At 35.3% G+C, this 250014-nt stretch overlaps 1 protein-coding gene across 4 annotated transcripts; it reads left to right on the top strand.

Annotated features, from left to right (window-relative positions):
- The first annotated feature begins 1353 nt into the window (after positions 1–1353).
- LOC150095960 (uncharacterized) lies at positions 1354–220961 on the top strand. 4 transcript variants are annotated; one of them, XM_090409128.1, is made up of 8 exons: positions 1374–1391; positions 24751–24800; positions 49080–49197; positions 103754–106303; positions 159497–159667; positions 167010–167195; positions 181579–181659; positions 218785–220961. In XM_090409128.1, exons 3-8 carry the CDS (start codon positions 49126–49128, stop codon positions 218953–218955), a joined length of 3231 nt encoding a protein of 1076 aa, XP_090265254.1. In that variant the 5' UTR covers positions 1374–1391; positions 24751–24800; positions 49080–49125; the 3' UTR covers positions 218956–220961. The 4 variants fall into 4 exon arrangements, with proteins under 4 accessions (XP_090265256.1, XP_090265254.1, XP_090265253.1 ...); XM_090409130.1 differs by lacking the exon at positions 24751–24800 and having other exon boundaries at positions 1354–1391; XM_090409127.1 differs by lacking the exons at positions 1374–1391; positions 24751–24800 and adding an exon at positions 1396–1514.
- Positions 220962–250014: the final 29053 nt, after the last annotated feature.

The following is a 250014-nucleotide window of genomic DNA, read 5'->3' on the forward strand; positions in this document are numbered from 1 at the left end:
TGCATTGTCTGTTGTTGGTGCCATGACTGTGAATGAGTTTAAAGCATATTATTATAGATACTGCACAAAGGTTGGATAGCACTTGACATTATGTTTAGTCCTCCTTTGATGAGTCTAAGGCTTCCATGGAGTAGCCAGAAATAATAATAATAATACTTTATGAGCTATGGATTCTTCATTCCCCTTAACTTCCTGCTCTATCGTAGCGATATAAATATTTGAGGGCCTGAATTTAATTATGATTATTAAGAAATTAATGGAATAGAAAAAATTAAACAATATAAACATAAATGGATGGAACATGTTCAAAGAATGAAAACAGAAAGATTACCAGAACAAGCCTTAAACTACAAGCCATTAGGAAGAAGAAAACCAGGACGTCTTCTTAAATGATTCTACGATGACTTCTGAGGCCGGAACAGGCCATGCTAGGCCTAAATCCTTGATACTCGTGATGATGATGATGAAGAAATTAAACGTTATGTGTGCATTGTTTAAGAAGGTCGATTGAGTTAGTCGATCGTATACTGAGGGTAGTGGCGTTTTTTCTCTCTGAAAATTTAATTTTAAATGCAATATAGAGGCAAACTGTCCAGAGAACGCACGCGTTTAATATATAAATAAATAATTATGGATAATAAGTGGCATAGCGTGCAGATACGGATGTAGACCCTGATTTAAAATTTTTTTGGCCCATATTGTACAACTTTTTAAGATAACCTCTACTGGATACAATTTAGGTTTAATAGTTTTTCAGAGGTCTTTGTAATTAAATGAGGCATAACCAGTAGCTTGTCAGGTTTATGTATAAGTCCTGCTATGAATGAAGTGTGATTTCATTCACACTTTAGTGTAGGTGTGGTATAGTGTGCCCTCCTTCAATTTGTCTTTGGACTGCATGGCAATGTCATACAAAAATAATGATAATAATAATAATAATAATTATTATATACCAACCCTCGAATTGCTGTTAAATTTTCGCACAATAAATATTGTGGATGGACTAAGTGATTGATCCTGGAAAACTGCTCTAGCAACGAAAAAATATTATTTTTCTAAGGGAACTTTCACAAACATTCATCTTCCACGATTCGAATCCATGCTGTATTCGATAGCGAGATCGTTGATAGCGAAATGTTTTAAGAGGATGTATATCTTCTTCTTCTTCTATAATTGATTTTTTTGACGAATTTAAAATATTTTGCTGTGATCATCTCTGCATCTTCTTATGAAAGGATGCTTCTTTTCATTTCTTAAACCTCAAAATGCTGTTGTTAACGAAAGAAGTGTTCTGATGAACGTTACCTCTTCACGAGGAGGATTTTACAATTTCGTGCGCCCGTAGAGGCGCTGTGATCAATACATGGCGTTGGATTCAAAAATTAGGGAAGGTGAGTTTGAGCATTGTTATTTTTGTGATATGTTTGGAGTTATTTATTGGGAATGTGCTATCATAAATGGAATTTTAAATAGGATAAAACATCTGGTTTAGTGTTCCTATGTAGGCCATCTGGGTATGTCATACAGTTTCGTTTATTTCTATTTTGTTTTTGAATGAACGCGTGTTAATTTGTTGACAACTTACTTCCCCACAGCTTTTGCGAAGTTATTAATGGAGTCTGCCATCTTTCTTCCTATGGTGTTAGCGTAGTGTTGCTAAGCCTAATGATGACATCAGCTAGCCTTAAAACAATAGTTTTTATATATTGAATACGTCATTTATGAATACTCTTTGTTATGAGAATGAGTGTCGAAACTAAATTGTTTCTAAGAGAGCTCTTCCCTTTGCTGAAAATAGTATTACGGTTTTCTGGTTTCTTTTAAAACAGGGTTTAAGAGCTATTCATGCTACGAAATAACGTCTGCGCGCCCAATAAAATAAACTATTTTTTTTCTTTCTCTTTTCTGTGCATGTTGCCATGCACTTTGCATCCGTAGTCATATTTTACAATGTGTGATTGTAATTGGTTACAGCCGGACTTTTCTACCGATAACAGTTGAATATGTTGAAAATAAGTTTGTAATGCTATATCAATCCTCTCTTCAAGGATAGTATCCTTATTGAAAATGGATTTTTTTTAAAACCAATTTGCATTAGTAAACTTCAAGTTTACTATTGAAAAGCATGCATTGCATTTCATACGCGATTTGGCCTGATAAAAATTAAAGTAAGAAAGAAAAAAAAGGTTGCTCAATTTCAGTTTGAGTACTTTTTTTCACTAGTATATCGACCTGATGCCGGAGCGCATCAGTTTCAACTACTACATCTTGGAATGAATTTCGTCGAAGCACGTGACATGAGAGATGCAAAACAAGAATGTGTGTGTGCACGTGCACAATAATGGAAATCGAATTGATATTATAAATTAGTTATATTTGGTATGCATATATACACATATACGTTATTTGCTTCTATATAGAAAATGTTACTGCGTTGCATATAATTCGGGAATCGAATAAATTTTAATTTCACTAAATCTTGACAAAAATATGAATTTTATTAATTAAGGTAGTTTAAATTAATCATGTATGGTTAATTATTCATAATTATAAACAAATGTCAAATGAAAAATGTTACTGATTAAAATGCATTCCGCGATGAGACAGTCTCCATGGAGACCTCAAAATAATTTACTGACATTATACTTTTATTTAAGTTTCTTTTGGTACTTTTTCATTTTAATTTAAAGTGGTCTTATTTATTTTGACTTAAGGATTCTGAGATACGTTGTAAAAAAACGTTGCTTTGTTTTAAAATTCATTTTCTGTGTGTAATCATATTTAAGAAATAAAGGCACTTGAATTGCATGAGTTCAGAAGGTGAATTATATTTCATATGAATAATTATTTTTTTATTTTATTTTATTTTATATCTCCACTTCAAAATAAGTCCACATAAGATAGCAGCAACTACTGAGAATTTCTAAAATTGCTGTTCCTACTTTTTACCCACCTAACTTGCTTTGTAACATTATTACCAGATTTGAGGGTTTTACACATGTTAGGGAAATTGAACATCCAAAGGAAAACAAGTTCCACAGCCTGCAGGTAAGTTGGAGTAAGTAAGCCATATATTATGGAATCTGCACTGTGGCCAAATTGAAATGTGTAATACACACCACATTCTCATAACTAGGTTGGCATTGGCATGTTCACCTATCCCTTTTAGTCAAATATAAGATGTGGATCTTATATTTTAATTTTTTTATTTTTATATATACAGTCTGACTTAGGATGGGATTCTACTGTGATGATCCTGTCATAAGTTGAAAAGGTTAGTCTAAAATCATTGTGAACCATAAGGATACGTTAACGTTTAACATGCTGAAATGTGTACTTTTTAAGTTATATTTTTAACTAATTTTACTCTTTGTTTATAGTGAAATAATATACAACTGATAACAATTACTCTATCTATTACTGTACTGTAATAATGAAACTGTACAGTGCATTTACCAGAAATATAATTAGATGGAAACACATGAAGCAAGAATAATTCTTCAAAGCTGCTGCTTTAGCCTGCACTCATGTTAGAGGTTTAATGGAATATTAACAGCACTGAGAAAGGATTAAAACTAATTTTAATACTTCCAATATTCGTCTCCGTCACAGAGACATCTTCAGGGATTTCAAAAATTTTTTGTAATAACATGCACACAAATACAATACAAAGTGAAACTAAAGTCCTAGGTGGTGTGCCCTCTATGGGCATTGGCCTGGGATGTAAAGTGGGATCTCTGATAATTAAAGTTTCCCAAATTTTGGGAAGTTTAATGCAACCATATTTGTTTAAATTAGGTTGATTCTTGAGTGCAGATGCAGATTCAAAGAATAGTCTTTCTTTTTTTGAATGGTGGAGCATGGTAGTTTTTTCCCAGGAGATCTTGTGGGATATATTCAAAACATCGTCTGCAAGGCCAGACTGACCATAATCGTGTTTGCAGATGTAAGAACTGTGTTCTTCTAACCGGATGGATGCTGACCTGCCTGTTTGTTTGGGAAACTTTAATTATCAGAGATCCCTCTTTACATCCCAGGCCACCTGCAAATGCCCATAGAGGGTGCATCACCTAGATAGGACTTCAGTTTCACTTTGTATTGTATTAGTGTGTGTGTGTGTTACAAAATTTTTGTAATCCCCGAAGATGTCTGTGACGGAGACAAAATAATGGAAGTATTAAAATTAGTTTTAATCCTTTCTCAGTGCTGTTAATATTTCATTAAACCTCTAACATGAATTCTTCACAGCACTTAAGCCTCAACACACTTAGCCTGCACTGTTTGCCCATTTCATTTCTGAATAAATTTCTCTTAAGCTAGCAGTTGCAGCTTTTATCATTGTTTTCTTCATTAAATCTCACCATGTTGGGATACATTTTCTCAACAACTGAATTGCCTTATTAACAGAGATAAATGTCTCTGCCTGTTTTTTCACTGTAAACTTTTTTTGAGGGTTCAGCCTTTTCTTTTCTCTCTCTCTCTCTCTCTCTCTCTCTCTCTCTAGCTTTCTGAGCTTAACTCTATTAACTATCTTCTAAGTCTTCATTTGAGAACTATTCTTTCACAGTCTAGTCTATATCTTCATTTAATTTCCAATCCTGATTCTTTAACTAGCACACACTCAAATCCTCTGAATAAATGAACATATGTGTTTAGCTTCTTCCAGACATCATTCATACATTCTGCTGTCACCTCACTTCATGCAGCATCTGCGTTTCTTGTACAATGCATGATATATCCGTCCAGAAGTTTCTGCCATCCTCTGCAGCAGTAATAAGAGCTAAAATATTTTTTAAATAATATGCCATATAGGCAGCGGTGACACCTTAGTTTCTGAATTGCAGAAATGAGGTGGTATTCAGTGTATTAAATGTATTAATGTAATGGCCGTTGCAAGTAGTCATATGTTGCATATGCTGTAAGTTGAAGAATGATTGTACACGTATACAACATGGCTAAGACGTCAACTGTATACTGTTGGCAGAAATTACACAAAGAGTATATATATATATAATTTGTTGCATTTACCAGAATGCAATAGGCTGTTGTTCTATGCAAATATATATATATAGGGAATACATATGATTTTACATATACAAGTGGGGTTCTGGAAAGTTCTGAAATACCTAGAACAAAAATTATGTTAAAGTGACTGATATAACCATATAACCAAAAACGAAGGTATAAGAACATTAGTTACCTTCATAACTCTGCTATTAGCATGTTCTTTGTTGTGGTTATATTAGTTGCTTTAATATAGTTTCCCCATAATGTTTTACTAAAATCTGGGATATTCTGAAATTTTTACTTAAAAAACCTGGGACATTTTGTAAAAAAACAGGACATGTTAAAAATTAAGAAAACCAAAAATAAAACTATTATATATGTTACACTTTACATTAAATACTGCTATAAACATACATTAACATTAAATCCACTTTAAAAAAGGATTATTAATCACAAACATATTTAATTAGAAAAATCTTTATCATATTTATGGACCTGTTAAAGAATTTTTTTTTCTTTTGATATTTGATCCTAGAACTCAGCACAAGAGAAATTCTTAAAATATGTCTTTACAATGATTAAAGCTTTTACTGTCTCAATTTTAAGTCTGTTTTTTTCATCTGTCCAGAGCACATTTATTAATGAAAAAACACGTTCAACAGCTGCATTAGTTTCTGGCAGTACTAAACAAAAACTAACTAGGCATTTAATACTCTCAGAATTTATACTCTGCTTTGTAAAATGAGCAAACATTTCACACCATTTATCACTGACACTTTGATCCTTCTGTTCACTCCACACTTCAAATTTACTTTCACAATATTTTTTCACATACAATTTTTCACAAATAAGTCCTCTTCATTCACAGTAAAACTTGGTGACACTGTCTGCATGAATATATAGCTTTCTTGTATGTTCTTCCAAGTCACAGGATCCTTTCCCTTCAAATTAATCCAATCCATAGACTTAAGAGGTGTGAGAGGTGTACACCACTCCTGAATATATTCAATACAGGTACAGTAGAAATCTACTGCATAGCTTTCAAACTTTTCAACTGTTATGTGTCCTTCTTTTTCTAATTCTTGCAAGTAGTTGTAAGAAACTTTTCTGCCTTCTTACAATTTAACCTTTCCACCAGTTTGTTTGTTTCATCCTTCGCTTCAATTACTGTTATATCTTGCTTTTCAATATGTGTAATGGTATCATAAAAGGTTTTTAACTGACTGGCAAGGAAATGCAGGAGTATAATTGAAAGTGTATTTTCAAAGAAATTTTTGAGACTGATGGGACATTTGTCAATAGAAAGAAAATATGACTTCAATGAAGGGAATATATCAATAAACCTCTGGATTGCAAGCAAAAGAGATAGCCATCTTTTCTTGCTGCTACCCAGAACAGTTTTATACTCTGTGTTTGTGAATGTGGAAATGTTGGTAAATCTTGTTAATTATTAACTGAAGATCGATAGGTAAGCAATCTGAAGAAGTCTGCACAGCATTATGTATCACATATGCAGGGCAACCAATTCCAATTAAATTGTTCTCAGTGTTTTCTTGCATTATCTGCTAATATATCAATCACCTTTTTCAGGGGATCTAACTTTTGTAACACTTCCAACACATAAGAAAATAAAAGTTCTGAAGTTTCACCACCTAAATTAACCAACTCCAACACGTTCACCTTCTCACCTTTTTCTGGATGACACTATGTAATGATCAGAGGCACTAATTTCACGTCAAAGTGGTTTGATGAATCGATTAGTACTGATATAAAACGAACTTCTTTTAGCTCTTCCTCAATCTGCTTTGTCGCTAATGGCACAATAACATTGGTTATTGTTGCCTTGCGCTTTGTTTGCGAACACCTGAATTTATTGTTGAAATTTTTTTTTCACGATGGTTGTTGTGTAGTCCGTGGAGTTAAAGCTGTGGTTATGCACCGCTGTGTGATATGCGAAGGTTGCTTCCTGCGCTGCCAGTAATAACTCTTTTTCCGTTTCACTCTTGGTTTTCACAATTAAAAAATTACTTATACTGCAGTTGGAAGCCTTACTTCAAACAGCAGCTTTATGTTTTTTCGTTTTCACGCGGTTGATTACATCTGACTGCCCACCATGTGAAATGCAAAATTTACAGTTACATAAAGTACATTCCACATTTTCATCTGCACCTTTAATGAAAGGAAATTCTCTTCTAATATTATCAATAATACCACACTTACTTTTCGGCATTAAGGGGTAGAAAACGATAAAAATCATAACACTCAAAGTATTGATCAAATAAGATACTGTTATAACAGAAGCATGGGAAAAAAGAACATCGCCATTAGTTATTATTAGTTAGTTATATTTATAATACTAATTATTATTATAAATAATAAATAAATAAAATTTATTATTATCAACATTGTATAGAAATTGGTGCTAAAAACGATAAAATCCATTTATATCCATTTTTTCCTGAAGGATATTTAAAAAAAGCGGGACTTTTGGAATTAACTCAGGACATTTTTATAAAAAACGTGACGAATGGGAACACTACTTTAATATCATTTTTGTTCTATGTGTTTATCAGAACTTTTCAGATCCCCCTTGTGTGTGTGTGTGTGTGTGTGTGTATATATTCTCTATTCTGTATGCTACTGTCCTGGTTGGCTGAATGATGAATGTAACTACACTCCAGCCAACAGGGTATAGGCATGGATCTTTTGCGTCAGTGTTTTTAGATAGTTGCTTGATTGAGACACCTAGCCTGCTTATTGGAAGCATGCAAAGTTTGGTCTGTAGTGCATTGTTGCACCTAGTTAACCAGATTGGCAAGTATAGTTAGCCAATTGAATAGAGGTTAAGATAAATTTCTTCTACACACTTAAACCATCTGGATATCTTCAGATATTATTATTATTACCATTACAATGTGACACCTCCAAGGACTCATCGCTGGAGGGCACAGTACTCTACTCCTCTACATACACTACATATTACCCCTACTACTTAATTCTCCAATACAACACAACAATACTACTATCATCAATGCCATCTACTGCTGTAAATTGCATGTGTCGGCCATGAGGACACATGCAATTTACAGACTGTTTACAGCAGTTAATTCGCATTGATGATAGTAGGGGTAATAGCAGTGAGTGTATGTAGAGGAGTAGAGTACTGTGCCCTCCTGTGATGAGTCCTTGGAGGTTTCACATTGTAATAATAATAATATCTGAAGATATTCAGATGGTTGAAGTGTGTGTAAGGAATTTGTGTGGGATTGAAAGAATTTGAGTTTCCAGGCCACTTCCATATGAGATTGACTAACTCACCTTCAGTCGAAAAAGCCCATATAAAGATTCCTCTCATCGATAAGAATTGAAACTTGGGTCTTTTCCAATCAATGGGCTCAATTTTCCATTGTTCTATCAATTGTGCTATCAGAGGCACTTAAAACTTGATATCCAGCACCATGCTGTTCATTTGGATGGCAAATAACTTCCATTGAAGCCTTTGTAAGGCTTGTTGCAAATTCTTTCACTTATAGATCTGTATCTATAGTTGTCCCATTCAAGCGTATCTTTCACTTTTAGGTCTATAATCATCCAGTTCAAACATATGTAGATCCCATTCCATTATGGAATAGGCTTATGTCCATTAAAAAGTTGAATGACTCAAGCTGCTAGCTGTAATTCAGTATTGACCTGTTCCAGAGCCTTGTGGTATCATAATCTTTCCACAAGTGTAACTTCTTTTAATTAGTAAGACAATACCTCTAGTCTAGGTATTGTCTTACTATGATATTTTATTTAAATTCGCTAAACTCTAATACACATGCTTATTTTTTTCAATTAACCTCTTCTGAAGCATCTGTGTTCATCTTGTATCAGTCTTTTACCTTCTTACCAAATTGTATATACATTTATATATGTCTGCATTAAGTTTTAATCTTCACTTCCTTGTCTACTCTTCACCTTTTAATATTATCCTGAAACTGAACTTATGTAAATATTTATGTTCTACTTAGCTTGGCTTCATCAGTGAAGACAGATTTTGACCTAAATCTATAACATATTAAGCAGTGAGGATTCAGTAACTGATCTGAAATACCCTGCTCTGACCATATTGCAATCACAAGACATCCCTCCATTCTCTTTGAACACTACTTCTTGTCATAACAGTGAAGAATCAGTTTATTTACCACATTTCTTAATCATCAAGTTCATATGCAGAGTAATGTCATTGACTTTGCCATAATCCAAATATGTCATATCAGAATTATTGATCTCTTCAGAAAAAGTAGGTAGATCTGGCATAACTGATCTCCCTGTCTATGCCTTTTCCATCAAGTGATTTCTTATTGAAGATATATAGATGAGTCTTTTTTACAACCCTTTTTATTGTAGACAAGATAAGGAAAAGATTAAGTATGAAGCATAATAGTTAATTGTAATATCATTTTTCTCCTCCAAAAAAGTAAAATTATTATTTATTATTACGTGGCCTCCAGGGAGTTCAAAGACCCATCGAGGGAGGACATCTACTCTACAACTTGTCTCCACCACTCACGCAAACCACCAAGTACACCAATGTCATCTACCGCTGATCTCCACCACTTCCACAGACAATCGCAAACAATCATGCCCATGGTGGGATTTGAACCCGCAGCCTTTTGGCTGAAGAGCGGATATGCTAACCATGCCGGCATGAAGCTATCCATCATATTCAGCACTTTTTTTTTCTTAAAATGTAGGCACCAGTACTCATTCTTTGCTAGTATGAAAATTAAAACATTATTTACTGATATTTTTACTTCGTAGTATAATATTTTTGGAATTTGGACAAATTTAAAGTATAAGTGTATTGTACAAGTAAGTAAAATATATACTTTGCTTTTTTAATAAAAAAGCAAATATCTTAACAAATGCAAATTTCATATAGGTAGATATGTAAAAAAATTACATTACTGAATGTTAAAATTTTTGAATATACTGCACATGTATGTGATGTTGCAGAATGGCGCTACCATCACCCATCTACACACGGTGTCATCTACTGCTCACCACATACTGGTATTTTTTGTTTATAAATTGTGTGTTCCTGTGGCCAATTTGTCTGTGTTGAAAAAAAAAACCTACGTTTCTGGGAGAAAAAAGCCTGCTACCTCCATATGAGATTGGCTAACTCATTTTCAATTGGAAAAAAGCCCATATAAAGATTTCTCTCATTATGACGAGAATTGAGCTTAGGCTTCTTCCACTCGAAGGGCGCAGTATACCATCGTTTTTCCAGTTGTGCTAGAGGCACTTAATAAAGTCATTGTTAATAAAGATGCTGGTATGATGTATAGTTGCATCCTATTGTAAAAATATGATATTTTTATATATCATGGTTCTTATTTAAATTTCGTATCTTTTGAACTTCCTTTGTTATATCTCTATTATTTATTTCTTTTATCTTAAACAGTCGTACTCAGAGTTTAATCTTGTTGCTTTAAATAGTCTGTTACCTTTAATCCTTTGAGTCTATCAATTTAATCCCCCCCCTCCCTCAAGGTCGTAACTATGCTACTTCATGTGTACATATTTTAGAATTTAGGAATTGCCTCTGGCTGGAGCTGATTCCTTTGTCTAAATAGCTGACTTTTTCTCACACCGATCTCTGAAAATTTACCTGTATTTACGACTGTGCCATCAGAGGTCGCGTAAAGCAGTGCTTCCCAAACTTCTGGATGTCAGGGCCCCCTTTGCAAAAATTAAAATATTTCACAGCCCCCCTCGAAAAAAATCGTAATAGAGAGATGTATTATTATAATATTTATTGTATTTATATTCAATACAAAACATACACAGCGATTGCAAAAATCAAATGCATATATATTACATTTTTTGCCTCTTACCGTTTGGTTCTGAAGACGATGCAGGCTGTTCTGGTAAAATATGAAATACTGTCTTTTTTTTTTTTTTTTTTTTTTTTTTGAGTCTGTTTCTGCTTCTTCTGATTGTTCGCGGGGATTTTTTTTTTTTATCAGCCACTTATCCATCTCAGGGTTAAATTTTTTAAAGTAGAATAGATCAAATAATATCGCCACTGATAACATGAAATTAGTGAATATTACCTAAATAAAGGAATCCCCGGAGCAGGAACATTTTTCTCTTTTGTGACTTTTCTTCCTTTACGGTAATTAAGCCTAACGCGAAACAGACACCAAAGGCAGGTTATTGAAACGTGCATATGATTCGTGTGGTATTAAGAAAAGATCGCGCAACCGAAAGAAAAAAGCATAGCTGATAATTGAGTTGAAATGCTAACTCTCTTTAACCGAATTCCATATGTGAAACTGCCATAACATTCATTATATATACATAGTACTTAGTTTTAACACTTTTACGAATTTTAACACGTTCGGTTGAACTTTATTGCTGCCTTGGGAAATCGAACTCGCACACATCTAATTAATAACAATAGTTTTTAGTTAGACTCTGTGTTTGCCCATGCAACATATGGTTTTGTTTCAGTCTATACAGCATAGTTTCTGTATGAGGGGAACATGTGATTCATTAATTAGTGTGTTTTTATCCCAGTTGTCTCTAATTCCACTATTTGTTGAGAAATATATTACACAGACTCCTCATACTTTATTCACTGGCATAATAAAAGTACTTGTTTTATTGCCTCTGCTGCTAGGGAGGGCATGTTGTTTACCACTGCAAGCGAGTTACTATCTCCCTACATGAACCTGCTTAAGCTTTTTTTCATGTGTGAAGTATATGCGAAACTTTTATTGGTAACAGAAAACTAGCTCGGATGACAGTGATAATATAAAACGAGTTTTGATATGTATATAAAGTCAATATCAATAGTCCCTGATTATGAACGCGTGATGAAAGGGACAGGAAGATTTGGAGCTTCCCTTAGAGCATTTGAAGTAAATACAATTAACCATTGCTTTGAAATGAAACATATGAATAAGCAATATTTACTAATATTCATTAAGCGCCGAAATACACAGGAAGCAAAATTTGTGAACCAACACCAATGTGTGAATTTTTCCATTAAAATATAAAAAATAACAAAAAGGAAATAATAAATAATAAAAGTTAAATATGTTTCTTTTAAAATAAAAAAAATCTACTTAGTCTTAGAACATGTTACATTTATTTTCATTATTTCACGGCCTCCCTCAACAAAACCGAAGGCCCCCAAGGGGGCCACGGCCCACAGTTTGGGAAGCGCTGGCATAGAGGAATTGTATATCTTTCCAATATATGCAAGAAAAGCACCCAACACAACAAGGAAATGTCTGATATTTATCTCTAAGTCAAGCAATGCTTAAATCTACTATTCGTCTGTCGTGACTACTTTACTCTTAAGGTCACACAGGTTCTATCTTTTTATGAGAAGTGCATTGGTAAGGCAGGATCAGGAAGTTATTTGACAAACAAAATAATTTATTCATGTTAAATCAAGGTACATATAAAAGTTAATACTACACATAAAAAATCTTCAGACTCAAAATCCACTCAGCAAAATTTGACATGGAAACACTGTAAATTCACGTGTCTAGTTCTACACTAGATTAATTAAACATTTCTCTCTTAAGGTTAATGATTAATGCAATGAATATGCTCACATATAATTCAGACACGGAAGCAGACTTGTACACACATCTTCAAGGCCCACCTTTCCTAATTGGGTTGTGGGGGAAGCAGCTGCAAGAGGAACCTCCAATGGTCATGATCCTCCTCCACCAAGCTCAGGTGTTCTGGTGGGACTCCAAAACATGTCCACCCAAGGTTTTGGATATAATCTATCCAGCGAGTCCTTGGCCTTCCATGTGGCCTCCCACCCTCTGGCTTGGCAAAGAGGGCCTGCTGGGGAGAGCCTTTCTTGTGGCATTCTGACCAGGTGCCTGTACCAACATAACTGATCTCTCAACACCGGGAAGCAACGGTTGAGTATTAAGGGTTACCCGAATTGCAGAGCTTCTGATTCTGTCGAGTCTTGGCAGCCCCGCAACCCCTCGAAGGAACCTCATTTCAGCCCCTTGGATTCGTGTCCTCATTCTTTCAGTCATTACCCAACTATCATGACCATAAGTGAGGATGGGGACATAGACTGTATTGAAGACAGCCAGCTTTGTCTTCTGGCTTAACTCCGGCTTCAATACTACCGAATGGCCAAGCTCATGCAATATTGCGCTTGCTGAGCCAACCCGAGTATCTAGCTCTACGTCTCACTTTCCATCACTCGTGAATATGGACCCAAGATATTTAAACTTCTCCACCTGCCTCAGTGGGACTCCACTCGCATGTAGAGTGCACTGGGATGGTTGTCTTGAGACCACATGTTTCAGTTTTGGCCACACTGATCTTCATTCCAGCTTCTGCACAAACAGCTACAAATCTATCCAGGGTCTGCTGGAGGTCATCTGCAAAAAGCAGACGTCCAATGTTACATCTTCCAATTCTGACACACTCACTGCCTCGACTGTGCCTATCAATCCAGTCCATAAATATTATGAAAAGGAGGGGTGACAGAACACACCCTTGGCGGAGATCGAAAGGTTCAGACTTTGTGCTGTTTACCCTGATGCAAAATTCTGGGCATTCATACAGGGACTTGATGGCAGCTAATAGTTGGCCATCCACTCCATACTCCTGTACCACTTGCCAAACCTTATCCCGAGGAACCTGGTCATATGCCTTCTCCAAGTCCACAAAACATGTTTAGACATTCTTGGCATATTCCCAAGATTTCTCGAAGACTTGCCTTAAAGTGAAGATTTGGTCTTCTACCAGAATGAAAGCCACATTGTTCTTCCTGTAACTTTGACCTTTTTTCCAAGCACCTAGCATATACTTTCTCAGGCAGGTCGAGCAAAGAGATGCCATGATGGTTGCTGCAATCTGTCTGTCTCCCTTCTTGAAGACTGGTATTATTATGCCTGTCTGCCATTGCTTTGGTGCTCGCCCAGATATCCAAGCAGCCTGACACACTCGAGTCAGCCAAAGAATGGCGTCTCGATTTAAGGCTTTTAGCATTTTGGGCCGAATTTCATCATCACCAGCAGCCTTGCCCGATTTTAGTGATTTTATTGATAAATGGATCTCTTCTGCTGTGAGACTAGTCATCACCCTGATCTGCACCTCTTGGATGCCCACAACTGCTGGGCCACCTGGGTTAAGAAGGCTCTCAAATATTCCCTCCATCTGTGGAGGATATCCTTTTCGGTTGTTAAAAGAAGTGCACCATCAGAAGCCTTAATTGCCATTGCTGTGCACGATTTCCTCCCTCGAGGGCGACGGATAGTCTACCAGAATACTTTGTTTGCATTTGCATAGGAGGTGTCTAATCTTTCTCCAAAGGATTCCCAAGCTTTCTGCTTTGCTGTCTTTACTGCCTCAGTGTACCAGAAACACATCTCAGGTGACCTGACCCTAAGCCATGTTAGGTAGACCTCCTTTTTTGTTTCGGACAGCTTTTTGGACCTCTTGGTTCCACCAAGGTGTCCTTTTCTCACTGCCTGTCGCCACGCCAAGCTGCTTTCTGCCACAGCTCCCACTCCTCAACATCTGCAGTTGAGGAGTGGGAGCTGCCCCCCCCCCCCCCCACCCCCCCCCCCCCCCACCCCCCCCCCCCCCCACCCCCCCCCCCCCCCACCCCCCCCCCCCCCCACCCCCCCCCCCCCCCACCCCCCCCCCCCCCCACCCCCCCCCCCCCCCACCCCCCCCCCCCCCCACCCCCCCCCCCCCCCACCCCCCCCCCCCCCCACCCCCCCCCCCCCCCACCCCCCCCCCCCCCCACCCCCCCCCCCCCCCACCCCCCCCCCCCCCCACCCCCCCCCCCCCCCACCCCCCCCCCCCCCCACCCCCCCCCCCCCCCACCCCCCCCCCCCCCCACCCCCCCCCCCCCCCACCCCCCCCCCCCCCCACCCCCCCCCCCCCCCACCCCCCCCCCCCCCCACCCCCCCCCCCCCCCACCCCCCCCCCCCCCCACCCCCCCCCCCCCCCACCCCCCCCCCCCCCCACCCCCCCCCCCCCCCACCCCCCCCCCCCCCCACCCCCCCCCCCCCCCACCCCCCCCCCCCCCCACCCAAGATACCTCCATCAACAGTCACATCAATCCCCCTCCCCCAACGATTTAGAACTATAAAAACTTAGTCCATCTGGCAAAATTAATTTCCTCAAATAACACTATACTCACACCAAACTCACCCACATAAAAAAAAAAAAAATTAAAACCACACACTCTTCCCCTCCCTTTCCAAACACAGATTACATTAAATCCATCACCATTCCCTATATCCATATGTGTCTCAGAAAAGGTGACCAAGATATTAAAAAAGCACAATCTTGTGACCACTTATAAACATAAAAGCTTGCAGCGCTTATCCACTCCCCAAAGACCAAGTACAGCCTCTGGATTTACCTCGAGTATCAGGTACTCTGCAGCTGCAAATTTTCTTATTATGGACAAACAGGTAGGACAGCCAACATTCGTATAACAGAGTACCTGGATTAGCATTCCATGGTACCGGCACAGGATCTGGTGGGGAAAAAACCACCTTGCTCCGTTGAAGCATTTTTAAGTTCGAGAGGTTTTTCCTCAAATCTGCTGCAGCTCTTACCAACTATCCCAACCTAAACAAATATGGTTTTATCAGAGTACTCCTCATATGGAAAATCCTCATCTGCAGGTCTGTTGAACAGCCAAGAACACCCACCCAAAGCTAATAGTCATTGAACTTTAGTTCTTGTATCTCTCCTGTTTTGTTACTGAGGTGCCGGCATGCACATGTTCAATACCATTGTATTAATTCCTGAAGCCGATTTAACTTCGACAAAATATAGGAAATAATAAGTAATTTTAGTTATTATCAAGTCTACATTGTCAAGTTTCTTAAACAACATACAATGCTGGAGAATCTATGTAGGAAATATTAAATAATTTTAGTTATTATGAAGTAATTTAGGTATTATCAAATAAGGTAGGAGTAAAATGGATGAAGAGATTAAGCATGAAATTTGGAAGAAGGCACTGCGGAAGCAACACAAGATGAATGTAATGATCAGTTGCATGAAGAGTGCAAAGAGCAGTCCAGGAAGGTGACTAAACACCAGGATTGTAGCCTTAGTCTTAACCCCCCCCCCCCTCCCTCCACTCTTTGTGAAGTTGAACATTTTTCAACCTTCCATTCCTTTTGGGACTACTCCGTTGCAAGACTCATGTTAAACAGGCGTGGCAGAGCTGTCATTAAATCCACATGTCTGGAGCATTCCCTCCAGACACGTGGCAATACATAAAGTCCTTTTGCCTTATTAATGTCAAGTTTACTTAATTCCTCATACTTCATGCTCATTCACCATTGGTCTCTCCTTCATCACACCTTGTGCACTCCAGCTTCTCACGTTGTTGCCTTCATGAGGATGAAATACACTGAAAAATTGATCATTGAATACTTCAACTATATCCTCCACATTGGTTACCAGTCTACAACTGTCATCAACTAGCATCATCCTCCCAAAGTCATTTTTTTTCTATTCACGTGAATGATTACGTGATGCTTGCATTGCGGTAAATTTCGTTATTTTTTTATATTGTTTTAAGAATTAGGTGGGAGTAGTGTAATGTTTTTGACGGTTTCAGTTTTTCATGTATTAAAAAATATTTCTTGTTCTTTTTATCTCTCAAGATAAAGCTGAACCTTCTGGTTAAAATTTTACTTTTACAGTTTGAAGTACAAATGAGTGAGCTAAGAGCTGGATAATTGTGTTCTAGTAACCAAACATGGACCTTTTACATGCCTATTCAGGCCTTCATTAATTGGGCAAGTCATCTTTTACTACGTGATGAAATTAAGCTGTCACCTAAAAATATCCATTAACATCTATATCCACACTGAGATTAAAATTCACAGCCTCTTAGATGGATGAGAGTAGGTATGCTATCCACTCAGCCAACAGACAAGCAATAAAGTGACCTGATAATTTCTGGTTTGTTGGTTTTTGGTTTGCCTATTACAAGAAGGTACAAGAAAATTGGCATTGCTTCTGACCAGACAGCTTAATTTAATTCTAGTATGTTCCCAGGACAGCATTACAGAAAGGAGGCTCTAAGATAGAGTTACCGAATTATGCACAAATTTTTATCTTGGGAGTGCTATTTTAAGATAATGGAAAAAGTTAACCAACCTGCCAGCTACATGTTTGTCCATCAAATTATGGATGTGAGATATGGTATGCGTGTTTAGATGTTAACAGTCATGTAGATATATAATGGAGATAACACTTAAAAATAATTATCTAACTAAATTTATTAACCTAATTTGGTTATAAGCCAATATTTCACCTAGGTCACGAAGACATCATCATAGGCACAAAGAAATGCTAGGGAAACCATGCATGCTGGTGCATCACCAGGAAGATAAACACAAACTGAGCTTAAAATGCTGGTTTCCCTCTATGGATGCAGTGGTAGAATCTTACTGACAGTCTCACAATGACGATCTTCCAGATCTTTAGCAGTATGATGCAGCCGAATTCGTTTATTATTACATGACACCTCCAGGGAGTCCAAAGACTCATCGATAGAAGGCACCTACTCTGTCTCCACTACTCAACCTGCCAGCTACAACAAACCGTAACTACACTAACACCATCTACCATTCGATAGGGCATTATATCAAGCAATACTTAGTCTTTATTTGAGTTGTAAGTCAGCAGTTAGAATTGAAGGAAGTACAGGAAGGTGGTTTAATGTTAAATCTTGTTTCATACAAGGATGTACATTATCCCTTCTGTTATTCATTATTTATATGGATCACATTATGAAGGAAAGTGGTATTAAACCTGTACCTTGCATTCAAAATTGGAGATGTTAATCTTAGCTCTTTGCTTTATGCATATGATGTTATACTTCTAAATAAATCCGCTACAAGTCTGCAAGATTCCCTGACTAAGTTGAATAATGGTTGTAATAGTTATTGGATGAAGGTCTGCAATAACAAGACAAAGACAATGAAAAGGGGCAGAAGCATTGAAAATATCAACTACATTTTGAATGGAGAACCTATAGAACAAGTAAAACATTTCAGCTACTTAGGCAGAATTTTTAGTGAAGATGGTAAATTAAATATGGAAATAGACAACAGAATCAACAAAGCTGGTATGGTAGGAAGTCAACTGAATAAATTTATATGGAATAAGAGAGATATTAGTCAACACACTAAATTAGCTGTATACAAGACAGTGTTCAAACCAATTTTAACTTATGGATCTGAGAGCTGCGTTAGAAGTAAAACACTTGACCAAAGACTAGAGACTGCAGATATGAGAGTCCTGAGGAAGATTAAGGGCATGAACAGATGGCATCAATGGCAATATCATATTAAAAAACGAGGATATTAGGAAAGAACTTGACATTGTCAGCATCCAGGAATGCGTTAGCAAAGCTAATCTCAGGTGGTATGGTCACTTAAACAGAATGGGAGTGAAAGATTAGCCAAACAAGTGTTCTCTGCCAGGTTGGCAGGGAAAAGACCCAGAGGAAGACCAAGATATAGGTGGATTGATATGGTATAAAGTGCCTGAGAAGATAGAAATATAAAATCTGACAGTGTTGACGTCTTGACAGGTAACAGGTTAATTTGGAGGAAAATTGTAGATAGGAAGTTAGTAATGATCTAAATTTTTCATGTAGTACTATCATATCCTGTCCGCCTCTTGAGAGTACATTTCCGGAATTTGATGATGATATGTAGCAGTTATTCAATTCAGTTAAAGAATTCTGCAGACTTGTACTGCATTTATTTAGGAATATAACATGACTTTGCTTAAAGTAATGAGTTGAGATATCAAGTTTTAATATCACTTCCCTTCATAATGTTATCCATGAAGACACTGAATAAGTGTAGATTATGTGCACCTGTCTCACACCTGATTTTATATCAAACGATCTTTTTGTAAAAAGTTAAAGATGGAAACTCAAACTTATGTGGAAGTATGAGGGTGGTCTGAAACGTTCTCTGCCTAACAATGAAAAAAGGAATTTATAATTTCCAAAATTATGTTTATTTTTCAATCTCCCTTAAGACTTCCAGCGCCATTATCCCATCCCTGTAGTGATTCTCAGTAAAATTTGCAAAATACCCCTCTATGGCTACAATCACCTCTTCATTCAAAGATAAACATGACCAGTGAGAAGGAGTTTTAGTTTTGTGAAGAGATAAGTCAGAGAGGGAGCCAAATCTGGGGAATAGGGTGGATATTTCAACAATTCATAGTGCAGATCCCTTAATTTTCCCATTGCCAAAACGCCTTTGTGGGCAGGTTTATTGTCCTGATGAAAGATGATTTTTTTCTTCTGCAAACCGGATCTTTTCTCACGAATTTTTTCGTCTAGTCTGGTTAAAAGATTGGAATAACATTCCTGGTTATTGTTTTACCCTTTTCAAGATAATTAATAAATGAAATGCCTTTAGCATCCCAAAACACCGATGCCATGACCTTTCCTGCTGATGGAACCGACTTTGTCATCTTTGGCACTAAACAGCCAACTTCTGTCCACCATTTTGACTGTTTTTTTTTTGGATTCTAGTGTGTAATGGTGAATCCAAGTCTCATCCATAGTAATAAATCTATGCACAAAATCAGTTTTATTCTTGTTAAAACGCTCCAAGTACTGTTCAGAGATTTTCATGCGAGTGCATTTTTGATCTGCTGTGAGCAAGTGCAGCACCCATCTTGCGCAAAGCTTTTTCATTTGCAATTCTTCATGCAGAATATATCCTACACATTCTTTTGAGATGCTTATAGTCTCAGCAATTTCATGCACTTTGACTCGCCGGTCATCCAATACCATATCGTGCACTTGATCAATGATTTCTGGTATTGTTACACTTTTTGGATGTCCTTCACATGGATCATCTTTAAGGCTGGTAATGGCCACTTTTAAACTTGGCAGCCCATTTCTTAATTGTCAAAAACAGAAGAGAAGCGTGTCCATAAACTTTTATGAATTTCGAATGAATTTCTTTTGCCGTTAAACCTTCTTTTACAAAGAATTTTATAACTGCACAATACTCAGTTTTATCCATTTCAAGGGATACAGACAACACTTTTGCTTCAGACAGCTGTATAAAAGAAACTACTTGATACAATGACTTGCAGTTTCACATAGATGCTTATGACAGATGCAACAACTTAGGGGAAAAAAAAAAAATTGCTGCTAATGTTGCCATCTATGGTCGAGGCCGAGAACTTTTCAGAGCACCCTCGTAAATTGAATAGATGTTGAATTTTCATCTACGTATCAGGCATCTTCCGTGCTTAACAATGGAACACACAATAAAATGCAATAAAAAGATTAAATTTTAAAGGACTGCTACAGCATAAGTAAGACAGCAGATGGTCAGTAAATTCCTAATTAAAAAAAAAAATTAATCAATATAATAAGATAATAATCAAGAATTTACACAAGATTAAGATTGATACATTTGCTATAAAGGGAATAACCGAAAAGCTTGCAAGTGTCTTTGTATAACTGTTCTATGAGGAATCTACTCTAATTAAGAGTTTAATTTTCTTCCAAAAAACCCCATGTTAATGACGATGCCAAGTTGTGCCAGTCCAGACTGCTCAGGTTTGTAATGCTGGATATATGATTTATATTTCTCGTGATAGACAGCTGCATATCCGGTAAACACCTAGAAAGCTGGGTGGAGAAAGCTTGTCCTTAGGTAAGAAAAAGAAGGTAGAAATCTTTCTGTCAGGATGAAAAGGCATTTCAATATTAAGAGGTATTAAAACTTTAGAAATATGTTCAGAAATTGCTTTATTATATGGAAGTAGAATTGAGCGATATCTTGATCTTGACTGTTAGTCTATAGCTGTTAAAAGCTTTGTTGATAAGACTCATCATAACCATTTTCATGAAAGCAGATTTCATATAGGGCAATTCTTGCTGTTGAATGTTTTCAGTGGAACATATATTATGGAGCGCTGCAGTGAGGTCTTAATTGTTTTCAACTTTTTGACTGCAATTATAAGTAACATTGGACATAATGAACACTATATGTTTCTTTTCTATAAACTGAAAATCATAAACAACTATCTGGCTAATGAATTAATATATCTAAAAAAGCTTTTAGGTATATTAATTATTTTTATCCTCCAAGTTGAACTGAATTCTAGGATGAAGCATACAAGGGATGCTGAGAAGTTCTGATAAACACCTAGAACTTAATTTTGTCTTCTTATATATCCTAAGAAAATAGGAACAAATTATTACAATTTGATGAAAGATGAGGGTTTTAGGATATGCTCTTTCTTGTGGTTATATCAGTTGCTTTGTGGAAAATATCATTTTTGTTCTAGATGTTTATCAGAACTTTTCAGCCCTCTCCCTCGTATTTATTTTTGAGACTAATAGTTTAAATGCTGATAGAGAATCATTCCATATTGCAAAAATATCTGCACATCTGTACTGTACTGCATGTTTTTAGGGAAAATGTCATTAATGAGAGTATCTTCGAAACATTCCATGCAGGAATTGGCAAGAGTATGAGAGAGAAGACCACCCATTGCTCTACCTTAAATTTCTTGATCACAAACCTGAGCAGTCTGGCCTAGCAGAACGTGCATCTCGATTAAACATAGGGTTCTTTGGAAGAACTTGCATAAAAGTAGATTCATAGCAGTCATACAAAGAGAGCTACAAGGCTTTTCTATACTGAATAATATTTCCTATAACAGATATGATGGCTTCCAGTTATCCCTTTTATGGGAAATATTATTGTATCAATCTTATGTAAATTCCTGATTATTTATATTATAATATTTATTTATTAATTTTTTTATTTTTTAGTTAAGGATTTAATTATCATCTGCTGTCTTACTTATGCTGTAGTGGCACTTTGTTCACCAAACATGTTGAAGCACAAATTCAGAAAATCGTAAGCAATTAGGGCAGATGCAGGTGAATGTCTGTGAAGGCACCCATGAGACAAGTGAGTATGAGAATGATCAAGTGCCAAAACGAGTGTCTAAAGCAAAAATATTGAATAGGTTAGTTAACCCAATAAGTAAAGGTAGTTGGGGCCCAAAGGGATGCTGTAGTTTTTATATACTAATGCGAATAGTATCAGGAACAAGAGGGACAAGTTTTTGGCATTGGTTAGGGCAACTTCGTCAAAAGTTATCGATGTTAGTGAAACTTTGACTTAACAGCAGATGATGTAGTTACAGGGAGTGAACGGTTTAGTATTTTCATGGCGGATAGGATGGGGTATTTCTAATGATAGCAGATGAACATAACCAAAAAGAATAGGAGATTCAAATGAACAGCCACCCTCCCACCTTTCTGATGTGAGATCAGGCCAAATCTAAAATATACAGTTGGTTTCTGCTATAGGCCAAAGGGTTCCATGAATGACTGGAAGACATGCATCAGCAGATTAGTACAATAAGTGCAGGTTGGGTGATTATTATGGGAGATAATAGATTGGAAGGAAGATCACATGGCAGGAAGGAAATGGAATATATATTACTGTGAGTTAATTGCTTGAGGCAACATGTAATGGACGGAACTTGGGGTTTGAGATATTAGACCTGGTCAATAGAGCTATCGTAACCAAGATAGCCACATTACCTTCATTTGTGGGGAGAGTGACCACATGGTTTTGATTTGAGAGATTACAAAACATGAGGACAAACCCTGTTTTGCCCAAAATGAGTCTGTTCACTTTTCCTTTCCACAGTTTTTCTTGGCCTCTTTTCAAGTATGCTTGCATAAATCTTATTGAAGCATTCAGTAGGGAAATTCATCTGATTCCTACTGAATTTCTCTCTCTCTCTTTTTTATAAATGGGCACTGTGAAAGCTGTATTCCACTCCTCCTGAATTATATTGCAAGCTACTGTAAAAGTTTTAAACGTTCATATTTAATCAGCATTTCGGATCAAATGTGTCTACTTCAGCTGCCTTTCCATATTCATTGACTCCAGGTTTTTATGACTTTTTCTACCTCAAGCAATGATTGATATGTACTCTTGATTAGCATTCCTCTTGAATGATTTCAACCACTGTTCTGTTACTTTTTGTTTTCATTTAACAATCTTTCAAAGTAATTACTCTAGACATCTACAATAGCTTCAGTTTTAGCACATGCTGTAATAGCACTTAGCAACCACGCCAACATAAAGAATTAGTTTGTCAAAGGATAATTTATCACGTTAACACTTAAATTTATCCTTGTCTATGTGCATTGTGGTATTCATTTTCTCTTTCATGTCCTTTGGTCATATTCACATACTTCAGTGCTTATACCCACAGACATTTTCATATCTCCACCTTACTACTCTGTTGTCCTGCCTTTTATATCAACCAAATTGTTAAGCAGTTCTTCAGGTGTGTAATCCTAAATCCCTACAAGTCAAATTCACTCCATACATTTACATATAATAAAGGAAACTGTTTCATTAGTTTCCTTTATTATCATGGCTCTTCAGGTTATTCCTCTTATACCATGGCAGTAGTAGTTCCCATTCTTAACTGCTTCACACCTATGAACTTTCATGCACATGGGCTTGTGTGTGTAAATTAATATTGTGTTTTGTGAGCACTATCACTTCAAGAGGTCTTTCATGATCACTGGAGATTATAGTTGATACCTGGAACTGGTTATGGCAGTTAACTGTATTGTATTATGCAAAGCTTTGACCAAAGGATTTTGGTCAAAGTACTCTGTAGTTTACATATAATAGTTTTTAGGCACTGTTTGAGCTGTTTTGCTCTGATTAGATGTGCTGTGTTAGCAAACATAAATGAGTAGTGTTAATTCAGTGTAGCTTGCCTGAAACCTTACATCATTGCATGACTGTTTAGGATCAAAGGTTACATTCACATAATTAAAGATTTGGGTAGCTCTGGTAACAGGACTGTGGGTAGTCCTGTTACCAGAGCTGATTTCCCTCTTAGGCTATATTATTTACTGGGTTACATTTATTGGAGCTGGAAGTCCCTGACCTCGGCAAACCATAACCAGAGGATTATGGTTTGCTGAGGTCAGGGACTGCATAATTCTGCTAAGATCACACAGTTGTTTAATTTTAGAATCTTTGGAACTGAGATTCCAGAGAGATGGGGGGGGTCACTTTTATTTTAAATCCTCATAACAAGACTCTTGAAGATAGATATTTAAGTTTTTTATTTTCCATATAATTTTTTATTGTATTAAATATAATGCATATCGAATCTTTCCGCACCAAAAAAGGTACATTACATTGTTTGTGCACCGTCTTCTCTTTAGCTCAAAAGACAGTTTATTTCCATTCTCTGCAAGCAAAGATCTTTTGACTTTTCATTATTACTTGAGATAAATTTATCATCCCTTTTCTCCTTCTTGGATTGTCAGAATAGGATGTGGGCCTAATGGTTTTAGAATCAATTTATGATTGTCTCCATGATGAAGGGATCACTTTTTTTTTTTTTTTTTTTTTTTTTTTTATTATTTACTGGTTTTTATTATCTGTAGCTTGGACCTTTCAGATTTTAGTTCCTTTAGCAGTTTCAAGAACTGAAAAAAAAAAAAAAAAAAAAAAAAAGATTAATCATAAAGGATATATTTTATTATCATCTCAACAACTCGGTATTTCTTCAGACTTACCAAAAAAAATGAAAGAAAGAAAAAAAAAAGAAAAAATAGCTGATATAATATAAATGTTCACTTGGATATGCATTATATATTATTTTTTACAGATGATATAGTCTTGATGTCTGGAGTGGGACTGGCTTTGAAGGAGTGCAAGGTATTAACTCATATCAATAAAGCATGAATGAATTTTCATTACTCAAAAAAGATTAAAATTGAATGTTTTTTAATATCTGTATTCCAAATGCAAGTACATTAATCATTTAAGATTATGGTAACTCCTTTGGCATAATGAGTTAAGATTGTATTAACTCCTTTGGAACCATGTAGTTTTTGATGTCAGTACTTTATTAATTTTCATCATTGCATAAAGAAATTTTCTTTTAATAAAATATCTTTCTAATAATTTGTACTTCTATTGTTTTTTAAGTTTTTTTGTTTATAAATAATTATATATTATCCTTTGCATGAACAAATGCAATCGTAGAAAATTCTTTAAAACTGATCCCAATTCAACTTTTTTGCTAATATTGTAACCGTTCATCTTCAGAGCACTGTATAAGGAATGACCACATATTCATCTATGGCCATTGGGGGTCTATTACCACAGAACAGAACAAAAAATGATTTAGTTAAATATGAAGTGGCTGGAGTTGTAAGAAATAGCATGTTATTGGGAGATATCAAGCAAGCAGTTGTAAAATTTGGAGATGAGAATGCATTCAAGTCTTGTTGAAATTAGTTACATTACATGGTACAAATGTACTATAGGTTGATTTACCAATCTCTCATGTATGGGCTTTCTCAAAATATTTTCTCTTTGAAGCAGATATGATTTTAATAGACTAGTTTTGCTTTTATTATTTGATCCTGTAAAGAAATCCTTCTTAAAAAATGAATCACTACTATTCATAATTAAACCTTACTGATATTGTTATTCTTTCTTGCTTTACAAGCTTGCCCACAGGCCCTTATGTTTCTCTTAACTACTTTAAAAAGCACTTAGTCTTGAGTCCTATCTGCATCTCTGTTGATTACACCTGGGTGTTTTGTGTGTGACATTGTAATAAGGGTCTTGATTTCTTTCTTACTCAGTGTGTTAAGCATTCCAAAACAAAAATCAACTTTGAAGGTGGGAAGAGGGATGCACTGGATGCTCTAATCATCTTGTGTAGGTGAAAAAGAGCATTCTAAATATAGATATTGCAGCTTCACACACAAGCAAATAACTGGATAAGAATTCCTATCATTAGATGTCAAACTTCATCATCTACTGGGCTGTTTATTATTATAGTATACTCATTTTAATTAGAGAAAGGCATCATTATACTTAAAGTACACTGACTTTTAAAAATTGCTAGTCAGACTTTGATTCTCTAGTCAGATCAAAATTCTCCACATATTTTAGTCTTATGTACATGTTTATAAAAATTGTCTACATTATTTATGACATATGAAATAAATTCACCCTTTGCTCTGCACATATCATGATGCAATAAGTAACAATGGTATTCAAGAATTAAATTCTTTTGAATGTTGTCCAGGTAGGTATAGTATTATTATCTAAAATTTAGTTGACTTATCATTGCTCAAGATATTTAGATGTTGGTGCTAATAATCATTATTAGGACTCATTAACTGAAATCTTACTGTAATGACAGACACTTGTTAATTTGATAACCACATTGTTAAGAATGCTAGTGAGATGCTCGGGGGGGGGGGGGATTTTGTGCAAAAATTAAATACCATTTTGAAGGTATGGAAGTTTCAATTTATGACCACTGATAGAAGTATGGGAAAATCTGAGTCTCAGGACTTGATCATTTCTACATGTTTCTTGCCTTACCGGATTTACAATGCAGTTCTGGCATTGCATCTGCACTAAAATGTTGAATGCCAACCACATGGCATCTTAATACGAAGCATCTCATTTAGTTCTCATAGAAATCTTGGTCACATCGCCCCATTACTTTTGTTAAATTGAGGCATACTAATAAAAGAGAATGTACAATGATTTGTTCATTACATATAGAAATTCTGTATTTTTGCATTTTCTTTAGAAACAAAAGGTAAAGGTTAAATTTTGACAAGGACTTTAGTCCCTGATAGCTGAAAGTAAAAATCTGAAGTTGTCAGGGAGTATAGTCCAACAGTTTCATTATGAATGGAATGTTTAATCTCTAATAAGAAAATTATTTTGACAGCATTCAAATATTTATGTGATATTCATTTCTGTGATGGCTTATCTCAGATTATCTAGATATATTGTAACTTCATTGCAATATCATTCACTAGTCATAGTCCATTTTATCAGTACTTGTAGTTTGGTATATCCATTAAGCATGATGCCTCCCCACACCATGACCCCGGCACTGCTGTATCTATTCCTTTCAAGAACATTCTTGCGATGGTAAGCAATACCACTTTCATGCCAGATCAAGTGGCGTCTAGAATCGGAGGGAAGACTAAAATTACTCTCATCTGCACAGTATATTAGCCTATTGGTGTTTTGTCCAATTTTTATGGATACAACACCACTGAAAATGCCCTATGGTGAGCTGTGGATGAGGTAACGCAGACTACAGGCCTACCTGTCGCTGACATTTTGCTACAGTTTGAGATATCCACATATCTGTACTTGAATGGAACTGAATTGCAAACTGACCTGCCATGGTGCGTCGATTACGTTTTGCTGTTATAACCAAAAATCTGTCTTTGTGCTCCATGATAGTGAGTGTGACTTCTTAGCAAATGTCTGAACACATTCCATTGGTTTGAAACGCTGCCCAGAGCCTGGATACAATGCTGTGCGAGATTCCAAACTCTCTGGTAATATATCAGTAATTCTGCGGCCTTCATGCTTTCCAATAATTCTTCCCCATTGATGAAAACATCTAGATATGTCTTTGAGACATTACAAGACATCCAAGTTGGCTACTTTATTAGGATTTAAGAGCTTCCTTGAAACACAATTTGCTTAACGTAGCCTTTTATCCTGTTGAGTGCTACACAATGCCCCCCCCCCTTTGTTCATGATTTGAAAATTTTAATATGTACCCTCTTTCTACTTGAAAGCGGGTTTGTGGAGCTCAATATATTCTTGGGATAAGGAGTTGTCTAGATATGAGATGATTTTTGATATCCTCAGTCTAATTAACCAGGTCTTCAACCAAAATGTTAGTCTTGTTGTGAGATTGTTCTATTAAGGAATACTCAAGTTTGAGTATAGGTGCTAGTATCATTTAGCAGAATTTGTATTTTTTTTCAACATAATCATGTTCATGATCAATGATCATTGCCTTTGTCTGCTTTTAAGACCACTGTGGTCTTCTCTGATATTCTGTAGTGATAATAGTTTATTTTTTTAGGTTTTTGTGTACTTGCTAAAGGAGTATTGAAGCCGTTTTGATGCAGATTATTGCTGTGTCCCTTGGAAATTTTTAGTTCTTTCTCAACATTAGCTGTAATATCAGCAACATTCAACAGAATGTTGAACTCAGTTGGGAAGTGAGCGTGTATATATTGATGAAAACTTTGTTGTGAGGTAAATGTTTCCTGTGCTTGTCCTTCTTTGTTATGAGGTTTTGGAGTTTCTTTTTTGTTGCTAACTGAGGAAATGTGTTCAGCTGTTATAAGTGATTTTGTCTGAAGTGTTTTCTGAAGATCAGCAGATAACACTGAATAAAGTGAGCACAACTGGTCATCAGTATTTGAAAGCTGCATTCTTTGAGTATGGCAACTTCTGTCTGATGGTAAATTCTTGGTATAATCTAAAGTTATAGTCTCTTAAATTCTCGCTTACATTTGGTAAGTCACAAACAAGGATTTCAAGTCTTCTTAGGTCTCCAAAATCTCTCCATCCACCACTTAAGAAACCTGGTGTTTACATGATCACCTATACTTGTGGTTTGTGTTGTGTAGGATACACTTAGGTCAGGAGAGGTATGCATGCCAAAGCATTTTAAGGACATAGAGAAAACACAAATCGAGTGGTAGCACACACACACACACACACAACAGAATTCAGGCATGATGCACTGAAACAACAAAATGAAATGATCTACGTCGATTACAATTTCTATTCAAGCTTTTAAAGAGTTGTCTGAAATGTTAAAATATCCACAACAGTGTCACAAGAAACAAGGCATGATCTTACACCAAGGCTGGACTTCTCTTGTGAAACATCTAATGCATTAGAGGCGTACATTTCATTGTTAGTCTTTGTTTTATTCGTTATTATTTCCAGATGATGTGCAACATAAGTTATTTTACGAAACTAGTTGGGTGTTTTCTAAATATATTCTTGCTATCATTCTGTTCTAACTTGATCTAACATACTGGCAGCATATTAGATCATGTTCTTCTATAGTTCGCCCACTGATTAGAGATCCTTCGATACTTCTGCGCATCTCAGAAAAAGGAGAATCCATTCCGATAATAGGATAATCAGTCCGTATTGTGGGATGAGTTGTTTATTATTACCGGTTGGAAAATTAACTTCTCTTTTATGATTATTGTGGTTAACTATGTTGCTTGTATAACAGTTGGAAAATTTTACCCATAAAGCACGTGATTTTGCGTGTTGGCGACCAATTTGGATGTCTTTCATTTCTTTCTCCCCTTCAGCATGAATCGACTATTCTTGGAAAGACGCGAAGCAGGGACCTACAAACGGTGGGCGAACTATAGCACATAAGTCTTCAAAATGAGACTGAATTAAGCTCTCATAGTTCCCATCTATAAAAACTGAAATAAAACTAAATGTTAAAATTAGAGGAATTTGCCTAGTAAGTGTTCTTGGTAATATTTATTCAAGCATACTTGAAGATGATAAAACAAATTGCAGAAAGAATTGAGAACAAGCAAAATTCTGGCCTTGTCAGGATCAGATTTTCACTTTATGACAAATCAATGAAAAATCTATAACACAGATTTGTATTTTAATTTTTCATCATCATCATCAAATTCCTGACATTTACTCTCAAGGGGTGTGCAGGATATGATAGTACTACATGAAAAATTTACATCATTACTAACTTCCTACCTACAATTTTCTGCCAAATCAATCTGTTACCTGTCAAAGCAACAACATTGTCACATCTTATATTTATATATCTATCTTCTAAGGCACTTTTTACCGTATCAATCCACCTATATCTTGGTCTTCCTCTGGGTCTTTTTCCCGCCAACCAGGCAGAGAACACTTGTTTGGCTAATCTTTCACTCCCATTCTGTTTAAGTGACCATACCAACTGAGATTAGCTTTGCTAATGCATTCCTGGATGCTGACAATGTCAAGTTCTTTCCTAATATCCTCATTTTTTAATATGATATTGCCATTGATGCCATCTGTTCATGCCCTTAACTTCCTCAGGACTCTCATATCTGCGGTCTCTAGTCTTTGGTCAAGTGTTTTACTTCTGACCCAGCTCTCAGATCCATCATCATCATCATCATCATCATCAAATTCCTGCCATGTACCCTCAAGGGGTGTACAGGATATGACAGTACTACATGAAAAAATTACATCATTACTAACTTCCTATCTACAATTTTCCTCCAAATCAGTCTGTTACTTGTCAAGACTCCAACATTACCAGATCTTATATTTCTATCGTCTAAGGCACTTTGTACCGTATCAATCCACCTATATCTTGGTCTTCCTCTGGGTCGTTTTCCTGCCAACCTGGCAGAGAACACTTGTTTTGCTAATCTTTCCTCTCCCATTCTATTTAAGTGACCATACCATCTGAGATTAGCTCTGCTAACGCATTCCTGGATGCTGACAATGTCAAGTTCTTTCCTAATATCCTCATTTTTAATATGATATTGCCATTGATGCCATCTGTTCACGCCTCTAATCTTTCTCAGGACTCTCATATCTGCAGTCTCTAGTCTTTGGTCAAGTGTTTTACTTCTGACCCAGCTCTCAGATCCATAAGTTAAAATTGGTTTGAACACAGTCTTGTATACAGCTAATTTAGTGTTCCGACTAATTTCTTTCTTATTCCATATGAATTTATTCAATTGACTTCCCACGATACCAGCTTTGCTGATTCTGTTGTCTATTTCTATATTTAGTTTACCATCTTCAGTAAAAATTGTGCCTAAGTAGCTGAAATGTTTTGCTTGTTCCACAGGTTCTCCATTCACAACACAGTTGACATTTTCAATGATTCTGCCTATTTTCATTGTCTTTGTCTTTTTATTGCTGACCTTCATACCATATCTATTACAACAGATATTCAGCTCTCAGATCCATAAGTTAAAATTGGTTTGAACACTGTCTTGTATACAGCTAATTTAGTGTGTTAACTAATTTCTCTCTTATTCCATATACATTTATTCATTTGATTTCCTATTATACCATCATTGTTGATTCTGTTGTCTATTTCCATATTTAATTTACCATCATCACTAAAAATCGTGCCTAAGTAGCTGAAATGTTTTACTTGTTCTATAGGTTCTCCATTCGCAATGTAGCTTATATTTTCAATGCTTCTGCCTATTTTCATTATCTTTGTCTTGTTATTGGTGACCTTCATACCATATCTATCGCAACAGTTATTCAATTGAGTAAGGGAATCTTGCAGACTTGTTGCGGATTTATTCAGTAGTATTACATCATCCGCATAAAGCAAGGAGCTGACATTCACATTTTCAATTTTGATATCAGGTTTAATACCACTTTCCTTCATAATGTGATCCATATAGATAATGAATAACAGAGGGGATAATGTACATCCTTGTCTGACACCATATTTAACATTAAACCATTTCCCTGTACTTCAATTCTAACTGCTGACTTACAACTCAAATAAAGACTAAGTATTGCTTGATATAATGATCCACTGACACCATACAAGTGTAGTGTTTTGAATAGCTTCTCTCTTGGCACCCTGTCATATGCATTTTCCAGATCTACGAAACTGAAAATACAGATCTTTGTTTTATTCCCATGACTTTTCAACTATTTGTCGTAAAGTAAATATCTGATTCTGACAGCCTCTATTTGGTTTGAATCCAGCTTGTTCCTCACCAAGCTTCTCTTCCACAATCCTTCTCAACTGTTTCTCAAGTATGCTGGCAGTAATCTTACCAGGAACACTCAGTGGAGAAATACCTCTATAATTCTCACAATCAGTTGAAAGTTTGAAATACTCACACTCAGTTTTATTTCCCTTTTTATATCTGGAATTCGTCCTTCTGATCATCTGCTCCAGCTGCCTTTCCACATTTCAGACTTTTGATGGCTTTTTCTACTTCAAGCATGGATATGTATTACTGATTGCATGCACCGTGTGCTGTCATCACTTCCAATTTGATTTAGCAATTTTTCGAAGTAATTACTCCATACCTCAAGGATATCTTTTTATCCAGTTTTCATGTCACCTTTATCATCTCTAATTCCTTTTACAGCACTCTTTCTTCCATTTCTGAGCTTCTTTAACAACCTCCAGAATATTTTGCCACCTTCTTGATATTTTCTATGTTCTTACTAAAGTCTTCCCATGACTTTTGTTTAGCTAGTTTTACACACTGTTTAGCTTTCTTACATTTGTCTCTATATTTTCTAAGAGCACAAGCTGACTTATTTGCCAGGAACTTTTGATATGCTTTCTTCTTTTCTTCACTGCCTCTTTAACTTCCTGTGTCCACCAGGTGATCAATTCCAATTTCAAATCCTCTGTACACTCTAGTGTCCTGCACCAGAGAGCAAACATCACTATCAACAATAATATAGTCAATGAGACTTTTCTTATTCCTAGCCTCTTCTCTCCATGTGAATTTGTGCACATTTTTATGTTGGAACATGGTGTTAGTAATAACCAGTCCGTGTCCTGAGCAGAAATCCAACAGGTATTTGCCATTATTATTAGCTTTGCTCTTTTCTCCAAAGTTTCCAAAATATTTTTGTATGTCTCTCAATCACTTCCTACTCTGCTATTTAGATCCCCAACAAGAACCATCTTTTCCTGTTTCATTGTGTCAGTTGCTTTTTCTAAAGCCTCAAAAAAATTCCTTCACTTCTACCTTAGGAGAACCTTCTGTGGGACGTTAGGCACAAACAAGTCTCATTGTCCAGTTCCCCATTCTGATATTTTCCCACATCACTCTAATTGAAATTCCCTGCCATTCAAGAAGATTAGACTCGCTCGTATTTAGTATTGAATATTATGGCTACTCCTTCTTTTCCTTGATTGTCATTGCCTGAATATAACATTTTCTATTTATTGCTCAGAAAGAGTTCATCAGTTTTGGTCTTTTTTGTTTCAGTCACACCTATTATGTTGATCTGGTACTTATCTAATTCCTCAGCTATTTCTTTGCCATTCAGGCTTCTTATGTTGATATTTCCGATCTTCAGTTTTGGTGATATTGAGTTGGGGGGGGGGGGAGATTGTTTAACTGGGTGACACCCCAGCCAGCATGAAATTCTATCATGTTGTACCATCATTTAATATTGTGGTTTAAGCCAATTAGAATACAATTTGGTCGGCTAAATTCCAACTTGTTAGTTCATTATCCAGGTAGATACCTAACAGGGTACACCACGAGAAGGTGAGAATTGGACATTAGATCAAAAACGTTGGTCAGTTCTCCACATTCCTTTAAAGGCTATGTGGAGGTCTTCTCTCAGTTATAGATCTTGAAAAGGCCTATGACAAGGTGCCATGAGAGAAACTTTTTTAAAATGCTACAGTTTTGTGAGGTAAATGGAACAATACACAGTCTATATTTAAGTTGAAGTTGGTAGTGAGAATCGAAGATAAAACTATGGAAATAGGCTGGAACATAGAGAACTTCAGCCATTCTCAATGGAGAAGCTTATTGATGAAGTAAAATAGTTCAGCTATTTAGACACAGTTTTTAGCAAAGATAGCTAATTAAATATCAGAAATTGACAATAGAATAAGTAAATCTGCTATGGTGGAGAGCCAATTGAATAAATTTATATTAAATAAGAGAGAATTAACCAAAACGCTAAACTAGTAGTTTACAAGACAATATTCAAACTAGTTTAAATTATAAATTAAAGAAGCCAAGAAATTATATTCTTGGTTTAATCCTTTATCCAATTGTAAGCAAACAAAGTTTGCACCTGAAGTAATTTCAGGACTGGGCAACTCATGTATACAAGCTAATAACTTCACATCACTTGCCTTAGTATCACATAATGCAAAACACATATCCTTATTGACATGTATAATGCTATGCATTATAGGAAGGGTCACTACCCAGACTGGTTTCAACCAAAAATATAATGTCTTTGCTTCTTTATTTATAGTATAACCAAGTGGAAAACTTCCAAACCAGTTTAATTTTTTGATCAGAGAGTTGTGTTAGAAAAAAAAAAAAGCTGTCAATCAAAAATTTTATAGACAGATATGAGTTTTGTGGAAAATTGAAGGAGGATGGCATCAATGACAAAATTATATTTAAAATATGAAGATATTAGGAAGGAACTTGTAGAAATGTGGCATTGTATAAATGTTTGAGCAGAGCAAATCTAAGATGGTATAACTTAAATTGGCAGAAGAAAAGTTAGCAATACATATGTTTGATGCCAAAATGATAGGGAAAAAACTGAGGGACACCAAGATCTATGCAGATTGTTGCAGTCAGAAGTGCCCTAGAAGGCCATCATGTAAGATATGACAATATTGGAGTGCTGATAAGTGAGACAAATATGGCGGGAAATTGTTGATAGAAGATTAGTAATAACGTAGACTTAATCGTGTAGTGTTGTCATATTATATATGTACCCTTTGGGGCTACATATGAAGAAATTGATAATGATATAATTAAAAATAGCCTGTATGAATTTTGGATTTAAAATCGAATATAAACACAACTCAGTTTTGGGGCATAAATAAGAGTGAATTCTCATGGAAAGGCTTAGACGTTGGTTATACATTCTTACTAAATAGCTGAAGGAAATTACAACGTACAATAGAATATACATTAAAATAAATTATAATACACTTCCAATATTTTGGCAATGTCACGTTGCCATTATCACAGGAACTTAAATACAAGACACGTGCACGCAAGCACTTCCTGCTTTGTTCCACAGTAAATGAGGAACGAAACAGGAAACTATTCTTTCTCCTAAAAGTCCTGATGTAGGTTTTCCAAATTTGGGGCAGTCTCATGCAACCAAATTTGTTTAGGTTTAGATTGTTTCTTAGGGCTGAGGCTGATTCCATGAAAAGCCTTTCGTATTTGAATTTACTACAGTGTATTATACAGTGGCTTTTTCCCACCATATTCTATGGCAGGAATCCAGCGCATGGTCTGCAAGACCAGAGTGATTGTATTGGTGAAACCGAATGTAGTCCTGGTGTCCTGAAATTCTGATATTGGCTGTCCTGCCTGTTTGGCCAAAGTAGGACAGCTTACAGTTGCAAGGGACTTGGTATACACCAGGTAGGTGTGGGGGGGGGCGGATAAGGGATGCCAATTTTTTATAAGGTCTGTAACAAGAAGTTAAGTCATGTTTATTTAGCATTTTTGTAATTTTTTCCAAGGCGCCTCGGATATAGGGAATGGTGATGGATTTAGAGTAATACTTGTTGTGTGTGTGTGGGGGGGGGTTGGTTTCAATATGTTTTGGATTTTTTGGGGGGGGGTAGCCATTGGCTGAGAAAGTGTTGAGAATGTGGTTAGGGCATTGTCATTTGAACAGATAAGTTTAGTCCTGTTGTGTAGTGTCTTAATGACTCCATATTGTTGTGAGGGGGGAGGGGATTATTGGTGAATGTATCTGCCTGTATGGGTGGATTTTCTATAAACTGAGAAAACCAAGGTTCCATCAGGCTAGCAGGTGAATAGTGTGTCTAAGAAAGGAAGGCAGTCGTTTTTTTCTTCTTCCAGGGTGAACTTGATTCTGGGGTGTTGGTTGTTTAAGTGTGTTAGGAAGGAGAGAGGTGCATCGGAGCCATATGGTTGGTTTTTGTGGGGCAGAGTTTAAGGCTTTCTCTTCAAAAGTCTCCATATAAAAGTTGGCCAAGGGTGGGAGAGTGGGGAACCCATGACTGTCTCCTCTATTTGTTTGTAGAATTTTTCTTGGCTTCGCTATGTTGATGATGTGTTTGCTATTTGGCCACATGGCTCCGATGCACTCTTCTTCTTCCTAACACACTTAAACAACCAACACCCCAGAATCAAGTTCACCCTGGAAGAAGAAAAAAAAACAACTGCCTTCCTTTCTTAGAAACACTAGTCAGTTTATGGAAAACCCGCCCATACAGGCAGATACATTCACCAACAATCCCACAAATCCCCCCCCCCCTCACAACAATATGGAGTCATTTAGACACTACACAACAGGGCTAAACTTATCTGTTCAAATGACAATGCCCTAACCACATAACTAAACCACATTCTAAACTAAACAAACTTTCTCAGCCAATGGCTATCCCCCCCAAAAAATCCAAAACATATTGAAACCAATAAACCACAACCCCCCCCCCCCCTCTGTAACAAGATTACTCTAAATCCATCACCATTCCCTATATCCGAGGCACCTCGGAAAAAATTACAAAAATCCTAAATAAACATGATTTAACTTCTTGTTACAGACCTTATAAAAAAATTGGTATCCCTTATCTGCTCTACTATAATTCCCCACCCCCTCCTCGGACTAATTGGTGTATATTAAGTGTTTTGGAGGTGTAAGTTGTCCTACTTTGGCCAAACAGGCAGGACAGCCAATATCAGAATTTCAGAACACGAGGACTTCATCCGGTTTCACCAATACAGCCACTCTGGTCTTGCTGACCATGCACTGGATTCCCACCATAGAATACGATGGAAAAAAGCCACAATAATACACACCTTAGTAAATTCAAATACGAAAGGCTTTTCATGGAATCAGCCTCAACCCTAAGAAACAATCCAAACCTCAACAAATTTGGTTGCATGAGACTGCCCCAAATTTGGGAAACCTACATCAGGAGACCTTCAGCCCAATCGGCTAAGAATACCAACATTGTCCGCTAGGGGGCACCATCAGGACTTTTAGGAGAAAGAATAGCTTCTACCTTCATTCCTCATTTACTGTGTGTTGTGCTTGCTTGCACGTGTCTTGTATTTAAGTTCCTGTGATAATGCAACGGGACATTGCCGAGATATTGGAAGTGTATTAAAATTTATTTTAATGTATATTTTATTGTACGTTGTAATTTCCTTAAGCTATTTAGTAAGAAAATAAGAGTGAAAAAATGACTGCATTTTCTTCTTTCTCCTTCTCTTCCCTGTCAGGCCTGAAAATACTGATTTGTCAATATTGTTTTCTAATGCTTGTGTCATGGATTAACCATTAATTTTAAGTGAGATGCTGAAATTTCATTTGATAACAATACCCTACATTTTGATTACAATTTCTTTTCAAGACTAATATAAGTTTATTTCGTATAGTTTCTATATTCTTCATATCTTGAGGCTCTAGAAAGTAGACATGGAAATTTTTTCAAGCCACTTCAGTTCTCATAGATGCTTGATTTTGTGAAATGGGAGGGAGAGGCATTCACTAGAAAAGTGTCTCAGATGTGATTGATTTCAGTGGTTTCAGGTGCAAATACAGGAGAACAATGTGAACCTAAATGAAGAAATACAATGCCTGCATGTTATCCTTCAAGGACTGAGTCTGAAATTGAAAAAATTGTAGAAACATCGTGAGGTTAGCAGGACTGAGAAGACAAAGCAGGAGGTCGAGGTAAGTATTGAGACCACACTCGCAAATGAGAGAAACAAAGTAAGGAGAAAATTTTGTATGGAGATGCTATGATCAGAGGAGGATTTAATTCATTTTGAGGGATGCCCTTGGTGTAACACCCCGAATGTGAGAATAATCTAAGATTGCCTTGCAATTACTATGACATTTTCAAGGATAAATATAATAATGGTCAACAAAGTAAAATAGATGTGCTTTGAATTTCGTGCAGGTATTGAAATATTCTGACTGTCTCGTTTATTCTTGTTCAGAGATTTTCATGCGAGTGCATTTTTGATCTGCTGTGAGCAAGCGCTGCACCCATCTTGTGCAGTGCTTTTTCATTTGCAATTCTTCATACAAATATCTTTCACATTCTTTTGAAATGCCTATAGTCTCAGCAATTTCACTCACTTTGACTTGCCGGTCATCCCATACCATATTGTGCACTTGATCAATGATTTCTGGTGTTATTATGCTTTTTGGACTCCTTCACGTGGATCATCTTCAAGGCTGGTACGGCAACGTTTAAAATCGGCAGCCCATTTCTTAATTGTCAAAAATGAAGGAGAAGCATGCCCATAAAGTTTTATGAACTTTGAATGAATTTCTTTTGGCGTTAAACCTTCTTTTACAAAGAATTTTATAACCGCACGATACTCAATTTTATCCATTTCAATGGATACAGACAACACTTTTGCTTCAGACAGCTGTGTGAAACTACTTGATAGAATGACTTGCAGTTTCACATGGATGCTTATGACAGATGTACCAACTTAGAAAAAAAAAAATCTTGCTGATAGTGTTGCCATCTATGGTCGAGGCTGAGAACTTTTCAGACCACCCTTGTATGTAATTGTATTGTATCATGATAGCTGTGAGAATTACTTTGTCTAATTTGGCAGTATTGAATGTGCTGGGATTGTTTATATGTATGGGGGGGGGATTAAATAATACAGTAAAACAGATGAATGAATTTGGTACATAACTGAGTGTTGATTTTTGTGTTACTCAGTTATGGTCCATCTGCTGTTCATTTTTTTGCCTTCTAGTATTGAGTTTATTAATCTCAGACTGTGGCTGGGAGGATTAGCTTTTCTGGTTTTTCCCCCTTGAACTTGAAACTGATTTTGAACACATTAATAGTTATATGTCAAGGTATACATGAATTTTGGGTAAAATATGAAGTATTTTGCTTCTAAACTTCTAGAAGTAAACGCTTCTAAAACTTCTAGAAGTAAACTTTTAGGCACTTATTTATAAATGATCACAATATTGCAATAAACAAAATTAAAGGAAAGTATTTACAACATCCATACTATGATATTCCAACTTTTTTCCAAGTTTTCTTCACCATGACACTGGCATTAATGAAGAATGACTCCTTTCCTTTAATTTTGTTTATTGTAATTTTGTGATCATTTATAAATAAGTGCCTCATTTTGTTTTTCAGGCATGGGAGGACCACCTCTAGCATCCTGTATTTGCCACTTACTGTTATTGTGTATTTGCGAAAAATTTTGAGATATTTATGACTTTTTTTTTTCTTTTTTTTTAACTGGTATTCCTGATTTACACATGTAGCAAAAATATTTTTAGAATTTTATTTAAAAACTCCATTATATTTCACCAAAACATTGTGCGGACTTGGTCTGGGATACAGACCATTAACCGCATTCCAAAGATGAATCACAAAATTATGATTCATTATTGTGACTCATCTTCCCTGATGAAGTCTGTGTAACATTGGATGAAATACACTGGAGTTTTAAAATAAAATTCTGTGTAATTTTTTGCTACGTGTAAGCTGTAAAAGTTGCTTTATAATGTCGAGTGCACATTCCATTAAAAGTATTAATAAACAGTGATCTGATATCCTATTTCTAGTTTTAGATGCCTTCAGTTTCATCGTGTGTGTGTGTGTGTGGAGGTGGGAGTGCTAACAAACAGTGAACAGCGATTTCAATGAAATAAGTTTTGGTAGCTATCGTCGATGTGCTTGCACACATGTGTGAAACAATTCCATTATTCATAGTTTGGTATTTAAATGTACATTCATTATGCTTTTATCTTGATATATTCTTAGCACCAGAGTTAAATTCTTAACACATATCAGAATACCGAATCATGGATTTGGATGCTGGCCTGGTTGGCTGAGTGGTTAGCATATCCGTTCTCCAGTCAAAAGGCTGTGGTTTGAATGCTGCCATGGGCATGGATGTTTTTGATTGTCTGTGAAAATACTAGTGGTGGTGATGGTGGGTGGTAGGTGGGGTGCATTTTTATGATATCAATCTTGAAAAACACAGAAATATTTAAAGTACGAGATATGAAACAAGCATGAAAATGAAACTCAGTGAAAAATTATTATCACCTGAAAACAAAGTACGATAGTTTATGCATCACAATATGTGTGTCTCCCTGATTAATGTGCCTTTTGTGATTGTTTTCCCTTAGCCAAATTATCTAGATCCACTTTATAACCTGAGGTGCAAATTCGAATCGAAGCATGCAAATATTCATCAGTCAGTTGAGAAGAAAATTTATTTTGTCTAAAACTCATGGCAGAAAATGCTTGTTTGCAAATGTATGTGATTCCAAATGAGACTATCATCTCTTTGCGAAACTGATTAATCTTTCAAATTTTTTTGGTAAGCATCAGTAAAATTTTTTGACATTTTCTAATGAAAATGCGTTCTTTAATGTTTCATTGTGTTGTAATTCCAAAACTTCCACCTGTAGTTGATTTGGTACATCATCAATGTCGACATTAAAAGGGTTCAAAAATAATCGCATTTCGATGCTATTTTTATGAAAATCCACAAATCTTATTGAAAATTCCGTTTGTAAATCTTGAATAGTACCAACAAAAAAATTTTCTTTTGTGTTTGCCATTCAACTGTAGATTCAAATTTGCAACAAATATATTGATGTAGATTTTCTTTCATCATATGTTTCTTCAACAGACATAGTTTGCCTTCAAAAGCTTTTATGTCAGAGAACAGTTCTGCTTGTAATTTACCTTGGCCCTGCAGGTTCAAATTAAGTTCACTGAGGTACGTTGTAATATTTACCATAAATGCAAGAGACATAATCCATTTTTTATTTGATAGTTGTGGGACAGTATTTTTGCATTCCATCATGAACATATCTATTTCTTCACATAAATTAAAAAAAATCTTTTTAGCACAGCACCTCTGCTTAACCATCTAACAGCTGAGTAGTAGATAATGTCCTCATACTCCAATTCTATTTCTAACTCAGAATTCTTGAAATTGGCAGTGTTTCAGACCGTTGCGTCACATGTAATTTACAGTTGATATCACAATGTCCATACTGTCTTTCATTAATGATAAAATTTTGCTACAAAGTGTTTCCTGATGAATGATGCAGTGGAACACCATTGGATTATCATAACCTGAATTCTGTAATTCCGCACAAGTTTGACCTACTGCTGCACTGATGTTAGAGCCACAAATATTTCTTCCACCATTGGTTGTTACACTATATAATTTTTTTCCAGTCCAATTCTAAAGAATCAATAGTTTCTTTACCTTTATGAACAAGTCATTGCGGGTTGTAGTACCTTTTAAACCACACAAACTGGCTGATTCTTCATGAACATCAAAGTCACTATCAATGCCCTGAATAAATATCATTAACTGCGCAGTGTCTGTTACTTCAGCACTTTCATCCATTGCCTGAGCATAACACTGAAATAAATTTATTTGAGGTTACACTCAGGTAACACTCAAATAAATTGATACCGATTTTTTTCTACTCGCCTTGTACAAGTCTAAGCACTAATATTTTGAAATAACGTCTTCTTCTTTTCTGGGCATATTTGTTCATTTTCAGCTGATAAACGTCGTTTAATAAATTCTGAATCTGCATGACACCTTCCTTCTTTTGCAACAAGTTCCTCTACGACATAACTAGTACAAACAATCGATTCATTATGAATACTTTGCTTCTTAAATATATTTTGCTGAGAAGTCGAAGAAGTTTGTAATTTATTAATTTGATTTTTTCCAATTTCACGGTTCGAATCCGTGTATTAACTTTCATGTTCATTCTTGTAATAACGTCTGATATTATATTCTTTCATAACAGCAACGCTTTTATGACAAGTAAGACAAAGGGGCTTACCCCCATTTTCAATAAAGAAGTACTTGCTGTTCCATTCATCATTAAACCTTCTTCCTTCATCTGCAATTTTACGTGTTCTTGAACCCATTTTTGAAATTATTTTTAACAAATATACATCCTCTGAAAATAATAGTTGATATTATTGAATTATTAAATTATATTAAAAGACGGACCAAGGAACGCGACTGCAAAAGTGCACCAAAATCTCGGTTGTCGTCGGATGAAGTCGCCTTTATTATCTCCACTCCTGATGACTCACACGGTTGATTCGTGCCAAGTTGCATGCCGATATCATGATGTATAGGTATAAAATTGTTTTTCATTTATTATTCATATTATAAAATGTATTATTTAAATAATTCAACATACTGGCCACATGCCATGTAAGTATGGTCAACCTTTTATGGGCCTTTTGCCACCCCTTGGTGTAGTGATGATGGTGGCAGTTGCGGTTCTTAGTAGTTGGTGGATTGAGTGATAGAGACAGAATGGTAGAGTAGGTGCCCTCCCTCAATGTCTTTGGACTCCCTGGATGTGTCGCATAATAATAATTTGGATCCAAGAAACATCATTGGTATACTATTTTGAACAGAAATTTTTACTTAGAAGGGATCCTCATGAAGTTCACAGTTAGTTCCTCACATGACATCCCATATCTGAGTTAATGACTGAAATGATTAATTGCAGTCATTTGCAAATCCATTATTCAACTGATTCAAAAGATCTAATCTACACAAAATGCTTTTTGACACATTGGGACCCCCCCCCCCCTCCCATCCCATCCCACCACACACACACACACACACATTTGAAGATTTGAACCGCAGTCATTTGGCTGGAGTGCTGATAAGCTAACCACTTGGCCAACAAGGCTGGCTACCACCTATATATAAATTAAGTTCAGTGAATTGATTGATAATTAGAATACACAAGCAATTTTTTTTTCCCATCATATCCTTTTTCCAAACAGAAGTTTAATTTTTTTTTAATTGATAAAATTAAAAAAAAAAAAAGTTGTAGAAAGTAAAAGTAATAAGTAGTCATACTTCAGTGTTGCTTGAGTGAAATGGGAGAAAATTGATTGTAATGATTGCTTTGGTTTCTTTTTTTTCATGTTTTGTGCAATGAAGAAATTGAAGTTTGAATCGAATCCAACAAAACTACAGAGGCATAAGAATTGATAATTCTCTTTCTTATGTTCCTTGACAAGTGTGTTGTCTTTTCAAAATAGAAATACCACATTTGAAAACATGAGAGATTGTAAGACTGAAACTGTAGATTGAAACTAACACCAGGTAGTGACAGAGAAGTGGTAACACTTCAGATTCGTGCATCCCATTTAGCTTGAAATATTAGCTCATGCTTTCATATTTTCTGTTAGTTAACTCTGCAGAAAGTATTTGTATTTGGAACATAAATATGCATTATGCATAAAATATTTGTTACTCTAGATATATGAGTATCATCATCATCATGCGTATCAAGGATTTAGGCCTAGCATGGCCTGTTCCGTCCTTAGAAGTCATCGTTTAAGAGGACATCCTGGTTTTTTTTTTTTCCTAATGGCTTGTACTTGAAGGCTTGTTTTGGTAATCTTTCTGTTTTCATTCTTTGAACGTGTTCCATCCATTTATGTTTATATTTTTTAATTTTTTCTATTACTGGTTCTTAGTTTAATTTTTTCATAATATCTTCTTTTCTTTTGTGATCGAATAGGGTATACTTTGCAGTTTTTCTCATAAACTTCATTTCTGCTGTTGTTAATATTTGTCTTTTTGTTTTATTGTCCAGATTTTGCTTCCATACATTAAGACTGGTAGGGCTAATGCATTGTATACTTTTAGCCTGGTTTGTTTTTGAACTAGGTTTGGTTTAAATATAGAGTTAATTACACCTGTTATTTTTAAATATTTTGCAATTTTTATGTTTATATCTTTCATTTTCATATGTGATCATACATCGTAGGTAGTTAAATGAATTCACCTGTTCTAAGATCTTGTTATCTATTACTATTTTAGTTCTTCCTGGATCTTGTCCTTTAAAGGCCATAGTTTTTGATTTTTCCGTTGATATTATCATACCATAATCTTTGGATATCTCATTTAGATTTAAAATAGCTTTCTGTAAGTTATCTTCAGGATTTGTAATTATTATTTGGTTGTCTGCAAAGAGGAGAGTGTTTAAGTTAACTGTAGGTGAAAGTTTAATTCCTTGATGTAAATTTTTACTCCATTTTATTATTATTTCATTTAAGTAGATATTAAAAAGAGTTGCTGAGAGGGGACATCCCTGTTGGACCCCTTGGTTTATCTCTCTCATATATGATAGCTCGTGATTTAATCTTATTTGTATTTGATTATTTTCATATATACTTGTGATAGCTTTTAGGATATTATTTGGTATTTGTCTTTCTTTTAATATGTTAAGTAATATGTTTCTTTTAACTTTGTCAAATGCTTTTTCAATGTCAATAAATGCAATATGTATTTCTAAATTGTATTCTCTTCTTTTCTCTATTATTAATTTTAGGCAAAAAGCCGGGTCTATACATGATCGTCCTTTTCTAAATCCATTCTGTACTTCTAGAATAAAGTTTTTGGAATATTTCATTAGTTTGTTATTTAAGATTCTGCTATAGATTTTGTAACAGGAATTTAGTATACTGATGCCTCTATAGTTTTTAGGGTCACCTCTATTACCTTTCTTAAAGATAGGAATCATAATTGCTTTTTTCATTGTATTGCGGGGATACCAGTTGAGTAAATTTTATTTTAAAATAATAAGTCTTTTCTTTGAATCTTGTTCCTGTCTATTTATATAGTTCTGAACCTAGCTTATCTTCTCCAGGTGATTTTCCGTTTCTTGTTTCTTTCAGGCTGATTTCTAATTCTTCTTCAGTTATTTCCTTTTCATTTTCGTTAATTGTTTGCCAGTTGTCTTTTTTTAAATATTTGTCTGTCCACAGTTCTGTGTAGTAATTTAGAAATTCTTCTAATTTCAATTCAGTGTTTAATTTTATGTTTTCTTTGGTATCTGCATTTAAGTGTTTCAAAATCTTATATACATTGGGTCTTATTTTATATAAATCATGTTCTAAATTAGAAACAAATTTATTCCATGATTCTCTGTCTTTTTCTGACTTCTCTTTTAGCTATGGCTTTTATTCTTTTATATTCTATTTCATCTTATAATCTGTTACTGCTTAACCATTTGTGATATGCTTCTTTTTTCTTTTTGATTATTTCTTTGATTGTATCATCCCAGATCTTCAGTTTTTTTCTTTTATTGAATTTTTTGGTCTTTCCTAAGCTTTCATTTGCTGCTGCATTTAGTATCGTTTTTATATTAAGCCATTCTATTTCTATTTCTTCATTTTGTTTTATTTTATCTAGATATTGGTTAATTCTTTGTTCATATAGCCATTGTACGTTTGTGTCATTTAGTGGTCTAGTTTTATAAACAAATGTTTCAATTTTTCTTTCTGTTCTTGTTACTTGTAACCATTTAGGTGGTAATCTTAATTTTATTTTAACAAGGAAGTGGTCACTGCTTATTTCATATCCTCTGTGAACTCTAACATCTAGTGAAAATTTTGATGTCTTTTCGTTTAATATGAAGTAATCTAATATTGATTTCCATCCTCTTGCTGCCCAAGTATATTTATGTATGTCTTTATGTTTATAGAAGGAATTCATTATTTTTAGGTTATTATAAACTATAAAGTCAATCAATTTTTTACCATTTCTGTTTAGAGTGTGTTCTCCATGTATTCCTATATTATTATTAATTTTCGTGTTTCCAATTCTTGCATTTAAGTCTCCTGCTAAAATTATGTAATCATTTTTATTTATTTTATTATAAATGTTTTGTAGCTGATTATAAAAATCAATATTATCCTGTTCTCTTCCTTCTTCTGGGGCATATAAACCAATTATTGTTAAATAGCCTCTATCTATTTTTATTCTAGCTTCTATTATTCTTTCATTCCATAATTTATAATGTTTTAACTGTTTTGAAAAGAAGTTATGAATCCAAATCATGACTCCTGCTTGTGCTCTTTGGTCTCTGTCGACTCCACTGTATATCACATTAAAATTTTCAGTTCTCTTGGCTGGGGTATATGAGTATTCTTGGCATATATGAGTATGTTTACTGATATATCAGTAAACATATTGATATATCCTGTTTACCTCTTATTTTTTATTGACGAATGTTTTCTCTTCTAGTAATTATTTTTATTAATGAATTTCATGACTAGTTATGTTATTTTAATGTTCAGTTTTCAGAACAGTTATATTGTTATTGCAGTATTGTGTTATTAATGAGATCAGATTATTTAGAATTCTTTAAAAATGCTTAAACGTTTTGGATTTTTTTCTTTTGTCTTTTCTTTTCTTTAATTTTTTAATATATATATTAAACTATTTTAGTTTTTATTTGCATTCATTCACATTTATGAATTTGGTTATGTTTACCTTTCAGAATAGGAGTTTATTTAATTGTGTCATCTTCCACCCTTTACTTGCATATGCTTTTAAGTATAGTTAATTTATATCATTAACTTTTAATTAGCTCTGGTTATTCTAGATAAATACTGTTCTCTAATAACTCCTAGATAATGGAAAATTATCACTAGTTATTAATTCTGTAAAAATAAGAAAATTGTTAATTTTTGCATTCAGCATTTATAATTTGGTTGCCTTCAGATATGTAACTGCATTTTGTTTCAAATTTACATACCTCAAATTGGGTGGGAAGGAGCAGAAGAGAGAGAGTGTGTGTGTGTAATTCTATAATAATTGTAATAAATTGTAATTGTGTAATAAAGTTTGTAATTGTATAGTAATATGCAATAAAAACTTTTGTTATATGAAATGTATTATTTTTTTCCTTCAATTAAAATCATATTTCATATTTATAAGCAAAAATGGTATTATTAATCTTCAGTATACTAGAATATTTGCATGTAGTGTTAATATGTATAAGTTAATTTTTGGTGAAATATGAACATTCTTTGATATAATTATTTACATCAAAGTTTAATTATGATGTAATAAGTAATTATTTTCTTAGCAAGAAAGGAACTTATTTCAAGTCCCTTTTTATTTTTTGTATTTGTTTGCATTTTCATTCTAATATCTATATTAGAGTAATTACTGTGGATTAATGAGTAATTAGTAATTACTCATTAGTCCACATTAATGGATTATTGGAGTAATCCACTAATGTGGATTACTCTAGTAATTACTGTATAAGTAATTACTAAACCTGCTCTCACAGCATGACTATATCTTAAATTGGCAGATGAAGTTCATCACTTAGCATGTGACTACCACTTTGTTTATTGGAGACCTAATGAGCTTGGAAAACTGCTATGATTGATATCACACTCTAAGGAATATAATATATATATTCCTTAGAGTGTGATTTCTGGTTTTCTAATCCTTGCCTCCTCCCTTCCATTAATATTAAGGCACAATAAGTTTATACCTTTTTGTAAGATGGGATGTATGTTTAAAAAAAAAATCAAACAAAAGGAAAGGGGGGGGGGAAGAGAAATGATAACATTATATATATTCTTCAGCAGTTGTTTCTTTCGTGAAACATTATTGTAAAAGTGTGTGCATGCATGTACACACACACACACACACACACACACACACACACACACCTACAAAGTTGTAAAAGTAACAAAATTAAATGAAGAAATGAGTGCCTATCCTTTTGAATATGATGTATACATGCTGCATATGAATTAATATATCTGTATTTTGAGTAATTAAACATTTGTTTTTATATTTCATAAGAAGGATTGCCATGCCTATGCTAACCACTCGGCTCACCAGGCTGCTGGTCTGGTGCTGCGTGGTTAGCGTATTCGCTCTCCAGCCAAAAGGCTGTGGGTTTGAATCCTGCCGTGGGCATGGATGTTTGTGATTGTCTGTGAAAATACTAGTAGCGGTGGTGACCGGTAGATGGCGTTGGTGTGGTGGAGGTTCATTGTGGTTGATGGATTGAGTGGTGGAGACAGAGTTGTAGAGTAGGTGAGTCTTTGGACTCCCTGGAGGTGTCAAATAATAATAATACCAAAAATTAGACATGCTTATCAGTACTTATCTGTAGGAGTGAAATGTGTACCATCAGAAAACAATATGAACAATTACATCATTTAATATGAAATGTATGGAAAGACTGGCTGGATATGTATTATTGGACTGGATGAAAAAAAATATATAACGAATAAACTAAATGACACCTACAATTTTTGTCAATCTGAATGCAGTACCTCTTGTATTGGAGCCATGGTTGGTTCTTTAAAGGCATGCTTGATTGAATGTTACTGTGATTCTAGTCTACATTCTGCAATAATGAAAAAATATAAATAAAAGGGCATGCACAGTATTAACAAAAAAAAAAAAAAAAAAAAACAGTCCAACACTGGAAATATTACATGTTATTAAAACACATCCCTGAAATTGCCAAGGTCACCATTCTTCTTTTCCAAGAAAACAGTCGCAATCTAACCCATGCGTAACAAACATGCAGAGACCCTACTGATCTTTTTCTCATGATGGTTAGCATAAATTACTCTTCTTTTCTCTCAAAGCAACCAGCCAACCTCCACTTAATATTTTATCTTGTGAACCATGCCTCTGATTCATGGGTGTTTTCACCTATCTGATGATTCTTTTGAAACAGCCAACACACCTTACTCGTACTGCCAGCTTGTCATGTATATTACTTGTTTTTAATTTTGATTTCTTACTTTTTTTCATAGTTTTGGTTGTCTTTTAATGTTTTTATTTATTTGTTTCATGCCTGCTATCTCATCATTCTACTCATTTATTGGTCTTTGTCTTTCACCTTTTTTTTCCCCCAATCTCATACTATTTCTCTCATTATTTTTGTTTTAAATTCTACCAGATATTAAAATATATATCAGAAAATTTCACTTAATGGCAATTTATTTAGTCAATAAAACATTAATACATAGTGACTGTTGCTATTTTAAAGGTTGCTCCAGTTCATTTTAAGCGTAGTTAGTTAAATTTCCCTTAGAAACTGGAATGCCATATGTATTGGCTAGTTTATAAAAATTTGCTTGCCTGTGTGAATGGGACATGCTATGCAATCACATAAGTTCATACTCCAATATGTAATGTGCATGAAACATAGCCCACAGTGATTGAGTTATAAAATGGTTCTTAAGTGATGTATAATCACTCAAGAAACATTTCAACTTGGATCAGTCTGTGTTAGAGTTTCTGAAATCATTGCTTGTTATCATGAAAAGTGTTACTTCATATCATTAAAACCAAAAAAGTATTCCTATGCATATGATGTAATGTCAACTGTTAATATTTTGTCCTCATTACATCACTTTTTTTTCAGGCAGTTAAAGTAATTTTATGTCTTTGTTACATATTTGTATGTAACAAAGAAATTTCTTTGTTACATAAATTTTCTAAAGAAATTTCTTTTCTAAATTTCTTTAGAAAAGAAATAATACATGGAAGCAGAATCCATTTATTTCTTAAAATTTTCTGTACATGATTTATTTTATTTTAGATAACACCTTATTGTGGAAATAGTATTGGATGCGGCTGATATAGCAATGCCTCGAAAGTCTATTAGTCCTGGAACTCATAAGGAAGGAGCTACAGCTACAGAAGCAAAGTCAGAACAGGTAAATTTCATGATATATTTCCTTTCAGATATAGATTAATGTGTATAGTGTACATATCTTAAGATAAATTCTTCCCTGTAATATTGAGAGATATTCTTCCCTGTAATGTAAATTTATTTTGTAACATTAACCACTTCATTAGATAGCTGATTTTTCAGGCATCATTTTGATAGGTTTCCAGTATAGGTTTTCCAACCAGAACTGAAATTTTAGTTCTCTTTGAATAAAGGAGAGTATATTTGTCTTAGACAATATAAATAAGGTCTTTTTGTAAGTGGCTGTAGTCTTTCCTTATCTATTCTTACAATAGACAACATCTTGTTGAATTTTGACACATATTGCTGTCTGGACACAATTCATAAGCAGGAACCTACCAAATTGAGCCCTCTTTCCCTATACTAGTTTCCTTTCATCTAGGACTTGATATATTTCCAAATTATGAAAACCTTACTTGCTACACAAAAAATGTACGTGTCCAAGACCCTGCTCCATTTTTAAAAAATTTTTTATATGTCCTAAAATTTGCTCCTGAACTGGTTGATACCATTCTTCCACTTTCTTCCAACCATGTAAGACTTGAGCAGCTACTGGCCAACACCCATATGCTGTCCAGCTAAAAACACACTCAACCAACTTCTCATCAACTTCATTCATTCCATCCATCTCTACATTTCCTCATGCTGTTTTTTCCACTTAGTACAACCTCCCACTCTTTAAGAAACAGCAACAGGCTAAATTTTCTTCTTAATCACTTGCCTACACATATGGCACTGTAGTGTTATAGGTCTTTTATGACCTTTCATGTGTGCAGTCATGAAAAAAAAAGAAAACAAAATACATCTCAGCAATTCCATAAAGTGATTACTGGTCTCTGTCTTGTTTGGAGATTTCTTTTGTGTGATAACCATTCAAAGAAGGAAGAATCAGTAAATAATAAGAATATGAAGAACAGTAAAGGCAACATTAATTTTATGAAAAATGTAATTTATAATATTAAATTTTGTTGCTATAATGTCCCTTTGTGTGGTGTATATTGTTTTTTTTTTTTTTAAGTAAAAACAATTTTGTTTAGAAAGCGTTTTTTTATTAAATAAAAAATATATTCTGTTTTATCCAGTCTGCAGCTACTCACCAAGTAACAAACTCAACACTTATGAGTGTATTTGTTTGAACCCCATAGAAGTATACCATACAAATTAAAGCTTATTGATAGCTTACTTGTCATGGTGCCTAAAATAGTTAATGTTATTTTTATTATTTTTTTCTAACAATCCTTTCTCTGAACAGTATTTAATAAGATTATTCTTAGTGTCATAAGTAGTTTTTGGAAGTTTATTTTTCTATTATCAACTACAAATCAGTATCTCCAATAATACAATTAGTATACTGCAGGGATTTTATATATTTTACTGAGGGAAGAAGCTAGAGAATGAAACAGACCCAATTGATTATTTATAAATAATTATAATAAATGATTAAAAATGATTTTAGTGGCAAGAAATCAGCAATATAAAAGCAGTACAAGAAGGTGATTTAATGTAAAAGCAGGTGTAACATAAAAGTGCACACTTTTTGCTGGTGTTTATGATCTGTTGATTACATCATGAATGAAATGGCATTGAACATAATGCCAAAATTGGAGATATTCATCTTAGCTCTTTTCTTTATTCAGAGGATTGTTATTCTACTAAGTAAGTCCAGTACAAGTGTTCAGGATTCTTTAACAAATTTCACATGAAAATCAGCAGTGAAAAACAAAAAAGACAAGCTACAGAAATGGTAGGAACGTGGAAAACAATTGCATTCTCAATGGAACTGCTATAGAACATAGTATTTTATTATTATTATTATACAGATAACTCCATGGAGTGCTAGGACTCAAGGGAGGTACATCAAGCACTATCCAACATTTGCACAATAACTATCATACTTTGCTTTGAACTTATTGACAGTCAACACATCCACAACAGATTCAGTCAATCTATTCCACTCATTCACCACCACTCTCCAAGCAAAAAAAAAAAAAATCTAGTCCTCACACCCCTGCTAACTACACCATTTCCCAATTTCCAAGGTTAAGATCTGTTTAGAAAAATTTCCTCTGTATTAATCTGATAAAAATCCTTCAGTAATTTTATGTCTCAATCGTATCACCCCTTTTCTGCCTGTCAACCAACTTCTGTAACCCACAAATTTTCAACCTGTCCTCATAAGGTGCATTCCATAGACCTACCACCATCTTGTCACTTGTCTCTAGAAATTCTTCACCTCCTCATCCCCAAGAAACCCTGGGTAACCAGGATAACCATCTCTGTGCACAGTCATCAAAATGGGGTCTTACCAAAGCCCTATAAAGAAGTATAATAACTTGCTTATCTCTGCTCATCAGGATGTTCTTTAGTAACCAAATAATTTGATGATCTGTTTTAGCCACATTTGCAACATGCCCTTTAAATTTAATTCTCTATCCATTAACACCCCAGGTCAGTAGCTTTATCAATTTTCTGGAGTATAGTTTCCTCAATATGGTATGCACGCAGCTGTAAATCTTGTCATCCCAAAATGTATAACCTTACACTTTGCCACATTTAACTGATACCTGTTCTACTTTGCCCATACTGTCAGTCTATTTAAATCGCCCTGCTGTAAAGTGAGCAAGTTATTAAGGCATGTACCCTTCATGAAACCATGTTGGCCCAGTATAGAATTCTGTTCCTGCCTACAATTCCTGTACAGGTAACCCTCGTATAACGCGGTATAGTTTGCCCACCGATTAAAGGTCTCTCGACACTTCTGCGCATGTCAGAAAAAGGAGAATCCATTCTGATAATAGGGTAATCAATCTGTCTTCTGGGATGTGTTTGTTTGTTTGTTTATTATTACAGGTCAGAAAATTTAGCTTTTCTTTTACAAACAGTGTAGTTTTTAAAGTGTAACTATTTTGCTTGTATAACAGTTGGAAAAATGTACATAGAGTATTAACAAAATTAAAAAAGGTATAGCATAAAACAAAAATTTAACTAAGTTTATTTTAAGAAAGTTTTCTATAAAATAAAAATAATTATACAGAAAAACAGAAATTTGTTCAAATGAACTTAGATATTCTAAGCTTACAGTTGAGAGAACTGAGACACTTTAATGTCCTAAACTGATTAATTATTTATGACTTGTTGTGACTCTTTTAACAAACCCATGCAAAAAAAAGTTGGAAAAAAATACCATTATCAAATCCTTTTAATCTTCATAGTCATCTGAATCGCCATCACTTTCACTTAAACTGATCACCAAAGGTTCGCATAATTCTTCGATAATTCCGTCTCTGTCCTAATACATATTTTCCAATGAGGTGACACGAGAGCAATATTTTCCCCAGTTTTGAACTGTAATACTTTCAATCACCTGTTCTGAAAGCTTAAAAAGTTTTGACATATCAATATCTCCAGTTACATTGCGATGGCAAATGAAACTTTTCACTTCTGCCCAAACATACTCAATAGTATTAATATCGCAATGATATGGTGGTAGCCTCAAAGCTAGAAATCCATCTCTTTGAGCATTGTGTCAAATTTAAATAGTTTAGTTGTGGGCGAGTTTCTTTTGACCAAATTAAGCAATTCAATTTTTCGCATATCGGGGGAATGAGAAATATTATTTGCAGAGAGCCAGTCCATAAGAACTTGCTTCTTATTTGACCAATTTGGAACTTTGTTTGATCGAATAGCGTGATATGAAGCGTTATCAATTATAACAACAGCATTTTTAGGAAGGTTTGGAATCAGTTTTTCTTCTGCCCACTTTTTGAAGATCGTAAAATTGATTTGCCTATGGTAATTGGCTTTGTATAGTAAGTTTGAATTCGGTAAAAAACCCATTTCTTCTTATTAGACCGCACACAAAATTATTATGCGCTCTGAGGCATTTCCGGTTTGTAGCACTCTACATTCTTCTTTAGGCTGCCAACATTTTCCATAATTTAAATTACTATCAATCCATGTTTCACCTAGATACACAATCAGTTTTTTTCCCTCCCTGAAACGTCTTATTGCTCTCAAATACTGCGTTCTAGATAAAACAATAACACTTCGCTCCATGATAAGTTTCCTTTTATTCTGGGACTTTTTAAAACAAAATCCGATTTTAGGAAGTATTTTCCTTAAAGTTTCTCTTTCCAAGGAAAATTAATTTTTTCTTTAAGCACAGGAATCAATTTCAGAACAGTTGGTACTCTTTTCTCAACCACGTAAAATTCGTGAATAGTTCTTCTTATAACGTCTACATCAAAATGATTCAAAGCTATGGTTTTCTTTACTCTGGTGCTTTTTTGTAGGAGATTTAAATTTTGGCTTACCTTCACCTTTTGATTCCCTATGAATTCTTTTAACAGTCGACCCCGATATGCCCACAATTGCACTTGCACGTTTTATGACTTGAGAAAGGGGAACAAGGAGAAGATTATTTTTCGTAGAATGTCAGCACATTATTCAATATTCTTTTGCAAGAGCTACTGAAACGTTTAACAACAGAACTTGTTGACTGTACTGGATCCATCATACAAATAAATAATAAAAAAAAATGCAAAAAAGCGACAACAAAAATCAAGCTAGTACAAGTACAGCGACAGACAAGAAAGCATGTGATTTCGCATGTTGGCTACCAATTCGTACATCCTTCATTTCTTTCTCCCCTTCAACATGAATTGACTATTGGCAAAATGCCAAGGAGAGATCTACAAACGGTGGGCAAACTATACTTATATAACACGGTTTTGATATAACGCAGTCTACAAATTATTATTATTATTATTATCTGAGACCTCCAGGGAGTCAAGGACTCATCGAGGGAGGCTGTGAATTACCCAATCCAGCTATCATACCTTCCCTTAAATTAATTTACACTAGATGCACTCACTACCCATAAGGGCAAATTATTCCACTCACTCACTGCTCTCTGGGAGAAAAACCTAGCTCTTTACCCTTTCTTGACTGAGAACAACCTTAACTTCCATGGATGCCCCGTTTTCTTTCCCTGCCTTCCATATAACGAAAAATTTCATCATTTGAAATGCTATAACACCCATTCAAAAGTTTATAGACCTATCATATCACCCCTCTTTCTCCTGTTAACCAGAGTCTGTAATCTGTCCTGATAATCTAAATCCCATAATCTGGATATAATCTTTGTGATTCTTCTTTGCACCCTCTCTACAGCTTTTTTATACCCCTTGGAACCCGTGAGACCAAATCTTTGCACAGTAATCCAAGTGTGGTCTGATCAAAGTCTTATAAAGAGGCAAAATTATTTCCTTATCCTTACATGTCAATGTTTGCATCAACATAGCAATTATCCTCTGAGTTGTATTTGCAACTTGCTATGTGACCTTTGAACTTTAAATTCTTATCCACCATTACACCAAGATCCCTTGCCTCTTCAGTTTCTTGTAGCATAACCCTGCTAATACAATATGCCGCTGGAACTCTAATCATGCCAAAGTGCATAACTTTACACTTACTAGCATTAAACTGACAGCCATTTTCGTTTGGCCAGATTTCCAGTCTATTCAAATCATTTTGTAATTGCTGAATATCAGTAGCATCCCTGATTGCCCTGCCTATCTTCGCATCATCAGCAAACAATTGCAAATTTGATGATACACCCTGCTTGATGTCATTAATGTATAGCTTGAACAATAATAGCCCAAGGACTGAACCCTGAGGTACACCACTGGTTACCTTAAATCTGGCAGATTCACACCCACTGTATATCACTTTTTGATATTTGTCTGTCAACCATCCCCTGATCCAAGTCAATAGATGATGTTCCAATCCCATATTCTCCAGTTTACACAACAGCCTATCGTGTGGTATCCTATCAAATGCCTTAGAAAAATCCAACATTATCATAGTGTATCCATTCCCTTTATCCAATTCGGCTGTGACATTGTTATAAAATATGAGCAAATTGCTAAACACATGACATTCCTTTAGTAAACCCATGCTGTTCTGCAGAGTATAGAATGCTTGTCTACCCATTTCTTTATGAGAGTTCTTACCAACTTCTCTAAAATCTTCACTACCACACCAGAGATACTAATAGGTCGGCAGTTAGACACTCATCAGTTTTTGCACCACCCTTATGCAATGGAACTATTCATTCTTTCCATTCCTGTGGTATCATTCCTGAGCTGAGACTCAAATTATACAAATGTGTGAAAGGCCTAGCCAATTCAGCTGAACATTCTTTAACAAACAGGCAGATATTTCATCTCTCCCTATTGACAAATTCTTATCCAGGTTATGCAAGGGCTCTTCAATCTCATTTTCATGAACCTCTAACTCTTCATCCAACATAGCTATTATTGCATAGCAGTAGCACAATGCACCATACTACATACACCTGGTTGATATATCTTAGCAAAGTGAGCACGCATTAACTGAACAATCTGCTTAGCTTCCGACACTCGTGTACCATCTGCATTCAATAAATTTATTCTTCCACATTCATTCTTTCTTTTGCTTGCGGCATAACGATAAAATTTTTTTGGATTGCCTTTAGCTTGCATGACCAATTTCTTTTCATACTCCATTTTAGCTTTTCTAACAATACTCATTACTTTTCTGTCCTGAGCTTTATATATTTCATAATTCCTCTCACTCTTATTCTCACAATATTCTTTCCACATCATTATCTTCTTGTGGATCTCTAGCTTAATAAGGCTGCACATCCATTTCACCCCCAACCTATTTATTCTTAGAACACTAGAGATACATTCAGATACCGCCTCATTCAAGCACTTTTTCAAAGATTCCCATGCATTGCTGACATTTTTTCCATTCAGTAACTGATACCATGGGACCAAAGATAGTATTTCCAGCTTTGTAATTCAGCATGTTGCCTGATTTAATCGGAGCTTCAATACATGTAGATACTTCCCAAGAAAGAACAGCATGATCATTGTCACCAATTGGCGGTAAAATAGCCATATTCTTGACATTGATCTCTTCTGATGCTATGAGCAAATCCAACACTGTTTGCCCTTGAGTTCCTTCTTTCACATGCTACTTTAGAAAGTTAACAATTCAATAAATTCCTGTTCTTTCTGATCATGAGATTTCTCTTCTACCCAATCAATGTTTGGAAAATTAAAGTCACTCATAATGATAATTCGCTTGGTACCCATAAGGCTAAATTGGCAATGCATTTCTTTGTCCCCTACAACTGAGCTGCCAAGTCTGTAGCAACACCTCACCATATATTTCATTCTGTTAACTTCCACATCACACCAAATAGACTCAAACTCATCGCTACATGGGGCATTGTTACCATGATTGTTTTCTTGTATTTCTACCCTAACTGGACTTAAGTCATCTGATATCATTAGTAGCACTCCTCCTCTCCTATCTCTTCTGTCATTCCTAAAAATGGTATATCCGTTACACTCAATCCCACTTACCATATCTGATTCTGATTTCATTAATGCCAACAATCTTAGGCCACATTGTATTCAATAAAGCAACAAATTCAACCCCTTTGTTTCTAATGCTCCTGGCATTTGTGTATAGACATAATAAATTACAACCTAGCTTATTCTTATAATTAGATATGCAATCTATTTGATATTGTTCTAGAATTTTCCATTTTCCCTAATATAAATTCTCTATTTTATTAACCGCGCGGACTATTATTAGTCCACGTGGTTAGCCTAGTGGCTTTGCGCTTCACAACCATATGCCTGGGGAAGGAGTGTCCTAGGTTCGATCCCCGTCGGTGACGTGAGGAGCTGAAGGATCTTCCTCAGCCATAGCCAAGTTAGCCAGTCTTGGGCATGGACAGCAGGGTTTTTCCCCCAGTTTATTCTGGGGTTTTTCATCCCGCAAAGCAGGCAAACTGGCCTTGAGAACTCAACACTACAAACCATAGGATACACCGGGGCATAAGGCTGACCACCTTATCCTGTAAACGGAGTGAGGTCTGATGAACAATGGACCCTCGACACCGCAAGGTAAAAGAGGGTATAAGGAAGATGATGATAAATTCGCTATTTTTGGGGGGAAGGGCAAAATTGGCCTAAACTACAAAAAATTAATCATAAAAAAGTCGTTTATTCCTTCGCTGTTGAAACTGGACTAAAAACCATTTTATGTGGTGTTGCTTAACATATGCGACTTTATGCATTATGTAGCTGCATTTTATTGAGAAATTCGCTGTGCGTCCAGTTGATGAAATAGAAACATATAGGAGTCGCATAAGAAGTGAATTGAATTGTTGTCTATTAATTGTTCTAATCTTAAATTAGAACAGACGATTGATTCAATGCAACAAAAATTGTTAAATGCAGAGGCTTGTCACTCACTGGAGGAGCATAATAGAATGCCTAATTCAATCGAATCATCCTGGTTTTGTGACCACATTTTTATTAAAAAAGACTGTTTTTTAAAACTAAACAAATACTAAAAAACAAACCCGACAAGTTTCATTAGTCGTTAGACTAACATCATCAGGGGTAAAGATAATTAACAGTTTAAAGCACAAACTATAAGAAATTAGAAAGAACAAGTTCATTTATTGGTATTATGAACACCAAAAAAGTTAGTTAAAAAACTGAATAACAGATATGTATAGCGTTTATTAAAAATTTACTGTTAATACGTGTTAACTGGAAACAATGCTATTTGATGTCGCGTTGTGTGGTTCACTTTCACTCTGTCCGAGGTGTGAACTGGGTAAATTTTTAATAAACGTTGACCAAACTTGATCTAAAATTAAGCCTTGATTTTTGTTGCATTGTGTAGGAATTTTAATCTTATTTGGTGTCTCTTTGAATTTTCTTGTGAAACAGTTTTTATCAATGTAGGACATGTTTGTTCTGTCCCAGAGTACATCATGACCAGTAGAAGCTGCATGAAATGCGAAGCCAGACTTATTTTCTCTCTTTTTTTGTACGTCCTTTTGATGTTTGCGTATGCGGATTTCTCCCGATCTCTCCATCTGGCCTACGTAGCAGATGCCACAGGAACAGTGAATATTATAAACTCCTGGTTTCTTCATTGGTTGATGTGGAGGTTTCGGAGGATGAAGAGATTTTGATATTTTTTCAAGTGGCAGGAAAGTCACTTTTATGTTGTGCTTGTAGAGAAGTTTGGCTAATTTATCTGTTACATTTTTGATAGAAGGAAGGGTGACTGTGTTCTTGAAGTCTTGTTTATTTAAGTTTCTTGTAGGTGCTGCATTGAGAATTTTCTTAATTGTCTTAGTTTTGAAACCATTCAGTTGTAGGATCTGTGTTAAGTATTGTATTTCTTCTTTCCTCTTTCCTTCTGTGCTGTATGCTTTGTCCCTTAAGGTTTTTATGAGGCCTATTTTTTGCTTGGGATGGTGGTGTGAGGTAGCATGAAGGAAAATCCCTGTGTTTGTTGGATTTATATAAATATATGGAAAATTTTGAAAATAATGCTCTACAAAACTGGCACGTCAAACCAAAGATTTGGCTCCGCTATGTGGACAATATCTTCATCATTTGGCCAGGAACAGCACTAGAACTGACTACATTTAAAGACTATCTTAATAACTTACATCTTAACATAAAATTTACTCTGGAACTAGAAGAAAATAAAAAACTTCCTTTCCTAGACATCCTTATAGAAATAAATGAAAGAAAAAACAGATTATCGTTCTCTATTTATAGAAAGCCAACAAACAAATTACCTCAACATTACCCATTGAAAATACCAGGAGTTTATAATATTCACTGTTCCTGTGGCATCTGCTACGTAGGCCAGACGGGGAGATCGGGAGAAATCTGAATGAGCGAACATCAAAAGGACATAAAAAAAAAGAAAGAAAATAAGTCTGGCTTGGCATTTCACACAGCTTCTACTGGTCATGATGTACTCTGGGACAGAACAAACATGTCCTACATTGATAAAAACTGTTTCACAAGAAAATTCAAGGAGGCAGCAAATATGATTAAAATTCCTACACAGTGCAACAAAAATCAAGGCTTAATTTTAAATCAAGTTTGGTCAGCGTTTATTAAAAATTTACCCAGTTCACACCTCGGACAGAGTGAAAGTGAACCACAGAACGTGACATCAAATAGCATTGTTTCTAGCTAACACATTAACGTTTGTACATATCTCTTATTCGATTTTGTAACGAACTTTTTTGATGTTCATTATATCAATAAATGAACTTGTTTTTTCATAATTTCTTATAGTTTGCACATTAAACTGTTAGTTATCTTTACCTCTGAAGATGTTAGTCTGACGACTAATGAAACTTGTTGGGTTTGTTTTTTAGTACTTGTTTAGTTTTAAAAAACAGTCTTTCTTAATAAAAATGTGGTCACAAAACAGGAATGATTTGATTGAACTTCTTAACCACAGAAACCTCTGCATGAGAATGCCTAATTGCCATTGTTCAGTTTTTAAGCTCAACAATGTTTGCCCTTTCAGGGGACATCTTGATAATAAATTGTATGTTCATAATGGCAATTTTTTGAAGCTTGTTGAATTAATTGCCAGATTCAATAATGCTATGTCTAAACATTTACTGAGAGTATCTTCTGGATCACTCAAAATTATCTTGGGAAAAAACATTCAAAACGAATTGATTTCTCTCTTCTCTGGGGCAATAAAAAGGAAAATAATTTCTGTGGTGCAGAATGCTAAATATTACAGCATAGCTGTAGACTGTACTCCTGACATAAGTCATATTGAACAATTAACACTAATTGTAAGATTGTTAATATGGATCCAGGTGATATTAATATTCATGAGCACTTTCTTGGTTTCATTCCTGTAGAAGCCACTACAGGCTCAATTCTAACTGAATTTCTTAAAAAATTGTCATAGGAATATATGAATATTCCTATTGCAAACATGCATGGCCAGGGTTATGACAATGGATCAAACATAAAAGGAAACCATTCAGGAGTTCAACAACACATTAGGGATTTAAACTCAAGAGCTTTTTTATATCTTGCTATTCTCATTCTCTGAACTTAGTTGTCATTGATGCTGCTATGCCATCTAGTGAACTGCTTCAAAGAATGAAATAGTTCAGAAATTGTATTGGTTTTTTAATTTAATTTTTAATTTTCTTTTAGATTTTTTTTTTAACTTTATTTAACAAATGTCATTAATTTTTCAAAGGAATACCACGTGGATTTCATTTTGGTCTCAATCATTTCAGTGGGAGTAGCATTAGTTTATATAAAATTTTATTGAGTTTCTTGTCTTTTTTTTGTTCAGTGTCCCTTAAATTGTTCCACAGATTTTCTGAATTTCTTTATTTTTTTCATTATATTTTTATTTTTTAGATATGTTATTATGTAGCCTAAATAACTAAACTGTCACCTGTTGGCGACATTCTATCGTTCAAAACAACACTACTACTGTTTTATTTTCTATGACTCTTTTTGATCTAACATAATCCCGTGACTTTTCTTTTGTGAAATTATTAGATCGTATTGTTGGCTTATTTTGTTTAATTCATCAAGTGATTTTTGAAGGTCATCTTCATTGTCTTGTAATGTAATCTGATCATCTGCACACAGCATTGTATTGATAACAGTTCTTCTAGTTAAACAGATACCTTGTTTTATTGTTTTACCATAATTTAATAATTTGATCGATATATAGCTTCCTTTAAAGTTACACAATGGTCAGCATTCATAGTGAAGAATTTATGGAGACACAACACAGACATGTTAGAATAATTACTTTACTTATAGTTAAGAAAATAATATTCAAAGTTGTGACCTGTATTGAGGTCAAAAACATCATCAGGAAAACATATGTACAGGACACAAGTTACATAAGACTACACTAGGGTGACCAGATTTTCAAAACAAAAAAAAAAAAAAAAAAAGGCATTTTGAATTTTTCAGCATTTGAAAAAAGGGACAAAAATGGGACACTTCTGGTACGCTCTACATAAAAATGGAATAACATATAATTACAGTACGCAGGACTGAAGTCATCATCATCAAATTCCTGCCATGTACCCTCAAGGGGTGTACAGGATATGACAGTACTACATGAAAAAATTACATCATTACTAACTTCCTATCTACAATTTTCCTCCAAATCAGTCTGTTACTTGTCAAGACTCCAACATTACCAGATCTTATATTTCTATCGTCTAAGGCACTTTGTACCGTATCAATCCACCAATATCTTGGTCTTCCTCTGGGTCGTTTTCCTGCCAACCTGGAAGAGAACACTTGTTTTGCTAATCTTTCCTCTCCCATTCTATTTAAGTGACCATACCACCTGAGATTAGCTCTGCTAACGCATTCCTGGATGCTGACAATGTCAAGCTCTTTCCTAATATCCTCATTTTTAATATGATATTGCCATTGATGCATCTGTTCATGCCTCTAATCTTTCTCAGGACTCTCATATCTGCGGTCTCTAGTCTTTGGTCAAGTGTTTTACTTCTGACCCAGCTCTCAGATCCATAAGTTAAAACTGGTTTGAACACTGTCTTGTATACAGCTAATTTAGTGTTCCGACTAATATCTTTCTGATTCCACATGAATTTATTCAATTGACTTCCCACCATACCAGCTTTGTTGATTCTGTTGTCTATTTCTATATTTAATTTACCATCTTCAGTAAAAATCATGCCTAAGTAGCTGAAATGTTTTACTTGTTCCACAGGTTCTCCATTCACAACACAGTTGACATTTTTAATGATTCTGCCTATTTTCATTGTCTTTGTCTTTTTATTGCTGACCTTCATACCATATCTAATACAACAGCTATTCAATTTAGTCAGAGAATCTTGCAGACTTGTAGCGGATTTATTTAGAAATATAACATCATCCGCATAAAGCAAAGAGCTGACATTAACATCTCCAATTTTGATATCAGGTTTAGTAACACATTCCTTCATAATGTGATCCATATAGATAATGAGTAACAGAGGGGATAATGTACATCCTTGTCTCACACCAGATTTAACATTAAACCATCTTCCTGTACTTCCTTCAATTCTAACTGCTGACTTACAACTCAAATAAAGACAAAGTATTGCTTGATATAATGCCCCATTGACACCATATAACTGCAGCGTATTGAATAGCTTCTCTCTTGGCAGCTTGTCATATGCCTTTTCCAAATCGACAAAACTTAAATACAGATCTTTGTTATATTCCCATGCTTTCTCGACTATTTGTCGTAAAGTGAAGATCTGATCCTGACAGCCTCTATTTGGCCTGAATCCACCTTGTTCTTCACCAAGCTTTTCTTCTACAATTCTTCTCAACCGTTTCTCAAGTATACTTGCATAGATCTTGCCAGGAATACTCAGTAGGGAAATACCTCTATAATTCTCACATTCAGTTTTATTTCCCTTTTTATATATGGGTACTATGAGAGCTCTACTCCAATCATCCGGAATTCGTCCCTCTGTCCAGGCTTTCTGAACTATGCAGTGCAGCCACTGTAAGACTCTTATACCACCATACTTCAGCATTTCTGGTCGAATATCATCTACTCCTGCTGCCTTTCCACATTTCAAGCCTTTGATGGGTTTTTCTACTTCAAGTATGGATATGTATTCCTGACTGCATTCCTGGTCAGTGTTTTTTATCACTGTGCTGTCATCACTGCTTGTTTCATTTAGCAGTTTTTCAAAGTAATTACTCCATACTTCAAGGATATCTTTTTCTCCAGTTTTAATGTCACCATCTCTAATTCCTTTTACAGCACTCTTTCCTCCATTCCTAAGCTTCAACAACCTCCAGAAGATTTTGCCACCTTCTTGATATTTGTTTTCTATATTCTTGCCAAAGTCCTCCCATGACTTTTATTTAGCTAGTTTTACACAGTGTTTAGCATTCTTGCATTTGTCTCTATATTCTCTAAGAGCACAAGCTGACTTATTTGACAGGAACTTTTGGTATGCTTTCTTCTTTTCCTTCACTGGCTCTTTAACTTCCTGTGTCCATCAGGCAATTCTGATTTTTTTATCCTTACAGACAACCTAACCACATGCCTCTCTCGCAGAATCAATCAATGTTTTCTTCAGAGTTTGCCACTGAATCTCCAAGGTTTGATTCCTGTTCTCAAACTCTTTCATTTTTTCTTCAATAATATTTGTGTATTTTAGTCTACAGCTCACATCTGAGAGCTGCTCAACTTTTATTCGCTTTAAAACTTTCTTACATGTTATTCTTTTCAATATGAAATTCAATTTTATCCTGCTCAAGACTAAATAGTGATCACTTCCAATTTCAAATCCTCTGTACACTCTGGTGTCCTGCACCAGGGAGAAAACATCACTATCAACAATAACATAGTCAATGAGACTTTTCTTATTCCTAGCCTCTTCTCTCCATGTGAATTTGTGCACATTTTTATGTTGGAACATGGTGTTAGTAATAACCAGTCCATGTCCTGAGCAGAAATCCAACAGATATTTGCCATTATTATTAGCTATGATCTTTTCTCCAAATTTTCCCAAAATATTTTTGTATGTCTCACAATCATTTCCTACTCTGCTATTTAGATCCCCAACAAGGACCAACTTTTCATTTTTCATTGTGTCAGTTGGTTTTTCTAAAGCCTCAAAAATTCCTCCACTTCTACCTTAGAACCTTCTGTGGGACCATAGGCACAAATAAGTCTCATTGTCCAGTTCCCCATTCTGATATTTGCCCACATTACTCTACTTGAGACTGACTGCCATTCAAGAAGATTAGCCTCGTATTTTGTTTTGAATACTATGGCTACTCCTTCTTTTCCTTGATTGTCATTGCCTGAATATAACATTTTGTATTTATTGCTCAGAAAGATCTCACCAGTTTTGGTCTTTTTTGTTTCAGTCACCCCTATTATGTCGATCTGGTACTTATCTAATTCCTCAGCTAGCTCCATTTCTTTGCCATTCAAGCTTCTTACGTTGATAGTATCGATCTTTAACTCTGGTGATGTTGAGTTGGGGTTTATTTTCAGATTTGTTCCAGTAGCTGACTTGTCGCTGTTCGCCCTGGTTCCCTGGCAAAAACAATGGGGGCCTTGTTTAACCGGGCGACGCCCCAGCCGGCATGAAATTTTGTCATGTTGTACCATCATTCTATATTTTGGTTTAACCAATAAGAATACAATTTGGTCGGCTAAATCCCAAATTGCCAGCCATCCTCTTTTGTTCAGTATCCAAGTAGATACCCAACAGGGTGCACCACGAGAAGGTGAGGATTGGACATTAGGTCAGAAGCCCTGGTCGGTTCTCCGCATTCCTTTAAAGGCTATGTGGAGGTCTCCTCTCAGTTATACAGCTTTGATCCTTAAGCACCCCTTACAGCTTTGACCCTTAAGCACCCCCCTTCTTGATATTTATTTTCTATATTCTTGCCAAAGTCCTCCCATGACTTTTGTTTAGCTAGTTTTACACACTGTTTAGCTTTCTTACATTTGTCTCTGTATTCTGTAAGAGTAAAAGCTGACTTATTTGCCAGGAACTTTTGATATGCTTTCTTCTTTTCCTTCACTGCCTCTTTAACTTCGTGTGTGCAGGACTGAAGTGTGCATTATAATTATGGAGTATCAAAAATAAATAATAAACCAGCTAATGCCTTTTATTCCCTAGGGAGCAGGCGAGGCCTTTATACCCTATCTAGCTTTTGGAGACTGAGTGGGCAGTTCAATCTCCACCGGTAGCCAATCAGATAGCTAGCCCAATGTCTATCACTAATTATAGCAGCTACAGATGAAGAGGCTTGCAAACAAATGCTTTCCATCTCTTGGTGCCTAACCCTAATATGATATGTCACTGTCTGAAATAATGTGGGTGCTACAGTCGATTTTCTTGAGTTTACGGGATGAAAAACCCAAGCTTCTTGGAGGTAAAACCCGCTTGCCTGTGCCAGAGATCGACTAACTCGGGAACCGGTCAAAGAAAGGCTAGTCGCCAACTGGAGAAAAAGTTCCTCCAGTTGGTGACTAGACTTGAACCTAGGTCTAACTTCGAGCAGCCAAGCGTAGAGGATGCAAGCTCCACTTCCACTGGGCTATGCAGACATTATTTCTTCCAAAAGTGTTGGTTCTTTCAGATGCACTCATAAAAGTCAATACATGAAATTTCAAAGTGGGTCTTGATCACAATTATTGCTTTCACGGTCTTGTTGTTGAAGCAGTTCTTTTCATCAGACCACAAAGAACTTGTCACAGAAAAAATTCTCTCTACAGCTGCGTTTGTTCCTGGAATTGCCATAACAAATGCAATAACTAGCAGTATGATTTTTTCTTGGAGCACCTTAAACATGTTGCACCATTTTTTGTCCACTTCAGTATTTATGTCATTCCATTCTTCCATCTTGGAGTTCACAACATTATTTATATGGCTCACTTCATCAAATAATTGATCTTCATCAACAGTATTGAATATTTTGCTGTCAACGTCACTGATTGCTTTTAGGTTGTTTGCAACTTCAGCTCAAGTTAGTGGAGTTTGCAACTTAATCCAGTGAAATGCTTTCAATGGCTGGAAATGATAAGTCCATTTACTGAAATATTCAAGGAAAGTATCATAAAATAAATTTGTAGTGGCCAGAAATTCTTTTTCATCAAAGATGCCCTCATCTTTGAACTCTGAAATAATTGATGACATTTTAAATGTTTGAAAGTTCTCAGCTTTCCTATTTGTTATTTTCTGTCTGAGCAATTCCAATTCTTCTACCACTTCAGTTGCCCGAATATTTTCCCTTTCTATTTTTGTCATTGTTGCTTAGAATATTTTCAGCTAGCTTTGCATGAAATGGAGCCGAAGTATATTGTTGGTTACTGAAAAATGATTTCAACAATGTAGGGCATTTATCTTGTGATAAAAAGTAAGATCTGAGTCCATCATACATGTCAATAATCCTATTCACAGCTGGTAGTAATGATAACTGTTATATCTTCGTCTCTTTGGTCTTTATTGGCATCTCATCTCTTATTTGTCCTATCTTAAACTTTATCTTTTGTTATCATTAAATTTTAGTACTTTACTTATTATCAGTTAATTCGCTTGCCGACAAATTTGTATTATTTAATGACTGCGCCAGCCAGCAACAGAATCCTGATGCTATCCAAGATTACTTAGAAAGAAAATGCAGGGATCATGAAGTATGCAGTCGTGGTCTTGTTTCTTATATTATTAGTGGATTTCCCTTTTATGCACGGTTCGTAATTTTCCAAGCAGTAATTCAATCCACAGAAAGCATGACAAACTCATTTGATTACACATAAAGAAATACGTTTATTTTAACACAAAACATAATGATACAAGTTAGTTAATCCTTAAATTAAAAGAGTCTGGGTTCCCTCCCTTTTCTTAATTTAACACATCCAAAATTTCTACACTGTAATCCTCTATACTGACACAAATTCCTTCACTTATATATATATATATATAACTATCCTCAGACTCTGACAACATATACTAAATAACCAATCTACTATCACACATGCTAATTACATATATATACAAGTCAATTCAGTAACTCTGAATTAGATTTCTTGAGGCAATGCTCCTTCTTATATATTAGACTTAATCCTCCCCCAAAATTTTAATTAACATTCAATTAGGTTTTAACAGTATAACATTATTATTCTTTAGACACAAACAGTTCGTAGCCTCGGTCTCCTACTTGGCTCAAGCCTAAAATGCCTTTTCCTTAGATATAGACAAAATGTCCAAACTGCAGATAGTTCTTGTAACACTTCACGGAAATGGGCTGTGTTCTTAAAGATCAGTTCTCCTTACTCCACGGTTACTCCGATATTAATATGAAAAGATTTCTGCTTACCGTTCTTGCTTTATCTGGATATTCGGATCTCTTTACTGTACTTTCTTCAATGGCGGCTTCACCATTCTTTTGTTCCACACGAAACGAAACGCTTTTGCACTGATTTATACACTGACGTTAACTCATCAGTGGCCCTTTCTTCTTAGGAATCTGGATGCACTATAGCTGCAGCTTTGATCCACGTAGCACACATAGCAAGGGGAGATTCTTGCTACGCATGGCAGCAAGCTTTTCACAGCTATACAGCCGCACAGGAAACCAGGTACCAACGAAACGAGAAGAAAAAGAGGACGATTCAAATCCCCGCCGAAACCTATATACTCCAAAACAGTGCCCTCACCTGGTGGTGTCGTAATACGTACGGCAGCTGCCGATTGGATATCGTGGCCACGAACTATCTTCGACATGGCCTAAAAACTATTATTAGTCTGTACACATCTTTTTAGAATTTATACATGATTTTCTACCCTAATAGATTTAACAAACCTTCTGTATTTAGTTTATGGGATACTTTAACATTGCTTAGAATTTACTAATCTGGATATACACATGTTCTTGGGTCATTAATGAGCAATTTCTGTTTGGAGGCATAAGTATGTCCTTATCCACTCCTTCTGAGCTAACCCTATGTTGGGTCAGAAAAGGGAGATGACTCATCACATTTTCTCGACACAACAAAGGCCCCCCTTCCCCCTTTATTTTAAATTATTTCTTAATTGAAATTATGATAAAATTTCCCTTAGCAACATCCTCTCCTTTCTCTGGGAAAAGGTTGGCCACCTTGTCTACTCCTAAGCATGTATCTGTGTGTCAGTTGTTCACCTGGCTCAGCACACTCATGATGACTCCCCTGATTAGTGTTATTTCCACCAGTAATACCTGGGGCTTCCCTATGTCTCATGAAGAAAGTGGGGTACTCGTCTTGGGGGATTCCCCCTTCCTTGTTTTGTGACCTCCGTTTTCCTTTGGTCGCGCTTTGCTGCGGGACGAGTTTGGACGGGAGTTTTCCCTGGGTCCATGTCTGTTCTGGCCCCTCATGTTTCTCGCATTTCCTAAGACTCTCTCTAAGGAGTCACCAAAGCAGACCAGTCTTGCTGGCCTAGTTTTATATGGTTTGAGGCGATCAGCATGTACAATGGTGATCTTTCCACGAGGGCTGGTTTCTTTGACTCTGAAAGTTACAGGGGTTATTCTTTCAATTATCTCAAACGGTCCAATTGCGTTCTTACTGAACTCCCCCCCCTTTCCGTTAAAACCTTGGTCCATTAGAACCAGACTTCCTTCCTTCAAGTCTTTGGTTTTCCTGAGCTTGTTCGCATATAATCTTGCGCGGAGAGAGCACCCTTCACTGGTTTCTGCTACTGATTTATATGCTAACTTGTTGTCTCTTATGAGGTTGTTTAAATATTCATCTATATCGGGGAAGCCTGTTTCTGCCCTGGAGCTCCTGAAGTCATTTGGGAAGAGGGGCTCAAACCCGTAAAGTATTACGGTGGGTGCCTCCCCGGTAGCTGAGTGAAGTGCAGTCCTGCACGCGAAGAGGGTGTGAGGTAACCGAACATCCCACTCTGATATCTTCTCCTCTGCTAGTTTGCTAGGGTGAGTTTCAGAGTGCGGTTCATTCTTTCACACATGCCACCATTCGCTTGGGGGGTGATATGGTGTAGTAAAAATCTTTTTTATCCCCAGTGAGCTGCACAGCTGTAGGATCACCTCGGCTGTGAAGTTGGTGCCCTGATCTGACAGTAGGGTCTCAGGTGTCCCGTATCTTGAGAAGATCATTTCAAATAGCATGTCTGCTACGGTTTTGGCCATTTGATCCTTCATGGCTACAGCCTCAGGAAACCTGGAAAACATGTCTATGACGACCAGGATGTATCTATTCCCTCTTGATGTGGTGGGGAGTGGTCCCACAATATCCATAGCCACGGCTTGGAATGGGCGCGAGGGGAGAGGGAATGGCTGAATAGGGGTCTTACCAGTGATTGGGGACTTCCTCTGACAGATGTTACAAGAGAGGACGTATGCCTCCACGTTGCGTCTCATTCCCTTCCAGAGGTACCTATCCATCACCCTCTTTAAAGTTCTATGTACTCCCTGATGCCCTGCTAATTTATTATCATGGAGTGTGTGCAGCACCCATGGAATCATCGCTTCGGGTTCAACAATCTTCTCCTTCAATCTCCTGGTGATGCCTTGTCTAGATATCAGGAGACCATCATTATCAATGAATATGTTGTCACCAGTTCCCCTTTCCTGGTAGCTGCCTCTTTCACTTAGCAATTTCTTGTAAATAGGTCCCCATACCGGGTCAGCCTTCTGTGCCTGAATGATGTCAAATTTCTCCTAGGTCTGACATCGCTTCTCGGGTGCTCCCCTTCTCTGAAATCCTTGGATGATGCCAATCCATTGGGTGGTTTCATTGATGTGGCTATGATTCTCTCCAGGTTGGGGTGTTAGTGACCGGGATAGGTAATCGGCTACCACGTTAGCCTTTCCTGGTATGTAGCTGACCTCTATTCTGTATTCCTGCATTTCCAAAGCCCAGCACACTATTCTCTGATTTTTATCCTTCATGGATGACATGAAGGACAGAGGTTTGTGGTCGGATCTGAGGACGATGTTTTTCCCTAACAATAGGTGGTGGAATTTCCTGAGGCTGTACACGATGGCCAAAGCCTCTCTCTCAATGACGGAGTAATTTCTTTCCGAAGGGGATAGTTTCCTGCTGATAAACGCAACGTTTAATCATTTACCCTAGCCTGACCTCTGGTGGGAAAAAAAAACAATAAAATAAAAATATCACTAAATAAAATAAAAAAATTAAAAATTAATTCGCAAAATAAAATCTTTTCATACATATGGCACGGGCAAGCAGGTTTTTTCTTGCAGAAACTCTGGTTTTTCGTCCCATAAACTCAAGAAAATCGACTGTCGAACCCACACTATTTTCCGACATTAAAAAATAAACACACACACACACACGCATACATAAGATGGTGGCACTTGTTAGTCATCTCTTCACTGTGTACCAATTAAATTAGTGATAGCCTTTGGCCAACTATCTCTTGCAAAAATTAGATAGGGCTAAAACAGCCTCACTTGCTCCCTATATGGGAATAAAAGGCATTAGCTGATTTCCCCCCCATACATATCAGTATATCAATATACAGATGATAAATAATTCTCGTAGACAGGCTTATACATTGGTTATGCATTATTAAAATACTTAAGGAATTGAACAACGTAGTTAAGGATATAAATTAAATTAAACTTTAATAAATATTTTCCGATATTTCGGCAACGTCACGTTGCCATCTTCTAAAGGAACTTACAAAAAAAGTTACATGCATGTAGGCACTACAACACAGAAACTGGGAATGAAGAGATGAAGCTATTGTTCTCCTAACAGTCCTGATGGTGCCCTCTAGCGGGCTAAGTAGGCGTTCTCGGCCGTTGGGCTGAAGGTCTGCTGATGTAGGCCTCCCAAATTTGGGGCAGTCACATACAACCTAAGGATAAGGGAAATGCAACTGTAGTACTTAACCAAAAGGACTACACAGGTAAGCTGAATGCTCTTCTATTAGATCGGGCCACTTACCTCCCTATCAATTACAATCCCACCAACTCTCAAATTAGAAAACTTCACAGGCTCCTTAAGAGAGTCACTTCTTGGCCTGTAGAAGTTACCAGCAGATTAAAGCCGTTTAACTCTATACCCCCCCCGTATTTACGGACTCCCAAAAATACACCAAGAAAGAAAATGTGCCATTACGTCCCATAGTGGATGGCATTGATTCCCCCACATACAAATTAGCTAAACATTTGGCCAAAGAGCTCACACACTATACTGGCAACACACCATCACACATAAAAAAACCCAGCCCATTTCAAAGCCAGCATAGAAAACTTTACACTCCAACATACTGACATAATGGTCAGCTTTGATGTCTCCTCTTTATTTACAAATGTCCCACTCAAGGAAACTTTAGACCTAATCCAAGTTAAATTTTCTCCCGATATCTCAGCTTTATTTCAGTTCACAATGAACTCAGGCTATTTTGTTTAGCAGGGAAAATTCTACAAACAAATAGAGGGGACAGCCATGGGTTCACCACTCTCCCCACCCTTGGCCAATTTCTTTATGGAGACCTTTGAAGAAAAAGCCTTAGCCTCTGCCCCACAAAAACCAACCATATGGCTTCGCTACGTTGATGATGTGTTCGCTATTTGGCCACATGGCTCTGAAACACTTCTCTCCTTCTTGACACACTTAAACAACCAACACCCCAGAATCAAATTCACTCTGGAAAAAGGGGAAAACAACAGCCTCCCTTTCCTAGACACACTAGTCACCCATCAGCCTAATGGAACCTTGGTTTTCTCAGTTTACAGAAAACCCACCCATACAGGCAGATACATTCACCAACAATCCCCCCCCCCCCTCACAACAATATGGAGTAGTGAAAACACTATACAACAGGGCTAAACTAATCTGTTCAAACGACTTGGCCCTAAACACTGAACTGAATCACATCCTCAACACTTTCTCAGCCAATGGCTACCCCCTCCCAAAAAATTCCAAAAAATATTAGAACCTACAAACCACAGATCCCCTCCCCCCCCCTCCACAACAAAGATTACTCTAAATCCATCACCATTCCCTACATTCGAGGCACCTCGGAAAAGATTACCAAGATCTTAAAAAAACATGACCTGACCTTCTGTTACAAACCTTACAGAAAATTGGCATCCCTTATCCGCTCCACTAAAGACCAACCACTTCCCCTAGACCTACCTGGTGTTTACCAGGTCCCTTGCAGTTGTAAACTGTCTTACTTTGGCCAGACAGGCAGGACAGCGAATATCAGAATTTCGGAACACATGCCACAGAATATGGTGGAAGAAAGCTACAGTGATACACCGTAGCAAATACAAATTTGAAAGACTTTATGGAATCAGCCTCAGCCCTAAGAAATTCTCCAAACCTCAACAAATTTGGTTGTATGCGACTGCCCCAAATTTGGGAGGCCTACATCAGCAGACCTTCAGCCCAATGGCCAAGAACACCTACTTAGCCCGCTAGAGGGCACCATCAGGACTGTTAGGAGAACAATAGCTTCAACTCTTCATTCCCAGTTTCTGTGTTGTAGTGCCTACGTGCACGTAACTTTTTTTGTAAGTTCCTTTAGAAGATGGCAACGTGACGTTGCCGAAATATCGGAAAATATTTATTAAAGTTTAATTTAATTTATATCCTTAGCTACTATGTTCAATTCCTTAAGTGTTTTAATAATAGATGATAAATAAAGAGTTCTATTGTGGAACTACATTGAACAATTTCTAAAGTCTTCTCATATTAGAGTTTCTTCTGTTTGGGGTTGTTTTGGATGCTTATATAGGTTGAAGATGGGTCCTCCAAATTCTTGGAATTATCAATCCATTTTTGTTTAGATTTGGATAATGTTCCAGCATTATCCAAATCATTGTCTTCTTTGAACTTTCTTTCAAACCAGGTTTTGGTGCAGTGTAGGGTCCTGGAAAGTAAGTTTTTGGTGCCTTTCCAGTCAATTCCTGTGACATGTTTGAGGTGCATGTTCTGACAGTCCTGTTTTACCATAGTGGAGGTATTTAATGTGGCATTTGTGTTAATTTTTTCTTATTGGGATGTGCACCCTGTTCTCTGTATGTAAGGTAGGTTGCAGGTGCACTGAATTTTGTAAACCTCTGGGTGGGCAAAGTATGGAAGTGGATCTTTGAATGAGCTGAGTAAATTTCTTAATTTTGCCAGAGGTTTGAAAGGCTGCCTTAGTATTGTATTTATGTAATGTTCTATCTATTTTTGCTGATATGCCTCTAATATATGGTATTAACATTTCTCATATTTTAATCTCATCATCTCCTGATGCATCCACCAGATTTAGAAATGCAGATTTTGCATAAAACGCACAAGTCTATTTCACCTTTTTACTTAATGTAAAAACAAGTTAAGCCTTGCTAATATTTTAGGATTAGTCAGGATTTCTTTGGAATTCTTGGAAATAAATCCTGGCAACTAATTTTTCTCCCCTTTTTGGGGATGGAGGGAAAATTGTTCATTATGCTAATTATTCATAAATCCCCTTTTCAACTGAAGCTCTTTAAATGTGCACAAGCATAACTAGTTTATAGGATGAATTGTAATTTGTTATCTACCATAGTAATTTATTGCACTACCCATAATACTAGCACAACTGTAAATTGGATATTTGGCTACAACAAATTATTTGCATTCATGCCTATTCTTTTCCACAGATGTCCCAGTAATACACAAATGGTTTATATCTGAATGTGCAGATCGAAATATAATTACCTACATCTTTTAGCATTTTAAACATTGTTGATAATGAACTAGCATGATTATCTTCAAGGAAAAAATAAAATAAAAAAATTGAAAACAGATCCAAGTGACAAATTCTGAAGACACGTTGATTCAGTGGCTGGGGGGGGGGCATGAATTGTTTTTAAGGATAGAAATATCTAAACTTTTTTTCATTAAAAATGATAAGTTAAAGAGACAGTTCTGAAAAAGAAATACTGAAGTGAATTTGTAACAGTTGTCACCTGAAAGAATAAAAACGGAAAAAATGCAAAAAAAAGTTGTGCATCTTTTCCCTGTTTTTATTCTTTTCATTCCTATGTTTTTACCAAAGTATATCCAAGTCTAGTATATACTTTGGTAAAAACATAGAAGATAAACATTATGAATGTAGTAATTTTCTGGAGGCTACTGAAAAAGTTGAGAAATAAAAAAGTACTCTAAAAGGAATAAAAATGTGATGCATTTAGACAGATATTCTGTATGCCTTCAGTAATTATTCTGAAACACTTGAATAATGATAAAAAATTATTTAAGAAGAATGTAACCAGAAGTAAATATCAATGCCTTTAGATTATAAAAAGACACATAAAATATGATTAGTTGGAATATACATGATATTTAATCAAAAATACTCAAACATAGAATGATTGCATAGTACAGTAATCATAAAAGTTTTATTTATCCGTCAAATTCTAGATGACTAGAGTGCAGCTTTCGCAGTTCTATCTATACAAATGGAAATAGTTTTTGTCAGCTACCTTATCTAATGACTTAAAAATTTCCTCTACTTCTTCCTTTGAAACCTGTGGTAACACAGGAACAGATGTCTCATTGTCAAAACTGGCATTTTTAAATTTGACTGCATCACTACCTAAAACATTTTGAATGGTAGATAATTTTATTCTCATGTTTGGTGTTCAATGCTAAAGCCTTCCTTTCCTTGAACACTAGTTACTGAACATATATAGCTTTATTTAGCAGTATCACACCTCTTATAGGTTTTTTTCTTCTCAGTAAATATCTCCGTATGGTACATTTCTGTGAGTTGCATTTCTTTTCTATATTTCTTACACTGATGGCACCTAGTATCTGACTTTTGACTATTTCACCTTGGTTCCATGAAAGAAAAATAGTAGGGCTTTGTTTAACAAGACAATACCTAGCCATCATGTTATACTGCTATTTTGTTTTTGGTTAAAGTCAATATATAACACAATTTAGTCAGCTAAGTCCCAAATCGCTGGTACATCCTTGTTCATTCAGTATCCAAGTGGTTACTGATTGAAGCTGAGGATTAGATATGTCAGATACTTGGTCAGTTCTCCAAATTCCTTATAGGGTATGTGGAGGCCTTCTTCCAGTGATCAAACTTTAAGTAATCCATTTAAATTACCTGTTAATAGTTTTTTGTAAATAGCAGTAGAAATTTGACTTTAATCGACAAAAGTTTTTTCCAAATATAAGTATAACAAACTCTTAACTAACGATCCATTTTGCAGGTTCATGTCAGAAATCACTAACGACCTTACACAAATTGATCAAAAACCGACCAGAATACCAGATAACCTGAACCACTCCCCAAATACCCTAGATCTCTTCCTTACTAATGACCCCTCCAAATATGCAATGAATGTAGTGAGCCCCCTAGGTAATTCTGACCACAACCTAGTGCTCATCCCCTTCTCCATGCAACAACACATACACAGTCACTCCCACACGAGTAGTTTGGCATTATAAGAGTGCCAAATGGGACAGTCTCCGAGACTACTATGCTTCATTCCCATTGTTGGACTTGTTTCTGCTCTTCCAGTCCAAATATATGCACTGAACGTATCATCAAAGTAATCCTCACTGGCATGAAAACATACATTCCCCACACTACTCAGAACTGCTGTCCCCTAACTAAACCCTGGTTCTCCAAAAGATGTGCCAAGGCTGTACAAATGAAAAATCAGGCATACCACATCTGGCTCAAATCAAGAATCCCATCCTCCTTCAGTGCCTATACTGAAGCCCGAAACAGATGCAAGAAAGTTATCAATGCTTCTAAAACAGAATTTGAATGGACAAAAAAGCAGGAAGCTTGCAGTCTGTCCAAACGGCAACCAGGCCTTTTGGTGTCTTGCCAAGGTAATTGGCCATAACTTTGGCCCTACACTATTCCCACCTCCTCTGTTATACCCAGATGGCTCAATTGCAACATCACCCATAGAAAAAGCTAACCTCCTGGCTTCACACTTTGCCTCCAATGTACACATAACTGACAATGGCAAATGCCCTCCAGTCATTCCAACTGCCCAACATACAATGCTCCCTGTATCCTTTTGCCATAAATATATCATAAACAAAAAAAATCTCCTGGCCCTGACGGCATTTCTCCAATTGTCCTGACGGTCTGTGCAACAGAACTGACTCCTATCCTATGCCATCTATACACACACTCTTACTCCACTTGTATCTGTCCGAAAGCCTGGAAATTATCCTATATTCAACCCATTCCTAAGAAGGGCAACAAATCGCTGCCATCTAACTTCTGCCCTATTTCATTCACCTCAGTCCTATCTAAAGTGATGGAAAAAACCATCAACTCTCAACTCCTAATCTACCTTGAAGGTACCCGGCTATTAAGTGACCACCAATACGGATTCTGTCAAAGCCAATCAACAGGTGATCTACTCTCATACATCACCCATCACTGGACAAATGCCATGGAGAAATTCGGCGAATCCCAAGTAGTTGCACTTGATATCTCTAAAGCCTTTGACTGACTCTGGCACAAAGGCTTGCTAAGCAAACTCCCATTATTTGGATTGTCTCAGGACTTCTGCAGATAGATTGCCAGCTTCCTGTCTGGACGCACACTAAGTGTGATGGTAGACGGCTCCCTATCCTCTCACCATCCAACTAATGCTGGGGTCCCACAAGGTTCAGTTCTCTCGTCAACCCTCTTCCTTCTATATATCAATGACCTACTTCAGTTGACCTCTAATCTAATACACAGTTTTGCAGAACAGCACATACACTCCTCCCTTTCATTTGTTAAACCCTACTCTACACAACTCACTTCAACTCGCAGAACATCAACCACCACTGCCTTTAATTCTGACCTCCTAGCCATCCTCTAATGGGGCTCAGATAACCTCATCTACTTCAATGCTAGTAAAACCCAGTTCCGTCTTATTTCCCATAAAAAAGAATAATTTTCCCCCAGCATTGTTTTTGTTGACACTCACATTCCCAGACAAGATGAGAGTTCTCTTCTCGGAATTACCCTGACATCAAGCCTCTCCTGGGATAAACACACCACAACCATTGCATCCCCAGCTTCCAAAAAACTAGGTTTTCTCTTTTGCTCAAGACACTACTTCACCTCTAAACAGCTGTTAACATTATACAAATCACATTTAACTGATTATTACGAGCTAAGAGTTGTCCATAAAATCAAAAGTCCATTAAATTGCAAATCTTAGGAACAGTATTGAAAATAAAACACTATCAGTGGTACAGTATTAATATATTTTTATGCTTGGCCAACTTCACATGTTTCTTATCCGCCGCAGTGAAACTACTTTTGAAGCTCTCAATGCTATATTTTAGCAAAAATCATAAATCTGCCCAGCTATCGAATACTGCTCTCCCACTTGGAGTGGGGCTCCCAAAAGCTCCCTCATAATGCTTGACTCAATACAGAGGAGAGCAATTAGACTGATAAATGACCCATCTCTCACCAACTCTCTTCTCTCACTTTCACATAGACGCTTGTTCTCTGCAATTTGTATATTTTATAAATATTTCCATGGGAAATCATCTAAAACAGCATCAATAATTCCCCCACTCTTTACTAAGCCCATTGGAACACGTACAGCTGCTTCCCAACATCCTTTCACAGTACACCTAGAAACCCACAGAACAAGTTTTTTTCCCCTCCTCCTTCTTCATCCCTGCTACTGCTATCCTGTGGAAAAGTCTTCCCCCTGACTTATTTCTCAAACAATACAACATACAGGCTTTTAAATCAAACTTAAACAAGTTTCTTCTTTCTCAACCCACCACCTATATACGGTACTAACGTACTATAAGTCAACCAGCCAACCTCTCATATATGGGCCCAACATCATCATCAAATTCCTGCCATGTACTCTCAAGGGTGTACAGGATATGATAGTACTACATGAAAAATTTACATCATTACTAACTTCCTATCTACAATTTTCCTCCAAATCAGTCTATTATTTGTCAAGACTCCAACATTTTCACATCTTATATTTCTATCGTCTAAGGCACATTGTACCTTATCAATCCACCTATATCTTGGTCTTCCTCTGGGTCGTTTTCCTGCTAACCTGACAGAGAACACTTGTTTTGCTAATGTTTCCTCACCCATTCTGTTTAAGTGACCATACCACCTGAGATTAGCTCTGCTAACGCATTCCTGGATGCTAACAATGTCAAGTTCTTTCCTAATATCCTCGTTTTTAATATGATATTGTCATTGATGCCATCTGTTCACGTCTCTAATCTTTCTCAGGACTATCATATCTGTAGTCTCTAGTCTTTGGTGAAGTGCTTTACTTCTGACCCAGCTCACAGATCTATAAGTTAAAACTGGTTTGAACACTGTCTTGTATACAGCAAATTTAGTGTTCTGACTGATTTCTCTCTTATTCCATATGAATTTATTCAGTTAACTTCCTATCATACCAGCTTTGTTGATTCTGTTGTCTATTTCTATATTTAATTTACCATCTTCACTAAAAATCGTGCCTAAGCAGCTGAAATGTTTTACTTGTTCCACAGGTTCTCCATTCACTACACAGTTGACATTTTCAATGTCTTTGTCTTTTTATTGCTGACCTTCATACCATATCTATTACAACAGCTATTCAATTTAGTCAGAGAATCTTGCAGACGTAGCAAATTTATTTAGAAGTATAAATCGTCCGCATAAAACAAAGAGCTGACATTAACATCTCCAATTTTGATATCAGGTTTAATAACACATTCCTTCATAATATGATCCATATAGATAATAAATAACAGAGGGGATAATGTACATCCTTGTCTCACACCAGATTTAATATTAAACCATCTTCTTGTACTTCCTTCAATCCTAACTGCTGATTTGCAACTCAAATAAAGACTTATTGCTTGATACAATGATCCACTGACATCATACAACTGTAGCATATTGAATACCTTCGCTCTCTTGGCACCTTGTCATATGCCTTTTCCAGATCTACAAAACTCAAATACAGATATTTGTTATATTCCCATGATTTTTCAACTATTTGTCGTAAAGTGAAGATCTGATCCTGACAGCCTCTATTTGGCCTGAATCCAGCTTGTTCTTCACCAAGCTTTTCTTCCACAATTCTTCTCAAGCATTTCTCAAGTATACTAGCATAAATCTTACCAGGAACACTCAGTAGGAAATACCTCTGTAATTCTCACATTCAATTTTATTTCCCTTTTCATATATGGGTACTATGAGAGCTCTACTCCAATCATCCGGAATTCGTCCCTCTGTCCAGGCTTTCTGAACAATGCAGTGCCGCCACTGTAAGACTTTTATACCATCATACTTCAGCATTTCTGGTCGAATATCATCTACTCCTGCTGCCTTTCCACATTTCAAGCCTTTGATGGCATTTTCTACTTCAGATATGGATATTTATTCCTGACTGTATGCCTGTTGAGTGTTTTTTTAAAATCTGTGGTATCACTGCTTGTTTCATTTAACTATTTTTTGAAGTAATTACTCCATACTTCAAGTATATTTTTTTTTTTCTGTTTTCATTCACCTTTATCATCTCTAATTCCTTTTACAGCATTCTTTCCTCCATTTCTGAACTTCTTCAACAACCTCCAGAATATTTTGCCACCTTCTCGATATTTATTTTCTATGTTCTTGCCAAAGTCCTCCCATGACTTTTGTTTAGCTAGTTTTACACAGTGTTTAGCTTTCTTACGTTTGTCTCTATTCTCTACGAGCACAAGCTGACTTAATTGCCAGGAACTTTTGATATGCTTTCTTCTTTTCCTTCACTGCTTCTTTTACTTCCTGTGTCCACCATGGAGTTTATCTTTGCAGACAACCTCACCACATCCCTCTCTGGCTGAATCAATCAGGATTTTCTTCCAGGTTTGCCACTGAATCTCCAAGGTTTTGTTCCTGTTCTCAAACGCTTTCATTTTTTTCTTCAACAATCTTTGTGTATTTTAGTTTACAGTTCACATCTGAGAGCTGCTCTGCTTTTATTTGCTTTAAAGCTTTCTTACATGTTATTCTTTTCAATATGAAATTCAATTTTATCCTGCTCACGACTAAATAGTGATCACTTCCAATTTCAAATCCTCTGTACATTCTGGTGTTTTGCACCAGGGAGAAAACATCACTATTAACAATAACATAGTTAATGAGACTTATCTTATTCTTTTCCTCTTCTCTCCATGTTAATTTGTGCACATTTTTATGTTGGAACATGGTGTTAGTAATAACCAGTCCATGTCCTGAGCAGAAATCCAAACAGGTATTTGCCATTATTATTAGCTTTGCACTTTTCTCCAAAGTTTCCAAAATATTTTTGTATGTCTCACAATCACTTCCTACTCTGCTATTTAGATTCCCAACAAGAACCATCTTTTCCTTTTTCATTGTGTCAGTAGATTTCTCTAGAGCCGCAAAAAATTCTTCCACTTCTACCTTAGTAGAGCCTTCTGTGGGACCATAGGCACAAATAAGTCTCATTGTCCAGTTCCCCATTCTGATATTTGCCCACATCACTCTACTTGAGATTGCCTGCCATTCAAGATGATTAGCCTCGTATTTAGTGTTGAATACTATGGCTACTTTTTCTTTTCCTTGATTGTCATTGCCTGAATATAACATTTTGTATTTATTGCTCAGAAGGATCTCACCAGTTTTTGTCTTTTTTGTTTCAGTCACCCCTATAATGTCGATCTGGTACTTATCTAATTCCTCAGCTAGCTCCATTTCTTTGCCATTCAGTAACGTGACCAATTTTTTTACAATGAAAAGGAGGACGAAATAATTTAAGAAAAAAGTACAACGTAAATAAATGAAACATTTTATTAATTAAATTATAAACAAAAATACACTAATTATGCTTACATCCCTTTTAATTAAATGAGTATTTTTCCATTGAATGAATATTTTTTGTCAATATATCATTTTCTAACAATATATTGGAAATTTCGGAGCAAGAAATATCCTTCATATTGAATTTTACAGTAAGTGCTGCAGCTTAGGTATCAACATTCAATCTTGATTTCTCACTTGTCCAAAAATCATTACCAATTGAAAAAACTCTTTCAACTGCTGCATTAGTTCCAGGGCAGCACAACGTAAATTCAACAAGAATAACTAAATTTTCATATGGAATGTGTTCATTTTTGAAATGGTTAAATATTTCCACCCATCTTTTATCAATTTCAACATGTTGATTTTTCCATTGTTCTAATTTATCAGAATTTAAATATAAATTCAGTCTTCTAATTTCTTCAAACAGACAATTGTCATCTATTTTAATATCAGGTATTTATTTCGATAAAAACTCAACACAATTTTCAATATTTGCTCAATTTACTTGCGATGAAGTCAAAAAACTCCATTGAAAACTGTGATATTTGTTTCAGACCATTCTTCGACATATTGGAAACATGTTTGGTAAACTTTTCCGTTATGCCCGGATTTGATTCCTCTAAGTTTGACAATTTTTGTTTTTATTATTAAAGGAATAAATTTTTCTTCAAATCGTGATTTATATTGAAGGACAAAATCGTTCAAAATAAGACTAACTTCTGTAGCTGAAATATGTTCACCTTCAATCTTTTGATTCGTTTTGTGGAAAATAGATGCCTGATTATGTACAAAATACATTAATATCTCCGATAATTGATAATTGAAAAAATATTCCATAATTTTTGGACATTTGTCTAAACTTAAAAAATATGAACGGAGAGACTCAAATAATTGTAAAACACGCTCTATAGCAGGTGTTAGAGCGAGCCATCTAATGGTTTTTTGTATTCAACATTTGCGTCTTCACAAAATTGTTTTAAAGTAGCCAGACGAACAGTAAAACGACTAAAATACAAATAAATTGTCGTTATTATTATTTCTACATCATTTGGCATGGCACATGACGCTGTGTTGATTGCATTACAACCTATTCCTAGTATTTTCTTTTGGAGTAAATCTTGTAATTTTACATAGACATTATTAACTCCTTTGCATCTTCGCCCACCAAAATTTGTGTTTGTATTATCAGCTGTTAGTGCAACAACTTTAGATTTCAAATTGTTTTCATTTATTACTCTGCATAGGTTTGACAAAATTTCAGCAGTTTTGCCCTCAATGGATTCTAAATTTAAAATTTCTACTTGAATGCCTTTGGTAACATTATAATACCTTACTAGTATTGGATACAATTTGGTTTCATTATGATTTGATTCATCAGATAAAACTGTTACAAATGCTGCATTTTTCAAGTCTTCTGCAAATATTTTATCACAGCCTCATATTTTGTCCTGGCACATGAAAATTTAGCATTGTGAAACTTTTTCAATAATTTAGTTGTACAATCCATACTACGAAAACTTTGATTGTGAATTATGGTATGAAATGCAAATGTTCCCTCCATTGCAGCTAACTGTTTTTCATCTTCAGAATAATTAGAAGTTTTAAAAAAATAGGTTACTTTACTACTGGAAGCTGATGCATCTAATGATTGCTTATGTTTGTTGGTGTTCAAGTGTTTCGTTATAGCTGCTCTGCATCCAATTGCAATACAAAATTCTCCTCTGCAAATATTGCAGAAAACTGTCTCTCTTTGATATGAGGAGTGGAAATTCCTTTTTCAATTGATCGTTGAAATGGCATTTCCTCTTTCTTGATTTTTCCATCCCTTCAATGAAATTAAAAATTAAAAATAAAATATAGAGCCACACGAACGATGCAAGCACATTATGAATAAATAAAATTAATAATTAAAACTAAAACTTTAATAACAAAAGCGATAAAACTTTACTAAATCTATATTTAAATTATTTTACACTTGTGTTGAAAACAGGGTTGTATAAAATTGAATTAACGAATTAATAAAACGTGAATTGTACTTACCTGAGTATAATATTCACTGAGAAAGAAATAATTTCGTATTTCCGTTAGAAATAAACACGAAGTATAATATAGAGATAAAGTAAACAAAGTGAAGTGCGCAATGGTGCGAGACACGTGAAGTTCTCCTATGCCCTGCGCATGCATTTCATAATCGCGTCTTTCCGAACTGTACCGTCACATGACGTGTAACAGTTCGGCGCAGCATCTCTGAATACAGAGGTTAACAGATTAGTTTTAAAATATCGAAAAGGAGGACAGGTAGGAGGACACTTTTCGAGAAAGGACAGAACCTACAAAAGAAGGAATGTCCTCCCTAAAGGAGGACGATTGGTCACCTTACATTCAGGCTTCTTATGTTGATAGTACTGATCTTGAACTCTGGTGATATTGAGTTGGGGTGTGTTTTAGGGTTTGTTCCAGTAGTTGACTTCACTGTTTGCTCTGGTTCTCTGGTGAAAACAACTGGGGCCTTGTTTAACCGAGCGATGCCCCAGCCGGCATGAAATTCTATCATGTTGTACCATCAATTAATATTGTGGTTTAAGCCAATAAGAATACAATATGGTCGGCTAAATCTTAAATTGCCAGCCCATCCTCGTTCATTTAGTATCCAGGTAGATACCCAACAGGGTGCACCACGAGAAAGTGAGGATTGGATATTAGGTCAGAAGCCTTGGTCAGTTCTCCACATTCCTTTAAAGGCTATGTGGAGGTCTCCTCTCAGTTATACAGCTTTGACTCTTAAGCACCCCATGGGCCCAACATAAGAAAGGAAATGGGAAGAAAAAAAGATGTAATCAGAGAATCTGTTAAAGCTATGTGGTGGTATCTAGAAATCGCATCTCTTTTAATGTTACTTTTAAAATTCATTCAGAAAATTTATGAAAGTTAACTAGATTTTTATAATCATAATTTTTAGATATGTATTCTTCATAAATAAAATTAAGTTTACTTTCTTTTAATATCAACAACGTTCTTGTAAATTCTATTTATCCAGTCTCTGACCTAGTTGGATTTTTGGTCTTTGTCAAATTCTTGATACATATACTCTCAAGGCGAGTAGCCTTCAAGACTACTAACTGCTTCAACACAACTAGATCTTGGTCTTTAGCTACCTTATTTCTCTGCTACAGTGAGGTAAAAATGCTGCTTTGCTAATGTTTCCTCACGATTCTGTTTAAGAGGCCACATCATCTATAATGGATCAGCTTACACATTCTCAAATGCTACTATAATGTCATATTGCTTCTTTTTTTTCCAATCTAATATCTATGTTCATAATGTTTCTACCAGAATTCCATCTGTTCATCAGTGAACTAAAGTCTTCAAGGATATTTTTTCTAACTTAGCCTTCAGATCCTCAACTTAATTAGTTTGAACAGTCCTCCTCACTGCTAGTTTTATATTTTGGCTAACTGATATTCTTTATAAATTTATTCTCCATATTATCTTTGCTTATTCTGTTTTATAATTAATTATTCTCTAAGTCTTCACTGAAAAGCATATCCAAATAGCTGAAACATTTCTCTTATTCTATTTATTCACCAGTGAGAATGCAGTTAATGGTTTCCTTGCCAAACTTGTTGGAGCAGTTATTATTTGAATCAAATCGATGATTCGATTTGATTCAAATCTTGGAGGCTTATAGTGAAGTTATTTAGAAAAATATTTGCAATTTTGTTTAGTGCACTTTTCTCAAGTATACAAGACTATGTCTCCCACCACCACCACCACCCCAAACTTGTTTTTTTTTAAGAGAGATACAATTAGAGCTCTAGTCCAGTCAACTGCAATTATTTAACCTTCTGACCAAGTTCTGAATTACAGTCTTGCTGTTAAAAGATTTTTACAACTCAAAATTTGGTATAACAGTTTTTTCTAATTAAATATTTACTCCACTGGCATTTCCACAATATAGATTTCTGACAGCATTTTCTATCTATACAGCTAGATTAAATGCTGGTACATCACTAATATCAAGATGATAACTGCATTCCTCTTTTTATTAATTACTACAAACATTCAACAGATTTTCTTCAGTTTTTTATGCTGTCTTCTAATTCCCTTTGTGTTTCCTACATGTTTTAAGTTTTTCAATAGTGTCTAAAACACTACCACTTTCCTAATATTTATTATATATATACACAATAATTACATATAACCCTACTTTCTTATATATATATATTTTTTTAATCTAAGAAGGTACATGTTGGCTTTCTTCAATCAATACAAATTCTTTCCTGACTATAGCTGCATAATTTGAGTCCACCATAAGGTTCTGATTTTTCTGTCCTTACAGAAATTCTGACATGTTTTGTTGGATGCATCAGAGTTTGTCAAGTATTGCACCAGTGAGTCTGCAATGTTTGATTTAAACTCATTCATTTTTTCCTATGATATTTGCATGTTTGAATCTTACCGTCTGAACATGAAAGCTGTTTTTTTAATACACATTTTTTCTTTCAGTGATTCATTTCTGTCTTGCTCAAAACAGATGATGGTCACTCCATTTTAAATAACTTGTACACTGATGTATCCTGAACAAATCTGAACATATCACTATCAACAATAATAGTCAAAATAAGACTTACTATTCTTTTCTTCCAGGCACTAGATTTTTTTTAATCTCATCTCTAATGATTAAAAAAATTACTTTGTTTCTATAAAACAAATAACTCCCATTGTCCAATTTAACTACATAAACTTTACTTGAAATTGGTTCCCATTTAAGAAATTTAGATTATCATTTGGTGTTGATCAATTTACTTGCTACCTGCTTTCTCTGATTTATAGCAACTGAGTTTTAGTTATGCATTAATAGCATCTTGCCTGTCTTCATTGCAGTAAGACATTACATATTCTACTCGCTCCACCTATTTTCCATTGATTCTGCTTACACTGATTATTCTAATTTTTAACTGTATTGAGTTTGTTCCAGTAGATGAACTATCATAGTCACCCTATCAGAAAAACAGCAGGGACATTTGCAGAGCAATTATGTTTCAGTTGGCATGATATGGCTATTTATACAATGTGATTATAATGAGACTGTTAATAATTTGGTTTTATTTAAAGAGGAGATTTTTAATCAATCTCTTTTTCTAACAATTATTTTTTTTTATTATTTCCGAGTGTATCTATATATTATTATATGCACAATGGTTCACTCCAATTGGTGCAATGATCTTAACTCTTTCAGAATCCAAATAATCACTGACTCAAGACCAAAATACAAAATAAATACATTTAATATCACAAAAACAATATATATACGCTTCAAACAAATATTACTTAACTAAATACAAAATTAATTGGATCCAAGGCCTTTTTAAAATAAACTTACACTTAAGACTAAACACTTTGTTTTCAAAATGACAAGATGTTCATAGCCAGTTTCTCTCTCTATCAAGGCCCTTTTCCGAAGATATGACTCTATTCTTCATTTTCACAGGATCCTTTTTCATCACTCATGTAGCACACATTAATTTTTCCTGACTTAATTCTGTCTCTTTTTAGTAGAAATAATAGTTAGATCCGGCGTCCTTAATACAGATGAAACTTCCTAATCAGAGTTTTCTCGAACATTCCTTTAGAACATAAATACCAAATTTTTCTTTTATTCACTAAATTCTTATTGACAGTCTTAACTCTTTCAATTATAAAAACTTACAGTTCTACGATTCCCTTTTCGGAATCTACTATAAATCTTTCAATTAGCATTTCCTCCAATATTCCATTTAAAACGCATATAGCAATATTTTCTTTTATTCATCCACATACTTATTCCACATTAAAACTTAATAGTTCCATGATTCCTTTTTCAGAATATCCTATTAATTTTCCTCAGACTGTCACATAAAAAATTTAAGTTCCTCCGAACCTAAATATCTGCCGGCCTGTGTTCTAATTTCCTCCCGAACGCTATCTTGTTTACAGCCGTTACTCCTGATACCGAACTTGTCAGCTGTCAATCACACATCAAACTTTCGGCGAGCATGCGCACTCCATGAAACTGGTAAGCAAGAAGTTAGGTATAAATAATGGCTGATATGTTGTCTCCGTTAGCAACGAGAGAGAATGTCTTCATAAAAACACAAAACTTAATATTTTAAATTACAAAAAATTTCCTGTAAGTAATACAAATATCAAATCCAGTAAGTTCATCAACTTTTTAACTGCTTTACATACACTTTTAACAAAACAATTTCCATAACGGTGCCCGTTATGGAAAACATAATGCGTGTTATGAAAACAAATCGATTTTTAACAGATCGATCCCGGGAGAGTGCCTGTGGGGGGGGTGTTAAAATTAATCCACAAAAAAAAATTCCACAAATTATAATCGTAAAATTGATTGAGATATGTAATCTTACATCCGCGACCCTGGGATGCTTTGTCTGCTGTCTTAAAATTTTATTATGGGTTGGTCAGTTTTGGCCGATGGCGGGGTAGCCATAGAACACATGTTTTATTGCAGTAATAAAACACGTTTTCCTGTTTTTGGTTCATCTTTTTCTGATTTGTGAACAGTGACCGGTTAGTTTGCCTTCTGTGTGTAGTGAGTCACTGAGTGAAGTGTGAATTGTAAATAGTGAAACAAATTTGAACAGAAAAATACATTTTTAAAAGGTAAGTGTATGTGATTTAATATTATTTTACTTGTTAGTTTTATGATTTTTTTGCTTTTAAACTGATATAATTTAATTTAGGATTAATTAATTAGTTGATTTTTAATAAAATATGCCGGTCAATATTTATATATATGAAATTGTGCTAAAAACGATGAATTCTGAATAATTTTTATCCCCGAGAATTAAAGATCATTAAAATTGATGCAAAATGAAAATAATGTATTTATAGTTTACATTGAAAAATAATTACATTAAATAAAAAAGCTAAAAATCGGTTATTGATGAAATTATTTGTCTCCAAGCTTTGCCCCCCCCCCCTAAAAAATTTTTTTTTTTCCCTGCAGATGCACGGCCATTCATACGGTCAAATTGATGTGAAATTTGTGTGTGCTGCTGGTTGCATAACCCACATGACAGCACACCCAACTGAAATGTGCACGCGACGCCACTGGTATTAACATACTATAGGTTTACATAAGCCTCTTGTGGGTGGGAACAAGATAAAAAATTGTCAGGACTCCAGAGGTATCAGATCTTACATTCTCCACTTCTAAGACATTTTAACGACATTAATCCACTTAGATCTTGGTCTGCTAATCTTTTTCATGCCGTTTTAGTATCACACTTCTTTGCCAACCTCTCACACATTCCTGAATTCTAACGATGTCAAGTTTCTTCCCAACTCCTTCAATTTTCATATATTGTCATTAATGTCATCTGTTCACTTCCACAATTTTTCTCAGAATCCTGACATTTTTGGTCGTCTAGTCTGATCCATCTGTTTGACTTCTAACGCAACTATCAGATCAGTAAGTTAAAATTGGACCATTACAAGCCAGTGATCCAGAAACACAACTTTAATCTACTACACACACACAAATAATAATAATAATTTCCTTGCCCAAAGTATCAAATCTACTAATAGACAGTTGAACTCTGTTCTTAACAAACACAGAAATAATGAGATCACATCTGTAACGAGCAAAATGCCACAATGATTTTAATGTATGCATATTCATACACTTGCTCATTTTTATAACGAGCATACTACATGGATATACTACCCGGGCAAACACTGTCAATTCCAATTTTTGGAATTCACAAAAATGAAAGTAGCGACTTAGCTTTTATGACCAGCTGCATTGAGATTATGGGCAGGATTATAACCTACTCTTCTCCTTAGGAACCATCGCCGGTCTACCTACTTCTCCAGCAGTCTAGCATCTGGTCCCTCCTCCCTCACTTTATCCAAACAGTGCCATGACTGTAAAATAAGTTAAAATCAAACCCTTCCATCAAAAACATGTCTACTAAAAGAAAGTGTCTCTCTGTTCATGAAAAAGTTGAAATTACAAGTTTAGAATGTAGTACTAAAAATGGTTTAGTGTCTAAAAAAGTTTTTCTCTTACAAACATCAACGAAGCATCGCATCAAATGGTTCACTACACAAAGAAGTGATGGATTCTCAACAAACAGTGTGATCTTGAAAGCTCAAGCAGAAAAATTTCCTACATAATTTGGATGCAATAATTTTGTATGTATTTATCAAAGCTGTATAACTGAGAGGAGACCATACAGCCTTTAAAGGAATGCAGAGAACCAACCAGGGCTTTTGAACTATTGTCCAAATCTTAACTTCTTGTGGTGCACCTGGTTAATCTACCTGGATACTGAACGAACAAGGATGGACTGACAATTTAGGATTTAGCCAACCAAATTGTATTCTTATTGGCTTAAACCACAAATAAAATGATGGTACAACATGACAGAATTTCATGCAAGCTGGGGCAGGTTAAACAAGGTCCCTGTTGTTTTTGCCAGGGAATCAGGGCGAAAAGTCGGCTGCTGGAACAAATCCTGAAACACATCCCAACATCAGAGTTCAAGATCAGTGCTATCAACACAAGAAGCTTGAAAGGCAAAGAAATGGAACTAGCAGAAGAATTGGATAAGTACCAGATTGACATAATAGGGGTAACTGAAACAAAAATGATAAACTGGTGGGATCTTTCTAAGCAATACATACAAAATGTTATATTCAGGCAATAAAATCAGGGAAAAGGAGTAGCTATAGTATACAACACTAAATACGAGGCTAATCTTCTCGAATGGCAGGCAATATCAAGTAGAGTGTGGGCAAATATCAGAATGGGGAACTGGACAATGAAACTTATTTGTGCCTATGGTCTTACTAAGTTAGAAGTGAAGGAATTTTTTGAGGCTTTAGAGAAAGCAACTGACATAGTGAAAAAAGAAAAGTTGGTCCTTGTCAGAGATCTAAATAACATAGTAGAAAATGATTGTCAGACATACAAAAATATTTTGGGAAAATTTGGAGAAAAGAGCAACACTAATAATAATGGCAAATACCTGTTCGATTTCTGCTCAGGACATGGACTGGTTATTACTAACGCAATTTTCCAACATAAAAATGTCCACAAATTCATGTGGAGAGAAGAGGCAAGGAATAAGAAAAGTCTCATTGACTATGTTATTGTTGATAGTGATGTTTTCTCCCTGGTGCAGTTCACTAGAGTGTACAGAGGATTTGAAATTAGAAGTGATCACCATTTAGTCTTAAGCAAAATGAAAAGAAGAACATGTAAGAAAATTTTAAAGCGAATAAGAGTTGAGCAGCTCTCAGATGTGAACTATAGATTACAATACAAAAACATTATGCACGAAAAAATGATAGAGTTTGAGAACAGCAACCAAACCTAGGAGATTCAGTAGCAAGCCCTGGAGAAAACATTGACTAATTCAGCCAGAGAGGCTTGTGGTGAGGTGACTGCAAGGATAGAAAAATCAGAACTCCATGGTGGACATAGGAAGTTAAGAGGCAGTGAAAGAAAAGCATATAGAAAGTTCTTGGCAAATAAGTCAGCTTGTGTATTTAAGAGAATAGAGAGACAACTGTAAGAAAGCTAAACAAAAGTCATCGGAAGAACATAGAAAATAAATATTTTAGGAATGTGGAAAAAATATTCTTAAGGTTGTGGAAATAGCTCAGAAATGGAGAAAAGAGTGCTGTAAAAGTATTTAGAAATGATAAAGGTGACATGAAAATTGGAGAAAAGAAACCCTTGTGTATGTATGTTGGAAGTTTTTCCATTTGGTTATACTATAAATTAAGGATATCAAGAAATTATATACTTGGTTTAATCCTTTATCCAAGTGTACGCAAACAAGTTTGCGGCTGAACTATTTTCAGGATTGGGGCAATATGTATAAAGAAGCTAATGACTTCGCATCACTTGCATTAGTATCCCATAATGCAATGCACATCTCCTTGCAGACATGTATAATGCTGTGAATTATGGGAAGGCTCACTACCACACTTTTTTATACAAGTTGCTCAAGTCCTGAAAAGAGTTCAGGTGCAAACTTGTTTGCTTACACTTGGATAAAGGATTAAACCAATTACAGTAAAACCCCTTTCTTACACTTTTCAGGGGACTGATGGAAAAAAGTGCAAATAGCAAGAAATGTAAAAAAAGGCTAAAAGATAACTTACTGCTAGTATGTGAGTCTACATACTAGAATACAAAATTTGATGACTGAAAATAAACGAATTTACAATGTACTTACATTTATCTATTTCAAAAAAATCTTTAATTGTTGATGTTTTTTTTTTTTTTTTTTTTTTTTTTTTTTTTTTTTTTTTTTTTTGACTTAGCGCCAGATTGCTTTGCATTGATTTCAATGCTTGACCTGTTTTTTACTATTGTGTTCAAAGTGGACACAGAGAGTCCAAGATCTTATGCTAAATGTACACATGTTCCGGCATGCCAATTTACACGTCGCAGAATTGCCATCTTTTCTTCTACCGAAATACGTTTTCTGTCTTTTTTCTCCATGTTACTAACATGGATAATCCGCCACCGCAACTTTCACACGCTAAATTACATTGCAGAAATTCTGCAATATCAATTCGTACTGTGATTGAAAAATCACGGTATCGCTCATCACTACAGTACTGCTGCATGCGTGCAAGTCACCGTGATGGCGGAAACGAAACTACAGCCGAAAGCAACGCCACCTGAGAACAGAAATGCGCAGATTTCTGCTGAAATCGATTCAAAAATCGGTATTGTCACTGAAAAAAAAAAAAAAAAAAAAACGCAAATCACGGGAAATAATGTCCACATCAAGTTGTTAATGGTGGGAAAACAATATATCATGAGAATAGGCCTTAAGACGGGAGCAACAGAAAATGACGTAAATTGCGGGAACGTAAAAACGCGGTTTTACTGTATATAATTTCTTGGTATCTTTAATTTATAGTATAACCAAGTGGAAAAACTTCCAACAAATTATTATTACTATTATTATTATTATGTGACACCTCAAGGGAGTCCACAGACTCATCGAGGGAGGGCACCTACTCTACATCTTTCTCTGTCCCCACCTCTCAATCTACCAACTACACTAATGCCATCTACCATCCACCACCACGACTTCCACAAACAGTCCCCAACATCCATGCCCACGGTGGGAGTCGAACCCGCATCCTTTTGGTTGGAGAGCGGATAAACTAACCACTTGGCCGACGGAAATTACTCTAATCCAGAGTATTTTAATAAAAAGGTGTGACATCTTTTGGCTACTGGTATATGAAAAATATGACTCCTGTATTACTTCAACCTTAGTATCACCTGGGTCTGGCTCCCACTGAATGAGATCTCAGTAAAGGTCAAACGGTCTGGGTAGTGACCCTTCCTATAATGCATAGTATTATACATGTCCACAAGGAGATGTGTTTGCATTATGGGATACTAACACAAGTTATGTGAAGTCATTAGCTTCTTTATTCAAGTTGTCCCAGTCCTGAAAATAGTTCACTCGCATACTTGTTTGCTTACACTTGAATGAAGGAATAAACCAAGAAAATAATTTCTTGGTATCTTTAATTTATGATTGATGCATGGAGTAATTACTTTGAAAAATTACTAAATGAATCAAGCTTGCAATCAAGAATACATTGCCATACTTGGAGCAGAAAAAGCCAACAAAAGCCTGAAATGCAGAAAGGCAGCAGAAGTAGATGACATTCAACCAGAAATGCGGAAGTATGGAGGTATAATAAAAGTATTGCATAGTTCAGAATGCCTGGACAGAGGGATGAAATCCAGATAATATAGAGTGGAGCTCTCATAGTACTCTTATACAAAAAGAAACTAAAACTCAATGTGAGAAATAGAGGTATTTCCCTACTGAGTGGTCCTGGTAAGATTTATGCTATTATACTTGAGAAATGGCTAACAAAGATTGTGGAAGGGTAGCTTGGTGAAGAACAAGCTGGATTGAGGCTAAATACAATCAGATTTTCACTTTACGACAGATAGTTTAGAAATCATGGGAATGTAACAAGGATTTGTATTTAAGTTGTGTTGATCTGGAAAAGTCATATGACAAAATGCCAAGAGGAAAACTATTCAAAATGTTATAGTTAGTGGTGTAAATGGGACATCATACCAAGCAATGCATAATTTCTACTTAAGCTTTAAGTCAGCAGTTAGACTAGGAGGTATGGGAAGATGGTTTGATATTAAATCTGGTGTCAGTCAAAGATGTATATTATCCCTTCAGTTATTCATTATCAATAAGAATCACATTGTGAAGGAAAATGGTATTAAACCTGATATCAAAATTAGAGATGCTCTTTACTTCATGCAGATGATATTATACTTTTAAAAAATTCAGGACAAGCCTGCAAGAACTATTGTAATAAATTTCGTATGAGAATCAGCAATAACCAGGCAAAGACAATGAAAATAAGCAGAAACATTGAAAATATCAATTGCCTCATGAATGCAGAGCTATAGAACAAGTAAAACATTTCAGCTACTTAGGCACAATGTTTTGCGAAGATGGAAAATTAAAAATGGAAATAGACATCAGAATCAACAAAGGGGGTATGGTTGAAAGTCAAATGAATAAATTTATATGGAATAAGAGAAAAATTAGTGAAAACACTAAGTTAGCTGTAATCAAGATAGTGTTTAAACCAATTTTAACTTATGGATCTGAAAGTTGGGTTAGAAATAAAACAATTCACTAAAGACTAGAGACCACAGCTATGAGAGTCCTGAGAAAGATTAGGGACATGAACAGATGGCATCAATGGCAATATATTAAAACTGAAGATATTAGGAAGGAACTTGACATTGTTAGCATCCAGGAATGTGTTAGCAGAGCTAATCTCAGGTGATACGGTCACTTAAAACAGAATGGAAGAGAATAGATTTGCAAAACAAGTGTTCTCTGGCAGGTTGGCAGGAAAAAAACCCAGAGGAAAAGCAAGATATAGGTGGATTGATGCAGTAAAAAGTGCCTTAGAAGACAAAAATATAAGATCTGATAATATCGGAGTCTTGGCAGATAATAGATTGATTTGGAGGAAAATTGTTACATGAAAAGTTTTTCATGTAATACTATCATATCTTGTACACCCCTTGAGGGTACATGTCAGGAATTTGATGATGATAATTTTTTAATATTTTATTTATTTTATTAAGTTATAGTAAATTTTTTTTAAAATATTTCAAATTTATGTGCAATAAAAAAACATTTCACAAGATCCACAAATATACCATTAAAAGCAAAAAATAATTACAACCTTGAAAGTATCTAATTATTTTATAAAAGGAGGAGCGATGACTGTGTTTTTTTTTTGTTTTTTTTTAATTGCAGATCATCATCAAATTCCTGCCATGTACCCTCAAGGGGTGTAGAGGATATGACAGTACTACATGAAAAATTTACATCATTACTAACTTCCTATCTACAATTTTCCTTCAAATCAGTCTGTTGCTTGTCAAGACTTCAACATTATCAGATCTTATATTTCTATCGTCTAAGGCACTTTGTACCATATCAATCCACCTATATCTTGGTCTTCCTCTGGGTCGTTTTCCTGCCAACGTGGCAGAGAACACTTGTTTTGCTAATCTTTCCTCTCCCATTCTATTTAAGTGACCATTCCACCTGAGTAAATCGACAAAACTTAAATACAGATCTTTGTTATATTCCCATGCTTTCTCGACTATTTGTCGTAAAGTGAAGATCTGATGCTGACAGCCTCTATTTGGCCTGAATCCAGCTTGTTCTTCACCAAGCTTTTCTTCCACAATTCTTCTCAACCGTTTCTCAAGTATACTTGCATAGATCTTGCCAGGAACACTCAGAAGGGAAATACCTATGTAATTCTCACATTCAGTTTTATTTCCCTTTTTATATATGGGTACTATGAGAGCTCTACTCCAATCATCGGGAATTCGTCCCTCTGTCCAATCTTTCTGAACTATGCAGTGCAGCCACTGTAAGACTTTTATACCACCATATTTCAGCATTTCTGGTCGAATATCATCTACTCCTGCTGCCTTTCCACATTTCAAGCCTTTGATGGCTTTTTCTACTTCAAGTATGGATATGTGTTCCTGACTGCATGCCTGGTCAGTGTTTTTTATCACTGTGCTGTCATCACTGCTTGTTTCATTTAGCACTTTTTCAAAGTAATTACTCCATACTTCAAGGATTTCTTTTTCTCCTGTTTTCATGTCACCTTTATCATCTCTAACTCCTTTTACAGCACTCTTTCCTCCATTCCTAAGCTTCTTCAACAACCTCCAGAATATTTTGCCACCTTCTTGATATTTATTTTCTATATTCTTGCCAAAGTCCTCCCATGACTTTTGTTTAGCTAGTTTTACACAGTGTTTCGCTTTCTTACATTTGTCTCTGTATTCTGTAAGAGTAAAAGCTGACTTATTTGCCATGAACTTTTGATATGCTTTCTTCTTTTCCTTCACTGCCTCTTTAACTTCCTGTGTGTCCACCAGGGAGTTCTGATTTTTTTTATCCTTGCACACAACCTCACCACATGCCTCTCTGGCAGAATCAATCAATGTTTTCTTCAGAGTTTGCCACTGAATCTCCAAGGTTTGATTCCTGTTCTCAAACTCTTTCATTTTCTTTTCAATTGCAGAACTGAAAGGAAATAAGAATTGAACCATTATTACATAAACAGTCTTATTCAACATCAGTATGTGAAATACAGGTAACCCTCATGTAACGCAGATGTTAGGTTCCATAGAAATCCCACGTTATGTAAATCGAGTTATGCGAGACTTGCATCACATAGAAAAAGTAGGGTTATGTTCAGAGGTCATTTTTTTAAGATTATATAAACAATGACATATCCAACAAACATATATTTTTATTTAATTCAGGTAATTCATGTAAGTTAAGAAAACATATTAACTATGAAACAAATACATAGTATAAAATTATAAATTGTACGTAATGCATAAATGTTTTAGGCAGAATAAAGTAAAGTGTATATTTTAAATGGGTTTAAAATATACACTTTAATAACGAACAAGGACGGGCTAGCAATTTGGGATTTAGCCAACCAAATTGTATTATTATTATTGGCTTAAACCAATATAGAAAATGATGGTACAACATGACAAAATTTCATGCCGGCTGGGGCGTCACCTGGTTAAACAAGGCCCTCGTTGTTTTGGCCAGGGAACCAGGTCGAACAGCAAAAAGTCACCTACTGGAACAAATCTGAAAGCACACCCCAACTCAACATCACCAGAGTTAAAGATCACTACTATCAACATAAGAAGCCTGAATGGCAAAGAAATGGAGCTAGCTGAGGAATTAGATAAGTACCAGATCGACATAATAGGAGTGACTGAAACAAAAAAGACCAAAACTGGTGAGATCTTTCTGAGCAATAAATACAAAATGTTATATTCAGGCAATGACAATCAAGGAAAAGAAAGAGTAACCATAGTATTCAACACAAAATATGAGGCTAATCTTCTTGAATGCAGGCAATCTCAAGTAGAGTGATGTGGGCAAATATGAGAATGGGGAACTGGACAATGAGACTTATTTGTGCTAATGGCCCCACAGAAGGTTCTACTAAGATAGAAGTGGAGGAATTTTTTAAGGCTTTAGAAAAAGCAACTGACATAATGAAAAAGGAAAAGTTTGTCCTTGTTGGATCTAAATAGCAGAGTAGGAAATGATTGTCAGACATACAAAAATATTTTGGGAAAATTTGGAGAAAAGAGCAAAGCTAATAATAATGGCAAATACCTGTTGGATTTCTGCTCAGGACATGGACTGGTTATTACTAACACCATGTTCCAACATAAAAATGTGCACAAATTCACATAGAAGAGGCAAAGAATAAGAAAAGTCTCATTGACTATGTTATTGTTGATAGTGATGTTTTCTCCCTGGTGCAGGACACCAGAGTGTACAGAGGATTTGAAATTGGAAGCTATCACTATTTAGTCTTGAGCAGGATAAAATTGAATTTCATATTGAAAAGAATAACATGTACAAAAGCTTTAAAGCGAATAAAAGTTGAGCAGCTTTAAGATGTGAACTGTAGACTAAAATACACAATGATTATTGAAGAAAAAATAAAGAGTTTGAGAACCAAACCATGGAGATTCAGTGGCAAGCCTTGAAGAAAACTCTGATTGACTCAGCCAGAGAGGCATGTGGTGAGGTCTGCAAGGATAGAAAAATCAGAACTCCATGGTGGACACAGGAAGTTAAAGAGGCAGTGAAGGAAAAGAAGAAAGCATATCAAAAATTCCTTGCAAATAAGTCCGCTTTTCCTCTTAGAGAATACAGAGACAAATGTAAGAAAGCAAAACACTGTGTAAAACTAGCTAAACAAAAGTCATAGGAGGACTTTGGCAAGAACATAGAAAATAAATATCAAGATGGTGGTACGATATTCTGGAGGTTGTTGAAGAAGCTTAGAAATGGAGGAAAGAATGCTGTAAAAGGAGTTAGACATGATAAAAGTGACATGAAAACATGAGAAAAAGATATCCTTGAAGTATGGAATAATTACTTCGAAAAATTGCTAAATGAAACAAGCAGTGATAGCACAGTGGTAAAAAACACTCAACAGGCATACAGTGAGGAATATATATCCATACTTGTAGTAGAAAAAGACATTAAAGGCTTGAAATGTGGAAAAGCAGCAGGAGTAGATGATATTCGACCAGAAATGCTGAAGTATGGTGGTATAAAAGTCTTACAGTGGCTGCACTGCATAGTTCAGAAAGCCTGGACAGAGGGACGAATTCCCGATGATTGGAGTAGAGCTCTAATAGTACCCATATATAAAAAGGGAAATAAAACTGCATGTGAGAATTACAGAGGTATTTCCCTACTGAGTGTTCCTGGCAAGATCTATGCAAGTATATTTGAGAAACAGTTGAGAACAATTATGGAAGAAAAGCTTGGTGAAGAACAAGCTGGATTCAGGCCAAATAGAGGCTGTCAGGATCAGATCTTCACTTTACAAGAAATAGTTGAGAAGGCATGGGAATATAACAAAGATCTGTATTTAAGTTTTGTCGATTTGGAAAAGGCATATGACGAGGTGCCAAGAGAGAAGCTATTCAATACGCAACAGTTATATGGTGTCAACAGGGCATTATATCATGCAATACTTAGTCTTTATTTGAGTTGTAAGTCGGCAGTTAGAATTGAAGGAAGTACAGGAAGATGGTTTAATGTTAAATCTGGTGTGAGACAAGGATGTACATTATCCCCTCTGTTATTCATTATCAATATGGATCACATCATGGAGGAAAGTGGTATTAAACATGATATCTGAATTGGAGATGTAAATATCAGCTCTTTGCTTTATGCGGATGATGTTATACTTCTGAATAAATCCACTATAAGTTTGCAAGAATCCCTGACTAAATTGAATAGCTGTTGTAATAGATATGGTATGAAGGTCTGCATTAAAAAGACAATGAAAATAGGTAGAATTGTTGAAAATGTTAACTGTGTTGTGTACAGGGAACCTGTGGAACAAGTAAAACATTTCAACTACTTAGGCACAATTTTTACTGAAGATGGTAAATTAAATATGGAAATAGACAACAGAATCACAAAGCTGGTATAGTGGGAAGTCAATTTTATAAATTCATATGGAATAAGAGAGAAAGTAGTCGGAACACTAAATGAGCTGTATGCAACACAGTGTTCAAACCAGTTTTAACTTATGGATCTGAGAGCTGGGTCAAAAGTAAAACACTTCATGAAAGAGTAGAGACCACAGATATGAGTGTCCTGAGAAAGATTAGGGCATGAACAGATGGCATCAATGGCAATATCATATTTAAAATGAGGATATTAGGAAAGAACTTGACATTATTGGCATCCAGGAATGTGTTAGCAGAGATAATCTCAGGTGGTATGATCACCTAAATAGAATGGATGAGGAAAGATTAGTAAAACAAGTGTTCTCTGCCAGGTTGGCAGGAAAACGACCCAGAGGAAGACCAAGATATAGGTGGATTGATATGGTACAATGTGTCTTAGACGATAGAAATATAAGATCTAATAATGATAATATTGGAGTCTTGACAAGTAACAGAATGATTTGGAGGAAAATTGTTGATAAGAAGTTAGTAATGATGTTAATTTTTCATGTTGTACTATCATATCTTGTACACCCCTTGAGGGTACATATCAGGAATTTGATGATGATGATCTTCTTCTTATTGTGCTATCTTCTATCGAAGGTCAGCGATCATCTTGGCGAACAAACTGCGCTCTTGTGCTAATCTGAGCAGTTGTGCACTGCTCTTTCCTGTCCACGTCTTGATGTTGTCAAACCATGATATTCTTTTTCTTCCTCTAGTTCCTTTGCCATCAATTCTTCCTACCAAAATAGTTTGTAGAAGTTGGTATTTGCTGTTTCCCATGATGTGTCCAAGATATGATGTTTTTCGTTTCTTGATTATTTGTACAAGATGTTTAGCTTTGCCAATGGATTTTAAGACATCTTCATTGGTAATTTTTTCTGTCCATGATATCTTTAGCATTCTTCTGTATAGCCACATCTCAAAGGCTTCGATTTTCTTGATGGTTGTCGCCTTCAATGTCCATGTTTCAACTCCATAGAGCAGAATAGACCACACGTAGCATTTCAGCATTCGGCATCTGACTTCCATGTTTTGGTCTTTATTGCAGAATAGTGCTCTCATTTTCATGAAGGACTGCCGTGCAACTTCAATCCTTGTCTTTATATCTATTTCTGGATCCCACCGTTCATTAAGCCAGCAACTAAGATATTTATATCTTGACACTTGATCAATATTTTTCCCATTGAGTGTCAGTTTCATTGATGAGGCTGGATGTTTGCTGATGATCATGTATTTTGTCTTGTTGATGTTTATATTTATTCCCATTCTTTGGCTTTCTATGTATACTCTGTCAACGAGTTTTTGGAGATCCATAATGTTATATGCAATTAGCACGGTGTTATCTGCATATCGTAGGTTGTTAACAATCTTTCCATTTATTGTGATTCCCTGTGGACATTCTTGCAGTGCTTTTTTAAGGATTACCTCTGCATATGAACAGGAGTGGTGAGAGCACACATCCTTGTCTCACTCATCTTTTGATGTTAATATCACTGGTGGTAATGTTGTCTAATTGAACGGTAGCTGACTGATTCCAATACAGATTTGTTATTAGTCTTATGTCTTGTTCGTCTAGCCTTATTTGTTGAAGGATTTCTATTAAGTTGGTGTGTCTGACTTTGTCGAATGCTTTTTCAAAATCTATGAAACACATAAAGACAGATTTCTGTTTTTCTATGCATTTTTGTATCAATATTTGGGTACAGAAAAGGGCCTCTCTAGTACCAAAACCATTCCGAAAGCCGAATTGTATTTCACTTAGAGTTTCTTCACTTTTTCTATAAATACGATTCTGAATTACTTTCAAAAATATTTTTAATGTTTGGCTCATTAGACTAATAAGTCGGAAGTCACTACAGGAATTCGCTTTGGGTTTCTTTGGGACAGTGATAAATGTAGATTTGAGCCAATCTGATGGAAATTCATCACTTTCAAATATTTTATTAAATAGTTTTTCAAGAAGCTTGATGTTATCTGGTTCTATTAATTTTAAAAATTCTGTTTGCACACCATCTGGTCCACTGGCTTTTCCTGTTTTACTTGTTTGTATAGCATTCTCTATTTCGCATTTCATGATTGCTGGTCCTTGAATGTTATCTTTTATATTTATAGGCTTCTGTCTAGTATCATTGAAAAGTTCTGTTACATATTTTATCCATATCTGTGCTTTATTCTCTTCTTCTAGAACTATTTTTCCATTTTCGTCTCTTAGAGACACTATTTGCTTTTTTCTCAGTTTTCCAGAAATTTCGTTGATTTTCTTATACAGATTGAAATTATCATGTTGTTTCTGAAGTAGTTCAATTTCAGTACATAAATTTTTCATCCAATTTTCCTTGGCTTCTTTTATTTTTTTCTTGATGATGTTATGTGTTTATGTATACCTGGCTAGGTCTTTGTTTTTATACATTCTTCTTGTATCAATAAGACAAAGAATCTCATTTGTCATCCATTCCTGTTGTCTTATATTATTCACATAACCTACTTCTTCAATACTTGTTGTTACGATGGCATTCTTTAAGCTATTCCAAAGAGATTCCACACTTTTATTTTCTTCTATGTTAATCTGTTGTAATCGCAGGTTAAGCTGTGTCTTGGCACTTTTATTTATGTTCGGGTCTTTCAGTTTTTCTACATCAATTTTCTTTTTCTTATTTTGTGATTTTTGTGATGATGATGATGTATATTTTAGTTGTCATCACTCTCTTCAAAACTAACATTTCGTAGATGTTCTTTATTTACGAGTGGCTGGACGTCGTCATCACTTGAAATCTTTTGGACATCATTTGTATAATTCTCATTTCATACTTCGGCTGGTTTAGTTATCAAGAAGTGAGTAATAAGACCTTGCTTACCACTATGCTGCAATTTTTTATTAAGTTCATAATATGGAGCTAAACAAATATGCAGTTGCCTCGTGAATTTTCCCGAGCGCCTCATTGAGAGATCATTATCCATGATATAACTTTCTTGCCAAGTCCAACCTTTCTGCTAATTTCTTTAAACTGAATTCTTTAACGGATTCATCAGAATCTTTGGCAGAACTTTCCCCGCCATTTGGTTTGACGTCATCTATTGATTATACCAGTTCCTCCTCATTTAAATCTATTTCCCCATCAATTAATTTACTAATATCATTTTCAACTATATCGCAAAAGCACTCTAAGTGGTTACTTAAAGCGCTATAAAAATAAATTTTTTTACAGAAAAAAAACATTTCATATTGTATGTAACTTGCTAGAAAAAAAGTGTTCAGCTTGAGATTAACACTCTCAAGATTTTTAATGCGCTTTCCTGGCAGAAAATGAAGACAATTTTCAATAATAAACACTTCATACGGTAAACAATTGACGTACATGCGTGCTGAAGGGTATTTCCTCTAAAATAAATTTGTTACTTATAACTACATCTGTGATACGGCAGACACAAATTTAATGGAGGTAAGATTTGATTTTTAAGTCGCACATTGAAAAAATATATGAAGAGATAAAGGGTTATCGAACCCGCATTGTTTAAGTACCGCGTTCAACAAGGGTTACTACAATTTCAGACCGCGTTGTATAAGTACTGCATTATAAGAGGGCTACCTGTATTTGCAAGTTCAGTAAAATGCTTGATAATTTGAATGTACGTTCCATGATTCTCAGGACAATATCTTATTAATTTTTTTTAAAAAATATAGATAATATAAGGGAAATGGCCCTGTGAACACATGCAGCTACAGCCATAGAATATACATGGAAGGCATAGGGCTAGTCACCTTATCCTTGGGATGGGTTTGACTTAGGATAGCTCTGTAGCAGGCCAATAGGCCTAACACATAGAACGAAGAAGAAAATATAGGTGAAAGCACTTCATCATACTAATATATACAACTTTAGGTTTCTAGAGTTGTGGTGGGAATATTGATTGCAATGATTGCCTTTGTTTTCATTGGACTTTTTTGCATATATTTTACCATGGTATAATCGTAAAATAGACAATGCTATATGGTGCAGAAATCTACCTATGTATGTTATGTAACATTGTTAGAAGCAAAATAAACTTGAAAAAAACATTGCTTTTGAGATTTTCTGTACCATGAAGACAGTTAATAAAGTTTAGGTTTTATACAAAAAGTCATCCTAAAAGTTGGCATGTCTGCCAGATAAGTAGTGTAAATCACAGCCTGGTGCAAATGTGTTAATAAGTTTATCTTTGTTATTAGTATTGAATATGATAGCTATTCTCAATAACATCAGCAGCATTGCCATGTTTCTTTTCTCTTGATACTTCTTACATTAATGCACTTATATTCACTTTGATGTTGAATTTCAGTTTGTTGCAGTAGCTGACAGAAACAATAGCAAGCTTGTTTGACATGGGGGGGGGGGTTCACATGCCATTTCATGCATTGTAATATGATTTTGTTTTGGAATTAAATGAATACAGAATACAATTTATTTACTTGAGTGTCAGATTGTCACTCCATCTTTGTTTGTTCAGTATCCAAATGAATACCTAACACCAGGGTGCACCATGTGAAGATGGTGTTTATACATTTGACAGAAGCCCTACTCAGTCCTTACATTGCATAAAGACTGGAAACCTCCCAGTTCTGACCTTAAGTAATCTCTTCTCTCCCCCCCCCTCCCACTTTATATAAATAAAGACTGTATATGAATAAATAACCAACCACGTAGCTGATGTTGCTTTTGATTTCAAATAGGCTTAAGTAAAGTCTAAGAATCTGAATGTTATGAGTTCACAAATTTCTACATAAAGCAAGCTTGTTCTCAATAGCTTGGTATAGATTCACGAGTAAGATGTGCTGTATAATTGCTTTATTTCCATTGAATTGAAGACAAAAATAGCCCAAATACTTTAAATTAATTATTATAAGATGCTTTAAGCAAACATGAGTTATCAAGGAAAAACTTTACAACAGTTCCATGTGGAGAAAATGGTCAGTTCTTCAGAATGAAAGGGGAGAATGAGAAGTTGGTTAATGTTAAAGATGAACTATATATCATTGTTGTTCAGCAGTTGCTCATGTTTTTGCTTGCTCAGAAGAAAGTGGAGAAATTCTGGCAACTGGGTAACATTCATGAAAATATCTATAAAAATGTATAATCCTGAAATAGTGTGCAGGATCTCTGATATAGGGGAATCTTCTTAGGTAATATCAAGCATTCTTAAGGAGGTTAATTGTGTTTGAACTAAATGTGAGAATATTATTATAATGATTCATAATAAGCCAAGTTGCCAGACACAGGAGTTTGTCCTTAAGTGAATGGATGAGGATTGGTGGTTTAAATGTGGTTTGAAGATATTTATCACTCGTTATCATTTCTGGTGTGGGAGAAAAGTATGCTTTTTCCCCAGATGTTAAGGGCGAGAAATTGCTATGGTCTTTATCAACTTATTTGGAAAAGCTTAAAAAAAAAAATAAATAAATGTCCACTATAGAAATCACCAAATGTCAATTAAAAAGCAAGGGCTTTTTACTCACTTAACTATTGTCAAGATATTTTTGTATAATTTTTCTTAAGAAATATGAATATTGCATTATCCATAAGAAATCACTTCTAGTTTATTTTTTATTTATTTATTTAAGATACTGTTATTGAAAATTTTAAGCCTTTTCCTCTTGCTCTCTGCTAGGAAGTGACTCCCAGACGGTCTGCAAGAGCAGCTGCAAAGAGAGAGACATCACCAGTTGCAGTAGGTGGAATAGGAAGATCAAGAAGAAGTTCAACTGCTGCACAGACAGCAGCATCTGTTGCTGAATCACGAGTGACACGAAGCAGAAGTCAAAGTACTCGCCGTGGTAGTACCTCATCTGATGGGAGAAATAAATCTGGTAAAGAAGTTACTTTAGAATCCCCAGCATCCCGTGTTAAATCTTCTCGTCGTAGCACAGGACGAATAAATTACAAAGAAAGTGATGGAGAAGAAGAACTTCCTGTTACAAAAGGAGAAGAAGAAGAGTATAGTGTGGACGAAGATGCAGAAGAATCTGATTCTGAAAATTATAGTAGAAATAGAGGTAAAGGAAAGATACCTGTAAAGTCTCCTGTCAAAAGTGAATCAGCTAAAGGAAAAACCCGAACAACTCAGCAGTTTTCAAGGGGAAGAGGAAGGCCATCTAAAAGTAAAGAGGAAGAAGCAGAAGAGGGAGAAATGAATGTGGAATCTGAAGAACTTAAAAATGAAGTCAAAGATGATGGTTCAGATGGGTTAACACCTCCTCCTGCAAGGAGAAGGAGTAGCCGGGGGGAGGGGAATGCAGATTCAAAGGGTACGGTTTCTACAGGACGAAGAGCTGTAAGAACTAGGACAGAAACAGCTCCTTCAGAAGTGAAATCTTCTAGGAGAACACCAAGGAGTTCAACTACAACTGATTCTTCATTTACAAGACCTCAAAGGAGTGCCCGTGGCAAACAAGTAAAGGAAACTGCTGATGAGAAAGAAGATGAAGACTTGAAAGATGAAAATGTTTCAGAGAAGTCAGAAAGTAATCAAATCATAGAAACAGATGATACATCAAAGAAGAGAAAATTAGAAGATGTCACAGAGAGTGAAGAGGTCTTGAAGCGACCAAAAATAGATTCTTCAGTAAACCTTGATCAAAATATGGATGAGGAGTCCCATCTCATGGAATCTGAGCAAATCACTTCAAAAGAAGAGTCTTTTTGTGGTGTTGCAAAGTCTCCTGAAAATTTGACTGAAAGCCAGGAGGATAGCAAAGTTAAGTCTGAAGAGTCGCAGAAATCTGAACAAGGTGAAAATGTAACCACTGAAGTTTTGCAACAGTGCTCACCATTAGCATCAAAAGAAACAAATGACACGAATAAAGGAGACTCTGAATTACAAAAGGAAAAAGAGGAAGAAAGAGAAGAAGAGTTTGAGGAAGGAGCAGAAGAGGAGGAGGAAGAAGAACCAATGGAAGTAGATAGTTCACCTTCACCTGTGATTGAACCTAAGGAAGAACCTAAGGTTGCAGAAAAAGTGGGGGAACCTGTTTCACCAGAGAAGGATGGTGATAAAGATATTGTTTCTGAAATTGATGAGACCAAAAATAAACCTATTGAAAAAATGGATGCCCATGGGGATGCCAAACCAGGAAATGAATTAAATATTGTTATATCATCAACAGAAGAAAAAGAAACCTCAGAAATTTGTACTCCATCTCTTACCATCACTACTACCACTTCCACTGCCTCCATCACAGATAAATCTGATAAATTACAGAGCATTCGTGAAAATATTGAAAGTGCTGACAAAAATTCTGAATGTGTTTCTTCTATACATCCTGTAGGAGAAAATTCAAATAAATCTCCTCATGCAGACTTATCTCTTCCAGATTCATCAAAACAGAGTCCAGATAATAAAGATAATTCATTTGAACCAGAATATTTAGAAAAGAAGTCACAAGAATTACCTTGTGATGAAGTGGAAGCTAATGAAAAATCAAACTCGTTATCAGAAAAATCTGAAGAGAATGTTACTGCTGAAATCAAAGATGTAGAAAAAGATGCATCTGAAGTTAAAGTGAGCACCCATACCATAATTGATGGCATTTCTCAAGAAATGGTGCCTTCTGTGCCTGTACCTGAAACAGCAGATGAACAAGAAGGGCAGGGTGATCCCTTAACTGTGAATGGGGAAAATACTGATAAAAGTAATAATGCAGATTTATCTGATGAGGCTATTTCAAATTCTGTAAGATCTGAAATAGATGCAGAAACAAACATTGCTACTTCAAATGCTGTTGATAACGTATTTCCAAAAGCTAATGGTGCTCATGACGTGCATATTGACTTACCAAAGCCACATGAAGAATCCCCTTTACTTACTAATCGAAACTATGTATATAATCCTAATTTTGATGAAGACACTAGAAAATCGCTGAAAGATAAAATGTTTGGTTTTGTATCTTATAACCTTGGAGTCACAGTCAAGGATGATTCTTCACAAAATGAGAAGTTTATAAATGAATTAAGAAGGCTGCAGGCAGAAATAATTTGTCTTCAAGAAGTAAAAGCTTCTTACCTTAATGAAGTGCTTGAACCTAGTTTAGATGCTCTTGGGTATAAAAATGTTGTCAGTGTTCCAGAAGGCCGTGCTGCTGGATTAGCAACATTCTTCAAGAGCTCTTCCTTCCAGATGATGAACTATTCGGGAGCTTCCTTACAAAATATTATTGAAAAGGTAAGACTTACTGTTTAAATTATATGGTTAATTCATCAATTTGACATTCAGTTTTTTTGTAAAGATTTTGTAATTTAATGGATATTACAAAAGTCACAGTATAATATTTCATGTTTTAGGCTGATATACAAAATAAATTATTAGTGTTGACTTTTTAATGGATTTCTGTTATCTGAAATTACAGATAACAGAAAGGTGTTACTTGTTTTTAAATTCTCATTCTGTTGCATCAAAATTCAATATTCTGAAAGAATGCATCAAAGATTAAAAAACTCAGTGATATTTATCTTGTAACAGATTATTCTACTTGCTACAGAAATGTAAAGAAATATATATATATATATATATATATATATATATATATATATATATATATATATATATATATATATATATATATATATATAAGGAATTAATGACTTCTTAATAAATTGGAAGGTGAGAATAATTGGATGATGAAATGGGGTGAAGAACACCTCACAAGCATGATCAAAGTTTGCAAGTATCAAAGGCAGAATAATTTGGTCATGAAATGCGATGAAGAAGAAGAACATCTCACAAGCACAAAGTTTGCAATTATCAAAGGCAGAACTCTGGGTATTCATTGTAGAAGCAACAAATGTAGTTTAATTGACAAATGCTTGATTCCTTAATTTTGTAGAATATCTGCTATTTAGCAAAATTATTTCTTAAAATTCACATGTTAACACAAGAAAAGGATGAATAATCCATTTCTTGTGTTATCATGTGAATTTTAAAAACAGTATGGCACCAAGTATCTTATAAGCAACAAATTAGCAACATGAAATTTTTCTTACATTTTTTAAATTTGGCAACTTGATTTATGAGGGAAATGTTTGGTATTGTGACCACCTCATTATGTAATTAAAGATCTGCATGTCTGAACATGTAAAAGATATCGAAAAAAGAAGAGAGCATAAATAAGGCCTTAAATTCCACACAACCATTTTTGGCCATCAAGTACAGGGTGTTTCAAAAAGACTGTCCCGATTTGAAAATTGTATATCTCTGCAACCATGAACCACAAATGAATGCGACATTGAGCATTTGTAATTGTGGTGAGTGAAACTTTAGGCAAAATAAATTATTTGGTAATTTATTTTGTAACTGTATCACATTTTCATTATTAAATATAATTATTTGAAATCGAGTCATTCTTTTTGAAACACCCTGTATTTTGGCAACAAACAAAAAAAAAATGTCAGTGTATAACTTTTTTTACAAGAAAATTTAAAGAAGTCTTGCCAAAGTTTACTATCCTTACACAATGCAATAAAAATCAAGGCTTAATTTTGCATGAAGTATGATCTGCTTTCATCAAATTTAACTGCCATGGACCTAGGATATAGCATGTGTGATACCAGAGAACTTGATAGCAACAACTAGCAATGTTCCAACACGCATATAGTAATGATTTTACAATTTATATTCCGGTTTATCAATCATATATTACAGTTGTGAAATTATCAAAAACATCTAATATGTGTAATTAATTTTTGAAGGCTTTTCTTGTGTAAAACTTATGTACCAGTACTCTGATGATTCAAGTCTTATGATTTACAAAACTTGTTGTGTTTTAATTGTTTATTTTTTATTAAATTCTTTAATTGCATAATAATGTCTCAATACCGAAAACTTCCCTCAGAACTGATAAACCTCAAAAACTTAAGTTTGCAGCTGTTGATATATAAAGAAAGGGAAAAGTGTTAATTTGTAAAATAATATATGTAAACCTTTCACTAAATAGATAATGCTTTGTATCTTTTGATTAGTAATTTATTTAGTAATTGTTTGTATAAAAGAAATATGTATAGCTTATGGCCTGTTGTGAACCATTTAATCACGATATAAATGAATATTGTGATTAAACAGTTCATAACTAACCGGAAGCTATAAGGACTTGCCTCTCAGGATTTACTTTTATTTCTGTTAACTTGAAAAACATGAGAGGAGAAGAAAATATTGAACATTACAACTAAGTTTTCATGCCATGTAAACAAGACTGTGGTCTTCTTTACAACAAGCAAGGATTTTGCTTTCATTTTCACTGTAAATTTTGTCTCCTCAGGCAGTGATGCACTAAGGAGGCAAAATGTAACGAGAGTGGAAAAAAAAAGAAAAGTTGTTGATTAGAACATAGTGTTATGGAAGTCAAATTTTTGAGGGAGAAATATAGTGTAAAGGAAAGGTCATGGATGTGATGATGCAATTACTAAATGAGTCACTGGTCATCTTAGGTAAATTCTGAATTTGGATAGGTTATTAAATATCTTTTTCATAAAAAATTCAAATACATTAGTTAAATGGAAATAACAATCAATTACATGACATAATGTTTTGGTTCTCTCCTAATCATTGTATTTCAATCAGACTATTCTTTTCTCTGAATTCATTGATTCAGGTGAAGTTTGCAAGAGGTGCAAGTAATGAAGAATCCATTTGTTATTTTTTAATATATCTTTGCAGTTTCATGCCAAAAAATAATGAAAGTATGTAATCATTATCATGTGATCACATTTAAAGCAGGCTGCATATCTTTTATAGCCTGTAACTTAAATGCAACATAACTTTCATTGTCTAGTGAAACACATCACTACACTGCTTTATTGGAGGCATGAATTGGCTATTGCCATGTTTTTTTTTACATATAGTCAAGTGGTAGTCTTACTCTAGCGAGAGACAGAATTGAAGACCCACGTGATTATTGAACTAGAGCTAGCACTTCCATTTGAGAGTATAGCAATCAAGTAGTTTCTGCAGGCCAGCTAACAGATAGCACTTGAGGATGAACCAGTTGGTAACTTTTTGAGGCTATTGATCAGCTGGTAAATAACCTGCTACTATTTGCTGTACCAGATTGTGCCTGCAAGGAGTTGGAGTACAACAACCTGCAGTGAGCAGTGTTGAGGCCATACTTTAATTTGGGGATGGGGGGGGGGGGGAAGAGTGTCAACAAGTTCTTTATCCTACTACCTGTCCTTACTGTATAAATTTTCTCAGTCCTACTATGATAACAGCATTAAAAAAAGTTATAGTCAATAAATTACACAATAATTAATTTTAATGAAATGAAAGTACAGATATTTCGTACCGAAAATAACAGTACATGATCAGTGCATAGAAACAAGCAAATCAAAGAAATGGGAATTCAAGGTACATACAGCAGTCTGAATTGGAACAATTGTCTTTCTTTCCCAAATATTTGGGAGATTCTTATTTTATGTAACCATCAAAAATAGTTTTTAATAATATTATTTATTCATTTCCAGCATGTGGGAACCGTTTTTAATTGATAAACCACCAACTGCTGTATGTACCTTGTTTCCCTGTTTCTTTGATTTGCTTGTTTCTATGCACTGATGATGCACTGTTATTTTCAGTACAAAATATCTGTACTTTCATTCATTAAAGTTAATTAATGTGGTGATTGTGTAATTTATTGTTTATAGTCATGCCACAGTACCTTTTTTAAAGATTTAAAATTATAGTGTTTCTATGGTTACAAAGCTCTTATAAAAATGCAATAAAAATAGCATTGAGGATGATGTGGAAGACATGCATCAACAGATTTGTGCAATGGATGCAAGTCGAGTAATTATAATGGGGGACTTCAATTTCGGAGACAGATTAGAAGGTGGAAAGATCACATGTCAGGAAGGAAATGGAATTTATATACTCACTGAGAGATAATTGCTTGAAGAGGTGATGGAGGGGAATTGGGTACAAGAGCATTGGATCATGTTATAGGATCAGAAGACCTGTAGCAACACGTGGAAATTCCTTTAAGAATGGGTATATGTAGAACTATAAGGTAATTATGATACACTTAGGAGGCAGCTTGAAGCAGTACCATGGCATTAATATCTGCAAGGGAAGGATGTTTACAATGCATGGGGATAGTCAAAGGGTATCTGGAGGAAGTAATATCACACTGTATACCCAGTGTCAGGAGGGTAAATTGGGTTAGAGTTAGATAGATTAGTAACATCATTAAGTAAGAGCTGCAAAAGATGTTGTGGAGGGTATATAAGGAGAAAGGTGACCAGCATGGTAAGGAAGGCAAAATCAAATTATGAGAAGTTAACCATGCAGGTGAAAGGAAATCCTACAGTTATTTCATTATGTGGCAAGTAAGAGGAATAATTCTTATGGAAGGATAACTTAAATGCAGATGATAGAAGGTAACAGAGGCAGATGAAATTGAGCTGCTGAGTGACCATTTTGCAAGGGTATATCATCCAAGTGAAGATATTATGGCAGAGGTGACAGGGACTGATGAATTGCAGGTACTTAAAATAATTCAGAATATGAATGCAAATATTGCTGTGAGATTGGATGGGATATCGGCTTGCGTTTTGGAAAGTGCATAGGAACTGGAGATGCCTTTTGACTAGGCTGTTTAATTTAAGTATCAGCTTTGGCAAATTCCCAAGAGAGAGTGGAAGGAGGACAAAATAATTCCTTTGTATAAAGGAGAAGCCAAGTCTGTGACAGCAAATTATAGACCAATCAGTATCTCAGGAGTAGTGGTAAAAGTAATGGAAAAGTTGGTCAAAAAGGAAATTCATTAATGGGTGGATAAGAATATGATACTCTGACAGGCAGTGCATCTTTGTGAAGGTCGGTTTTGCCTTAGCAGTCTAACTTTTTATAATAGTGACAACTGAATTGGATAAAAGGAATGGCTATATGATGATACTGCTGGATTTTGCAATGTCATTTGACAGGATACTGCCTGGATCTTTGTTATGCAAACTTCACAAATCGGGATGGATATGAAGCTAGTTATATCGATAAAAGGGTGGCTACTTGATAGATACCAAAATTGTAGTATAAGGAGGAGGAGAAGGCAGGTGACTAGTGGTGTGCTACAAGGCTCTGGGTTTGGACCACTGCTGTTTAATTTGTACATAAATGATGTAGGAAATAATTTGAAGGGTCATTTGTTTGCTGGTGATGCAAAGTTGTATAGGGTAATAGTTAATCAAGGTAACAGCATGCAGGATGATTTAAATAGTTGACACTATGGGCAAATTATAATAGATGTCAATTGTACCACATTGATGGAACTGTGCTCTAAAAAAATTGATGAAGCTAGGGATTTGGGGGTAGTGGATGGAGAGAAGCTTAGGGAGCATATTGCTAAAGTAGCCAGGGTGGTTCACAGGGTTACTTGGTTATTGAAGAATACACACTAACAAACAGAGATAAGGGAGTTATCATTCAACTTTATAAAGCCTTGATAAGACCACATCTAGATTACTGTGCTCATGTCTGGTCACCTGGGTTTCTTAGGGCTGAGGAAGGTGGAGAGGATCCAGAGGTGAGTGGTCTGGAATGTGCCCTATGAGGATAGATCAAGAGTTTGTGGAGATTGCAGAAGTAGTTTGATAGGTGGAAAAAAAGGGGGGGGGGGGCAATGATAGAAACATTTAAGTTAATTAAAGGATTTTATGTCAGTTGCGAATGATTTGTCTGTTAATGGATTCAGGAAGAGGCACAGTAGATATTGTGTTGATAGTTTGGGTCTCCCAAACTATCATGACTCCATGGAGAGATGCCTGTGCAGTTTCATATATGAATAGCCAAAATGGCTACTCCTATACGAAAATATGACTTCTGCATAACTTCAACCTTACTCTGGGTCTGGCTCCCATTGATGAGACCTCAATAAAGGTCAACCGGTCTGGGTAGTGACCTTTCCCATAATACATATCATTATACATGCCTGCAAGATGTGACTTGCATTATGGAATACTAAGGCAAGTGATGTGAAGTCATTAGCTTCTTTATATGAGTTACCCCAGTCCTGAAAATAGTTTGGGAGCAAATGTGTTTGTTTACACTTGGATGAAGGATTAAACCAAGAATATAATTTCTTGGTATCTTTAATTGATAGAGATATAAGTTGCTTGGGTGGGGAGGGTTATAGGACTGATGTGGAGGAACTATTGCAGTACATGAATAATGTGACGAAAACTGGAGAGCATCCATGCTCTCCAGTTTTGGTCACATTATTCATAGTGGAATAGATTATCAGAATCAGCTGTATGTTGCTTTGTCAGTGAATGATTTCAAGGCAAAATATTACAACTATTGATAATGTTTTTGAAATGGACCTGCTGCAGTGAATCTACAGACTCCATAGAGGTGCACACCCATATATATATATATATATATAGTAATAATAATATCATATGAATATATACCAAAAAAAAATCCAACAAAACATTTTAACACCATCTAACAAAACTTTCAGATAAACTCTTGACTAATATCCTATGCCACCACTTGCAGACATCCTCTAATTACTACAGTTCACCTGAACTTTCTGTAATCTCCATCCTATCTTTTGTGAGCAGATTATTGCTTTCTCTCTGGACATTACTGCCAGATTACTCCACAGAGCTGTGCTTTTACCTATACTATCCCCTATATATATATATATATATATATATATATATAGGGGATAGTATAGGTCTTAGTTATTTATAGTTTTGCTGATGACAGCATACTCCATTTCTTTTTCATTCACAAAAACCTTGTAGTATTCAGGTAACTCCCCCTTCTGCTCTACATTATATGGCCAGTGACTTTAAACACCAACCTCCAGCCATTCTTAAGTGTGGGTGAAAATAATTTAGTAAATGTTAATGCTATCAAAACACAATCCTGCCTTTTTTTCTAGCTCATGTTTTGATAACACTCTACTTGCCAACCACAATCAATTTTCTCCTCTTGGACTGATTTTCATATCTAGTTCTGGCATAAGGTGATGGACATCATGTCCATAGCGTTCTTGGTATTCTTTTTCATTCTAAGCATTCCTCATCTGCTCAACTCCTAACATGTTATGAATCTCAAATCTTAAAATATTACTCTCACATTTGGGATCACATCCTAAAAACCTCTGTCAGAATATGCCAATTGTAGAGTGCTGTTCTTTTAATAGATAATTGTTCTCTTGCTGACTGTCCAGTTGCTTTCACATTGCATAGATACCCTGTTTCTGCATTGCCTTTTCTATATAGCTATTTCCATGGAATTCCACTGCCGTTCCTCCACTTCCCTTTGCATCTCAGATGATGTATGGACATCTGCTGGGCAATATCCATATGTTGTTTAGCTCCAGAATCACTGAACTATTTTCTCATCCCCTTTCTTCATTCCATGTCCTTTGAAACATTTTCTCCATATCACTCAACAATTACAATATCCTATTTTTCAAGAAACACATTAACAGATTCCTTTCTTCTCTCTGATCACTTTTCCACATGACTCATGTTATAGCTATTGAGATCTCTCATATGGGATATATTTAAAAAAATGTAATAATAATAATAAAAAGAGTTCAAAGACATCTGGACATGTAGAGATCGAGTGTTAACTATTCTTTCATACAAAATAATTTCATGTGTTCAAACATGTTTAAACTATCCATTCATTTTCTAACTACACTAAATACCCCGAGAGTGAAAACTCCAAAATGGCAATTAACAATTTTAAAATGTCATTTTTAAATATTACATAAAAAATTGATTTTTAGCTGACTGTTTCATGCAAAGTATTCCAAAACCCAGTGAAAATGTGCATTATTTATGTAAAAAGAAAAATCTTCAGTGATTAATTTTTTAAATTACAAATTAAGATTCAATATATACCACAATTACATAAATTAGATTTTCCCTTTTAAAAAAAAGTTGGGTATTTTATGCTTTTGAGAATGGGGGGAGGCACATGCATAAGGAAAAACATTTCCAAGACAAATTATAAAAACCACTTGTCTCCAAACTAGTATCCTTCCCTCCAAAAAAAAAAAATAATAATAAAATAAAACATACACAAAATATTCATTTGCTCCATTTATTTTCATTAACTAATCTTTAATAAATAACAAAATGGATTTTAATTATATTAAAGTTCTAGTAAAAATAAATGTCAGTTGAATGACCTTCTCACGATGAATCTGCTGACTCGTTTATTATCACAAATGTTTCTTTAGATGAAACACTTAACTTCCTCAATCAAGATTTTCTGACAGACATAGTCAGCTTATTTGACTTTGTCATTCATTCTGACTACTTCAAGACAAAATAAACTTTAGCATATCCTCATTAATGGATAGTTCCCTATCCATTGATGAGGGCACATCAATGGATAGTCCCCTTTCTCGCACTATCTAACTACTTCATTGAAAGATTTGAACAACATATACTGAAAGCATCTTTCTTTAGCCATCCTTATAATACAGATATGCTGGATGTTTGCCAGTAAGATCGACACCTTTCATAATTGTATTCAGCTCATTCTTGAGTTAGAAGAGAACAATCAGATTGGCTTTTTAGATCTTTCTATTAATTTGTCAACCATATGGTAGCCTTCACTTCTCAGCATTCAGAAAGAAAACACATACTGAACTTCACATTCATCCTCGTTCACGCCATCATGATTGTCAAAAATCTGGCAACTAGTAGAGTAGCAAAGTAACACTTTTCTCCACTGAAATGTTGCTCTCTCTCTCTCTCTCAAGAAATAAATCACAGTCCACCTTCATCACTAATAGCTTTAATGAATCGTGTGTTAACAAGATAATTTATAATTATAGTTTCCTTGTCATTTGCCTCATCATCATAATGATACAGAGGTGGTCTGTCATGTTACCATTCCCTATGTTAAAGGTATCTCAGAAGGTATAGCTGAAATATTTAGATCTGTTGGTCTACAAGTGTCTTTGCATCCTATCACCAAGATATCTACTTTTTCTAAGCTTGGCTGAAGATAAACTTCTGCATTTAGCCCACCCTGGAGTGGACTAACTGGGAACCTTGAATATATCTGGCATAAAACTAAGTTTCACACTAGATATCAAGAGATTTTTTTTTTCTTTAATGAAAAAAAATCAAAATACTGAAATGTGAGTCATATGACTTGGAATTTTCAGTTTTGTCATATTCCTGGATTAAAATCTGTGTATATCCCACACATGAAGGGTCTAATAATACCTATAGCACCTCAGTTGGGAAGTGGCAAGAAAGAAAGAAGAGTCCTGCTATGTTTCATGAACAACTAGGAAAGCTGTAATGGCACTGCTGCCCACACATAATGCTGTGTATATGAACTCTGCATCTTGGAGTGAATTTGTGTGCTGATCTTTACTTTGCCATCCATTCTTTCCATCAGCCCAAATGTAAGACTTGAAAGTTCCCAGTTTGTTTATCTGGTGCTTTTATTTTTTGATTTACATGAATTTTACTTAACACCCATAATACAACTTGTTAATTTATGCCATTTTAATTTTCACTTGAACAAGCAGGTGGCAGATGTCTAAATGTCTGTAGACATCTAGATGGGGGTAAATGCCTTTCATCAGCCAGTGAAATACTGCCACCTTGATCATTAGAGACCTGAAGTGGCTGCAGCAATGTTTGGTCACTAGAGCAAGGGCTCCAGTTTCTTTTCCCCTACCCCACTCTTCCCACATGCAGTGATCAAGTGATACCCTCAATGACATGCCAATCTGTGGGGAGTCCGGACCTCTTCCCAATTCGAGGGTACAGCAGTAAAATGGTTCTGCAGGCCAGCCACTGGTTATGTGTACATAGGGCCGAACCAGGTAGTAACGAACCTGAAGGCTTCCCAATCAGCTATTGTCAAATCTTGCAACCACATATTTTGCCAGTTTGTAACTGGAGGGAAACCAAATACTGTGGCTGCAAACGGGGGGGGGGGGGGGGGGGGCTATTGAGGCCACATCACTGCATGCCCCACTTGCTTTTTATCTTTTCCTCACCAAATACAATGGACCACAACCCAAAGACAAGCGAGTTTACTGTTGATCTGAAAAATTCTCCCACAAAAAAATGGTTAAAAAACCACAAAAAAAAATCCAACCAATAAGTATAAGAAAACAAATCTAACCAAACAATCCACCAACATCCTTGGCCTAACCTGCAAAATAGATGATGTGCACCACCACTTACAGTCATCTAAACTAGAATTACTATTCCTGTTGGAACTCCAATTGGCAACCTCAACTGGCTAAACTAACATTACACAGTTCTTTTTTTCCACAAGGGCAGCACTTATGCATTCATCAGAACTTACATACCATGCCAGACACTGCAGATCCGTGAATCCCCACTGTTTGATCTGCTTTGGCTGAAAATCAACTACCAAATCAACTTGCCCTTTTCATATGCTCTCTCTATTGCTCTCCAAACTCCGTCAACAACTCTGACGTATTCAACTCTCTCTCAAGCCCGACTTTCTGCAGTCAAAACACCCCAATAGTGAGATCATCCTTCTTGGGGGACTTCAATGTCCACCACTCATATTGGCCTCTGTTCTCCAGTTTCGCCAATCAACCAGGCAGGAATGCAGAGGTGCCATCAGCAATGACCCATCTCAGATCATCAATCTTCCTTACAGAATACCTGACAACCTCCTCCAATTTGCCAACACTTGACCACCAGTTCACAGTCTGGCACTACAAGGGTATCATCTGGGAGGACCTCTGTGACTTCTGTTTCTCCTTATCATAGTCTGACTACTGCTTCAGTTCTTCTGATCCAAACACCTGCTCAGATCGAATAATAGAAATCATCCTCACAGGAATGAAAGCTTTCATCTCTTATTTCACTCCAAATTCTCAGTCACTGTCCAAGCCTTGGTTCTCAAAAATACTGTGCCAATGCTATAAAGGAAAAACCTCTGCTTATAACAAATGGCTCAAGACCAGAAGTCTAGCTGCTCACTCTGCATATATACTGTAGTCTGCAACAGTTGCAAAAGAATCATCCCTAAGTTCGAGTCAGACTTTGAAAGGACCAAATGCTGCAAGCTTGCCTCCTGCCCAAATGGCAGTTGCTCTTTTTTGGTCCCTTGCCAAGGCCATTGGGTGCAACTTCTGCCCACCCAAGTTTCCACCACTCTCTCGCATCCCAATGGTAGAGTAGTTATCTCATCTAAAGGCAAGGCCAACTTACTGGCATTGCTCTTCTCTTCCAATTCCTAAATTAATCACCTGGACAAAGTTCCCTCCACTCCACCAAGCCCCCTTCATGTCATCCATAGTCTTCTGACAAAAAGAAATCTGAAGAATCCTTAATAACCTAAACACAAACAAGGCACCTGGTCCTGGTGGTATCCCACCTGTTGTGTTAAAATATTGTGCCCCAGAACTATCTTGTATCGCCTCTTCTTTCTATCCTATTCATTTAGTATCTAGGTGGAAACAGGTCCACATCCAGCCCATCCCAAAGAAAGGTGTTAAACATCAACCATCAAGCTACCGTCCAGTTGCTCTCACTTCTGGTCTCTTTAAAATTGTGGAGAAGGTCATCAACAACCGCCTTTTGAACCACCTAGAGGCATACCAAGTTAGTGACCAGCAGTATTGATTCTTCCACTTGAGATATACAGCTGATCTTGCCTTCACCACCTACCTCTGGATCCCCAACTTTCTCACTGGTCACTCACTATGACCACAATGGTGGATGGTCATAGTTCCTTGGATTTCCCTACCAATGCAAGAGCACCCCCAGGGGTCTGTTCTTTCACCCACTCTCTTCCTCTTGTATATAAATGACCTGCTCTCACAGACTTCCAATCCTATCCATAGCTTTTCTGATGACAGTACACTCCATTCACCTTTCTCATTTGACAAACCTTCTAGTGAAGTATTAGAATCCTCAAGATCTACCATGACCATTGACCTGAACTCTGATCTTCTAACTATATCCCAATAGGACAAGGGCAACCTTGTAAACTTCAATGCCACCAAAACTCTGATCTCTTGCAAGCAAAAGCTTGCATCCTTCCCCCTTATCTTCAGTAATACAGTGATATCCAAACACGATCAGATTTCTCTTCTTGGATTGACCTGCATCTCTGATCTTTCCTAGCATAACCAACATTTCACATAGCTTCTGCAGCTTCTATCCAGAACATCCAGTTAATTAATGATCCCTCTCTCATTAATGATATACACTTCAATCCCACTCTTTCAGATATTTAATCTTATTTCTCCACTGTCCACCAAAATCATTAGAATGAGAGCTACTAACCAACACCCTTTTACAGTCCATCTTGAAACTACTGAACCAGTTTTACTGCCTATTCTTTTATTCCATATATTCCTATCCTTTGGAACAGTTTCCACCACTCTGCCTTTCCCAAAGATTTCAACCGTCAGCTGTTCAAGAAATGTGAACAGATTCTTCCTTTCTTCTATTCCTCTTTTCCACAGATGTACTATAGGCCTTGTGGCCTTTGGTGTGCAGATCAGATATATACAGCGCCGGCGCCCAGTATTTTTTTTTGTGTGTGTGTGCCATTAATGTTCATCGCCTTTCCAAAAAAAGTTTTTTTTTTTGAATAAAGTGTGAATAAAACGAACAGGAAATGAAAACCACTTTACAGTATAATGTTACCTACAGATTAGTCCTGCTTGTACAAATTTTTGTTACACGGAACTAACAATTAATCATAAGTTGATTTATGATACATCAAAAAATAAAGAACTATTTCAGGTATATTTTCGTAAATTTTAATCAAAAATTACATTGATATAATCGGGTCCAGGATACAATTTCAGAATTTATTTGTTCGTTTCTGGGAAGATCTGAAGGGGCCCGAACGGAAGACGACATACATTCATAATGATATGTACCATTCGTTGTTCGTTTAAACTCTTATCTCATATTTTTTGACATTTTTTAGGTGCCTTTTCTTCTGCGGCGCCTGTGTATATTGCACACTTCGCACACGCCACCAGCTGGGCCTGGATATATATATATATATATATATAAAGCAAGATAGCAAACAACTCTGTGATATTAGATGCTATGCATAGCAGTGCTCAATGCAACTTGGATGGGAAATAAGAGCTGAACACACTTCTTCTTATTCTAGCTGTTGATTGTCATTACCTCACTTCTCATGGTTACAATCTTAAACTAAAGGTTTTTTGTAATAAATAAATACCAGTAGCATGTAGAACAGCTGCTTATTACTAAGAGAAAGAAGAACAATATTTTTACTTGCATTTTGTTTCATTGCAATTGAAGCCAGACTTTTTTTCAAGCTAGTGAATCATCCTCACTCTGCAGATGTTGCGGAATCTGATCACATGGAAAAATGTGGCATGACTAAAACAAATGCATAGAACTTTGTTTTAACTGAATTTTAACAAAACTGTAAAATCCAAAATTTCTTAAATTAAAATCATAAAATTAATAAAAAGCAAAGCATTTTACATAAATAAATATGCATGTACAGCGCTTTACTTAGTTGTTAATTTAATGAATATTATCTGGATCAGCTTGACATAAGAGTGTGGTCTGAAAAGTTCTCAGCCTTGACCATAGATGGCAATACTATCGGCAAGATTTTTTTTTCCTAAGTTGATACATTTGTCATAAGCATCCATGTGAGATTGCAAGTCATTCTATGTGGTAGTTTGTTTTATACAGCTGTCTGAATCAAAAGTGTTGTTTGTATCCCTTGAAATGGATAAAATTGAATATCGTGCAGTTATAAAATTCTTTGTAAAAGAAGATTTAACGGCAAAAGAAATTCATTCAAAGTTCATAAAAGTTTATGGGCACTCTTTTTCTTCATTTTCGACAATTAAGAAATGGGCTGCCGAGTTAAATCATGGATGTACTATCCTTGAAGATGATCCATGTGAAGGACGCCCAAAAAGTGTAACAACACCAGAAATCATTGATCAAGTGTACGATATGGTATTGGATGACCTGCGAGTCAAAGAGCGTGAAATTGCTGAAACTATAGTCATTTCAAAAGAACGTGTAGAATATATTTTGCATGAAGAATTGCAAATGAAAAAGCTTTGTGCAAGATGGGTGCCGCACTTGCTCACAGCAGATCAAAAATAGACTCGCATAAAAATCACTGAACAGTGCTTGGAACATTTTAACAAGAATAAAACTGATTTTGTGCTTCAATTTTTTACTGTGGATGAGTCTTGGATTCACCATTACACACCAGAATTCAAACAGCAGTCAAAATAGTGGACAAAAGCCAGTTGTTCAACGCCAAAGAAGACAAAGTCGGTTCCGTCAGCAGGAAAGGTTATGGCATCAGTGTTTTGAGATGCTAAAGATATTTTGTTTATTAATTATCTTGAAAAGGGTAAAACAATAACTGGGGAATTTTATTCTGATCTTTTAACCAGACTAGACGAAAAAATTCATGAGAAAAGACCCGGTTTGCAGAAGAAAAAAATCATCTTTCATCAGGACAATGCACTTGCCCACAAAGGTTTTTGGCAATGGGAAAATTAAGGGATCTGCACTACGAATTATTGGAACATCCATCCTGACTTCTATCTCGTCCCAAAACTAAAACTCTTCCTTGCTGGTCAGTGTTTTTCTTCGAATCAAGAGGTGATTGCAGCTTTAGACGGGTATTTTGTAACTCTTACTGAGAACCACTACAGGGATGGGATAATGGTGCTGGAGAATTGCTGGAATAAATGTATTAGTTTTAAGGGAGATTATGTTGAAAAATAAAAATAATTTTGAAATTATAAATTGTTTTTTTCATCGTTAGGCCAAGAACTTTTCAGCCCACCCTCGTATAAAACTTATGTGAATGGAATCTTAGCAACGTTAGCATAGGTTTTTTTTTTTTTTCCCCTCCTCCTTCGACAGATCAATATTTATTTTGGATGAGGAAACCGTTGGATATTTCCACTAAGACCGACTTCACAGTTCTGATTAAAATTCTCATACATTTTGCCTAAAGCAACAATTCTTTTAAAACCATTAGTTTCAAATCTCAATAACAATTCAAGAATTCTTCTGCAATCAACTTGTGAACTGCTTGCTGTTAGCCATGTGGAACCTAATTGGGAAGCAACCTTTCTTTTCATCAGAATTTCAGTCAGGAGCATGCTTACTTCATTTCCAATTTCATAGGATTTTGTGTGGATCTTATAGCAAGCTGTAAGATAATAGCTAGCCACATGTTATCCACAGTTGTCAGTTCTTGGATTGTCTTTAATGCTTGCCTAACCATCATGGTCAGATAAGATCTAACAATATTTCAGTCTTCCAAGAAAATTCTGACTGCAATGGTCTTTTTCCTGACATCCTGGCAGTGGAGATAGCATACACAAGATGATGTTCACACTAGTTTTAACTTATAGATGAGTTAAAACTAGTTTGATCATCTTGTAGACTAATTTGTCTCTTATCCCATATAAATTTATTCATTTGAATCCCCACTATATTAGTTTTGTCTATTTCCAAATTTAAAATGTCATCTTTAGTAGAAATACCAACTTTACTTATAACCACTACAGGGACAGGATATTGGTGTTGGAGCATCGCTGGAATAAATGTATGTCTTAAGGGAGATTATGTTGAAAAATAAAAATAATTTTGCAATTATAAAGTTAGCCCGAGAACTTCTCAAACCACCCTCGTATACATGCAACTTTCTGTTTTCCTTCATTTTTTATAGAACTTCTATAGTTTAGTCAGTCTTGGTGTTGATGCCTGCTGGAAAGATACAAGTGCAAATCCTGTTTAGCATACAAAGAACCTTTTGTATAGGATTTTCAAGTGAAGAGTTAGCTGGTTTTTTTCATCCCACTAAACAGGTAAACCAGCCAGAACACATGCAATTAATAGATATGATATGCTGGCCTCATAACATTATTCACTTCTGCCATAACTTCAAATAGCCAGTAGCTGTCATTTCAGAGGAATGGATATTATATTATTATCTGAGACCTCATTCATGAAGGCTATGAATCACCCTTACCAACTGTCATATCTTCTCTTAAATTCATTAATACTAGATGCACCCTTCTTCTTTGAGTGCCGTCTCCTATCAGAGGTCGGCAACCACCTCTGATAGGAGTGCTCTAAATTTGAGCACTCCTCAGCACTCTGAACAGTCCCTCAGAATTCATGCCAGTCCACTGTCTGATTCCTTTGTGGTTACACAGTGTTGATTTCATCAGGAGAAAATTATTTCTTGCCATTTCAATTCTAACTTTTATTTCCATTTCTAAATTGCATTCTTCATTTAACCAGCATATGAGATATTTAAACTTTGTCACTCTTTCTATTTGTTTCCCCATTTAAAGAAAGTGCTGAATTAATAATTGATTTCTTGCTTATGACCATGAATTTAGTTTTGGTGATATTTATTCTCGATCCCATTTTTTCACTCTCTTTGTTCACTAGTTAGAAGATTTTTGTCATCCAGGAGACTGTGTATCAGCATATTGGATATTACTGATGATTTCACCATTTACATTAATCCCTTCCTCTCTTCCTTAATTTTTTGAAATATGGCTTTTGAGTATATGTTAAAAAGAATTGTGGCAGCACACATCCTTGCCTCACTCCTCATTTGATGTTAAAGGAATCTCTAATAATGTCATCGACTTTAAACAGATGCCTTTTGGTTCCAGTATAAGTTTTCAATGATCCTGATGTCCTTACAATCTAATTTAGATGCACTCACTACCAGGCAAATTATTCTATTCACTCACCGCTCTGTCAGAGAAAAACCTAGCGCTTAATTCTTTCTTGACTATGAACAAACTTAACTTTCATGGATGCCCCGTGTTCTCTCCCCACCTTCAATATAATGAATAATGTCAGATGCTATACTATAATACCCATTCAAAAGTTTATAGACCTTTGTCATATCATCCCCTCTTTCTCCTGTTAATCAGAGAGTCTGTAATCCACATTCACAATCTGTCCTCACCTGGATTATTGTGAGCAGTTTTGGTCTTCCAGGTTCTTTGCACCTTTTCCACAGCTTCTTTATCTTCTTGGAACCCAGGAGACCAAATCTGCTCACAATAATCCAGGTGTGGTCTTATTAAGGCCTTATAAAGAGGCAAAATGACTTCCTTATCCTATGTCAAGGTTTGCTTCAACATTGCAATTATTTAATTTTGGTCACACTTACCAACATTAAACTGACAGCCATTTTCATTTGCCCAAATTTTCAGCCCATTCAAATCATTTTGTAAGTGCTGGATATCAATAGCATCTCTGATTGCCTTGCGTATTTTCACGTTATCGGCAAACATTTGCGTATCTCCTGTTAAACCCTTCCTAATGTCGTTAATGTATAGATTGAACAACAACGGTCCAAGGACCCTGAACCCTGAGGTACACCACTGGTCATTTCTGGCAAATTCACTCCTACAATATACCACTGTTTGAGATCTGTCACTGTATCCACTGATCCAGTCAAGAGTTTATATTCCAATCCCATATTCTCCAGTTTATGCAACAGCCTTTTGTGTGGTATCCTGTCAGATGCCTTAGAAAAATCCAACATTATTATAGTGTATCCATTCCCTTTATTCAACTTGGCCGTAACATTCTTATAAAATATGAGCAAATTGCTAAAACATAACCTTCCTTTAGTATACCCATGCTGCTCCTTGCAGAGCATGGCTTGTTTTGTCTACCCATTTCTGTATGCGAGTTCTTACTAACTTGTCTAAAATCTTTATTACCATACCAGAGATACCAGTAGAGTGAGACATCAGTATTTGCACCACCCTTGTACAATGGAATTATCATATATTCCTGAGCTAAGAATCAAGTTATACAAACATGTGAAAGGCTTAGCCAATTTGGCTGAACATTCCTTTTAGCTAATGATCTGTCCCTATTGACAAATTCTTATCCGGGTTATGCAACAGCTCTGCAACCTCAATTTAATGCATCTCTTACTCTTCATCCAATGTAGTAGTAGCACTGTGCACCATGTTACATACACCTGGTTTATATATATCTTAGCAAAGTGAACACTCATTGAACAATGTCATTAGTTTCTGACACTAGAGTACCTACCATAATAAAGTTATTCTTCCACATTCATTCTTTCTTTTACTTGTAGCATAATGATAAAATTCTTTTGGATTGCCTTTAGCTTGCACAGTCAATTTCTTTTCATATTCCAATTTAGTTTTATATATTTCATAACTCCCCCCCTCTTATTCTCACAATATTCTTTCCACATCAACTGCTTTATATTCCAGGCCACCTACAACCGCCCTTAGAGGCCTCTCCACCTAGATAGGACTTTAGTGTCACCCACGCGGTTGGGCTTAGTATTGTATGATATTTGTGTTATGTTACATTAGTTATTTTTGTAATCCCCGTAGATGTCCTAGTGACTAGGACGAAATATAGGAAGTATTAAATTCTTTTTAATCCTTTCTTAGTGTTGTAAAAAATCCATTAAACCTCCAACTTCACAGGTCTTCACAGCACTTAAGCCTCTATACACGAATTATTTGTTTCATAGTTTATATGTTTTCTTAACTTATATGAATTACAAGAATTAAATAAAAATATATTTTTGTTGGGTATGTCATTGTTGTTTATATAATTTAAAAAAAAAAAATGATTTCAGAACATAACCCTAGTTTTTCTATATGATCTGAGTCTCTCATAACGCAATTTATATAACGTGGCATTTCTATGGAATCTAACATCCACGTTATATGAGGGTTACCTGTACTCCCATCCTCTTGTATCTCTTCAGTCATTTCTAAAAATAGTATATATTCATTACACTCGATCCTTACCGTATCTGATTCTAATGCTAACGATCTTAGGCCACATCGTGGCCTAAGTTTGCAATTAAAGATTTTACAAAGATCCTCACATATATGTGCAGATCTTTATAAAAATCATTAGTGTCAGTTTTATACTTCATTCTACTAATACCACAGTGGAATAAGTTTTCCAAAGAACTTATGCATGTGTATCACTCATTTCTTTCAAGATTGACTTATTTATAATAGTGAATTTGATGGAATCATTGATATACTGCCATCAAAATCTTTAAATGATTGTTGCACATGATAAAATACATTATCAATGTATTGCATGTAAATTCACCACATTTGATCCAGATTATCAAATGTGGTGAATTAAATCCAGTTATATAAAGATCTAGATAGAGCTTTTTTTGTCAACCAACACAAAAATTGGTTTTTCTTCCATGGGTTGCGGTCACCTTCACAGCATTTAAAAATATTATGAAGAGAACCTACAGCAATTATTGTTTTCTATTATTTCTTATATTTTTTATTATTAAGAATGACATTTTTTTTCACTGAAGATAATAAAGTAATACTGATTAATACTATCATCTGACAAAATCATGTAACATGATTTGATCATCCTCATATTCCATTCTTCCTTTTATTATGAAGAAAAAAGTATTATTCTTCCCCCCTATTTATTAACTTTCAATAAAAATTGAAAATACACAAACAGGTGTGTATTAGCTGCATATGTGTTTTACATGCTTAAAGGAAAGTAGAATGATGGTAGTCAGTTTGGTGGAGCAGCACCCAAAATACCTGTAGAAAAAGGCAGTGTTAGAAGAATTTAGTATTAGAAATGGTGTATGTGAATCACACTGTCTTGAATGGAAGGGAACACAGATTTTTGGCAGGATTGAAGCAGCTGAAGAAAGACTAGAGGTATATCAGCTCAAGAAGAGAAATCTGATTTTCACTGAAGATCAGCATAAGAACCAAGATAAGACTGTGTTTTGTTAACATTGAAGGAAACTAAATGTTCTTTTTCCTGTAGAGCAGTGTTTCTCAAAGTGTGGTACACGTACCCCCAAGGGTATGCGAAAGGTTGTTAGGGGGTACATGGCAATTTTCGGCTATGCATAATTAAAGGAGTCATATTTTTCAACAAACAGTGCAATTAGAGACAACTGGGATAAAACGGCACTAACTAATGCATCACATCCCCTCTCCAACAGAAACAGCTGTATAGACCAAGCAAAACCATGTGTTGCCGGTGGAACATGTGATTTTGGTTGACACCACCCCGTCGTTAACGTGTTAAAACTAAGAAATATATAGTGAATGTGTTTCAGATATTATGGAATTCGGTTGAAGGGAATTAGCATTTCAACTCAACTGTTGAAATGCTAATTTGTCTTTGGTTCGTGCGATCTTTTGTTAATACTGCACCAATCATATGCAGTTCTTCGCTGCTCTGTGTATCTCAAGTCTTGTAAATTACTGGTAATTTTTGCTTGAAATAATGGGAAAGAAGATGACACTATTTGGGTAGATGACTTTGACGATGCACACAAAGAAACTGTTCTCAATGCCAAAAAGTAGTGATAGCGAGTAGGTGCCTCTTGGTAAGTTGCACCATTTTCAGTTTTTTTCTGAAAACTTTAGTTTCCGAAAATTCCCACACGTATCTCGCAACACGATTTTTTAGCTTTAATTTTGGGAAAAAAGTTAGAGTTATATTCCAGTAAATACAGTATTTTTTTTAGCTTTCAAATTCTTACGTATGGATCATTGGTTAAAGATTGGATTTATAAAAGCCCCGAAAGAGAGCAATATAACAAATACAAGTAGCTGTAAGCAACAAGAAAACATTGATATTGCATCTGGATCAAATGAAATTGATGAGTTTGTCATCTGACATATCTAGAGAATCAAAATTTAAAAATAAATCATATTTTTTGTTTACATGAACATATAAATTCAAATCAAATAGATATTTAATTTTAATTAATATTTTAATTAATTAATTTATTTTTTAATTAGTTAATTAGGGGATACTTGGTAATAATGAAAATTTAAGAAGGGGTATGCGGATATCTGAAGTTGGAGAAACACTGTTGTAGAGAATAGAAAAAACTGTTGACAACATTTATAGAAGATCTTGAAGCTTAGATTATTTGATCTTCACTCATCAAACCATGCTTGTGAATGAAAAGTGAATGCACACTTCTCTGTAAAGCCATGGATTTGAGTTTAGTGAGAGAAGGATGTATAGAAGAACGAACATGGGCAAAACTGCATAGTATCAGTGTGGAAATCTGAATTAAGGAAACTTGCAACCTAGTTAAGGGGAGACAGGCAGTAAAGTGGTCCTGTAAGTAAGCCTCTGTTCAAATTTCTGCAAACCTGATATTAAATTAAACTTTATTAATTGTTTTCCAGTCATCTATATTAGCAAATGATATTGTTTAACCTACTCTTCATATACAATCTTCATAATTTATTCCTCCATATCTCTTTGAGACCATTCCATATATTCTTCTCCTAAACTATAAAAAATTAACTTACTACACATTCGCTCTAATTTAATTTTTCTTTACTAACTTCTTATTGTACCTTATATAAGGCTTGGTTCTCAGCTAAGTTCAGTAGAATGAGAGAAGAATTATTCTAAATGTACTGTATGTTATGTATGGGCCTGAACTTTAAGATGTTCTTCTTGAGCTGTTTGAAATAAAAGAAACACATAATCACAGTAAGAATCTTTTAGTAAAAATAGGAGAGGGGGTCTGTTAAGTTTTGATAAATGATATTGAAGTGATATAAAAATGATATGCAACTGATATAACCACAAGAAAGAACATACGAGGATATAAGAACATAAGTTACCTTCATACTTCTGTTACTAGCATGTTCTTTCTTGTGGTTATATCAGTTGCTTTAATATCATTTTTGTTCTAGGTGTTTATCAGAACTTTCTAGACCCCCCCCTCGTATACTGTTAAATTACAGATATTTTGGTTTGTGTGTATGACAAACTATCCTCAGTGTTAAAGAATAAAAAAAGTGGAAAATTCAAATACAGTAATTAAAATTGTGTACTATAAACAAGATAAAGACATTAGTTTTGGTATTTTGTGATGTAAACAGAAGAGGTAGACCATACAGAGAATGGATAGATGACATAGAGGACTAGTTTGGAATGGATGTACAGAAACTGCGACATTGTGCACTGGACAAAGAAAAGTGGAAGAAGATAGTGAATGAAGCATCGGACACCAATGGGCAGTGAGCCCATGGTTTATGATGATGATGTTATAAACAATAGCTTTTTTGCCTATCAAATAATGTATAGGAAACACAATTGCTAATAATTTCCCCCAGTTTTGGACATAGTTAACCTCAACAATCAATTATCTATGCCCAAAATTGGGGGAAATTATTAGCAATTGGGTTTCCTCATTGTTATTTGCAAATGTAGGTGGGAAGATGAAGAAGAACCTGGTTTAAGAGATACTTGTGCCATGATGATGCCACTATCTACATGTAGACACAAGGATATATATATATATTGTGTGTGTACATGCGTGCGTGCGTGCTTATTTTCCAAATATGTCAGCCAGAAAATAACAGGTCATCTTCAAGGCAGAGCATTAACAATTGATTATTTAAAAATGTTATGAGTTGCATGGGGGTATAAACAGTAGTGCAATGTGGACAAGATGTAGTAATTGATATATAGAAGGAAGAAGAAAAATAAGAAAAAAAAACCTATTGATGTTAGATAAGAATGACTTTCCTAAATTTTTGGCAAGGGGAGGCAGTCCACTCTGATTCAAATTAGGACATTACATCAGGGCTTCAGCAGTCTAATAACCATTCAAATTTCAAGTGGCATTGGTGGAGAAAGAAAGAATCTGCTAACAAATTTCTTGTTAATGGATTCCTTAATAGGATTAATTTGGAGGAAAATTGTGGATCAGGGATCGGAAGTTAGTAATGAATGATGTAACTTTTCATGTATCATAATTATCCTGTACATATCAGAAATTTGATGATGATGATGAAAAAGCACCATTACAGTTAACGCTTCACTTTTACAAACTAATGAAAATATCATCATCAAATTGTTGACATATACCCTCAAGGGGTGTACAGGATATGATAGTACTACGTGAAAATTTACACCACTACTAACTTCCTATCTACACTTTTCCTCCAAATCAATCTGTTATCTGTCAACACTCCAACATTATCACATCTTCTATTCTTATATCATCATTGATACCCTCTGTTCATGTCCCTAATCTTTCTCAGGACTCTCATATCTGAAATGATGTTTAAGTGTTTTCAGAAGAGTTTTACTTTTAACCCGGCTCTCAGATCCATAAGTTAAAATTGGTTTAAACACTGTCTTGATTTCAGCTAATTGAGTGTTTTTACTAAATTCTCTTATTCCATATAAATTTATTCAGTTGACTTCTTACCATACCACCTTTGTTGATTCTGTTAATTTACCATCCTCACTAAAAATTCTGTCTAAGTAGCTGAAATGTTTTACTTATTCTATAGGTTCTCCATTCAAAATTAGTTTATATTTTCAGTGCTTTTGCCACTTTTCATTGTCTTTTTCTTGTTATTGCTGACCTTCATACCATATCTACTACAACAGTTATTCAATTTAGTCAGAGAATCTTGCAGATTTGTAGCAATTTTGATATCGGGTTTAATACCGCTTTCCTTCACAATGTGATCCATATTGATAATGAATAACAGAGGGGTAATGTACATCCTTGTCTGACACCAGATTTAACGTTAAAATATCTTTCTATGCTTCAATTCTAACTGCTGACTTACAACTCAAATAAAGACTAAGTATTGCTTGATATAATTATTCTTGTTGAGAGGCTTATACGCTGGTTAGACATAATAACTAATATTTAAGGAATTGACAGCGTATACTGGAAATATAGATTAAATAAACTTTAATATACACTTTCCGATATTTCGGCGAACGTTACGTTGCCATCTTCTTGGGAACTTACTAAAAGGACACGTGCACACAAGTACTAATACAACAAATGAGACTGAGGCTAGGACGCTAGCGTTTTCCTAAAGTCCTGATGGTGCCCCCTGGCGGGCTATATTGGTAGTTCTTGGCCTTTGGGCTGAAGTTCTTTTGATAAAAGTTTCCCAAATTTGGGGCAGTTTCATGCATCCAAATTTGTTGAGGTTTGGCATGTTCCTAAGGGCCGAGGCTGATTCCATGAATAGTCTTTCATACTTGAATTTGCTGCGGTGTATTACTGTGGCTTTCTTCCATCTTATTCTGTGGCGAGTATCCAGAGCGTGGTCTGCAAGCCCAGAGTGGCTGTACTGGTGGAATCTACCAAAGACCAACCACTTCCCCTAGACCTACCTGGGGTATACCAGGTCCCTTGCAGCTGTAAACTGTCCTACTTTGGCCAAACAGGCAGGACAGCAAATATCAGAATCTCAGAACACAAGGATTACATCCGATTCCACCAGTACAGCCACTCTGGGCTTGCAGACCACGCTCTGGATACTCGCCACAGAATAAGATGGAAGAAAGCCACAGTAATACACCGCAGCAAGTTCAAGTATGAAAGACTATTCATGGAATCAGCCTCGGCCCTTAGGAACATGCCAAACCTCAACAAATTTGGATGCATGAAACTGCCCCAAATTTGGGAAACTTTTATCAAAAGAACTTCAGCCCAAAGGCCAAGAACTACCAATATAGCCCGCCAGGGGGCACCATCAGGACTTTAGGAAAACGCTAGCGTCCTAGCCTCAGTCTCATTTGTTGTATTAGTACTTGTGTGCACGTGTCCTTTTAGTAAGTTCCCAAGAAGATGGCAACGTAACGTTCGCCGAAATATCGGAAAGTGTATATTAAAGTTTATTTAATCTATATTTCCAGTATACGCTGTCAATTCCTTAAATATTAGTTATTATGCTTGATATAATGCGCCACTGACACTATACAACTGTAACGTTTCGAATAGCTTCTCTCTTGGCACCTTGTCATATGCCTTTTCTAGATCAACTAAACTTAAATACAGATCTTTGTTTTATTTCCATGATTTCTAAACTGTTTGTCGTAAAGTTAAAATCTGATCTGGACAGTCTCTGTTTGGCCTGAATCCAGCATGTTCTTTGCCAAACTTTTCTTCCACAATCCTTCCCAGCTGTTTCTCAATTATACTTGTATAAGTCTTACCAGGAGGTAGAGAAATACCTCTGTAATTCTCACATTCAGTTTTATTTCTTTTTTTTTTTTATATATGGGTACTCCAATCATCTGGAATTAATCCATCTGTCCAGGCCTTCTGAACTATGCAGCTACTGTAAGACTTTTATACCTCCATACTTGAGCAGTCCCTGATTGTTTCATTTAATTGCTCCATACTTCAAGGATATCTTTTTCTCCTGTTTTCATGTCTCCTTTATCATCTCCAACTCCTTTTACAGCACTCTTTCTTCCATTTCTAAACTTCTTCAACAACTTCCAGAATATTTTGCCATCTTCTTGATATTTATTTCCTATGATTAAGTTTAACACACATGAACCACAGCAATAGGTATTTTTATTACGTAAATATTTCGTCCTAGGTATCTTAGGACATCATCAGTACAGTAAGGCAATACAAAAGAAAGGGTGTGTATGTACAAAGGAATCCAACGTGCATGCAGTGCACGTTGTGGCCTGAACTTAAATTATTGCACCACTGCATGCAATTTGGATTCCTCAGTATGTACGTGCCCTTTCTTTTGTCATTCCTAGTATTGCCTTACTGTACTGATGATGTCCTAAGATATCTAGCACGAAATATTTACATAATAAAAATACCAATTACTGTGGTTCACGTGTGTTAAACTTAGTCATGTATTCTCCACAGATTTCACTATATAATCATTTATTTTCTATGTTCTTAAAGTCATCCCAATGACTTTTGTTTAGCTAGTTTTACACAGTGTTTAGCTTTCTTACATTTGTCTCTGTATTCTCTAAGAGCACAAGCTGACTTATTTGCCAGGAACTTTTGATATGCTTTCTTCTTTTTCCTTCATTGTCTCTTTAACTTCCTGTGTCCACCATGGAATTCTGATTTTTCTATCCTTGCAGAGAACCTCACCGTATGCTTCTGGCTTAATCAATGTTTTCTTCAGGGCTTGCCACTGAATCTCCAAGGTTTTTAAACTCTTTCATTTTTTCTTGAATAATGTTTGTATTTCATCTCTATGAGCTGCTCAGCTTTTATTTGCTTCAATATGAAATTCAATTTTATCCTGCTCAACACTAAATGGTGATCAATTTCAAATTCTCTATACACTCTAGTGTCCTGTACCAGGGAAAAGACGCCACTGTCAACAATAACGTAGTTAATGAGACTTCTTATTCCTTGCCTCTTCTTTCCATGTAAATTTGCGCACATTTTTATGTTGGAACATTGTGTTAGTAATAACCAGTCCATGTCCTGAGCAGAAATCCAACAGGGATTTGCCATTATTATTAGCTTTGCTCTTTTTACCAAATTTTCCCAAATTATTTTTGTATGTCTGACAATCATTTCCTACTCTGCTATTTAGATCCCCAACAAGGACCAATTTTTCATTGTGTCATTTGCTTTCTCTGAAGCCTCAAAAAAATTCCTCCACTTCTACTTTGGTAATGCCTTCTGTGTGACCAAAGGTACAAAATAATATTTCTAGTATAAACCACAGTTAAAAGACAGAAAGTAAAAATTATTTTATATTAGTTGCTTACCCTCTTTAGTATACTTCATCAGGAATAAATAGGTTTAATTTAAAAACATAGAATCAGAATGATATATAATACATGAACTGACATTCATAGAATTGACATGAAATTAATGCTGTGTATAATGTTGTCATATGTGATACCAATTCTACAAATTTTCCCCTTTGTCAGCCTTTTGGCTTACTAGAAATAAATGACAGGTGTATGAAACTGGTAGAATTAGCATTGCAGAACAATCTCACCATAAGACACTTTTCTTGCAATAAAATGTTACAAACATGGAAGAATTCTGATGGGAAAATTCTGATCCTAATTGATTATATACTTATTAAAAAAACTCATAAAGCCTATATAAACCTAGCAATAACTAGATCTTTCCTAAGTGTTGACATTAGAAGTTACCATTATTAACTCATTACAACATTTATGTTGAAATTTGTATTTAAAACCACAAGAAAAATAAGATAAAAGTTTAACCTTGCACAGTGCAAATACCACTAAAGAACTATTTAAAACAAATCTTGCTTCTCCTCTTTCTGTAATCCCTTCTTTCTGACTCTCTTGATCCTGATGCCTCTTATCAACAGTGTTACAACAAGGACAATCATTGAAGTAACTGAAAATATTCTAGGAAGAGAATGGAGTATTAATAAACCTTGGATTACCCAAAAATATTGGAGTTTTGTGATCAGCGGAGAAGATTATTATGAACTCAGCACTTTGGGAACAACGATGAACAGTATAATTTTATAGACAGTCATAGCAAGGAGGTAAAACTTGCAAAAAAATAAATAGTTACCAAATAATGCAAAGAAATTGAGGTTAATCTTCAGAATAATAACCATACAACATCGTACCAAATAATTAAGAAATTAACAAAACCTTTTTTTCGTAACAGCTGAATAATTGAGAATGAGTATGGAATAAATATTGTTGATTATGAAAAAATATTAAAAAGATGGTATGATTATTCAACTGTGATGATGATTGGACCAACAAAATTTTAAGGGAATTATTCCAATGATAATTGACAGAGTTGGGAGAATTGAAAATATCCCATCAGAACTACCTAATGAAGGGGAAGAAAACCTAGTGTTAGTGCACTTCACAAAAGTTGTCAGCAAGTGTGGAACACTAGAATCTGGCCAAAAGACTGGCACACAGTTATTCTTATTTCCATTCTGAAAAAGAAAAAAAAAGTGCAATAATTTTAAGACAATTAGCCTCATCAGCCACCCAAGCAAAATATTTTTCAATTTGAATAAAAAATGGAATCCAATTTTTCAGACTTCCAGGCTGAATTTAGAAAGAACAGGAGTAAATATATTTATCCAAGTCGTTGGAGAAAAATACGTAGAACATAATAAAGTAATGTGCTATAATTTTATTCACCTACAGAAAGCTTTTGATGCTATATGGCCTGATGCCTTTGGTAAATTCTGTAACATTGCATAATCAACTCCAAAATAATACGACTGATAAATCCCTGTATTCATCTTCTGAAATGATGGTTGAAACTGAGGAAAATTACAGCACTTACTTTCCAATGGATATTGGAAAGTGATATTGGAGTGACAGTAGGAGAAAGAAGAATAAATTATCTGAAGTATAATGATATTAATCTCCTAGTGGAAAACAAATCAGATCTTCACGAAATTAGCTTATGCTCTTAAAAAATATGGGTTAAGCATAAGTACCCCCAAATGAAAAACACAATTTAAATACCTAGGCATTATCTTTAATAAAGATGGAAGATCAAGACAGGATATTAGAGCAAAAATTACAAAAGCAAGAACAGCAATCCAAAAACTACAACCACTATAGACAGCAAGCTTACAATTACAAATACAGGGTGGTCCAAAATGTACCCACGAAATCTTATGCCATCTATATTAAAACATGTTCAATATGTTTACCTTCAATCTCGACGATCTTCCGCAATCGTATCACAAAATTGTACACCACCCTGTGGAGGACGGCTATTGAAATAGCCAAGATTTTGCACTCAATAGATGGCTTTAGCTCCTCCAAAGTCTTTGGATTGTTTGGATACACTTTGTCTTTGAGATGTCCCCATTTAAAAAAAAAAAAAAAAAAAAAATCCAAATGATTGTCTGGTGAATAAGGTGGCCAGTCAATTCCACTTCCGTGCTGCTTTGGGTAATCCAAAGCTATGACATTCCCACAGAAATATTTATTCAGAAGCTGGGAAATTGATTCTGTGTGATGAGGATGAGCACCGTCTTGTATGAAAAAGTGACAATCTTCGATACCCAGCAGATATGGTCCCCTCAGTAAAAACAGGTCCAAAAATGCCAACTTTTGACAAGGCACACCAAACAGTCACACGTTTTGGGTGAAGACTTGAAGTAACCGAAACATGCGGTGCGGATTTTCTGATTTCCATATTCACCATTTCTGCCTGTTCACGAACCCATCAAGTCTGAAGTGTGCTTCATCTGAAAACCTGATGAGATCAGGGTCAACTTCTTGGTTCTCATTTCTTCTTATCATTGCATTAACAAAGTCCAATCTCGCTGCTGTGTTCGCCTCTGTGAGTGGCTGTTGGGTATTTATTTTATAGGGAAACAAATGAAGATCTTCCTTAAGAATTTGCTGAAGACTGCTACATTTGATGTATATTCGATCCAGAGACGCTCTCCTGATAGACTTTTTCAGGCTTCTATCAAATGTTTCCCAAACATTTTTCAATGTTTCTTTCACTCCTTGCTGTTGAAGGCCTGCCACTTCGGAGTGATAGCCTAACACTGACCCAGTCTTGAAATTTCTTGATGAGCTTTGATATTGTGTGCCTGTCTGGTTCAACTTTGACACCTGAAATGTTTCTAACCTTTTCGGGGCTTTCTGGTGATCGAATTTATTCTTTGATGAATACCTGCTTCTCCTTAGTGTAAGCTGACATTTTTCATACCCAGCAAAAAAAAAAAAAAAAAAAAAGGCTTGATGGCTATAATGTGTCAGTAAAGTTTTTTTTCTAATTATACCAGCTATTAATATTTATTTCTTATTATACCAGTAAGAAAGAAGAGGAATTTATTCAGTTGTTGCAAGGCAACTTTCTCAAGCAGCATGTGAAAGAAGGAACTTGAGGACAAAAGTGTTGGATTTGCTCATAGCGTCAGAAGAAGGGGTCTCTGTTAAGGATATGGCTATTTTACAACCAGTTGGTGACAGTGATCATTCTGTGCTTTCTTGGGAAGTGTCTAATTGTAATTGATGCTCTGAATAGAACAGGTTACACACTGAAGTACAAAGCTGGAAATTATGATCAACTTAGAATACTATCTTGGTCCAATGGTATCAGTTACTGAAGGGGGGGAATGTTAGCAAGGCATGGAAATTTTTGAAAAAGTGCTTAAATGAGGTGGTATTTGAACATATCCCTAGTGTTCATAGTATAAATAGGTTGGGAGTGAAATAGATGTGCAAACTTATTAAGCAAGATATAAAGCAGATGATGTAGAAAGAATATCGTGAAAATAAGAGTGAAAGGAGTCATGAAATATATAAAGTTTAGGCCAATAAAATAATCAGTATTGTGCAGAAAGCTAAATCAGAGTATGAAAAGAAATTGACTGTGCTAGCTAAAGGCAATCCAAAAGAATTTTATTGTTATGCTGCAAGCAAATGAAAGAATAACTTTATTGAATGCAGATGATACTCGAGTGTCAGCAGCTAATGAGATTTTTCAGTTAATGAGTACTCACTTTGCAAAAATATATCAATCACGTGTATGTAACATGGTGCACAGTGCTAGTGCTACATTGGATGAAGAGTTAGAATTTCATGAAAATGAGGTTGAAGAGCTGTTGCATAACCTGGATAAGAATTTGTCTATAGGGACAGGTGGAATATCATCCTATTTGCTGAAGGAATGTTCAGCTGAATTGACTAGGCCTTTCACATGTTTGTATAACTTGATAAAAATACCACAGGAATGGAAAGAATTTATGATAGTTCCATTGTACAAGGGTGGTGCAAAATCTAATGTGGCTAACTACTGACCTATCAGTATCTTTGGTGTGGTAGTGAAGATTTTAAAGAAGTTGGTAAGAACTTGCATACAGAACTGGGTAGACAAACAAGCTATACTCGGCAAGCAGCATAGGTTTACTAAATGAAGATCATGTTTTAGCAATTTGCTCATATTTTATAGCAATGTTACAGCTGAGTTGGATAATGGGAATGGATAGACTATGATAATGTTGGATTTTTCCAAGGCATTTTATAGGATACCACATGAAAGACTTGCATAAACTGGAGAATATGAGATTGGAATATAAACTCTTAACTTGGATCAGGGGATGGTTGACAGACAGATATCAAAAAGTGGTATACAGTGGGTGTGAATCTGCCAGATTTAAGATGACTAGTGGTGTACTTCATGGTTCAGTACTTGGGCCATTATTGTTCAATCTGTACATTAATGACATCATGCAGGGTATAACATCAGATGTGCAATTGTTTGCGATGATGAGAAGATAGGCAGGGCAAACAGGGAAGTTACTGATATTCACCACTTGCAAAATGATTTGAACAAGCTGAAAATTTGGGCAAACGAAATGGCTGTTAGTTTAATGTTAGTAATGGTAAAGTTAGGCACTTAGAGTTCCAGAGACATATTATAGTAGCAGGGTTATGCTACAAGAAACTGCCGAGGTCAGAGATATTGGCATAATTGTGGATAGGAATTTGAAGTTCAAAAGTCTCATACCAAAATTACAATTACAACCAGAGGATAATTGCGATGTTGAAGCAGACCTTGACTTGCAAGGATAAGGAAGTCGTTTTATGTCTTTATTAAGGCATCGATAAGACCACACCTGGATTATTGTGCACAGATTTGGTCTTCCGGGTTCCAAGGGGGTAAAGAAGCTATGGAAAGGGTGCAAAGAAGAGTTACAAAGATTATATCTGGATTATGGGATTAAGATTATGATGATAGTTTGCAAGTATGTGGATTGTAGACTCTGGTTAACAGGAGAAAGAGGTGATATGATAGAGATCTATAAACTTTTGAATGGGTATTATAGTATAGCATTTGATGAAATTTTTCATTATATTGATGGTGAGGAGAACATTGGGCCATCCATAGAAGTTAAGCTTGTTCGAAAGTTAAACATCGGGAAATTAAAGTAATTAATTCTGACATGGTTGTAGTCTCCATAATTTGTCTGAAATGAAAACCAGAAAATACTTATGAGCAGATGGCAGGTCTATGTATTTTAAGACCAGAAGTAGAATATTTGCTGAACTCAGCTAAAAATGGTAAATCCTCAGGTCTTGATAGAATACCAGCAGAAATAGTCAAGTTTTGAGAACGTGACAGCATTGCTATATTAGTAAAGCTATTTAATAAGATCTACGATACAGGCATAATCCCTCAAGACTGGTTACAGTTGACCTTCATCATGCTACTTAAAATAGCAAATGTGAAAACTTTTAATGGCTATAGAATTATTAGTCATATATTGGTATGGAAATGTGACTTCTGCATAGCATTATACATGTCTGTAAGGATATGTGCATTGCATCATGGGATACTAAGGCAATTAATGTCAAGTCATTAGCCTCTATATACAAGTAGTCCAGTCATGATGTTATTTCATATGCAAATTTTTATTTGCTTACACTTGGATAATTGATTAAACCAAAACATAATTTCTCAGCATCTTTACTTTATAGTATAACCAAGTGAAAAAAGTTTCTGACATAGCTTAGTTACAGTGTTGAATTAGTTTTTGTCTTCATTTCTGCTTGTAAGTTTTTTTTTTGTGTCCAACTCGGTCAATTTGAAGTCTAGCATTTCAGGTTAGTGAAACTTACTCAGTGCATTAATACAAGGTGGTTATGAATTGTGGGCAGAGTTCGTGTTGTTTAAATATAGGCTAGCCAAGGCAACTCAGATTCTGGTGTTGGTCACTGGTAAATTTTCGAACTTTTACTTTCATTCTACATTTGTCTATAAAATATAGATGGATCCATAATATCCTTCATTTCAATATAATAAAACTATCATTTAATTTCATAGGAAACGTGTTTAAAAAAAATAATAAAGACAAATAGCATAGGGAAAAAATGCAGTTATTCCTTTCAAATAACAAAAATATTAATAGAACTTTTGTGAAATATGAGAATAATTATGGATTTAATAATTATAATGAATTTTTCAGCATTTTTTTGGAGTAACATGTTGGTTTCTTCATAAATATTTCCAACTTCTGAAAAAACTTCCAAGAAAGAAAAAAGTTTTCTGAGAAATTGTACTGCAGAATAAGTTTCCTCCTTTCCCTTGGAAGCCCTTCTATTTGAACAGTAGTGCAAGATTTTCCCAATTTGGCTGAAGCTGCATATCAGAAAAACATGGCAAATCAGCCAAATATTTGGCATGTTCCTACTGTAAGTGCATCTTTCTAATGGAACTTTCTTTCACAGTTTACAGAAAATCTACACTTGTAGATAAATTCAGACTTCTCCATCTTCTCCCCATCCATATGTTATGAAGACTGTTAATAGAGTCATCAACCAGGCTTCTGTCTCAAATGAACACCTTTATTTCTTGCACCATTTTGTCTAATAGTTACAATGACAAAAAATAAAGAAATAACAAAATGCTGATTCCTCCCTATTATTATATCTCAGCAAAAATAACTAGAACTTAAAGAAATGTGATCTGAATTGCTTTACATTTATTTTTATTTAATTAAATTAAATTTTTTAATTTAATATTTTTTTTGTGTTTGTATTCATGTTTTTACATAGTCTAGAAACCCTTCTTTACAGACCAAACATGGACCTTTTTTTCAAGCCACTTCAAACCTCTAATCAGTAGGATGGTGGGCTTACATCAGGTAATGAAATTCATGTCTCACCTAATGACAATCACAAACATCCATGCCCACTGTGGGATTTGAACTTGCAACCTATTGGTTGGAGACCAGATAGAGTAATATCTGCTGCCAGCATTAGGGTCAGCAGATCTAAAAGACCGTGCCTTGAACACCCTGCATGAAATCAAATTAAAAAAAAAACAGGCATGAAAAACATTTGTCATGTCTGTATTTGTTGCATGGGGGGAAGAGAGAACAAAAAAAGATTTAGAACTAATCAGTTTTAAATTAGATCTTAGACCTAATTTAATGAATTAAAGATCTTCTACCAAACAGCCAATGCTACCTACCAGCACCTACAGAGGACACCCATCTTAGAACTTTAGGCTTTCAGTCTTATCTAATCCACTTTGTGGGAATTATTACAGTTTTTGTTACTTGTAATGCAATGCAGTGATTAAATTGTAATCAATGCAGTCAGGAATAATTTTGTTGCACAAGGAAGAAATGAATTTAATTCTGTGGCGAAGCATTTGGATTCATATGATTCATAAATATAATTGACAGTATAGACATTACCAAACAGTTAGCAAATTCCTTTGCTCCCTCACAGGTGATTATTTTCTTTAATTTAAAAAAAAAAAAAAAATCCCTCAAGTAAAATTTCATCCTTAAAAATTCTCTCTCTCCTTTTGTTATTCGCACCCCAAAAGATTGTGTGTGTATGTGTGTGTGCACGCAAACCTGTAGTACATTTTGTATTGTGGGTGAGTTAAGGACCCCCCCCCCCCCATTTTTTGTTAATTTTGTATTTTTTTTACAGTCTGAAGACCCTGCTCTAGAGACCAAACATGGAACTTTTTCAAACCACTTCAGACCTCCAATAAGCAGAGCAGTGATCTCATACAATGTGACGCAATTCATCTTCCAACCTAAAGAATGAATAGTGAGTTAGTTTTGATATTACTTCTCTGTTTCTAGATGTTTAATAGACATGGTATAATTTTTTTTAAATAATGGCTTCACAAATGTAAGAGAACTAAATATATAGGAGTAACAAATTCTATTTAGTTTTCTCTTACATGTACGAAGCCTTTTATTTTAAAATTTACTACTTCTCTGTTTATTATTATACTGTTACAGATGTTGTTTTTTTCCTATACTTGTATTGTAATATCTTTATTCTCTTATATCTCTATTCTTTAGCTTTATCTTTATAATTAGCAGTGTGCGCTTTTCCTCTTGTGACCTTTCTCACTTACTCTACTGCTTATTATGTTTATCCACTATTATTATGTTGGAGATTTAATGGACTTTTTACAGCACTCACAAAGAATTAAAATAGAATTTAATACTTCCTATATTTCGTCCTAGTCACTAGGACATCTACGGGGATTACAAAGACAATTAATGTAACATGCACACAAAAACTTACAATACTAAGCCCAACCACGTGGGTGACAATAAAGTCCTATCTAGGTGGAGCGCCCTCTAAGGGCAGTTGTAGGTGGCCTGGAATGTAAGGTGGGACCTCTGGCGATGACTGTTTCCCAAATCTTCGGAAGCTTAATGCAACCGTATTTGTTAAGATTTGGTTGGTTTTTGAGAGCTGCTGCTGCTTCTAAGAAAAGTCTCTCTTTCTTGAATTTGCTGTGGTGGAGCATGATGGTTTTTTTCCATGATACTCTGTGGGTGGTGTCCAAAACATGGTCAGCCAAGCCTGAATGGCCATAGTTGTGTTTAACGATGTACGACTTGTGTTCCTCTAGGCGGATGGATGCTGATCTGCCTGTCTGTCCAAAGTACGCAAGCTTACAGGAACAGGGTACTTTGTAAACTCCAGGCAGAGAGAGAGGAGGGAGCTGATCTTTCGTAGAACGGATAAGGGTAGCCAGTTTGCGGTAGGGCTTATATGCTGTGTGTAGGTTATACTTTTTTAGTATCTTAGCTATTTTTTCCGAAGTGCCACGGATGTAGGGTATGGTGATGGCATTTTTAAATTCTTGTTGATGAGAGGGACGGGGCATGGGGGAGGAATTGATTATTTTTTTGATACTGTGTTTGCTGTAGCCATTGGAGAGGAAAGTTTTGTGTATGTGGTTAAGCTCAGTAGTGAGGGCGGTTCCACTGGAACAAAGATTGTGGGCTCTCTTGGTAAGGGTTTTAATGATGCCATATTGTTGTGAGGGGTGGTGGTGGGAGAGTTTGTGAATGTATCTGCCTGTGTGTGTGGGTTTTCTGTATACAGTGAAGGCAAGTGTATCATTAGGCAGGCGCGTGACTAAGGTGTCTAGGAAGGGTAAACAATTGTTCTTTTCCTTTTCCATAGTAAACTGGATTCTTGGATGTAGGCTATTGAGATGACCAAGGAAGGAATCTAACGTGTCTGGGCCATGAGGCCAAATAGAGAACACATCATCTACATATCTTAGCCAGATAGAAGGTTTGAGTGGGGCTGAGTCTATGGCTCGTTTTTCGAAATCTTCCATATAGAAATTGGCAAGGGGGGGTGAGAGGAGGGAGCCCATGGCGGTTCCCTCTATCTGCTTGTAGATTTTGTTATTCCAAGCAAAATACCCAGAGTTGATGGCAAAGGAAAAGAGATCTAAGATGTCAGGGGGAAAAACGTTTTCTAAGAGAGATAAAGTGTCAGTTAAGGGAATATTAGTAAACAAGGAGGAGATATCAAAGCTTACTAATATGTCTGTATTATTCAAGGTTAAATTTTCTGTGAGGGCTTTAAAGTGAGTAGAGTTTTTTATATAGGAAGCTGAATTTCCGGTGAGGGGGGACAGAGAGTTGGCCAGCTGTTTAGACAGTCTGTAACACGGTGCATTGGTGGCATCTACTATAGGCCTGAGTGGGGAATTAGGTTTGTGGATTTTTGGTAGACCGTATATTCGGGGGGGGGGGGGGGGGGACGGGAGCGGAAAGGTTTAAGTTTACTTTTTGGAGGCGACGAAGTGAACGAGGATGTTGGCTACGTCGAGTCTGATGTTGTTGGCTACTTACGACGGTAAGCGACCGATCCCCCGTTCGACGTTAACCATAACATCGAGCACCGGCACTTCTCTCGGGGCGACGGCAAAATTACGGCCGAGGCAAAGGGCGCTGACGGCATCATCGTTGAGCCTTTTGGACGAGAGGTTTATTACTGTCTGGAGTGGTTGAATTTGTGGTTGTGGTTTGTCTTTAACCAGGCTGTTGTATTTCTTGACGTGTTTGTTTTTTATTTTCTGAAATTCTCTCTGTGCGGAAGTTTCCGAAATGTCAGAGAGAATCGACCAGAGTTCAGGGTTAAGAACGGTGGAGAGCTCCGCTTGTAAGGAGCCAATGGCGGCGTTCGTCACTGCGAGGGCGGCACGAGAAGAGGCGGTTGCATTAAGCTTCCGAAGATTTGGGAAACAGTCATCGCCAGAGGTCCCACCTTACATTCCAGGCCACCTACAACTGCCCTTAGAGGGCGCTCCACCTAGATAGGACTTTATTGTCACCCACGTGGTTGGGCTTAGTATTGTAAGTTTTTGTGTGCATGTTACATTAATTGTCTTTGTAATCCCCGTAGATGTCCTAGTGACTAGGACGAAATATAGGAAGTATTAAATTCTATTTTAATTCTTTGTGAGTGCTGTAAAAAGTCCATTAAATCTCCAACATAATGTCCTCACAGCACTTAAGCCTCTACACAAGAATTCTAATCATCCATGGAGAAGAGTTAGCATGCAAATCCAAGCAATACGGTAAGTCAAAACTACGACTATCTAGACAACTAAATAGGCTGGCCTTTTTAAAAAGATGTCGGAACACAAGAGTGATACCGAAATGTGTTAAAATGAAGATAAATTTCCATTCCAAAAAAGCACTCCGGATATACAAACGTGCCAGCTTAGCATTACTACGCGAGCAAATCGCCTCTTCTCGTGCCGCCCTTGCAGTGACGAACGCCGCCATTGGCTCCTTACAAGCGGAGCTCTCCACCGTTCTTAACCCTGAACTCTGGTCGATTCTCTCTGACATTTCGGAAACTTCCGCACAGAGAGAATTTCAGAAAATAAAAAACAAACACGTCAAGAAATACAACAGCCTGGTTAAAGACAAACCACAACCACAAATTCAACCACTCCAGACAGTAATAAACCTCTCGTCCAAAAGGCTCAACGATGATGCCGTCAGCGCCCTTTGTTACATTAATTGTCTTTGTAATCCCCGTAGATGTCCTAGTGACTAGGACGAAATATAGGAAGTATTAAATTCTATTTTAATTCTTTGTGAGTGCTGTAAAAAGTCCATTAAATCTCCAACATAATGTCCTCACAGCACTTAAGCCTCTACACAAGAACAAGTATGTTTATCCACCTTCCGTATTTATTAGTCGTATGCCTATGAACATTGAAAAATTTATTTGTCAGACTGCGCCATCAGTATATCAAATATTCGGCATAAGACAATATAACTTCCAGTAGATCTCTCTCTCTCTTTTACTAGCGTAACTTCCTTTAACAAAGTTTACATAAACAGTCGTGGTTCTTAAGTAATAAAACTGCGCTTTTAATGCCTTAGTTGTTTCCTGCTCAGAAGTCAGATTTATTTAGGAACAGTGCAGTTGTAAAATAAAGGATCAGGCAGCACTCTTTTAACGAATAATTAAAACACATTTATTTACATTAATATGAAATATACATCAATCAAACGACATGGAGATTGCCTTCTCTACCCATCTATAAAATCTTTAGCATAAAATTAGAACCTTTCACTTCAACACTAAATAATCTCTTTAACTCTAAAACTTATTTACTCTCTGCTTACAAATCCAACTTATTAAGCTTCTAGTTTACTCACAAAGAGGTTATTTCTACAAATTAGATATCAACTTCTAAAATGCCAATTGACTCTCTTATGGACACTTCTTATTACTATTAAACTAATTCTTAACAGTCCATATACAACATATCTCCTAGATTATAAGAGAAAATATACAAAGGGAAGTAACTTACAGGGGCTCTGTATTGCGCGTTCAGTCAAGAGTCTTTTATTAAAGTCTTTATGGCTTTTCTTTCATCTCAAGTTTTAGGCTTCCTTCAGGGAGTATCTTGCTACAGCGGTATCATGTAGGGATATTAGTGGGCTTTTTGACCGCAATCTGCGGTGCTCGAATAGCACATGTACAAGAGATTTCAGCATACGGGCAAATTCTCCTCTGGATCCTTACTTCGGGAACTTCTGCTTCTAATTGCCGATGACTGTAATGCCGCCGACTGGCTTTGGCTCTTTTCAGTAACAGTGCTTTGCCTTTGCTCTCTTAGCAACTGGACCTGGACTCTCCTCTTTGTAACTGCGGCCTTGCCTCTCCTCATTCTCTATCGCCACTGCTCTGGTTCGGACTCCACTTATGGGCTGCAGCTCACCTCCGCTCTGATTCTGACTGCTGATGACTGGAAGCCCCTTACGCTCCTCTCAGTCCCCTTTTATTTTGCGATCTCAGGTCCTTGCACTAAGGGTAGTAACCCCAGAAAAATTCGGCATCACTCTTTCATTTTCTTTTTTAAGTTCAACCCACTCTTTGTTCTCGTCTGTGCACCCTTTTGATCGTAAGTTGTTTGAACCTTGTAGACTGACTTTGGAGGTGTTTATGCACAGAGCTTGTAAGTACTTTCTCATACACAAAAGTCGCAAACAACCTTTCTTATGCCCTCATAGAGAGCTATCACACAACGTTCCAGCAGCAAAACATTGCCTTTGTTTTTAACACTCTAAAATATTTCTTGTTAAAGGAGTATATACAGTTAATTTCCAAAGGGTTATTTATAATAATATCTAGCACAAAATATACAGAGACACAAAAAAAGGTTATTTACAGTTCTCATGGGACTTGACCTATGTAAAAATCGATGTAAAGCACTTTGATATTTTAAAGCTACATCGAGTTTTTACAATACCACTAATGGATTCTTGAGTTAATAAAAGCTCACTTCCTTCCAAACACATCTAAATTAAACAAATTTACAATATACATTATTTTCCATGGAAAGGAAAATAAGAACTCAGCACAGCTACTCTTGGACCTTTCAAACTGTTCTATATACATGTTTGCCATTTTGCTTGATGAACTCTATACACTTTTTTTTAAAACTCATCCAAACAGCCAGCATTATACAATGCATTCCACACAATGAAACTTGTGTTTTGTAACCCTCGAGGGGTTTATTTACAGAATTTGGTGATAGTATTACATGATAGAATTACATTATATACTACTGACGTTGTAGTGACAGTTTTCCTTCATAGTAGTCTAAGTACAGCATTTCTACTAAAGATGGTAATTTAAATTTGGAAATAGACAAAACTAATATAGTGGGGATTCAAATTAATAAATTTATATGGGATGATCAAACTAGTTTTAACTCGTCTATAAGTTAAAACTAGTGTGAATGAACATCATCTTGTCTATGCCGTCTCCACTGCTAGGATGTCAGGAAAAAGATCAAGACTAGTGAAGTGATGCATTCAGAATTGTCTTAGAAGACTGAAATATTGTTAGATCTTATCTGACCATGATGGTTAGGCAAGCATTAAAGACGATCCAAGAACTGGCAAGCAATTGACAGCTGTGGATAACATGTGGCTAGCTATTATTTTCAACAGCTTGCTATAAGATCCACACAAAATCCTATGAAATTGGAAATGAAGTAAGCATGCTTCTGACTGAAATTCTGATGAAAAGAAAGGTTGCTTCCCAATTAGGTTCCACATGGCTAACAGCAAGCAGTTCACAAGTTGATTGCAGAAGAATTCTTGAATTGTTATTGAGATTTGAAACTAATGGTTTTGAAAGAATTTTTGCTGTAGGCAAAATGTATGAGAGTTTTAACCAGAACTGTGAAGTCGGTCCTCTTAGTGGAAATATCCAACTGTTTCCTCATCCAAAATAAATATTGATCTGTCGAAGGAGGAGGGAAAAAAAAAAAAAACTTATGCTAACGTTGCTAAGATTCCATTCGCATTCACATAAGTGTTATTACAGTATATATTGTTATACGAGGGTGGTCTGAAAAGTTTTTGGGCCTAACAATGAAAAAAAAAATCATTTATAATTTCAAAATTATTTTTACTTTTCAACATAATCTCCCATAAGACTAATACATTTATTGCAGCGATGCTCCAGTGCCATTATCTGGCCCTGTAGTGGTTCTCAGTAAGAGTTGCAAAATACCCCTTTAATGCTGCACTCTTAATTCGAAGAAAAATGCTGACCAGCAAGGAAGAGTTTTAGTTTTGGAAAGAGATAGAAGTCAGAGTGAGCCAAATCTGGGGAATAGGATGGATGTTCCAACAAGTCATAGTGCAGATCCCTTAATTTTCCCATTGCCAAAACACCTTTGTGGGCAGGTGCATTGTCCTGAAGAAAGATGATTTTTTTTTCTTCTGCAAACTGGGTCTTTTCTCATGAATTTTTTTGTCTAGTCTGGTTAAAAGATTAGAATAATATTCCCCAGTTATTGTTTTACCCTTTTCAAGATAATTAATAAACGAAATGCCTTTAGCATCCCAAAACACGAAGCCATGACGTTTCCTGCTGATAGAACTGACTTTACTTTTTTGGCACTGAACAACGAGCTTCTGTCCACTGTTTTGACTGCTGTTTGGATTCCGGTGTGTAATGGTGAATCCAAGTCTCATCCATTACTATGAATGAGACTTGCAAAATCAGTTTTATTCTTGTTCAGAGAAGTTTTCATGGGAGTGCGTGTTTGATCTGCTGTGAACAAGTGCAGCACCCATCTTGCACAAAGCTTTTTCATTTGCAATTCTTCATGCAAAATATATCCTACACATTCTTTTGAAATGCCTATAGTCTCACAATTTCATGCACTTTGACTAGCTGGTCATCCAATACCATATCGTGCACTTGATCGATGATTTCTGGTATTGTTACACTTTTTGGACATCCTTCACGTGGATCATCTTCAAGGCTGGTATGACCATGAACTTGGCAGCCCATTTCTTAATTGTCGAAAACGAAGGAGAAGAGTGCCCATAAACTTTTATGAACTTTGAATGAATTTCTTTTGCCGTTAAATCTTCTTTTACAAAGAATTTTATAACCACACCATACTCAATTTTATCCATTTCAGGAATACAGACAACACTTTTGCTTCAGACAGCTGTATAAAAAAACTACTTGATAGAATGACTTCCAATTTCACATGGATGCTTATGACAGATGTACCAACTCAGAAAAAAAAATCTTGCCGATAGTGTTGCCATCTATGGTCGAGGCCCGGAACTTTTCAGACCACCCTCGTAATTGTTCTATTTTATTATTAGTTATTGTTGTTAATCTTATTGTGCATAATTTATAAATTAAACTTTATCATAAGGTTGTATGTATAGGACAAACATAGTATATAAAAAGGGTTCGATACTATCCACGCTTTCTATTATCCACTGTGGGTTTTGTAACGTATTTCCCACAGAAGGGGGGGGGGGGAGACTGTAAATCTTCCTGTCCCACCCTGGTATTGAAATTTACAATAATCATGTAAGTTATTAAATAGTGTTGAACTGTACAACTTCTCCATTTTGTAGAAGAAATCCCATTTTCCGTAGCTTCCTTTTTTCTGTTAGAGCAAAAGTGTATAAATTAAAAAAAAAAAAAAATGTGTTCTGATTCTTATTGCACACGTTCTTCATTTACAGGTCTACAATTATCATTATACGGCACCGCCACGGAGATCGAAGACTCATCGTGAGAGATCCAAACTCTCCACACAACATCTATCATACCTCTCCTCAAACATATTAACAGGCAAAGCATAACAACTGACTCTGGCAACTTATTCCATTCATTCACAACTCTCCAAACAAAAAATCTAGTCCTCATGATAATCTAGTTCCCCTACTAACCACACTTTTACTCAACTTCCAGAGATGACCTCTTGTTCTCCCTCTACTCCATCCTTAAGTTACATAAAACCCTTTAAGTAACTTAAATGTTTCTATCATACCCCCTCTTTTTTGCCTATCAACCAACTTCTGCAATCCAAGCACCTCAATCTGTCCTCCTAGGGAAAGTTACGCATCTTATAAAGAGGGATATCAACTTTCTTATCTCTTCTTGTTAGTGTGTTCTTTAATAGCCAAGTAGTCTTTATGAGCAACCTTAGCAGTATGTTCTCTGAACTCCAACTCTCTGTCTACCACTACCCCCAAATCCTAAGCTTCATCTATTTCCTGGAGTACAGTTCCATCAATCTGTTACACAGCTTGTAATTTATATATCCCAAAACTGCAAAAATTCATGATATTATCCATGACATCTGGATGCAAAAAAGTAAGTCCAAGAAAATGATTGTCTTTGTTGCTACAAATGATTTGAGAAGTCTGTGAGAAATAATGTGAGAAGTCTTCTATGACAATGTAGTGGAGTTATTAGAAGAGGAAAGATAAAAGAGCAAGAAGATGGAGATTGTAAATTTCCTACTGCACTGAGGCGAAGTTAGGAGGAGGACATTGATAGCCAGTGAGTTTAGACGTAGATTGTGCAAAAGGAATGATGCAGAATTTGTGGATCTGTGGCCTCTGTTTGATGTAAACAGGGATTTGTACAATGCTGATAGACCTCGTCTGAATGGTTTGGATGTGGGATGTCTGAAGAGATAGCTTTATTCACTGAGCATACTGAAGTGCAAATTCAGGGACACTTAAGCAGTTAGATTGGAAGCAAGTGAGTTTGTGTGAAGGCACCCATGAAGCGAGTGAGTGGGAGAATGACCAAGTGAGGAATGTCTCTCAAGCAAAAATATTGCATTGGGTAGTCAATTCAGAAAGTAAAGGTGGATGGGGGACTAACGGGATGTTGTAGTTTCTATATACTAATGCAAGAAATCTCAGGAACAAGAGGGAGAAGTTTTTGGCATTGATTAGTGCAATCTCACCAAATGTTATAGGCATTAGTGAGATTTGGCTGATAGCATATAATGTAATTACAGGGATTGAATGTGAAGGGTTTTGTATTTTTTTTTCAGTGAAGATAGATGGGAGAGGAATACAACTGATGATAGCAGATGAATTGCAACCAAAAAAATAGGAGACAGGCAGTAGGGCAGCTGTTCATTTGAAGCAATCTGGTGTGAGATTTAGACCAGTAGGACAAAATATACAGTTGGTTGTTGCTATAGGCCAGTGAATTCTACAGATGATCTGGAAGATGTGCATCACCAAATTAGTACAATGAGTACAGGTCGAGTGATTATTACAGGGGGACTTCAGCTATGGAGATATAGACTGCATACACCCTAATTTATTAAGTTTTCCTGATTTTGCACTTCAGCATGCTCATTGAACAAACTCTCTAGATACCTAACACCAAAATCATTTAGATTCAGTCCATCAGCATTATAAAAATTCTTTCTGTCCAACTCAGGCCATAGGTCCATAAACTCTACACCATTCCTTCTGCACAAATTTCATATTGATCTGTTTGCTATGAACACTCTCCTCCTCAATCCACATAGCATTGCAAGAGACTTAGTCTTCACCGTCTTTCTGTTCATTTTTGGTTCATTCAACAACTCCTTCACTTTCTCCATTACAGAATACTCATCTCTCAGGTCATTAGTGCCAACCAAGACAGTTAGTTCTTTTTCTTACCTTTTTGCATTGGGGTGGAATGACTAATATCATTAATTTTTGTGCCAGAAAACACGATTATGTTATACTTTCATTAAGTACTCCTCATCATAGTCTCCATACATAATTTTCTCCTTGCCTTATTTTCTTGTTTGTTCACATGATTTCACTTTTTACCTTGCACCACCTGGTTCTTTGTTTTCTCAGCCTTGTAATCTCTTGTCGCTTCTGCAACTTTTTGATTTTGTGCTTTGTCCTGTGAAGGATATCGTAGAAGTACTGTTTTCTTTTTTAAGTCAGTTTCGTTTTCTCCTGTATTTGAAATCTAAAACATTCTCTTTAATATATGTACTATAAATGATACTCCAAATTCACGTTTCCCTGATTCTTTCCTACTTGAACATATTGTACATCTTCCAAAATTGTTTATTTCTCCTCTGATCCATCTTGTTTCTTCTACTGTGACTAATTTTAATCTGCATCAATGGATTTCTGATATGAGTGCTTTAAGTGCTCTTGCCTTGCATACTATTTTTGTATTCCATATCCCAAAATCAGAATCCAGTAGTTAGTTACTTCTTGAGTTGTAACCATTTGGTCTGTCTAGTTCGAGTCTTTCCAGGTTCCTTATCAAGTACTGTTTTTACTCGAATATAACTCCCACTTTTTTTACCAAAATTAAAGCTAAAAAATCGTAGTATGAGATATATGTGGGGATTTTTGGAAACTAAAGTTTTCAGGAAAAAACTGAAAATAGGTATGACTTACCAAGAATCTCCTACTTGCTATCGCTACTTCCAGTCTTGAGAGCAGTTTCCTTTTGTGCATTGTTAAAGTAGTCTACCCAAATAGCGTCATCTTCTGTCCCATCTTAATCTTCTCTGCCAGAGTCAGGTTGTAGCTACCAGTTGCCATCCATTCCATGTAGAATTTTCATTTGTTGTCCTTGAATGGTTTGTTGACCAATGCATCCAAGGGCTGTAGACAAAGTGTAAGACCACCAGGAATAATGGTCACATCGGTCCTCATAAGTTGTTTTATTATTTCAGGTCCTAAGTGTCATACAAAAGCTATCCCACACGAGGAGAGTGGGGTATCAAAATAACGTCCCTGGCAGTTTGTCCCAAACTGTTCTAATCCAATCGTTAATCACTGTAGTATCCATCTATACTTTTTCTTGGACTTTTACACACGAATCCCAGGAAATTTACCCTTCAGCATTGTTTTCCTTTTGAAGATTATGTAAGGAGGCAATTTATTTCCATCTGCAGTAATTGTGAGCATGATTGTGCATTGCTGTTTTTCACTTCCAGTTGTGTGTGTTTTCATGCTTTTTTCACCATTTTCTGTTATTGTTTGGTGCAGCATGTTCAAATTGAGGGGTGTTTGATCAGCATTGGCTATTTGTGATAACATATAGTTATTGCTCTTCTTAAGTTGAATCACATAGCGATGAAAATCCATCAGTTTATGCTTGAAATCTTTTGCCATTCTTTGGCAAAGGGATGTCCTTCGACGAAGGGAAAGATTTTCCCTCCATGAATCTTGTGATCCATCCTTGGCTCACTTTCAGATCTGTGCAACTGGTGCCTCGTTTTGTAGCTAACTCACGTGCTTTGAAATATAACATTTCGTGTGAAACACAGCAACCATCTTTATGCACACCTAACACATATTCAAGTATCTCTTTCTCCAATTCAGGAAACTTTCCACTTTTAGGCCCTCAGAATGCTTTTCTTGACATTGGTGCTTTCTAATGCAAGTTTCTGTTTACACCAGTATCGTTTATTAAACGCAGTCACTGTAAAGTCATCTGCTGCTCAATTGCCATCTTTTTATGCAAAATCAATAACTGTGAATTTAAAACCAGCATTGTAACTTGAATGTTTCTCCATATTTGAAGAAAAAAATTAGCAGTCATTTACAATATTTGAGATACGTAATGAATAATCCTTCACAAATGACTAACGAGAAGTTAAAGCAGACCGTGAAATGGGCAGCAATAGTAGGCCAGTAGAGATAGAGCAACTATGAAGATAGTGTTCGCGATCTGGCTGCATGGGTGACAAATTCTAAACACATTCCTTAGCCACCTGAACAAACAACACGAACGCATACAATTTACCATCAAAATCGAAAACCAAAATTCGCTCCCGTTCCTAGACACACTAACACGTCTTCAGGTAGTCTGTCCTTCACGGTCTACCGAAAACCGACACACACTGGCCAATACATACATGCTAATTCATACCACCACCCATCACCAAAATATGGAGTCATTAACACCCTTAAAAACAGAGCTACAACAATTTGCTCTAACCAGCAAACCCTGAAACAAGAACTTAAAATCATCAGCGACACATTCATAAATAATGACTATAACAAAAATACCATTAATAAAATACTCCATAAAACTACAACATAAACGAATCTAGATTACAGTAAAACCATATCCATCCCATACATTAAAGGGTTATCGGAAAAAATCAACAGAATCCTACAACATTATAACCTCAATGCCACCTTTAAACCACCCACTAAACTTAAAACCATATTCAATTCCTCTAAGGATCCTCTCCTCCCATTAGCACATCCTGGAGTCTATTGCATCCGCTGCACCTGTAACTTACTGTACATTGGTGAAACAGGACGGACCATCCCTATATGCAAGAAAGGACACATTAAATATAACCATTATGGTGAAGTAGGCCTCTCAGACCATGCACTCAACACCTTACACCAAATCAACTGGAAAAACACCTGCTCTTTACACCGCACAAAAACCTGGTACGAAAGGAAATTTAAGGAGGCCTGCGAAATCCTGATAAACCACCCAAATATCAACAACAAAGATGGCATGAAAATTCCAAGGATCTGGATGACATTCAGCCCACCTAATATATAAGATCCAGCATAAGTCAGGACTCTAGCCAATCCTCAGCTAGTATTAGAAACCATTCCATACCAACTGGCTGGAATGTGGTACATGATGTTAATATATGTATATAGATAGATACTTGTTGTGCCCAATGTATTTCTACAACCAACAGATAACACTAATAACAGGACTCTAGCGTTGATGTATAATTTTTTTTTTTTTCACCAGAGGTCAGGCCAACAATTGTTGTAGCGGTTGGTCAGTGTCTTTAACAAACCAGTTTGATTGTAGTGTAGCTTGTTTCCTGTGTATAGTTGTATGCTCCAGAAGATGACCTTGACATAAAGGTCGAAACGTCGAATGTAGATTTTAGTTATAATAAACTAAAGTTTTTATTCAAACACGATAGTTGTCTCCATAATTTTCAAAAATGCATTCGGATCACCGTGTAAGCCTAAAAGAAAGGATAACAACATTCACTATATATTTCTTAGTTTTAACATGTTCATGATTGGGTGATGTTTTGCCCGTTTATCGTTCCAGCAGAACTTGTCATTGCTGTTTGTGTACCATGTCGCACAGGCAGGGTCAACTGACACAGTGTTTCAACCCTTCAAACAAGCAGGAATAAAATTCGGTTGAATTTTATCACTGCTTGTTTTCATGCCGCTTCCACACTGAGCTGGCAGGTGGACAGATACACATATGGCATGTTTCAGTTTGTGGTAGAATTATATTTGAAGTTAGCCTTCATGATCTGTCATGATGACATCGAAAATTTGTAATGTAATAAAACAAACACTTATTTCATGTAACTGAAAAATTGGACAATAGTTTCTAGTTAGATACTGTGTTTGCCAGTGTAATATATAGTTTTGCTTGAGTCTATACAGCATAGTTTCTGTGGGAGGGGACATGTGATTCATTACTTAGTGCTGTTTTTATCCCATTTGGCTCTAATTGTACTATTTGTTGAGAAATACGAGATGGTATCAAAAAGTTTCGAGACTAGGTTTGTAACACACCAACAGATGGCAGCACAAGGCTGCATGCACAGTGACAGGGAGCACCTACCGTCATAAGTCAGTGTGTCAAAAGACATCGGGAGCTGTGCAACTGATGCTATTCTGACCACCTGCGTTACCACATCTACGATTTCAATATGGACAGCAAGTTAGAACAAAGAGTAAATGTGAAATTCTGCATGAAACTGGTCAAATCTGCCACAGAGACGTTTGACATGATTCGGAAAGTTTACGGCGATGCTGCAATGTGTTGTTCGAGGTGTTTTGAGTGGCACTTGTACTTCAAGAGCGGAAGAACATCACTGGAAGATGATGAGAGATCAGGAAGACCTTCATCGAGCTCAACCCCCCAAAAATGTCAAAACCATTCTGCAACTTGTGTACGAGGATCGTCAGAGAACACCACAACATTGCTGCCATTGTCGGTGCGTCATACGGAACAGTGCAGGCAATCCTCAGGTCTGATTTGAACACTCGAAAAACTGGATGCTCCATGATGACAACGCACCCTGTCACTGATCTCTCCTCACACTCGAGTTTCTCGTCAGAAACAACATGATCTCACTTCTGCACCCACCCTACTCTCCAGATTTGGCTCCTGCAGACTTCGCCCTCTTCCCGAAGATGAAGATCCAGCGTGAATCGCAGAAGGTGTTTGACATGCTTCGAAAAGAAGACTTCCAGGACACATTCCAGAAGTGGCAAGAACGCTGGGAGCTCTATTGATATGTGAGGGTCTATTTTGAAGGTGATAGTGTGTAAACATAGATAAATAAAGTAATTTCTCGTAAACAGAGCTAGTCTTGAAACTTTTTGATACCACCTCATATATTACACAGACTGCAAATGTCTGTTCCTTATTCAGTGATACAGTAAAACTACTTGTTTTTCTTGTGGCCTCAGTAGTGTATGTTGCTTACTGTGGGGAGCGAGTTACTATCGCCATGATGTTGAACCTGTTTAACTTTTTTTGTGTGTGCACCTCGCACACATATATACGAAACTTTTTTTTTTTTTTTTTTTCCCGTAAAGTAAAATCAGGAGTGCAAGTTATACATGAGAGCGAGTTGTAGTTGAGTAAATACGGTAGTAGTTTTTCAGTGATAGGTTGTCAGTCCAGTTCCCACCACTTAACCTGGAGGATCAGATTTCTGTATTTAAATCCCCCAGATATAGGGTGGTTGAGCTATACCTCCAGGCACCGGGTCTACATGGTCCATGACTGACTCCTTATTCAATATATTCAGAGCAGCCCTAACAGGAAACAAGTTCCATGTCTGGGGTTCTATCCCAGTTTTTGGCGTGATCTACTTGCCCATTATTAGTTTGTCTCTATTAAGTGAAGGGTTTAATAATCATGAACAGTGTGAAACTGCAATGAAACGGAAAGAATGCTACCAAGCCATCAAAATGTTATAGTTATGAACTAATATGGATGGACAAAAGTGAATTTGCAGACGATGTGCTTAACATCTTTCATGCAATTAGATGAGAGAGAAATTGTTATTCTAAAAAATAAATAAATAAATAAATAAATAAAACATCTAATACATCAAAAGTGACAGATTATTCTTGGAACTTGCCTGTATTGGCTAGAACCAGTGGCGAGCTATGGAAATTTTAACAAAAGGGCTCGTATCGTCGAGTAAAAAAAGCCGTATTGCACCCAAAAACTTTTATTAATACAGCTTGTGTACAAATGCCAATCAAAAAGTATAAGAGACAATCAGCCTGTAAAGGCTATAATTTTTAAACAAATATTTCATGATCTAAACATGAAATATTTGCACACAATCATATGTGTGCAAATATCAAAATAAAATAAAAAAATAAATCAGCTGACACCTTTCATTCCCTTATAGGGACTAGGCAAGGCCCTTTTATAATCGCACATATGCAATAGTCCGCAATTTTTATAAACAAAATAAATTTGTTTTGTTTGCGCTAGAAATTTTTATGACAAACAATCTATAAATAATAAATAAATATTATCTAAACACAATAATATTGGAATACGTTATATTTCTCTTTTGTTTTTATACTTCAAGTGATAATCAAGGGGCATTATTTTATAGTCCTACTGGGAGGGGTTTGCCCCCCCCCCCCCCCCGGCACCTATGGTGCCCAACCCCTGCCTTCCGAGCTGGTAGGCCGGATCTTGAATTCTCATGACTTGAATTTTGAAGACTCGACACTCAGGGGGCTAATTTCGGCTTATCTTTTTATATTATATGGAGATTATTATATAAATATATTATATATATTATATTTTATCATAAGGGGCTCTTCCCCTTATAATATGATGCAATATAAACTGTAGATGCGAAACTTTTGTCTTGAGATTCTGAACAATATTTTGAGGAAAAAGATGCTTATATATGTATATAGGGTGCATATAAGTTGCTGTATACAAGTTGCTATCCCTAGTGGGGTTAGCAAACACTTCTATCACACGATGGTAGCAATTCTGCCATACTCTCTTTCTGGATGCCAGTGAAAATACTTACATTTTGAGCCAGCTGTCAGTGATGGTAAAAGGTAGAGATTGGCTGCTAACCAATCTCAAAAAGTTAGGGCTAAATTCTGTACAGTATTCATGGCTTAGGGAATAGGGTGCATAATAGACTCGTAAGTTGTCTCAGTGCAGAATTCTAATATATCCTCCCCACTCTGTATCCAAGCTAACCAAAACTAGAAAACTGAATAGCAAACAAAAAGAGAACTTTTTTAAGTAATTGAAGCAATGTTATCTTTTTGGGTTAATTATATTGTAACTGATGAATGTGTTGGCATGTAATTATAGCATGCTTTGCTGGGTTGGGGATTCAGTTCTACAGATATTTGTATTACTTTCTTTAAAAAAATATCAATCTACACAGTTACATAATCAGTTGACATTTACTATATAATGTAAAAATAATAAAGATGCTTAGTCCATGCACACAATATGTATGCAGAGGGTAGGGGTTTGAAATAACATGCAAATTGAACACATGAATAAATATTACAAATGAATACAAAATCAGGCAAAGGAGGCAACAGTAAATTAAGCCAGCACTGAAAAAAGTTATGGAGATATAAGATAACATAGGCTAGAAATTTGAGAAGCTTTTTAGTGAAAGAATATGAATGCAATATGAGAGATTTGGCCATGCCAGAGGAAAAGAAATCCAAAGTAATTCTTTTATATAACAGGAAAGTGCAATGATGGAAAGGTTGATGCATAATGATGGTGGTGAAATATTACTCTTGCAGTGGGAAGAGGATATCCCAAGAAATAAGAGGAGGAGGACAGAATTGCACAAGGATAGTGCCAAAACAGATGTTTCCAATTATAGACCAGTTGTAGTTAAGGCAGTGGTTCCCAAACTGTATGCTGTGGCATCCCAGGATACTGCAGTGAACTCAGAGGCATTGCAGGATATTTTGAATTTTCAGTGATACTTGACATCTGTCAGACACTGCAGAACCCACTAGTTCAAGGTAGATCAATTTCAACATTAGATGGTGCTGCATTCATTTGCTATGCCATAGCAACTTCTCAAACTGCAGAGTTTCTGAGATTTTATATATAAATACCTATCGAACACTTCAGGTCCATCAATAATTGAAATAACTTAAGGGTATTTTGATCAAGTATCTGCAAGGTCTAGTGACATTTGGTGAATTATTCTGTTGATCATTAGTCCTTGTGCACAGAAATAGAAAGATTTTTGAACATTTTTGAAACTAAGTGTGGGAGTGAAGAAAGGGATGATAAATCTGAGACCAGAGGCCAAGTTGTGGAGAAATAGAAATATCGGAAATACGAAGATCCTTACCAAGACTTTCATTTTACTTCAGTTGACGTCATTCATGAAGAGTCTGTACAGTGGTGTATTATGTCTGAAAGTTTTGGCTCAAGAGTGCACTCTTCCAAGTAAACTAAAATTCCACTTAGAGACCAATCATCCTACCATGGCTGGTAAGTCCTGTGATTGTTTTACCAGAAAGTTAACAGTATTAAAAGAAAAGGTATATTTACAAGCATCAATACCAAGCAATGGTTTGCCAGCATCCTATAAGGTGGCATATAGAGTTTCTAAGTGTAAAAATCCTAGGGGTGCTATGAAAAAAATACTGAGATACTAAGGATGCCATGAACCAAGAAGGTTTGGGAACCTGGGTTAAGGAAATGGATAATTAGAAATTGAATATATGATTGAGTTGATAAGCATATGCTTGTCTGCAATATAAGTCTGTAAAGGACACACACACACAACAGGCTGAATAATGATTCATATACATATTTTTGGTTTCGTAGAGGCTAAAAATCATTGATGGCCATGTGACAAGTTTTTTTGTTTGCGACTCCCATATGCAAAACAGTTGTAAACATGTGTCCTGTGGGCAGACTAAGTATTTTTTTTTTTTTCTATTTTTATTAATTTTGTGTGTGTGTGTTGTTTTATTTATTTTTTACATAATACAGAAACACTGTTCTAGCAACCAAACATGAAACTTCTTCAAGCTACTTTCAGTCCTCCAGTAATCAGGGGGTGAGAATTTCTTCACACCAGGTAAAGAAATTCATCTTCCATCTAAAGATAATCAGGCTCAGATATCCATGCCAACGACAGAACTCAAAACTGCACCTGTTAATTGGAGCGCAGGTACACTAACCACTCAGCCCACCAGGCTTCAGGAGGACAAGATTAAGAAATTTGGAATAGTCAGCAAAGATATGAAGTTTAGAAGTGGATGTTGCAAAGCTTGGCTTATATTAATATTGCTGTTGTAATAGAGATTGTACACTGAGAATGAGAAGTAGAAATAAAGGAGGTGATTGCCGTGGGGGGGGGGGGGGTTGTTTATAGAGTTAATAGATGGGAAGAAGTAAACAAAGGAACGAGGGTTTTTATTATAACCTGAGAGTGATTGGGCAAGTTGAATGCATTCTTGGATTGTTGTGAATGCTAGGAGTGAATGAGTGTAAGATTTAATATGTTACTAATCGAGTATGATGAGTTAACACCCGTGCTGTCTGTTGGATCTTAACCACTATACTAGTTATGATGTGTTTTTACACATCACTAAATATGTGGATGCAAAGTGTCCATTGAAATAACATTGGGTGCTACAAACATGGATGAATGTAGCACCCAAACCATGGATGCAAAGCATCAGTTATTTGATATATTTTTTCCATGTGGTTATTTCAGTGGTTAATTAATATATCATAAAGTTTAAAAATTCTTTCCCAACCTAACAGGAGAATAATACTTCAATTACACGTTAACACTGTTAAACCAAAATGTTAGTGACATTTCTGTTTATTAAACAACTGTCTACTTCTTTAGTAGTGTCAGCTTATTCATTCATATAGTATTTTCTTACTTACACTGTATAGTTATTAATCATATGAAACTTATTAAATATTAATTTTAAAAAATTCATTTCAGGATCTGGAGACATCTTCTTTAGAACTAGAGGATAAGAAAGCAGTCCATTCATTTCTTCAGAAATGTGGAAATGTTTTATTTACACAACTATCAACAGTCATTGGAAACTATCCCCTTATGGTGGCAAATGTTTTACTGCCTCCATCAGACATTAGTACTCATGCAATACAAGTAAGTAGTTATTATAAACTTTGTTAGATTTCTGTTTCATAGATTTTGAAAAAGCATTCGACAAAGTCAGACACACTAACTTAATAGAAGTCCTTCAACAAATAAGGCTAGACGAACAAGACATAAGACTAATAACAAATCTGTATTGGAATCAGTCAGCTACCGTTCAATTAGACAACATTACCACCAGTGATATTAACATCAAAAGAGGAGTGAGACAAGGATGTGTGCTCTCACCACTCCTGTTCAACATATATGCAGAGGTAATCTTTAAAAAAGCATTGGAAGAATGTTCAAAGGGAATCACAATAAATGGAAAGATTGTTAACAACCTTCGATATGCAGATGACACCGTGCTAATTGCAGATAATATTATGGATCTCCAAAAACTCATTGACAGAGTATACATAGAAAGCCAAAGAATGGGAATAAATATAAACATCAACAAGACAAAATACATGATCATCAGCAAACATCCAGCCTCATCAATGAAACTGACACTCAATGGGAAAAATATTGATCAAGTGTCAAGATATAAATATCTTAGTTGCTGGCTTAATGAACGGTGGGATCCAGAAATAGATATAAAGACAAGGATTGAAGTTGCACGGCAGTCCTTCATGAAAATGAGAACACTTCTGCAATAAAGACCTAAACATGGAAGTCAGATGCCGAATGCTGAAATGTTATGTGTGGTCTATTCTGCTCTATGGAGTTGAAACATGGACATTGAAGGCGACAACCATCAAGAAAATCGAAGCCTTTGAGATGTGGCTATACAGAAGAATGCTAAAGATATCATGGACAGAAAAAATTACCAATGAAGAGGTCTTAAAATCCATTGGCAAAGCTAAACATCTTGTACAAATAATCAAGAAACGAAAAACATCATATCTTGACCACATCATGAGAAACAGCAAATACCAACTTCTACAAACTATTTTGATAGGAAGAATTGGTGGCAAAGGAACTAGAGGAAGAAAAAGAATATCATGGTTTGACAACATCAAGACGTGGACAGGAAAGAGCAGTGCACAACGTTTGTTTGCCAAGATGGTCGCTGACCTTCGATAGAAGATAGCACAATAAGAAGTTAGGTTTCTGTATTAAAATGTGGTATTTGTGATTTCTTCTAAAAATTATGTTCATTTTCATTTTTATATTTCTCAATGTATTTGTTTTTGGACTTGATACCTGAGGAAGGTTTACTTCATTTGTCTGTGCTCAGATTCAGCATTGGGGGGGGGGGGGGAGTACATTGCTTATGTAACTTTACACTTTATATTTACATATGAAGGCAAAATAGGCTGTTGTTGATATGAGATTGGCTGAATTATCAATAATTTGGCTACATTATTAATAATGTATGGAGGGACTGAATCTGACAGAATGAAGATGATCAATAGTATACTACAGGGCTCTGTATTTTGGATATTAGTGATATTGCATATGGTCTTGGAGGGTAAAGCCCAGTTGTTAGCCAAATACAAAATTGGGAATAGTGCTATTTCTTCAATTATTTGAACAGAGTGGTATGTACAAAGAATGAGTGTTAGTTCATTATTATAAAGTGTAAGGTTTGCATGTTGGATTGAGCAGATTGCAAATTCAACATTGACAGAAACTGAATGTAATATGCAATGAGGCTAGAGACCTAGGATGGATGGAACAAAATGTCCAAGTTTAAAGGCCACATTGTGGCATAGAAGAGAACACTAAATTGCTGTAAGGAATTTAGTGTTTTCTTATTGTTATTTTCCTGTTTTACAAGACTGATAAAAATACGTATTGTTAAGATATAATTGTATGAGTTCCATGAGAATTAACAAAACATTGAAAATTATCAGATAACCAATATAAAATCTCCTGTAGAACATTGCATATGAGAACAGATTTGAGGGAATGTGAATTGGAAGTTTCATAGAGGAAAGGAGATATATAGAACCCTTAGAAGTTAGTAAAAGATTTCATAGTATAGATGGAGATTTTTTCAGTTCAATGGTGGATAAGAAGAGATCAGAGTCCAGAAATCTACTGGATTTGCATAGATGCAATGGGTCTGATAACACTATTAAATGAACTGTTTCAATCTGAATATAATAGATCGTTGTCAATAAACAATGAAACAAGCCAGAATAAGAACAATGATGTATTTTAAATTATATGTGCCACATATACTACTTGGAAAGAAGTCAACAGACAGCATGGTGTGAGAAACAAACACCCATGGCAACCACCTTAATAAGATGTAGGACTTTCTTTTGCTGCGATGGCTGCAGCAATCCTATGGGGCATACTTTTCACATGCATAAGATAGCAAACCATTCTTTTGGACCTTTAGACTATTCTTCCTGAAGGCATGAGGTCCTGGATTGTTGTGGGGCAGACATCCCTTCCTCACCCAACACTCCGGTCCGTTCATCCTACAGATGTTCAGTAGAGTTGATATCGGAGCTCTGTGAAGGCCAGTCGAGTGTGGTGATGTTCATGTCCACGAATAACTCAATTACAGCGGCAGCCTTATGGCACTGTGCATTGTCTTGCTGAAAGAGACAATGGTAAAGTTTTGTAGAAACACCACCAAGTAGGAAGCATTGAATTATCCAGAATGTTCAAATACCTCTCAGAGTTCATTATTCATGGCACTACAAACGGTGGTCTAAGGCCAAATGAGGAAAAACAGGACCATACCATTACCACCTCTCACTCTGGTAAGGGACATTCACTGGGGAATCTGCCACACCCATCCATCTGCTTGGTAGAGGATGTAGCGTGATGTGTTGCTCCATAACACAGCTTTCCAAACATCTGCTTTCAGCTGCACATGCTCTTGACACCACTGAAGACAATGCTGCACATTAGGGTAATGTGGGGCTTGCATATTGCGGCTGTACCAATGAAACCCATGTTGTGAGCCTTGGTTCTGAATGTTTTTGTTCAGATTCATATTCCAATCTATACCTGGAACTCCACATTTAATGTGTCGCTGATGAATAGCAGTTTTTTACATATTATCCTTTGTATCACCCTACAGTTATGTTTGATGAATGGGGTGGGTTGTCTAATATGGGTACCACTTGCAGTTGACTCCTATGCTTCCATCTCAGTGTAGTATCTGGATTGTTGACCTTGGATGGCCAAATTTGTCAACAATTTGCTTAACAGATGTCTGCAACATGTCATCCTATCACAGTTCCTTTTTTGCAGCCATTTCACCTGGACACAGATTCATTGACTTAAGAGTATTGCATTCCTGTAATTTATACTGACTATGGATGTGTGACTCATTACATTGCACGATGCACCTTGCCCATGGGAGGGAGGAAGGTGTCTGTTGATTTCTTTCCAAGCAGTGTATTAGCATAAACCAGTACAGTATATAACAATGTGTGATCTAAAACGTAAAATACTTATTCTTGCAGTTAGGAGTAGAGCTTCAGCACTCTTTGAATAAATGGTCATATTTAAAACTGCAGCAGTGTAGTGAATAAATCTTAAATTCTGTAGTCAGTATCAACTCCATACTGTGCTGGACCATGCTTCTTAAGGTTTTTAACAGATAATATAAGATTGATAGTCCTGTAGTCTGTTCTCATGAATGTCCCGTTTGTCTAAAATGAAGAGAGATATATTGAGATGAGAGAAAATTTGTAAATATCTGTGTATAATCGAGAAAACTGTTTATCTTTGGTGGGGAAAATAACAAGGAGGAGTTTGACTATATTATATTTCTTGAGGATGTTTGAAATAGGCTCAGACATTCCATCAACAGAAGGATTGGAACTCTATATTCAGGATTCTTGGGAATAGACTTGAGTCAAAGACTCTCAAGTGATATGCTGAATCTTCCATGTGAAGAAACAATCCCCCCCCCCATTTCTCCTCCTTCCAATGTTTTTAATTTTCCAGTCCCTCACATTTACATTCAGTTTTGTGCCATTTCATAATGAAGGGTGAATTTATGTAAATTATGTATAAATAATAATCCATTACACAAGAAAGAGACAAAGATGACAAAATTAAATGCATGAAAACAGGAACACGAACTTTTTACAATATATGTCAGCCACATGATTTGGTCTCTAATGTTATGTTCATCATGTTTTTTAATAAAGTATATAATTACACTTAGCTAATCCATGTTGTGGGTATATTATGAATGTAAGACCATATAGAGAAGCTTGCTGTGATTCAGATCAAAATGAAATATTGGTGCAGAATCTCAGTTACGAAACAAGAAATAAATGAAAGAGCACTAAAGTTTAACCTGCAGAAGCTTAAGAAATTGAAGTTATAACCAACTCCCAATAAAATTAAAGAAAAAATATAGATATAAAATAAGATATTCTGAATACTACAGAAGATTTCCTGGTTGGATGAAGAATGTTCTCAAGTAGTAATAAAAAGAAATAAAGCATACGAAGAAATTACTGCAGTACTAAGATTAAATAAGGAAAATATAAAGAACTGAGACAGGAAACACATAAAATATGTACTATTCTGTATGCACAATAGAACAGGAAATGAAGAACAAAAAAAAAAAAATATGTTTATAATTAAGCAAACTAAAGGAGAATATAAGCCTGTCTAGATATATAAAGAGATGGACAAGAAAACATTATAATAGCAACCAATTATGCATATCATTCTGTCGGTGTCTTCTATATTTGTAATTTTTAAGTCGCAACACAAGAAAATAAATAATATATTTGTTTACTTAGTTGCTGATATTTTGCTGGTTTTATACTCAGCATCTTCAGAGCACAAATAGTTTGTCGCAGTACACAAACAGCTCCAATTAGTTAATAGTGGGAACAGTTTAAATTTGCAACAGATAGCACAAAGGTACTAATAAAGTCCTAATTGGCCATCTTTTGTTGGGTAAAGAGAGATACAGTTTAAGTATTAATTTGGTTTTTATTAATTGAAGAATCCATGCCTGTTCATATTTTTTTTGGGGGGGGGGGGGAATTAACACTTCTGCTGATTCCAAAAACAGTTTCTCTGACTTGTAATGACTCCTGTATAACACTTTCGTATTCTTCCATCTAATCTGTGTCAAGAGGCATCAAAGGTATAGTCTGCTGGTCACAACTTGCCACAGCGATGATACCATATGTATTTCTCATGTTTTCCAAGGTGATTTTCTGCAGAGCTTCTGGTCTGTCCATAGTAAGCCAGGTTCATAAGTACAGGGCGTTAAATATACTCCTGGATGTGATAAAGGAGCGAGTTTGTCCTTAGGTGAACAGATAAGGGTTTCTGATTTGATATATGATTTAAATGTAGTGTGGAGCTGATATTTATTAAGCACTCTGGATATCTTTTCAGTTATCCTGAAAAATGGCCTCTTTCTGTAAAATTTAGTCTCATGTTTCTATTGTCATCAATCATTCTGAGATTTCATTTTCTTCATTTCAGCTTTCCTAATAGGAAAGTTATCTTGCTCATAAATTTTAGTGTTCACAACTCTTATTTTTTCTATCTATGTTGATCTAGTAAGTATTTGAAATGGGTTCAGGTCAGGTATTCACATATCTACAAGCAAAAAAAAAAAAAAAAAAAAAAAAAAGGAAGTTATATCCACCAACAAACTATTGTCCGTGCTATCACTTCACTTCTTTCAAAAATCAGTTTTTAACAGCCAACTTCTTCACCACCTGGAGACCCAATAGCCAATTAATAATCACTAATATGGATCTCTGCCACTTTTAGTCTACAGCTAATCTTCAAGCCATCACTACCCATCTTTGGATGCTGGCCATGAAATAGTTTGGAGAAATACACACAGTCCGATCAAGTCTACCCCATAGACGTGCACAGCAAAATTCCATCATATAGTTTTCCTTCTACCACTTTGCATTTAGGTTCCCGTCTTTCCTTCTGGTCAGTCACCTTGTGTCAGTAAACAGACTCCTTTCCTCAGATGGTACTACCATTGCTGGGGGATACCTGGTCTACATAAATGACTTGTAGTTTTGCCGATGAAAGTGCACTCCATTCTTCTTCTCCATAACCAATGCCTTGAACTCTGATCTTATTTTAATTTGCCAGTAGGACAAGTTTTAATTTACCAAAACACAGACCTGTCTTTTTTTTTCTCTCAAGAAAGATCTCTTAACTTTCTTTTGCTTTTTTATAATACCTAGATCTTCAGACACAATCAGATTTCTCTTTTTGAGCAAACCTTCACTTGTCATAAATCTCAGCTACTCACTGATCACCTCTACAACAGCTGATGCTGCAGATCTCATATCCACTGAACTTTGGGGTGCTTCACTTAAAACCTTTCTAAGAATGCTTGATGCTATCCAGAAGATAATAGTATGATTGATACCCCCCTCTTCCTCACACTCTTATAGACATTATTATTTTTGTACGTATACTTTCATATATATTATTTTGCAGAACTGGCCATGAACATTATTCCTCCATTTACCGTCCAGCTTAAAACATATGGAATCAGCTTCTATCTTTCATTTCATATACTACCTCTCTTCTGCGGAACAGCTTTCCTGTCTAGCCCAAAAATTAAAACTGTTAGTTGTTCAAGAAGTTCAGTAGATTAAGTCTTTCTTTCTCCTCTTGTACACATTTGTGCTATTGGTTTTCTATCCTTTCGTGTGTAAGTTTCATCCCCCCCCCCCCACATTTAAATGAAGAGTGCAATCTTAGCCCTTTTCTAAACATACTTATCTCTTCCTCACTAGCAACCTTTCTAATTACAATTACATGATTTTTAAATTGTCAAAAAAAAAAAAAAATCAGATGGGGACATGATATTTGTGATTTCTGTATTTCATATCCTAGGATTATTGTTTCTAGTATGGTAATCAGTATCAAAGACAGTTCTGATCCATTTTCACTAAAGACGGAGTAAAAAATAAAAAAAAATTAGGAAAGAGAGCAATGATTGTTTCTCATTTCACTTTAAATTCTCATCTCTTAACTTAGTTTTAGTTCTTCAAAAATACTAAGTCTGTTCAAGAACCCAGTAAATTGCATCTGGCTTTCATTGAAATCTTTATATTTTTGCCTGCCATCCTGTAGTGAATATTTGCAGTAAATTACCAATATATCTGACTTTGTAGGTCCGGAATGCAGAACACTTGCAAATTTCCAAATTTGTTATTTTCAAAAGCATTTTGGTGCACTCTATTTAAAAAGTTGTACTTTAATAAGTAGAATAGCATTGCAGTATTACAGTTAATCCACAGATCAGAAAAACAATTTTGCAGGTGGCAGTAGCATGAAAGATTGAGAAATTCATTCTACATCATTATACTTTTCCATATGTATGAAATGTATCTGTTTATGATATTTTTTTCCATTCTCGTTTAAGATGTCATGTTTGGCCAGAGAAGTAGTGTCCAAAATGGAAGGCCCAACAAAGCCAGTTCTTCTTTGTGGAGCTTTTAATATGGCTGAAGGCGAGGCTGCTTATCAGTTGTTAAGGGATGGGTATCTTAACAATGAAATGATTGAAGAGTTACAGAAAAGAAAGGATATTGCACTTTCAGGAAAAGAAGTAAGTAGTTACTGCATATCTTTGTTAATCTTCTTTTAAAAATAGGCACTATTTAACTAAAACTTAATTAATTTAATTACTGATTTACATATGTTCCAAAATATATTCCTATTATGCTATATTCATTATATATATATATATGAACTGGCATCCAAAACCTAAGAATAAACACTGTTTCTGAAGATTACAACTGCAAATTAAGATGAATCAGCATGTGATAATTTCAAATAAAAAGCAGGTATGCATTCATATTTTCTAATTATGCAAAAAGGGTTCACATGGGGAAGAATTATTGGAAAGTGTGAAGACAGATTTTTAATATAATAGAAAATGTAATCGATGCACCACGGCAGGTCAACTTGAAAGTTGACTCCATTCAAACACAGGTATGTGGATATATAAGCAAACTGTGGCAGGATGTCTGTGACAAGCCTGTTTAATCGAATCGAGTGGCCAGCACGCTCCTCAGATCTCAACTCCAGAGAACACGTTTGGTGCACAATAGGGAAATGCATTTCCGCTTGAAATTCCCTTCTAGAAAACAAACGAGACCTTATCCTTGCTCTAAGAATAAGGGAGTTTGCCTCAAGAACTCCCGAATCACTTGGTGCTAAGTATGGTATGATGTGAGAGCTGTATTGCAGTTCGGGGTGGACGTATTCCATACTGAAATGTTTCTCCACATGGCAGTTTTCTGTAAGTACTGTACATTAATCCCTTAACTACATCCTTAAGAAATTTCTAACTTTTGCCAAAAATATTGCAATTTAATCTGTATGAAATTTATAGCACATTTTTTGTGTAATATAATTTATTAGTATGCTGGCAATGAATTTATGTCCACACTTGCTTGTAGTCATGAAAATTTTTTCGTATACAGTTGAAATGTAGTTCGTCCTTAGCTTTTTGGCACCAGTGTATATACGAGGGTTGTTTGAAAAGTTTGGTAAATTTCCAATAGACAACGACATAGTTTGATCATTCATACCAGTGTTGGCACGTATCATCTTTTTCATGACCCCTGGCAAAATTTTAGCCATGTGCGACACATAGTTCTCGTTTGGCAAACATTTAAAATGACGTGTTCACATTTTTCAATGGAGAAATGGAGAAAAACAAGTTTCGTGTAGTGATAAAACACTTTTATTTGAAGAAGTAGACAGCCATGCAGATCAAAGTCGAGTTACATGCAGTTCATAGGGACTTTGCACCAGCATTAAACTCATTAAAGATAAATGAGTTTAAATATAGTTGTAAGTCCATCAAAGATGAAGTGATGCCCGACTGAGGTCACTATGAAGGAAATGATTGACAGAATCCATGGTATTGTTATGGAAGACTGGTAAGTGAAAGTGCACGAGATTGCTGAGATTGTAGGTATCTCAACTGAATGGGTGTATAATATCCTGCACAAAAAATTGACATGTAAAAGCTGGGTGTTGCAATGTTGACTGTCAATCAAAAACGCATGCGAAAATACATTTCAACTCAGTGTTTGACGATGTTTAATCACAATTCGCATGATTTTTGTGTCAATTCGTTACTGTAGAGGAAACTTCGTTTTACGACTATGCACCTGAGTTCAAGCAGCAGTCAAAACGGTTGACAATGCCTGGTGAAAGAGCACCAAAAAAAGTGAAGACCGTTTTTTCAGCTTGGAAGGTGATGGCCATTGTTTTTTGGGATTCCTAAGGAATTATCATGATAGACTATTTGGAAAAAGATAAGACAATAACAAGAATCTATTATGCATTATTTTGGATCATTTAAAAGAAGAACTGGAGAAATAATGGCCAAAACTGGCGCGCAAAAAAATTTCTTTCATCAAGACAATGCACCGTCCTACACATCGGTTGTTGCAATGGCAAAATTGCACGAATTGAGGTTCGAATTGTTTCCACATCCACCCTATTCTCCGGACTTGGCCCTGTGTGACTTCTTTTTGTTTCCAAACTTAAAAATTTGGCTCGTGGGAAAAAAAAATTTCTTCGAACGAGAATGTCATCAAGGCTGTCAATGACTATTTTGCAATTTGACAAATCCTACTTTTTAGATGGGATGAAAAAATTGGAAAGTCACTGGACCAAATGTGTAGCTTTCGATGGAGACTATGTTAAGAAGTAAAGATCACACTCACCTTAATAAGATGTATGACTTCCTTTCACTGCAGTTATGCAGCAGTCATTGGAAATTTGGACCATTCTTCCTGTAGGCATGTAATGAGGTCCTGGACTGTTTTGGGGGCAATCATCCCTTAACCTCACCTGATGCTCCAGTTCATCTCACAGATGTTCAGCGAGATCAGGGCTCTGCAGAGGCTAATCAAATGTGCTGACATTCGTGTCCACAAATCACACAATTACATCAGCAGCCTAATGGCACTGTGCATTGTTTTGTTGAAAAAGACATTGGTCATTTCTGTAGAGATGCTACAAAGTTGGAAGCATTGCACTGTCTAAAATATTCAGATACTTGTCGGAGTTTAGTGTTCGTGGCATCACAAACAGATACCTGAAGCCAAACCAGGATACACAAGACGATACCATGGCGCCTCAGAAATTTCATAGTTGGGGTTATGACGAATCATGCTACACCGTCTACCGAGCAGATGTAGCATGATTCGTCATTTCATAACACAGCTATCTAAGCTTCCATGTCCCACTCTACATGCTCTTTGCATCACTGAAGATGATACTGCATGTTGATTTGGGTAATATGGGGTTTGCGTATTTCAGTGCTACCATGGAAACTATTGTTGTGAGCCTGAGTCCTGAATGTTTTTGTGTAGATTCGTGTTCCAGTCAGTGCCTTCTACTCTACATTCAATGATTCAGCCGACAAATGGTGGTTTTTACATATTACCCTTGTAAGCACCCTATGATCACCTTCGGTGAGTTTGGTGGGCTATCCACTGCAGGTAGCAATTGCAGTTGACTCCCTCTGCACTTCCATCTCAGTATGGTATTACTGATTTTGACCTGAGATTGCCCAATTTGTCAGCAGTTTGCCGAAAGACAGGCCTGCAGCATGTTATTCTATCACAACACTTCTTTTCATTTCTCACAGCCATTTCACCCAGACACAGCTGCACTGACTTGGGAACATCATATTCCTCCACTTTATACCAGCTTAAAAACACTTCATTTGTTACAATGCATGATTCACCTTGGCCAATGGGTGTCTGTTGATGTATTTCCAAGCCATGTGTGTGTGTAACATTTATTTGACTTAAAAGATTGACCCTCGAATGTTGACTGCCTTCCCATAGAGCACCATGTATTTTACCTCAATTATTCAACCTTTCAATTATCAAAACAACTTGCCATTCTGATAATTGAAGGGTTAGATAAATGGTAGATTGCTCTGCAGAAATGGCAGTTTTCTTCCCGTTAAAAAAAAAACTAGGTTTTATTTCTCTTGCAGAACTTAGTGCTTTGTGACAATAGGATTTGAGGATTTTTTTAAATATTATTGTTATATATATATATATTTATTTTTATTTTTTATTTTGTAAAAATAAATATATAAAAAAAAAAATTAAAAAAAAATCAGCTAACGCCTTTTTATTCCCGTATATACGGGAGTAGGCGAGGCCATTTAGCCCTATCTAACTTTTGGAGACTGAGTGGGCAGTTCAATCTCCACTGGTACCCAATCAGAGACAGATGGCCCAAGGCTATCACTAATTAAGCGGTACGCTGTGAAGAGAGACGGCTCAAATGTGCCGCCATCTCGTGGTCTCTAACCCTAACACAATATATTTAATGTCTGAAATACTGTGGGTTCTACGGTCGATTTTCTTGAGTTTACAGGACGAAAAACCCGAGTTTCCGGGAGGAAAAACCTGCTTGCCCGTGCCAGAGATCGACTAACTCGGGAACCGGTCGAAAAAAGGCTTAGAAAAATTTCCTCTAGTCGCCGACTAGACTCGAAACCAAGACTTCCTTCGTGCGGTGGTGTGCAAACGCCACATCCACTGAGCTACACAGGCTCCAAAAATAAATAAATATATATATATATATATATATATATAACAATAATATTTAAAAATAAAAAAAAATCCTCAAATCCTAAACTTGACCAAAGACTAGAGACCGCAGATATGAGAGTCCTGAGAAAGATTAGAGGCGTGAACAGATGGCATCAATGGCAATATCATATTAAAAATGAGGATATTAGGAAAGAACTTGACATTGTCAGCATCCAGGAATGCGTTAGCAGAACTAATCTCAGATGGTATGGTCACTTAAATAGAATGGGAGAGGAAAGATTAGCAAAACAAGTGTTCTCTGCCAGGTTGGCAGGAAAACGACCCAGAGGAAGACCAAGATATAGGTGGATTGATACGGTACAAAGTGCCTTAGACGATAGAAATATAAGATCTGATAATGTTGGAGTCTTGACAAGTAACAGACTGATTTGGAGGAAAATTGTAGATAGGAAGTTAGTAATGATGTAATTTTTTCATGTAGTACTGTCATATCCTGTACACCCCTTGAGGGTACATGGCAGGAATTTGATGATGATGATATTTATTTTTTTTTATGAAGAATTGAATGACTAGAACCGAGAAATATGTATGTTAACCAAGTTAATGATCGATCATTCTTTCATATATATATATATATATCTCCTCCTGAGATTTTTATTTAATAAGGTTAAAACACAAGTTAAGGGGATAAAAATCCCTTATTGTTTTTCAGCCAGTAAGCGAAACTAAGATCGAAAACTACGATCTGAACGTTTCGATCTTAGTTTCACTTACTGGCTGAAAAACAATAAGGGATTTTTATCCCCTTAACCTATCAACCTCGCCAGAAAAATAGCCGTTTGGCTTTTCATCTTAGTTATAAAGGTTAAAACACCTTATGGTAACTTGTTCTGGTAAAATACTTATAAGCTCTGTATTACTAAATCTTGGTATTTCTAGCCTGGCTCCCACTGATGAGACCTCAATAAAGGTCGAAACCGGTCTGGGTAGTGGCCCCTTGCCTTTAATACAAAACATCATACATCTCCTCCAGGAGATGTGCTTTGCATTAAGGGTAAATATTAAGATTAGTGATCAGAGCTTATTGTACTTTTACCAAGAGTTGCCTTGGTCTTGCACTACTTTGAGGGTCAGCTAGACTTCCAGTATGTGCAAGCGCAAACTTGACTTGTTTGTCTGTTTGCTTACTTGGGAAATAGAATAAAACCAGGTTTAAAATAGCTTGGTATTTTTAACACACACACATATATATATATATATATATATATATATATATATATGTCCGTACAGTTAGCCTAGTGGCTGTGCACTTTGCAACTATATGCCTGGGGAAGGAGTGTCCTAGGTTCGATTCCCATCGGTGATATGAGGAGCTGAAGGATCTTCCTCAGCCATAGCCAAGTTAGCCAGTCTTGGGCGTGGACAATAGGATTTTTTCTGGCCTTGAGAACTCAACACTACAGGACATGGGATACACCAAAGCATAGCGCTGACCACCTTATCCTGTGAATAGTTTGAGGTCCGAACCCTTGACACTGCAAGTTAAAAGAGGGTAAAAGGAAGATGAGATGGTGTATATATATATATATATATATATATATTTATTTATTTATTTATTTATTTATTGATCCCGTACACAAGAGGTCAAAAGACCATGTAAGTAAATCGTTGTCATTGTGTGGGGGTGTAGATGAGGACTGAGATAAAAGTTGACTGATTTTATTTTTTAAGAACTGCAAGTTATAATAGTTTGAGAATACTATGTGAGAAAGGCTCTTCCAGTGGACGGAGGTATGTGGAATAAAAGAGGAAGAGGAGAATCAGGTTCAGTGCATTTACAGTATCACAATAAGGAGATGCTGGTCAGCTGCTGCTGTTGTATTAAAAGTGAAGGAATGATAGTTGCCAATTCACCAGTGACCATGGAAGGACCTGTAGAATAGACACAGTTCTGAAACACTGATTCTGTGAGATAAAGGTTGAAAGAATGCCTAGTTTCTTGGATGTCAAGAGAGACTAAAGGTAAACATTAGTCCAAGTAAAGAGATTTTGTCATCTTGTGAATTGTGTTACTGAGGGTAAGGATAGGTGAATGAGATCTCTTTTGCAAGAGAAAAGCACAAGGTCTGCTGATGCTATTGTATTAAAAGGAGTGATCATGGAAGGACCTGTAGAATAGACACAGTGCTGAAACACTGCATCTGTGAGATAGAGGTTGAAGTGAATCTGTAAGAGAGGGATCATTGATAACTCTAATTGCTCATCTTTGGAGAGTACAAGGATTTTAAGAGAACTTTTAGGTGCACTGCCCCAACCATGTGAGCAGTATTCTATGCATGGGTAGATTTGGGATTTGTATATAGTTAGGAGTTGATTGGGTATAAAATATCCTTTAGAGTGAAAGAATGCCTAGTTTCTTGGATGCTAAGGAGGCTGTTGATATGATGTGTTTATGTCAAGAGAGACTAGAGGTGAACATTAGTCCGAGTAGAGCGATCTTGTCTTATCTGGTGATTTGTGTTACTTAGGGTAGAATAGGTGAATGAGATCTCTTTTGCAAGAGAAAAACACAAGGCTGTGTTTTGGTGGCATTTAACATGACATGGTTGTCCTCACTCCATTAAAAATAGTATGACAATCAATGTTTAGGGCACTGGTTGTAGATGATCTTGTAGCCTGGGATGTCAGGAGAGTACTGTCGTCAGCAAAGCTGTGGAAAGAATTAGTACTGATTGTGAGTAGTTCATTTATGAATGAGATAAAGAGAGTTGTTGATAGGACAGAACCTTGAGGTACTCTGGCATTGATGGTGAAGCCCAAAGAGAGGGAGCCATCTACTATGACATAGATGGCGAACGTATGGCACGTCAACGATTTACAGGTGATATCCTTTTATACGCTTATAAATTATTCAACTTTTTTTCCTTTTTTTTTTTTTTTTTTTTATTACAATTCGTACAAGTTAAATTTTGTTTTACACCAGAGAGCAGCTATAATTGGTGCAGTATTAACAAAAGGTCGCGCGACCCAAAGACAACCTACAATTGGTGAGTTGAAATTCTAATTTTCTTCAACCGAATTCCATAACATGTGAAACTGTCATAACAGCATTCACTATATATTTCTTAGTTTTAACACATTCACGACGGGGTGTCATTTATCGTTTTGGCAGAACTTCTCTTTATCAGTGGACTCAATTCACGCAAAGTTTCAACCTTTGGTTGAATTTTATTGCTGCTTGTTTGCGTTTGAGCTGGTACAGGAACTTACACATGCATTATATGGCATATTTCAATTCGTGGTAGAATTTTATTTGAAGTTAGCCTTTGTGATCCGTCATAATGACATCGAGAATTTCAAATGCAATAAAACAAACATGTATTTAATGGAATTGAAAAATTGGACAAGAGTTTTTAATTAGTTTCTGTGTGTGTGTGTGTGGGGGGGGTGATTTATTAGTTAGTGTCGTTTTTATTCCAGCTGTCTCTAATTGCACTATTTGTTGAGAAATATATTACACAGACTGCAAATGCGTCCATACCTTAATCAGGGATGCAATAAAATTTGTTTTTCTTGCATCTGCAGTATAATGGCTGTTGGCATATGCAACACTTTTTAATGTCTTTTTTCGTAAAGTAAAATCAGGGGTGCCAGTTATACGCGAGGGCGAGTTATTTTCAAGTAAATATGGTAAGCGTTTCGCTGACAAGTTGACATCCTTCTGCTGCTTCCCTTGCTCAGCTAACTTCGATGGATTTACAATGCATAAATATTTTTCTCACTAATGTTTTTTTTTTTTTTTTTCAAAACCAACATAATGAAAATCAGCTTAATAATACAATAATCAATTTTACACTGAATAACATTATAAATTTATACATAAATAAATTAATTAAGTTAGATTAATGTTCTATTAATTTTTCCCCTATTAAAAACAGCCCGGCACGTCAGCAAATCGATTGGTAAATTTTTGGCATGTGCACATAAAAAGGTTGCCACCACTGTACTATGACATGCAGAGAAAACTAGATAGGAACTGGCTACCAAATTAAAGGGGTTGGCAAGAAGACCAAGGAATGGCAATTTTTTGAGTGGATGACAATGCCACACACAGCCAAAGATTTTGGAAATGTCAAGGGTGACAACACAAGTTTCTCCAAACCTTTCCATGGCACATCTCCAGTGGTGGAGATGTAAGCTACAAGGTCAGCTGTGGATCTTGAATAGTGGAATCCTTACTGGTGGACCTCTAAGTAGTGGAGGAGTTGGCTATTGGTGACTTTCTCCATTATTTTGGAGGTGATTGCAGTTGGGTAATAGTTTAATGCTTGACTTTCGTCACCTTTTTTTGGAACAGGATGAATATGAAATTGCTTCTATGCATTTGGATATGTACCAGATATGTATAGTAGATTGTAGAGATGATGCAGGATCGATATTTAATTCTGGAGCACAATGTTTAAGAACAACTTTTTGTCGAAAAACTAAAGGAGGCATACAGTGCTTTGATTCTGGTATGGTAGGAGGCGATTTCTCTTGGTCATCAATGCAGAAGTTTGAGGAAAAGAGCAATGTCAGGAGGTCAGTTTTATCCTTGGGTGAAGTAACAGTGGTGCCATCAGGATGATGGGGGGGGGGGGGGTAGAAGTGCAGGAGAACAGAAATTGCATCCAATGGCCTTAGCCAGTGGCAAGTGTTTGCTGATGGTCTTTATGAAATCAGATTTGGATCTGCTAATGACTGATTTGCATATGTTGCATGCTTTGGTGTAGGCAGAGTATGAAGCTGAAGTGAAAGCCTTATATGAAGCCTTAGCGCAAGTGGCTCACTTCAAGTGAGCCACTTGCGCTAAGGTAATTTTATTTTCTTCGAATGCTTTGGTATACTTTAGTTTGAACCAAGACTTGGAAAGCAGATGAGGATTATGCCTTGAATGATTGCTGTAACTTGTTCACAGCAGGTGTTAGGATAAGGTGAGCAGAAATCAGATCAAGGAAAGGAGGCTGGACTATGCCTTACTTCATGTAATGTACATCTGTGTATTATCTGTAGACCGGTCCCTACTCTTCTTTCTTTCTGGTTATTCCTCTTGCGTCTTCCCCCAATGTTATTAGAGTAGTTGAGGGTTAAGGGTGAATCTTTCCTATTATATTGTGTTTTTTCCATCTCATGCAGTGCGAGTCTGCTTTCCCTCCCAAAAGGCAGGTGCAGAGGCCTTAAGGTGGCAGCCCCACCACCAAACTTGCCCTGCGAAAGGTTGTAGCATATCCAGGGGAAATTTCAAATTACTTGCAAAGCTCTAAAGAAGAAAAATGGGATGGATTTAATCGGAATTGGCCTGGCTAATGGACAGGGACTTCTCTTTGAAAAATTAAAAATAGCTACTTGGAATGTCCATATAGTCACACACAAAATTGATGAGCTAAACAGAGAACTAAAAAAATAGAAACATTGATATAGCAGCAATAACTGGGACAAAAAAGAAAAAGAAGGGATCTCAAATTCTGGAAGATTATGTCATGATCTTCTCTGGAGTTCCAGAAGGCAAATGGACTTCATCTGAGGTTGCAATTTGGATCAATAAAAAATGGAAAAACAAAATTTTAGATTATACTTGGGTATCAGACAGAATAAACAAAGTTTGAATAAAAATTATGAATTAAACATTCAATATTTTTGGAATTTATGCACCAGTAGATGGAAGAGACAGAAGAATTTTATGAAAAACTTCATTAATGAAGCAACAATCTTGATGGGAGATTTCAACGCTAACCCAATAACAGGATGCATTGGATCAGAGGGAGAATCAGTAATCGATAACAATAGAATTTTATTAAGAGACTTCTGCATATTTAACAATCTAAAAATCAGCAGTACTTTCTTCAGGCATACAGATATACATAAGTACACATGGGAAGCAAGTGGAACATAATCAAACTATTTTTTCCTGGATAAAAAGTCTAGGAAAAACAAACTAAATAATAATATCATGGATACAAGGGTTTTTAGAGGGAGGGAAAGTGATAATGATCACATGTTGAAAGCAGGTTTGAATTCATGAAAAGAACCATATACTTCAAAAGAAAAAAAGATAACGAACCAACATCTAATAAACAATTTAAAATTCACCTCCTAGAACAGGAGAGTATTAGAAACGTGTATAAAAGCAGAATAAGAAATAAAATAAAACCAACCACAAACAATATTGAAATTGACTGAAAAAATATAAAGGAAACCATACTAAAAGCAGCAGAAGAAACTTTAGGATACAAATCAAGGAAAAACAAAAAAAAAATGTCTCAGAACTTGGAATGATGACTTCAAGGAATTAATCGAAAGGAAAAAACAGGCTTTTAAAATCTATCTGCAAAATAAAAACACTGCTGACTATATACAATATAAGAAATTACGGGCCAAAGTCAAAAAGCTTTCCAGAAGTATATGCAAAGAAAATTGGAGTAAATATGTTAAATTATTATAGCAGGATATCACTGGACCACAAAGAATAGATTTTAAAATTTTCAGGCAACTACAAACAGCAGAAAATGACCAATTAAGAAATAATTAATTTCTTAATTAAACTAATTAAACATACAGAAAATTATTTAGAAGAAGAGGAGTGTGGTTTTAGAAGAGGGAGAGGATGCACAGATGCCTCTCCCCAATGCAACAGATCATAGAAAAAAAGAAAACATTTTAACCTGCCCACTTTTCTTCTATTTATTGACTACGAAAAGGCGTATGATAACTTGAACAGAAATCTACTCTGGAAAATATTACAAGACGATAAAATACCTCCTAAATTAATTAAAGCAATAAAAAGTCGATATACAGAGGGGAAAAAATCGCATCAAATTTGCAGGTGGAACATTGTCAGAACCTATAACTATAAATAAAGGCGTAAGACAAGGTTGTGGCTTATCCCCAATCCTATTCAACGTTTATATAAACAGAATCCTGAAAGAATGGAAAACAACTGTCCAAGATGGAATTAAACTAACAAATAATAAACAGCTAAATACAATACTTTATGCAGATGATATGCAGAAGTACTAATTTCAAATTCAGAAGATAAACTCCAAATTGCAACTAACCATCTAAATGAAATAGCAAAAAAATTTAAAATGAAAATATCTGAAACAAAAGCTATGGCAATATCAAAACACCATTCAAAATGTAATAGAACAAATTACAGAATTCAAATACTTAGGAAATATAATCTTGCAATACAATACTGATTCACAATTCGAAGCAAGACTACACATTTACAATAGAATGAATGGCATAATTAAAAGAAATTTTGGAAAAACAAATGACCAAAGAAACTCAATTACAATTACATATTGACTTCTAAACCATCTCTCAAATTTGGAAGTGAAACCTGGATTCTGAAACAAAGAAACAGAGAGATGTAGCACAGATGAAGTTTCTAAGATCTCTCCTGGGACTCACTGGATTAGATTTAAAAAATAAAAAAATAAGAGAACAATGTTGAAAGTTTATTTTAACTTGGTTAGACTATAATAAATTTAGTTTAATCCTTTATCCAAGTGTGAGCAAACAAAGTTTGTGCCTGAAAATATCTTCAGGACTGGGGTAAGGTAGTACAACACCGGGCAACTTGTAGCAAAAGTAGACCAAGCTAACATCACTCCTATCTCAGTATCTCCCATAATGCAAAACACATCTCCTTGTAGATATGTATAATGTTATGTATTACGAGAAGGACAACTACCCAGACTAGTTTTGACATTTATTGATCTCTCTTCAGTGGGAGTCAGGCCCAGAAGTGGAGATACCAGGCAGAAGCAATGGCGAGGTCATCTTTACCTATAGGAGTTGCCAAAAGGTGTGCCATCTTTTTATTAAATTACTCTGGATTTAGAGAAAGATGTTGAAAGTTTATTTTTCACTTTGTTAGACTATAATAAATTTAGTTTAATCCTTTATCCAAGTGTGAGCAAACAAAGTTTGCTCCTGAAAATATCTTCAGGACTGGGGTAAGGTAGTACAACACAGGCAACTCGTAGCAAAGGTGGACCAAGCTAACATCACTCCTATCTCAGTATCTCCCATAATGCAAAACACATTTCCTTGCGGATATGTATAATGTTATGCATTAAGGGATTGGCCACTACCCAGACTAGTTTTGAGATATATTGAGGTCTCTTCAGTGGGAGCCAGGCCGAAAGATGACCTCCCCATTGCTTCTGCCTGGTATCTCCACTTCTGGGCCTGGCTTCCATTGAAGAGACCTCAATAAAGGTCAAAAATAGTCTGGGAAGTTTAAAGTTTGATAGTTAAAAAATGTTTTTGTTACGTAAGATAAATTAACACAATTGATTGTGTGTAAATATTTCATGTTTAGATCATGAAATATTTGTTTAAAAATTATAGCCTTTAGAGGTTGATTGACCTCTCATACTTTTTTATTGGAATTTGTACACAAGTTAATGTGTACAAATTACTTGTACACATTAACTTGTGTTAATGTGTACATTAAAACACAATTACTTGTTAATGCCCTAACTATTGAATTCAACCACTTCCTACAACCCCCAAAAATCCAGAAAATATTAAAACCAGTTAACCCCCCAATCCCTCCTAACAGAGATTACATTAAATCTGTCACCATTCTGTATATCCAGGGCACATCTCACAAAAATTCTAAAAAAAAAATATGACCTTGACTACCAGTTACAAACCACATAAGAAATTGGCATCCCTTATCCACTCCACCTAAGACCAGCCACTTTCCCTAGACCTACCTGGAGTATACCAGGTCCCTTGCAGCTGTAAACTGTCCTACTACAGCCAAACAGGCAGGACAGCTATTATCAGGATATCCAAACATAAAGCCTACTTCCAGTTTCACCAATACAGCCACTCAGGACTTGCAGCCCATGCACTAGATACCCACCACAGAATATGCTGGAAGAAAGCCACTTTACTACACCGTAGCAAATATAAATATGAAAGATTGTTCCTGGAATCAGCCTCAGCTCTAAAAACTTCCCAAATCTCAACAAATTTGGGAAGCTTGCATCCTTAGAACATCATCCAAGACAACCCAATTTAGCCCACTAGGGGGCCCCTTTGGAACTCTAGGACCAACGCCAGTTGCCTTCTTCAACCTCATTTGCTCATTGTTAGCTCCTGCATGCACATATCATAGTTTTATGTTTCCAGAAGATGGCAATGTAACATTGCCGAAATATTGGAAGGTATTGATTGAAGTTTTTTAATTAATATTTTAGTATATGTTTCATTTCCTGAAAAAGTCATGTCATTCATATTGTATGCTTGAAGAAATTATGAGAAAAGTGAACTGGACATTACTCTGTGATATATGTGAAACCCCTACAAAAGTTTTTCTTCAACTTAAGGCATCCAATGAAAAAGGTGGTGGTATTACACTAGGCAATGAAAATAATCTGCCATTGAGGATTTTGGATCCCCACATTTACTGTTGTCTATGCCATTTCACTTCTAGATAGATTCTTCATTTATGCATATAAATTGTAGTATGCCTTTGTAATTATGTTGGATTAAAAACTTGATTAATTATTGCAAGTGCCCTGCTGTACTTTTGAATATTATTGTCATTTTCTTCTTCACAAGAATTTTATATTATATGTAATTGCATGATCTTCAAATGCAACAAGAAAACCAAATTGTTGTGACAGTTCTATTTGTTTTTTATAAGCTGTTAAATATTAGGTTTGGTTGGCTGAGTGAATCTCTTCTCTTCCTCCAACAGATTCCTTAGTTTGAATCCCACTCTGCCATGAATTTTTGTGGATGTCTAGGTGGTGATGGTTTTCATTATCAGGTGTCAGCATCATTAACATGATATGGGCTTGAATCTCCTGTGAGCATGGATATTTTGTTTGAACATCTTTAGGTAAATTTCATTGTTTAGTGGGAGACCACCATCTTGCTTATATAGATTCCTGAAGTGGTTTTTAAAAAGTTCTATGTCTGTAACAGAATTTTACAACCTTTTGTGAGTAGGGTTTGCACAAAAAATAAATACATTAAATTAAATAAAGGAATATAAAATCATGTCTGTGTGTATAATAAATATCAATACAGGAGGCTGAAGGCTAATTCTTGTAATATATATTTTTAAAATGAAATTTTTGTTTGTTTGTTTTTAATCACTCTAAATAAGAAAGAGCATTACTTTTGTGACAGTTTTCTATGTGAGTATCACTGAAACACTTCAAAACACAAAACGCTCCTGTAAACATTAATAGATTAAAAAACATGCTTGTTTGATGTGCAGTGGGTGTGATATATATATATATATTTAACTACAGCTGAAGCTGTAGCTAAAACAACTTTAGCTAAAGTTGCAACTTGCTATATGATAACATAATATCTTTTCAGAATGCAGCCCTTATTGACCTCTTGTGGAAGGCATTCCAACACCCGTCCTCAAATTTGTGCAGCTGTTATACATGTGTTCTGGTAAGCTTCAGTTGTTTTTAATAAGAATATTAATTTTCATTTGTAGACATGGGAGGAGACCTCCACATAACCTTTTAAGGAATGTAGAGAACAGGCCAGGGCTTTGAACCTAATATTCAGTTCTTACTGTCTTGTGCATCCCATAGGTAGGTATCTACATGGATACTGAACAAATGAGCATGGACTAGCAGTTTGGGATTTAGCATACCAAATTATGTTCTCATTGGCTTAAACCAAAATACAAAATGATGGTATAACATGATAAAATCTCATGCTGAATGGGACATTGCCTTGCTAAGTAAGGCCCCTGCTGTTTTCATCAGAGAACCAGGAAGAACAGCAGAAAGTTAACTAAAACTCCAACTCAAGATCAGTGTTCAAGATTGGCACCATTAACATAAGAAGCATCAATGGAAAAGAAATAAAACTAACAGAAAAATTGGATAAGTACCAGATTGACATAATAGGCTGTTAAGAATCACATCAGCTATGTCATTTATGTTATATCTCTGTGAAGAGACTTTTTTTACACAGAGTGTTAAGTAAATATACAAGAGTTCAATCCAATCAGATTGAACTTGGTACAGTGACTTGTAATTCTGTTGTTTTTAGAATCTAGGAAATGATTGACTCGAGACCAAATAAAGAAATATACATTTAATGAAACTAAAAACTATATATACATTGTAAATTAAATTAATAACTATAAAACTAACTGGGTCTGCGGCCTTCAAAAATAACACTAACTTTTGAGATCCCCTTTATCTTCTTCTATTGCATCAGTCTTATGACTGGTAGCTCAGCAGCATTTCCTTCCATTTTTCTCTTTTGTTTGCTTTCCTCTTTATTTCGTAGTATGTTTTTAGTCCAGTGCTTTGTTTTATTTGGTCAAAGTATCTTTTCCATGGTCTTCCTCTTTCTCTTTTTCCTTTGATTTTGCCTTCTATTATTCTTCTAGTCAGACTTTCATGTCTTAAGAGATGTCCAATGCATCTGTCTCTTCTTGTTATTAATGTCTTTATCAGTGTTTGGGGTCCATTTACTTCCTTAAGCACTTCTTCATTAGATTTTTTGTCCGTCCATTTTATCTTTTGCATTCATCTCCAACACCACATTTCAATGCCTCCAGTCTTCTAATATTTACTGTTCCCATTGTCCATGTTTCGCTGCTATAAATCTATACTCCATAAGTTTTTAGAAGTTTTTTCCTTAATTCTAGACTTTTTTAATACCTTTTCCATTTTATTGAATTGATTTTTTGCTATGCCTGTTCTTATCTTTATGTCTTCTTTTGATCTTCCTTCCTCATTTATTGTACTCCCTAGGTATTTGTAATTCTTTACTTGTTTTATCTCTTTCCCATTTAATTTAATTTTCTTTATGATCTTTGGTTTCTTGCTTGCCAGTAGAATTTTGGTTTTTCAACATTTATTTTCATGTGGTATTTATTAAATATTTCATTTGTTGTTTTGATTAACTTTTTTAGTCTTCTTCTGCTTTTTTGCTATGAATGCAACATCATCTGCAAATCTGAGGCAAATTATTTCCTTTCCACCAATCTTTATGCCACTGCTCTTGTTTATTCTTTAACTTCTATGGCATTTTCAATATATATGTTGAAGAGCAAGGGCAATAATATGCACCCTTGTCTTACTCTAATATGTACAGTTTCTTTCTTATTATTTGTTCTTATGTATTTCATTTATCTTACATATATCTGTTTGATTACACTTCTATCATTATAGTCAGTGTGACTTTTCTTCATAATATTCCACATCATCTTCCAATTAACTTTGTCAAATCCTTTTTCTAAATCCATGAAGCATATATATTTTTTGGTTTAGCTCCATTCTTTTTTCGATTATAGTTCTCAGACTTAGTATTGCTTCTCTTGTTCCTTTTCCTTTCCTAAATCCATATTGGTCTTCCTCTAGTTGTGAATCCATTCTTTTATATATTCAGTTTTGTATTATTTTTAATAGGATTTTGCTAATGTGTGTAATTAGGGCTGTTATTCTGTGTTGGTTACATCGGAGAGCATTTTCTTTCTTGGGGATTGGTATTATTAGGGATCTTGTGAAGTCTTCTGGGAGATCTCCATTTTCATATACTGTATTTTTCGATAGATTACGCGCGCATTATCTATACAAAAAAGTCTAAATTCATTAAAAATGAACATGCATGGTATACATTTGAAAGGTATGAGAGGTAAATCAAATGTAATAACAAAACTAAGGTAGAAGTATTACTTAATATTTATTGAACATTACACTATTCAAATCCAAAAAATTCTTCATCAGACTCAATATTGAAAGAATCAGTTGCGTTAAAAATTTCGTTTGGTATTTCTCAGCTGCATAATCATCGTCACCAGACACCACTGCATTCCCTTGTGCTTAATCAAACCATTTCTAACACAGTTTTCACTTACAGCAGCCCAACTTTCTACAATCCACGTAACTATATCTTTATATGACGTTCTTTTCATCTGCCCTCTTTTGTTATATTCATGGATGCCATTCATCATCCAGTCTTCCCACTTAGCCCACAAATTGGCTTTGAATGGTTTATTTGCTGCAAGATCAAGCGGTTGGAGTTTTTTTTGTTAAACCACCTGGAATAACGGCCAATTTGGAATACTTGCTTGCAATTGTTTTATCTTCTGCTGTCGTGTGCCCTACACGAATCCAACGCTAACAAAGATTTGGGGTTGAAAAATGCCATTTTTCTCTTTTGTCACACATTCTTCAACCAAAATTTCATAACCTCGGAATTTATCCAACCTTTATCATTAGCAGTAACAATAATATCTTTGGAATCAAAACCTTTTGGAACAGACTTTCTTTTGAAAACCACCATCGGTGGCAGTTTGGAACCATCTGCAGTTACACAGAGAACCACAGTAAAGTTAGACCTTTCATGCCCTGTTGTAGCAGCAGCTGAAACCTCTTTTACTCCCTTCAGATTCACAGTCCTAGAACTAGGTATGTCAAAACTTACGTGAACCTCATCCCTATTCCCAAAGTGACAAGCATCAATCCCACACAAGTTTTCTTTCAGAAACAAACGAAATTTAGCTACTTTCATTTCTCAGTCACACGGCAAATTTTGTCCAACACTAGTGGAGGAGCGCACACTTAAATTGTTTCTCTTCATAAATCCAAAAACCCAAGATGGGTAGGCCTTGAAATCCTTTATATTATCGTTTTGTGCAATTCTTTTCGATTCCTGCAACACACGGACAGTAGATATTCTCGTACCTTTAGCTCTTTCATTAACAACCCAATCAAACAGTTTTTTTTTCTATGGTTGGCTACAAGCACCTTCTAAACCTCATAGCACATTTCCTCGTATGTAAACATTTCAGGACTGTTTCAGCCTTTCACCATTCACAAACACTACTTTCTCCAACACTGAATAATCTACAGCTTCACGATTCCGTTTTTCCTTTGCTACTTCTACCACTTCAAGCTTGAACTGCACTGTGTAGGATTTTCTCCGAGGTACTTCTGTCTTCCATGTCGACCACTGCTACTAGCAATGCACGTGTTTTTAAAGAATTCCTCCATTCTCTGTCTGTACTTCCTAACTCTACTGCTAGTTGGTGCATACACATTATCTATACAGCAAAAGGATTGATGACAATGTTGGGGGGGGGGGTGCGTTATCTATCGAAAAATACAGAATTTTGGCTATTAGTTCAAATATATTCAAAGACTGCGATGGTTTGGCCATGTGACCAGAATGGGAACAGAAAGACTACCATCTAAAGCCCTGAATTCAACGATGGAAGGTGAAAGATCCAAAGGATGGCCCAGAATTAGATGGATAGACAAAATAAAAGAGGACCTGAAAACCAAATCATAACAAGCGACACCAAACTCGGCAGTATTGTTCGGACTCTCCCGGACAGACAGAAGTGGAAAGAGTTCATTCGGCCTCATCATCATCCACATAGATGATGGAAGAGAGAAGTAGTAGTAGTTCAAATATATCTCTCTCTCTTTTTTTTTTTTTTTCATCCAAATTTTGAAGGGCTTCACTTGGGATGTTATCGATTCCTGGGCTTTTCTTCTGGCTTAAGTCTTTAACTGGTAATTAGCTTAAGGAATTAACAACGCATACAACGGATATTAATTAAAACAAAAGTTTGCTTTAATTAATATCCGTTATATGCGTTGTTAATTCCTTAAGCTAATTACCAGTTATGTATGACCAACGTATAAGCCTTACTACAAGAATTAAGTCTTTAAGTGCTTTTTCAAACTCTTCTTTTATTATTAATAATCCACTATTGTCTTTAGCTTCTGTGTCATTTTCTTCCTGATACAGGTGTTCGCCTTGATACAGGTGTTCAAGATATTTTTTCGATTCTTGTAATATTTCTTCAGAATAAATAATTAGTTTACCATTCTCATCTATTAAGACATTATTATGTGTGGCCTTTTTCAGTTTGTTGGTAATTTTTGTTATTTGGTTATAAGCTGTTTCTAGAATTCCTTTATTAAACGGTTCTTCTGTCTGCTTACATTTTCTTGTTGTCAGATTTTTTAATTTCTTGTATTTTTCTTTGTGTTCTACTTTTTTGTATTCTTGTATAGGCTCCTTTTCGCCATTAAATCTAATATTTCTTCAGTTATCCATGGTTTTCTTATATTTTGCTTTTCTCTCTCCTAGTATTTTGTTACTAGCTTTTAGGATATTGTCTTTTTTTTTTTTATTGATTCCAATAAATTCATTATATATATAGATTCGTTATTGTTTGTATTTTTCTTTGCATTTTCTTGTTAGTTTTTTTGGTGGTCTCCTGAAATTGTCTTTTAATGTTTTCATTTTTTAGTTTCAATATGTTGATCTTTGTATGTTGTTGTTTTTTGAATTTCAATTGTGTTTTCATTAATACAAGGTTGTGGTCACTATCAACATCTGTTCCTGGGAAGGATTTACTAAATTTGACTTGGTTTTTAAATCTTTCTTTAACCATTATATAATCAATTTGGTATCTATTTGTGTCTCCAGATGCATCTTTTTCTTTTGTGCCTTTGGAATATTGTGTTTGTGATTATTAATTCCTTCTGTTTGCAGATATCTACTAGATGTTGTCCTCTGTCGTGTCTCTGTCCTAATCCAAATTTTCCTACAGTTTTATCCTCCTTTCCTTTTTCTACGATTGTGTTCCAATCTCTCATTATGATTGCGTTGTCTCTTTGTTTGAATATGTTCCGTATATCTTCAATTTGCTCATACATTTCAGCTATTTCTTCATCTTTCTGTCCTGTCATAGGCATATAGACCATTATAATGTTCAGGTTTACTGGTTCGGATTGGATGCTAATTGCCATGATTCTATCACTGTGTTTGATTGTTGTAATTACTTTCTTGCCTAAGTGTTTCTTAAGTATTATTGCTACCCCTGCTTTTCCTCTCTCTCTTTTCCTGAGAATATTATCCTGTAGTCATCGCTCCAGAAACCACCTTGATCTTGCCATCTTGTTTCACATATTCCCAGTATGTCTATATTAAGCCTATTCATTTCCTTTTTTGATGTTTTAAAGTTTTCACATTTCTAATAGCGTTTTCACATTCCATGTTCCTATGTTTGTATAATTTTTCTGCTTCTTTCTGTCTGTATTAGGTTAGGGTTTCGCTGGTTTACGATCTGAGAAGCCTGATTTCTTCCCCTGCTGGGGCATGACTCCTCTCGTGGAGGCTCCATCACCGATCTCATTTTGATTGTTTCTAGTTTCCATGCTGCTTTTTCTAGGGATATTAATGTGGTAGCTTCCCCTTGCTTTACACATCGCAGTGTTACAACCCTTAGTCCTATAAATTGGTCTGGCTTGTAAGTTTCTGGTTATGAGCCTTTCTAACATCAATTGTCGTCAGCCTCAGGCCAGTACTGGTAGTTGCTGCTGCCCACTATCAGTTTCCCCTCTCCTGGGTATCTCTCTTAGTCTAGCTCCTACCCCATGAAGACCTGTGCAGCTTGGGTGGCCCTTCTGGTAGTTGCACCACCACTGGCATAGCTCTCGGGGTTGTCGAAGCATGCAAGTCCCACCACTACGTCAAGGTGGAGATACTTGGGGGGGGGGGGGGCTCCTTTATCTGTAAGGTATAAATTCATTCTCTCACTGAGCATTTTATTTTTCAGAAAAATTCCTACAAGCAATAGAGGCAGTTCCTTATTAGGCCTTTTCTCAAAATATAAAACTTATTAGCTTACATGTTCCAGTCATCCTCGCTGTTTCATTGCATATAAATATTCTTACCTAAAGAAATTTTATTAAAGCACAAAATATAAATTCCTTACCAGAGAAAAAAGTTTCTTTTACTACTTTATAAATATTATCAAAGTAGAGCCTCTTCAATTAAAGCCACTTTATAGTTTCAGATTTCATAATTCCATCACTTGTTCCAATAAAATACCGTATTTTTCTGTGTATAAGATGAATCCTACTTTTTCAAACCCAAAATTAAGAAATCAATATTTTAAACATAAAACAGAACACATTTGATATTTTTTTAAATATTCAAAGTATATTTAGTAATTAGGTAATGTTCATTTCTCTTGCAAACCTTTTTGCCTCATATTGAATAAGCTTGGTTGACACACATATCCCACTCTGGCGCTGCTCCATAATCCAAGTCTTAAGCCTCTGCTCCAAGTTTGACCATTTTGCTGGTTTTCCTCTTAAGGCCCCCTTCTTTTTTGGCACCTTGAGTAGTTGTTCTTCCTGTTTTCTCTAGTGGGAGGAGGTCCAAATTGTCTCTCTGATGCTTTATTTCCATATTCTTTTGTGCAATTGATGACTTTTAACTTGAATTTTGAAGAATATGACAGTCGTTTTTTTATTTTCGGACATTTTTATGGTCTAGCGCTCAAAATATTAATCCATTAACTTACCCTGTCAACAGGACCGGCCTTCTCTATAAAGGGGCCCGTGGGCAAGAAACCTTTTAGGGCCCTAAAATATTTTTCAAAGGTAAAAATTAAAGAATTCGAAATAAGAGATTTTACACGTATTGTAAAACCTCTTACTTGCAAATGATTTTGGCACAGGGAAAAAAAAAAAAAAAAAAAAAAAAAACATTAGAAATATAACAGGTTAACATTACGTTTACTGAACACAAAACACTAATACAATAGAGAAACACACAGATATTATTATTACCAGGGGCCCTAAAACCCTGTCGACGAAATTCCTTTAGTTATAATCAAAATTAGAAGAAGAAGAAAAAATAAAATAAAAAATACATTTCCGCAAATGTGTACCAACTGTGCCCACTCGATCGTGGGGCGGGTGCATTGCACCCACTGCACCCCCGAGATGGACAGCCCTGCCTGCCAACGATTTGCAGACGTATGAATGCTTTCAGAATTCTGATTGGTTTATTCAGAATCAGCTGTTAATGACGTCAATCAACAGAGTTAATAAAGGCTAGTGATTGGCAGAAGCCTGATTCTTTTTGGAATCTTCTGTTAATATATTCCTACTGTCGCATTTTGTTAAAAACATCCTAAAGTAGAATTCTCTGGTCTGTGTTCTCAAACTGCCGTTCTCTCTCTCTTCTTGTTTCCTTCCATTACCCAGGTAGCGGATTCTCTATCGGCTGTCAGTCACCAATTAATCTCCTCTGTGGGCATGAACATTCCATCTAAACAGAAAGCAAGAAGTTAAGTAATAATGGATGACACGTTGTTAGCAAAAAAAAAAAAAAAAAAAAAGAGCGAGAGAATGTCTTCGTGATGGACAAATATCACTACACCTGACAATTGTGAATTACAATAAAGAACATTCATCTGTATTACTTTACAATTCATTTTAACATAAATAACAATATTAGGCACATCAAAAATGCCAATTAAACAAGGTTATGAAACAAACTAATAAAATACTAACATAGAGAAAAAATATTATCATTACTCAAGAGTCTGTGGAGTGCAGACATAATATAGTTGTGTTACCAGTATTCTTACCACATATGACAGCTGGAATTTGAAACGGTTTGTTACTCAACTAGTTCCACAAAATTCATGTTTCAATCATCAAAAGAAATCAGTGAATAAGGTAATATTTAAAATAAAAATCATACAGGTAACAGTCACTATAAAATAATTTAAATCTAATCTGTATGTAATCTGATTTTTATTTTAATTTTTAGCTTATTCATTTATTTCTTCTGATAATGTGAAACAAGAATTTCACAAACCTACTTGAGTAATAAACTATTTTAAATTGCAGCTATTTTATGTGTTAGGTATACTGACAACACAATTATAACAAGATGTTATGTTCAGATAATAATGATCTAGTAAAAAAAGGAGGTAGCTATATAGTACTCCACACTAAATGCAAGAATAATCTTCCTGAGTGGCAAGCGATATGAAGTAGAATAAAGTGGGCAAATATCAGAATGGAAAATCGGACAATTGCACCTGTGGTCCTGCAGAGGTTATTCTGAGGATGAAGTGGGAGAATTTTTTGGGGCACTAGAAAAGACAATGCGAAGAAAAGGGGAAAAAATCGATCCTTGTTCACCATCCCGACAGTTTATTGCAACCGACGAATGTGGGTAAATGTGATCTTAATGACTGATTGTGGACATGTTATCAGCACAAGACAGATCATTGTATTACTCAAGTGTTTACCTTCTCAAGGACAACCGTATCAAGGGTCTACTATGAGTATACCATCAACAGACGTACCAGTGTGCAAGCGGTGGCCAGCCACATACCATTGATGACCTGGGTTGACGGTACAGACCAATCACAGAGCAATGGCAGCACAAATCACATCCAGTTTCAATCTACTATAGCATATAACTCTGGTTCAGGGCTGTACTTACCAGTGGTGTCACGTGCCTATTTTGGTTGGGTGTGCTGTCTTGACAGCTCTGAATATACCTGACAACATAATGTTGTTTAACTCAGAAATTAGGGAAAAATTAGATCATGTAGGATATAAAACAGAAGACAATATACTTTGTAACACAGAGGAAATTAAAAACAAGTGGTCATATTTTAGAAGTGCAATATATGAGACAGCTAATGAGGTTATTCCAAAAATTAAATACAATAAGAAAAAACCCTGGATGACTGAATCACTACTATAATTTATGAATGAAAGACAAAAAAAGAAAAGCACACAACAGTATAGAATACTCAGTAAAATTATAAAAAATGAATGCAGGAAGGCTAAAGACAAGTGGCTAAATGAAAAATGTAAATAAATACTGCAATTGAACAAAAAACACAATAGTAAAGAAATGCATAAGTCAATCCAAGCTCTGACAGATAAAAAGAAAAATTTCAACCATAATCTTTATATAAAAGATCAAAATGGAAAAATGCTACTAGAGACACAAGATATCATAAAAAGATGGAAAGAATATGAAAAAGAACTGTTTAACTCTGATCGCACAGACACACCAGATATACAAAATATGGATGGTGAACCAATTACATGTGAAGAAATAGAATACACTCTAAGTCAAATGAAAACAGGTAAAACACCAGACCCTGATCCTATCCCTATCGAATTATTAAAGAAGGTAAATGGAAAACACATTTAATGACCTAAAGGTTATTTTTAATAACATCTATGATACAGGATACATCCCTGATGATCTAAGGAAATCCATCTTTGTCACTATTCCCAAAATTCCAAGAACTTTTGAATGTTCAGAATATAGACTAATAAGTTTAATAAGCCATGTTACAGAATTGCTACTGAGAATAATCCTAGAAAGAATAAAAAGCACTTTGTCAGTAGAAATAGAAGACACTCAACAGGTTTTCAAAAAGACAATGGTACAAGAGAAGGAATTTTCAATTTGAAAACATTATGTGAAAGAAGCCTTGATAACCAGAAAAGCATATATCGTTGTTTTATTGATTACACCAAAGCATTTGATTCAATAGATCACAAGAAATTAGTACATATCCTACAGAATAACGAGTTAAAAGGAAAAGATCTACGTATAATTACAAATATATACTGGAATCAAATGGCCTCAATAAGATATAAAAATACATATTCTGACAACTTTGAAATCAAAAAAGGAGTAAGAGAAGGATGTGTCTTATCACCCTTACTGTATAATATATATAGTGAGCAAGATTTTAAAATTATTTCAGAACTGAAAGGTTTAAAAGTCGTGGGTAGAAACTTCAACAACTTCAGGTATGCAGATGTGTACTTTCCACTGAAACCAAAACCATGTGAAAGTGGGGAAAAAAAGTTTCAGGATATATAAGTAACCAATAATTAAAAGAAATTCTATATTCGAGAGGCATACTTAAATTACTAAAGAGTATAGTCCTTATAGCTGAATCTGAAGATGATGTTCAAAACTTAGTCACTGAAATTTATAACAGAAGCTTAGACATGGGATTAATTATTAATCTAAAGAAAACAAGGTGCATCAAAAGAACCAATAAATAAGAAACTAAACATAACTTCACGCATGCAAAACAGATGAAACTCAGAAAATAAAAACAGCAACTCATGACAGATAACAACATTCAGTTGATTCATTGACACAGTAACCAATCACAGCCTCTAGGTGCTGTTGTCTCAGAGCTCACCTTGCAAATGTGATGCGGTGTTTACACGTCAAAAAGTGCCCTCTTTACGAGGCATTAGTATATTGTGTTTGCTTTTAGGAAGCACACAAAGTCTGGAAAAACAATTAGGGGAATCTATAACAGGAATAAAAATATAATATCGGTGCTATTCGGTGGATGAGCACCTCACACCTAGCACACTCAGAATATTCACCCCCTGGTACTTACACTTTTCCCAAGGTGCTAGAGAGCTCTGTGGCCCCTTCCTCATTGTTTAGAGCCCTTAAATTGTTAAATTGACTCGAATTTTTAGGGGCCCCAGCTAGAGCCTCATGCATCTGTGCACGAAGCTCTAAGTATGGTCCTGCTGTGTTTGTTGATGTAGCTACAATTTGGGTTTCTGTTGAGAAGAGGAGGTTTGGTTTGGATGTCTGTAAATGGTGATGAACATTATGTTGGAATTTATGCCATGGATGTTTATAAAGTGGATGTGTAAATGATATTTTTGGTAAGGATTCTAGTATGTTTGGAATATTGTGCTTTGTTTGATTTGTTGTAGAACTCGTAGTACCCATCCATGAGTATACACAGAGAAATAAACTTAATGTTGTTATTACAGAGGAAATTCCCTACTGAGTGTTCCTGGTAAGACTTATACAAGCATACTTGAGAAAACGCAAAATTTTGGAAAGGAAACTTGGAGGCTGCTTATGGATTCAGTTCTCACCGCAAGAAAATGGGGATTGGACATTAGGTCAGAATCTGTGGCCGGTTCTCTGCATTTCTTAAAAGGTTATGTTCCAACCATTTCATGCATCTCTGTGTGCACGTACGTACATATGTATTGTATGTGTGCACTGTATGTATATGATGCGTATTGATATACCGACTTCCTTGTTAGTGTCTCACTTAGGCTATTCATTAATAACAGGCGACAACACTATTAAAGTTCCAGGAAACAATGAAAAGTATAGTTGTGTAATTCAAAATGATAAAATAAAGTCTTTATGAAGAATTTATGGCAATGACTTCTTAAAACTTAGAGATCAGCATCCAGTCTGTTTGATTAACCATGCTACCGGCCAAGACATATATATACGTCCAAGTTATCATGGATGCGAAGCGCATATTAAAATTGTAATACCATTGATATTACATTGAAATATATGATGGATACGAAGCGTATGAAGATGCATATTTGATCCATAATGGCTGATAAGGTGGTTAAGATAGTGAAACATAGTGTTTTACACATTTCAAGGAATTGATGATCAAATTTAAATCTACTGTAGCATTATAATGTTTGTTTGATCCCATTGAACTCTAGTGTCGATAGCATTAGAAGGCCTGAACTCAACCCTCTGGTTCTAGAAATCTTGTGTAATCTTGGTGTTCTCCGAATCTGATTTTAAAATAATGGAGGCAGTTTATCTTTAGTAGATGATAGGAAAGAAGATAGCTTTCATGCTGATTTGAAAGTGGTGTATGGTTTTGCAGAAAATATTGTTCAGAGGTGCTTTGAAGGTAGAGTATGGAAATCCTCTCCACATCACATTATAGTCTAGCTGAGGAAAATAATTATAAATTATTTTCTGGATTGTGGTTTCTTTATATCCTTTAGATTATAGGTGCTTAAGGATCAAAGCTGTAAAACTGAGAGGAGACCTCCACATAGCCTTTAAAGGAATGCGGAGAACCGACCAGGGCTTCTGACCTAATGTCCAATCCTCACCTTCTCATGGTGCACCCTGTTGGGTATCTACCTGGATACCGAACGAACGAGGATGGGTTGGCAATTTGGGATTTAGCCGACCAAATTGTATTCCTATTGATTAAACCAAAATACAAAATGATGGTACAACATGACAAAATTTCACCTTGTTTAACAAGGTTAAACAAGGACCCCGTTGTTTTCACCAGGGAACCAGGGTGAACAGCGAAAAGTCATTTACTAGAACAAATCTGAAAACACACCCCAACACAACACAACACAACATCACCAGAGTTAAAGATCGATATTATCAACATAAGAAGCCTGAATGGCAAAGAAATGAAGCTAGCTGAGGAATTAGATAAGTACCAGAACGACATAATAGGGTTGACCGAAACAAAAAAGACAAAAACTGGTGAGATCCTTCTGAGCAATAAATACAAAATGTTATATTCGGGCATAGTATTCAACACAAAATACGAGGCTCATCTTCTTGAAAGGCAGGCAGTGTCGAGTAGAGTGATTTGGGCAAATATCAGAATGGGGAACTGGACAATGAGACTTATTTGTGCCTGTGGTCCTACACAAGGTTCTACTAAGGTAGAAGTGGAGGAATTTTTTGATGCTCTAGAGAAAGCTACTGACACAATGAAAAAGGAAAAGTTAGTCCTTGTTGGGGATCTAAACAGCAGAGTAGGAAGTGATTGTCAGACATACAAAAATGTTTTGGGAAAATTTGGAGACAAGAGCAAATCTAATAATAATGGCTAATATCTGTTGGATTTCTACTCAGGACATGAATTGGTTATTACTAATACCATGTTCTAACATAAAAATGTGCACAATTTAACACGGAGAAAAGAGGCAAGGAATAAGAAAAGTCTCATTGACTATGTTATTGTTGATAGTGATGTTTTCCCCCTAGTGCGGGACACCAGAGTGTACAGAGGATTTGAAATTGCAAGTGATCACTATTTAGTCTTGAGCAGGATAAAATTGAATTTCATATTGAAAAGAATAACATGTAAGAAAGTTTTAAAGCGAATAAAAGTTGAGCAGCTCTCAGATGTGAACTGTAGACTAAAATACACAAAGCTTATTGAAGAAAAATGAAAGAGTTTGAGAACAGGAACCAAACCTTGGAGATTCATTGGCAAGCCTTGAAGAAAACCCTGATTGATTCAGCTAGAGAGGCATGTGGTGAAGTTGTCTGCAAGGATAGAAAAATTAGAACTCCATGGTGGACACAGGAAGTTAAAGAGGCAGTGAAGGAAAAGAAGAAAGCATATCAAAAGTTCCTGGCAAATAAGTCAGCTTGTGCTCTTAGAGAATACAGAGACAAATGTAAGAAAGTGAAACACTGTGTAAAAGTAACTAAACAAAAGTCATGGGAGTACTTTGGCGAGAATATAGAAAATAAATATCCAGAAGGTGACAAAATATTCTGGAGGTTGTTGAAGAAGCTTAGGAATGGAGGAAAGAGTGCTGTAAAAGGAGTTAGAGATGATAAAGGTGACATGAAAATGAGAGAAAATGATATCCTTGAAGTATGGAGTAATTACTTTGAAAATTTGCTAAATGAAACAAGCAGTGATGACAGTACAGTGATAAAAAAAAAAAAAAACACTGACCAGACATGCAGTCAGGAATACATATCCATACTTGAAGTAGAAAAAGCCATCAAAGACTTGAAATGTGGAAAGGCAGCAGGAGTAGATGATATTCGACCAGAAATGCTGAAATATGGTGGTGTAAAAGTCTTACAGTGGCTGCACTGCATAGTTCAGTAAGCCAGGACAGAGGGACGAATTCCAGATGATTGGAATAGAGCTCTAATAGTACCCATGTATAAAAAGGGAAATAAAACTGAATGTGAGAATTACAGAGGTATATCCCTACTGAGTGTTCCAGGTAAGATATATGCAAGTATACTTGAGAAACGGTTGAGAAGAATTGTGGAAGAAAAGCTTGGTGATGAACAAGCTGGATTCAGGTCAAATAGAGGCTGTCAGGATCAGATCTTCACTTTACAACAAATAGTGGAGAAATCATCGGAATATAACAAAGATCTGTATTTAAGTTTTGTCAATTTGGAAAAGGCATATGACAAGGTGCCAAGAGAGAAGCTATTCAATACGCTACAGTTATATGGTGTCAATGGGGCATTATATCAAGCAATACTTAGTCTTTATTTGAGTTCTAAGTCAGCAGTTAGAATTGAAGGAAGTACAAGAAGATGGTTTAATATTAAATCTGGTGTGAGACAAGAATGTACGTTATCCCCTCTGTTATTCATTATCTATATGGATCACATTATGAAGGAAAGTGGTATTAAACATGATATCAAAATTGGAGATGTTAATGTCAGCTCTTTGCTTTATGCGGACGATTTATACTTCTAAATAAATTTGCTACATCCGCAAGATTCTCTGACTAAATTGAATAGCTGTTGTAATAGATATGGTATGAAGGTCAGCAATAAAAAGATAAAGACATTGAAAATAAGCAGAATCATTGAAAATGTCAACTGTGTTGTGAATGGAGAACCTGTGGAACAAGTATACCATTTCAGCTACTTAGTCACGATTTTTAGTGAAGATGGACGACAGAATCAAGAAAGCTGGTATGGTAGGAAGTCAAATGAATAAATTCATATGGAATATGAGAGAAATTAGTCGGAACACTAAATTAGCTGTATACAAGACAGTGTTCAAACCAGTTTTAATTTATGGATCTGAGAGCTGGGTCAGAAGTAAAACACTTGACCAAAGACTAGAGACCGCAGATATGAGATTCCTGAGAAAGATTAGAGGCTTGAACAGTTGGCATCAATGGCAATATCATATTAAAAACGAGGATGTTACGAAAGAACTTGACATTGTCAGCATCCAGGAATGCGTTAGCAGAGCTAATCTCAGGTGGTATGGTCACTTAAACAGAATGGGCAAGGAAAGATTAGCAAAACAAGTGTTCTCTACCAGGTTGGCAGGAAAATGACCCAGAGGAAGACCAAGATATAGATGGATATATACGGTACAAAGTGCCTTAGACGATTGAAATATTAGATCTGGTAATGTTGGAGTCTTGACAAGTAACAGACTGATTTGGAGGAAAATTAGATAGGAAGTTGGTAATGATGTAAATTTTTCATGTAGTACTATCATATCCTGTACACCCCTTAAGGGTACATGGTAGATATTTGATGATGTTGAGATCATAGGTGAACAAAACAGGCCCCCCGCTGCATGTTTCCTGTAATGTGATTTTGTGCGGCCCGCAGCATGATAAAAACTATATTAAATTATATGTATTATTAATTTAGCTATTGGTTTCGACCACAGATTTTCTGATTGATATACTAGTTATATTCATTATTTCTGATGGAAAAAATTTATATTCTCAACACGGAATCAAAATGCTGACTTGAGACTCAATTTATAAAATCTACTGCTTCTCTGTGCGAGTTGTAATAGTGGGAGTGGTAGATTTCTATGTGCTCCAGAGTAACACATCATTGAAAGTCACTTGCTCTGCTCTGGTTACAGAAATATGCAATTAAGTTTAATTTAACAACTTATATTTTATATTGTTCTCCCATAGTAAAATGATTTAACAAATATAGTAATTCAATACACATAACTTTTGCCTTGAATTTAAGAATTGCAGAATTTAAGTTCTGTCTAAAAGTGTATGGCCCGTGACACTACCACTCATCATATATTGGCCATCGTGTAGAATGAAGTTGGCCATGCCTGCTTTTGATGACAGAGTAATTCATATTTTTTTAACACTTCTGATAGAAGGGAATCTGAAGAAGAAATTGCACATGCTCTGTGTACAAGAGTTGATAATATTCTGTCTTGAGTGAAAGGTGGTGATGTGAAGCTGGGTGGATATTCCTGCTAGTGGAGGAAGTCTTCCTGTAGAGTTATGGATTACTAAGTATCTAGAGGGGAAAGACTGCTATTAGATCCACATTCAATAATGAACTTGATGCAGTGGTATAAGAAATTTATTCTATCCAAAAACAGAAGTAATTCTGTTTCAGAGTGGGACCAGACTACAAATGTAACATCAGCTTTCAAGATATGAGGTTAGGGAAAATGATGTTAAAAAGTTGGCTTTCCAACTACTCCATGAAGTAATCAATCAAAATAAGTGAGATGGGAAATGGCAGTCATTACGAATCCCTATTTTATCTATTGTCATTAATTTTGTTGTGCTGGAATATGACCAGTGAGAGGATGAGAATGCATGCATCATTTTATTCTATGGAGTGCTCAATCATACTGTGAAGTAACCGGTTAACTGCAACAGCAATCTAAAATAGGTATGCAGTGGACAGTTGATAATTAACTTATTTTTCATGATGGAATATGCAGAATTTAACTGCTAATAGTTGGTATTAAAGCTTGGAAAGTTCAGAAAGAAGTATCATCATCATAACACTAATTACGGATGTAGTACGCCCACAGATTCGAGACCCTTCGACACTTTTGTGCATGTCAACAGGAGGAGAATCCATTCCGATGATAGGGTAATCAGTCCGTATTGTGGGATGAGTTGTTTATTATTACACGTCGGAAAATTAACTTCTCTTTTATGATCATTGTAGTTAACTATGTTGCTTGTATAACAGTTGGAAAATTTTACCTTTAAAGCACATGATTTCGCGTGTTGGCAACCAATTCGTAGGTCCTTAATTTCTTTCTCCCCTTCAGCATGAATCGACTATTCTTGGCAAGATGCCAAGCAGAGATCCACAAACTGTGGGTGAACTATGTAGACCATATTGGTCTGTTCCAGTCTCATTAACCATCCAATATCCTTTTTTGAGGTCTACTCTGTCTTCTCTTTCCAGTTGGCTTATATTTTAGTATTTGTTTAGGATATTGGGTGTTAGCCATTCGGTTTACATGTTCAATCCATTTTTGTTTATAATTGTTTAGTTTTTTCTATTGATTTTATTTTTAGTTCTTTTAAAATGTCTTCATTCCTTTTTTGATCTAATAATGTGTATTTTGCAGTTCTTCTCATAAATCTCATTTCACTTGTTTTTATTCTTTGTTTATCTTGTTTGTTTATTGCCCAAATTTCACTGCCATATAATAATGTGGGCACTGCTCAAGTATTGTATATTTTCAAGTGTGTTTCTTTTTGTACTATATTTGGGTTGAGTGTTCTATTTATCAGGCCTATAATCTGTAAAAAAATTTTTCATTTTATGTCTTTTTCTCCTTCATATGATATTTCACATCCAAGGTAACTGAAAATATTTATCTGTTCTATTATTTTATTATTAATAACTATTTTGCTTCTAACTGGAGTTTGTCCACAAAATGCCATTGTTTTAGTTTTATCTATGGAAATTTTCATTCCAAACTGTTCTACTATAATGTTTAAATTATATATTGCTCTTTGTAAATTGTCTTCCTTATCTGATATTATTACCTGAACATCTGCAAATAATAGCGTATTTATTTTGTTATTCCGGAAAATTCTATACCTTAGAAGAAAAGCCAAAACGGCTAATTTTTTTTTTTTTTTTTTTTTTTTTTTTTTTTTTTTTTTCTGGCGAGGTTGATATAAGTTAAGGGGATAAAAATCCCTTATTGTTTTTCAGCCAGTAAGCGAAACTAAGATCGAAAACTACGATCTGTAACGTTTCATGCCGACGAACTGTCAGCGTATCCAAGCGTAAGTGACCACTTGGTAGTGCCACACCACGGCAACTCGTTGCAAAGGTGGAGCAAGCTCCCTCACTGTTCTTGATATTTTCTCATAATGTAAAACACACAGCTCTTAAGAGATGTAGTACTGTTTTACATTATGAGGAGAGGTCACTACCCAGACCGGTTTCAACCTTTTTTGAGGTCTCATCAGTGAGTAGCTAGACCTAGAATATCAGAGTTTAAGTGAAGAAAACTTACATACTTTTGCTATACGATTGACCGAAAGGTGTGTCACTATAATATAGTGACACACTATAATATAGTGACACTATATTATAGTGTGTATTATAGTCACTATAATATAGTGACACACTATAATATAGTGACACTATATTATAGTGTGTATTATAGTCACTATAATATAGTGACACACCTTTCGGTCAATTGTATAGCAAAAGTATGTAAGTTTTCTTCACTTAAACTCTGATATTCTAGGTCTAGCTACTCACTGATGAGACCTCAAAAAAGGTTGAAATCGGTATGGGTAGTGACCTCTCCTCATAATGTAAAACAGTACTACATCTCTTAAGAGCTGTGTGTTTTACATTATGAGAAAATATCAAGAACAGTGAGGGAGCTTGCTCCACCTTTGCAACGAGTTGCCGTGGTGTGGCACTACCAAGTGGTCACTTACGCTTGGATACGCTGACAGTTCGTCGGCATGAAACGTTACAGATCGTAGTTTTCGATCTTAGTTTCGCTTACTGGCTGAAAAACAATAAGGGATTTTTATCCCCTTAACTTATATTCTATACCTTGTTTGTTTAAGGTGTTCCACTGTATTAATATTTCATTAATGTAAATATTGAAAAGTGTTGGAGACAGAGAGCATCCCTGTCTTACTCCTTGGTTTATACATTGTTTTTCAGACAACTTTTCATTTATTTTTATTTTATTATCTTTATATATATTCAATATTGCATGTACTAAAATATTAGGTATATTTATTCTTTGTAATATATCAAACAGTATATATCTTTTTACTTTGTCAGATGCTTTTTCGTAATCTATAAACAAAAGATGAGTTTCCAAATTAAATTCTCTTTTTTCTATGAGTAGTTTTAAACAGAAAGCTGCATCCATTGTAGAGCATTCTTTTCTAAATCCATTTTGACATTCTAATAATATTTTTTCACTGTATATTTTCAGTTTTTCATTAAGTATTCTGCTATGTAGTTTGTAGCATGTATTCAATAAACTAATACCTCTGTAGTCAGCAGGTTTTGTTTTATCCCCTTTTTTAAATATAGGTATTACTATGCTTGTATTCCATTCTATTGGTATTTGTCCATTTGTATATATTTTATTTAAAAATTTTAGTAATCTTTGATGAAATTTTTTGCCAGCAAATTTATACAATTCTGAGTTTATCTTATCTTCTCCTGCTATTTGCCATTTTTTATTTTATTTAGGTTGTCCTTTAATTCTTTCATTGTTATTATATCATTTGAAGTATTTTGTAAGTTTCTGGTATAATTTTTTTAATGCCACTATTATCCGTCCAAAGATCTGTAAAGTGATCCAAGAATTCTTTTACATCTATTTCACAATTTATATTTGCAGTTTCTTTTATATCCTCATTCATGTGTTTTAGTGTTTTTTACGCATTGGGTGTGTGTCATTTTCTAGGTATGATACAAATTTTTCCCAGCTTTCTCTGTGTCTCTTTCTGGTTTCTCTTTTGGCTATTGCTCATCTTTCTTTATATTCAATTTCATCTTATTTTTTGCTATGTAACCATCTTTTAAAAGCCAGCGTTTTATTTTCAATTATTGTTTTTATTTCATTGTCCCATTTTTTTATTTTTATGATATTTTTTGTGTGTTCCTAGACTTTCATATGCTGCTGATGCAATAATTTCTTTTATATTATTCCATTCTTTCTCAATGTCTTCATTTTCGTGTATTTTTTCTAAGTAGCTATTAATCCTCTGTTGGTATAAATTTCTTATACTTGAATCATTTAGTAGTCTTACTTTGTAATTAGATTTTGTTTCTCTAGTTTGTTTATTTTTTTTGTATTTTTTATAGCCGGTTTGGTGGAAACCTTAGTTTTGCTTGCACTAGATAATGATCTGCGTCGATTTCTAGTCCTCTTTTAACTTCTAGGAAGAGGTTTGCTGCTTTTTCATTTGCTATAAAGTAGTCTATTATTCATTTCTGTCCTCTTGCACACCATGTATATTTATGTATATTTTTATGTTTGTAAAATGTATTCATTATTTTGAAATTATTATATCGCATAATCAATGAGTCACTTTCCATTTTTGTTTACTGTTGGTTCTCAAAATTTTTGTATATTGTTGTTAATTTTTTTTATTCCTATTCTGGCATTAAGATCTCTGGCTATAATTATATGGTCTGTTTTATTTAATTTTTCATATATTCCTTGTAACTCTTTTGTAAAAGTAATCATTTCTTCTTCTTTTCCTTCTTCAGGGGCATACACTCCAACAACTGTTAAATTTTCGTTATTTAATTTTAATCGCACTTCTAATATTCTTCCATTTTATGTATAATAAGTTACTTTTGCTTTAATTGATTTTTGGATCCAAATCATTACACCAGCTTTTGCCTGTATTTGTTTGTCCACTCCACTATATATGATATTGTAGTTAGCTGTTTCTTTTGTTCCTTTAAGTTTCTTTTTTGTTTCTGTAAGAACTGCAATTTGTATTTCGTCATTTAAAATTTTATCTAATTCTTCTTCTTTATGTGCTGTGCTTCTAATGTTTCATGTAGCATATTTCACCATGTTTTTCTTTTTCCAAAGTTTCTTAACCTTTGCCAGTTTGTGGTCGTTTCCCATGTTTTCTATCCGGTTTGGATTTCGTTGAGACTTGAAAGTAACATGTGTTTCCCATTGTCAAGTGACTAGCATGATGATAGGTATCCTAGTGGTGGGGCTGCCATCTTAAGACAACTAGGCTTGCCTTTTTTTTTTTAGTAGATAGTGGAAACTACAGTTTAAGAGTTAAGAGTCAGCCCCCCTCCTTGCCCTCAAATTTCTCAACTAGCACTGGAGGGGGGGGGGGGGTAAGAAGTAAGAGAGAGTAGAGGGAAAGAAGAGTAGAAGACCAGTCTCCAGATATGATATACCAAGTGTATATTGTACGAAGTAAGATCAGGTCTAGCTTGGGTATCTCGGGTTTGCCATGCCCATACTTACCAATGTGAGCCCCCGAGAAAAGAAAGAAAGGAGTATTTATTTTTCAAAAATATGTCATTATGTTGATTTTAACCTAAATATTTTTTTATTGTATTCTGAGTTGTCACCATGTTGTATGACGTTACTAGCCCTGTCCATCCGACAAATGCTTCGAAGCCAATCAGAATTCAGAAACAGACTAGGTTACACGTATGGACCTCATGGTTTTATTTCGAGTTTTTTAAATGTTTGCTTATAATGTCAGGAAATAAATTGTTTGCTTTTTTCCATGAAAGTGATTTGAGACATAACTGTTAAGAGCAAAAAATGGTATTATTAATAAAAAATAAATACAAAATCATTCATTTATTATTTATCACTTGTAAAATGCATCTTTTTTTTTTTTTTACAGGCTAATAAAATACATAAGTAGCTAACATATCTGTTTCAACTCTGGTAATTATGCAGAGTTATAATTAGCCAGAGCATTAACAAAAGTTTATAAATTGACTTTAATCTAGGAATTGCAAACTAGAGAATCTTTTCTGGACCTTTTTTTAGCTCATTTCCAAATCATTTGATCTTTTGTGTGGGCAAGTAGGAATTTTTTCATATCCCATTTCCTCTTCCTTTCACGTTAGGTTAATAGTAACCTGCTTAATGCTTATGATACGACACCTACCTGCATCATTGTATGCTATATCTATAAATTACATGTTATTCTATAACATATGTAATTTATAGCCTGTTTTCCTGTTTTGCAGTGTGAAATCTTGAGTTACTGAGAAGAAAAATCTGCTACTTCACTAACTTGCTTTCACTTGAAAAGCCCTTATTTCCAAAAATTCAGACTAAAAGTGTTTTATATTTCCTTTGGAGTATACATAAAGCATTAGAATTATTTTTTTATTTTTTTTTACAGTAGACAGTCACTATAGTGAACCCCGAGAGACCAGAGACATCCTGGGTTTGTTATAGTGAATTTTGATTAAAAAAAAAAAATACTAAACTGCTGCATTCTATTCCCATGGCACAAAAGAAATTGCTCCAAATAAAAGAATAGAAACCACAAGAAATGGAACATAGGAAATCACAGAAAAAAGAAATCTGGAAATAACAAAACAAATTGGAAATTGCAAGAGATAGAACAAAATAATTCAAGACAAATATAAGAAATAACTAGAAACAGAACAAAGGAAATAGTCAGAATTTAAAATATATATCTATAACGTGAAAAATAGGTTACAAGGCAGTCACAAGAAACAAAAGAAAAAACTGTTAAAATCAAAAATAACCTGTAAACTTTACCGGTCAATCGATTTGGTTCCCTCCAGTTGCAAAGTGAAAGGGAACAGAAGTTGAACATTGGGCTACATTAATCAGCCTAAGGGGAAGAGAAGAATGGTAGAAGTTGGTGTCTGTGTCAGCTTCCTGATTGGACAGAGGCACACTTACATACACCTGGCAAAAATTGATACAGTTCTCCATACAGTATTACTTAATTTGAAATTAAGTAAAAGTTATGTAATTTCGTTGGGTAGTAGCTCATTTTGCATTCGAAATACTATCTATGAGGTAAAATCATGAAATCTAAATTTCTGACTTACAATTTGAGTTTTTGAGCTAAATTTCTTATTTTAATTGTAAAAAACTAAATTTTTACAGTCTGCACATATTTGCCGTAGTTCATTGTGAAGATTTCGGGTAACATTAATTTATGAGGGTGGTCTGAAAAGTTCTCAGCCTAACAATGAAAAAACCAATTTATAATTTCAAAATTACTTTTATTTTTCAACATAATCTTCCTAATGCATTTATTCCAGCGACATTATCCCATCCCTGTAATGGTTCTCAGTAAGATCTGCAAAATACCCCTCTACAGCTGCAACTCTTGATTCGAAGAAAAACGCTGACCAGTGAGAAAGGGTTTTAGTTTTGGGAAGAGATAGAAGTCATAGGGAGCCAAATCTGGGGAATAGGATGGATGTTCCAACAATTCATAGGGTAGATCCCTTAATTTTCCCATTGCCAAAACACCTTTGTGGGCAGGTGCATTGTCCTGATGAAAGATGATTTTTTTTTCTTCTGCAAACCGGGTCTTTTCTCATGAATTTTTTTGTCTAGTCTGGTTAAAAGATCAGAATAATATTCCCCAGTTATTGTTTTACCCTTTTCAAGATAATTAATAAACAAAATGCCTTTAGCATCCCAAATCACCAAACCATCACCTTTCCTGCTGATGGAACCGACTTTATCTTCTTTGGCCAGGATTGCCAGATGAACACAATAGCTTATTGTCAAAATTTAAAGAAAATATCACTTTGGAAAAGTATTAGGTCAAAAATATGGCCAATGATATAAAATGATTGAATTGTGTGAATTAACATACCAACAATTAAGTGTGCATAAATTATGCCTATATATTCGATTACATATAGGCAAAGATAGGCATCAAAAATACTTTTAATTAAACTTAAAATACTTACAGCGAAACTCAGCTGTTAATTTGACAGCACTTCCTCGAGATATTGAATATCTTGTTCTTCTTTTTCTGCAGTCGAGTCGTAAAGGGTTTTGCTGTTGTGCATTTGTAGCATTTCAGGAGTACATTTAAAGTTTTGGCAGCACATATTGTTATCACTTAAGAATGAAGGGATTCTTACAATTGAATCCAGCAGTTTAATTTGCATCCTGTTTCTGGGTTTAGTTTTGATAGATCTTACATAAGAAAAAATTCGTTCAACTATTGCGTTATTTGCTGGCATGTTAGGGCATAATTTGACAGTTCTTTAAAATTATTGTGTTTGGATACTGCTTGCCAAAATTCTAAAGCTTCCTTAGGGATTCCATCTTGTTTGAAGTTGTCTTCTTCATTCCACCAACAAGGCTAATTTTTCTGTATTGGTCTTCAACTACATCAACATCGTTTATTAGGTGGGAAAATGGCAGATCAGAAAATTTTCCCTTTTCTGTTTGGCTTAGAATAACAGTAGGATTTAAAAGTGACAGACCTTTAAATATATCAGCTGACTCAGGGAGCCGCTTGTTCACTTGATTCAACGATTCTTGAAGCATGGCTTGGCACCTAAATTTCACAGACTATTTTATTATTTTCTTGTTCCATATTAGGAGAAGTGCTAAAGCTGATCAAGTACATCCTAATTTCTTGATCAAATTTAATTCCAAAGTCTATATTTTCTACTATTTTGCATGTTCCATCTTTGTTGTACAGCCTTTGATAAAGACTATCTCTGTGTGTGCACAGTTCTTTGGCAAGATCGTAAGGATCAGCATAGGTTTGCTGGAACAAAACATTAAGCCTTTCGAACTCTTAAACAATGGGAGTAGCAAATACAAAGTAAAAATAATTCATCCTATCTTGTAACATCTCTTTTATCAACCATGCCTTATACCTTGTATCCTGACCTCCAGATTATTTACAGCAGGTGAAGTAGGCAATTAATTCTTCCCAATTTAGCAGTATATTATTGAAGACTTTACCTCTCACTGATCACCTTGTCTTGGACAATTTCATAAATGGAAGGGGTGCATCTCATTCCTGGTCATCTTCAACTGCTGAATTCATCACTTTAAAAAGAGCCTTAAAATCTTCTCTTCTCATATTGCTATTTGAAAACCACGAAAGAATTTCAGTCAAAATGACTCCAACATTGGATGGGAGCTTTGAAAATGCATGCTGTATACAAACTGCCAGAGAGTGGCAAATGCACTTCATTTGAATACAGTTCGGATTTTCATTTCTAATCCTAGTCCACGGGGAATTGTTACTTCCAACCATAGCAGCAGCAGCATCACTAGCAAACCCAATACAGTTCTTAAGAGTTTGATTATATGAAGCTAACACTTCTGAAATTTTATTAAATAAAACCTCCACTGTTGTCTCTACAACAGGTATAAGACCCAAGAAAGCTGAGTGAATTTTATTTGTTTCATTGCAAAAAAATCTAAGAACAATGCACAAATGCTTTTGTATTGCAATATCTGTAGATTCATCTACTAGTAATACATACTTGTTACCTTCTAAATCATGTTTCAGTTGCTCTTTCAACGAAGCAGCAATTACATTTTCTATAATTGCAATACATTTGGTTCTGTGCAGTTTAATGCCACCAAGAACACTATTTTGGCAATGTTTCTTAACTACTTCACCTATATGATCTACAGCACGAATTGAGGAATGACATGCTATTGCAAGGCTAAGTTCTATTTCGCTTGTTCTTCCTGGTCATTCATAGACGATTTGATAACTTTATCTAGAGTTGTTTGTGATGTACTGGGAGGTTTATATTGGTGATTCTTTGATTTTTCGTGAAAAGAAATGTTATAAAATTTTGGCAGCACATTAGTTTTGCAATACATGCAATATGCATGTTGTCCATCATCAGAAGATTTCAGCCACAAATATTTTACTTCCCACTCTTTTTTATATTTTCTTCCACCTCTATTATCACTTTTGTACTTAGACATTTTAAAGGGCTTGAAAAAAAAAAAAAATATATCTCAATTCAGAAAATGAAGAAACAAAAAACAAATTATAGATAATAGTACTACAAAATTTGTAGTACAAATACTAATCTGGCACAGCAAACACCAATCTGGTAAAGGGAAAATAACAAAAATATAAGCAAGATAAAGATTGAGTTTATAAACGATATTAAAAAATTATTCATTAATTATACTAAAATCACTTAATTACTATTCTTACGAAATTGAACATATTACTTGCATATTGTCACAATGCAGGTAAAGTTTATGCAAAATATTCCAGTGTGAAAGCTTATGAGATAGAACTGTCACCAAAGAGCACCAAATGTCTGATATCACGCAACGGAACAACACTTGCAACACGAAGTCTACGTCGTAACTAACTAGAGATGATCAAAACAGACATGGACCCAAGCTGGTATGGCTGTTGCGTACATGTTTTATATGAGTACAAAACGAAGCTGCATCGTGTTTGGTGGTATTTATCAACAGAACTGGATTAAGTTTATAGCAACAATAGCGAGCGGGAGCTTTGTGTACTTGTTTTATACAAGTACAGAATGAAGCTCAAGCATGCTTGGTGTTATTGAGGGATAGTAAAGGCTCATTATGACGTCATCGAACAAACATTTTCAGTAACAGTCAATTTCATCAATCGCGTCACCGCCAACCAAACACCGCGTAAAGGGTACCAACAGCTAGCCTTACAATGCGACAACAATATTAAACTAAGTAAATAATGCATATGATTTGAAATCTTTGTAAAAATGGCCAAATTAGTGGCCACATTTGCATAAATGGCCAGACTGATTTTTTTCATGGCCCCAGAGTTCAAAAAATTGTGCTAAATTTTTGAAATTTGGCCGTGAAATGGCCAATCTGGCAACCCTGTCTTTGGCACTAAACAACCAGCTTCTGTCCAATGTTTTGACTACTGTTGTTTGGATTCTGGTGTGCAATGGTGAATCCACGTCTCATCCATAGTAATAAATCGATGCACAAAATCAGTTTTATTCTTGTTAAAACGCTCCAAGCACTATTCAGAGATTTTCATGCAAATGCATTTTTGATTTGCTGTGAGCAAGTGTGGCACCCATCTTGCTCAAAGCTTTTTCATTTGCAATTCTTCATGCAAAATATATCCTACACTTTCTTTTGAAATGCCTATAGTCTCACAATTTCACACACTTTGACTCACCAGTCACCCAATACCATATCATGCACTTGATCAATGATTTCTGGTATTATTACACTTTTTGGATGTACTTCACGTGGATCATCTTCAAGGCTGGTATGGCCACGTTTAAACTTGTCAGCCCATTTCTTAATTGTCGAAAACGAAGGAGAAGAGTGTCCATGGGGGACAACATGGTTTTGTTAAGGGTAGATCATGCCTCAGTAACTTGCTCACGTTTTATAACACAGTGACGGCTGAACTGGATACGGGTAATGGGTTTACAGTGATACTACTGGACCTTGCCAAGGCCTTTGATAGGATACCACATGGAACCCTAATCAGTAAACTGGAGCAGATGGGTATAGATATAGGGTTCGTGAGATGGATAGGAGGGTGGTTGAAGGAGAGATATCAAAGAGTGGTTTATTCAGGAGTGGAGTCTAAAAGACGTCTTGTGACTAGTGGAGTGCCACAGGGCTCTGTTCTTGGACCACTGCTTTTCAATTTGTTCATCAATGATATTGGAAAGGATCTGAGAGGAAGTGTTCACTTGTTTGCTGATGATGCAAAGTTGGGTAGAGCAATTGTGAGTGCACAGGATGTCAAAATTTTACAGGATGATTTGGATAGTTTGGAGGACTGGGCTAGGAAAAATGGATGTCAATTTAATGTGGCAATGTGTAAGGTTATGCACTTTGGGGTGAAAAGAATAGCAGCAGTATATCGCATTGGTGGAACCATACTCCAGGAGATTGATGAGGCCAGGGATTTGGGAGTGTTGGTGGATAGGGAGTTGAAGTTTAGGGGGCACATTGCAAAAGTTACTAAAACAGCTCACCAAATCACTTGGCTTCTGAAAAATACTTTAACATGCAGAGACGAACAAGTTGTTGTTCCTCTGTATCGAGCCTTAATAAGACCCCATCTGGACTTCTGTGCCCAGCTATGGGCACCAGGGTTTCTTCGTGATGGGGAGGAAGTGGAGAGGGTCCAGAGACGAGTGACCAAGATGATAGCAGGTCTGTGGAATGAACCTTATGAAAATAGGTTGAAGATTTGTGGGTTGCAGAAATTGGACGATAGGCGAAGGAGGGGTGATATGATTGAGACATTCAAATTACTGAAGGGTTTTTATAAGATTGATCCAGAAGATATTTTTGAAAATATGACTGGTGGTGGGAGGACTAGGGGCCATGCATGGAAGCTGGGCAAGAGCATGGTTGACAAGGGTGTTAGAGCTAGGTTCTTTACTTGGAGAGTGGTAAATGAGTGGAATAAGCTTCCAGAGTCTGTTGTGGGTGCTACGACCGTGAATGAGTTCAAGGCAAGGTATGATAGATACTGTGTGAATGTTGAATAGTTGCTCTTGACATGATTTAGGGCCTCCCTCGATGAGTCTGTCGACTCCTTGGAGTTTCCCGGAATAATAATAATAATAATAATAAACTTTTATGAACTTTGAATGAATTTCTTTTGTTGTTAAACCTTCTTTTACAAAGAATTTTATAACCGCACGGCTCTCAATTTTATCCGTTTCAAGGGATAGTGACAACACTTTTACTTTGGGCAGTTCTATAAAACAAACTACTTGATAAAATGACTTGCAATTTCACATGGATGCTTATGACAGATGTACCAACTTAGGGAGAAGAGAAAAAAAAATTTTTGCTGATAGTGTTGCCATCTATGATTGAGGCTGAGAACTTTTCAGATCACCCTCATAAGCTAATGTAACCTCTCAAAATTTAAACGTTATTCTAGAATTTTATAATTTCTTGCATATATCTGCTATTCTTGTTTTCGTTTATACTTTTTTTGTGTTGTCATTTTGTCTGCTTTATTTATGGTTGCTGCCAATCCTTTGTGTCTTACCCTCAATCTATGAGAGAGAGTTTTGGTTTCTCATGATTTTCTTTTCTTTGTCTCCTGAGGTCATTTTGTCAGGAATTCAGTTTGCTGTAGTGAAAATTTCTGCCTTTATTTTTTGAAGTGGTGAGCTCAAAATAGCATTGATTCTGTGGGATTTAGACTGGATCTTTCTATAATGCTTATTTATGTATTTACCATATGAAAGATACCCACCAGATAGAGAAGCAAAGCACATCTGTTTCTGATCACCAAAATGGACAGATCATGTTTTACCACAAAGAAATATGAATTAAGTTTGTTACTAAGTTAATCTCTCCTAATTAACTCGTAAATCTTTTTGAGAAGCCATCATATAGTGGCGTGATATAGTATTGTGACTTGAATAGACCTCTTTGCATATAACCTCAAATTGGTGGCACATTTTTAAATTCAGAATTAACTATATATTCATGATGAACTACAGAATGCACAACTGCATTCTGTAGTTCATCACCAATTTTACAAAAAGCTGAATGTTGGCTATGCATAATGCAATGGGCATATTTTGCATCTGGACATAAAAATCACAAAATTCCCCATTTATGGTAGAGTAGTCATGGCTTCTGTTCCATCTGTGTTTTTAAATATATTTTAAATACATGTGTACCTTTTGTTTTCCAAAAGAAAGTCCAGAAAAGTAAAGTTTTGTTATTTACAAAATTATCAATAAGCAGAACTCCAGAAATCCTGAATCATCTCGTTCACTCTGGAGACATGAACATGCAAATAAATTGATGTTGAAAGTTTATTTTTTACTTGTTAGACTATAATAAATTTAGTTTAATCCTTTATCCAAGTGTGAGCAAACAAAGTTTGCACTTGAAAATATCTTCAGGACTGAATATGGTGTTCTACTACCTTACCCCAGTAAGGTAGTACAACACCGGGCAACTCGTAGCAAAGGTGGACCAAGCTAATAACACTCCTATCCCAGTATCTCCCATAATGCAAAACACATCTCCTTGCTGATATGTATAATGTTATGCATTAAGGGATTGGCCACTACCCAGACTAGTTTCGACCTTTATTGAGGTCTCTTCAGTGGGAGCCAGGCAGAGGTGGAGATACCAGGCAGAAGCAATAGCGAGGTCATCTTTACCTATAGGAGTTGCCAAAAGGTGTGCCACCTTTTTTATTAAATTACTCTGGATTTGGAGAAAGATGTTGAAAGTTTATTTTTAACTTGATTAGACTATAATAATAATTTTTTTTTTTTTTTTTTTTTTTTTTTTTTTTTTTTTTTTAGCTTGGTCCACCTTTACTATGAGTTGCCTGGTGTTGTACTACCTTACCTCAGTCCTGAAGATATTTTCAGGCGCAAACTTTGTTTGCTCACACTTGGATAAAGGATTAAACTAAATTTATTATAGTCTAACAAAGTGAAAAATAAACTTTCAACATCTTTCTCTAAATCCAGAGTAATTTAATAAAAAAAGGTGACACACTTTTGGCAACTTTGATAGGTAAAGATGACCTCGCTATTGCTTCTGTCTAGTATCTCCACCTCTGGGTAGTGGCTAATCCCTTAATGCATAACATTATACATATCTGCAAGAAGATGTCTTTTGCATTATGGGCGATACTGGGATAGGAGTGTTGTTAGCTTGGTCCACCTTTGCTACGAGTTGCCAGGTGTTGTACTGCCTTACCCCAGTAAGGTTGTACAACACCATATTCAGTCCTGAAGATATTTTCAGGTGCAAACTTTGTTTGCTCACACTTGGATAAAGGATTAAACTAAATTTATTTGCACGTTCATATCTCCATTCACAAACTTGCTTACTTTACCCTGCTCTTTCATAACACCTCTTGGCTCCTCAGGTCTTACATTTACTTCAATAATTTTCTCTTGCAACAACAGTTTCTCCAAGCGACTCACACTAAATCCATTCAAATGTAGCCAATCTATTTTATACAGCTCTATCTGCTCCTGAAACTCATCCCACACACATTCACAAAATGAACTCCTTTCTCCTTACACATCTCTGCCAGCATATCATTAATAAACTTGGCTCACCTTTTAAACTAAGCTTTATCATACCTAGGCAATATGCTTGACTACCTTACCTACCACACTGTTATCTTTCACTCTCCTTAACAACCTCATGACATACCTCCTTACATTCTTGTTGCCAGTCAAATCATTCATGCCAACTATCACTACCAACTCTTGCTCGCATACTCTTCTTATCCAATGCTTCAGTATTTGAATTACTAAAATGTGTAAATATATGAACCATCGTTAATGAGCTGTGTGAAAATGACAAGTATAAGGAAGAGAAAGAACAGGTGTGAATAGAAATACTTTCATTACTGGCAAATGAATTAATATTAATTTGCATTTGTGATATTATTCTACTGAAAAAGTTGCAACTAACATGCCGTATAAACTTTGTGAAAATGTATTCATCCAAATCAGGAAGGACATGTGTACACTGAAGTGATTTTCTGCTGTCGATGGTTGTGTTCACAAGTGGCAGTATCTGTGAACACTATCAGGCATATGCATGCTACAGAAGTTTTATTTCCAACACTCTGGAATTAATTTGAACACTACAGTGTTCATTTTAAAGAATCACAAAAACACTTGCAATTTTAGTTTCAGGTTTTCTGTAAAAGTTGTAATGTAAACCCATCATCTTTGCTGTCTTCTATCTGTATATCTCCTTTAAGGTTCGGAACTTTAATTTTATTTCTATATGAAACACTATGAAAAATGAACAGTCATTTAAAACTCAACCTGCTCTTTCTCTTCCCCTCCCCCCAACAGCTGTCCATTCATTGTCATAATATAAAAACTGATCATTTTAAGCGTTTTTCTTTTTGTGTGAAAGACTTCATAAATATCTTCTATTTACTCACTTCATGCATGCTTCACTACGCATCACTTCAAGCAAACCAAGACAGTTTTCATATTGTTGAATACATTTAAATTAAATTGCAGTGATCATTTCCAGTAAATAAGCTTTATCATCAAATCAGTAAATTCATTCACTGATTTGATTATAAAAATTGCTAACCTTGTATGTATATATATACACTTTCCTCATATGTAATCAATAATCTGTTATTTAAAAACGAAAGAAAGAAATCAGTAATTATAGACAAAAATTAAAATTGATTAAATGCTATAGTTAAATGCTTAAACTTAATTTTGCAGCTCATTAGGAGAATTAGCTTAGTGTTATTTAATACTTGTATTTACATAATGAAAGGTTTTTAATTTGTTATATTAAAAAATAAATTATCTTGCAAAGCCAAGTCAAAAGTGAGGCTGGTCCACAGTGAGTACTACCAACTTTCTTGCTGTTCTTCGTAAATTTTATTATTTCTCTTCATAATATTTATTTTTTTAAAACGTCACCCATAATGATATTTATATAATGTAGATTGATACCTTTGATGAGTCAAATTATGAATCAGCTCAAAAAATCAGACTACTCTGCTTAATGAGGAATGATATCATTTCAAATTTGACATGTCTCATGCAGTCTTATTCTCCATTTAATCATGATTTTTGTGAAGCATGGATTGACCTTAAAGTTTAGCAGTTTTGTTGCTACATGAAGTTTCTCATTTACTCACTCACTATAAAGCTTTCTTGGTTTTGACGATTAATCTCCACCTTGAAATATATTCTTTATAATTTATCAGTCTGGTGGGTGTATTTTATAAAAATGAATTTGCTGTTCTTCTAATTTATTTTCAAAGAACTCCACATGCCTGATTTTAATATGCAAATTGCATAGTGTTTAAATACAGTCATCCCTTGACTTGTGCCCATATGAGTTATGTCGGTGATCCTAGATCTTATAAGGGAATAAATAACATTTTCGACTATACTTTTGAACAAGACGCAAGTGAGCGTAAGGTAAAGCATGTACATTAGCTATAGTGCTTTCAGCGGCAACCTCCTTCGCCAGTCAGGTGTGTCTTCATCAGTTCCTCTATTGATTTTCTGTTTGAGAAATGGATTATTTGTGTATTTAGTGTTAAATATTTTGGGATGTTTGGTGAAACATGGCCCTTACATGCACAATCAAAAAATCTAGTGAAGAATCACAGAAAAAGAAGCGAGCTAATTTTGAAACGAAGTTGCAAAATATGGAAAAGCTACTTGCATCACGGATAGAGTTCCTGAACCAAAAGTGCATACCCCCCCCCCCCCCTTAGCAGTAGGACCATAACCACTAAGGCACTAAGTCTCTTCAACATGTGTAAGGAGAAAGCAGGGCCCGGTTGTGAATTCGAATTCAACGGTTTTCCGGTTGATTCATGAGATTCGAGCAGAGTTTTGCGCTGCATAATGTAAAAATGTATGGTGAATCTGCAAGTGCTGATGAGAAGCCTGCCAAAGAATTTGTGGAGAAATTGGATCAAATTATTATGGAGGAAAATTATTTGCCACAGCAAATAATTAATAGGGATGAGACCCCCTTCCTTTTTTCGGAAAAAAAAAATGCCCGAGCAGGCATTCATTCACAAAAAGCTAAAATCTATGCTTGGTTCCAAAGCTGTTAAAGCCTGCATTACGATTCTGTTAGGGGTAATGTGGCTGGATATAAACTGAAACATTTGTGAAACGGCACAGTGAGAATTCACGAGCCTTCAAAAACACTAGGAAGTATATTCTTCCAGTTCATTATCAGAGCAATAACAAGTCGTGGATGACTTAAAAATTGTTTGCGGATGCCTATTATGCGAGTGAAATGAAAGCTATTGTGTGAAAGACAATGTAGAATTTAAAATTTTATTAATTCTAGATAATGTTCAAGGTCATGTTTCTCCCTCCAAACACTACTTCATTGATCCAACCGATGAATCAGGGAGTTCTTGCAGTGTTTAAGGCTTATTATCTACAGAGAACTTTTTCACAAGCCATTTCTGCTACTGAAGTAAATTATCACTTTCATGCAATTCTGGAAAACATTCAATATTTATCATGTGATTAAAAATATTATTGTGACTTGCGACAAAGTGACCTCAATGTATGAGTGGCATATGGAAAAAGACATTAAAATGATTTTGTGCACGATTTTGGAAGTTTGTGTAGTGGGCCTAGCAAACAATCTGAATGTCGGAGTGATGAAGACATAATTCAACTCATAGAAATTGTCCCGAAGAGTTGACCAACGAAGAATGGGTCGAACTGGAGGAACAACCTCTTGCAGAAGAGAAAGAACAGGAAAAAGAAGAGGTAGTTAAACAATTTCACAGTGAAGAGTCTTGCAGAAATGTTCTCTGAAGTTAGCGATGTTCTCAAAATGGCTGAAAACATGGACCCCAATGTTGAATGCTACTTATTAGTAGAAATGAAAGTAAATGATGCATTTACTTACTATAAACAAATTTATGATGAAAAGACTAAGAGGAATAACCAAACACATTGGACGTTTTCGTCAAAAAACAAAGGTTACACAAAAGAGCTGCAGCATGGTCACACCCTAATGAAGATGTGATTGTCGAGGAAGATTTGGGTGATTATTCTCCTATTTTATAATGGCAGTAACACACAGTACAGTTTTATAATAAGGTTTTAAAAATTAAAATGAAAGCACACTTATTATGATTAAGTCCCTAACCCATATAATTCTGTCGATTTAATGTATCGACTTACGTCCTACCTGATGGAACAGAACCCAGACGTAAGTCGAGGGATGACATATACAGGTATCCCTTGATTAATGCGGTTAATTGATCCCTCGATGTTACCGCGTATATCAAAATCGCATTAATCAAATCTAATAATCAATGGTAAAAATTACAATTCGTCCATGATCAATTACTCTATTAATAATTCATAGGAGGCTATGTAGGAGGAATGACGTCATCATGTTCATACCACTAGGCTTGCATGTTTTTTGCGTGGCAAATGTAAGCCTGCGGAGTTGCAGCGGTAAAAATTGCAGCGTAGGTCGCGATATATCTGAGAGATACATTCATTACTAGTATGTGCTAAAATGCAATAAAACATAAAGAAAAAACTGCAAATATAATACATGATGGTACAATTTAAGTGGATATTGAATCCAACATTATTTCATAGTCGAATATATAGAAACTAAAAGTTTTGGCAGATGCAAGCATAAGCAACCTTATGGGCAACTCGTAGTAAAGGTGGAGTAAGCTCCAGATCACTTTCCTTAGTATTTTCCACAATGTAAAGCACATCTCCTAGAGGACATTGGCTCTCTATTTCAGTAATACATGATGGTTTATTTATTTTCAGTTACAATCTAGAAATTATTGAACAAAGAATTAAAAAAAAAAAAAAAAAACTAAACCATACTATGCTGACATTAAAGGTTGCGGTATCTCTCAGATATGATTTATTGTCAAATATCAGAAACCTTTACATAACATCTGTTAAACCAAACTGACAACAAAAAACAGTGCGGAATATCACTCGTAGCATATGAATGCACGGCTACTCATGATCTCCAAGCTATACACTGAATTGTGTAAGAATATTTATATTAAACATTTTGCATGTATCTGTCAGATCAGCTGCGAGCTCCGCAGGGTTAAAGGAGCTCGCAGCTGATCAAGGTTAATCAAAATTCTTGATATACTATTTAGGTTAATCAAAATACTTGATATACTAACAAGGTTAATCAAAATCCTTGATATACTATACTGACATACTATAGTATGTCAGTATAGTATATCAAGGGATTGCCGCAATTAATTTCGCCGCGTTAAGTAAGTGATACCTATATATATATATATATATATATATATATATATATATATATATATATATATATATATATATATATATATATATGCATTCAAGAACATTGACTCGGTTGTTTTGATACATTTTTATAAAGAGATTTAATGACTAAAACTGAGAATAATTATAAGGCTTTAATGATATAAAACACTACTAGTTTCGGCTTTTGACAGCCTTCTTCAGGTGTCTTCTAAAAATAGGAAAGAGCAATAAAAACACTGAAATTTAAAACTGAGAAGCACAGCAGGAAAATTGCAGTACATAATTGACATGAAAAAATCGTTGTATTTACATTTAAGTTCTTTCAAATGTGGCATTGTTTGTTGAGTGCATTCATACATACTCTCGTGAACGCCAGTACTGAACAACAGCAGAGTGGCTATCGGGGATATATGGATTATTTTTTTTTTCTCCCCTCCTCCTCCTGATATCTTCCAGTTGATTCAGGCAGATTATACGTAGGTCTCTTGATTATTAATCCATGAAAAGACAAAAGCAAGTTTTAAATAATCAGGGTGACGTTTGCGAGTTTCTTTCTTTCTTTTTTTTTTTTTTTTTAAATTATCCCTTATTGGTAATGTCACTGTACTAGCCTTGGTATCTGATATTGATAACATATCCAATACTTTCTTTCATTTTCATCTTGCTAGTTGTCCTTAAATAATCACATTGAAGATGCTAAAAAATCTGCACAACACAAATATAAGATGCTTAAATAATTTATTTTTAATTAACTGTTTTATTTTTACCACATCGGTTTGGATGAAATATATGACTCCTCATTACTTTTTTTTATGTGTGATATTTCGATGTATATCAGTGCAATTGGAAGAATGAAGGTACATTGCACCCTTTTATTGCAAATGCCTAAGTTTGGTTCTCATCGTGATGAGAGGAATCTTTATATTTTTTTTTTTTTTTTCCAGTTGAAGGTGAGTTAGCTGATCTCATACGGAATGTGTGTGTGTGGGGGGGGGGGGGGGTAATCAGGGTTTTTCATCCCACATCAGCCTTCAAGACATGCAATTTACAGAAAAAATACTAGTGGTCATGGTGGGCAGTGGGTGGCATTGGTGTAGATGATGATGGTAGTAGCAGTTCAGTTGAGTTGGTGCCCTCCCTCCCTCGATGAGTCTTTGGACTCCTTGGAGGTGTCATGTAATAGTAATAATATCAGTGGAATTTTAATATACACTTCACATCCCTGCTTGACAACTTCGATATGAATACACATCAAGGCCAGCTAAGTGGTTAATAAAAACTTTAAATCATACAAGTTGGGATAAGAACAAAATTAGTATTGGCCATGTTTGAACTTGATTGATAACTATTATATGATTGTCTGTGCATAGCAGATACTTTGTTGTCATCTCTATGCATTTCAGTTAATTATGAAGTTTAAAAAAACAAAAAAAAAGAAGCAGATAAATGCTTTCAGCTCAAAAAATATGCCAGGTTCACAATTTAATTTTTAACTTCCTGTAGTAATTTTTAACCATGCCAGTGTGGTCTAATATAGATTTGTATCTGGCAATGCTTATTTATTTTTTTAAGCAATGTATTTTAATTAGTCTTATTAAGTAACATTTCACAAAAATTGTTCAAATATGATTGTCAGTTTTATTTATTTTCTTCATATAGGGCCATGAATTGCATCTACCTGGAGATCAGGCTACTACTTCATCGGATTTATTGTGGTTTAGTTCAGACTGTCTGAAGACTGTTGGCGTACTGGATATTATTTCATCTGCAACAGAAAAGTCTGAAGGCAATCATTTTACATTAAAAGCAGACATTGCATTTTCCATCTGAAATTGCGGCCCCTTTCTTGATATTTTCACTGCTGAAATACCAATTGGTTGAAATCTGGACTGGTGTATTGTTTTGAAGATTGGGCTCCCTCTCATCATCATCATTGCCTTTCTTCCCACATGCCATATCATTTCCTCTTTCTCTTCCCGTGGTTCATCAAATATCTATCAATTATAACACTGACTTTTTTGCAAAATGGCTTTTAAAGAAAAAATATATATATATTGGAGAGGAGAGAAAAAAAGAAAAAAAAAGCAGTACACATGTACTTGTTTTAACAAAACCTGGACAAACTTTAACCCCACCATACTCAAAATGGAAATTACTTTTATGGGAAGAGTGTACATGTTCAAATCCTTCTCTGTACATCCAAGTAAACAGTTTGTGCCATTTTATTTTATTTTTTCTTTTATTCAGGTATGATCAAAAATGTATTAAATGTTGCATTTTTTTCTCTCTAATGAATTTTTTATAGGATTGTAGCATTTCATATTCTGTCATGTATGTTTTAGGGATTAGAAATGGGTGAAAGTGTTTTTTTTTTTTTTTTTTTTTTTTTTTTTTTTTGTGAATAAACATTGATATTCTTCAGAAATAGTAGGAGTTCCTCTGAACAATAGTTAATAAATATGCATATGTAATTTATAAAAGATAGTATTGTTTAAAATTATTATTTTATTTTATTATTATTTTTTTTTTTCAGTTATGCTGTGCAGAATATACATTTTGTTGTGGTTAATAAAGTTGTCATGTGCACTATTTTAAAATTAGCATCAATTATATGTTATTTTAAGAGTGGTTATCAAATAGCTGAAAGTATTATTTTGTATTAACTGCCATTTTAATGGTAATATTTTTAATACTTTGGGGGCAAGAATATATAGTTTAGTATGTTAAATATCAAGTTATAAACTTTTCATTATCATATCATTCACATCTTTTTTAATTTACTTAGTAAAGTAACTGTTCTTTGTGTATACATGTGCGCTCCCACTCAACACACATACATACATATATAAATATATATATATTTCACATAATGTAATGTACAAAAGCTGAAGTTCAGCAGGTGACTTGTTGTTGCAAAGATAAACAATAGCACAATAGAATTTTGTTGTTAAGTAATAGGAAGACTGCTTCAGGAAGTACTGTTTTCATAATGAATGTAATGCTACTGAAAATATCACATTTTGGGCTTATTTGGAAGGGCATTGCTGGAGGCATACCTCAGCATGATGTTCATTTTTGTAACATAGCTTCAAGCATCTATTTCTGATGAAAAATTGTTTTAAAATGTCTGTGTGTGTGTGTGCATATTTGTGAGTGTCTTTTTTGAGTGAATGGGATTATGTTTGAAAGTGCATCATGTTGCATTATATATTTGTAATTTTTATTTGCTTGGCCCCTAGTAATTCCTTATTTACTGTGTCTAATGCTGTTGCACATCCTTTCCATTATTTGCCATAATTTTAGTAAAGCAAAGGAATTTTTAAAAAATTCATATATGAGAGCTTTTGTGTGGCTTACACTAGGTTTACAATATCCTTGTGTATAAAATGTTCTGTTTTATCCCATTTTAGCTGTAAAATTTCAGATTAGCTGATGTTGACATATGCAGTTTGCAGATATTAAAGTAAATTTTTAAGAACATTATGCAAAAGAAAGCATTATGTACACATGCTCAGCTGTTTTCATATGAATAGTGTTGATACACACACACACGTACTTCATAGTAGATTGTTGCAAGTAAGGGACACTGGTAAACATGATCTTTAATATGGTGGGGTCAACTTTTTTAAAAAAACAAAAACAAAATTGTTATGTATGTAGCATTGCAAAGAGCCACAAATGTGTTTAATGTCTTAGTATTTGCTTCATGTATCTTATCATTACAGTGTTGTATTTCTTCATCAAGTGGGATTGTGTAGGCATTTCAGTAGTTGTTACATCTGGTATTCTAATACAGCCATGTATTGCTTAGTTTCAATAAATGTTATTTTACTTGATATGAAGAATCATTTAAATTATTAGTGTGTGTATCAGCATGTTTGCTACTGTTTCTATATGTCTGGTTGAAGATAAATCCAAGTTTTTATATTTTTTTTGTAAATCACGGATGAATTATTCAAGCATCCAAAGTTGTTGGTTTTCATAATTTGAACAACTAGTACAGCAAAAACATTTTGTGCTTTATCTATAGCTTAGATCATTCCCACTTCACTTTTTTTTTTTTTTTTTTGTGATATTTCACTCTTGCTGATTCACAGTGATAATGAAATCTAAATTTAAATGAATTTCTCTGAAAATCATGAACATATTTACTAACCTTATTTGTTATACATGTGTTAAATGGAACCATGCTCCATTTTTATCACTATTCATAAATATATACACGAGCATTACAAAACTTTAGTTATGTAATATTAATTCAAGTTGTGTCATTATGATTTAAAATAAATAAAAAAAAAACTTCAGTGGATGTAAACGATACATAAGCATTAAATGTTTTAACAGGTATCATTCTAAACCATTAGTGGAAATATTCTGTATCGACAGATATATTTGGTAATAGCTAGGTTTTCTTTCTTTTGTATTGTAAGTTTATTTTTATACAGAATAAGCAGAGAGTCTAAAATCAGAAGTCTACTTGCTTTTCAACTCTTGCTATGATTACACATACAGATTATCATTTCCTTGAACACAATGATTGCACAGGATTACTCTGATAGTCTAACATGAGATTTGATTACTGGTTTCCTATTGGCAGTATTATTCCTAGTTGAACTCTTGTGTGTGCAAAATATATAAAGACTTCCTAGAGCATTTGCATCAGACAGCTGTTTTTTCTAATATTTTATTTTTATTTTATTAATGCTGTTAAGCATCTATGCCACCTTAGATTAGCTCTGCTGAATACATTCTTGAATATTAACAGTAATGTTCCTTTTTACTATCTTCATTTTAATATGGTTCAGTTACTTATTGCCGTCTGTTTCCTATTGATTTTCTCACTCTCATCTTTGTGGTCTTCACTCACCTGTTTTAATTCTGATCTGGTTTTCAGTCATATGTTAGAATTGATTTGGCCACTGTTTTATATCTGCTAATCTGACACTGTGGCTGTTTTTTCCAGTTGGTTGCCCATCATATTTTATCATTCTTTTTGATATGAGATATAATAGTTTTGTTTATTAATATATCCATATAAATAACAGTGGAGATAATGTACAACCTGTTTTATACCTTATTTGATATAGCACCACTTTCCTGTATTTTCAGTTCAAAGTGATGACTTGCAGCTTAAATTTGCTGTGTTGCTGTACACAAGTGGTTCGTACATTTGTTTTCTCTATAGTTTCTGTGAACAGCTTTTTATCCTGGATTCCCATATGATGATGTCTTTTAAAGACTTCACCTGAAAGTGAGTTATTAGTCTCATGAAGATGTGTAATGAAGACAAAAGCTCATGAAGATTTTGTCCTGCAACCCAGCAGGAGAATGATAGTCTTTAGTTGTAATTTCAGTATACTTTTTATTTTCATATTTTTGTAATTAGTATGAGATCTCCATGTCAATCATTTTGATATCAGTCTTCTGACTAAACCCTCTGAATTATGCAATGCTGTATCCAGTGTATTTAAACAATTAGGTGTATTTCGTATTGAAATATCTTATGACTCCATTTCTCTTATATTTTCTATGATTGTTCTTTACAGGTTACCTCATAATAATTCTTCATAGTTGTTTTATCATATATTCAGAATAGTTCACTATGATCATTTTGATTTCTTTTTGTGCTCTCCTTCCTCCATTATTAAATTTTTTAGTGACTTCCAGTCATGATATTCATTTTCTATGTTCTTTCTACACTGTTCTTAAGGGCCTGTTTATCCTCTATATTTTTAAGTCCTGTGCTAAATTAATGTATTATTGTTTTTGCTAAATCTTCATCTTTTCTGTTTTATATCCTCAGTTGTTGGTTTATGTCAGATATTATGAATACAGTAACTGGAAACTATTTTGCAGTCCCATTGAATTGTTATTTTACTGTTTTCATTCCTCTTTTATGCATACTCCTCACCACTACAATAACCCCCCCCCCCCCCAAAAAAAATCACTCACTTCTTCAGATTTGCCTAGTAATTAGTGTATTTTAGTTCCTCAATTCACATCTTTTTAATATGAACATTATTTGTGTCCTGCTTAGAACAAAATGGTGATTATGAAAATTTGCCAGCAAAGGTTGGTCGATTGGTAGAGCCTCTGCTACTAATGGCTCACGAAAAAAGTTAAGCAAGTTTGAGTGCGGTTAGTAGTTGGAAAGGGTTCAATTGTTCGATGCTGTTGGTACACTCTCCCTTAATAATGAGTTGGACTCCCTGGAGGTGTCACATAATAATAATAATCTTGTCCTAGTTCAAATCCCTCTTCTGTCCTGAACCAGGTCAAAAATATTACTGTCAGTAATGTAATCATTACATGATGTTTTTGCTTGAATTATTGTTTGTGATGACTATTTCTTCTCCAGATGAGAAATCCAACATATATATCCACCATTATTCTTCTCTTCTCTTCCCTGCCAAATTTGCACTTTGAATCATTACACTCGAAGAATTTTTCTACCTTTGTGTTAACTAGCACATTCATTGAAGTGATAAACAAAAAGAAGTCAGTGTAAACATATTGATCTACTCTAGACTCCTTCCCATTCAAGAAATTTCTTTCATGTGAAAGAAAGGTAGCTATCTGTCATTGTCTCAATGTGAATCATCATATAATTATTTAAAAAGAATTATACTTGTTCTAATGTTTTTTGGCTCACTAACAACTGTTATGTTAACTTTGTATTTCTGTAATTCCTATACTAGCTCCCTCTTTTCACATATTAGTAATGCCTAACCTTTGGTTCACTCTGATTCCGGACAATAAAACAGCAGGAAAGTGAGAACTGAATATTGAGTCAAAAGCTAAATTAGTTCCCACCATTATTTATATTCTGTATGAGATCTCCTAGTTATCTAGCTTTGAAAGTAATTTAAAAAGATGTTGGCACTCCATATATAATTATGTGACTAACATGATGTATAAACTAATGGATTATAAACTATAATTTTATATCATCTTAACATTATGAATAATTTAATAGTATATATAATGGCACGTATTAGTTTTTCTAAAAGTGAACAATGCTTTTTCATGATTTTATGTTTTTTTTTTTTTTGTGTTTAGGTGTTTGTATTTTGGGGTGGAGGGGTATTTGTTCAAGTACAGGGATACTCCTTCATATCAGTTCTTTATTTTTCTGTTTATTCCTTAATTTGAAATTAAGGAATAAACATTTTCTGGCATTTACCTTTTAAGGGGACTAAAGATGTTTAATGCAATTTAATTATTAGTTTCCATTCAACTTTCTTCCGGATCGGTCTGTTATTTATCAGGTCTTTTCAGTTGTTCAATCACTACATTAACATTGGTTTGAGCACTGTCTGATATATTATGAACTAGGGCTTTGATTTTTCATGCTATAGCATCCTTACTTATCTGTTCCATTATTTAATTTACCATCTTCAGTAAAAACTGTGCCGAAATAGCTAAAGTTTTGTAATAACAAGTTCAAGAGGTTGATGCCATCTGTATTGAATAAAGCAATCCTATCCTATTGGAATATACTCTTTAATACCACTTTCCTTAATGAATAGTCTGTATAAGTTTTATAATAATGGCGATAATGTATAGCTGACTTAACATCAGTCCATCTTCTTGTAATGTCTTTAATAATCATTTGCAGCTCACATATGAATATTATATTACTCTATATAAAGTTCTGTATTTTATGCTTTTTTGAGATCAATTAAACATGGATCTTTATTATATGAATTCTTGACTTTTTTCCACTTTGACAATCTCTTCATGAAAACTCGCTTGCCTAAATTCAGTTTGTTTCTCACCATTTTCTTCTTTAACAGTTTTTCTTAGCTTTCTCAAATATGCTTGCATAAATTCTTTCCCTGGAACACTCATTAGGGAAATTCCTCTAATTCTCACATTCAGTTTTATTTTTCTTTATAAATTGGTACAGTGCTCTAGTCCAATCATCATAATATTTTTACATTATGCAGTGTGTGTCCACAGCCACTATATTTCAGGTCAAATATCATTTACTCCTTATGGCATTTCCATATTTCATGTTTCTGATAGTTTTTTCCTACTTCAAGTATTGCATTGCATTCCTGGATATTTTTATTACCATTTTGTCATTTATCTCATTTTATAATTTTTCAAAGTAGTGACATCCAGAATTTCTCATCTTCAACTTTTACATCACCTTTATGATCTTTGGTTCCTCTTGCAATATTCTTTCTTCCAATCTCTGAGCAGCCTCATTTTGCCAGCTTTTTTTTTTTCAAAATTTTCCATTAACTTTTATGCAGCTACCTTCACTCAACTCAGCTTTCTCCATTTTTCTTTTATGTGATTTCTTCTCTTCCATGGACTACTTTGTTAATTTCCTGTGCCACATTGACTGCTCATTTTTCTTTTCTTGTAGACTTTGCCACATGCTTCCATGGTTGAGTCAGTCAATGTCATCTTCAAAATTTGTCACACAGTCTCCAAAGTTTGGTTTTTGGCTTCTAATTCTTTCACTTTTTTTATACCCAGTATAATTTGTATGTTTGAGTCTGCTGGTGACTCCTACCTTTGATTCTTTTCAATGAGAATCACTATCACTACCTATTTCAAATCCTTTATGCACTTGTATATTATACCAGATCTTGGAGATGTGGCATTAATAATGACTCGTCTTTTGTACTGAACAGAAATCTGACAGTTGCTTCATGTAATAACTCTTCTCTTGCTCTATATTTTCCCAAAACATTTTTGCATTTCATTCTGAGATTCATTTCTCATGCTTCTCTTTAGATTTTCAACAAGAACCAGCCTTTCCTTTTTCTTGATATCATCATCTGCACTCTCTGGTTCATATTTCTCTAGATAAGTGTCATCGAACACTTTCCCATTTGAAAATTAGCTCCCATTCAAGAAGTTTATCTTCATGTTTAGTGTTAAATGCTATAGCTCCTCTCTTCTTGCCTTGACCCTAGTTCCTGAACAAATCATCTTATAGATCTCATCTGTTTCTAATTTGACATATTTTTCTAATTTGTGATTGTTCCACTTCTTTTTCATGTCTTATATTGAAACAGTTTTATTTGCAGAAATAAAAGTAACTTATTCTGAAAACTTTAATGGAGATGTAATTGAATATTTCATCCACAATAAATATAAATACTACTCAGGTTAGGATTTTGCAGAGCCATTGGTATGGCCTGCTATGATAATTCTCCTTTTTCTTCTCTCCTGAGAATACTACTACTGAAATTTAGTTCTCTTTCTCTCTCTCTCTCTCTCTCTCTCTCTCTCTAAGGTTGAATATAATTAACCAACATATTTTTAGTGCTATGCACAATTGAACATTTTAGGCTGAAATGAGATAATATTTCATCTGTGAATTTTACTTGTTTTCAGGATAGTATGTGCTTCTCACTTGAAATAAAAATTAGAATATTTTTCAAATCTAATTAGAAATCATTTAATTGATATAGGCAAGGAGCATGAAAGGTACTTTTTTTTAGTCGGTTATTCAAGTATTTTTCCATATTGTGTTATTTCTTACTCATTAAAATTTTTTATCTGTTTTTGGTCTGCAAATAAGAAAATTAATTACCAATTACTTTTATTAACCACGCTACCGGCCAAGACGTCTATAAATGTCAAGGTTATCATGGATGCAAAGTGCATATTAAAATTTTAATACCATTGATATTACATTACATTGAAATATATGGTGGATACGAAGCATATGAGGATGCGTATTTGATCCATAATGGCTAGTAAGGTGGTGAAGTGTGAGAAATTTCAACAAATAAAATCTGATAATCATTGTATGCTAGTAGCAAACTGATTTTTTAACGACCAGCTATTGGAGAACTAATAATCCTCCAGGAAAAATGCATACATTATCAAAGGGCTTTGTCATATTTAATTTACTTTTTGGCTAATTAAATAATGCTGATTTATTAACTCCACTCAAAACCATTTACTATATGAATAAAACTTGAGTTAAAGTAATAGGTTTGAAAACAGTAATTTTTTCCCCAGAACTACCAATGGGTTAATCTTGTGTACATTTTTTAATCAAAACAAAATTATTGGTCCTTGAGCTGCTTAGTACCTTGCCAGTATTTAGAATCTTTCTGGCAAGATAAGGGGTGGCATATGGCTTACATTGCTAGTGCCAGATACACTATAAGAGGGAGGGGTTTCTACTCTGCAAGCGTTGGCATTTGTTTATGTTAAGAGTTTGGGATCTTTATAAGGGGGAAGGGGAGTCGGAGTGAGAGAGAGAGAGAGAGATAGCAGTGGAATGTCCACATATCTGCTTAATCGAGTAATTTGTTTCTGTTGGTAGTAATAGTGTAGCCACTACAGTATAAAAACATTTCTTTTAGCTTTTAAATAAGCACTGCTTGCATTTAACTCATTTGTGCAAGTTTACTTTTAATCTGAAAGTAGAGTATTATTTGTAAATAATCATTAGTATACGTGCTTATTGTTTCATTGTGTAATGAAGTGAAAATACTTTCTTTTGGCATACCAGATTGGTCTAACTCCAATATCTGCCCATAAATACTTTAAACAGGAAATGTTTTCATTATGTGAAGATGAATTTTTAAGAGTAAACTGAAGTTTTGCATTTCTCATATCTTCATATATTTTCTTAACTCATCCATTTTTCCAAATAGTCTACTGCCTTCAAATGCAGTGTACTCTGTAAATTTAGCTGTATGCAATGTATTTCTATTGGGCAGGGGTTTGCTGCTTAGAAAAAAAACCCAGTGAAAATCAATTTAGTACAAATGTTTGAGCTAGCCTGTGTATACATAACTACAGTTTCACTCAGGCAAGTTTTTTAAAGCAAGAATACCTACATCTTGTAGTTATTCAGAGAAATTGCCTTCAGTCATACATTTATAAATAGTTATATTCATCGTTTCACTTCTAAGCTTCTGGTGTTGGATTTTTCACTTTATATAATTTACAAAGGAAACATTTTTCTTTTGGGAAATATGTAAAGTGATATATTAATGTTTAAGGACTAGTAAATATAAGTTGACTTTCCTTTATTGCTTTCCGTATGTATTTATTTTGTGATATAGGGATTGTCTATCCATACTAATAACTATGAATTTTTTAAAACTGGTTTAAGTACACTTTTTTTAATTCTTATGTAATGCAAACATTTTTCTTTATTATAGTTAATGGATGAACTACACTTACTAATTTATTCTTAGTGTTATGTTTGTTATAGCTGTTCTTAGTAATCCCAGTGTTTTTTATAAACTTTCTCTGATTTTGCTTCTAAATATTCTGTTATTACATTTTTAGAATTCAATTTTTTTATGTACTTATATAAAATAAGATTTCATCGACTTAATTGGTGACAATATTTTCATGCCATATGTTAGCATATCTCCATATACTTAGTTTTGTAAATTATTCTTTTGTATATGATGACCTTACTTACTCTTATTAACTTTTTCTTATTTTCCTTTATGGTATTTGGTTGAATATGCAGCATTTCTTGATATTTTGTAGCAGTTATATAACTTTTCTTCCAAGCAGAGTATAAATTTTAGAGCAATTAATGTTATAAAAAACAATTCTGGAAGGTGCTATTTAACAAATTTGGTTACTCCAACCAGTAGTAACCCAGTTTTTTGAGTATATCCACTATGAATATTATTTTCTTTCTTGAGAGACACTCTTGTAATTTTAATTTGGGATATATGAAATGATATAGGAAACTTAACTTTTTCTGAAGTAGAAATCAAAAATTAAATTTCTTAAAATACCCATTTCTCATCATTGAAAAAATTAATACAGCTGATTTAAAAATATATCCATTATGAATAATAAAATGTTGAGAGTTAAGATTTCATTCAATCCTGACCATTTACAGTTTTGCACACTTCTGTGGGAAAGGAGTAAATCAAACTAATTCTTTATATGTATCATAGCAATGAGTTACATCAGAAACTCATATATTAAGAAAGTTACCTAATAATAACCTTTTGTTTCTATTATGTAGTGTTACTAGATCTTTTTAAAGGCTTCAGGTATTAATCATTTTTGGTGAGATATGAATTCCTGGTACTGTTGATTTTTTTTCAAATCCAGTCACCATGTATGTTTTACATTTCTTCAGATAATTCTGTGCGCTTCATCCCCAGATTGGTTTACTTCCAGCTCTGTTTAGTCAGTTATTCTTTTCAAAGTTATCTATATTCTATAAAGACAGCATAAAGTTCTGTTTGATCTTAGAAAATGCACATGTTTTAATGTAATATAGCTGCCATTTTAATTTTGTATAAAGTTTTATTTCTTATCTGTCATTATTCTAGTGACCACATCCATGCTTCATTATCTATTTAAGCCTTGCATGTGTTGTCATCCATGATTCCTAAATACTTGTTAATTAATCTTTGAAGAGTTTCTTAAATGTTGACCTACTTTTCTATGTGAAACACACTTAATGCATCCCTACTAATGTACTGAATCATATGTATATGAGCAGTGGTCTCCATGCAAAAGATGTTGCATTTATTTTCAATTAATTGGAAAATGCAAATTGAATAGACATACATGAGTAAAATTTTGAAACAGCCTAAGATAAATGTTATTTTTCTTTCCCAAAAATATTATTTATGCATTGGTGTACATCTGTCATTAAGCACATACACATTTTTGTGTGTGGGTATGTGCTCTTTTTATATGCCCAAAACATCCATTTCATTGGATTCGTTGTACATAGGAAATTAAGCATATTAATCCAAAAAGGATCATTCCATTTATTGTGGAGTAGTAAATACTTGAGTATTTTTCAGTCCAGATAGTGAAACTTTAGATATTTATCAGAATAAAAGGCCTCCTTATAAATTATAAAAAGACTATAAATATCTTGCGCTGTTAACAAAGATTAATTTTGTATTGTATATTATAGTGTCTGGTTAACTATATTGGCAATCAACAATGCCCATTTTTGGTATACCAGTGAAGATATTTTTCTTTCAAGAAATTAATTTCTGATTGAATTTGTACTAATTAAAAAAAATTGATTTTAATTTTCAACTGATTATTTGAAGTGGCAACTTGAGTGGAATGCAGTAATGAAAGGAACAATCAGTTTTAGGTATTTTCGTACTCATTTCACAACTCATTACAGTATATTAATGCCATCATGCCCAGTGGTTTGTTTCTATGTTAAACTGGAATTTTAACCATAAATGTGACTGAAATATGTAATTTTTACAGTTTAAGTCTGTATGTAATAAAAGCATTTTACACTTAATACAGTGAGTGGAATGTAAATTGGAATTATTTCTATAATTAAAACACTTTTCATAACTCACGGTTTTGAATATGACAAATTGCACACTACATTCAAAGACTCTTCATTTAATTTTAGAAGGCCACTAAACATTTTTTGTTAAATGTGTTCATTATAGATATGCATGCCATGGCAAATTAAGAGCAATTTTTTGTCTCTCTGATGTTTATTTTAATTTTTTTAAGAGTGGGGTGGGTAGGGTAAACATGACATAATTGACATATTTTTGAAGTACACCATTCCATCGGTACTGGAAAAATTTGACTTTTGTGTTTGGAGAAATCGTCAGTTTCTTTTGAATTTGAGTATATTTTACACTACAATATATCACATTTATTCAACTAGAGTAGTAGGAAAATTTAACAGTATTTGCTAATATACTGTATAAATATAGCATAAAATTGCCTCATCCCAGTTGGATATGCCAGAGTTACATTGCATATGACATTCCTTGGTTCTGTCAGTGTGTGTTTGGGAGTGGGGGAGGGGGGGGGGGAGAGCAGGTTTCAGTGAGCAGAAATCTGAATAACTGATTTAGAACAATTTCTTTAGATCCCTCAGATTTTGTCAGAATGAAATTGGAAAGGTTCGTATTAAGAACTTGTTAGTAGTTGAAGCTTGAGTCGCTTGTTTGAGTGGGCAATATGTATGGGATGAGCTTCTCTTATATTCTCAGGATATCTGTTTCTTCTTTTGCTGCCTTAAGGTGTTGGACTGGTTGCACCTTTTGGTTTCCATTTTGCTATTTTTTTCTGATTTTATTATTATTATTTTTTTTTCATTCTGGTAACATTTTGTCTTTTTCTTCCACTTGAGATAGCTGCTCACTTAAAATACTTCTAAGAGAACTGTTAGTTTCCTTAAACATTCCAGTTTCTTGTTTCCTCTGAACTTATAACAGTAGCTGGTCAATGTCTACATACACTGTCTAGTTAAGTTCATCAAATTATCTTTTCTTAACCCTTCCTAATTTTATTCTTTGGAGAAAATTAGAGGAAATGTTTCTCTAATTTTCTCCAAAGAGTGTAATCTATTTTTATTCTCTGACAAGTTCCTTCTCTGTTTCCAATCTCTGGTTTACACATCTTATTAAGGTACTATAGATTTCATAGCCTTTTGCATGTGTGCACTAAAATGGTACATAAATTGCTTCATTCAAATGTGGTCTTAATGGTTCTTCCATAATTGTCATTTTTTTTGTACAGTTCCACCCACAAAAGATTTGAAAACTTGCATAGTGCCTTGAATGAGCTAAGGATTAAGTAGTCCAGAAATGTATTCTGGAGACCAAACATATTTTTTTCAAGCCACTCCAAGCCTTCTGTAATCAATGTGGTTGTCTCACACCAGGCAATGAAAATCATAAGTGTAATAACAAAAATTTTTACAAACATCCATGCCACACTGAGATTCAGACTGTAGGATGCAAATCAAAAAATATCTGCTCAGCAAGCCAGGTCAGAAACCTATGATGTGCCTTAAATTGTGGATAGACTAGGGATTAGGTAGTGTGCCCCGGAAACAATGCCACTCTTGAATTATTTCAGTTTTATCATTAAACCTCCATTTAATCAGAAGTTGAAAATGCTATACCAGACATGTAAAATTCGTTTACCTCCAAGGGCCAAATTAAGAATTATACATCAAGCCGTGGGCCGCAACAGATCTCGAAATAAAGAGGAAACATTTTTTAATATTAACATTAGAGTATATAAGTACAAAATACAACCATGTTACAAAAATACATATAAAATATAAAGTTTACATATTTAAATAAAATTATACATATCATTTTTTTGAAGAAACTTGACGTTATTCATTAACGAAATCTTCAAAATTTGGTTGAATTTGTTGAGGTGTAGTTATTTACAATATTGCTTGCACATGTTGGTCTGTTAATCTCGATCTTTCCGCAGTTTTATTATTCTTTGAAGTTGAAAATAGATGTTCGCTTAAATATGTGCTACCGAACATAGATAAAATACGCCTAATTACAAATAACACATTGGGGTATCGATCGACTGATAAATAATTATAGAACTTTGGAATTCCGACATCCATATATTTTTGTTTCAATACGGAATTTCGATTAATTCCAACTGTAAATTTGGAACTGTCCAAGAGTTTCAACATCAATCGATAGAGAAGTAAATAGGTGAAACTGGTTTCATATTTCTTAAAATCTTTCGAATTCATTTTCTAATAACTTAATTTGATTGGCATATTCTGAAATTTCAATTTCGGTGGTTTCTGTAATAATGATTGGCAACATTCAAAATGGAATAAATTTTGTTTTTGCCAAAGGCATTTCTGTTTGAAAATGTTAATATTGTCAAATAACATGGTAACTACTTGATGTTTGCCTTGTAGCTTAAGATTAAGGTGACTTGCAATGTCAACTAAAAAAACCCAGGTCCTTTATCCATTGATCATTTTTTAATATTTCACATTCATAATTTTTCCATTCTAAAAGAATGGTCGTTTCGTCCAGCAATTCTAAGAATCGCTTTAAAACTTTGACTGGAAAAACACCTAATTTCTGTATAATAAGGTAGATCGCTATACTCACTTTTTATATCTTCTAGAAAGTTACTAAATTGGCGATGATTACGCCCATGCACGCATATAATTTACATTTTACTGACATTTTTATAAACATGTCCAATATTTAAAACTTTGGAGCATAGTGTTTGCTGATGAATAATGCAATGAAAAAGGTAAATTGTATTCATATTCATTTAAAACTTCCAGAAGGGCATCAAAAAATCAACTCCAGTGGTTGATTTTTTGATGCCCTTCTGAAATAGATAGGTCTGAAATGTTGGAATTGTTGATTTTAGTTGATTCCTTAAGTTCCCGGCTATATCATCAATTCTGTTAGCAATGGTATTTCGAGATAAGCTTATATATTTTTAAATTTCTTTAATTGATCAGGACACAACACTTCAACCGCTTTAATAATACATTCTCGAATAAATTCCCCTTCAGTGATTTGTTTCGACCTTGCTTGTATTAATTAAATGTGATAACAAATAACTGGTTTTTACCATAGCTCTATTATCTTCAATAGGTTTGGTAAATACAGTTTGTTGATTTTGAAGTATCAACTTTAATTCTGACAATTTTTCGCAATATTTGTAATAGTTTTCTTTATGATTTGTATCGTAATGCCTTTTAATAATATATTCTTTGCAAACTGCAATAGTTTCTACATATCGGGCATAATTTTTTTTTTTTCCTTGAATACAAAAATATTGTAACTCCCATTTTTCTTGAAAACTACGATATTCTTCAATTAATCGTTTCTTACTCATACTGGTTGAAAGTTTTGACATCATTTTTATTAACTATAAAGAAAACACTACACTTTCTTACGACTTGAACATTGCTAACAGCTAGCATCGGATTGCTGTGGTCGGCGGATGTTGCCGCGTACGTAGACTTGCTCGTTAAAATTCGATATATTTATGCAGTGGTTTTTGAAATGACAAATATAACACTATTTCCTTAAATTGCAGAGTAGTTTGGCGCATAAAATAATCTTAAGTGGAAATGTTAATTTTTTTAAATGTTTATTTAATTCTCTCTCTTACTCAAAAGTTTAGGAGACCCATTTTATGTAAATATCAAAAGTTTTGTTTTTTTTTTGTCTTTTTTTTTAATTTAATGTATTATTTCACTAGCATATGGCAACTGTTTTTAATTGGTAAAGAGATTTTGTATTACTGCTTTTTGAATTGCGGGTTGTTTCCCTATGCTCTGACGATATATTCTTAGTTTCAGTACGAAATATCTGTGCTTTTCATTAAAATTTATTACTATATAATATATATATATATACTGGGGGGGGGGGTTTCCTGGCGCCCAACCCCCCGAGTTCCGGACTGGTAGGCCGGTTCTCGAATTTTGAAGACTCGACACTCAAGGTAGCCCCTGAGTTTCAAATAACTTAACACAAAAACGTTACAAAAAAAGGCTTATCATTTTATATTATAGGGTGGATATATATATTAAATCATTTGACATTCATTAGGAAAAACACACCAACAATACTTGAACCTACTGATTGATTACTGGCAATCAATACACACAAATTACTGAATAGTGAATATTTGTGTATTGCTGGCATTGGTTGGCTGAGCAGTTAGCATACCTACTTTCGAGCCAACTGGCTATGGATTCAACTCCCATCGATGTTCATAGTTTGTGATTGTCTTTAGATAGGAGTTGAATTTCATTTCCTAGTGTGAGACCACTACCCTGCTTACTTGGAGGTACGGAATGGCCTCGCGGCGTTTCATGTTTGGCCTAGAACACTTTTCGGTTTATTTAAAAAAAAAAATTATCAGCAGCTCTACAATGCTGACGTAGTGTTAAGGTTTATATCCTTTTGTGGAAACTCAATAATTACTATCCTGATTGCTAGTCAAGAGGATAATATTTTGAAACTACATGCTTAAAATCATGTACTATTGGGTTTATATTTGTGACCAGATTTTCATTCGATACTGTGAGGCCAACCTCCATAGTGAGGACCAGGAGTGACTCAAAAATTACAGTCCAACACAATTTTTGCTGACTTTTATGTGAGACTTGTTTTTTTACTAATTTGGGTGCGCTGATTTCAAATATCAAACCCATTTTTCTCTATCACGTCAGGTTTTTCCTCTATGGCATTTTCTTTTTGCTAATTTGTAATGACAAATATAACATTTATTTAGAGGATCAAAAAAAATCGATTTTTTAATATTATTTTCTGAAAGTATGTACTTTTAAAAATCTGTTCCTAACTTTTTATCAAGAAATTCGAAAAATTCCCGAAGATATAGCCTATTATTCAAAGCGGTGCGCAGATCAGAATCGGAGCGCTCACCGCTCTCGCTTGTTAGTAAACGAATAAATGCGTAAGAACCTTCAACGGTACGTACTGGCGCTTTGAATGCGAGAGAGGCCGATAATTAGATACATAACTACTTAACAATATTCATTAAAAATTACAAGAATATTTAGTAAAAAATGATTTTACTTCCACATGAGTTTCAGGGAATAAATTTTTGTTTGTAGCAATTTCTGCTGTGTGTTCTGTTTTGGCAATCCCTTTGAATACTCCAACAGTAGTCGGCCATCATGTGAGAATCCCATCTTCCTTGGTACCGATCTTCCATTGTTTTTAAGTCTTGATGAAATCTTTCGCTTTGTTCATCGCTTACAGCACCTAAATTCTCGGGAAATCTATCAAGATGACTGTATAGGAAATGAAGTTTTATGCTCATGTTGCAACCTAGGCGCTGGAAATTTTCAAGCATTGTTTCCACTAGATCTTTGTAATTGCACGCTTTTTTGTTTCCAAGAAAATTATTTGCAATTATCGTAAATGAAGTCCAGGCCTATTTCTCAATTTCGTTCATAGAGTTGATGAAATTTGGGTCTCTCATTAAAGTTCTAATTTGCAGTCCATCAAATACACCGGCTTTAATTTTTTCATAACTAAGTCGTGGAAATTTTTCACATATGTATTGGAAACAGTCACCTTGTAAATCTAAAGCTTTAACATACTGCTTCATAAGACCTAGTTTGATGTGTAGAGGTAGAAAAATGATTTTTTCTCTGTCGATTAAAGGTTGATTTATAACATTCTGTTCTCCAACATTTAAGGATATTCTAAGAGACCAATGTTTCTGACTCCAGTGTTGGTTTCTAGCTCGACTATCCCAGAAGCATAGAAAACTCGGAAACTTTGTATATCCTCTTTGAAAGCCAAGTAAAAAGTTCACCATTTTAAGATCCACACAGATGATCCAGTTATGGTCTGTATATTTTAATAACTTCAGAACCTTTAATGTCCTCATATGTTTCCTTTAAGTGGACTGAATAGCCAATAGGAATTGAGCCCTATTTGCTATATACATTCCCATTGTGTAGTAAGACACTTGAGACTTCTGCTTGAACTGTCGATAAATAAACGCCACTCATTTGGATGATATTATACAACACTCATTTCAGTTAGTAAACCTGATACATTGTTACAGTAAACAAACCCACACTCTTGTTTAAAATATTGTACAAGATTACTTTCCCTGCCACGATAAAAAGTCATCTTCGTATCTTGCTCCATTAAGTTTTTTTCATTTAATCTTGAAGCTAACAATTCCGATGATTCCTTTGATAGGCCCAAATCTCTTACTAAGTCATTCAATTCCGCTTGAGTAAAACGTTGCAGTCCAGAACTAGAAATTAAATTTTCATTGTCTAAATCAACATCCGGGTCTTGCTCCTCAAGAACATCTGGCATATCCCGATCATGCTCGTTCTCAAGTAAAGGGAGTCCTTTATAAATTGATGGCACGGCTATTTCATTGGAATGAGCAACTGGCCGAATTGCTGAGTCGAGATTTGGATACACAATTTTTTTCTTATACTTATTATAACCAGAAGTCTGAACTAAACAAAAATAGCAATCATCTATGTGATTTTTCGGTTCACGCCAAATCATTGGAATGCCAAAAGCTAATTTTTGGCGTTTTCCTTGCTCCACTGTCGTAAATTTTCTACACATGACTTACACACTTTATTTCGAGCCCATGACTTGTCCTGATCTGCAGTTTTTACGTCAAAGTATGCAAGTACACTTTCTTAACGAAATCAGTGATATTTGTCCTTTGACTGGGAACAGTAAAGCTGCCACAAATGTAGCAGAAGGAATCTACACTATTGACACAATTTCGAGTAATAGACATGATGTATTTTCTTCACTGCCGACTAACATGCAATTAACAAGACAAAAAAAACCAGAGACTTTATTGAAACGTTATACTGTAAGCGCTCATCATACTTTCACGATCGATTAACGATTGACTGATTTCGATCGTTCTTTGTTCGCTATGACGCATATAGCATTCATTTGTTTTAGGCAGTTGTCATCACCTACTTTTCATCACCTAAATGTATTAGGTCGGTTATCGGCCTCTCTCGCATTCAAAGCGCCAGTACGTGCCGTTGAAGGTTCTTACGCATTTATTCGTTTACTAACAAGCGAGAGCGGTGAGCGCTCCGATTCTGATCTGCTCACCGCTTTGAATAATAGGCTATATCTTCGGGAATTTTTCGAATTTCTTGATAAAAAGTTAGGAACAGATTTTTAAAAGTACATACTTTCAGAAAATAATATTAAAAAATCGATTTTTCTTTGATCCTCTAAACTAAATAGTACTGCCTCCTTAAAACTATCAAAACTTACAAATTAGCAAAAAGAAAATGCCATAGAGGAAAAACCTGACGTGATAGAGAAAAATGGGTTTCATATTTGAAATCAGCGCACCCAAATTAGTAAAAACACAAGTGTCAGATCATAATCAGCAGGAAAAAATTTTTTTTTGTTGGCCAGTGTTTTCCGAGGTCAGCCTCGGTCCAAAGATATTAAATGGAAAATTGCGGAAATAAACAATTTATAATTCGGTAATATCGGCAAAGTGGATATTAGATCGAACATTTTTTCAAAGCTGGATGTTTGTAGAAACTATGAAAGTTTCCTAAGTTGACCTGAGAGCTTACGAGAATACAATCATAGCCATCCCCGAGTTACCTTGGCTACTTAAGTAGGTAGTACAACTCCGGGATGTCGATAATTGTATTCTCGTAAGCTCTCAGGTAAACTTACGAAACTTTCATAGTTTCTGCAAATATTCGGCTTTGAAATATTGTTGGATCTGATAACCACTTTGCCTATGTAATTTTATATCGCCGAAATTAAGCTGTATGGCTCTTTCTTTTAGTAATAGACAATTCGGCTGATCCCAGTGGTAGTCCATTTATTTATTTATTTATCGTATGGCATATACATCTGGTTAGAAGGAAATAAAATAAAATACATATGAATATAGATGAGATACAATATATAAAATTATAAATAAAAAGTAAAACATAAGCAGATAAAATACAGGTATTAAATATATGACAAGCATCAAGCACAAATTTAGTCATATTTTTACATTTAGAATTTTAATCCAATTGATTACCTCTGGGGATAGGTCAAAATGTCCTTTAGCTCACCTGGATATGCTGTTAAGTCACATTCCTGAACTATATGACGAATGGTTTGGGTCTCGGTTCCACAAGGACAGTGGGGATTCGGTATCTTTCCCCATTATGCTAGTAAGTCTCTGCATACACTATGATCTGTACGGATCGTGTTAGCAGTCTTCCATATATTCCTGGGCAGGTCAAATCCAGATGGTTTTTGAAGAATATTTATGTAGCTACGGACTTCAGGTAATACTGCTTGAGTCCACAGTGCATCCCATTTATTCATCAAACTGGTATTCTGACTGAGAAGATTACAGGCGATTATCAGATAAGGCATCTGGAAAAAATGGAAAAATTCATGTATTGGGAGATTTTGGTTATTTAAGATTCTTTTATATTCAGGAGGCAAAGCTTCCTTTCGTCGCAATTCTGGAAGAGAAATATGGCTCAGAATGGGGAGCCATTGGAAGGGTGTGCTTCTGATACAGCCCGTTATTAAGCGCATAGTGAGATTAAGTTGAACATCTAATTTGTTGACATGGTGGCTATTAAGCCAGACAGGGACACCATACTCTGCTACGCTGTAGACTAGTCCCAAAGCGGTGCACCGTAGAGTTGTGGCACTTGAGCCCCGTGTAGTACCGCAGAGCTTCTGAACTATATTATTTCTAGTACGTACTTTAGCAGCGATTTTAATCATATGTTGTTTATATATGACAGAGTTCTATCCAAGGTTATCCCCAAGTATTTAGGTGTCGGATTAAACGATATTAATGTCCCATCATCATATATCTCTGGTTTTTGATTTTGAAGTCTGTTATTAAGGTGAAAACAAGAAAATTCAGTTTTACAGGATTTGGTGTTAATCTCCATATTTTTATCGAACTGCCATAAGGCCAACATATCATTTATCAATATTTCTTCAGTTCTTTCTATAGATAGATTTATCACTGATTGCCAAAGCTAAATCATCTGCATAAGCAAACTTTCTACTATTTCAGGGATGTCTGCGATGTAGAGACAAAAAAGCAGTGGTACTAGCACCGAGCCCTATGGCAGCCAATTTTTAAACACTCTCTATTTACTGATACTTCCCCCATTTACCACTCTGAAATATCGATCGCATAATAATTTTTTTATGAGGTGCCCCAGTATTTTACATGGGATGATCTTAAGGAATTTCTATATGAGTCCCTCCCTCCAGAGAGTATCGTAGGCCGCTGTCAAGTCAACAAAGACTGCAGTAGTCTTCAAGCAATCTCTGAAACCCTGCTTCAATGTAAGTTGTTAAGCTAAGGACCTGATCTGTGCAGCTACGATTTCTTCTGAACCCCGCTTGTTCTATTGGAGCATATTCCAAAATTTTCCCGCTGATCCTATTCATAATCAGTCTCTCCAGCAGTTTGTAGGTTGCACTTAAAAGGGCTATGGGGCGATAGCTTTCACTTCTGTCTGCTTACTTACCAGGTTTTAGCACAGCGAAGCGATGATCTTTGTCCTTCTAAATTCCATGGGGACACAACCACTTTCAAGTATGTCGCTAAAGAATTTGGCCAACCACAATCTTGCACAAGGTCCACAATGTATCAGGAATTCATTATGAATATCGAATTCAGGAGCTTCCTTGTTTTGAAGCATCAAAGATATTTCCTCACAAGAGAAAGGCAAGGAGAATTGCAGGTTCTTTTGAATTACAGCCTTTGTAGGCTTTAATTCACGTTTTACTTCTCTAATATGTTCTTTATCTATAGGGCTTCTAGAAGCAAAACAATACGAGCAGCTATCTGATATGAGTTGACAGGTGAAGATTTCTTTGGTATAAAGGCTTGGACTGAGCTTTTTCAGTAGTGACCAGGCTTTTTTGCTAGAGTGTTTAAAGTCACTGCTCTCTGTTAATTGGATTCACTTTTCCCTTCGAGCATCATGAAGACTATGAAGCAGTACTTCTATCTCAGGATCCTTGCTCTCAAGGAATTCCCGACACAGGGACTCACTTTTGTTAGTCCATCTGGGCACATATTCTTTTCGGTAGCCTCAAGGGATGTATATTTTTGCCACAGCTATGACTACTCCAGTGAAACGTGTATAATTTTTATGGGATGCGCGAATTCTTCTAAGACGTGCATCTAGGTCCACGGTAAAATTTTCCCAGTCAGCTTTCTGGATTTCATCTTGGTCTAGGAAATGATGTTATCACTGGAATTTCGGTGCCTAATTACATTAAGATGGGACGGTGTTGACTATTTAGGAAAACCTCGAGAATACGTCTGGAGACCTGTAAAGGTTGATTTCAACTATCACTAGAGACAAATGTCAAATCATCGTTATATTCCTTATTCCAAACTCTTGATCTAAAGGTGCCTTTTTCCTTAGCATCAAAAACTAAGTGGAGACGGTGTAAATCAAAATGTTTCCCCATTTTGATCATTCCAATCATATTTCCAAGAAGTATGGTGACTGTTAAAGTCTCCAGAACATCATTTGGCCAAGCGGTTGCAGGTGGTTTATACATATATTCACAATCGTGATCTAACAACTATCTTATGGATTTCGTCGTCAGTAGAGGTCATCAGCACAACATTCTCAATATTGTTTCGGACATATGTTATGTTGCCATAGCAATTATACGTTATTCCAAGAATATCGCAACCAGGAATTGTTGCTCTAAATTTAACTTGTCTTCAGATTTGATATATGATTCTTGAATGAGAAGTAGATCGATGTTTTCATCTTATAGGAGTTTAGAAAGATATTGACACTTTGATGCGCTAATACCCTCAACATTTCACTGGCAGATACGGATACTATGTCCGATGTTCCTTGTTAACTGGTTCTGGGAGGAACCATTGTGAAGGTTTTGAATTTTCATGTGCAAATATGGTGCACGATTGCATAGTTAGCGTGACCCATGGTGCACCACGAAGCGAGCTACAATTGCACCCCAGAGGTAGTCAGGGCCGACTCTACCGACGGTGTAACACGTGTATTTGTACGGGGCAACAAATTTTTGGGAGCTTCAAAATCGGTCTAAAGTATACAAAAAATAAATAACTTAAAAAAAATCATTTATTCCTTCTCTGTTGAAACCAGACTTCAGGAAGTTGTTAGTTAAATTTTTATATAATAAAACTTCATTGTACTGCATATATTTTTAAAAAATCATAATAATTTAAAATAATGTAGTTTTATTTTAAGGGATGTTGTTTTATGTAGTCTTATTATAAGGGAGAATGTAGATAGCATCTATTGGCAAATTGGTATGATGAGTGAAGGTCAAGTAATTATTATGGGGAATTTTAACTTTGGGGACATAGATTGGGGGAAGGAATGGTCACAAGGAACAAAGGAAATGGAGTTTATACAGTTGTTAAGAGATAATTACCGGAGACAGCATGTGATGGAACGGACAAGAGATTCTAGAGTGTTAGAGCTGGTCATAACATCGGAGAACATATCAATAAGTAATTTAGTTACAATGTCTCCACTTGGGGAAAGCGATCATGTGGTCTTGACCTGGGAGATTGTAAGATGTGCTGAATATTCTATTAAGAATGGGTATATGTGGAATTACAAGGCTGGTGATTATGGCAAGCTGAGAAGTTAGCTTTCAGCTGTACTATGGCATGAGAAATTCAAGGGGAGAGATGTTGATGGTGTGTGGGAGATTCTCAAGGAGTATTTGAAGAAAGCTGTATCAGACTGTATTCCCAGAGTCAGAAGGAGAAATCAAGTAGGAGTAAAATGGATGAATAATACTATTAAACAGGAGTTGCAGATAAAGAAAACGTTGTGGAGGACGTATAAAGAAAAAGGTGATGAGCGTTCCAATGAGCAATATAAGGTCCAGGAAAAGAGAGTAACCTGTATGGTAAGGAAAGCCAAAGCTAATTATGAGAGGAAGCTAGCTGATGAATCCAAAAGAAACCCTAAAGAGTTCTTTCGCTATGTGGCTAGTAAAAGGAAGAAAATCCATGGAAAGATTACTTTAAAAAGTGTTGATGGTAGGGAAATTACTGAAGCTAATCAAATAGATGAGTTGCTTAGTGATCATTTCGCAAAAGTGTACCATCTTCGTAGTGATAGTGCAGTGTCATATGTGCCATTGACTGATGAGAGCATAGAGATAGATGAAATTGAGGTGCTTAATATATTAAAGAACCTTAATGCTAACACTGCCATTGGGTTAGATAGCATATCGGCCCATGTGTTATGAGAATAAGTTGCAAGAGAATTAGCAACTCCTCTAACCAGAATGTTCAATTTAAGCCTCAGTTCTGGTCAAGTGCCAATAGAGTGGAAAGAGGGGAAAATAGTTCCATTGTGCAAGGGAAGCTCTAAGACTGAGGTTGCAAATTATAGACCAATCAATGTATCTGGAGTGGCAGTTAAGATTTTGGAGAAATTGGTTAAAATTAGAATTCAGGACTGGACAGCAATATGATACTTTATAAGGGGCAACATGGTTTTGTGAAGGGTAGGCTTTCCTAAGTAATTTGCTTACTTTCTGTAATAAAGTAACTGTGGAGTTGGGTAAAGGAAATCCTTACTCAGTGATACTGCTTGACTTTGCAGAGGCTTTTGACAGGATTCCACATGGAACTCTGTTGCATAAATTAGAGCAAATGGGTATGGATACGAAGACGGTGATTTGGATTAAAGGATGGCTGGTGGACAGATATCAAAGAGTGGTTTACGGAGGAGCTGAGTCCAGGAAAAGGCAAGTGACCAGTGGTGTGCCTCAGAGCTCAGTGCTTGGTCCTCTATTGTTTAATTTGTACATCAATGACATTGGAAATACCTTGAATGGAAATATCCACTTGTTTGCTGATGATGCAAAATTGGGAAGAGCGATAATCAATGCAAATGATGTAAATATTTTACAGCATGACTTAAATAGGCTGATAGTATGGACTGAGGTAAATGGCTGTCAGTTCAACGTGGCTAAGGGTAAGTTGATGCACTTCGGGAGGATGACATCGCATGCTGTTTGCTATATTAACGGAACTGAACTGCAGGAAGTTGAGACAAGAGGCTTGGGAGTTATTATGGACAGAGAACTTAAGTTTAAAAGAGCATATTGCTAAGATTGCCAAAACATCATATCAAATTACATGGTGTTGAGGAACACACTAACAAGCAGGGATAGGGAAGTTATTATTCCACTCTATAAGGCATTAATAAGGCCGCATTTGGACTATTGTGCACAGATCTGGTCGCCAGGATTTATTGGTGATGCGGAAGTGGTGGGGAGGATTCAGAGGAGAGTTACAAAGATTGTTGCAGGTCTGTGGGATGTTCCCTATGAGGATAGATTGATGATCTGTGAGCTCCAAAAACTAGCTGATAGACGTAGGAGAGGAGATGTGATAGAGGTATTTAAATTGTTAAAGGGATTTTACAGGATTGATACTGATGATATTTTTAAGACCAGTGCAGGATATGAGAGAACGAGGGGCCATCCCTGGAGATTGTGTAAGAGTGTGGTTAATAAAGGTGTTAGAACTAGATTTTTTAATTGGAGGGTTGTGAATGGGTGAAATGCTTTGCCAGAGGTGGTTGTGAATGCTTCAACTGTGAATGAATTTATGGAGAGGTATGACAGGTAGTGTGTAAATAATGGTTAATGTGTCAATATCGGGTCTCCCGCGAGGGTCTTTTGACTCCATGGAGACACTGTTAAAATAATAATACTAATAATATGTTGCGTTTAATATCGCACTGTCAGTGTTAATATCAGACGACGTGACTATAGTAGAACACCTATTTTGCATTTATTTCCGATTCCATTGTTGGCTGTGAGTTGACCTTGACTGAGGGTAAATCGATCATAATGAGATAAATGGTAAAGAGTAAACTAATTAAATAAATAGAATCAAAACACATAAATGCAAACTGTATTTATGCATTTTAATAATACAGTTGTGCAGTGATTGTTAATAATACTTCTTTTATACAGTTATTAGGATTAGGCTTTTAAAATAATTTTAACATACCAGTATGTCTGATAAAATTCAGTATATTTCTTTAAATTCCTACTGAAGGGGTCCTTTGGTATATATATATGTAATTATCAGGTGCAGAATTTCGCAAACGAAAGTTGGAAAAAGAACGCGATATTCAGCAACAAAGCGTGACTTTCAATAAATATCTAAAAACTGAAACAGCTAATGTAGTGCAAGAGAAAATAAGCGAAAAGACCGAAACCAAAAATTCTAAGCTCATGGCAAGTACTTCACATTGCGATCCCAGTAATGTCGATATTAGTAGTGTTACACCCTGATACCTTAAGAATGTAGAATTCTCAGTTATCATGGTGTAACATGAAAAATAAATAAAATAAATTAAAAACCCTGCATAAAAGATAATAGTTGAATTAAATAAAAGAAAAAGATTCTTGCATCCAATAAAATATATAAAAAATAAAGGTGTTTGTTAAACTAACTAACAAAAGAAAGAATATATTAATGTTGTAATATGATATAAAAGAGAAAATTTAACTAAATAAGACAGAAAATGATTAGTCATAAGAAATGGTATGTGAGAGGCTAGAGATTAAAAATGTTAAGTGAATTCATAGAAAAATTTTGGAAAGGGGATAAAGTTAGAGGCTAGCAGAAGAAAAACAACAGACTATCGCTCAGGGCCGATTCCCGGATTGAGACATCGTTTGGCTCGCCGACCAAAGGACGTTTGATAGGAAAAAAAAACGCCACCCTAATTGGTCGGTGAAGTAAAAACAAGTAGGGGGCGGAGAAAAGAAGTTAAAGAGGGTGCCGTTAGGAGAGAAAGTATAAAAGGGTTGGAACCCCCCCCCCCCATAAGGCTTTTTGGTTTTAGTTTTGGTTCTGTTCCCGAGGAGTTCTCTACGAGCTCCGTGGCATAGGTTTCACGCGGTTTTCCTGAGTGGAGATTGGGGTTATATCTCCGTCGTCACAACATGGAAACAAAAGTGAGCGGGATTTCGATTCCGGATCTCCTATGTAAGAAGCGAAGAATGCCATAGAGTCAAAGAAGAGGATACATATTCTTTGTGTTTCAACTTCAGTGACAACCACGAGAAAGGGAAAGCTGTAAAGATACCCATATCCACGTCGCGAGTTGCACAGCCGTCATATAGATGATTCAAAGTGTGTCCTGAATTACGAAAGTTTAAGACCGTGTAAGCATAGTTCAATTCCAAAGGGAACGTAGGAGTGGCAGATTATCGGAGAGGTTGTACCAAACTAGTTCAATCAGAAAAAGGTAAAGGCCCATATAGAAAATTCAAGAAAGAAAGGTACTGTAAAATATATCTAATGTTAACTAAAATTGTCTGTAATAGGTATCATTATTCTAATACGGAACTGTTGAAGTGACCAAGAAAACAATACTAGGACTTTAGTATCTGACAGAATATAATGAAAGTAAGCTTGCTAATGAATATTATTAAGTAATTATGTGTCCTGAGAATTTTGTATGTCTATTGCAATGTATAGGGTACTGTAAAATATATCTAATGTTAACTAAAATTGTCTGTAATAGGTATCATTATTCTAATACGGAACTGTTGAAGTGACCAAGAAAACAATACTAGGACTTTAGTATCTGACAGAATATAATGAAAGTAAGCTTGCTAATGAATATTATTAAGTAATTATGTGTCCTGAGAATTTTGTATGTCTATTGCAATGTATAGGGAAGTTGAAATGCCATAGTTGTGTGTTAGTGCAGAAAAAGGTTTAGTTAATCTACTTAAGTTTGAATAGTTAAATAGTGTGAATTAATCTTATTTGTCCATGTCAAATGAATTTATGTGTTGAATTGTTATGGCGGCATGATCGTAATACCCATTATAGGATCATAGCCTAATTACTTGTAATAAGCTAATGTTAGTTTGTAAGTATTTAGTTTAGCATTAAATTGAGTAATCACTAAAATTGAATTGTACCATGTTAAGGAGTTTAATAAACCTTTTGTCCAATGATAAAACAGTTGTCTGAAATTGCTGTCCAATGCACCACTTGAAAAATTACGAACCTAATCACGCGGGAAATTAATGCGCTAAGAAACGAGATAAAGTGTCACGACTGCAACATTGTTTCACTTTCAGACATATTTTAGTTCTTTCTCCTTGTTTTTGTATATAATATCTTAAACTAAATGTTCCAAAAGGCGCAGTATAAATACAAATATTAGGGGTACTAAGGGGAGAAATAACTTAAGTATTAGTAAAAATTTTGGTGATATCTCGTGCGTAGATAATAGTTGAACATAGCTAAGCAGAATTTCTCTAATTGGAATAAAATTCATAAATTGGGACACAACAGTAGCAATTGATTTTAATTACCCATGCAGATGCACATTTTCAGAACAAAATTCCACCGTTATAGGGTTAATTGTCTCTCTCTTTCTGTAAAGAAATATACTTCATGATTATTTTTCATTAACTTAAGAATTTTCATTAGCTAATGTTATTATTTAGAATTCGTGATCAGACATGTTGAAGCCTAGCTTAACATCGTGGCTTTTAAGACGTCATTAAAAGAGTTTTTTTAGGGAAAAGGGGTGGCAAAATATGCTATTGCACAGGGCGACAGAATTCCTTGGGTCGGCACTGGAGATACCAACACCAGGACAACTCGTTGCAAAGGTGGAGAAAGCTACACACATGTTGAGGTTGCTAAGATTCTATTCACATTCAGATAACTTGATTACAGTATGTTGTTACAATTGTTCTATTTTATCATTAGTTATTGTTGTTAATCTCTTACTGTGCCTAATTTATAAATTAAACTTTATCACAGGTATGTTTGCATAGGAATAACATAGTGTATATGTGTGTGTATATATATATATATATTTTTTTTTTTTTTTCGTTTAATGTAATTAAATATCTGGGCTAAGAATGATCAGCTCTAACCAAATATGCAAAACTTTATGGACATTTCTGCATGGAATTTGCAGTTCGTTACTATCTGGATTTCTTTGGGAGGCAGCACATGTTCCTCTCCATTTAAAGCGCGTGTTCATGGTAGAGGGGAACCTGTCCAGTGATTCTTTTTATTCCGCTTTTCTATTCTTCTGAATCTTATTCTTTTTTTTTTTTTTTGCTCTGTTTTCCAGACCACCATCACCAAGATCCAATGTCCTGCTGCCATGTTCGCTATGTGCTGCTACCTATCGAGAGTTGTAAGGCTCCTTCCCTGTAATCTGAGGATACAACCCAAAACCCGCTGCAATGGTGATGAAGCATCGATGCATTTGTTGCTTGCTAGATAATGGGTGTCCATGTTTGACATGTGCTGTTGAAGTAAACTCTTGCTGAACACAACTTCATCTTATAGTTGGCAATGCTCTATATGTTGATGACTGCAATTTTCTGTCATTCTTAAAACATTAGGGGTATTGAAAGGCAATTCATCAAGCGAACGATCATGTTCGTTGGAGTTTAGTAATTAATTCAGGTTTTCTGCAGAAAAAGTGTCAGCGTTCATTTTTTCTGAAAATGTAATCTTCACTCATATTCTTTATTCCATTAGTAACAGAAGCCAAGTTCTTAATATTCCTTTCTGTAGCGCACTCAGAAGTTAATCTTGGGGGGGGGGTTGAGTAGACGATTTGAGAATACACACTACGCATCGCATACGACCTATGACTGAGCAACTGCAATGATTGCTAATTCATAAGTAGTATAGAAATAGAAGATATGACACAACATAAATAAACAAAAATGAATTTGAATTAGGAAAAAATTTTTGGAAAATTTTCTAGTGTTTTTTTCCTTTTTCTTTGGGGGGATAGTGCCCCTTGTCCACCCTCTGGGTGCACCACTACCTTATATATATATATATATATATATATATATATATATATATATATATATATAGTCGTCAATTAACAGAACAGTACAAGAGAGTATCGATTATTCTTAGTACCCTATCATCTACGAATGAGATTCTTCAAATTCCTTGCATCATCTTTATCGTGCACTTGTTCGTTCAAATCATGATGCTTAGATCCTGACCTTCAAGGCATACAAACAACTACTTGTGAATTTCACAAATTGCCCATTCACAGTCTTTATGTCAATTTAAATGAACAAGCTCTCTCACTTTCATTGAAACAAAGTTAGTTCTTAATTATGCGCTAAAATAGTCTTTGCCAAGAGACTATTTTAGGGCATAATTGGTATTTTTTCTCTTAAGTCGGGAAGATATACATTATTGAAGATATGCAATAAGAACTACGTCAGATTGCTACTCGCCCGTTTGTTATATGTGAAAGAGATAATGCAATAGATTAGCATGAACGCTGAGAATCACCTGCACTAATTATTATAATATTTCTCCAGAGGAGATTAGCACTATTACTATGATACCTAAGGAAGTCGCATACTCCAGTCAGTCTTCCTGCTGCTGTTTAATACACATAGCTACGTAGACTGCTTTGTTGCTTGTCTATACTGACGGTTCGAGATCTAAAAATTTCTGTTGGATATGCTGCCGTTTTTCCACAGTGCCTTGAATCAGATTCCACTTCATTGTAGTAAGTCGTATTGCTTAACTGCATGCCAGACAGATTGTTCCTCTATGCCTAAAAGAAAACTGTTATTACTACAAATGTATAATTTATATAGACTCATTGATGCTGACTCATCTCATTACTCGTGTGCAATCTACTCGTAGATACAGTACTTTGTTTTATAATTATGGTATAAATATAAATAAAGACTCTTGTTTTGTTCGATTCTGCTGATCTCCAGCTGCATCGATTCAAAATGCAGCTGCCAAATCAGCACATCTTTCCCCCATGTATTGTTTGCCAATCTCCTATACACGGTATATACAGTTAATAAGAATTAAATCAAGAATCAATGTTAAGTAACAAAAGTAAATCTGGAAGGAAGACTAACAACTAAATTTCATAATATTAAACTTGAAATCGGACATTGATAGCCTAAGGTATTCACAGAAAGTTATAGAAACCAGACTAACCACAAGCGTTCATCCTTATACCGATTGAAGTAACACTAACACGCACAACGTTCAAGCTGCGAGGAATACCATTCTTTCGAAGCCACAATACTTTCACATTTCAAGCGCTCTGGAAAGGGGGGGGGAGGATATTATAATAAGATCAACGTAGGTAAATAAACTGCTCAAGATATAATGTTCATTTTCATTAAACACAGGAATGTCAACGATCGTCCACCAGCCGTTACCTTAATATTAAGATATTACTGTATTATCACCTTCAAATCCTATCTTGTGTGAAAGGACTCTCATTTCTGATGTACCATACGATAGAGCTTCCCATACGATTGGATTCTCTACTAAGAGATAAATTTCCAGGAATAAACGGTCTGACTGCCGAATTTTATCAACACTTTTGGGGATCAGCAAGGAATTCTTCTCCACAGATGTGAGAGCATCTGCCAATGGCTTTTAACTAGCTATGACAACATCAGTCATCAAGCTTATTCCAAAGAAAGAGGACCTTACTAAACTTGAAAACTGGCAACCCATCTGTATTACCAGTACCTATCGCAATATAATATGAGTCATTGCCATCAGGCTATAACTTACTCTGAATGAAATAACATGCAGTCA

Source organism: Typopeltis vanoorti, chromosome 19, assembly GCF_054136105.1.
Source record: "Typopeltis vanoorti isolate ZY-2024b chromosome 19, IOZ_Tvanoo_1.0, whole genome shotgun sequence".
Taxonomy (NCBI): domain Eukaryota; kingdom Metazoa; phylum Arthropoda; class Arachnida; order Uropygi; family Thelyphonidae; genus Typopeltis; species Typopeltis vanoorti.

Excerpts from the sequence above, each read along its gene's own strand:
- LOC150095960 (XM_090409130.1), top strand. The coding sequence starts at position 49,126 with ATGCCTCGAAAGTCTATTAGTCCTGGAACTCATAAGGAAGGAGCTACA. Across the intron at positions 106,304-159,496 it reads TACAAAATATTATTGAAAAG|GATCTGGAGACATCTTCTTT; the intron begins GTAAGACTTACT and ends AATTCATTTCAG. Across the intron at positions 181,660-218,784 it reads GCTGTTATACATGTGTTCTG|GGCCATGAATTGCATCTACC; the intron begins GTAAGCTTCAGT and ends TTCTTCATATAG.